This window comes from Carcharodon carcharias, chromosome 14 (assembly GCF_017639515.1).
Source record: "Carcharodon carcharias isolate sCarCar2 chromosome 14, sCarCar2.pri, whole genome shotgun sequence".
Lineage (NCBI taxonomy): Eukaryota > Metazoa > Chordata > Chondrichthyes > Lamniformes > Lamnidae > Carcharodon > Carcharodon carcharias.
The window spans coordinates 22502649-22748797 of NC_054480.1; the positions used below are offsets into that span (position 1 = coordinate 22502649).

The 246149-nt window shown below is 42.2% G+C and overlaps 4 protein-coding genes across 12 annotated transcripts; 3 read left to right on the top strand and 1 right to left on the bottom strand.

Moving 5' to 3' along the window:
- Positions 1 to 69692: 69692 nt before the first annotated feature.
- slc2a10 (solute carrier family 2 member 10) lies at positions 69693 to 105996 on the bottom strand. Of its 3 annotated transcripts, none has more exons than XM_041205230.1 (7): positions 105909 to 105996; positions 102258 to 102353; positions 101650 to 101731; positions 94880 to 96298; positions 85162 to 85284; positions 84387 to 84522; positions 69693 to 73422 (listed from the first exon to the last, which is right to left on the bottom strand). In XM_041205230.1, exons 3-7 carry the CDS (start codon positions 101675 to 101677, stop codon positions 73332 to 73334), a joined length of 1797 nt encoding a protein of 598 aa, XP_041061164.1. In that variant the 5' UTR covers positions 101678 to 101731; positions 102258 to 102353; positions 105909 to 105996; the 3' UTR covers positions 69693 to 73331. The 3 variants fall into 3 exon arrangements, with proteins under 3 accessions (XP_041061164.1, XP_041061165.1, XP_041061166.1); XM_041205231.1 differs by having other exon boundaries at positions 105915 to 105986; XM_041205232.1 differs by lacking the exon at positions 105909 to 105996 and adding an exon at positions 105796 to 105892.
- Positions 105997 to 123679: 17683 nt separating this feature from the next.
- On the top strand, positions 123680 to 147257 carry sgk2a (serum/glucocorticoid regulated kinase 2a). The gene is made up of 11 exons (XM_041205437.1): positions 123680 to 123807; positions 123886 to 123943; positions 124889 to 124972; positions 129226 to 129357; positions 134578 to 134690; positions 134788 to 134824; positions 134908 to 134994; positions 135563 to 135658; positions 140000 to 140155; positions 145792 to 145881; positions 147099 to 147257. The coding sequence occupies exons 1-11, from the start codon at positions 123761 to 123763 to the stop codon at positions 147255 to 147257; spliced, it is 1059 nt and encodes a 352-aa protein (XP_041061371.1). The 5' UTR covers positions 123680 to 123760.
- A 4936-nt stretch (positions 147258 to 152193) lies between these two features.
- ift52 (intraflagellar transport 52 homolog (Chlamydomonas)) lies at positions 152194 to 191522 on the top strand. 7 transcript variants are annotated; one of them, XM_041205337.1, is made up of 16 exons: positions 152194 to 152274; positions 161362 to 161423; positions 162106 to 162165; positions 162539 to 162663; positions 166698 to 166785; positions 169385 to 169514; positions 169610 to 169685; positions 170724 to 170795; positions 173929 to 174055; positions 177731 to 177817; positions 184075 to 184143; positions 185837 to 185991; positions 186640 to 186727; positions 187250 to 187358; positions 190703 to 190842; positions 191011 to 191522. In XM_041205337.1, the coding sequence occupies exons 4-16, from the start codon at positions 162545 to 162547 to the stop codon at positions 191062 to 191064; spliced, it is 1314 nt and encodes a 437-aa protein (XP_041061271.1). In that variant the 5' UTR covers positions 152194 to 152274; positions 161362 to 161423; positions 162106 to 162165; positions 162539 to 162544; the 3' UTR covers positions 191065 to 191522. The 7 variants fall into 7 exon arrangements, with proteins under 7 accessions (XP_041061271.1, XP_041061270.1, XP_041061275.1 ...); XM_041205336.1 differs by lacking the exon at positions 162106 to 162165; XM_041205338.1 differs by lacking the exon at positions 161362 to 161423 and having other exon boundaries at positions 152257 to 152274.
- An 11767-nt stretch (positions 191523 to 203289) lies between these two features.
- Positions 203290 to 241586, top strand: mybl2b (v-myb avian myeloblastosis viral oncogene homolog-like 2b). Its single transcript, XM_041205438.1, has 15 exons — positions 203290 to 203388; positions 210884 to 210977; positions 213423 to 213494; positions 215198 to 215290; positions 216627 to 216847; positions 219576 to 219732; positions 223222 to 223290; positions 230244 to 230486; positions 233941 to 234300; positions 235558 to 235700; positions 237440 to 237542; positions 237646 to 237741; positions 238335 to 238448; positions 240460 to 240600; positions 241373 to 241586. The coding sequence occupies exons 1-15, from the start codon at positions 203369 to 203371 to the stop codon at positions 241496 to 241498; spliced, it is 2052 nt and encodes a 683-aa protein (XP_041061372.1). The 5' UTR covers positions 203290 to 203368; the 3' UTR covers positions 241499 to 241586.
- Positions 241587 to 246149: the final 4563 nt, after the last annotated feature.

A 246149-nucleotide genomic window follows, 5' to 3' on the forward strand; every position in this document is an offset into this window, starting at 1 on the left:
ACGACATAAGGAGCATTGCTTATTCAGAGAGCCAGTGCAGAGATGACAGGCCGAATGGTCTCCTTCTGTGGCATAATAATTCTGTGATTCTGGTACTTTGACAAATCATTATACCGTAGTTACCCAGAACAAATTAGCATGGCAATCTGATACAGTATCACAAGACAGTGGGGTTTTCTCCATCAACATTAAGTAATAGGGGAGCTAAAGATAAGAGATCCAATCAGTCATGATAAAAAAAAAATCAGGGTTGCCAGCGTTAGATAAAAACAAAAAAACTGCGGATGCTGGAAATCCAAAACAAAAACAGAATTACCTGGAAAAACTCAGCAGGTCTGGCAGCATCGGCGGAGAAGAAGAAGGGTCATGAGGACTCGAAACGTCAACTCTTTTCTTCTCCGCCAATGCTGCCAGAACTGCTGAGTTTTTCCAGGTAATACTGTTTTTGTTTTGCCAGCATTAGAGTTTAACTGCTCTCATGAATATTGAATTGCTTTCTGTAGACCAAAGGTTCTCAACCTTAAAATGAGTCACAGAGAGGATGCTTTTGAATTGCATGACCACTCCTTTCTATCACCCGACATATCAGTTGTAAAATAGGTAATTGCAAAGGAATAGATCACAATGCTGATCAGTTCCTCTTGTGACTGCAATTATTATTTCCCATCTGACTTCTGCAAACATTATTCCTAATCATAGGGTGATTATTTTTGATTTGTAAATTGATTTCTATTTAAGGTCTGCTGTGCAGCTATGGCATTTAACAAGTCACATTTGCTCCTGATTCTGTTGACAAACACTATTGTAGCTAGTGTTCTATTTCTCAATCGTACGTTTTGAGAAATAATGGATTATTTGTTAAAAATGCAAAAGTCAAAAATGAGAATGATACATTGGTACAGTATATTATTATAGAATATCCCACAGAATGATGGAATGCAGGTTGTTGAAATCCTAGCTGTGGCTTCTCATCAGTGGGAAGTACCAAGCAGAGGCTCAGCACTGCCCATTGCACATGTCACAGTAATCTTCTACCAGAATAATAATATAATAACATAGCATACAATGAACCTTGCGATACATCTTTTGCAAGCTTGGGAAGCCTGATAATTTTTAGCTGGAAGAATCGCTACTCTTCACTGCAAGATGGTTATCAATGGAGAGACCAAACGCAAACTGGGCGACCGCTTTGCAGAACACCTGCGGTCTGTCCGCAAGAATGACCCAAACCTCCCTGTCGCTTGCCATTTTAACACTCCACCCTGCTCTCTTGCCCACATGTCTGTCCTTGGCTTGCTGCATTGTTCCAGTGAAGCCCAACGCAAATTGGAGGAACAACACCTCATCTTCTGACTAGGCACTTTACAGCCTTCCGGAATGAATATTGAATTCAACAACTTTAGGTCTTGAGCTCCCTCCTCCATCCCCACCCCCTTTCTGTTTCCCCCTTCCTTTTGTTTTTTTTCCAATAAGTTATATAGATTTTTCTTTTCCCACCTATTTCCATTATTTTTAAGTATTTTAAAATCTTTTATGCTCTCCCCACCCCCACTAGAGCTATACCTTGAGTGCCCTACCATCCATTCTTAATTAGCACATTCGTTTAGATAATATCACCAACTTTAACACCTATGTGTTCTTTTGTTCTATTGTTGGTGACATCTTTTGATGATCTGCTTCTATCACTGCTTGTTTGTCCCTATAACCACACCAACCCCCTCCACTTCTCTCTCTCTCTCTCTCTCTCCCCCCCCCACCACCACCCCCCACCCAACCCCACCCCCCCCCCCCCCCCGCCCCGCCCCCCAACCCCCCCACACACACACCTTAAACCAGCTTATATTTCAACTCTTTCTTGGACTCGAACTCAAGTTCTGTCGAAGGGTCATGAGGACTCGAAACGTCAACCCTTTTCTTCTCCGCCGATGCTGCCAGACCTGCTGAGTTTTTCCAGGTAATTCTGTTTTGTTTTGGAGCTTACAATGTGTTGGCAGGGTGTGGGTGGAAGCATTTTGCTGATGAGCTATTTAACATTGTTTACTTGTGTGTGATTCACCTCACATTTAGGGCACAAACAATGCAGAGCCATTTCAAATGAGTCTAGGTATCACACCCTCATTAAAATGTTATGGCGCTGTCACCAGAAACTTAGAGTTTATATTTTGGATAATTAAGCTAACTACCTCAAACCTAAAAAGGTACAAGCATTAGGAGCCCTGAGGTCAGCAACAGCCTCTTTTACAGTTTCTTCTGTAAAGGAGATTGAATTTACCTTTCATGAAATGAGCAACTTGATAATGGATGTGATAAGATCTAAGATAGAAAAGTGTTGGCAGAAATGAAATAGCGTTCCTTGGAAAAGTGTTACTTGAACTCCTCGGCACTACAACTGAAAACTGACAAGAATCATTAAATCTGACAGTCATACGTCCATCAGAATCAGCCGCAAATCGCAATTTTAAGAATGTTCTATTTCATGAACAAGATAGCCTTAAGAACTGTGCTTTCCGCTACGTTAATTTTTACAGCAAAGTGGAGGTAATTAAATGGAGGTTCTGAGCTGATTAAAAAGCGACAATGATATTTCTACCAGCAGAAGTTAGCAGAGAATAAATGCAGACTTTAGCTTATTAAGACCTTGTTAAAAGCCAATCATCAGATACTCAAATATATTCAGCAGATTAGAATAAAACTAAAATAAAAAAAGAATTTTGAGCCCTGTGTCAGATCCAACATTGGTCCATTTAACGAATTGGAATATTTGAAGTATTACTACGGCTTTCAGAGATTAAGCCTATAAAATTGAAATCAACTGGGTTGCATGTCATACCAAAATTTGCCATGGCTGGTATTTGTGAAAACAAGAATGTTTTCATTGGACTGGTGCTCTAGGATATGTAGTTTCTCTGGTAACATAGATTACAGTCCATACATAGGATATAGGCCACAGAAACAAAATGAGTATTAGCATTTCTCCTATCCTGGAGGATCACATTACTACTCCTTCACAGAACTGCATTTTGACTGTTATTGTATTACCAAAAGAATATACAGTGGTTTAGACTGTGCCCAAGATGTGGATGTTTACGTACCAAAGACATATACTGGTACTGGAGACAAGTGTTTAAAACTGTGGTTCAAATTAGAATTGCAATGTAATTTGCTTGGCTAAATTTATTATATTGTAAATGCAGTGAATTAAGAAAGAAGTTACAAAAATCCACACTTTATTCCATATAACCAATACCTTTCCCAAGTAAATTCCAAATTATTTGAACTTTACCATTAAGATAATCAGATTTTTACATTTGCAATAATCCAAAAGAATGTGTTGGTATTTGTTCATGGAATTATAGAATCACACAGCACAGGAGAAACTACTTGGCCAATCATGGGGAGTCAGGAGGTGAGTTACATGCCGCAGTATTCCTAGCCTCTGGCCTGCTCTTGTATCCACAGCATATGGCTATTGCAGTTCAGTTTCTGGTCAATGGCAGTCCTCAGGATGTTCAGCAATGGTATTGCTATTGAATGTCCCGGGGCAATGGTTAGATTCTCTCTTGTTGGAGATGGTCATTGCCTGGCCATCTTTTGTAGCGCAAATCTTACTTGCCACTTGTCAGCCCAAGCCTGGAAATTGTCATGTCTTGCTGCATTTGGACATGGACTGCTTCAGTATCTGAGGAGTCATAAATGGTGCTGAACATTGTGCAATCATCAGTGAACATTCCGATTTCTGACCTTATGATGGAAGGAAGGTCATTGATGAAGCAGCTGAAGATGGTTGGGCTGAGGACACTACCCTGAGGAACTCCTGCAATTATGTCCTGGAATTGAGATGATTGACCTCCAACAATCACAACCATCTTCCTTTGTGCTAGGTATGACTCCAACCAGTGGAGAGTTTTACCCCTGATTCCCATTGACTCCAGTTTTGCTGGGCTGCCTGATGCCACCCTCAGTCAAATGCTACTTTGATGTCAAGGGTAGTCACTCTCACCTCACCTCTGGAGTTCAGCTCTCTTGTCCACATTTGAACCAAGGCTGTAATGAAGCCAGGAGCCGGGTGGCCCTTGATGTCAAGGGCAGTCACTATCAGCTCACCTCTGAAGTTCAGCTCTTTTGTCCATGTTTGAAATAAGGCTGTAATGAGGTCAGAAGCTGAGTGACCCTGGCAGAAACCAAACTGAGCATCCGGGAGCAGGTAGACTGATGGGGTGCTATTTGGCTGAGTTGGATTTGTCCTGCTTTATGTGTACAGGACATACCTAGGCAATTTTCCACATTGCTGTGTAGGTGCCAGTGTTGTAGCTGTACTGGAACAACTAGGCTGGGGGCGTAGCAAGTTCTGGAGCATAAGTTTTCAATACTATTGCCAGATATTGTCAGGGCCCATTGCCTGTGCACTATCCAGTGCCTTCAGCTGTTTCTTGATATCACGTGGAGTAAATCAAATTGGCTGAAGACTGTCATCTGTGATGCTGGGGGCTTCCAGTGGAGGCCAAGATGGATCATCCACTCAGCATTTCTGGCTGAAGATTGTTGCAAATGCTTCAGCCTTACCTTTTGCACTGATGTGCTGGGCTCCCCCATCATCGAGGTTATGGATATCTGTGGAGCATTTTCCTCCAGTGAGTTGTTTAATCATCCACCACCATTCACAACTGGAGGTGGCAGGACTGCAGAGCTTAGATCTGATCTGTTGTGGATTCACTTAGCTCTGTTTAACACTTGTTGCTTATGCTGCTTGGCATACAAATAGTCCTCTGTTGTATCTTCACCAGGTTGATGCCTCATTTTTAGGTAGGTCTGATGCTCTCCTGGCAAGCCCTCCTGCACTGTTCATTGAACAAGTGTTGACCCCCTGGCTTAGTGGGAATTGTAGCGTCGGGGTATGCCAGGCCATGAAGTTACACGTGGTTAAGTACAATTCTGCTGCTGCTCATGGCCCACAGCTCCCCATGGTTGCCCAGTCTTGAGTTGCTAGATCTGTTTGAAATGTATCCCAATTAGCATGGTGATATGCCACACAACACAATGGAGGATATCCTTAATATGAAAACAGGACCTCATCTCCACAAGGACTGTCACCGTCATGGACAGGTAGAATAGTGAGGATGAGGTCAAGTATGTTTTTCCCTCTTGTTGGTTCCCTCACCACCTGTGGCAGACACAGTCTAGCAGCTATGTCATTTAGGACTCGGTCAGCTCAGTCCATAGTTGTAAGCTACCAAGCCACTCTTAGTGATGGACATTGAAGTCCCCCATCCAGAGTACATCTGGACCCTTGCCACCCTCAGTGCTTCCTCCAAGTGGTGTTCAATTTGGAGGAGCACTGCTTCCTCAGCTTAGGGGGGGATGGTACATAGTAATCAGCAAGGGTTTCCTTGCCCATGTTTGACCTGGTGCCATGTGATTTCATGGGGTCCGGAGTGGATGTTGAGGGCTCCAAGGGCAACTGCCTCCCAACTGTTTGCCACTCTGCTGCCATCTCTGCTGGGATGGCAATAGTGGCGTCTGGAACATTATCTGTAGAGTATGATTCCATGAATACGACTATGTCAGGCTCTCCCAATTTTGGCACAAGCCCCCCAGATGTTAGTAGGAAGGACTTTGCAGGGTTGGCAGGGCTGAGTTTGCCATTGTCGTTTTGCCGGTGTCTAGGTCAATGCCAGGTGGTCCGTCCAGTTTTATTCCTTATTGCCTTGTTTTTAGGTGTTTTGATACAACTGAATAGCTTGCTAGGCCATTTCAGAGGGCATGTAAGACTGTTGCTGAGGGTCTGGAGTCACATGTAGGTAAGGATGGCAGATTTACTTCCCTAAAGGACATTAGTGAACCAGATGGGTTTTTATGGCAATCAACATGGTTTTGTGGTCATCATTAGACTTTTAATTCCAGATATTTTATTAAATTCAAATTCCACCATCTGGTGAGATTCGAACCCAAGTCTCTGAAATACTAGTCTAGTGACAATACCACGACGCCACTGCCTCTGCGCTTAGCTGCTGATTAAATTACAATTATTAACAATCAATTTAAACATTTAAGAGCGGAATCAATCTGGGTTTGCACTAACTGTGGAAGTGGGCAAGAAAAGGGTGTTTTACCCGACAACTGCAATGGTGGCTTTTAACGCCGTGTTCTCCCATTCCTGTCGCAAACCGCCTCATTAATAATTAATTCCTGGGAAACACGCTGGGCTTCCCCCCCACTGCCCCCCCCACCACCACCCCCCCCACCCCCCCATCTCAGGCTTTCAGTAAACCGGGCGCCTTTTTTAAAGTCTGCCCCTGCACAGAACTAACACTCTTCAAGGGTTGGAAGCTGCTGGAAACTGATGGCTGCCAAAGGGAGGAAAAATGCTGCCCCCAAATTTAGCGACACCTCCCTCGAGCTCCTACTGGATACAGTGGAGGCTTGGTGCAATATCCTCAGAGGGGGCTCTGGGCGAAGACCTGCAAGCAAGGTCACCAGTCCAGCACGGGAGGCGGTGGCAGCAGTGGTTAGCACTAATGCCCAGCAAAAGAGGACAGACATCCAGTGCAGGATCCAGTGCAGGAAGAGGATGAATGCTCTAATCCATTCCACCAGGGAAAGTCACTCTTCTCATCACTCTCACTCACACACTCACAAACCCATCAGACATCCACTTGGAGGAAGCACTGAGGGTGGCAAGGGTCCAAAATGTATTCTGGATGGGGGACTTCAATGTCCATCACTAATAGTGGCTTGGTAGCTTACACCTCAAGGGACAGCACCACTAACTCTCACACACACCCTCTCATCTCCATCAGGCTCATATCCTCTGGAGCTCACATTCTCATCACGTCCATGGCTCCACTCACCACACAAACATTCCACGCAGTGCCATGTGCCCTGCTCACACTCTCTCCATCTGTTTTCATGCAGGAGAAGCTGGCTCACAGCAGAAGGGAGAGGTCCCAGACTGTGGGTGGAGTGGCCCACATTAGGCACCTCACTCACTTTCAGGAGTGGGCAATCGCGCTGACTGGGAAGGACCTGGACAAATTAAAACAGTGAGGTCGACAGCAAACACCCACATCATCCCTCTCTTAACGCAACAGTGAGTGCTCTCTCTCCTTCTATTGACTCTGCTGCCAAGCACTAATCATCTTAACTTTGGCTCACAGGGAGCTCTGCTAAGCAACAAACACCCTCAGCCAGCCAGTCCCTCAGTTCCATCCACATCCTCACCTCCAGCCAAGAGGACACCTCCTCCATTGAATAGCTGGAAATAAACAGCACCCATTATGTAAGACCATTACAGCGCTTACCCACACCCTGCGCCAGTGCAGAAACACACCCCTCAGTGGGGCCTAAATCTAGAGCAGGCTCAGGTTCACAATCTGGTAGTCACTGCACAGACAAGTGTCCACAGCAGGAGGCAGGTTCAGTGGAGCTCCTCAGCACTGGGAGGACTGCTGGGGAAGAAGCATCTGTAAGGTCCAAGCCAGATGATAAGCCTCTGGATTTGTCCTTCCAACTCATTGTGGAAAGCCAGCTTAAGGCGGGGGAAAAGTCACACACAGCTGTTGGAATCTCTCAACTGAGTGGCTTGCAAGGCAGAGGAGTGCGTCTGCCTGCTCTCTGCTGAAGTGGTGCCCATATGTGAGCATATGAAGGTCTCCATGGAAACGATGGTGGATGCCATGGAGACCTTGGTCCAGCAGATTGCAGAGATGCACGCAGACCTGCACTCCATTGCAGTAGCCATAACTGAGTTCCTGCAGTGGCAACAGGAGAGGGAACTGGGGCATCTCGATGTCCCTCCAGGTCCTCCTGCCCCTTGGAAAGTTAGGCCGGAGCCCTCAGGCACCTGAAGGGAGGAGGAGTGGCAGCTGGACACCTCTGGGTCATCCATTTAGGAATCTCAGAGGCTGTCCAGTCCCTCCGGGTCTCCTTTGCCTGTGACACCCCTCAACCTCGCCCTCTGTCACTGCAGTGGGAGTAGCTGGCCCACAAGAGGACAGCAAAAGCAACCCAGGGCCCTCAAGGCCTTGGCTCTCCAGAGGATGCACACTAAAATCATCAGAGGCAATAGGGTCAACCATTGCACAGGCTGTCTCCACCCCTCCTGCGGATGTCAGGGCAGCACCGAGAAGAAGTGGTAGGCCGAGAAAGGTTAAGAATTTCTGTTCATAGATGGTTGCACGGGTGAACACATTTTGTCACTTCATAATCGGAAAACATATTCACTTTCGCTGAGTAATGTTGTCCTTCAGCTTCATTCACAGGCTTTGCGAGTCTCCCACTGCATTACCATCCCCCTGCCGCACCCCCCCCCCCGCCCCCCACCTCCCCCCCCCAACCCCCCCACCCCCCAACCACTAGCAGTTCAGCTGCACGCGGCTAGCCCACAAGTGATTCTGAAGGGAGAAGTGTGTGTGTGTGGCAGGGCCTTTCGGAGCCTCGTGCAAACATTCTTCCACATACAAGGAGCCTTTCTCCGTCAAACTCATCTCACTGTCCCAAGCATTTTCAGTGCTGCCTGCTGGGGTTCTCCTTCAGTTGTCCATCTGAGCTGACCTGCATCTCTGCCCACACGCTGATCACACTCCCATGCAGCACCTGTGCCCGTCCAGCACGAGGCTCTGCTCACTTTCCATTTCAGAAGCGTGGTCACTGTGAGGTTTGTTTTCAGCTTCCCCATCCTTTCCCCTCCCCCCCCGCTGCCCATGCCCTTTCCCCTATCACTGCTGACACCCCCAGAATCATCTTCCACCTCCCCACCGTCACCTATCAACCAAAACCCTTTTCTTTACAGGATGTCAAGGTAAACATACGCATTCCCTATCTTCCCAAGAATCCCGCCCCCAACCAAATTGACTTTCCCGATCTCATTCCTATTCCCAGTGTTTGTGTCTGCCTCCGAGTCCCTACCAACCACCATCACCATCCCTCATAACTCTTCCATTGCACCCATACCTTCACACCATACTGGGTCACTCTGCCCTCTCTCAAACTCACCATTCCCTCCTACCACGCCCACCCTCATTTTGCCCCCAGGAGGCAGTCATTGACTCCACAGACTCCTCCCTTGCACGTTCATCTGCACATCTCCCCCTTACTCCCTCCTCCACCTTAATCAGTCCTCCCCCTCCATTTCCTTCTGCCCCCTGGACTCCTTCCCCCCTTCGGACTCCTATCTCCCTGGAATTCCTATCCCCCTCCAAACTCCTTCCCTTACACCTTCCTCCCCCTTACAACTACCTCCCCAGTTACCACACTCTTCCCCAGTTATACCCTCCTCCTCCTGTACTGCCTCCCACCCCCTACGTCACCGCCCCAATGCCATAATTCTGCCCCCCTTCCCAACCTCAACCTCATCCCCCATGACACCTTTGTTTCCCCTCTCCCAACCTCACCCCACCTGCCGGTACGCCTTCCTCTCTCTCTCCGTACCACCCCCCCCCACACTACTCCCCCACTCCCCACCCGTACACCTTCCTCTCCCACTCACAGCCAGACCTTCCTCTCCGCCCCCCCCCACCACCTCAATGATCATCTGTAGGAGCCCATGGCCAACACCCTGATGTTCCACAGCAGATCCCACGCATCAAGGAAGACATCCCACCTTCTCTGAGCGGCTTCATGGTGGAGCCATGTCCATGAAAATGCACCCATCATGCGATGCATGTGTTTTCCAGCGTCTTGTGGCTGTAGGGCTCCGGCATCTTCTGCTCCTTGGATGTCTGCGGTTTGAGCAAGGCCCTAACGGTAAGTCCCAACTTCTGTACGTCACACTTGTCCAGATGTGTTCTGGGCCGGCGTGTTTTCCTGCCAACTCGCATGGTAATTTTGATGTGAGGGGTTGATTCCAGCGAGCAGGGCTTATAATTTGATGCAGATGGATTAATATGACGTTCCCCGACATGCGGCTGTGGGCAACACGGCCTGCCATTGACGGGTGGTGCAGATGATGGCAAACTGGTATCACGACGGCGTAAAACCAATTTTTGGCCTTCCCGCCATATTGTCCGTTCGCGCCCCAACGCCAATGGGGACGGAAAATTCTGGCCTTAATTTAAATGGGCGTGGCATTATTGTTCAACATATATTCAATACTACCAATACATATTGTTTCAGAGCTTCTTACATTCTCTTTTGGGGAAAGACATTGTTTATTCAAATACTTTGTTTTCAAAGTTGTTTATTCCAGCATGGCTTTATGCCTTTGCGTTTGCTTACACACTATAATGGCCCAAACTAAAAGAAAATTAATTCACATTGCTGCAAATCAAAGTGAATTTCAGTCAGTCTCAAAATTAGTTCTGTATCTTAAAGGGATGGTGTGGATTTTGCCTGTTGATGCAACATACACTGACATTTCTGGTCAACAGCTGGTGTATAATTTCTGTTCCATATCTCCAGCTAATATTCCCGTGAGGAATTTCATTCCAATTAATGCTGCTAATTGATTTCATATTTTGTCAGACTTTGGAGCTACATCTTTTCTGGAAATTGTTGTGGGTGTGGCTGCAATTCTGCCTCGGACCATCAGTTCTACACCTAACAAATATTTAACTTCAATGTTTGGCATCTGTTTCTGTTTGCTTGTACACTTTGTTGGACTTCTGCTCAGTCTTCTGTTTTGGCTCACATATCCTTACGATTCAGGGCTGTTTTCTCAGTAGATGGTTTACAGGTGCTGATCAGTTCTTTCCTGTGAAGCCACCTTTCTAAAATTTGTGAACACATACTCTGCAGGTTTATTTCCCCTCCACATTGATGGATATCATCGAATCGAGCCAACTCTGGAGGCCTTTAAAAATGGTGGCCAGGTCCTGATTCTGAGATTCCTACAACCATTTCCATTCCCAGAGATTGCAGCTGGCGCGGGATAAGGATGTGGGTATCGAGCCCACACCATGCGCTCCCCAACCTGGTCAGCTTCACTGTGGGGGCAGGCATCACGTACACCCATCCCCAGTCATTTTCATGGAGTCCAGTCAGCTTCTCGAGAACTCATGTTCATGGTTCCTCAGGAGAGTCATGAATCAGAGGTTTTCATCTCTTAATCTCATCCAAAGAAATATACAGACATGAAAACACCACACCAAAGAAAGAATGACCTATTATAACCTTATAAAAATGCCAATCAATCAAAGCTAACACTCCCAGTCAACCTGTGTAAACAAACACCTGTTGAGCTGATACCATTGTCTTGGAGCTCAGCCAGGTCCAACACCCTGCAACATGATTTCCACCATAGGTAGGGCAAGGAGTCAGCTTCCAAATCCACCCCAGCTGGAGTGGGGGTCAAACGCCCTGCCACTGACCACACCAGTCATCCAGCCAGCTGAGCCAACTGGAGTCTGAGTTGCTGTGGTAACACACACTTCTACATGCAAGTTGCAGCCTGGGGCTACTTATACTGATGGGAGAGACTCCAATTTCTTTCTGTCACATGGCTGACCAGGACTTGCTTGTTAAACAGGGAGCTGCATAGTACTGGCAGTTAATTGTCAATCAACTGAATGCAGTTGGTACAGTTGGTGTTAATTACTGTAGCAGGAAGCTAAACTAGCTAGTGACTCCCCAGAGGGTCTATAAAAAAGGCAGGCTTTTCAAACCGCAAGATCAGTAAGGGGCACACGAGGAGACAGGTGACTACGTTTGAGTGAGATGGAGACCAAGTGAATAGCAAATTAGGTTCACATGGGAATTCAGTGCATGAGGGAAAAAGGTGTGGTAAGCATAGGAATTATTCTAAGTTAATTAATTGAGTAATTATAAACTAACCAAACAACATTTGAGTGCCCATAAAGCAGTGGAAGTTCAGAGAGAGAGAGAGCCCATAAAACAGTGGAGTGAGAGAGCTGGGAGTTTACTGATAAAATCTATAAGCGAATTCACAGGAGCCCCGTAAATTGATTGGTTGGTGAGTATAGGCCTTTCTGGACTTGGCACAGAGGAGATGATTGGTGAGTGACAGGTGAATTATTATATTGCACCACACTGTAGTAAACACCTTATATAAAGTTTAAGGTATGTCAGTGCAGCTTGGCCATGTGGAATGTGCATCCTGCGGGATGTGGGAAGTAATGCAGGCACAAAGTGCCCTTGGTGACTGCATCTGCAGGAAGTGTCACCACCTGCAGAAACTTAAGCTCCAGGTTCCAGAACTCGAGCAGTGGCTGGAGTCACTGTGGTGCATCCTCAAGGCTGAGGGTTATGTGGATAGCATGTATAGAGACGTGGTCACACCGCAGCTAAGAAGTACACAGGCAGAGAGGGAATGGGTGACTGCCGGAGTATCTAAGAGAAACAGGCAGGTAGTGTAGGAATTCCCTTAGGGTCTCTCACTCTCTAACCATTTTCCCATTTTGGATACTGGTGAGCAAGATGGTTCCTCAGAGAACTGTAGCAAAAGCCACATTCGTGGCTCCACAGGTGGCTCAGCTGCACAGGAGGGGAGGAGGAAGAGTGGAAGTGCTAGTGTGGTAGGATTCCATAGTTGGAAGCAGACAGGCATTTCTGCAGCTGTAGACATGACTTCAGAATGGTATGTTGCCTCCCTGGGCCAGCGTCAAGGATATCACACAACCGCTGCAGGACATTCTTTTGGGTGAGGGTGAACAGCCAGAGGTCGTGGTCAATATGGGGACCAATGACACAGGTAGGAAAAGGGATAAGGCCCTGAAAGTAGATTTTAGGGAGCCAGGAAGGGAATTAAAAATCAAGACCTCAAGAGCAGAAGTCTCAGGATTACTCCCAATGCCACATGCTAGTGAGCATAAGAACTGGAATATTAAGCAGTTCAACACTTGGCTGGAGAAATGGAGTAGGAGGGAGGGCTTTAGATTTTTGAGGCATGGGGACCAATCCTGGGGCAGGTGGGACTTGTACAAGAAGGGCAGGTTACATCTTAACCGGGCTGGGACTAATGTCCTCGTGGGGAAGTTTGCTAGTGCTGTCCGGGAGGGCTTAAACTAGATTGGCAGAGGGATGGTAACCTGAGGGGAAATTCAGAGTGGAGAGGAGAGGAACTGGCTGTGGGAGGTAGAGAAGTATTAACTGATAAAGAGGATATATCAGAGAGTAGTATCAAGGTAGATAGAATCAGAGCGTTTAATAGAAATAGAGTAGGCAATAGTAAGTCATTAGATGGGGTCAGAGTAAGGGGGAAAGTTTAAAAAAAAGCCTAAATCAGGGCTAAAAACAAAAAAACTGCAGATGCTGGAAATCCAAAACAAAAACAGAATTACCTGGAAAAACTCAGCAGGTCTGGCAGCATCGGCGGAGAAGAAAAGAGTTGATGTTTCGAGTCCTCATGACCCTTCGACAGAACTTGAGTTCGAGTCCAAGAAAGAGTTGAAATATAAGCTGGTTTAAGGTATGTGGCAGGGGCGGAGAGAGAGAGAGAGAGAAGTGGAGGGGGTTGGTGTGGTTGTAGGGACAAACAAGCAGTGATAGAAGCAGATCATCAAAAGATGTCAACAACAATAGAACAAAAGAACACATAGGTGTTAAAGTTGGTGATATTATATAAACGAATGTGCTAATTAAGAATGGATGGTAGGGCACTCAAGGTATAGCTCTACTGGGGGTGGGGAGAGCATAAAAGATTTTAAGATATTTAAAAATAATGGAAATAGGTGGGAAAAGAAAAATCTATATAATTTATTGGGAAAAAAAGGAAGGGGGAAACAGAAAGGGGGTGGGGATGGAGGAGGGAGCTCACGACCTAAAGTTGTTGAATACATTGGAGAGACCAAACGTAAACTGGGCGACCGCTTTGCAGAACACCTGCGGTTTGTCCGCAAGAATGACCCAAACCTCCCTGTCGCTTGCCATTTTAACACTCCACCCTGCTCTCTTGCCCACATGTCTGTCCTTGGCTTGCTGCATTGTTCCAGTGAAGCCCAACGCAAACTGGAGGAACAACACCTCATCTTCCGACTAGGCACTTTACAGCCTTCCGGAATGAATATTGAATTCAACAACTTTAGGTCTTGAGCTCCCTCCCCCATCCCCACCCCCTTTCTGTTTCCCCCTTCCTTTTTTTTCCAATAAATTATATAGATTTTTCTTTTCCCACCTATTTCCATTATTTTTAAATATCTTAAAATCTTTTATGCTCTCCCCACCCCCAGTAGAGCTATACCTTGAGTGCCCTACCATCCATTCTTAATTAGCACATTCGTTTAGATAATATCACCAACTTTAACACCTATGTGTTCTTTTGTTCTATTGTTGTTGACATCTTTTGATGATCTGCTTCTATCACTGCTTGTCTGTCCCTACAACCACACCCTCCCCTCCACTTGTCTCTCTCTCTCTCCGCCCCCCCCCAACACACCTTAAACCAGCTTATATTTCAACTCTTTCTTGGACTCGAACTCAAGTTCTGTCGAAGGGTCATGAGGACTCAAAACGTCAACTCTTTTCTTCTCCACCGATGCTGCCAGACCTGCTGAGTTTTTCCAGGTAATTCTGTTTTTGTCCTAAATCAGGGCTAATGTGCATGTATGTGAATGCATGGAGTGTGGTTAATAAGATTGATGAACTACATGCACAGGCTAACAATGAAATTAACAGAGACGTGGCTCAAAGAAGGGCAGGACTAGGCATTAAATATTCCTGGGTACAAGGCGTTTAGGAGAAACAAGAAAGTAAGAAAAGTGGGGGGAGTGGCAGTATTGATTCAAGATGGCATTACTGTACTGGAGAGAGAGGATATTCCAGAGGAGTCAAGGACGGAATCTCTCTGGCTAGAGCTAAAGAATGAAAAAGATGCAATAACATTGATCAGTGCAATTTATAAAGCACCAACTAGTGGAAGGGATGTAGAGAAACAAATCTGCAAAGAAATTACAGAGAGACACAAGAATTATAGAGTAATTATAAAGGGTGACTTCAAATATCCATATATAGACTGAGATAGGAATAGTACAAAGGGATAAGAGGGGCAAGAGTTCCTGGAATGTGTCCAAGATAATTTTCTGCAACTCTATGTTCCTGGTCCAATGAGAGGACAGGTACTGTTGGACCTGGTTCTGGGGAATGAGTTGGCCTAAGTGGATCAAATATCAGTGGGAGAGCATTTAGGGGACAGTAACCATTGTATCACAAGGTTTGGGTTGGCCACGGAAAAGTACAAAGAATAATCCAGAGCAGGGATAATTAATTGGGGCAAAGCAACTTTGATGGGATCAGGATGCATTTGAGTCGAGTGAGCTAGAATCAAATGTTAGCAGAAAAGACGGTGGCTGAACAATGGGCTTTCCTCAAAGAAACAGTATTGCAGGCAATATCAAGATATATTCCCTTGAAGAGGAAAGGTAGGACAAATAAATCCAGAGTGCCCTAGATGATGAAAGAGATACAGGTGAAGATGAAAAGGAAGAAGTACGCATACGACAGATGTCATGTTGAAAATACAATGGAGAATTAGGCTGAAAACAGAAGGACCAGAAAGGAAGTGAAAAAATTAATAAGAAAAGCAAGGAGAGAGCACGAAAAGAGACTGGCAGCTAATATCAAAGGGAATACCAAGGTCTTCTATAAGCAATAAATAATAAAAGGGTGGTATAAGAAAGAGTAAGGCTGATTAGGGATAAAAAAAAGGGGACTTGCGCATGGAGGCAGGAGCGATAGCGGAGGTATTAAACAAGTACATTGCATGTGTCTTTACAAAGGAAGAAGATGCTATCCAGGCTGAGGTGAGAGAAGAGGTAACTGGTACACTTATTTATTTACAATTGAGAAGGAGGAAGGGTTAGAAAGGCTATGGTATACGCATCCATGGAAGTGAGATTGGAAATTGCAGAGGCACTGGTGATAATATTCCAGTCTTCCTTAGACATAGGGGTGGCACCTGGAGAATTATAAATGTTACACCATTGTTCAAAAAGAGGAGCAAGGATAAAACCAGCAACTACGGACCAGTCAGTTTGACTTCAACGGTAAAGAAACTTCTCCAAAATATAGTTCGGGATAAAATCAATAGTCACATTGACAAGAACAGGATAATTAAGGAAAGCCAGCATGGATTCATTAAGGGAAAATCATGTTTAACTAACTTGCTGGAGATTTTTGAGGAGTTAACAGAGAAGGTTGATAAAGACAACACTGTTGATGTGGTGTATATAGATTTTCAAAATGCATTTGATACAGTGCCACACAACAGACTTGTGAGCAAAATTCTACCTTATGGAATAAAAGGGAGAGTAGGCACCTGGATAAGAAATTGGCTGAGCGACAGGAAATAAAGGGTAGTGATTAATGGATGGTTTTCAGATTGGAGAAATGTTTGTAGTGGAGTTCCCCAGGGGTCAGTATTGGGTCCCATGCCCTTTCTGACATATATTAATGATCTAGAATGTGGTGTTCAGGGCACAATTAAATTTGCAGATGATACGAAGATTGAAACCATTGCCAATTGTGATGAGGATAGTCTTGAACTTCAAAAGGACATGGACATGTTGGGCAGACATGTGGCAGTTCAAGTTCAATGCAGAGAAATGTGAGGTGAGACATTTTTGCAGGAAGAATATGGAGAGTCGGTATAAAATAAAGGAAGAAACTCTAAAGGAGATGCAGGGACAGAGGACCCCGGTGTATATGTACATAAGTCATTGAAAACGGCAGCACATGTTGAGGGAGCAGCTAATAAAGCATATAGTCTCTTCGGCTTTATTAATAGGGGCATTGAGTACAAGAGTAAGGAGATCACGTTGAACTTGTATAACGTGATAGTTAGGCCTCATCTGGAGTACTGCATTCAGCTCTGCGCATCATACTTGAGTAAGGGATGTGAAGGCATTGGAGACAGTACAGAGGAGATTCACAAGAATGACTCCAGGGATGAAGAACTGTAGCTATAAGGATAGATGAAGAGATTGGGATTGTTTTCCTTAGAGAAAAGGAGGCTGAGTGGAGACTTGATTGAGGTGTACAAGATCCTGGGGGGTATGGACAGGGTAAATGGTGAGAAACTGTTCCCACTCAAGGGAGCATCAAGAACTAGGGGGCACAAATTCAAAAAATTTGCAAAAGGAGTAAAAGCGATGTGAGGAAAACATTTTTCACCCAGAGGGTGGTAGGAGTCTAGAATAAACTTCCTGAGAGGTTGGTGGAGGCAGATTTGATCAAGGTATTCAAAAAGCAATTGGATAGCTATCTGATTCTGTGATTCTCTCCTGCTCTTTCTGCCTGCCATTGGCATATATTAGAAGGAATTGCAAGTTGATACGCAATCTGTTTGGCCATGTTATGAATGCACCTTCCTTAGCAATCCTCCTCTGGGACCAGAACCCAGGGCTGCTGGATCAGAGGCAGGAACATTATCAATGCGCCACAAGATCTGTATCAACAGAAACACATGGCCATACGTCTGCTTCTCCAGATGGCCTCATCATGAATGCTTGGCTGTGCTCCAACACTCATGAATGGCTTTAGCTCAGCAGGGGTACGTTTAGAAAACTTTAGGGGGCATGGGGGCTATGAGGGAACATGAAGAGGACATGGGAAATATGAGGGGATATGGAGAAGGAATGGGGGTATGAAATGGGATGGCAGGCATAGGGGATATCAGGGGGCAGGGAGGGGAAATGGGGGATATGAGGGGATATGGGGATATATGGGGATATGGAGGTTGCATGGGGGTATGAGGTGGCATGGGAGACTTGGGGGATATGAAGAGCATGGACAGGGCATGAGGGTTAAGAGAGGGAATGGAGGGGGGTCTGATAGGGTGAGGGCCATAGGGCCTAATGGCTTTTCGTACAATGGGATTGAAGTCCCAGATAGCCAAGGCAGACCTTCTAACCAGCCCACCTCGGCACTCGCCTGCCTTCATAGCCACCTCCAAGCTACCTCCAGAGGCAGTGGGCCTGACTCCCCACCACCCACCCCTGCAAAAGAAATGGCAGGCAGGAGCCCTTTTTCTTTTCATAGGATATGGACATCATTGGCAATGCCAGCATGTGTTGCCCATTCCTAATTGCCCTTCAACTGAGTGGCTTGTTAGGCCATTTCATAGAGCAATTAAAAGTAAACCACATTACTGTGGGTCTGGAGTCACATGTAGGCCAGACTGGATGGCACGTTTCCTTTCCAAAGGTACAACAATGAACCAGGTGGCATTTTACAACAATCAGTGATAGCTGTCATGGCAATTGTTACTGATGATAAGCTTTATATTCCATATTTATTAATTTAATTTAGTTAGTTGCCATGGTGCGATTTGAACCATGCCGCCAGAGCATTAACCTGGACCTCTGGATCACTAGGCTAGTGACATTATCACTATGCCACTGTCTCCCCTTTTAAAGGGGATCAATTTCCCGACTCGACTTTCCCACCCTCTCCACAAAAATCTGGTCCCAACTGATTGTTTATATGACATTGAGAATAGGATAACAAAATCTTTGCTCAGCATAACCATAGCGAGACTAAAGCTCTCCAATTCAGAATCTGCTGGAAGTTCTACAACCACATCCTCAATTCCACCTCCATCCCAACAGACTGAACCTCTTGTACCAGAATTTGCTGAAAAAATAACAGCATACGAGTGATGCAATTATTAACGTGCAAGTTGGCCAACAAAATGTAGCAAAGTAGAGATACACCGTGAATGGCGAATCACCACAAATTGCTGAACAATTTGTGTCATTCCGCCATTACCATCAACAAAACTCGCCCTTAAGCTTCCATTGAGTTTCATGAAGTTGCTGCATTTGCACGTTAATTGTCCTTTAAACTCAGCACAGCAAGTTAAGGTTAGTAATTAATAGTGTAAGTGCACTTTTAATGATGTGATAACTGTTAGAGCGTCAAGCAACAGCTTTGCATAAGCTGCAACTCGTCCAAAATATCCATACCAACTCCAGTTCTAGTGTTACTCTTGTCATCAACAATCACCAATGATTCCCTATCTCCAAGCACATCAAATCCAAACTCTTATCATCATCTACAAGCCCCTTCATGGCCTGATCCCTCCCTGCCTCTACAGCCTCCTCCAGCTCCACATGCCAGTCACAGACTGTCTTGGCCCCACACTATGAAATGTAATACCTCCCTGCCCTTCTTAAAATCTTCCTGAAAACCTATCTCTTTTGTTCCCTTGCTTGTCTCTGTCCACCCCTCAATGTCTATTTTAAGCTATATGTGATGTTTATTCAGTTAAAGGTGTTTTATGAATTACAATTATTTTTCTAATAAATAAAGAAGTCAATTACTGTTCTCTGCATTCTGCAGGTCCTGATCACCCAATTCCTCACATCAACTTTCTTTTGTGCAAATTAACGACAAAAGAAACATATGATCCTAAAAGAACTGCATTAGAGCTATTGAACAGAAGGTGCTCATTTTATATCCTCAGCGAGACTTGCCTAAACATATCCAATCATCCTTATGGGCCTTAGGCACCACAACAGGCTCAAGCTTCAGATTCCTATTTCCAGAAATCTCAATTCAATTTTTGTGCAAAGTTATAATAACACACCCAGATGTTAGAAATAATGCTGACCCTGAATGGAAGGCAAGAGTCTGCACTACACAGAATACTGACTTAAAGCCAACAGGGAGACGGTTAAAATAGCAGAAAGAGGAATTTGATATGAAAGTATAGGTTCAGGTGTGCGCATACAGGATATGACACTGGGACTAACACAAGCCATAGAATGCCAATTACCATAATGCCAGAAGTAACTGATTTGGTTCCTCTGTTGAGAATGCAACTTGTTGACTGCAAATCACACAATATCAGGTATGAATGAATGTTCCCTTATCCTAGAGTATACTTATCTATCATATATTAATGTAGCTATTCTGCAAAAGCCTGTAACCACGGGCCAGGGGTTTATGGCCCCTCCCACCCGGCGGGATATTACGGTCCTGCCGAACTGAACGGAGATTTAAATGGCTCGCCACATCCGCTGGGGAGGGGAGATACGCCGCGGTGGGGCTGTAAAGTCCTGGCCCTGAAGAAAAGTCAGAGATCGTAAGTCAGTTGTGCTTTTACACAAAATCTAAACTGGTGTCAAAAGCTACAACCACACTATGGTAATACCTTTGGTTATTTGTGTTTTACTGTTTCTTTGGCATTTCTGCTTGTGCTGTTTCGAGTTTCCTTATTGTTTTTCATGGCATTACAGTAAAGTGACATTTTAATGCAAAGTAACAGGTACTTCTCCCATATTCCCCTACTGATCGTGTTCCACAGCTTTGTGGCCCCCACTTGAAAAAAGCAATTTAAAATGTTGGGATTCATTAATGATTTATGTAACTCTTTGATATCTGATCCTAACCACATCTATTGTTTCATCAGCTGTACCACCGGCAAAGGGGAATTCAGCAATAAAAGGGCAGGGGGAGCATTCAAGGTTTTCAAACCCCAACTGTATCTGGTTGTACTTCTGTTGAGCACTCCAGAACAAACAACAAAAGAGTAATCTGCACTTCAGTTCTGCACCTCAGCATCTTTTTTTTTTCAAAGGATATAAGAAAATCTACATTTTCTTTTTTTAAACCACAGCTGAGTAAGATGTAAGAACCCTCTTGGTTAAATTTTGCTCCTCTTTTCCCCAATTTTCTCTCCTCTGCTACCAATGGCCCTCACTTGTGTGAGAAGATAACCTAATGGTAATCGGCAGCCTTCCAATACCTCAGCCCAAGTAGACATTCTTCAAGTGTGAGCTGAAACTTTAGGTACCAGAGAGCAACCTGAAGGTGGAAAGGACCATCATATGCTCATTCAGCAACAACACACAAACACTGAATAATGAACAAAAGGGGAAACTTGTCTTGCTTTCCACTATCCAAAGGTCACTGAAGCTAATCGTAACTGAGTAGGGGCCTCAAAATTATGAAAGGGTTTGATGAAGTATATGCAGAGAGAGTTCTTCCAATTTGAGAGAGTGCTCCCAATCCAGGAAGGGGCAAATGAGGGGTCATCAATATCAAATTGTCACTAAGAAATCAAATAAGGAATTCAGAAGAAACTTCTTTACTCAGAGAGTAATGACAATGTAGAACTCTCTGACACTGAGGGTAGTTGAGGCAAACAGCATAAGCATTTAAGGAGAGGCCAGATAAACATATGAAGAAGAAGGGAATAGGAGGGTATGCTGCAAGAGTAAAATAAGGCACAAGGGAAGAAGGCTTGAGTAGAACATAAATGCTGACATGGAATGGTTGGGCAGAATAGCCTATTTCCATGCTGCAACTCTCTGAGGGTGCACCTTGGTGATTTATTTGACACCAAGATGAGCTTCCTACCACACATCTTCACCATGAAGAAGATCACCTATTTCAACTTCCATAATAACACCCGAATTATCTGCCACCGAAACCCCTTAGAATTTATTTTGTCCTTGCATGGAATGTTGGCATCATTAGCAAGACCGCTATTTGTTGCCCTTCCTTAAACATCCTTGAGAAGGTGGGGGTGAGCCACTTCTTGAACTGCTACAGTCTATGTGGTGTAGGTAAACTCAGTGCAGTTAGGCAGGGAGTTTCAGGATTTTCAGCTAGCAACAGTGAAGGAATGGCAATATATTCCAAGCCAAAATAGTGTGTGGCTTGGAGGGGAACTTGCAGGTGGTGGAGTTCCCATACATCTGCTGCCCTTGTACTTCTAGGTGGTAGAGGTCAAGGATTTGGAAGTTGCTGTCGAAGGAGCCTTCATGGTGCTGCAATGCCTCTTGTATATGGTACACACTGCTGCTACTGTGTGTCAGTGGTGGAGGGAGTATACATTTAGGTTGGTGAATGGGGTACTGATCAAAGGGGCTACTTTATCCTGGGTGGTGTTGAGTTTCTTGAGTGTTCTTATAGCTGCACTCACCCAGGCAAGTGGGAGTATTCCATCACACCCCTGATTTGTGTCTTGTAGATTGTGGACAGGCTTTGGAGAGTCAGGAGGTGAGTTTCTCGCCTCAGAATTTACAGCCTCTGACCTGTTCTTGTAGCCACAATATTTATATGGCTGGTCCAGTACAGTTTCTGGTAATGGTAAACACAAGGATGTTGACAATGAAAGATTCAGCAGTGTTAACTCCATTAAATGTCAAGGGGAAACGTTTAGATTCTCTATTGGTAGAGTTGGTCATTGTTGGACACTTACTTGCCACAAATAACAGAAAGTGCTGGGAAACCTCAGTAGGTCTGACAGCATCTGTGATGTGTGAAACAGCTAATGTTTCAAGTCCGTTTGACTCTTCTCCTGCTCTGAAGAAGAGTCATAGGGACTCAAAATGTTAACTCTGTTTCTCTCTCCATAAATGCTGCCAGACCTGCTGAGATTTTCCAGCATTTTCTGTTTTTATTTCAGATTTCCAGCATCAGCAGTATTTTGCTTCTATCTTACATTCCAAAAATATTACTTGCCACTTATTAGCCCAAGCCTGAATGTTGTCCAGGTCTTGCTGCATATGGACATGGACTGCTTCAGTGTCTGAGGAGTTGCAAGTGGGACTGAACATTGAGCAAACAAAGGCAAACATCTCCACTTTTGACCTTATCATGGAGGGCAGGGCATTGATGAAGCAGCTAAACACAGTTGAGCCTAGGACACGACCCTGAGGAACTCCTGCAGTGATATCCTGGGAATGAGATGATTGAACTGCAACAATCACAACCATCTTCCTTTGTGCTAAGTATGACTCCAACCGGTGGAGAGTTTTTCCTCTGGTTCTCACTGACTCCAGTTTTGCTAGGGTTCCTTGATGCCACACTAGGTCAAATGCTGTCTTAATATCAAGGGCAGTCACTCTCACCTCCATTCTGGAGTTCAGCTCTTTTGTTCATGTTTGGACCAAGGCTGTAATGAAGTCAGGAACCGAATGGCCCTGGCAGAATCCAAACTGAACCTTAGTGAGCAGGTTATTGCCACTTTATAACATGGTTGGCGACACCTTCCATCACTTTGCTGATCTTCGAGAGTAGACTGATGGGGCAGTAATTGGTCGGGTTGGATTTGGCTTGCTTTTTTCCACATTGCAGGGTAGATTGGGAAGCCTAGCACATCAGTGCAAAAGACAAGACCGAAGCATTTGCAACCATCTTCAGCCAGAAGTGCCAAGTGGATGATCCATCTTGGCCTCCTCCTGAGGTTCCCAGCATCACAGATGCCAGTCTTCAGCCAATTCAAGTCACTCCACCTGATATCAAGAAATGGCGGAAGTTTGTAGCTGTTTGGCTAGGGTCACTGCTAGTTCTGGAGCACAAGCTTTCAATAATATTGCCAAAATGTTGTCAAGACCCATAGATTTTGCAGTACCCAATGCCTTCCACCATTTCTTGATATCACGTGGAGTGACTTGAATTGGCTGAAGACTGGCATCTGTGATGCTGGGAACCTCAGGAGGAGGCCAAGATGGATCATCCACTCGGCACTTCTGGCTGAAGTTGGTTGCAAATGCTTCGGTCTTGTCTTTTGCACTGATGTGCTAGGCTTCCCAACCATTTAGGATGGGGATATTTGTGGGGCCTCCTCCTCCTGTTCATTATTTAATAGTCCGTCACCAATCATGATTGGAAGTGGCAGGAATGCAGAACTTAGACCTGATCTGTTGGATTTGGGATCACTTAGCTCTATCTATCGCAGGCTGCGTCTGCTGTAGGTCACACAAGTAGTCCTGTGTTGTAGCTTCACAAGGTTGACACCTCATTTTTACGTTTGCCTGGTGCTACTCCTGGCATACCCTCCTGCATTCTTCATTGAACCAGTGTTGATCCCCTGGCTTGATAGTAATGGTAGAGTGGGGGATATGCTGGCCTATGAGGTTACAGATTGTGGTTGGACATAATTCTGCTGCTGCTGATGGCCCACTACGTCTCTTGGATGCCTAGTTTTGAGCTGCTGGATTTGTTCTGACTCTACCTCATTAAGCATGGTGATAATACCCCAAACACAATTGAGCATACGCTGAGCATGAAGACAGGACTTTGTCTTCACAAACACTTAATTATTCCAATTCTCTATTGGCCATGCCCCCACATTTTCATACTGGCAACATACAAAACTCTGCTGCTCTTGTCCTAACTCACACCATATCCTGCTCACCCACCTCTCCTGCACTTGCGGATCTGCATTGGTTCCCACTCAAGCGATGCCTTTATTTGAAAATTCTCATCCTTGTTTTCAAATTGCTCCATGGTCTCACCCTTCACTATATCAGCAATCTCTTTCAGCCCCACAGCACCGCTGCACCCCCCACCCCCCACCCCGGTTCTTAGAGCCCTGCCTGTTGCAAGGTCTATTAAGCAGTCCCAAGTTTAATCACTCCATCATTGACGGCCATGCATTCAACTGCCCTAAGCTCTGGAGTTCCTTCATTATATCACTCTGCCTCTCTTTCTTTCTTCCTTTAACATGCTCCTTAAAACCAACCCCCTTCACCAAGCTTTTGGACATCTGGCCTTATGCAACTTGGTGTCAAATTTTGTACCATAATGCCCCTGTAAAGCACCTTTGGGGCATTTTTTTACATTGAAGGCACTACATAATTGTAAGTTGCTGTTGTATACTCCATGTAATGTAACCTGTAACAAACCTACACTTAGTCCGGTTGAGATCAGTTAACTCAAGCCAGAGCAGGAATCAAACATGGAAATTCCTTGGTCCATATGGCAGAGCATTTTCCCACTGGAGTATAAATGGACTTCTTTTACATGGGTCTGAATTATGTGTAAAAGACCTCTTATAAAAGCAGCATTTAAGGAATCTTTCACACAAGCCTGAGTGACATATAAGGAGCCTCTTAAACCAAAATGAATAATGCATAAGGAGCCACTTATGCAAGCCTGAATGACATGTAAGAACATTCTCATCCTGCTCTGATTAAGCACTGCTTTTGCTCATTTCAGATTCCAGGAGACTGATATCTGCAAACCACCCCCTTTACCCTGGCTGCATTCTCATAAACCCATGAAAAACTGGCTTTATGAGTCTCTCTCCAGGATAAGGGAGTTGGATTTAGTGGTGCAAAACACATTCTCCCAGGAATTTGAATTTACACAAGGCCAATGCTAAACACTCAGATTGTAAAGAATGTTCAACAGCAGTCTAAGTAACCTTTGAGTAGTCTATAAATCATACTGGCAACAATGATTCTGATCGTTCAAAGACATTCACTTACATATGAAACTAGTGTTATTTATGCTAATTGGACATTCATTATCATTTATTATGATGTGATCAGAGAGGATCTTTTGACAATCTATGGTACTTCAAAATATCTATGGCTATTATGTTATATTATAGATGGTACTATAAAGACAATAACTAATGACAGTCCTAAACATCAAATTCAGTTGTACTGACCTTTTCCTGTTACATGGTTCTTGTAGAGGTCTTGTAGCTCAACCACTCACTCCAGCCTCTAAGACAGGAGGCTCTGGGTCAAAGTCCCACTGCAAGACTTGAAGATGGCCATTGAAGAAGTCATTAACAATGTGGCCTATCAGGTTGTTAATCAGCCTCTGAATCTTCCAATACTCCATGCCATTTTCCAAGGGAGAAAGAGTTTGAAAATCTGAAAACAAAGTTATTGTCATCGGTACTATCCCTTAATTTAAGGATGACATCTACTCAGGCTCGTGAGTTTCTGCCAAGGGTTGTCATATGAGTGAAAAGGTCAATTCTTGATCTGCAGATGTTTGGGCACATGGTGCAGGACATCCCACAAGGTAGTGAGATCTGGAGTGAGTCATTTGCTCAGTGGTGGATTTACAATTAGTGCGGCCCTGTGCTCAGCTTCATTTCCAGGCCGCACCCTACTCGGACTTCCCCACTCCCCTGGATCCCCCCAGTACCTCACCCCTGAACACGATCATCTCCCCCACAACACTAGGAACCCCCGGGACCTGAAAGCCGAAGCCGAGAAAATACACAAATTGATCAGTGCTTCTCACACACTTTCTCCCTCCACCACCCCCACATTCTCTCTTCCCCCACCACCACCCCCTACCACCCCCTACCACCCTCACACTCTCTCTGTCTCTCTCTCACCTCACCTGGGATCAACTGCTCCCTGCTGTCACACCTGGGGTCAGCCTGCTCACTCCCACTGCCACACCCATGCTCACTCCCACATCCACATATTCACTCACTCCCACACCCATGCTCACTCCCATACCCAGTCACTTCCACACCCACACTAACAACAACACACACACCCACACTCACTCCCACACCCACACACATTCACTCGCACTCCTGCTCCAACACCCACGTTCACTCCCAAACACACACTCACTCCCATTCCCACACCCACACTCACTCCCACTCCCACACTCACTCCCACAGTCACATACATTTACTCCCACTCCCACACCCACACTAAATCACACTTTGGATTGGGAGGCAGTGGCAACGATGGTCAGCGCCAATGCCCTTCAAAAGAGGACAGTGAGGCAGGGCCGCAAGAAGATGAATGGTTTCCTCTGTTTCGCCAGGGTAAGTCACTCTTATCATCATTCTCAACTCACACACTCACAAACCCATCACAGATCCACAGGGCCCTCACTCACTGCTGGTTCAAGGGACATAACCATTCACTCTCTGACACACACCTTCATTGTCCTCATCCTGTCCATGGGACCACTCACCACCCACACATGCTAGGCATAGTTATCATCTGGTCTGACAAGCGTCCTGCTTACATTTTCCCCATCTCTATTCATGCAGGACAAGCTGGCACACAACAAGAGGGACAGGTCACAGACCGGGGTAGGAATGCCTGAAATCAAAGTCCTCACGGACTTTGAAAACAGAGCCATCCAGCTGGCCAGGGAGGATCTGGACCATCCCTGTGCTGACGGTGAGATCGGTGGTGCTCTATGAAGTGAGGGTCCAGCAGTGCAACATCCTCAGATAGCAATGCTGTGACTGATGTATCCTCTTTCACAGGCCACTGCCATGCACAAATTATCACCCCTTGTTTCCGTCGGCACACCTGGGAAACAACCAATGGAGTCCACGGCCCAGGGTCTCCAATCAAACCCTGAAGAAATCTCCAAAGGGGAATCTGGAGGCACCCTCCCTGAAGTCCCGTCGCAGCGCTCACCCACACCCTCCACCAGCACAGAGACACACACCTCGGTGGGACCTAGCTTTACAGTAGCCTCGGGGTTACATTCTGGTGAGCACATTGCACTGTCTGATCCACTGCAGGCGACAGCAGGGACTTCCCAGGTGTCTAGCACTCGGAGAACTGCTGGAGGCCAGAAGTTTGCTGAGTCCAAGTCAGATGACGAGCCTCTGGACTCGGTGATACCTCTGTTGCTGGAGCTGCAAAGGCAAGCTCAGGGACATCAGGAAGGGATGTCCGCTGCACTCCTCAGATTGCAAGGCACGATGGAGGAGCCCGTCCAGTTGATAGTTGATAGCACTGGCATGCCAACACACCAAGGTCAACACTGGCTGGATGGCGGCTGCAATGGAGACCTTGGTCCTGGATGTCGCTCCTGCACTGCTGCATGGGGTCAACTCCTTCACTGATGCCATAGTTGGCCACCAACAGTGTCAATGCAAGAAGGGTGCAGATCAGCTCACTCTCACTCCAGCTCCCCTTTTGCCTCAATGTGTCAGCTCGGGACCCTCGGGCACCCATAGGGAAGAGAATCAGCAGGTGTACCACCCAGGGCCATCCATTCAGGTAAGTCCGGGAGTATCCAGCCCATCTGAGTCCCCTCTTTCTGTGACCTCAACAGCTCCAGCTCCACAAGCCGAGGAGGGTGCCACTGCCACATAACAGGACACCAAAAGCAGGCTGAGGCCGTCTGGGCCTTGGCCCTCCACAGGACGCCCATCAAGGTCATCATAGACAGGGCGTAGCAGTCAGCAGGCTGCCTCCACCTCTGCTGTGGATGACTGGGGAACACCAATAGATAGCGGCAGGGCTAGAGAGGTTAAGAAGATGTCGTTGCACAGCCTGGGCAGGGGTGTTAATCACTTGTGCATAATGTTCACTATTGCCAATAAACTCTTAAGAACGTCTCCCTGCCCGTGGCTCCTTGTTCTGATGAGCAACGTTCGTGTGACTCAGATGTGAAACCTTTCTGCACAAGATAAAGGCAGGTGTCTCAGTCCAGGACCTCTTCCCTGTGCATTGCGCAGCCTTCAGACCAAAGTGATGGTCCGGCCTCACAATTCCTTGGCACATTACTGATACTTGCAACTTGGCAATGCTTGTCATTGTTGCCAGAATGTCATGGGCAGGCATCACCGAGTTCTGTCATTCTCTCGATGTGCTCTCAGCACCTTTAAGGTGGAGCTGACCTCCATCTCTTCAGCATCTGTGACCAGTGACGCTGTGCACAAGCTCCTGAAGGGGTCAGGTGCTGAAAGTGGGCAAAGGATCAGATGCATTTAAAGTTTCATGGCCACTTCTCTATGATATGACCCTGATCACAAAGCACAAGCAAGCTGCCCTCAGCCAATCAGGAGTCAGACATTCTCAGAGACTATGTGAAGATCTATGGAGTCTCCTCACTGCATGTTGTCATCATCCTCCTGCAATCGAGTGACTATTATTGCCTCCACTGCATCTCCATGACAGGAGCGTTATCACAGAAGGTATGTCCATTGCCATAAGACAGACTGGAGTCAAACGTTCATAGTTTGCAATGTGAGGATCTATGGTGCCTCCTCACTGCATGTCCTCATCATCCTCCACAAATCTGGCAGCTATGAGGGCCTCCCGAGCATGCCTGCCTCATCTGAGTTGTGTGAGGGCCTCACCCCTGTCATCGTCGTCTTAGCGGATCTCCTCACTCTCATTCCCTTCAGCATCCCCCTCATCGGAAGAGACCTCCAGATCCTCCATCTCCTCTTCAGCCAGCTCCTCTCCCTGTTGCAGCGGCAGATTGTAAAGGGCACTCCCGGTGACGATGATGCATGACACCCTCTGTGGACTATATTGCAGGGCTCCACCAGACCAGTCCCAGTGCTGAAAGTGGGCAGAACCTCATTTTCAGCATCCCGATGGTTTGCTCCACCAAGATGTCAGTTGCAGCATGAGCCTTGTTATACCGTCACTCTGCAGTCTGAGGCCGCCACACAAGTATCATCAGTCACGTCCTCTGTGGGTAGCCCTTGAACCCGAGGAGCCATCCCTGCAGCTTCTGTGGACCTCAGAAGATTTCAGGGATCTGTGACCGATTGAGAATGTAGGAGTCATGCACGCTCCCTGGAAACCATGCGTAGACCTGCAGGATGCGTTTGTGGTAGTCGCACACCAGCTGCACATTCAGTGAATATAGTTGATATAGTTGACCGTGCATTGCAATGGAGGTCTGAGCACCATGTGAATGCAGTTGTTGGCACCCTGCACCTGTGGGTAACCCAAGATCTGGGCAAATTTAATTGTTTTTGCATCTTGGCTATCCTGGCCCAGGGCGAAGAGCACAAAGTTGTGTTCCCTCACAAAGATGGCATCTGTGACCTCAAGGATGCATTTGTGGATGGATGCTTGTGATATCCCACAGAGGTCCCCTATGGAGCCTTGAAAGGAGCCACTGGCATAGAAATTGAGTGCCATTGTCACTTTCATGGCTGCTGGCAGTGGGGCCCTCCATGTCTCCGTGACGCCAAATCCTGCAGTAGCTGGCAGATGTGACCAACCAGTTCCCTAGACATGTGCAGTCTTGGGCGACACTGGTTCTCAGTCATCTGCAGGAATGAAAGGCGGTGTCTATAGACCTTGGGTCTAGCTAGGCACCAACCAGCGATGGCTCACTGTGACTCTTTGGCAGCGTGTGCGGGAGCCCTAGCTGCCCCTTCTTCCAGATGGTGCCGCTCCCCCCTCTGCACAATCAGGTTCCTCAGTCACCCTCTTCTCCTTTTTCTCCGGTCTCTGTAATCCACGAGACATACAGCTAGGGCAGCAGGCTCCATGATCCTGATGTACTCCTCCTGCAGAATAAAAGAGAGAGACATGTGTGCTGGCATGGGTGTACTAAGAACCTGTCTTGGTTAAGTCTGAAGGTCCCTTAATGCATCCCAGAGAGTGCTGACCACTACTTGGATGGTCAGAGGTTAGTGCGCTGCATGACTGCCCAAAATCCCACCCAACTCCACCCCACTCCACCCGACCAATTGGCAGCAGCTTTGCCCATTGGACTGCATGTGTGCTCTCAGCTCAGGTGCAGGCATTCTCCTAACCCACACTGCAAGGCTGCACTGTTAGCTTGAACCATAGGGAGACTGGTCCAAACTGTGATGATGATGTTGTAAGGGGCTGTGAGCACCTTTACCAGTGACTGCTCCATGGCCAGCTTTAGCAAGGTGATGGTACAACGTGCCCAGTCACCCAACTGTTCTGCAGTCCACTAAAATACTCATCCAAAGTCCCAAATCTCTTGTTTTTGCATTCAATCTCACAACGTAGGCATGTGGTGGACTGCATTCACTTCTCAGCCACTTCCACGCAGGCTTTTCTGACATTTCCTCCACTGCGCCTCCACAATAGTCACCCTGAGCTGTAAATGGGGTAGTGCTCCTTTGCTGCCCCTTCTGCAGAAACACCTAAACACAGTATCCTCAAATGGGGTTTCTTTATTGTTCTTCTCCTGGCCCCCACCTTGTCTCACATCAGAGGTCTACTGCAGCACTTACTGCTTGCCGGTCCCCTTTAACATGTGAGCAGCAGCCCTTTAAGTATCGCTGCTTTTCTGCCTCACTGTCACCATTTGGTACAATGCAGGCACGAGGCAAGACGAACTTACCCAAACAAACTGGCCTTGGAATGTTTCAGTTCCTTTTTCTGACTTCTTTGTATGAACTTAAACTGACTTACAATATAATTTTGTTTGATCTTCCTTTTTAAATTTTTTTTCTCTGGGCAATAACTTCAAGGCTATTTAACTTAGATGGCAAAGTGCTTTCCTTTTGAGAGCAATTGGAAGTACAACTGAATGGTCATCCCAGGAAGTGTTAAGGGCTTAGTTTCTAACAGTCAAAAATGGATGGGTTCACATCAAGATGATGTTAAAGTTTAAAAACTCTGAACGTCTTCTAAAATTGATAGAGGCAGGACAAGGAGCAGGCAGCCAATCCAGTCCCAGGAGGTGGGTTAGTAATTTAAATATTTTAATGAGGCTGACAGTCTCTGATTTAAACTGCTTTGAAAGTTTATAGTGGGTGGCCAAGTTTTCCAGGCCTTTGGAATGCCGGCAGCTCAAGGGAGGTGATTACAGATTCCGGGAAAAGGTAAGAGCCTTTATGGCACTACTCATCGGCCAAGAGGAGCAGGAGTGCTTCTCCCTGGCGCCCCACACCCCCCTGGATGATCAAGTTCACTCCATCAGACCGCCCCCATACACAAATCTCCACAATGAGACCCCTCCCCGCTCCTTGATGTCAGGAATCAAACCCCATAGCCCCATGAATGAACCTCGGTTCGCAGATCAGACCACCCTAGAGTTGGGGTTTAGACAAAACCCCCTCCCCCAGCAATTGAAAAACCCCCGGGCTGTGGATTGGACCTGCCCCAGTCTGACCCAGAGTTCAGCCTACCTACCTGAGTGGAAGCCAAGCCAAGGACTTCTGGGCATGGAACCTGCCAATAACAGAAGTCACACACTGCGGAGTAAAAGCTCCACAGCATTAGTGGTAGTCCAGACTTCCCATCTGAAACTCGTCATCCCCGCCTATGTAACCTGTCCCTGCTAATACCCAGGCCTAAGAGGCAAACTCATACTGGACCAGAGTCTTGAATTCAGACAGGATTCTGGCACAGACACAATGGGCCAAGTGGCCTGCTTCTGTGCTGTAAACTTTCTATGATTCTATAGTTGTGAGGCCAGTTGGGGGTGGTTGGGTGATGTGGTGGGTAGCAGATTTCTAAACGTATTAGTGATCTTGGAGGATTCTTATATAATCTGGCCACTTTCATGGTCTCTTTTATTTATTTTCCTGCTGCTACTCATAGGATATCAGATTTAACAAATTCAATTTCACAATTTGCCACAGTAGGATTTGAACTCCTGATTAACTGACCATTTTAATACCATATCCTTGCTTTTCAAGAAGCAAAACCCTTGTTTGCAACACTTTTTTGCAAAAGTTCATTCATTCATTGCTGCAGTGTTAGTTATTTGTGAAATGATACCCACAGATGGATAGTTCAAGTGATTTTAGATTCCACAACTAATGTATATTTTCAGTAAATTAATTAACCAGAGAAATTTCAAAACCAAGTATTCTGTGGGTTTAGCTGCTCATAATTTCCTCCAGTAAGTGCATTTATGGGGACTTTCAAGATGGAAGACAAAGCCTTTTTGGAGAGAGATGAAAATCCCATTGCATGGAAAGTATTAAAATACCCTCTAGGTCTCTAACAGCTCAAATTAAAATGCAATTGATAAAGTCATAAAATTAATAGGTTGTATTCTGCATTTGGTATAAGCACAATACTTGAAAGAAAGTGATTCAACATGGAACTTAATGTGCTAATGAAAGTTTAACACTCTTTAAACAGAATTTTGCTTTCTTGCTTCCTTTCACATCCAGTTGATCTTGCATTCACTGCTGCTGTCCTTTGTCTTTTACAACCTGTCTTTAATCCAATGTAAGAACTGCCTTTATTTTGTGAAGTGGGCTGCTAAGCACCCCCTCATTTTATATATATATATTTTTTTTAAACCACATCCTCCTTATCATCAGCATTAGTGGATCCAGCTAGTTTACTTTGGTTGTGTGGGGGGGGGGGGGGGGGTTGTCAGTTGCACAGACCTGCACGTTAAGACTGGGGTCCAGCATCTCACTAAACGTCATGTAAAAGCAGTCAAAGCTGCTTTTCCCAGCTGTAAGGATCTAAATTAATAGCCCTTTTATATAATACACAACCTCTCCAGGAAGTAGCTGTGTTGATTCAAATTCCAACCCTGCTGCTGTTAAACCTGATCTGTTTACATTAGTTTAAACAGCAGCCAGGATAAAAAGGTGACGACCATTCACCTGACTACTGGGGCTGCTCAATGTGAAAGAAAATAGCTATTCGCAGGTTTAAAACTGCACAAATGCACCAGAGATGGTTTCCACGTAAGTAAACCCTTTGGAGAAAGTTTTTTTTTAAAGTTTTTCCTTTCACTCTAAGAAACAGCTGGAGGAACTCTATACAAGAGACTGGTGACAAAACCACCTTACTACCTGCATGAGAAAGAAAGAGCCAGTACCTTTTGTGGCCTCAGGGTGTCCCAAAGTTCTTCAACTGAAGTGCTTTTGAAGTGTGGGCACTGTTGTAATATTAGGAAAACACAGCAGCCAACTTGCACACATGATGGTTCTGCGAACAATGAAATAAATGACTAATTAAATAGTTTTAGTGGTGTTGATTGAGGTGTAAATATTGGCAAGAACATTGGGAAAACTGACCTACTGTTCTTTGAATATTTCCATGGATTCCATTACATCCACCTGAGATTGCAGCCACAAATTACTTACAGGCATATTGAACTTTTTAAGGAAGGCCTATATTTTTTCAAAGACATACAAGCAAGGACATTGAGCAAACGATGGCTGATAATATTAAGTGACCACTTTCTGGAAAATTCCTTTCTGGATTATACTGACAGACCTGTCCTGAGAGAATATGGAACATCATGCCTGAAAAGGTGTCATGGCCTTCTTCAAGCAAAGAAACTTGAAAGGGAGATAGGAACAGTGCAAAAGACTGAACTTTAATCTCCTATAGTTGTGGAGACAAAAGATTGATTTGCATGTCTCAGCAGTCACCCAAAAATCTATCTCCTGTTGATTTACATCTCAGAATTGTGTAAATAGTTCTAAGATGGACGCCAGACATGACTATTTCCTCTCCTGCAATAGAGAGGACAATTGGGTTAAAAAGCTACCTGCAGACCAGTGTGCTGGTGTGCTGTATAAATCTGTCAGCAAGAAGATAAAACAGTCACCCCTGCAGTTTAGTCTCTCTCTTTCTCTCTCTTTCTCTTTCGCTCTCTGTTGCTGGAGGCAAGGCTCAGCAGAAGCCATAATCAAAAAGGAAATAGGACAGCCTCTTCAGCTACCCTGCAGAACTAAATGTTTCCAAGTAACTGCAAATCTGCCATGGTCAGCTGTACTAGAATCACCCAACTTAACGGCATCAAAATACCACCATCTATGCCTCATGGACATGCGGAGGACTGATTCATCTTTTTTTTTAACTTTAATTTGGACACTTAACCTCTCATTTCTGACCTGTGTGAATGTGTGTTACCTTTTTTTGTTATTTTTCTCGGGTTTCTAGTAACTAATAAACTCACTTTTTCTTTGACTCATGAAAGCCTGCATAATTGGCTCCTTAATAGAAATAAATACATGTGGACTGGGAAAAGGTATCCACGGGGAATGGATTTTTAAACTAACCTTATTGCAACCAACTGAAGGGGTCAAATAAAGAAGGGGAGCTAGCTCGTTCCCCCTCACACTTGGGGTTATAACACAACTGGGGTCCTGTCCCAGTTGTAGCAAATTGAGGATCCCGTCCAGGAATTTAACAAATTGAGGACTTTGTCCGGGGACCGGTTGTAATAAATTGGTGGCTCATCTGGGATTGTTCCCACAGATGAAACAAAAGAATTAGAGTGGGGAAAGTAAATTGTTCCTACAAAACCAATTTTAAAAGCTGCAAAAAGGTTTCCTTCAGTCTGCACTACTGAAGTGTAAAAATGTCCGCATTTGATACCAGTGCTTTTCTAGCAGATGGCGAACCTACTTTTGAGGATTTAAAAGCTCTGTCCTTCAAATACTTAAAAGAGCTAGGCACTTAGGAGTAGAGGTTTCCTCAGATGAGATGAGATGTGTAATATTACAGTCCGTGGTCAGAATATTATGTCGCAAACATAAGACAAGGCTACGAAAAATAGTAGAATTGCTAAGAATGCTTGTAGGACAGGAACACAAAGAGTTAGAAAGTGAGAGAAGAAGAAGAAAAAGGGAAAGAGAGAGAAGAGAAAGGGAAGAGGAGGAATATTTCCAAAGGGAATGGAAAGAGATATAGGACAAAGAAAGGGAAAGGGAGGGAGCTTTCCAAAGAAGAATGCATGAACTGGAAATGAAGATAAAGGCAACTGAGGCAAGCAATTGGTTAACACTCCTGAAAAGTCAGGAAAAATCACTCGAATCAAAAGAAGCTGAAAGGGCTGGAGGAAAGCAGCCGGGATCCGTAGGAATACAAGGAACCCAGAATGGTTCAGAGGCCTTAAAGGGGGCAACAGAGCCTGTAAGGGTTGGAGGAGCTAGGCAAAAGCTACTTCAAACAAAGAGGCAGGGAACATGCAGCCAACATCTGCAGAGAGGCAGAGAGCTCGAAAGTGTTCACGGGCCCAAGAGGAGGTGATCGAACCAGTGAGGGTTGGAGTAGTTAAGAAACAGCTTCTTGAATTTAAAAAGGCCAAGGTTAGGTCTGTAGAGTTAACGAGGGTTCAGGAAAGACCAGTGGAATTTAAAACAGACAGAGAGGATGACCTGGAAAATTGAGTTAGTAATGGCCTACTCCTGCTGTTTGCTTGTATGCTCATTTTTTGCAGAATTATACAGGGACCAGGGAGTTCCAAGATAAGTCAGGAGGCAGTGAGAGAAGTGCCACGCCCAGCTGCAGAGCCACTGGAAGTTAAAAGGGTCAAAGTCAGGCCAGCAGAAGAACAAAGAGATAAGGCAAAAATCAAGCAAGTTAAAAGGATCAAAGCTAGACCAGCAATAATGAAAGAGGTCCATGAGGGACCTGTAATGGTTAAAGAAGGATAGGAATAAGCCAATGATCTGCTTAGCAGACAGCTTCATGGCAGAATTAAACAGAGATGAGGGGAACTCCCAAACAGAAAGGCAGATAGTGAGGTAGATATCTTGCCTAGTTGAACAGCCACAAGGAGCCAAACATCCACTTGGAGGTGGTAGTGTTCCAGGAGATATGGAACAGATTAGAGGTATGCAAATTCCCAAGACAATGGAGGGTGCTAATGAATTAATGTTCCGTTTGATCAATAGCTTCATGGCGAAATTAAATGGGGACCAGAGAAATTCCCAAACAGACCAGGGAAGAGTGAGGGTGATTCTCCACTTAGCTGAAGAGCAACAGGGGAGTATGGAAGGAGCTGAACCTCCACCTGAGGGCAGTAGTGTCCCAGAGCATGTGGAACAGGTTAGGGAAAGGCCCCCTCCTAAAGCAGAAGAAGACAGGAGAGTCTACCCTAAAGTAGGCAAAACTTGTGGAAGCCACAGGGGATATGCCAGTGAAATCAGTGTGGAGTTACCCACTTGTAACCCAAATGAGAACATTTCAATCCCAAACCCCAACAAACTCCACAGTGTCAAAGCAAAGTCCACAAAACAGGAAGAACCAGAACTGAGTTCAGACACTGCAGCAGGGCTTAAACTCAAGTTACAACCCACTTCCACCACTGGAATCAAATTTGCACTGGAGAAAGGGAAGGTAACCTAACCCAAAGCAGCTAACACTTGTGGAAATCACCAGGAGAATAGCAGGAAAATCCACGTAGGGGTAAGCCCTGATCAACCAAATGAAACCAAACAAGCTTTAGACGTCAACCAAAATGATGTTGTTGAAAAACCCACTAAAAGGGAAGTATCGGCACCAGAATCCCCACAAGAGGTGGAAGTCACAGCACTAACCTCCTAGCAATTAAATCTGTACTATTGCCTGGGTCTGAGCCAGTAAATTCATGGGTTACAAAGGTAGGCAAAGAGTTAAAGCTGACAAGAGTAGCTCAGCACAGCAGCCAAGCAAATTTGCACTGGAACAGCCTTAGACAGCATAGGGCCAGAGAAAAGCACAGTATGAACAGCTTGGCTCTTGTTAGCAATTTGGGAGCTAACAGTCAGGTAAAACAGTCAAACCCCAGTGATGATATTTAATCCAGCATTACAGCAAGGGACTGACAGGGGGCGGAATTTTCCATGAGCAGTGGCATCGGACATGTTCGGCAGCATGAGCAGGCAATATGGCAAGAAGGCCAGAAATCGGTTTCATGACATCGCGAAACCAGTTTTCGATCATCTGCTCAGCCCGTCAACGGTGGGCTGCGTTTCCCGCAATCGGACGTCATTATAGTTCCACCCCGGCAGACTCATCCCCCCCACCCCAGCTGGGTCATCCACCCACGTTGGTATGATTGCACCCCGACATGTTTCATCACAACATATATAAGGTGTGCATTTGGCGGGCTGCATTTTGAGGGGAACTCGGAGGTGAGCGCACAGTAACGTTGCGCAGCGCTCACCCAGTCACCTCTTCAACTTCAAGGTTCAGGCGGCTTAGGGGGATGGGAGAGGGGGAGGTCAAGGGCTGCCCTGTGGCTGAGGCAACATGGGAGGCTGTGGGGTGCAAGGGCTGCCCTGCAGTTGAAGGTAGTGCACAAGTACATGCAGGGTTGGGAAACCTTGTATAAAGTCACCATTCCTCTGCAGCTGAGACAGTTCAGACGCAGTCACATTGACATGCATTCAGTCGGGTCTCTAACTTATCTGCCCACTTAAGCAACACGGAGGCATGAAAGTGCCACTAAGTGCTCCAGAGCTTTTCACCCCTTGGGCACAGACTGCAAACTAATGAGCATTTTAGTGGACTGCAGAACAGCTGGACAACTGGGCACATTGTACAATCCCCTTGCTAGAGCTGGCCATGGAGCAGTCACTGGTGGAGGCGCTCACAGCCCCTTGCAATGTTATCATCCCAGTTTGGACTAGTCTCCCCCATGGTTCAAGCTAACAACGCAGCCTTGGTTTAGGAGAATGCCTGTGCCTGAGCTAAGAGCACAGCATACAGTCCAATAGGCAAAGCTGCTGCCAATCGGTCAGGTGGAGTGGGACGGAGGTGGGTAGGGTTTTGGGCAGCCATGCAGCGCACTAAACTCTGATAGCCAGCACTCTCCAGGATACATTACTGTGTCTTCAGACTTAACCAAGAGAGCTTCTTAGAACACTCAAGCTAACGCAAACATCTCCCTCTTTCATCCTGCAGGAGGAGTACATTAGGAGCATGGAGCCTGGTGAATTAGCTATATGCCTCATGGCGTACAGATAGCAAAGATCACGGTGAAGAGAGTGACTGAGGCACCTGGCTGGGCAGAGGGAGGAGCAGTACCCTCAGGAAGAAGTAGCGGCTGGGGCTCCTGCACATGCCGCCGATGAGCTGCAGCAAGCCATCCCTGGTCAGCACCTAGCTAGACCCAGGGGCTATAGACACTGCCTTTCATTCCTGCAGATGACTGAGAACCAGAGACATCGAAGACTGCACTTGTCTAGGCAACTGGTCAGTCACATCTGCCACCTGCTGCAGAGTTTGATGCCATGGGGACATGGAGGGCATCCACTGCCAGTGACCATGAAAGTGACTGTGGTGCTCAACTTTTACACCAGTGGCTCCTTTCAGGGCTCCACAGGTGGCCTCTGTGGGATATCACAAGCTTCCACCCACAAATGCATCCAAGATGTCACAGATGCCAACTTCATGAGGGCACACAACTTTGTGCATTTTGCCCGGGACCAGTATAGTCAGGATGCAAGAGCGACTGGATTTGCCCAGGTGTCTGGTTTCCCACAGATTCAGGGTGCGATCGACTACGCTCACCTGGCGCTCAGATCTCCATCACAACACACAGTCAACCGCAAGGGCTTCAATTCACTGAATGTGCAGCTGGTGTGCAACCACCACAAATGCATCCTGCAAGTCTGGGCACATTATCCAGGGAATGTCCATGACTCCGACATTCTCAGTCAATAACGGATTCCTGATATCTTCCAGGGCCAAAGAGACTGCAGGGATAACTCCTCAGGGACAAGGATGAGACTGATGACGCCCATGCAGTAGCCTCAGACTGCAGCAGAGTGAAGGTATAATGAGGTTCATGCTGCAACTCGCAAATTGGTGGAGCAAACCATTGGGATGGTGAAAATGAGGTTCCGGTAACTGGGCTGGTCTGGTGGAGCCCTGCAATACGGTCCACAGAGGATGTCATGCATCGCCATCACCTGCTGCACCCTTTACAACCTGGCGCTGCAATGGGGAGAGGAGTTGGCTGAGGAGGAGATTGAGGAGCTGGAGGTCTCTCCCAATGAGGAGCACATCAACAGGGATGAAGGTGAGGATGACCTTAAAGGCAATGATGATGGCGATGAGGTCCTCGCACTGGCCAGACGAGGTGGATGTGCTCAGTTGGCCCTCATAGCTGATAGATTTGTGGAGGATGATGATGACATGCAGTGAAGACATACCATAGATCCCCATTGCATCTATGAACGTTCAACTCCAGTCTGGCTTACGGCAGCGCACATACCCTCTGTGATAACACTCCTGTCATGAAGATGCAATGGAGGACCAATTGGTTGCTCATTGTAGCAGGATGATGGCGACATGCAGTGAGGACACTCCATAGATCTTCACATAGCCTCTGAGAATATCTGACTCCTCAATGGCTGAGGACAACTTGCTGGCGCTCTGTGATCAGGGTCGTATCATAGAGACGCAGCCATGAAACTTTAAAAGCACATCCTTTGTCCGCCTTCAGCACCTGACCCCTTCAGGAGCACAGCATCACTGGTCACAGATGCTGAAGAGATGGGGGCTAGCCCCACCTTAAAGGTGCTGAGAGCACACAAAGAAAATGAAGGAACTCTGTGACGCCTGCTCACAACATTCTGGAAGCAAAGACAAGAACCTTGATATCAAGGCTGTATTTGACTGAGTGTGGCATCAAGGAGCTCTAGCAAAACTGGAGTCAATGGGAATCAGGGGGAAAAATCTCCGCTGGTAGGAGTCATACCTAGCACAAAGAAATATGGTTATGGTTGTTGGAGGTTAGTCATCTCAGCTCCAGGACATCACTGCAGGAATTCCTCAGGATAGTGTCCTCAGCCCAACCATCTTCAGCTGCTTCATCAATGAAGTTCCTTCCATCATAAGGTCAGAAGTGGGGATGTTTGTTGATGATTGCACAATATTCAGCACCATTCAGACAGTGCGATGTGCTCCCGAGATTATGATCCTGAGGCTACTCTAAAGCTAGGTCCTACTGAGATATGTGTCTCTGCACTGTTGGAGGGCATAGGTGAGCGCTGTGGCAGGATTTCAAAGAGGGTGCCTTCAGATTCCTCTTCAGAGGTTTCTTTGGGACTTGATTGGAGGCCCTGGGTCATGGACTCCGTCGGCTTTTTCCCAAATGTGCCTGAAAAAGCAAACAAAGGTGATTAGTGCATGGCAGTGACCTGTGAAACAGGACACATCAGTCACAGCATGGTTGTCTGATGGATGTTGCACTGCTGGATCCCCACTTGGTAGAGCAACACTGACCTTACCGTTAGCACAGAAATGGTCCAGATCCTCGCCAGCCAGCTGGATAGCTCTGTTTTCAAAGTCCGTGAGGACCTTGATGTCAGGCATTCCTCCACTGGTCTGTGACCTCTCCCTCTTGTGTGCCAGCATGTCCTGCATGAATAGAGATGGAGAGAGTGTAACCAGGATGCCTGCCAGGCCAGATGATATGTATGCCTGGCCTGTGTGGGTGGTGAGTGGTCCCATGGACAGGATGAGAACAATGGTGTGTGTGAGAGAGTGAATACTGATGTCTCTTGAACTGGCAATGAGAGAGGGCCCTTTAGATGTATGGTGGGTTGAGAGTGTTGAGAAGAATGACTTACCCTGGTGGAACGAGGAGATCATTTATCCTCTTGTGGCACTGGGTAGCTGTCCTCGTTTGCAGGGCATTGGCACCGACCACCACTTCCACTCCTCCCAAGCTGGATTGGTGATGCTGCTGCTCATCCTGCGGCCAGAGTGGGGATAGAGGACAACACGTCGGGCCTCCACTGTATCCAAAAGGTACTTGAGGGATGCGTCATTGAACCTGAGGGCTGCAGTCTTTTTGCCTTTCAGGGTCATGTCTTCTGTGCAGCACTCCTGGGCTGCAAGCACTGAGAGGGGTGCACGTGCCTGCACTTTAAATATGACATCCGGCATGATAAAGCGCGAGGTGATGTTATGGCAGGCGAATGAGAGCCTGCTCGCGATCAAAACAACAGGTTTCCCAGGAATGCATAATTAATGTGGCAGGATTGGGATGATACAACGTGAGGAGCCCCCGTTGTGGTTGGCAGGTAAAACGTTGTTTTTCCCACCCACTACCGCACTTAGTGCAAATCTGGAACAATTCCACCTAGGGTAACCGACCAGGGATGACTATAAAATAAAACAACCTTGAAACCTTGAACAAAAACAGAAAAGCAAAATACTGCAGATGCTGGAAACCTAGAACAAAAACAAAAATACCTGGAAAAACTCAGCAGGTCTGACAGCATCTGCGGAGAGGAACACAGTTGACGTTTCGAGTCCATATGACCCTTCATCAGAACTAAGACATATAGAAATGAGATGAAATATAAGCTGATAGAAGGGAGTGGGGCAGGAGAGCTTGATAGAAGGCCAGTGATAGCTGGAGGCCCAGAAGAGACTGCCAAAGATGTCATAAACAAAAGGGCAAAGGGGTGTTGACGATGGTGATATTATCTAAAGGATGTGCTAATGGGGACATTAAGGGAAGCAAGCTAGTGGCAGATGGCCCTAGTGTGTGTGGGGTGGGGGGAAGGGATTGAAATGGGCTAAAAGGTGGCTATGAAGCAATAGATGGAAATAAATTTAAAAATAGGAGAGAAAATAAAAAAATATAGTTGTTTAAAAAAAAGATAAATTATTGGAAAAAGGGGGATCGGAAAGGGGATGGGATTGGAGGAGAGAGTTCATGATCTGAAATTGTTGAACTCAATATTAAGTCCGGAAGACTGTAAAATGCCTAGTCGGAAGATGAGGTGCTGTTCCTCCAGTTTGCGGTGAGCTTCACTGGAATATTGCAGCGGGCCAAGGATGGGCATGTGGGCATGAGAGCAGGGTGGTGTGTTGAAATGGCAAGCAACAGGGAGGTCTGGGTCATGATTGCAGACAGACCGATGGTGTTCCACAAAGCGGTCACCCAGTCTGTGTTTGGTCTCTCCAATGTAGAGGAGGCCACATTGTAGAGGAGCAGCGAATGCAGTAGACTAAATTGAGGGAAGTGCAAGTGAAGTGCTGCTTCACTTGAAAGGAGTGTTTGGGCCCTTGGACGGTGAGGAGAGGGTAAGTAAAGGGGCAGGTGTTGCACCTTCTGCAGTTGCATGGAAAGGTGCCATGGGAGGGGGTTGAGGTATAGTGGGTGATGGAGGAGTGGACCAGGGTGTCCTGGAGGGAACAATCCCTGCAGAATGCCGCCGGGGGGCTTGAAATCTTGATATCAAGCTAATCTATAAATATATGCAACCTTTGTGGAAAAGTTTGAAACACAGAATGAATTTGTATATTTTTTAAACTTTTATTTGGACTTCTCATTTCTGTTCTGCATGAATATGTAGGAGAGGTGATGGCATAATGGTATTGTTGCTGGACTAGTACTTAATAGATTCAGGGTAATGCTCTAGGGACCCAGGTTTGAAACTTGCCACAGCAGATGATGGAATTTGAATTCATTAAAAATCTGGAATTAAAAGTTTAATAATGACCATGAAACTATTGTTTTATGGTCATCATAAAAACCCATCTGCTTCACTAATGTCCTTTAGGGAAGGAAATCTGTCTTCCTTTCCTGGTCCGGCCTAAATGTGACTCCAGACCCACAGCAATGTGGTTGACTCTTAATGCCCTCTGGACAAAGGCAATTAGGGATGGACAATAAATGCTGGCCTAGCCTGTGACACCCACATCCAATGAATTTTTAAAAAGTGTTGCATTTTTATTATTTTTCTCAGGATTTAGTAACTAATAAACTTACTCTTTCTTTGACTCAAGAAAACCTGGTTAAATTGGCTGCTTGATAAAAGTAAATACGTGTGGACTGGGAAAAGGTATCCACATGGAAAGGATTTTTTAACTAACCTTGTTGCGACCAACCGAGAGGGTTGAATAAAGAAGGGGTGCCAATTCATTCCTCCTCACCTAAGATCATAACAAAATTGGGATCCCATCATGGTTGTAACAGATTATGGATCTTGTCTGGGAATTTAACAAATTGGGGACATCATTCGGGGACCGGTCATTATACTGTTTCCAGCAAATTGAGGACACGTTATCACAAATCCAATGTAATCTTGCCAAACTAGGTAACTAGCAGCCATCGGAAAGATCTGGTAAAAAGTGGGAACCAAAACTAATGCAAAAGTCGCTTCTGGTCATCTCAAACTGTGATCTCAACCTTGCGCATACCTCTGGTGTTGCAGACACAAATCTACCTCCAGTCAACTGCAGCTGGAAGATCATCAATTCGGTGAAAGATGCTCTTTGGTCTGCCCGAAACTTGCTGGCCTTCCAGTGCAAAGAGTTGTCCTTGACTAAGTATTGCAAACTGGCACATTCCAAGGTCCAGGACCAGCTGCTGAGGGACGCACTAAAGCTTGGGGCAGCAGCCACAGAGGTGCAATGGGGAAAGGTCGCTGTCTAAGGCCTTACAACCATAATACACTGAGGGGCTGAAACATTTGTGGAACCCCTCAGGCTGTATGGCTGACATTGAATGTACTTTGCGAATATAGAAGTATTGAAAATGTATTGAGGTGCCTCAGAGAGGAACATACTGTATGAAAGAAAGTTGAATTCTGTTGCACTTTCTGTAATTTTTGAATTTGAACTGTTTTGCCCAAGGCTGCATGCCTGACATGGAATGTATATTGAAAATATCAAGAGAAATATAATTGTATAGAGGCACCTAGGAATGGAACATACTGTATTGAGACAAGTCAAATTTTATGGTACGTTCAGTAATTTTCAAGTTGAAATATTTTATAATTTACTTTTACAAATTTTATGAATAAAGTACATTTTCCTCCAAATCCGGTGGAAAGGCGATCCAAGTCCTCTCGCAAGCCAAGTTCCCCAGTATCGAGGCACTAATCGCTCAAAACCAGCTCCGTTGACAGGCTGTCTTGCCTTCTACGTTGCTGGAATAGTCTAATCCTAGTATAACACAAACATCACGATATTACTGAGGCAGTCTGGGCTCCAGGTAACAGAATAATCACTCCTGTGTGACTAGGGTAGTCTAGTACATGTTACAGATGCCCCAGTGCTGTCTGGATAGTCTCATGTGTCTTACAGGCAAATACTGGGCAACCTTCTGCATTACTAAGCAGCCCAGATGTCTCACGGATACAATGAATATTACTTTGTAATTGTCAGCACAGTAACAGGACAGCGCATGTGTTAGGTTTTCAGTTCCACTTAGGCATGTTTGGCCTAGCCAAAAACCAGTGTACCTCATCGAAATTAAGAATGTTGAATTCAAGTGCCACATTATCCCACAACTCCAATCCACAGCGAAGTGTGCCATTACTGCAGTCTACTGAGTCACACCATTATATATTACATTTGATTCATTTTGACATAAAACCTTATTTGTTGACTTGTACTGCACAGTGAACACTATTGCAATAAGCAGATGGTTTCCTATTGAGCCAGTTGTTGCACTACGCATTCAAATCAAGAACAATCAAATGCAACCTTGTACAGCCAAGTGGCATCCAGCTCCCATTAGATCTTAAAAACCTATTAACACCAGAAGTTGTCTATCATCACGACTTGTCCTTTGGCATCAGTGAGCTGTCATTAATGCCAAGAAATCTGTTTGCCATCACAGTGTAAATAAAAATGATAACAAGTGCATGTGACAGGCTGCTCCTGACAGAGGATCCCTGGAAGGTAACCCTATATTTATGATTCTGTTTTGTTGAAACCAAAAATCCATGACACACATCCTCTATCAACCAGCCTTTTAGAATGCAAAACATTGTTCAACACAGTCTTAACTATTCCTTTCAGACTTAATAACTAAATTAAGTATGAAGACACAAGCAAACCAGTAATTCAAGCTTTGTGGATGGAAAATAATTGTGCAAATAGTCCATTAGGGTGAGCTGCAAAAGCCTCCAAGGGGCAGGTCTAGTCTCTAAATGAGCTGCTTGTAGTTTGAACTTTGGAGCATGGGGACCAATCGTCTGTGCTAACACAACAACCAGAAATGTCCAGTGTTTAGACAAGGAAAAGGTTTTTAAAGCTACAAGACACATCAGCTGTTTGTATAATGGGCATCTGTATAATGAAGGAGCGCCAAGTTCTTCCTCAGTAACCAGCAACAGCACACTTTGGAAGTATCAGAGGAGGAACATGTTGTTCCTGACAAAATGTCTGACATTCATGGGGTGATAGATATGTTGGCAAATCTCCTAACAATCAGAAGAACTGAGCAATTGAAGAATATTTTCTCTCCTTTCCTATTTTTCCACACCCTTGTAACGTCAGTACCAGTGTGGACATGCAACATTCTAGACGTCTCTCCCCGCCCCCAAACCCACATGCAGAATTATTTAACTTGATGGCGCCCTTGACCATCAGTCAGCCTTCTGCGACTTATTCACATCAAAATGTAGGCAGGAATTCTTACCAAAAAAAGGGAGCAGTCAAAGGTGCCGGGATGTGTTCAATGCAAGGTTTGATTTGCTGTCCTGACAATATCCCAAACCTGGGCTAGAAATGTTAAAGTGTGCATTAGTACTTAAAAAATTTAAAACTACTGTGAATGCACATGCTTATTTTTAAAGTGTTATCATTGTACCAATAGCAGCCACAACATAATAAAGTTTCAGTAAGGTGACAAGTTCAAATTTCTGGCATGACTGATGATATCATTGAGGCCTCCCTTGAGATGAATTTGTCACTCTTGTGCATGTCACCTTTGGGATGACCATGAAATTGGGTCATAAAATACCCAGAGTGACACTCGGACAGGCTTACATGTTGTACGGGCTCCTCCAAAGTAACTGAGCAGTTTAATACATTTGGCAGACCATTACAGTACTGTTTGGACTACATGATATGTCTCACCGATTGGACCGTCTGGTGCTTGTCACAGATATCGCCAGCATTACTGGGTTAGGTCAGTACATCACACTGAATCTCCATTGAGGTGCCATCTGATAACTCGCTCAGCTAACCCCAATGCAGCTAGCTGTGAACACAGGGTCTGTCTGCTCCAAAAGAGTGTGAAATTAACAGAGTCAGTGTTAATGTCTGTGGGAAAAATAACACTACCTGTTTCAAGGAGGATCTTGGAATTGATGAGGTGGGGAGTAGGACAGAGAAATGAACCTGGAAGGAGAAATAGTGAAAAAAGTGTAAAAATGACACATTTTATGATCTATGTGAAACCCAAATTCACCATCCAAAAACCAGATTCATATCATTAATTCGACCCTTCTTCATTGCAGCATTATTTATTGTAATGGAATCTTTCAGCAAAGAATGGACAGTTTGACATTTAAACTAATGTGTAGCAAAAGCGGACAATTTATACAATACTAAAGCTCAACAATTCATGTTACAGTTATTTTTATTTTTCTAAATCATGGTGTCAATGTCATGTATTTTAACTGAAATTTGTGAGCCACTATGAAGATTGTGGAATTTAATTTATTGTTATGATCAGCGTGCCAGCCAACCTCAAATATAAAATTAAGCCAATGTTGTGTTATTAACGTAATAAATTTTTAGACTTATGAAGTAAGTCGTGTTTCCTTTTTGCACCACAGTTTGAAGTCTTAAGATAAAGCTTTGAAAGCTGGCTATATAAAGGCAAATTAAATCCACAGAGTGAGTAACCGAATAGTGTGGGGGCTGATGATTTGAATTTCTGTATCATTAGACAACTGTCTGTCGTGTGTTTCTGCTTTAGAGAAATGTTTGTTCAGAAATATTGCGAAAATTAATTTAATTGGAAGATTATAACGACAGCCATTTCTTATTCGTCTATTCATATTAACTCGTACGTAGAATAACTGAAATTGAAAAGAAACTGAGTGGCTAGTGAAAAAATAGACTTGCCTTACCCTCCAAATATTGAAAGGTACTTCCAATAAAGTGTATTTTTTAAAAAAAAAATCTTTGATAGGCGATGTTTGCTATCCACTCAATTAAAGTTCATATTTTAGTAATACTATCCCCTCTTCACAAAGGTCTGAACTTAAGACATTTAATAGACAATAGAACAGGCAATTGATTAAGTAGCTTAATCAACCTGTTGTTTTTTTTGTCCCTTTTTGTTGGGGTTGACTTCTGTTTCCCCAAAGTGTGCGCTCTGCGCCATGTGTGGCTGCTTCATGTTCTCGTCTGCGTCCGTGGGGATAGCTCAAAATTTCCTCCTTTGTTAAACTCACACAGGCACCATGTGACATCGAGCAAAATACCGATGTTTCGATTTGACTGTGCAGCCGCGAAATCTCATCAAAATGGTCCAGCAAGCAGCAAAAAAAAAGTCTCTTTTCGCGCTTGTAGCGGATATCAATCAATTGTGCAGAGGCAGTAATGTTCAGACCAGTGAATACACTCGAGGTGGTCACTTCCTAAAACTTCACCACTTCGCGTCTACTTATTTTAGTTGAAGTTCGCAGCGGCAGGAATCGTGGCTCCTGGAAAGTTCTGGAGGGTGGCAAACATATAGGGAGCTCACATAATGTCACTTTTGGTCCTGAGCAGCGTTCGGCGATGGCAGTCGTACAATATTGATATCACACTGCCAATGTGCTATTGAATACAATCTTGAGAAAACTAGCTCAATAACCACGTAACTTGAGAAAATCTATTGAGGGCCGTCCCAGGGGGCTATCTGTGTCTGATGACTGATCAAAGGGTGATGATTGGCAAGTTTCTACACCTTTCTAATCTCCCGGGCCGTTTCTAGGATTTAACGAACAGACAGAAAAGTTATTTCTGAGTTGACATTAACCCGATAACTGAAGGCTAACTTGTAAAATCATCATACAAAAAAAATTTTAAATTACAGTGCCGCGGAGTCCAAATAAAAGTCGTTCCCTGTTTCATATTTTTAAGGTGGAAGTGTGCAGTGCTGACGTGTATCTCAGTCTGATCGGCTTTCAATGTTTACCTGGATCCCGAAGCTGTTTTGGTACCGCGGCGATTCGGGAATCGGGAGACAGCCGCTGCAGTCGAAGAAAAGGAAAATGTCCAGAATCCCAGTAAAACCAATATTTCTTTAACGTGAACTTCAAAAAAGAATCTCATTGGGAACATTCGGGATGAGAGCAATGGATGGAAATGGGCAGAATCTCATGGACAAGTTAGGCTACACAGCTCAACGTGCATATACACCTAAGTTTCTCAAATGTATAACAATATATTATAGTTTAAAATCACCAGGCGTATTTCAAATATTTTCTGCATGTTAATCGATGGTATTTTCATTAAATAGTTTCCACTTTCTCTTGGGCAAAAGTTAAATATTTGGAATATTTACATTTATTTGTAGTATAAATAGACGTCGGTAACCACAGCCCTAACGGAATAATGCTGACTCCCAATCAGACTGTCAAAGCCCAGGACCCAACAAACACAAGTAGGCGCAAAGTGTTACGATATGAGAACTTAATATTCACCTCCAGTATTATTCGCCTCCAACAGAACGATAGCCAAATGGTTTGAAAGGCGCAAACAAAAGCCGTTTACTGATGGTAAAAGGGTCTGGACAGAGTAGATAGAGACAATCTGTTCCCGCTGGTAAACGGATGGAGAACCAGAGGGAACAGTTTTAAAGTGCTTTGCAAAAGAAGCAAAAACTTTTTCACACAGAGAGTAGTTAGGGTTTGGGAATGCACTGCCTGGAAGTGTGGTGGGGGGGCAGGTTAGATTGAGGTAGTCAAGAGGGCATTGGATGAATATCTAAATAGAAACAGTGTGCAGGGTTATGGGGAGAAAGGCAGGAGAATGGCACTAAAGTTAAAATGCTCGGAATGCCGGCGCGGACACGATGGGCCGAATGGCCTCCTTCTACACCGTAACAACTCTGTGATTCTGTGCCAGCCAGTGATGGGGACAAGCTGGCCGCTCGGCCCAGTGTAGGAATTCCTCCCCGGTTGAGTTTGAAAGGAATTCGGGGAAGCTCAGCCCCTTCCTTACCTGTACAACCTTTCCCTGAGGCACGTCAGCTTTATCCCCATCCGATAAACAAGGATGAGATAACATGGACATTATTAAACCACACTGCTCCCATAGCACCTGGGGAAGTGCCCTTGGCATCAGTACCTCGACAATAAAACCACAATCATAATACTCATTCAATACAAATCCATGCAGCTCAATGAGCTGAATTGCACAAACTAAGAAACGCTGGTAGAAATACTGCTTGCTAGATTCTCAGGAAAAAAAAGTCAACAGTTTGTGTTTCTTTCACAAAATGGGAGTGTGTTTCGATTGAAAAGGAACGTTTCATTCTTATTAACTTCGACCGGTGGCACCGGAACTATATCAATTATTAAAAGAATGTCTTTTTAAAAAATTACTTCAGTTCCTAAGCATTTAACGCGTTTCACTGAAGTGTGAACACTTTCACTGTCGAATCCCCTTTACATAAAGCGGGGGCGGGTGGACAGCACATCCAAGTTACTTCTCTGCAACATGACCAGGACTAGTGCCTCTGTGCTCTCGGTAGGTCATCTACATCGCATTGGACCACACACAACAACAACTCAGACTCTTCTTAACACACCTAAATCTCATCTGGTCACTAACCCTTCAGCCGCCCGAATCAGCAGCAGCCGATTCTACACACTAACCCCAAAAGAACGGGTAACTCGCCCAATCATCAGATTGGTAATAGATCCAGCAGTCTGAGTTAACTCTTTAACTTTTTTTTTAAAAAGCTGTTCCAAATTAAATACAAACAGCAGATCTTTGATCTGAAATGTCTTGGGGTTTTCTGAGCAATCGCCCTTCAAATGTTCTCCTTGCCAAGGGTCGGGTTTGGAATTTGGAATTTCTCTCTCTCTCTCTCTCCAATTCAATCCATTATTTCCCCCTATCTGGCGCGATGTGGCTCTGTCCTGAGCTCTCTCCGGCCGTCTCTCACTGGCACCTATCAACAGGGTGCCCTGGGCTACGTGAACACAGGAGCCCAACAGCCGTGGGTGTCAGCCGAGTCTGCAGAACGAGCCATTCGGACGCAACCTGAGACCTGACTGGATTTGGAATCGGTCAGAAATAAAAATAAAAACCTCGAAAATGCTCAAACCATAAAAATTGAGGTTTGGGCAGATATCAAAATGTGTGCATTAAAATTGTACGTTCCGCACGTAAGATTTCTCGCGTATACCGTAAGCACTTTATGTCGATGTGTAATAGTTTGCTGTTAGAGCTGCATAAATCAACTGCTGAAGTTTAAAACGGGGAAATTTGCCTTGCCGTAACTTGCCAGTCAGTATTCCTAAATCTTAAAGGCAGAAGCTGAAACCGATGTGTCAACACTGGTATCTCCAGCTTAATATGGACAATTCCGAGGTTCGCAATCATAATCAAGTCTGTGGAAGATACAGAAATCATTATCCAGGCGTACGAAATGCTTTAATATTCACCGCGCGCCGTCGAGATATTTTAACCATTTTCAACAACAATTGAAAAACCATGTGTCACGAAATGTTGCAAATGCACAGTTTAATTTTCCAAAATGTGAGTGTGCGGGAAGTTTTTTTTAAATCATATTTAAACCAATGGGGGGTGGGGGGGAGGCGATTACATATCCTCAAATTCGTGGGAGTTCCTGTTTCAGCGCGTGGAGCATTTTAAATATATGAAAGTTCACTAAAATGTTTACATTTTAGCCAACTTTCCAGTGCAGTATCTTAAAGTCGCTTTCGAGAACACGGCCAGCCCGCGCCAATCTCGGTGGAGAGCAAGATTTAACCCTAGATGTACTTTCCAATATTTGGTCTCATTTTGCTCCTGGAAGTTGTCCTACAAAAGATCACAACAGATCACATTTATGTGGGAATTTCACTAAATCTGATCTATGCGTCGCGGTTGGGTGTAAATATTTTCTACACTATAATCAGCTTCCAAGTTTTACCAAAAAAAATACATACATTGCATTTCTATCTTGGTTTACTCGCTTTGGGAGAAATGGAAGTCCTTTGGATTTTCTTTCAATCAGCCTATGATTTCATTGATATTGAAATGTGACTTTTTCCGCCGGTTTGGTAGAAAGTATTCCGTCTTCAGGAATCACCGTCACATTGGAACAGACAAGCCACGGAATAACATTCAGCGAGGGAGAGGGCTTCGCTTCTTGGGCTATTCTTTCGTGCGACTTTCAAAAACACCATGAAACTGTGAAGCTTATCTCTAAAAGGAAGTGAACGCAGGGCTTCGTGTTAAATGTTTTATTTGTGTTGACAAACCCTTTGGCGTATAGACACAGAAGTCAGCGGCAGGTTGTAGCTTGGCGCTACACTCAACTGTAGCAACATCATCGGCCTCAAAAGATAAGACTTCTATTGTCTGAACTGAAAGCTTTGAGGGGTGGGGGAGGGGGTGGGGGGGGTGCAGTAAACTGATGTTCAGCCGGCTTGTGTTAAATCTACGACACCTACAGGGCAAATAATGTCGGAGCAACATCCTGGAATATATTGTTTCACGTGAGGAACACAGAGTCTGGTCAGCATACAGGCGCCCTTTTAACCCATTGGCCAAAGCGGGCTCAAATATGCTCAAAGCTTCAAATCATGGCTTTGTGTGCGATAGGGAACGGTCGTGAAATAAATCTTCGCAATGTCTTATCGATTTATTGGCTGGTTATGTTCTAATGTTAAAAAAAACAATCCGCACAGCGGTTAAAAAAAACAAAGATTCACAAGCGTTTATTTAAGTCAGAAAATGCTGCTTTTTTATTTCAGATTTCCAGCATCTGCAATATTTTTCTTTTATCTTTGTTGCTCGGATAGTTGAGGAGCCGGTGCGCTAATAAAAAATAAAGCTGGAGTGAAACACGTTGCCTGTGGATGCACATATGTGCGGGTATGAAATGTATGCGATGGGACAGGCCCGTCTTACTAACGCGCATGGAAAGGGAAAAGTGCGCATTTGTAATTCAGAAAAATATATCATTTTGAGAAATGGGAAATCCCAATACGTTATTTGGATGTGTGGGAAATTCATTAATTCACTTAAAGAGAAATCCATTAGTTCGCTTAAAGGGAAACTTGAGCAGAACTAATTGCGGATCTAATTGAGCAGATTAAAAAAAAATCAGTGTATCTAATTCAGAAAAATAGGCTCATGTACTATTACTGTAATATTGAGAATGGTTGAAAAAAAGACATACTTTGTCGAGCTATTCATCTTACACTCATCAGGGCAATTCACAAAAATACCAAATTGTATTGGTGGTTCTCTGTCAGTTATTAGTTAATTCTCCATGGCATTGCCTCTACCAGATCCCACTTGCCAATCAATCAGCACTCTCTTCTCATGCAGTATAAATTGTTGTTTCCTTTACAATTTGGTATTCTTGCAAATTGTCCTGCTTCAACAGCATGTGTCTTTTTTCAGCAATACTCCAGTTCTGTACTACCAAATAATTATTTATTATAATATTACTATTGCCTGTGTGTGGTTGAGGTGAATAGTAGAAATGCATTTAAGGGAAAGCTGGATAAACATGTGTTATGATCCAGCAGTTGGTAAAGGTGAGTTATTTAAACATCCCAGAAACTTTAGACAACTTTCATAACCTTTATTTTAAGTGGTATGTTTGAAATGCAGCTCTAAATTCAGGAATCAGACCACCAGTTCTCAAGAGGCTTTTATATCAAACTAAATGAAACATTTTATTAAGTTACAACACATTAAACACATACACGTGGCCACAAATTACGACAATAATAACTTTTAACAAATTCACAAACTAATCTCCATTAAGGCAACAGCAACCCATAGACTTTCAGCAGACACCAGGCAAAGCATTTTCACCTTACATGTTCAAAATGAGGTTCCTTTCACTTTGGTTCCTGTGGAGACAATTGTAGGCTTACAGCTGCTTTGATCTTACATTGCCTCTGCCCTGCACACACAAAACGGCTGTCTGTTATATCCAACACAGCTCATTGAATGTAAATTCTCATTGTATAACCAGCCCCTTTGAACTCCACCTCACCTAACAATAAAACCACTTTCATAGTACCAATTTTATTAGCAATATAAACATATTACTTGGTCTCTGCAAGCTAGGTGCCAGATTTCACCCAATTTCTTGAATGCTCTATTCATTGCACTCAATGCACTCTACCTCTCAAAACTAGTATACATCAAAGCATCCAGACTAGCTGACTTTAATCCAATTAAGACACACCCACAGACTAAACCTCCATTTTAAAAGAAAAATATTTTTCAGTATTATATATATTAAAAGCTTCATGACCCATGAAAGAGAAAGAAATAGAAGGATATTCTAGAAGGGTTAGATGAAGAGGGGTGGGAGGAGGCTCATGGGGGTCATAGACACCAGCATGGATTGTTGGGCTGAATGGCCTATTCCTGTGCTATAAGTACTTTTATCATGTAACTACTTGGTATATTTAGTTGAAGAAGTTGAACAAGATTTGTTACTCATTTAGGTGAATGAAATGGAGTTTGGGTTGCTTTTCATATGCACATGTGGACATGTTGATCTTAATTAAAATATATACATAATTTGAATTTGAGAAACCCATGTGAGAAATATATGGTTGCTTGGAATTTGGAGCTATTGGAAATTCATATACATGAATGTTAACTTAATATAAGAAATCTTTATGTGTAGTAGATGCATTAAAAATCAAGACAAGTTAATTAAGTGAACCCTTATATTACATATTTGCATTGATGCAGAACAGTCTCAGATACACAACAATGTGACTGAGGCTATATAACTTGGGAATACAAACAAAAATTGTTTGAAATAATCAGCAGGTCTGGCAGCATCAATGGGGAAACAAACAGAGTTAACATTTGAACTGTTCATAAGAACTGGAAAGAGTTGGACATGTAACAGTTTTTAAGCCAAGTACAGAGACACAGTAAAGGCAGAGAGAAGATTTTCTTTTTTTATTTCTGAGTTTCTGCATCTGTAGCATTTTGCTTCTATATAAGTATATTGTAACAAGAATTGTGATATCTCTAGTAGGCTGCCTCCTAGTAATTCTGAGCTTTACGTGGTCAGTTCCTCCATCAGCGCAAACTTGATGTTAGACTTGAAAGTGTGCCCAACGTCAACATCCATTTTGCCAGTATCAAGTAGCCTTCCAATTTTGTGAGAATATGCCTGACATTAAATGGGTGTAAATGAGCAGAAATCGGCACAAACAGTTGGTGCCAAAGGAATGAGCTGAACTCACACCACGTTTTTCTTCTTTAAGTAGAAAAAGTTTAAGTTTCGAATCATTTAACAATCATTTATGCACAACAGGCACAGCTTGTTCAGGAACCTGCAGTCTGGGAGGCTTCTCAATTTTTCAACATAACTTACACTTGTGCCATATAACTTAAAAGAAAAAGCAAATACAGAGCAGGTTTCAATGAGGAGCATTCCTTTATAAAAACATAAGAAATTGCAACAAAACAATTGGATCAGACCTTCAAACAACTGTAGGATGCTTGCATTTCAGACTTGAGGGCGTAGCCACTTTTGTAGTGCACAGGGCCTTGATGTGCACAGATTGGGTGCTACATTTATGAATTAATCTTCAAAAAGTCATTCATCGGCTGCGAAGAGCTTTGCAGTCTGAGCTGAGGATGTGAAAGACACCAGATAAGTGAAAGTTCTTTCTTAACTGCCTAGTTTGCCCTTCATTGTGCTTCACTCCTATCACAGAAAGCAATGAAAATCCAGTACATAACATTGCATGTGCTGCTCATGAACTGTTCTGAAGAAGTTAGAGACAATGTTACAAATGATTTGTCCAATTTCACCATCCATAGGTTTAAACATTAAGCTTATACCGCTTCATTGTCAAATTTAAAATAATACAGGAATTATTTTTATCAGAACCCCAAAAAGTTGCACATCAGAGAATTTCATTAAGGGAACATAAAAGGTTCTATAGAATCTTTCAATAGAAATATGGTGAACAAGGTCATAAACATTGACCCAAGGAATGAAAAGTTTGAGGATCAGAAGCAAAAGATTTATTTGATAGGGAATTAGTTTTGAATAACACAAAAGGCATATTCGAACTTAAAGTAAAACCAGATGGATTGGAGTAGCTGTGATATCATCCCTTTCTGTTGCTATTTTTTCGTTACTTTAAGGGTGGCATGCCTATACTTCATGTTCAGATTTATAAAATCATACTGGCACATAGCTGAGCCTATTTCCTTCACTGTGCCCATCTCAATTTCCAATTCAACTCAGTGGGCTCATGGCATTCCAGTGTGAGTAGAAACAGTCATTCATAAACGAGCCAAAAATATCTTGTACAAAAGCCATTTTAAGTATTAAATAGGGCAATCACATTCTGAAATATATCTGTAATCATAATTCTGAAATGCTTGACTAGTGATTGCAAAAAACTAACAGAAGAAGAAACCTATTCATCCTTTTAATGAGTTCCTGTCACTTTGAGGAAAAAAGCACAAGGGACAAATCAAAACAATATCAAGGCATCATGTCAAAACAATTTAGTGGAAATTTTTAATTTGACTATGTGTACAGTGAAAGTATTGGAAACTCACTGGAACAATTACTGCCATTAAAACAAATTGAATCATTTGGAGTTTTAAAATTTTTATAATTTTCCAAATTCTTTCCTGCTTATTCGGAGTTGTATACTAAGTATTTAATTTTCTGTTGATAGCTTAAAATATTAAACAGAAAAATGAAAAAAATTGGAAATTAAGAATCTTTTGTAACAAACATATAGGGAATTTGAATCTCCATGTTTAATTGTTATCAGGCTTTATACATTACTGAAACTTCTAACTTCCTGATGTAGCAAGTTCAACAGCAAGGAAAGCATATTAAGCACCACCCTACCTTAAGCAGATGGAATATAGTGGCTGGTAATCAGTAATATTCTGATTTCTTCTTGAGGAAATTTCTACATGATGCCTGACATTATGTTTATGTGCTTGCCAAGATGCAGAATCATTCCAAGTTTGGGAGAAAACCAGGGTGTCCATTGTTTGCAGCCTGCTTCATTCAGCTACACACTGTACTGGTCAAAGTTCACCAGTCCAAGGGGTGTCAGATTGACTCCAGTAAGTGAATTGGTCTGATGATCTGCAATGATTTCTGGGGCAATATGAGAGCTCCCTTTGTTAAAATACTGACAAAAGAGTCCTCCAATTCGTTTTTCTGCAGTTTAGGTTGTCGAACTGTAAAATCCATGCCCATTTACACTGTTATAACCAACTCCCTGCTCGTTTGTGAGTCTATAATTTTGGTATTAAGGTAAGAATGAAGTTTTAAAAATGTGAACATGGAGAGTCAGTACATGGACATCATGCTCCTGCCATCTCAACTACAGAAGCAATAAATGTAAAAGTATTTTTAATGGCCTTAGTAGATGTGGATTACTATATTTGTGCTGTAATAGAGGTCTTCTATAACTAGTGCTGAATTCAGTCATTATGAGCATCAATTTTAGCACAAAATCTTACCATAAAGAGGGCATTAGCAATCTGCACAGTGCATGTTTTTCCAATGAAAAATTTCAATACAGAAATGTACTTAATGCTTTTCCCTTTTACCATTCCAGTGTATCAATTTGCTTCCAAAGATAAGGTTCCCAAAATTCTAAACATTATTCCAAATGTAGCTACATGCGGTCAAATGAATCTGTTCCAATTTATAATCTGATGCCCTTGACATGTATTCAAGGACCTGATTAGCCTTTATGGTATTAGCTTCTTATTGATTAGATGTTTTCAATTAATGGTAAACAATCTCTCCAAATAGATTTCCTTTATCAGTTTGGTAAGGAATGTCCATGCATCCAACTCTGATTGTTTGCTGTTGCCTTCTCTGACCAGTGGGCATCAGGTAAAATTGTTTGTTGATTTTGCTGATTTTACTGTTCTGATTTAATCTGATATTTTAGTAAATTTTCTTTTTAAAGAAAAACAACCAGAGTTGGACATCTCAACTGGACAATATTTTAGTGTGATTGCCTCTGTAAGGAGAGACACTTGATTTTGTTCATGTGGGGCTAGGCTCAGTTGGTCCTCCACCCAAACTATCACAAAATAGAAACCACACAAACAACTGTTCACATATATCCCACTTCTGAGCAGGAGGTTTTACCATTTTCAACAAACAAGCGGCGCCAATGGAAGATCCTATGTTAAGACTTCATCAGTACAGCTGGCTAATTCGAGTGGAAAATATTATATGGACTCCTTCCCAATTTTCCCATTTATGCCAATGAGGCGTCCATGTTCAGTGGTGGAAGGGTCTGGCACATAAAGGGTTAATGTGGGACTGAGTACAGTACCACCCATACAGTGATGTAACAGAACATATCACCTGCACCTAGGACTCAGTGTAGTGTTGGACAGAGCCATGTGTGGAAGCAAGCATGGAGACAGCTCCTGGTTTGGACCTTATTGTTCCTAGATATATAGTTTCTAATAGTTAATAAATACTTATGCTTGAACTACCTAAGACTATGAATACCTCTATAAGACCTGCTGAACTATGCACAACACCTTGCAACATGGAAAGATAACTTAAAACCTCGCAGAGGCAGCAGAAGAAAATTAAAATCCTGGAAAACAGAAGGAAAAATCAAAGAAACATTCTGACCTGAAGAAAAGCTCAAGAAGCAAAGGCGCAGAAGGAAATCGCCAGAGACCAGCTCTAAAGAAAGGCTTGGAAGCTGAAGGCAGAAAATAAATTCTTCACTGCAGCAGAAGACTCCATTGTATCCTATGGCAGTCCAGCTTCAATACTGAGAGTGTATAGAGTCATCAGGCCTAGCAGGGTGAGCCAAAACATTAAAATTCCTGGGCAAGACAAGTCCTGAAAAAAGTTAAATATTGCAGCAGTCAGAAATTGCAGTCTGAGAAAACTGATTTCTGCGTCTACGCTTGAACACATGGTGACCGAGCTCGTTCCAATAAAAGAGAAAAAAATTAATTAAAAATTATTCGCAATTGAGTAGGCAGCTTTAAAAACCCAACCAAAGTCAGGATTAGAAGCTTCCAAGACCCAAGGAAATTGCACTAAACCAGGACAAAAACCAATGGTTGACATACTTTCCAGGGCTACAGTGGACCTTCCGACAAAACAGGATGTTGGTCTGATTGAGGACCTTAATTGAGAAGGAGATACCTGCCAGCGACTGCAAGTAAACTCCAACAGATTTGCCAGGAACAAATGTGAGGTGACATCTGCGTTACTGCCAACAAGGGTGGCCACAACAGAAACTAAGCAATGGTACCATGAAAGCTTGGTTCAAGCAACAAAAACACTTTACTGTCATTGGCGATCTCCTGGGTGAGTGGCTGACCATCCCAGTTTCCCTTCAGCTGGAGATCCTCCAAAAAATACACCAGGGCCACCTTGGCATCACCAAGTGCAGGGCACAGGCCCAATCTGCCATCTGGTGGCCAGGCAGTTCAAGCGCAATGAAGGACATGATAGTGAACTGTCAGGTGTGTGCGCTACACCAACAGGACCAAAGGGAACCCTTGATCCCCATACAGTTCTCTACCATTTCATGGGAGAGGCTGGGCAATGATTTATTTGTTGATTGTTGGTATTGGCGTGGATTACTTTTCCAGATGGGCTGATGTGAAGCAACTGTACATGACAACCACAGATGCAGTAGTTAAAGCACTGAAATTTTCAAAAGTGTACTTCACCCAATTTGCCATTGCATCTAGCTTCCACCACCATACCAGCTCCCTCAAGATACCCACGGTCAAATAGGGAGGCTAGTAAAGGGATCCGCACTATAAAAGCCCTCCTAAAATAGAACGAAGCCTTCCAAACAGCATTGTTAACCCAGAGGTCCACCCCGTTATAATGTGGCCTAGACCCGCCCAAACTCCCGATGGGCAAAAAACTCCTCACACCATTCCTTCCTGCCAAAGAAACTAATACCAGGGTCGATAGCCAAGGATTACAAGGACATCCAAGACAGAGAGCAGTGCTACAGGCAGAAGCAGGCTTCCGCCTACAACAAAAGATACCACACCAGGCACTCTCCAGAACTACAAAAGGACGACTTGGTCTGGATTAAAGACCTTGAGAAAAAGGGCACCAGCATCCAGGAAGATGATGACCACCCCTGGCCATACCTGGTTGGCACCCCAGAGGGTACAGTCAGGAGAAACAGGAGGAACTTCCTCCTCATTCCTCAAAAGTCCCTGCACTGTACAGTGGAGAGGCATGGAGGAAGAGACCCAGATGCCAGACAACCTCCAATTCAATTTACCTGCAGTGACTGAGCCTATCACTCCTCTGATGGTAGTGAAAACAAGATATGGAAGGGTTATAAGGCCTCCAGACCACCTGAACCTATGAACTCAGAGACTTGAGGAGTGGAGGGGCAGATGGAGTAGTAGTAATGATGTAAATACATGGGGTAAATTGGGATAACTTGTAAATACATTGGATAAAATCTTGGCGGGAAGGTGTAGTATAAGGATCTGGTACATAAAGGGTTAACATGGGACTGAGTACAATACTGCCCACACAGTCATGTAATAGAAGAAATGACCTGCACCTAAGAGTCAGTATAGTGTTGGACAGAGCTGTGTGTAGAAGCAAGCATGGAGACAGCTCCTAGCTTGCACCTTAACTGTACTTATGTATAGCTTCTAGTGGTTAATAATTACTTACTGTTGAACTATCTAAGACTATGAGTACCTGAATAAGACATGCTGAGCTATGTCCAATACCTTACAACATTGTCCATCTCTATGTTCAGTGCCAGAGTCTGCAAACTTCCATCACTGTGTGAGGGGGCTACTTTTATATCATTAGTTTAGCTTTTCCTACTTCTGTTTCTTTTCCTCATTTGGTAGCAAGGTTAAGTAGCTCAGGAAGTGTGCTCTCAGTCCTGGCCAACACTGCAATCCACAGATTCAGGAGATCGGATGGGGCTAGACCGCATTAGGATTACTAATTGGGAACTTTTTGACTCCTTCCCCATGTTTAAAGCTATAGTTTATGCCAAGCTGACCCTTAGGCACAACATTTATTATTGTCCAACAGTTTCTACATGCCTGGATTCCAGTCACTGGATGCTTTCTGTGACCAATGGGCACCCACGTGAAATTTCTGTTTAATTTTCCCCAGTTTTAATTTTTTGGTCTGATGCTGTTACTTTTGTTCAATTTTTTTCCAACTCTGTTTTTATCACTGTTGCCTTTTAAGGGGAGGCACTTGAATTATTGTGACAGAGTTGGGCTATGACTAATCACAGAGCCCAATCGTTACATGTAAAATACATGCTACTACATATATTTTGCCATCATCTTCCAATGTGACATTTCTCAGCTCAGGATGTCAGCATCCTTTGAGGGGAAGAGTTCCTCCCGACCTTTAGGTTTTCTTTCTAGAACTGCCAAAAAACTTTAGTTCATGTTCTCCTGACTGCTCATTTTGGTGCCTAGTGGAACATGTGCTTAATTCCAATGTAAATAACTGTGATGTTATTTTCATTATTTCATTGGTTTCAAACTTTTCACAAAGCTTTCCTCCTCTTCGGTGAAATAGGGGACAGGGCACGGGGTCTTTTTGATTTTGGACCTGTTAAAATCTGCTAACCGTAGGTCGAGGAGGCGTAATATCACTCTGCAACATTCTCCCAACTGCTTTGCAATGTTTACAATATTAGTTTGTGCCCAAGTAAACATTGAACACTAATACTGAACATGGGCAAGAGAACCAGAGGCAGCATGAAGATATATTATTTTATGCAGCTATCTGTGATCTTGAATGCACTGTTTGAAAGGGCAATGAAAGCAGGCACAACAATAGCTCTCAAAATGAAATTGGATAGATAATTGAAAGGAAAAGATGTGTAGGGCTATAGGGAAAGAGTAGGGGAGTGAGGCTTATTGAGTGAGAACCGATCTTTCAAAGAGCCAGCACAGGCACAATGGGCTGACTGCCTTGTGTACTGTATGACTCTGTGATGCACCCTGACTACCACGTAATATGCTCTGTATAGATTCCCCTGGTCCTACCATTTGAGTTAATTTTGGGTGCTTTGCTACTTGTAGTTATTTTGTTTAAAATATCAGTCCTTAACTTTTTAATAGCGTTTGCCTGATGATATCATGTCGGTGTCAATCCAATGGACTGCTCTCACAGTGCAAAATGCAATGCATACAACGAGTGTTAGATTAATGTCTATGTGTTTTTTACTCAATTGTGTTTTGGAGTCATGAATAAATCTTAAGGGTTTTATCTTTCTATATGATTTACCTACAGGTTTTTGTTTATTCATTCATGGGATGCGGGTGTTGCTGGCTAGGCCAGCATTTACTGCTCCTCCCTAATTGTCCTTGAGATGGTGGTGGTGAGCTGCCTTCTTGAACTGCTGCAGTACATGTGAAGCAGGAGGGAGTTCCAGGATTTTGAACTAGCGACAGTGAAGGAATGGCAATATATTTCCAAGTCAGGATGGTGAGTGGCTTGAACGGGAACTTCCAGGTGGTGGTATCCCCATGTGTCTGCTGCCCTTGTCCCTCTAGATGATAGCGGTTGTGGGTTTGGAAGATGCTGTCCAAGGAACCTTGGTGAGTTCCTGCAGTGTATCTTGTGGATGGTATATACTGCTGCCAACCGGTGTTGGTAGTGGAGAAATGGGGTGCCAATCAAGCAGGCTGCTTTGTCCTGGATGGTGTTAAGCTTCTTGAATATTGTTGGAGCTGCACTTATCCAGTCAAGTGAAGAGAATTACATCATACTCCTGACTTGTGCTTTGTAGATGGTGGACAGGCTTTGGGGAGTCAGGAAGTGAGTTATTTGCTGCAGGATTCCTAGCCTCTGACCTGCTCTTGTAGTCACAGTATTTATATGGCTAGCCCAGTTCAGTTTCTAGTCAATGGTAACCCCTAGGATGTTGATAATAGGGGATCCAGCGATGGTAATGCCATTGAATATCAAGGAGCGATGGTTAGATTCTCTCTTGTTGAAGATGGTCATTGCCTGCCACTTGTGTGGCATGAATGTTATTTGCCGCTTGTCAGCCCAAGCCTGGATATTGTCCAGTCTTGCTGCATTTGGACATTAACTGCTTCAATACCTGAGGAGTCGTGAATGGTGCTAAACATTGTGCAATCATCAGCAAACATCCCCACTTCTGACCTTATGATGGAAGGAAGTTCATTGGTGAAACAGTTGAAGATGGTTGGGCCTAGTACACTACCCTGAGGAACTCCTGCAGTGATGTTCTAGAACTGAGATGATTGACCTCCAACAACCACAACCATCTTCCTTTGTTTTAGGTATGAACCAGCGGAGAGTGTTCCCCTGATTCCCATTGACTCCAGTTTTACTAAGGCTCCCTGATGCCACAATCATTTAAATGCTGCCTTGATGTCAAGGGCAGTGGCTCTCACCCCACCTAAACTGGAGTTTAGCTCTTTTGTCGATGTTTTAACCAAGGCTGTAACAAGGTCAGGAGCTGAGTGACCCTGGCAGAATCCAAACTGAGCATCAGTGAGCAGGTTATTGCTAAACAAGTGCCACTTGATAGCACTGTTGATGACCCCTTCCATCACTTTACTGATGATCGAAAGTAGACTGATGGGGCAGTAATTGGCCAGGTTGGATTTGTCCTGCTTTTTGTGTACAGGACATACCTTGGCAATTTTCCACATAGCTGGGTGGATGCCAGTGTTGTAGCTGTACTGGAACAACTCGGCTAGGGGCGCAGCAAATTCTGGAGCACAAGTCTTCAGATACTATTGTAGGAATAGTGTCAAGGTCCATAGTCTTTGCAGTACCCAGTGCCTTCAGCTATTTCTTGATATCACTTGGAGTGAATCGAATTGGCTGAAGACTGGGATCTGTGATGCTGGAATCTCGGGAGGAGGCCAAGATGAATGATCCACTTGGAACTTCTAGCTGAAGATTGTTGCAAGTGCTTCTGTCTTATCTTTTGCACTGATGTGCTGGCCTCTCCCATCATTGACGATGGGGATATTTATGGAGCATCCTCTTCCAGTGAGTTATTTAATTGTCCACCACCATTCACGACCGGATGTGTCAGGACTGCAGAGTTTAGATCTGATCCGTTGGTTGTGGAATCACTTGGCTCTGTCTATCTACCTGCAGTATTGTATGCAGTTTTGGTTTCGTTACCTAAGCTAAGGTATACCTGCCATAGAGGGAGTGCAGTGAAGGTTCACCAGACTGATTCCTGGATGGCAGGATTGTCGTATGAAGAGAGATTTGGTCAACTAGGCCTTTATTCACTGGGGTTCAGAAGAATGAGAGGTCTCATTGAAACATATAAAATTCTGATATGGCTGGAGAGACTGGGTGCAAGGATGATGTGTCCTCTGGCTGGGGAGGTCTAGAACAAGGGGTCACAATCTCAGTGTATGGCGTAGGCCATTCAGGGCTGAGATTAGGAGAAATGTCTTCATTCAGAGTGTGGTGAACCTGTGGAATTCTCTACCACAGAAGGCTGTAGAGGCCAAGTCACTGAATATATTTAAGAAGGGAATAGATTTCTAGACTCTAAAGGTGGCACGGGGTATGGGGAGAGAGCAGGAGTATGGCATCGAGATAGAGGATCAGCCATGATCAATATTGAATGGCGGAGCAAGCTTGCAGGGCCGAATAATCTACTCCTGCTCCTATTTTCTATGTTTCTATCGCTTGCTGCTTATGATGTTTGGCACACAAATAGTCCTGTGTTGTAGCTTCACCAGGTTGAAACCTAATTTTTAGGTATGCCTGGTGCTGCTCCTGGCATTCCTTCCTGCACTCTTCATTGAACCAGGGTTGATCTTCTGGCTTGGTGGCAATAGTATAGAGGGGGATATGCCGGGCCCGGAGTTTACAGATTGTGGCTGTGATTGTGGTTCAGTACAATTCTGCAGCCAATGGCCCACAGCGCCTCATGGATGCCCAGTCTTGAGTTGCTAGATCTGTTCAAAATTTATCCCTTTTAGTTTGCTGGTAGTGCCACACAACACGATGGAGGGTATCCTCAACGTGAAGATGGGACTTCGTCTCCACAAGGACTGTGCAGTGGCCACTCCTACTGATACTGTCATGGATAAACGCATCTGCGTCAGGCAGGCTGGTGAGGATGAGGTCAGGTATGGTTTTCCCCTTTGTTGGTTCCCTCACCAGCTGCCGCAGACCCAGTCTAGCGGCTATGTCATTTAGGACTCGGCCAGCTCGGTCAGTAGTAGTGCTACCAAGCGATTCTTGGTGATGGGCATTGAAATTCCCACCCAGGGTAAATTCTGCACCCTTGCCACCCTCAGTGCTTCCTCCATGTGGTGTTCAATATGGAGGAGTACTCATTCATCAGCTGAGTGGGGAACAGTACATGGCAATCAGCAGGAGGTTTCCTTGCCCATGTTTGACCTGGTGCTATGAGACTTCATAGGGTCCAGACTTCCAGGGCAACTCCCTCCTAACTGTATACCACTGTGCCACCACCTCTGTTGGACAGGACAGGGATGATGATGTTGGCGCCTGGAACATTATCTGTAAGGTATGATTCCATGCGTATGACTATGTCAAGCTGTTGTGAGACAGCTCTCCCAATTTTGGCACAAGCCCCCAGGTGCATTTTTCAGAGGGTCACAGTTAAGAGTCAACCAAATTGCTGTGGGTCTGGAATCACATGTAGACCAGACCAGGTAAGGATGGCAGTTTCCTTCCTTAAAGGGCATTAGTGAACCAGATGGGTTTTTACGACAATCATTTCACGGTCATCATTTAGACTTTTAATTCCAGATATTTATTGAATTCAAATTCCACCATCTGCCGTGGTATTCAACTCACTCAAGAAAAGTGAAGGAAAGTTCATTCCTGTGCAAATTGTACATGGTCTATTGATAGATGCAAGTTCAATGGGCTAAATGGCCTTTCTCTGTTTCTTAAATTTTTATACAAATATCATACTGGAGATGGTGGTACTTTTGCCCTTATTATTTTGCTGTGGAATGTTCTTGTGTGACAAGGAGAGATTTAGAAAAGCCAAGAACAATTATAAAAGCAGAATGCAAGACAGAACGGAACATTTTAATTTCATTATTGAATAAAACTAAGGGGGTCTGCAGAAACCCATATTGATCTACAACACTATATTGCAAAACCCATACTGATAATAACAGGATGCACTGCAACAAACCCATAATGAACTAACCAGATCCAATGCATGGTATCCTTTGCATTTTTATTTAAGTTAGAAGACAGATTTTCTTTATGCATGATGTCAACCGCAAACATTTTGCAAACATAATTGCTTTAACACTCAGGTGCAAGTGCTGAGCTAAATTTTCACACACTTTTTCAGCTTATTCTAATGTTCAATATAAATTCATTAGGAGTTGGCAAGGCTCCCTATTTCTGAAAACCATATCAAATCCAAGATACCAGTCTTGTTTTGTAACTGTATTCCTGATGACTGGAACAGCTTGTTTTCAGCAAAATTATCCATTGAATGGCTGAAAAGAATAACGTTTTGAAAAACATGCAGTCCCTGGACTATGAGTTAATAGTCTAGTCCTTGCATCATTTATGGTTATATTGCAAACTACAGAAAATTACAACCTCCCTACCATTAATTCTTATCTGTTTTTGTTTATTGTCTCATTTGCAGGCTGCAGTTAGACTACAGATATAATGCTAGAATTGGCAATGTTAACCAACAAATATTTGGCATGTTTGCATAACACGAATTTACTATTTTAATGGGAGTTGTCAATCTGGTTGTTGTAAATGGATTAATGCTTTTGTTAAAATAAGAGGCATATTATTTGAATATTTTTAGTATTTAGCCACTTGTGCGAGCAACAATCATTCCTCACCTTATGTTGTCAGATTAACATTTGTCAAGTGCTCCCCTCAGTGAGGCGGACACAAAATATACTTCCAGGATGTATTGTTCTATGTCAGTGTACTTCATTGCAAGGCCCTCGAGCCAGTGACGGCTCCCATCAACACTAAGTGCAGCTCCCCGACTCCATCCATCCATTCTCAATAACTGCTTTATTCTCAGTGGGCCACTGCGAGCTGGAGCCCAACCCATCATTATATTCCTACTTATTCTATTTTTATCATTAAATAATGTGTACCCAGCTTATCAAAAGTCAGCCTTCTTTACATGTCACATTGACGACATGATACAATGTGCGCCAATAAGTATATCTAAATATGTGCGTTGTATAGTAACAGTTATATTACCATAGCAACCACCATAGAACTAGCAGAGTATTCAACCGTTGGTGTTGTGCATTTTTTTGGCCCAGGTGAATTACTGGAGTAGCAGGCAACGATAATTTAGTAGCCGATGTGGCTCTCACACTGCAGGTTTTTTTTGCTAAAGTGGTCCTTGCTTGAAAAATAGTGAAGACAACTGCTCTATGCCATACTGAGGAGGAATGTGCATATACATTTGGATCCATGCTCGCTTCACCCCTCTGGCAGCTGCTTATTTTAATGTTAAGAGAGCACAGGCAGAAACATCTATGTGCTCCTAACAGTAAAAGCAAGTTTGTAAAGTTTCCAAGAGGTCAAATGAACCAACTGAACATCTTTAAAATTCAATTTAGCAACAGCTTACAAATGGGAACACATACCTTCTGGAGGTAGCATCACATCTTTCACTTTGGCGTACTTGAGAGTCTGATTATCAGCCTGAGTCCCAAATCCAACGATTGCTTTCACTTTAATACATACCTTATGCCATTTTTTGTCCACTCACAAGTGAGAGTATAACTTGCGAGTTAGTTTTTTTGCTTAATTTGCTTCAAAATTATATGCAGTTACCTGCTTAAGTTAATTTGGGGTGTAAATATCTTTGTAAACATATGATGGTTTGTCCATAATGCTCGCCTGTAAATGACTGAGTTTGGCAAGTATGCTCTCTTGTGGACTAAACTAGGCCTTGCAGCCTGATCTTTAGCACATCAGTGAGTATTTTGTAAAATATTGTAGCATTTTAGTTTATATTTTTCACTAAATTATCATGCATTCTATAGCATGTTCTGTCATGGACCGGTGAGGGTATTTAGTGAACAATACTGTGGTATCTGCATTAGCTCAGTGTGGATTCATACTATGTGCTGTGTAACAGATCAGTATGTGTTTGTGCAGTTTGCTGTGTTGTAAATCAGATTGGGTTTTGCAGTGTGCTGTTTACAATAGTAGTGTGGCCTTATTTTTCTCTCAGGGCTTCATTTAACACAGATGTTCCTCAGGTTTGACCCGTTGCACCAACATTTGGAGTGAGTGTTTCTTTTTCACCACATGAGTATCTGAGTCTTTCTTCATTCATCTCTCCTTAGGGAAAGATTAGAAGAGAGAGGAAACCTCCCTTGCCAAGGGACAGCCTAAATAAACCCACAGTCCTGCGGGTCAGCATATTAGGCCTCATGAAACACATAAATCAGGCATGTACCAAACAGCCAAGCTCTCACGCAATTCTAAGAGATAGCATTTCAACTTTTATGCCAATCATAGTACTACTATCCCCGATCTGCTGAAGTTTATTGATGTAAATAACACAAAAATATTATTTCAGAATTCCAACATCGTGTCATAATATTATTTCTGAGTCCTCACTTCAAACTGGTGAGGCTGTAGATCCAAGTTAATTAGTCTGAGCGTGGAGTTGCTGGAAAAATAAACAAAATTACTTGGAAATCACAGACTACTGATTTGTAGTATCTATGCAGTTGAGGAAGTAGTGGCTTTAAATGTTTTCTGCTACTTCTAATGGTCAAAATTAGTCTGAATTGTGATTACTTAAAAAGCGAATTTAGTCAAACATAGCAGCAACCTTCATACAATGTTGAATAAACACCAGAAATAATTCATCGGTCAAAATATGTCTGCAAAATCTAGGAAAAATAAACAGAAACTGCTCAAAGTTCCAAACAATCTGAGCAATATTTGAATGATCCTCATTCATTTAATTATGAAGTCAGGTGGAGGAATTACTTTTAAGACATGCTGAGGATTGTTGCCTCAAATGACCGTAAATGTTTAACCTAGGGTTATTTTCTTGAGTTCTGATTTGAAAAGTTATATTCAACTAGTCACTGATGTTGGTTCTTGATAAAAAGATTTACTGATGACTCCAGTGTTCAGGTTTATTCACCCTGAGGGCTCAAAAGCTTCTATGAAACCCAAATCTCGATAAAGCTTTAAAGCCATTAAGAACCAATGCACATGTATACCAGCACTAAACTATCAAAGTAACAGATATACACACCAACGCATACGATCATTGCCACTGGAGTGCCAGAGAACCTAAAGCTCTTCCTCCACTGGAGATTGGATGCCATAACCACAGACTGACACGGAACCAGATACAGAGGCTCCAGGTGGCTGGACTGCCAAGGGTTATATACTGCCTCAGCATATTACTGACTGGTTTTTACTTGGGTTCTAATTCAAGTGATGGTTGGAGTTTTTTTTTTGCTTGAGCTGTGCAAAAAAAAAATGAACAGTTTATTTACCAGGGGCAAACAGCTTAGTATATATAGCTACAGCTATTATGCAGAGTTATGGTGATCTGGAATGCACTGTCTGAGAGGGTGACGGGATAGATCCAATAGTAATTTTCAAACATGGATTGGATAAATGCTCAAAAAAAGAAAAAAATTGCAGGTCTATGGTAAAAGAGTGAGACTAATTGGATAGCTTTCAAAGAGCTGGTACATGCACAATGGGTCGAATGCCCTCCTTCTGTACTCAGTGATGAGAATGATGCTGGATCCCTGGAAATGTCATGCATAGAAAGCAACTGTTCAAGGATGATTAATGTAGGATGCACGTAGATAATTATATTCTAAGGTTTCACGTGATTTGCCTTGGGGACAGGGAACCGTTGCAAAGCTATGGTGACGGGACTAAATAGGTTGGGATAAAGTATATTATGAAGGGTTTACTGGCTCTTCCTCATTCAATTTCTTATTTGACATCATGCATTTGACATGGTAAAATATCATAAGCTGCTTCACGGGACATCATCGAACAAAACTTGTCACCAAGCCACTCAAGGAGTTATTCGCACAGTGACAAAAATCTAAACAGTAGGTTATAGGGAGTGTCAAGGAGAGAGGCAGAAAGATGTAGGGAGCAAATTCCAGAGCTTAGGGTATAGGCACAGCTGCCAATGGTGGAGTCAGTAAACTAGGAGATGCTCAAGTGGCCAGAATTGGAGGAGTGCAGAGATCACATAGAATTACATATATAACACAGACAGAGGCTGTCAGTTCAAGATGGCATCAATGTTCCACTCAAGCCACCTCTCATCTTTCTCCTTTGCAGGACAAGAGGAGGTTATAGAGATAGGGAGGGGCATTGAAAAGCAAGGCAGGACTCCAACCAAAGTGGATAAATTACATCAGATGATATTCTAGAATAACGGTGGATAGGCAACACCAAAACAAAGAAAAATTAACCTTTTTGGATAACTAAATATGCCTTTAGAAAGACAACTATCATTTATCGCAATTTAATTGCAGCAAGTGGTAAATATTTTTGGAATAGATAAGAGGGGAATTGCAAAAGAAAGGCAAGCCAGCCAAAAAAAACTGAAAAAGGATCTCTAAATCAAATCAAGACACCTTCTATTCTTCACAGCTGAAGAGGTTGAAGATAAGAAACTTGAGTCGATTTTATATATCTTTTATAAAAGAACACATTAGAACTCATTTTCATTCTTTTATTACATAAAAAATACACATTTGGAAAATAAATTCATCAATCCCTTTATAATACGAAGTTGCAGTGTTGGCATAGTGGCCTTTTATGTCCCTCGCCTTCCCTTCCCTCTCCAATTCCCCTCCCCCATAAAGGGAGACCACCCATAAGAAATCATTGAAAATATGCAGCCAACTGCTTTGAACAGATGTTCCAATTAAACATAATCTGAAACTAATGGAGGTGCCATCTGTCAAGCAGGACATGATGCATTTAAAAATGTAGTGGTGGGCCATGCCTGATCCCACTCAAGCTACCCCGCTTCTTAATTTTGATAAAACTGCTCCACCACACTACACTGATGCTCAGCAGTTTGTAGGCCAAACCTACAGAACAGTAAAATTGTTCAGTTATTGCAAGCAGCATGTGTGTGCACGTGTCTGGGTCCCCTGTACTGGAATGTGGGATCCCTGGAAGCTTTCTGAAATATAAAAAGTCATCTAAATTTTAAGTCGAACCCAGACAGGACTTGAATTAATGCAGGACATCAACTTCCGGTACTTTGTAAAATGTTTATTTATAAGGTATTTTTGAACTGAAACTGCTCTTATTTCAAATTTCAATAGAAATTCAGTGAAATTATTAGGGGATTTTAAAACACTTCACATCTCTTGCTAACACACATACACAGCTAAATGGCAGGTTGGGTGAATTGCAAAGAGTAGCTGCAGATTGCTTAACCATTTACTAACTTAGACAGATTGTACATAGCATATTTGGCTAAAAGGAAAACTGAGAATAAGGAAAACCTGAGGTAAGATAAGCAATTCTGGAAATGCCCAGCTGCTTGGTCAGCATCTAAAGTGAAACAGTTAAAATTTCAGCTATAGCCCTTCATCAGAACTCTGGGTTCTGATGAAAGCTTACACCCAAAGCAATAATTGATCTTTTACTTATGCTGTTCTACCAGCTGTGCTTTCTCATCATCTTTTTATTTTTCTACTCTTGCTTGTGGACAGTATTCATAAGGCCATAATAAAAGTGTTCATTTGGACTTGTGTGCCCAAACCTGTAAAGTATCTGTAAGGTATGAATATCAGGCGAGACTAGCAGCAGACCTGGGTATGCTGCTTATCCATAAGCGACGCCCAATACCTAGGCAGCATTCGCCATTTATAGTTGCGCATGAAGAGTTAGAGTAGGTGACCAGGACCGAAGGAGCCATAACCCTGCCATAACTCAGTGCCTTCAGGAAATTTACATAAAGGCACTACTAAATGCAATGAAATCCCTGTCCATTAGCTTGAGCAATGTGGTTTTGATGAATTCCTATGGTGTAAATTAACCTTTTCCTGTCTTGGTCCTGATTATCAATTTCCCATGTGGAGCAGGGACTGCTTGGGCAACATACTTGTTCCTAAATGGACACCCTGATTATGTGAAGTGAAAAGCTAAGACATCTCAAACCCCACCATAAGAAAAGCAAGGGTTAAATTTACAGAAACACAATCTTATATAAAATTATGTCAGTTACAAATAATTGGATTTTTTTGAGCCCAACAAATGAATGCTGCCTTGAGGCAATACAACAACAACAACTTGTATTTACATAATGTTTTTAAGGTAGTAAGATGTCCTAAGACACTTCACAGGAGGTGTGTAATGCAGAATTTGATACTGAACCACTTAAGAAGATATTAGGCCAAGTGACCAACAGCTTGGTCAAAGAGGTAGATTTTAAAGGAGTGCATTACAAGAGGAAGGTGAGGTCAAGATATAGAGAGGTGGAGAAGGTTAGGGAGGAAATTCCAGAGTTTAGGAGCTTGGCTGCTGAAGGCATGGCCACCAACGGTGGAGCAATTAAAATCATAGTTGATCAAGGACCAGAATTGGAGGGGTGCAAATAACTGGGAGAGTTGTGGATGTCGGCAGTTACTGGGTTAGGGAGGGGCAAGTTCATGGAGGGATTTGAAAACAAGAATGAGAATTTATAATCAGGAGGCCATGCAGGTCAGCCAGCACAGGGTTGATGGGAGGACAGGATTTGTTGCGAGTAATAACATGGGCAGCAGAGTTTTGGATGGCCTCAAGTTTACAGAGGCTAGAATGTAGAAAGCTGTCCAAGAGTGAATTGGAATAGTCAAGTCTAGGAGGTAACAAAAGCATGGATGAGCGTTTCAGAAACAGATGAGTTGAGGCAGGGATGGAATTGGGTAATGTTATGGAGGTGGAAGTAAGCAGTTTTCATGATAGCATGGCCATGTGCTTGGAAACTCAGAGGTCAAGTATGACACCACAGTTGCAAGCAGTCTGCTTCAGCCTCAAGTTGTGAGTGAGGGGGATGGAGTTAGTGGCTGGAGTGCAAAGATTGTAGTGGGGACCAAAATATATAAACCAATAACAAGAATATATCAAAAACAAAAACGTAAAATTTACCAGAGCACACATAGGTGTAACTTGCAATCTAAAGGTCAATCTAAAACATTAAAGTATAAACCACACACTTATCCTGGTAAAAACCAAAATAAATAGCTATTATTGCACAATATTAAATTCTGTCTACCCTCTCTCATTTGAGAGTACTAGCTTAGTAGTAAAAAAAAAATGGTTGAATTATCCATGGGTCTAATGTCATACCCATTTGTTGCTCGGTGGAATGCCCAAAGTGCCAGGATTCAATATCTGCTCCTTGTTAATTTTTATATTGTTTCAAAATGTCAGAGCCATGTTTGAATGCAGCTACCTGGAGGCATAGCATATATTGATTGCAGCACCAACATATACTGTGCCATTCAGCTCCAGGGTTGCAGGCTCACAATTGCAATTCCCCTTAGGATGAGCTCCAAGTGCTGGCCTGACTTTCACATGGTAGCCGTAAATGGTAGCCATATGTTCCTAACCACAATCATTTTGAGGTTACTCCTTCACACCGCAAACACTAACTTGGGAGAGGCCCGAAAGCTGTGTGATACATGTCCTCTCAGCTTTTGAGTCATGCTGCATGAGGAAAGGGGCTTAAAGAAAATAATGCAGTAATAGATCAAAATACATCTTCCATAATTCACAGCTGTCAAACTTTAGCTGGCACTGAAAACAATAGTCTCCAGAAACCCTGAAGGAAATTAAAGGTCGTATCTCCCTAAAGATAAAAATTAATAATCTTAAAGTCACAGAAAGGTCTTGTTTAATCTCCTTTAAACATTTTGTTAGGTCTCCCTGTGACAGAATGCTGCCTTAGTCAGAGAACACATAAAACAGCAATACTAAATCACAGCCATTGCTAGCCTCTGCTAATGTTGCTCATGACTTGGCATTTAGGAAGTTCATGCACAACAGAAGTGCCTCAGAGTATTCCATCCTTCCAACATTTCTCCCTTTCTGTCAGGAAATACTTGCACTCTGCTACTTTCCAGGTGATTCAAATCAGAGTCTGTTAGTATGTCAGTGTAATGCTGTCCCTGATGGAATGTCTTGCGAACAATGAAGAATGAAGACAATTGACATAAATGATCAGGACACTCTCCTTCAAACGCTTCTGGGATATTGCTTTCAATGCATCATTAAAGTTCTGACACCAAGTCTCGATTTCAAAGAATCATTTAAATTAGCGATATCAGATTTGAATCTGTAACAAAACAATCTGTAGTCTAAAATAAGAAACTGTCAACTCGTTTGTAACGACCGACTGATGCTCCTCTTCTGCTGGTACTCAGGCAGCAGCACCTCACTTCTGACACTCTGGAAAATAAGTACAGCTAAGATGAGAAATGCAACTTTTGTGAAAGAATTCAGTGTTTATTGGAGGTTAATGTTTTAAGTTCCAACCTCTCATGTATAATTAGCAACATTACAGACCAGGAACTGAGGGTGTTAAAGTCTCTGAACATTAATAACCCTATGCATCAAACTTCAAATATACCTTGAACATTGCTGAACCAATTTTTCTCCTTTCTCTCTCAAAGAGACTAATTTGTGTTGATACAATGGGTGCCAGCTGAAGCCTGGCACTTCACCCAATGACCCAAACTTCAGGGATGAGCAGAGGCAAAGGGGTATTTTTTTCTTCATTTATGGAATGAGCTTTGCTGGCTGGGCCAGCATTTATTGCCCATCCCTAGCTGTTCTTGAGAAGGTGGTGGTGAGCTGCCTTCTTGAACCGCTGACGTCCATGTGGTGTGGGTACACCCACAGCACTGTTAGGGAGTTCCAGGATTTTGACCCAGCGACATTGAAAGAACTGCAATATATTTCCAAGTCAGGATGGTGAGTGACTTGGAGGGGAACTTCCAGGTGGTAGTGTTCCCATCTATCTGCCGCTCTTGACCTTCTAGACGGTAGTGGTCATAGGTTTGGAAGGTGCTGTCTAAGGAGCCTTGATGAATCCCTGCAGTGCATCTTGTAGATGGTACACACTGCTGCTACTGTGCTTTGGTGGTGGAGGGAGTGAATGTTTGTGGATGTGGTGCCAATCAAGCAAACTGCTTTGTCCTGGATGGGGTCAAGCTTCTCGAGTGTTTTGGGAGCTACACTCTTCCAGGCAAGAGGAGAGTATTCCATCACATTTCTAACTTGTGACTTGTAGATGGTGGACAGGTTTTGGGGAGTCAGGAGGTAAGTTACTCATCACAGGATTCCTAGCCTTTGACCTGCTCTTGTAGCCACAGTATTTATATGGCTAGTTCAGTTCAATTGCTGATCAATGGTAATGCCCAGGATGTTGATAACGGGGAAGTCAGTAATGGTAATGCTATTGAATATCAAGGACCGATGGTTAGATTCTCTCTTGTTGGAGATGGTCATTGCCTGGACACTTGTGTGGCCCGAATGTTACTTGTCATTTGTCAGCCCAAGCCTAGATATTGTCCAGGTTTTACTGCATTTGGACACAGACTGCTTCAGTATCTGAGGAGTCGTGAATGATGCTGAACATTGCGCAGTGAACATCCCCACTTCTGACCTTTTGATGGAAGGAAGGTCATTGGTGAAGCAGCTGAAGATGGTTAGGCCGAGGGCACTACCCTGAGGAACTCCTGCAGTGATTTCCTGGAGCTGAGATGACTGACCGTCAACGTCTTCCTTTGTTCTAGGCATGACTCCAACCAGTGGAGAGTTTTCTCCCCAATTCCCATTAACTCCAGTTTTGCTAGGGCTCCTTGAGGCTACAGTCAGTCAAATGCGGCCTGAATGTCAAGGGCAGTCACTCTCACCTCGGGAGTTCAGCTCTTTTGTCCATGCTTGAACTAAGGCTGTAATAAGGTCATGAGCTGAGTGGCCCTGGCGGAACATAAACTGGGCATCAGTGAGCAGGTTATTGCTAAGCAAGTGCCACTTGACAGCACTTTTCAATTTTCCACACAGCGAGGTAGATGCCAATGTTGTAGTTGTACTGGAACAGCTTGGCTAGGGGTGCAGCAATTCTGGAGCATAAGTCTTCAGTACTATTGCCGGAATATTGTCAAGGTCCATAGCCTTTGCACTATCCAGTGCCTTCAGCCATTTCTCGGTATCACGTGGAGTGAATCGAATTGGCTGAAGACTGGCAACTGATGCTGGGGACCTCTGGAGGAGGCAGAGATGGATCATCCACTCGGCACTTCTGGCTGAAGATTGTAGCAAATGCTTCAGCCTTATCTTTTACACTGATATGATGGGCACTCCCATTATTAAAGGCTGGGGATATTTGTGGAGATTCCTCCTCCAGAGTGTTGTTTAATTGTCCACCACCATTCATGACTGGATATGGCAGGACTGCAGAATTTAGATCTGATCCATTGGTTGTGGGATCGCTTAGCTCTATCACTTGCTGCTTATGATGTTTGGCTTGCAAGTAGTCGTGTGTTACAGCTTCACCAAGTTGACACCTCATCATTAGGTAAGCCTGGTGCTGCTCCTGGCATGCCCTCCTGCACTCTTAATTGAACCAGGGCTGATGGTAATGGTAGATTGGGGGATACGCTGGGCCACGAAGTTACAGATTGTGTTCGAATACAATTCTGCTGCTAATGGCCCACAGCGCCTCATGGATGCCCAGTCTTGAGTTGCTAGACCTGTTCGAAATCTATCCCATTTAGTGCCACACAACACGATGGAGGGAATCCTCAATGTGAAGGTGGGGCTTCATCTCCAAAACAACTGTGTGGTGGTCACTCCTACTGACACTGTCATGGACAGATGCATCTGCGGCAGGCAGGTCGGTGAGGATGAGGTCAAGTATGTTTTCCCTTCATTGGTTCCCTCACCACCTGCTACAGACCCAGTCTAGCAGCTATGTCATTTAGGATTCGGCCAGCTCAGTCAGTTGTGGTGCTATCGAGCCACTCTTGGTGATGGACATAGAAGTCCCCCACCCAATGTGCATTCTGTTCCCTTGCAACCCTCAGTGCTTCCTCCAACTGGTGTTCAACATGGAGGAGCACAGATTCATCAGCTGATGGAGGGCAGTATGTAGTAATCAGCAGGGAGTTTTCTTGCCCATGTTTGACCTGATGCCATGAGACTTCATGGGGCCCAGAATCGATGTTGAGGACTCCCAGGGTAACTCCCTCCAACTATATGCCACCATGCTGCCACCTCTGCTGGGTCTGTCCTGCCGATGGGACAGGACATACCCAGGGATGGTGATGGTGGTGTCTAGAACATTATTTGTAAAATATGATTCCGTTAGGATGATTATGTCAGGCCATTGCTTGACTAGTCTGTGAGACAGCTCTCTCAATTTTGGCACTAGCCCCCACATGTTAGTAAGGAGGAGTTTGCAGGGTCAATAGGGCTGAGTTTGCAGTTGTCGTTTCTGGTGCCTGGGTGGTCGGTGCCGGGTGGTCCATCTGGTTTCATTCCTTTTTTTGAGACTTTGTAACGGTTTGATACAACTGAGTGGATTGCTAGGCCATTTCAGGCGGTATTTAAGAGTCAACGACATTGTTGTGAGTCTGGAGCCACATGTAGACCAGAGCAGGTAGGGATGGCAGATTTCCTTCCCTAAAGGACATTCTCTTCCCTAAAAAAGGACATTAGTGAACTAGATGGGTTTTTACAAAAATCGACAATGATTTCATGGTCATCATCATTAGACTTTTATTTCCAGGTCTTTACTGAATTCAAATTCCACCATCTGGCATGGCGGGATACAAACCTGGATCCCCAGAGCATTACCCTGGGGATCTGGAATATTCATCCAGTAACAATACCACTATACAATTGCAGGCGTTTTTACAAAATGGCACCACAGCCAAACCTGAGCTCGCTCTCACCCAAATTCCACACATTGTACTTTCAAATCACACTCACTAGATAGTGATCTGGTGCGAGAACCCTATTTGATTCATCTTCTCTTTAACCCAGGAGCATTGGGATTAATTGCTACACCAACACTGCCATCAGCTAACTCTGCACAGTCCAAGAATTAAAAGTGGGGCCATCTGTAGTGCACAATTTAGTACAAAACTAGGTATTGCCTTTACTCCAGTGGTTCACGGAAAACCTTTAAGTTTTCATTAGTATTAAAAGATGTTATGTAATTTAAAAGCGCCCTGTAATAATTCAGTTATATGCAGAATTTTAAGTCACAGTTCACAATAATAATATTTCAAGCAAAAGTAATTTTATCAGTGGCAATATTTTGTTATCAAGCAAACAGGCACCAGATAGATAGGCCTGTTGCCTTATTTTAAACTTCCAGGTAATGCCTTTCAGAAGCAGTACTACAAAATTCTTCAGGTCTGGCAGCATCGGCGGAGAAGAAAAGAGTTGACGTTTTGAGTCCTCATGACCCTTCGACAGAACTTGAGTTCGAGTCCAAGAAAGAGTTGAAATATAAGCTGGTTTAAGGTGTGTGGGGGGGGGGCGGAGAGAGAGAGAGAGAGAGAGAGAGAGAAGTGGAGGGGGTTGGTGTGGTTATAGGGACAAACAAGCAGTGATAGAAGCAGATCATCAAAAGATGTCACCAACAATAGAACAAAAAAACACATAGGTGTTAAAGTTGGTGATATTATCTAAACGAATGTGCTAATTAAGAATGGATGGTAGGGCACTCAAGGTATAGCTCTAGTGGGGGTGGGGAGAGCATAAAAGATTTAAAAATATTAAAAAATAATGGAAATAGGTGGGAAAAGAAAAATCTATATGATTTATTGGAAAAAAACACAAGGAAGGGGGAAACAGAAAGGGGGTGGGGATGGGGGAGGGAGCTCAAGACCTAAAGTTGTTGAATTCAATATTCAGTCCGGAAGGCTGTAAAGTGCCTAGTCGGAAGATGAGGTGTTGTTCCTCCAGTTTGCGTTGGGCTTCACTGGAACAATGCAGCAAGCCAAGGACAGACATGTGGGCAAGAGAGCAGGGTGGAGTGTTAAAATGGCAAGCGACAGGGAGGTTTGGGTCATTCTTGCGGACAGACCGCAGGTGTTCTGCAAAGCGGTCGCTCAGTTTACGTTTGGTCTCTCCAATGTAGAGGAGACCACATTGGGAGCAACGAATGCAGTAGACTAAGTTGGGGGAAATGCAAGTGAAATGCTGCTTCACTTGAAAGGAGTGTTTGGGCCCTTGGACGGTGAGGAGAGAGGAAGTGAAGGGGCAGGTGTTGCATCTTTTGCGTGGGCACGGGGTGGTGCCATAGGAGGGGGTTGAGGAGTAGGGGGTGATGGAGGAGTGGACCAGGGTGTCCCGGAGGGAGCGATCCCTACGGAATGCCGATGGGGGGGAGAAGGGAAGATGTGTTTGGTGGTGGCATCATGCTGGAGTTGGCGGAAATGGCGGAGGATGATCCTTTGAATGCGGAGGCTGGTGGAGTGATAAGTGAGGACAAGGGGGACCCTATCATGTTTCTGGGAGGGAGAAGAAGGCGTGAGGGCGGATGCGCGGGAGATGGGTCGGACACGGTTGAGGGCCCTGTCAACGACCGTGGGTGGAAAACCTCGGTTAAGGAAGAAGGAGGACATGTCAGAGGAAGTGTTTTTGAAGGTAGCATCATCGGAACAGATGCGACGGAGGCGAAGGAACTGAGAGAATGGGATGGAGTCCTTACAGGAAGCGGGGTGTGAGGAGCTGTAGTCGAGATAGCTGTGGGAGTCTGTGGGTTTGTAATGGATATTGGTGGACAGTCTATCACCAGAGATTGAGACAGAGAGCTCAAGGAAGGGAAGTGTCAGAGATGGACCACGTGAAAATGATGGAGGGGTGGAGATTGGAAGCAAAATTAATAAATTTTTCCAAGTCCCGATGAGAGCATGAAGCAGCACCGAAGTAATCATCGATGTACCGGAGAAAGAGTTGTAGAAGGGGGCCGGAGTAGGACTGGAACAAGGAATGTTCCGCATACCCCATAAAGAGACAGGCATAGCTGGGGCCCATGCGGGTACCCATAGCCACACCTTTTATTTGGAGGAAGTGAGAAGAGTTGAAGGAGAAATTGTTCAGTGTGAGAACAAGTTCAGCCAAATTATTGTTGGTGACATCTTTTGATGATCTGCTTCTATCACTGCTTGTTTGTCCCTACAACCACACCAACCCCCTCCACTTCTCTCTCTCTCTCTCTCCGCCCCCTCCCCACTCCCACACCTTAAACCAGCTTATATTTCAACTCTTTCTTGGACTCGAACTCAAGTTCTGTCGAAGGGTCATGAGGACTCGAAACGTCAACTCTTTTCTCCGCCGATGCTGCCAGACCTGCTGAGTTTTTCCAGGTAATTCTGTTTTTGTTTTGGATTTCCAGCATCCGCAGTTTTTTTGTTTCTATCTCTGTGTTTAATTGACTGCCACTGCTCTTCAAGAAATGCCTACATCCTTGAAGAAGTTCTGTTCTTCTCTGCGACAAGATTTCCGTACCTCTCTTTTGCCTTGCTCACCTTCATTGCTTTCCATTTCCCTCCTGGTGTTTGACAAGGTGTTTACTAAAACCCGCTTTCACAGCCATATCTCCTTTCTCAGTGACTGTCTCCGTCTCCGACTTACCCCACGTGGATTTCAACTGAAATTCCACCCCTCATGTTTCGAACCCACCCAGGATTACAGGTATCTCCGGGACATAAAACGTTTCTCGGACTGCTGTTCCCGTCACATTCTGAAATCCACACTCAGTGCCATGCGCCGCCATATGAACACACTCGACCTCTCCCTCCAGCAGCACCGCCGTACCCTTTTTCAAAGCTGCGCGTGCCCCCAGTTTCATTTTATTCTTCGACTCATCCGAAGCCTCAACAAGAAACTTTTTCTCTTTCTCTCAAGTGCTAAGGAACGCAAGCTCCAACAACTCATCGACACCAACACCCATCTAGGACCCTCCACCCCTGCCTGTCCCTCCGTCCCCGCCCCATCTTCCAATCCCAGCCCCAGCCGTGTATTCACTATACCCCCTGACCTTCCCCTCTCCGATGCTGAACAAGTGCTCAGCAAAGGACTTAGTTTCCCATACCCTTACGCCCTCACCTCAATGAATTTCGGGCTCGGCATGATGCTGAACTCTTCTTCAGCCGTCTTCGTCTCCGGGCTCACTTCTTTGGGCAGGAGTCCTCTCCCCATTCAATGGATCCTTTCACCCACCTCCAATATTCTCCCTCCACCTGGACTCCTCCCTCTGGATTCTTACCTTCTCTTGATCTTTTCATTGAGAACTGTCGGCGCGACATTAGTCGTCTCAATTTCTCTGCTCCTCTCACCCATTCTAACCTGTCTCTCTCTGAACTTACTGCACTCCATTCTCTCAGGTCCAACCCTGACATTGTCATCAAACCCGCTGACAAGGGTGGTGCTGTTGTCTGGCGCACTGACCTCTACCTCGCGGAGGCTGAGCGTCAACTCGCAGACACTTCCTCCTACCTCTCCCTGGACCATGACCCCATCACTGAACATCAAGCCATTGTTTCCAGGACTGTCACTGACCTCATCTCCTCTGGGGATCTTCCTCCCACAGCTTCCAACCTGATAGTCGCCCAACCTCGGACGGCCCGCTTCTATATCCTACCCAAAATCCACAAACAGAACTGCCCCGTTCGACCGATTGTCTCAGCTTGCTCCTGCCCCACAGAACTCATTTCTCGTTATCTTGACTCCCTTCTCTCTCCCCTTGTCCAGTCTCTTCCCACCTACATCCGTGATTCCTCTGACACCTTACGTCACATCAACAATTTTCAGTTCCCTGGCCCAACCGCTTCCTCTTCACCATGGACGTCCAATCCCTCTACACCTCCATCCCCCACCAGGATGGTCTGAGGGCCCTTTGCTTCTTCCTCGAACAGAGGCCCGAACAATCCCCATCCACCACTACTCTCCTCCGTCTGGCTGAACTTGTTCTCACGCTGAACAATTTCTCCTTCAACTCTTCTCACTTCCTCCAAATAAAAGGTGTGGCTATGGGTACCTGCATGGGCCCCAGCTATGCCTGTCTCTTTATGGGGTATGTGGAACATTCCTTGTTCCAGTCCTACTCTGGCCCCCTTCCACAACTCTTTCACCGGTACATCAATGATTACTTCGGTGCTGCTTCATGCTCTCGTCGGGACTTGGAAAAATTTATTAATTTTGCTTCCAATCTCCACCCCTCCATCATTTTCACGTGGTCCATCTCTGACACTTCCCTTCCCTTCCTTGAGCTCTCTGTCTCAATCTCTGGTGATAGACTGTCCACCAATATCCATTACAAACCCACAGACTCCCACAGCTACCTCGACTACAGCTCCTCACACCCGCTTCCTGTAAGGACTCCATCCCATTCTCTCAGTTCCTTCGCCTCCGTCGCATCTGTTCCGATGATGCTACCTTCAAAAACACTTCCTCTGACATGTCCTCCTTCTTCCTTAACCGAGGTTTTCCACCCACGGTCGTTGACAGGGCCCTCAACCGTGTCCGACCCATCTCTCGCGCATCCGCCCTCACGCCTTCTCCTCCCTCCCAGAAACATGATAGGGTCCCCCTTGTCCTCACTTATCACCCCACCAGCCTCCGCATTCAAAGGATCATCCTCCGCCATTTCCGCCAACTCCAGCATGATGCCACCACCAAACACATCTTCCCTTCATCCCCCCTATCGGCATTCCGTAGGGATCGCTCCCTCCGGGACACCCTGGTCCACTCCTCCATCACCCCCTACTCCTCAACCCCCTCCTATGGCACCAACCCGTGTCCACGCAAAAGATGCAACACCTGCCCCTTCACTTCCTCTCTCCTCACCGTCCAAGGGCCCAAACACTCCTTTCAAGTGAAGCAGCATTTCACTTGCATTTCCCCCAACTTAGTCTACTGCATTCGTTGCTCCCAATGTGGTCTCCTCTACATTGGAGAGACCAAACGTAAACTGGGCGACCGCTTTGCAGAACACCTGCGGTCTGTCCGCAAGAATGACCCAAACCTCCCTGTCGCTTGCCATTTTAACACTCCACCCTGCTCTCTTGCCCACATGTCTGTCCTTGGCTTGCTGCATTGTTCCAGTGAAGCCCAACGCAAACTGGAGGAACAACACCTCATCTTCCGACTAGGCACTTTACAGCCTTCCGGACTGAATATTGAATTCAACAACTTTAGGTCTTGAGCTCCCTCCCCCATCCCCACCCCCTTTCTGTTTCCCCCTTCCTTGTGTTTTTTTTCCAATAAATCATATAGATTTTTCTTTTCCCACCTATTTCCATTATTTTTTAATATTTTTAAATCTTTTATGCTCTCCCCACCCCCACTAGAGCTATACCTTGAGTGCCCTACCATCCATTCTTAATTAGCACATTTGTTTAGATCATATCACCAACTTTAACACCTATGTGTTTTTTTGTTCCATTGTTGGTGACATCTTTTGATGATCTGCTTCTATCACTGCTTGTTTGTCCCTATTACCACACCAACCCCCTCCACTTCTCTCTCTCTCTCCGCCCCCCCCCCCCCCCACACACACCTTAAACCAGCTTATATTTCAACTCTATCTTGGACTCGAACTCAAGTTCTGTTGAAGGGTCATGAGGACTCGAAACGTCAACTCTTTTCTTCTCCACCGATGCTGCCAGACCTGCTGATTTTTTCCAGGTAATTCTGTTTTTGTCTTGGATTTCCAGCATCCGCAGTTTTTTTGTTTTTAACTACAAAATTCTTATCAGCTATATGATAGGCCTCTGCCTATGAAGAGCCTTCATAGGACCCTTTGCAATCTGCCAGCCATCTTGATGTTCCACATGTTGAGGTCCAGCCCTAAGCTCAGACACCACCTACCATTTCATTCAGGACCTTATGTGAGACACTGTAGCAAAGAGACAAGCTAGTCACGATGCTGACTTCCTCTTCAGGATGTTGAGCAACTGATTGGTGTAGAAAAATACCCTCACCCCTCACTCCAACTGTTCTGCCTTTGTCACACTTCACTTTTGTACCTCACATTTGGTCTGCAGGGATCCAAGGTATGAATCTTGAAGGGGAACATTTCAATCTGCCCTACCACTGGACTTCCATGTTACTTTGCAGTTTTGTCCTGAAAATCTGTATCCAAAACTAAGTTGAGACTGTCCAGATACCAATGCAAACCAATATTTTGGACATGCTATCACAGGGTCAGCATTGATCCATTTTTGGATTTCTCCATGAGACAATGTGGTAAGGTTTTAATCTATCCTGCATAGAGAATACCATGTAATAGGACTGTAATGTTCCACCCCAGCTTCGTTCCATCTGTGGGCAACCAAATGTAATAAGATTATAGAGCTTTGGATATAGTGCAATTTAAGCCAGTCTATAGTCTAGTGCATCCAGACCGAATGTCATGGAGTTATATGACATTAACTCAGACTGCTGCGTCCTATATGAGTAATACAATGTAATAGGATTATACAGAATTTCCCAGGTGCCGCCCCACTGTATAGGGACATAGTCTAAAGAGGTGATACAGCAGTAATCCAGGCAGTCTGTGGGCATATGGAATAGAATTGCAAGCCTGCCGCCCCCTTACATCCATTGCATAAATCTCATGTGGACAGCTATATCCACAAGTAAACATGCTGTGATTTGCTATGGCCAGGGCCCAGGAGAACTTGGATCTTCCCCTGCAATACTCTCAGAAAAATTTACTTTAGGCTCGCAGCCAGTTTTGTAAGACCCATGGATTGAGAGCTGTAGTGATGCTCTGAGGGATATTAGCACATTTATAAACATTGTTTAATGGGAAAGTAAAAATGTACCTCAGGTTCAGTCTCTATATAGGACACAGAGTGTAATGGGATTAAAATAGCTATAAGCCAAGTGCCTTATATGAGAACCATTGTGGAATTTAAGCCTCCAGCCTCATGACTGAATGTAATTGGATATTACAGCTTTAACCCAGACTGACGGGCCACGTGGGGCTCGGTTAGCTCAGTTGGCTAGATGCTGGGCTGTACTGCAGAATAACGTCAACAACGCGAGTTCAATCTCTGTATTGGCTGAAGTAGTTCTTGGGGCCTGCCCTGTCCCACATAGGCATGAGCCATGATTAGCAACCCTTGGACAATGAGGATGCTACATAGAGAGAGAAGGCCCTTGTAGGAGCTGGTGAGTGATTCAGGAAAGCCTGACTTCACAGTAAGCAGGTATTCTGCAGTAATGTATTATGTACCAGCAAATACACTAACAAGACATGCTTAATTCTTGTTCTTGAAACACATATCCTCTCCTAGTTGCAACCCAATTCCATTAATATAACAACTTCATGCAGCATTTTTTAAACCCTTGCCTTTTTTTTAAAAGGTGAAGAATAGATTTACCTTTTAGCAGAGAACTGTCTGTCGATCTCTTCCAATGATTGTCCCTTGGTCTCAGGCAGGTAAAGACATATAAAACCAATTGAAGAGAATCCCACCACTCCATAGAATAGGAATGTCCCAGAGAGTCCAATTGTATCTGAACAAAGAATAAGATAATGTTCATTTATCAAGTGCAGAGTCTTAGTATTTTTCAATGTTAATATTGGCCTACGTTCAGCAATAATAGCTTTCTCCACTATTATACAAAACAAACATTTGGACACTTCACCAGCTGGTAATGCTTCTTTTCTTTACACACACAAGGCAACTCTTGTCTTAAGCAGATCGGGACACCAGCCACATCAATTCTACACCTTCAGTAGACACTTATGTTTCTATCTGAAAATAAGAAACATTCGCCTATGTTTGCCTCCCATTCCCAATCGGATTTGGTTCTCTGTCTTAAAGCTATATTTGAAGAATTTAAACCTTTGAATACTAAAATATATAGAAAATATGCATATTCTCAATAGATGAAACTTCTGATCTTAGTGGGACAATACGATCATTTCATAGAATGGGACTATACCTAGGGTCCAACATTCCTCCATCAATCAAAATGACAGTCATTTGCATCTGCCATCTGTGGGAATTTGCTGCTGCAGAATGTTTCATGTATTTGCCTAGGCAGTAGCAGTCACTGCACTCCAAAAGTAGTTATTTACCCTGTGTAAAATCTTTGGAGATATTCTGACATAAAGCCAAAGGCAAACCCACGTATTCTTCTCTTACTCACCAATTACATCCAGGAATGTGACAGTGACAATTATATTCGCCGCCCAGTTGAAGCTGCTGGAGAATGCAAATGCTCGGCCTCTAATTTCAGCAGGGAAGATCTCGCTCAGAACCAGCCAAGTCACTGAAAAATTGGAGCAATTTCTGTCAAGTTTGTGGTATTGTTGCAGCTCTGGTGGCCTTTATTTATAGGTTCTATCATAATAGATCAGGCCTTCAGGAAACTCCAAAAACAAATTTAAACAAATATATCTATAGTTTGTTTGGAGTGTTACGGCACAGTTGATGGCAAATGCTGAGTTGTTCAAATTGCGAAGGGAAACTTGAAACAACTACCACAACTTGTTTTGCAATTTGTATAAATTTTGAGATGCGTGCCTTGAATTCAGTAGTAATAAGACTACCAAGGCTTATATGTTTTTACAAAACTAGATTAAACATTTATTAATAGAAGTAATTACTTTAAATACATACATAGATCTACAAATTACTACTATGATAACTTCTAAATCCCCTACTTAATCTGACTCCCAGTTACACTTTCATTAAGGCAACAGTAAGACACATTTTAAAAAGACCCAGGCAAAGAAACAGGATACCCTGAACCAGTTGAATTCAAAGTGAGTTTTTTAACTTCAGTTCTTTGAAAACTACAGCTCAAGGCATAGATGCTGAAGGCTTTTCACACTTGTTGGTTCTTAAAATGCCTACCCTTACACACAGCTTTCACTCCTTTATACATATTTTCCCCTTTGAAAGCAAATTCCCATTGTTTCATTATGTCTTTGGACTTTACTCTCTGATAATAAATACTCTCATAGTACTAAGTTTTACCAGTAACCTTTGGGAAAAATAAACACACTGTTGTCTGAACTCCACCTGACGAGGTGTAATATTTCAGTCCTTCCTTTCAAAGCAATCAAGTCTTGTTTATTTAAAATACAGATGTTCTTTTACTTTTACACCTATGTTTATCTACTTAACATTTCAAACCGAGCTCGTCTCCTAAAACAAAGCATTCAGACCAGCTGCCTTTAATCCAATTAGCATGCACATGCACACTATTTTACAATAAATTCCAATAACATTATTAGAATTATTATATCTTCCTGACAGGGGTCCCAAATGTCATTCTCCTTCCCGATTCCCTCTGCTGGTACATGGTTTTTTCTGAGAAGCTTTAAGAATTGTTGTTCAAAAGTTGTAATTTACAGATGCTAACAACCGATAGGGACCCTGCCTACCTCACCCAACATCCACCTGGCCCCACCCTTCCCCAACTCACTTCCACTCCCCGTTTCCCATCCACAAGAGCCACACCAGCCACAGGTAGCATTGCAGTAACGTTTATAAAATGGACTAGCTATCTTTTGTTTTTGTTTTGTAACACTTGCTCATACACAGTTTCCTATCTGTGAGGCACCTTAGCGTCGTAGACTTGGAGAATGACGTAAAGACAACTAAGGAGGAACAGTCTGAGGATTGCTGATCTCTGATGTTTTGCATCAAAACCTAGCCATGGCTCAGTTGGTACACTTTTCCCCAATCATTAGCAGGATTTACCAGTGCCAAAGTCAATGGACATTTGGTAGGCTTGCTGCATTTTCTGGGCCTGCAGCAGTGGGGCCAGAAAGTCCTGGTCCAAGTTTTTCAAAAAGGCTTCATTATGTAGAGAAAAAAGTTAAAACATCTGGAGCGCCTAATGCAGGTGTAACTAATGATGTAATGACGATGTAATGTCACATGACTAAGAAACAGAGATCTGGTGGGAAGTAGAAATACAACCACGTGTAGCATACTGAGATGTACATTGATCTGTTAAAAAAAAAGAATGGTTTTTACAAATAACAGCCTATGATAGCATTCTTAGGGTAACCCCATCTAGACCGTGAACTGAAAGTGAAACATGGTGGCAGCAGATAGAGTGTAAAGAACTAGAAAAACTCCAAGAAAAGATTGCAGGCATGAAAGACCTACAAATACTTGGGAAAAGGACAAGAAGAAAAAAGATCGAAGACCCACCTGAAAACAGAGCATCATGGGTGCTGCAATTGCAAACAGACACACAGACCTGGAGTCCAGACAGCAAGGAGTACAGACCACAGTTAAACAGCCTGTGAACTTTTGAAGCAACAACAGATCCAGAGCTTAGGGAAAGCATGGAGTCTACATTACCAGTCCCAGAACAATTCTGAAGCACTGAAGGCTCAACACTGGGACAATTGATGCAAAACTGCTTCAGGTTTGCATAAGAAGGACCAGAAGGATCAGGTCAGTACTTTATTCTACTCAGTAGGGGCCATAGCAGATTATTGCAAGGAGGCTTGGAGCTCAGATGAGGAAGTTCTCCAGGCATTCAATTCATACTTCGGTGTTCAAAGAAATTTGATCATTAAGTAAGCAAAATTTAATAAGAGGCAAAAACTGGATGAATTCATAGACTCATTTATCAATAACCTGTACAGACTCAGAACTGTGACTATGGGATCCTCAGGAATCAATTAATACACAATCGTATAGTGGCTGGGGTCTTAGATGAAACCCTATCGGATTTTGTGCGAGTCAGGGATGATTTAACTCTCACAAAGGCAGTACAAATAGCGTGGCAGACCAAGCTTAGGAAGCTAAACAGAATAGTTGTTTGTGGGGAAAATGATGTCCCTTAGAAAAAAGTAAGTGAAGCGATTCAATATGTTGGGCAGAAAAAAGAAAGTGCAGTGAAGTAAAAACCTGCAAAAATCGGGAAAAGTGCACCAACCGCCATCTTGAGATGCTCTTGGTGTGATGGGAAAATCCTATGCAAGCAGGAAGAATGCCCAGCAGGGGGAGCTGAGTACCACAACTGTGGGAAGTTAGGACATTTTAAAATAGTCTGCAGATCCAAAGATCCTACAGCTCATAGGGAGAAAGAGATAACAACAAAACCAAGAAAATCAAACAAGTGGAAGAACCACAGGAAAAAAAAGCAAATAACCTTCTTAGAAGTTAACAAAACAGAAAATAATAATTATTGGAGCATTGAATTAGAAGTTGATGGTCACCCCAGAATTCAAGCTAGATACTAGCGCAGGTATTTCTGTATTATCTGATGAAGTAAAATAGCTTAAAAGCCTCACATAATAGGAACCTCCATCCAGTTGCAAGTTCCAGGATGAACAACACCAGAAGTAATACGTCAACACTTGGCAAGATTATGATAAAGGATAAAAAAATTATTGAACCCCTGTATGTTATACAGGACCAGGAGTCATTATTACTGAGCAGAAAAGTATGTTTGCACCTAAGGCTAATTAACAAGGTTGATAAAATTGTTGATGAGCAGTCTAGTGAGGTATTCAGCTAGGAAATTCCATCCCTATTTTCAGGCTTGGAAAAGCTGGAAACAGATTAACATATAACCCTATAAGGGTGGATGCTAAGCCTATATGTTTCCTCACAGAAAGGAAAGTCCCTCACCTACTATCAGACAAAGTCAAGAACAAGACTGAATACATGTTACAAGAGGTCATCTCTACACTAACCATACCAACAAAGTGGTGTTCTGGAATAGTCATTAGTACCAATGTCTAATGGTTGAATTAGAATCTGTGTAGACTTGACTCAATTAAACAAGTCAGTAGAGTGTGAAATCCACCCGATGACATCAGTGGAAGGAAGTCTTACCAAATTAGCAAAAAGCACCCTCTTCAGAAAATTAGATGCTAACAGCAGCTTTTGGCAGTTGCCTCTAGGCAAAGAATCTAGATTGTTAATTACTTACCATCCCATTTGTTTTAACAGGTTACCATTTGGAATTGTTTCTGCACCTGAGATATTCCAAAGATTGATGCCTCAGACCCTGGAAGGCATGGAAAGGGTAATTTGCCATATGGATGACATTCCCGTCTTCTCACACATGATTCATTGAGGGAAGAACATGACCATTGACTGACAGCAGGTTTGGCATTAAATGACAAAAGTGAATTTTCAAAGCCGATGATAAAACTCTTAGGCCATATTGTGCAAGAAAACCCAGCTGATTAGTGAGTTCCCACTGCCTAAAAACAGCACAGAATTAAAAGATTCCTTGGGGTGATCAATCAAGTTCCTACCAAACCTGGCAGAAATCAAAAACTTCTACCACAGCCACTGAGAGAAGGCCAACAGTGGTGCTGCAACATGAACCAGCAAATGCATTTGACAAGATCAAATATCTCCTAATTTCACCAGAAATTCTAAAGCACTATGATCCAGAATTACCAGCAATTATAACAGCGGATGCATAAACTACAGGCCTTGGGCGCAATGCTGTTTCAGATCAATAGGATGGACAAAGAAGACCAGTTATTTACGCCTCAGGTTCTCTCAGGCACAGAAGAGGTATGCAACCATTGAGAAAGAAGTATTATCATCGACTCTAGACCCAATGAAGTCTCATGGCATCAGGTCAAACATGGACAAGGAAACCTCCTGCTGATTACCACGTACCGCCCTCACTCAGCTGATGATTCAGTGCTCCTCCATGTTGAGCACCATTTGGAGGAAGCAGTGAGGGTGGCAAGGGTGCAGAATGTACTTTGGGTGGGGGACTTCCATGTCCATCACCAAGAGTGGCTCGGTAGCACCACTACTGACCGAGCTCTAAAGGTCATAGCTGCTAGACTGAGTCTGCGGCAGGTGGTGAGGGAACCAACAAGAGGGATAAAAATACTTGACCTCACCCTCACCAACCTGCCTGTCGCATCTAACCATGACATTTTTGGAAGCAGTGGCCACCGCACACAGTTGTTGTGAAGACAAAGTCCTGCCTTCACATTGAGGGTACCTTCCTTTGTGTTGTGTGGCACTACAGCGTGCTAAATGGAATAGAATTCAAACAGATCTAGCAACTCAAGACTGGGCATCTATGAGGTGCTGTGGGTCATCAGCAGCAGCAGAATTGTACTCGAACACAATCTGTAACCTCACAGCCCGGCATATCTCCCATTCTACCATTGCCATCAAGTCAAGGGACCAAAGAAGAGTACAGGAGGGCATGCCAGGAGCAGCACCAGACATACCTAAAAATGAAATGTCAACCTGGTGAAGCTGTAACGCAGGACAACATGCATGCCAAACAGCATAAGTAGCGAGTGATAGACAAGGCTAAGCAATTCCACAACCAATGAATCAGACCTCAGCTCTGCAGTCCTGCACATCCAGTCGTGAATGGTGGTGGACAATTAAACAACTCACTGGAGGAGGAGGCTCCACAAATATCACCGTCCTCAATGATGGAGGAGCTCAGCACATCAGTGCAAAAGATATGGCTGAAGCAGTTGCTACAATCTTCAGCCAAAAGTGCTGATGGATGATCCATCTCGGCTTCCTCCAGAGGTCCCCAGCATCGCAGGGGCTAATCTTCAGCCAATTCAATTTACTCCACATGATGGCAAGAAATGGCTGAAAGCACTGGAAACTGCAAAGGCTATGGGCCCTGACAATATTCCAGCAATACTACTGAAGACTTGTGCTTCAGAACTTGCCACGCCCCTAGCCAAGCTGTTCCAGTACAGCTACAACATCGGCATTTCCATGGCTATGTGGAAAATTGCCCAGGTATGTCCTGTACACAAAAAGCAGGACAAATCCAACCCAGCCAATTACCGCCCCATCAGACTACTCTCAATCATTAGTAAAGTAACAAAAGAGGTCATCAACAGTGCAATCAAAAGGCACTTGCTTAGCAATAACCTGCTCACTGATGCCCAGTTTGGGTTCCACCAGGGCCACTCAGCTCCTGACTTCAATGCAGCCTTGGTTCAAACATGGACAAAAAAAGAGTATGGTGTGCAGTTTTGGTCACCACATTACAGGAAGGATGTAATAGCTCCAGAGAGAGTGCAGAGGAGGTTTACAACAATGTTGCCAGGGTTAGAAAAGTGTAGCTACGAGGAGAGATTGGATAGGTTGCAGTTATTTTCCTTGGAACAAAGAAGGCTGAGAGGTGACTTGATTGAGGTGTACAAAATTATGAGGGGAATAGATAGAGTGGACAGGATAAAATTGTTTCCCTTGGTGGAGAATTCTAGAACCAGGGGACATAGATTCAAGATAAGTGGCATAAGGTGTGAGGGGGCCATGAGGAAGAACTTTTTTACTCAGAGTAGTGGGTGTCTGGAATTCGCTGCCTAAGTTAGTGGTAGAGGCAGAAAATCTAAACTCTTTTAAAAAGTACCTGGATCTGCACCTAAAGTGCTGTAAGCTGCAGGGCTATGGGCCGGGTGCAGGAAAGTGGGATTAGAAAGGGCACCTGGGTGTTCTCGGGCTGGCATGGACAAGATGGGCCGAATGGTCTCCTTCTATGCTGTAACTTTTCTATGGTTCTATGGTTCTAAGAGCTGAACTCCCAAGGTGAGGTGAGAGTTACTGCCCTTGACATCAAGGCTTCATTTGACTGACTGTGGCATCAAGGACCCCAAGCAAAACTGCAGTCAATAGGAATCAGGGGGAAAACTCTCCGCTGGTTGGAGTTATACCTAGTACAAAGGAAGATGGTTGTGATTGTTGGAAGTCAGTCATCTCAGCTCCAGGACCTCACAGCAGGGTTTCCTCAGGGTAGTGTCCTCGGCAAAACTATCTTCAGCTGCTTCATCAATGACCTTCCTTCCATTATAATGGCAGAAATGGGGATGTTCATTGATGACTGCACAATGTTCAGACTCCTCAGACACTGAAGCAGTCCATGTCCAAATGCAGCAAGACTTGAACAATAACTGGGCTTGGGTTGACAAGTGGCAAGTAACATTCACGCCACACAAGTGTCAGGCAATGACAATCTCCAACAAGAAAGAATCCAACCTTCGCCCCTCGCAGTTCAATGGCGTTACCATCACTGAATCTCCCACTATCAACATTCCGGGAGTTACCATTGACCAGAAACTGAACTGGACTAGTCATATAAATACTGTGGCTACAATAGCAGGTCAGAGGCTAGGAATAGTGTGATGATTAATGCACTTCCTGACTCCCCTGTCCACCATCTACAAGGCACAAGTCAGGGGTATGATGGAATACTCCCCACTTGCCTGGATGAGTGCAGCTCCAACAACACTCAAGAAGCTTGACACCATCCAGGACAAAGCAGCCCACTTGATTGGCACCACATTCACAAACATTCATTCCCTCCACCAGCCATACACTGTGTACCATCTACAAGATGCACTGCAGGAATTCACCAAGGCTCCTTCAGCAGCACCTTCCAAACCCATGACCACTACCATCTAGAAGGACAAGGGCAGCAGATAGACTGGAATACCACTGCCTACAAGTTCCCCTCCATCCTGACTTGGAAGTATATCGCTGTTCCTTCACTGTCGCTGGGTCAAATCCTGGATCTCCCTTCCTAACAGCACTGTGGGTATACCTACACCACATGGACTGCAGCGGCTCAAGAAGGCAGCTCACCACCACCTTCTCAAGGGCAACCAGGTATGGGCAATAAATGCTGGCCCAGCCAGCAAAGCCCACAACCTGTGAATGAATTAAAAAACAATTAGCAACCACATGGGCCTGCGAGAAGTTCTCTGATTATGTCACGAGATTAAGATTTAAAGTTGAAACCAACCACAAATCTTTAGTTATTCCTCTGAACATAAAGGAAATTGAAAAAATGCCAATTCAACATTTTAGATTGATACTCATGAGATATGATTCAGTCACTGAGTGTGTTCAAGGGAAGTACCAGACAACAACAGATGCATTGTCAATAATACCAGTGGAAGGAGTCAAACTGGAAGATTTAAATTTTATTGGAAAGCTCATTACTAAACACTTATCAGTCATGGAAAAGAAATTATAAGAAATCAATCAAGCACAACAGCAGGATGACGAGTGCAGCAAAATAAAAGAGTATTGCTGGAATGGATGGGGCGGATTATAATACTAACAATCAGTACTTCACCAATACTTCAAACAGAAAAAAACATCTCACACTCATCGGTGATTTCTTAGTTCTTACCGACAGAATAGTCATCCCTAAAATACTTTGGCTCAACATTCTCCAGGAAGTGCACTTGGGCATAGTGAAATGCCAAGCAAGAACCCGGCAGTCAGTCTGATGGCCAGGCATCAGTCATTGAGGAGTTAACACAAATTGCCTTACATGTGCAGTGAATAGCCAACAACAGAGTGAACTACTGGCACCCTCCACCTTTCCTTCAAGGCTATGGCAGCACCTGGAAATTGATTTATTTGACTTTAAAGGCAACATTTTCATTATCAATATTAAGTATTGCTCCAAATGGTTTGAAGTGAATAGACTGCACAGCACCACAGCGGAGGCAGTCATTACATAACTTAAGAAGAATCTTCATGACACATGGCATCCTGGATGTTGTGTTGTCAGACAATGGATCTCAGTTTGTTAATGAGTTGTTCGACAACTTTGCACAGGAGTATGGTTTCATTCATGTGATTTGTTCACCTAGATATCCTCAAGCAAATGGAGAAGCAGAAAGACGAGTTCAAACAATCAAAGAACAGATGAAAAAGAACAAAGGTATTAACTTAGCCCTTCTTAACTGCAGACCCTCACCACCAATTAAACTGGTTCTCGCCATCAGAACTATTAATGGGAAGACTGCTGCAAACACAACTTCCAGCTCTACAACAAACACTACAACCCAACATTACAGCAGATGATCATGAGAGAGTTAGGAAGAGAATGAGGAACACCACAGAAAGTCAAGCTTATAATTTCAACTGTAGACACAGAGCACGAGACTTGAAAGTGCTACAGCCCGGGGAGAGGGTGTGGATACGAGATCACCACAAAGAAGGCATTGTAATGGAAACAGCTCCACAACGAGATCTTACAGAATTGAGATGGACCAGAGAAATATCAGAAGGAATTGAAGAGCCTTGACATCATTGGGAAGGAAACCAATGGAAACTTGAACATGCTATTTAGATCCAGATGGAGACAAGGAACTAGAAACAAGTAGAAACTCTACAACCGCCCAGGTGGAAGACACTCCTATCAAATGATGAGACAGCGCACTTCATCATCAACCACGAAATGAAACCCGGACCAGATCAGGGAGATTGGTCAAGGCACCTCAGAGGCCAGCCCTGTAAAAGCTGAGATTTGGGGGAAGATGCTGGAGGATGTATATAGTTGGGATAAGGACTTGGGGGGAGATGTAGAGTAAAGGGATAACATCAGGAACACCTGATGTAACTATGATGTAATGTCACACGACTAAGAGACTGAGATCTGGTGGGGAGCAAAAGTACAACCTCATGTGGAGTGCTGAGATGTACATCGATCTGTAAATAAACAAGAATGTTTTTTTATAGATAACAGTCTATGGCTTCATTATTAGGATAACAAAAAAACCTTAAAAGAAACCCCATCTAGACGGCAAACCCAAGATGAAACACATTACTGAAGGGAAAAGGAACAGGGTTAACTAATATGATGTTAAACTGTTATTTTAGTTTCAGATAATAGATATTTCAACAATGTCGTGCAGCCATGCCAGTAAAGAGTCCTTAGCCTCAACTATTCCTACATGTCAGCACTGATACTATGAGACTGCAATTTAAGTTCATCTCAGTTAAAGTCCTTTTTAAACATTTTCAATAGGACCGGAGCCAAACCCCTCTCTGCTCCATCACTTTCAACAAGTTACACATTTTTTATTCAACATCTTAGCAACACCAGCTTACCACTATAGAAACAGTAGAAATACACTTACTTGGACCAAACCCAATAGAATAAGCACTGACAAAGGCCATCATGCTAAGCAGTGTAATCCAATTTAAAGCCAAATGTTTGGAGGTTTGAGTAGAGCTTACTGAAGTTTGTATCGAGGGATTACTTGTTTTCTTTGATTGGAAACCTTCATCTGATGTGTTTACATTATTTAAAGAGTCCATAGCACTGAGGGAATGAATGTTATGCTCACTGAGCAAACTGTTGTTCACTCCCTCTTCAAAGGTTAGATAGTGTTTGTCCTGAGCAGATAAAGCCAAAGTTCGATTCACATTCAGTGAACTTTCATTCCTGAATCTTGCATTTGATTTCCAAAGAGTGGGTTTGAAGGAAGTTATACTAGAATTTAACATGTGATTTGATCCATTAACCTGGGCTCTGCAACTCGCATGGAATTCCATTGTAACACTCTGGCTTGAGAAAGCGATCACAGTGACTGACACAGACATTACAACACAGCCGCCAATTAGCAGTGTTCGCCTTCCAACTTTATCAGTACATACCATGGCTACCACAGTCGTAATGACTTTGACTATTCCCAGTCCTACTGAAGCCAACACTGCTGAGGCATTGCTTTGAAATCCTACCGACCTAAAAATGGTCGAGGCATAGTACAGCACATTGGGCTGGCCAGTGAGCTGCTGAGAGAGCACTAAACCCAGTGCCACCAGAAATCTGGCTCTCATGTTGTCTCTGGAACGAAATAAATCAAGGAAACTGTACTGTCGGTTGATTCCTTCAACTGAATTAACATCCTCCAAGTCAGGGTTGCCGTGCTCTCCATTCTGTAACTGCAACAAGACTTTCTGTGAATCATCACCTCGGCTTTGGACTCTCTGTGTTGCTGAGGGGAGGAGGAGAACGCTGATGCCCTGGAAAGCCGCTGGGCCAATGACCAAACCAAACATGTACTTCCATCCGTATCTTATATCCGACCAAGCATAATTTAGTGCATAGGCGCTCAAGATGCCAACTGTGATCCCAACTTCATAAAGGGACACCAACTTGCCTCTATGATGGGGGCTGACAGTTTCAGAAACATATATGCAACAGGCTGTGGAGGAAATAGACATGGCAAATCCAATAGTCATCCGGCCACTCACTAGCATCGTGAACGAGGAGGACAGTAAGAGAATGCTACATCCAACACAAATCAAGGCGGCACTAAAAATGATCGAGTTTCTTCGCCCATGGTAGTCGATAGCTGTTCCTCCGACCAATGAAGCAAAGAAAGCCCCGATCAGAAGGGCGCTGACCAGTATTTCCTGCTGCAAGCAGCTAAGGCTGAAGACTTCCTTGAGCTGCAGTAAAGCGCCCGAGATGATTCCCAATTCATATCCAAAAATCAGTCCTCCGAGAAGGGTCACCGTCGATGACAGCAGGAGGACATGCGAAAGCTGACCTGAAATATAATGCAAACATTTACAAAATGTCGGTTATCAGATCTCACCGAAAGCAGTATATGGACAGCCACTGAAAATCAGTGTTTAAACTTTGTGTTCGTCTCCAGGACGCCAGGTAGTGAAGGATAGAACTGAAGCCAATCTTTACACACTTTTATCAACAGAAATACACATTACAAACATAAATTTCCAAACCCAACCACCACAGTTTCAGTCTGTTCCTACTTATATTCTTTTGAGGAAAAACAAATTAACAGAAAATAAAACAAATTAGTAAGTCAGGGACAAATTAACAAATTAAAGGGAGACTGCAACAAAAACAAAGACAAAATCACAAAAGAAACCTAAAAAATTTCAAATTGAATTGTGAATTTTGGGATCAATGATGCATCCCAGCCCCTACAGTGGGCCAATGGACACCACATGCTCCCTCTCCACTGTTCCCAGTTAATGGCCACCACCTGCATATCATTAAACACCTTGAATTGGGTCACATGGTTCTGTTAGTGAGATTAAAGTACTATTGGATAACACGAACAATAATTTGTATCTACTTGCATATTTAACACAATAAAACACCCCATATAGGAGCATTATAAAACAAAATTGAACACTGAGCTGCCTAAGGTCAGATGACCAAAAGCTTAGTCAAAGAGAACTGTGCTATGGAGGAGAGAGAGGCAGCAAGGCTTAGGGAGGAAATCTCAGAGTTTGAGGCCTTGTCAGCTGAAGGCACAGCCACCAATGGTGAAGCGATTGGAAATTAGGGATGCTCAAGATATCTCAGAGAGCTGTGGAGTTGCAGGAGGGACGAGACCATGGAGGGACTTGAAAACAAGGATCAGAATTTTAAAATCAAAGAGTTGCTTACAACTGTGACCAGCATGAGGGAAGTGGCTGAGCAATGTCATTTACATTGAGAGATTTTTCATGGACTGAGCAATAAATAAATATGAGAAGGTCAAATACAAAGGGATTTGAAGGATAAGTGCTACTCAAATGCAAGAAGGTGGTTAGCCAGCAATACTGTGCACTTACATGCTACTTTCAACAAGACGGAAAAACTAACCCACAAACTGGCAGAGGTTTTTCATTGTGCTCATTAACAGTACAAGTCAAAGCTGGATGTCTGAGCACAGTTTAGTTCATGTTGTGTTTAGATGAATTCGCTATTCCCTTGTGATGCTGGACTCTTATTTCAGTCCACTGGAACTGAGAGATTCCCCCTTCCCCTGGTAAGCTACTAAAAAATCATATCTAGAGATGAATATGAATTAGAATAAATTGGAAGTCAGAAACTTGAATTGTTGGTGAACTTAAACTGCATTCAGTGCCACATAGGGAACTGGAATCTGAAATTCCAACTGGTCTAAATGTTTGTCTCTAATCATTGACACCAATGTAGCAAATTGGTGACTCCTTTGGGGTGTTTTTCTTCCATTGTTAGGGCCCACAGGGATCTGTGTTAAAGAAATGGCAAAAAGGCACCAGCAACATTCTCTGACCTGTGGAGAAATAATTTATTAGCATCAAGATTTATTTGCAAATTAACTAATAACCAATGCTTAATAAATACAGATTAAGAGCCTGCTATTGACCCTTAAAGGCAAATTGCCATAATTTTCCATTTGGTCCTGTAAGTGTTCTCTTAGCCAACTAAGGCCAACTGTATCACTGGGGCAGACAACCATGCGTGTAACCATCACAACTGCACTTGCTGCAGGAGATAGGGGAAGGAGCAAAACTGAATGAATTTATTAAAGCACTTAAAACCACAAAGGCAACTACCCCCCTGAGCAGTGTATGCAAGCCACAAAAATGAGTTACCTACCCTTTTCAGACCAAAAATTGAGGTGGACTGAAGAGGTACTTTTGCTACCTTGTGAACAATGAGTTACAGAGGCAGTCCTTAGACATGCATAGCATTCAAGATTTCTAAGCCAATTCCAGGAACATCACTGGGGAGAGCTGCAAAGCTAGATAACTAGTAACTAGAGCATTGCCTCGCCGGACCCATCAATCAATCATCTTTATCACGTCGGTGCCACAGACAACATAAATCAAAAGCACTTTCATTGCTTTAAAGTGCAGATCACATGCAACCATTGATTTAGGATTCTGCACGTTAATGCTTGTTCCCCCAAGAGCACCGTGACTCATGCATCCTAAATCAATTTACCATTACTAGGTTTTTCCAAGCCCAGGAATGATACAATAGCTGGCTGCTGGACGATTATGGACTACGCTTTGCAACCGTGACTCATCGTACTGATACACAATCCATACAGGGGGGCTAGAGTCTATGCCTAGACTAGGTCACTGATCTTGTGTCAAGGTCAAACAGGGCAGCATGTAGCTGGGCTGCTCAGCTGCTGCTTCGTGTCTACCTCAGGGGAGTTGATCAAAACAATGAGAGCATCATGCACAACACTAATGCAGAAATCAGCAAGGAGTTAGTTGCTGATAAGCAGTTAATTGTGCAACTAGAAGTCAAGGGGAAGTCAGATCGAAAACCTGGGGAAGACAGATCCTTGACAGCAATTGACTACCTTCCAAACTGGGATATGTTTCTTGTGTTGGATGCAAGATGTCTACTCAACCTGCCAGTCCACAGTTACCCTGTATTTTAACAACACAATCTGATGATATCCTATTCTACTTACAGCACAACTACAGATGGACAGTCGGGTGGATGGATGGAACTGGAATTGGCTGCCACTGATTGAATAAGGGAGATGAACTTATTATATGCATGTGAAATGTATTGTGATCTTGCGGTGCTGCTGCTGTTGTCTTTCAAACCTGCGGGCCCTAATCTAGCTCCATGTGCTGCTGTGCCTTAGTGGATCATAAGCAGGGAAATCTCCCATCTACTTCTGTAGAACCAGAGAGCCTTCATTCTCAGGACTCATGAGGCACCAGCGTCTAGGGTTCCTTGAGATGCTGTCCCCTCCGTACATCCAAAATGTTCTCAGTTATCACTTTTGGCAGGCCTTCATGCTGGCGTCAACCTGTCAGAAAAGGATGGCTGCTGTCTCAACTCACATTTCAGGAGTGCGCATACTCACAAGGTGTAGTGGCCCCACATGGGAGGGGATGACAGAACCCTAACAGCTGTTGTGATATCAGATATTTCTAGTAAAACTTTTCAAAACCAAGTATGAGCACCCATCAAGTGATGCATTCTGCATTCAAGGTGCCGTTTATTGCGGACTACCAGCCACATACACTTTTCTACTCTTTACATCTCAGACAAAAGCCGTACTCTTTGTCCGAGCCATTTGAGCTGCTGGGGCTGGTAATCGCAGGTGGTTCTGGAACATCTGAGCTTAGGCCAGAGATCCAAATAAAGCAATCGTATCACCCACCCGTGCCCTTCACCCTCAACTCACAAAGGTCCTCTGAGACATCCACTTCCTCCAGTATGTCTGGTGGATTGGCTAGACCATTGCTCAGCACATCTGCCACATTCCGATGGCTCCTCCAGGGACACTCTCTCAGCAATGGTGTTCTAACCTACCCCCGTGCATTATGTTGTAGTGAAGTGTGAAGTAAAGGACTGCTAGAGTTGCATGGAGTGCAAACACCCCACCTGCCATTGCTGGCCTTGCATCAGGGATTTCTGGAACACCCACCTGTAAAAAGAACACATGGGACACTGGAAAGCACATCCTGTTCAATCAATGCAATATCTGCAGCACAAATGTCTTTCTTTACTGCTGCCATACTTGCCAGAAAGACAACGTTATTTGGTGTACGCTAAATATAGCACACCCAGTTTTGCAGCTCCCACATTTCAGGGGTCAGAAGGGATAGACTACTCCTAGATCGACAACCTCCATTAGGCAAATCTCACAGGGCAGGTAAAATTGATGCGTTTTAACAATGTTCCAGGTGTCCTTTCCATAGGTGTGTGGCCCAATAATCACGAGCACTTCCCAGGAGCAAGAGAAAGTGGAGCAGGAGGGGCACTTCCCCTCCTCATTAAAACATTATCACAACAGAATCTTCTCCAGCGGCAGCCTCCCTCCAGTGCTACATCTGGCTCTGGCAGTGAAGGCAGAATAGGCTAGTGTTCCATTTTAACACATGGTCCAGTTGAATGTGAGTGTGCAGATGCACCTGCCTTACCGACGTGAGTTACAGGCAGCACCTTTGAACATCTGGACATTATTCAAAACTTATTATGCTAGCTCGGAAATACAAGCATCAACTCATTCACCTCTCTGCAGGTATTGCTGAAAAAAGAGAATTTTTTTTGTTGAAGCTTTTCGTCTTGCACTCATCAGGACAATTCACAAGAAAATACCAATGTCGGGGAAACAACAAATTTATACTGCTTGAGAAGAGAGTGCTGATTGGTAGAGATGCTGCCATGGAGAATGCACCAGTGATGGTGAGTGACAGTTAACTGCCAAGCATTGTTTGTAATTTAAACCAGGCAGCTTGACTCTGATTGGTCAAGACATTGCCTGGGGAATGAACCAGCAAATGGCTGTTTCTTACTTTGTTTAGCTGAAACAGGCACAGTATTTGTACATGTTCTTTCTGTCTGCAAAGAACAGGACCCTGTGTTTTAACATACGTAGCTTCCAGTACACGCAAATTCATCACAATGCAAGCCCCACTGACAATCTTAAATTTGTTGTCAACGTAATTCTTAGTATGCTGAAGATTATTTCGCAAATGTTGTCCAATCGTGGAATCACATCTAAAGTTGAACACTGTGTTTTGAGTTTGGTGAGCACAGGCTGGTTGGTACGTTCTGTACCTTGCCCGTTGCAAACAGCAAAAGGGGCATGCTGTTTGATACGATCTGCCAGCCTTTGAGATGTACAGCCTATATGCCTAACATCGCACTGGCACTGAAATTCATATACCACATTACTCAGTTGTGTAGCAGGCAGAACGTCTTTTTGGCTTGAAGGCAGCATCCTGTTAGTGGCGAATACCACTCGTGTTGAAACAGCCACTACTGATGCTAACTTTTTAATTCCTGATTTATCTTAATTAACTGAATTAAAAATTTCCCAGCTATTGCAATGGGAGTTGAGCTCACATCTCCAGATCATTAGCCCAGGCCTCTGAATTACTAGTCCCGTAATCGAACCACTATGCTACAATACCCTGCGTCAGCATTAATAAACCCCAAAAATAATTATACTGACACTCTTGAGAATCAAAAACAGAAATGTGACAGTTCACCTTCTGTGATAAAGCTCCCAATAAGGCTTGTAGGAAAATAAGAGTATAACTCTACTGTTAAATGCAGTTATAGACTACGTGGTGAAATTTAACAAAATCAAACACAATGAAAGAAGCTCAAGAGATGTTCAACTTCACAACTCACCCATCTGCCCACGACAGCAAGGCCACATTATTCTTAAAAATATATCAGCTGCCTAGTGTCCCGTACAGTGTGCGCTCTTTCTCTGGGAACAGATCAACAGTACACATCATTAATACTTAGAATCAGTGTGTAATTTCCTATTGTATATCAGCTTCACTGCCATGACTTATTGCTCTATACCTCCAGCTGCTCCATGCTGACAGCAATTGAACACAAGGGAAAGCGAAGGTTAGTAAGTGATGTATTAGGAACCGCTTGAAGCCTCTTGAGGAACATCAAAGAGATTTGTAGCCAAGGCAACTAGTGGATGCAAGAGCCAGAGTTTCATCAAAACATGCAGAGGACAAAAACAGAGAGACGGAGCGAGTTATTAAAATAGGCAAATTCATCATGATATACACTGATCACATTAGTGACAATGAGGTCGGTGTGTATTGTTATGGCCAAAAGTCCATCATCCCCTGCTATTGCTGGGTAGCAAGATTATACTTTCCGGAGAAAGCCATGCGAGCAAATAAGTTGGCATGGTAATACAAGGAACAATCGAGCATTAAGGATTGATTTATTTGGTCACATCATTTGGACGATTAATGAGCGGTAATTATTACCAAACATCATTCATGGTGAAAGGTGGAATGGTTGCAAACATCTGGCTGCCGAGGGTGCAAGTTGTCACTTTTAAAGAGTACATCCAAATGTAATTTCTTGAATAAAATGAGAACAGTAAACCAAAAATAGTGCATTACATCATAAATACACAAGCATTTCATAAATAACAAGATGGAGATCAGAAGGCTGGTGCATCTCACCCTCACACACTGGGAGGCAGAGAGGCTTGTACATCTCACCCACGCATACTGGGATGCAGAGAGACTGGTACATCTCCACCATCAGAAATCAGGTATTTGTATATCTCTAACTTATTCCCTTAATGAGTTTCTGGTTTCCACAGTAACACGGTTTACAGTAAACTGTAAAACAAGGTGGGCAAAGAAACAGCTAAAACAATTTGAATGAAAAGTGTGACTGAACTAATTGATTTGGTGGTGATGAGTTTAATATATTGTGGTGTTTAAGAACGTCGTTAAAAATAAATAATATTGCATAATGCTACAAATAAGGTAACTAATAATGGTACAAAAGAATTCCACAGATTCATTTCTTCTCTCAGAGGGTAAACAATCTGTGGAATTCTTTACGGCAGAGACTAAATCGCTAAGTATATTCAAGGTTGAGATAGATTTTTAATCAGTAAGGGAATCAAGAGTTATGAGGAAAAGGCAGGAAAGTGGAGTTCGGGATTATCAGATCAGCTATGATCTCATTGAATGGAGGAGCAGGCTCGATGGGCCGAATAGCCTACTTCTGCTCCTATGTCTTATGGTCTTAAATAATAGCAAAGGGATATTCAAACTGAACCTCTAGAAGAAAGAAACTTGTCCTGAAGGAGAAAGGTTGGGAATTAAACAATGAAATATTTACTCTGAAAAATGGCAAACTATCACAGGGAGCTGCTGCTCTGTTATAGGCAATTAAGACACAACTGGGCTCAGCAGGGATAACCCTAATTGTTTTAATCTCCCAACCATTTGTCTCACCCCCAGTCACCATGGCCGTGCTCCTGGTAAGAGGAACTATTAGAGAATTCCGAGTCGATGGATATTTCACTGACAAACAGTAGGACAGCCCATAGGTCAGCCCATCTAAAAATCTTCCACAATTTTTGATCCTAATATCATCTAGTCTTCCCTTCCTCTTTTCAAAAAAACCATTAAACCATAGGGACATGGTGGTTTATCCTACAGGAGAGGCCGTGAAGCAATCATGTAACTTTGATCTTGGAACCATTACACAATGGATGGGCCCAGGCATCAAACACCATCTTTAAATGACAATGGAGGGTGCAACCATTTGTCTCATTCTCTACACTGTGTCAGCCTTTTTTTAGTGGTAGCACCATACTGTCCAAGGGGCAGTGCCAAAGAAGCACCCCACTGAGGGAGTGCCACAATGTCTGAGGGACAGTGCCAAGAGAGTGCTGCACTGAGGGAGTGCCACACTGCCCAAGGGGCAGTGCCAACAGTGCAACATGCTGTGTGAGGGCAATGCCATGGGAGTGCTGCACTGACTGAGGAGCAGTGCCAAGAGAGTGCTGCACTGAGGAAGTGCCAAACTGCCTGGGGGGTAGTGCAAAGCGAGTACCCCAGTGTACAAGGAGCAGTGCCTAGGGAGCACTGCACTGAGGGGCTGCAACACTCTGAGGAGCAGTGCCAAGGGTGTGCCACACTGAGGGAGTGCCACACTGTCCAAGGGGCAGTGTCAAGGGAACGCCACACCAAGTGAGTGGTGCACTCCGAGGGCAATACCAGAGGAGTGCTGCACTGTCCAGGCAGCAGTTCTAAGCGAACGCTGCACTAAGGGGCAGTACTGAGGGAGCGCTGCACTGTCCAAGGGGCAGTTCTAAGCAAATGTTACACTAAGGGACAGTACTGAGGGAGCGCTGCACTGTCCAAGGAGCAGTTCTAAGCGAACGCTGCACTGAGGCACAGTACTGAGGGAGCACTGCACTGACCAAGGGGCAGTTCTAAGCGAACGTTGCACTAAGGGACAGTACTGAGGGAGCGCTACACTGTCCAAGGGGCAGTTCTAAATGAACACTGCACTATCTGAGGGACAGTACTGAGGGAGGACTGCACTGTCCAAGGGGCAGTTCTAAGCGAACTCTGCACTATCTGAGGGACGTACTGATGGAGCGCTTCACACATTCTATGGGTGAGAAACTTTGTGAAACGGAGGCCCAGGTGCCTCTAAGGTGGCTGTAAAAGATCCCAACGGCAGTATTCCGAAGAGCAGCGCAGTTATCCTCTGTGTCCTGACCAATATTTATCCCTCAACCAACATCACTAAAATGGGCCATCAGGTAGTTGTATTGTTGTTGCTGGGGGGAGGGGAGGGAACAAATAATTACAACAGTAATTATACTTCAAGGAGGGTTTAATTGGCCATTTAGAACTTTGGCAAGTTCTGAGGTTATGATGGGCGCTATATAAATGCAACCCCTTCCTTCTTACACAAAAAAGGCACAAAAGGTCTGGTTTAATTAGAATCTATTGAACACTGCACAAGGATTATTTTGATTATTATTATTTGATTATTTCTGGTTTAATTAAGATCTATTGAACAAGGATTATTCCCCCCCCCCCCCCTCATTTATATAAAGAGTCCTGTGACATTCCCGTTCTCAGACACCCACCACCATATCCAGTTCTGAAACTGGACAATGAGCCACTCAGCTGGTGTGAGAGGCAGTGATCTGACTCGACCACGGTTACCACGCATCGACATCCACCTCAATGACTGGACGCCCCTCTCTGGTGGGTGGGGGCGGTGTTGGAAACAATCTAAAAGATTTTGGCCCCGGAACAAGTAACGGACTCAGGTGTGATGCCCTCCATGATCGACTAGCCTTGCAACCGCTTGCTGCCCAGGGTCACACATGATGAAAGGCACTGAGCCAAGATACCATGTAGAGTGAGAGTGAGTTGCTGGCATATCCGTGCAATCTCGCCCTGTCAAGGACTACCATCCTCCAGCAGAGGGAGAAGTAAGAGCATCGCCGTTTTGTTTTTAAATGCTTATCAGCGCAAAACAAATTCATATTTCCAAACAGCCGCCGTTGGTGGCGAGAGTAAACACTAGATTATGTTTTCTAAAAGAGTACAGCGAGAGGAATGGGCGCAAAAAGGCACCTGAATATAAACCATTCAAAAAAAAAACCTTGATCTTTTAACACATTGTTTTAAACCGCAGGCTATTTTTATAAAGTAAATATTTATAATAAATACGTTTTATGTTTAAAAAAATTAACATTCCAGCCTTCCACGGTTTAACCCGCGTGTTTCATCAAAGTAAAAACACTCCTAGATGCGCTTGTTTGCTACAGTTAATTCGTTACACAGATTTTCAGAATCTTTGCTTCAAAATTTTTGTCGTTTTGCATCAAATTAGACAGAAATCTCACTCTGGCCGAATCTTGTAAGACACCATATATTTATAGAAGACAAAAATATCTTTGCTGGACGTATTAGGCTCTTTAAAAATCATGGCCTAATTGTATTTTCTTTAAGCATTGTTTCTTTCCGTTACATTTCGGTCACTTGCATGGACTGGCTTTCTCCCAAAGTTGTCCACTTTTGCCTGCCTTTGAAGCAAACAAAGCCGAGAGAATATTTTCGAATGAATTACAGGAAAAGCGATACCGTTACATTTTCCTGAGTTTGAGCCTCTTGGAATGTAGTTTCTGTACGCGAAGTCGACGTGGCAAAAGAATTTAAACTGGAAGGGCGAAGTTACTTTGCGAGATGTTGGTGTCACTACACCAAGTGACCACCAGAGAGCGACAGACACCACCTTTACTGCTGAGAGTCGGCTGAAATGGCCCAAAACCAGATAATGGTGCGGATGCTGGAAATCTGAAATCAAAGCAGAAAGTGCTGCAAAAACACAGCAGGTCTGGCAGCATCTGTGGAGAGAGAAGCAGAGTTAATGTTTCAAGTCCAAAATGACTGCTTCAGAACTGATTGGTTTGGACACCATGACTAAAGTGCAAAATAAGTTGCCTCACTCCCGTGGAACTGAAATGTTGTGCTGGAATTCACTAAAAAATGATGACCCATGCTCCTATTAAAGTGCAAATAAACCAGCAACTTGTGGCGAGAAAGTGTATCCATGCAATTAACGGAATTATTTGTGCCACTCCACCTTTGCGGAACCTCAATCTCATCCTTTTACCCTCCCTGCGTAGTTCATGAAATTGCTGCATTTGTGCATAAATTGCCTATTAAACTCTCCACTGAAGTTAAGTTTAACAATTAAGTCTCAGAACCTCCCAAAGCAGTTTACAGATGATTAAATACTTTCTTGAATTGTAGCCACTGTTATAACACAGAAAAACGTGGCAGCTGATTTGCACACTGCAAGCAGTCATATGCTAATCACCAAATTATCTGTTTTTGTGATATCGGCTAAGGTTACACGGTGGTGGGGTGGGGGGGGGGGTAACCCTCCTGCATTTCTTCAAATCAGTGCCACAGGATCTTTTACATCCACACGAGAGGATAGATGCGGTTTAATATCTCGTCTGAAAGACAGTGCCTCTGACAGTGCAGCATTCCCTCAGTACTAGCACTGGGAGTGGCAGTTTAGGTAATACGCTCAATTCTCTGGAATGGAGCCCACAATCTTCTGACTCAGAGAAAGAAATTGAAGAAGGTGTTTATTTTTGATCTAAACGTTAGCACCTAGGAATTATTTCATCTAAGGATGAAGCTATGTTTAAATACTTTGGTCTTCCAAGAGTAACCAGGAATTATATTTTAAGCAGCTTTGGATCTGATCTTTGCAATGTCTGGAGGTAAAAGCGTACCTCCCTTAAGTTCAATGCGATGGATTGACTCAGATCTACAATCTTATTCCCTTTCCAATTTCTTTCTTTTTACTTCACTGTCTAAAAGCCAGAGAAAATCAAAGACATTCTCTATTCAGCAACAGAGAAAAGGATTTCTAAAGTACTTTTGTAAAAGAAATAATAATACTAAGCAGGTGGTGATAAAATGAAAGCCTTACATTGATATAGCTGCAGTTGCTCTTGGAGATGTAGACTGGGTGAATGTGTAGCATCCCCTCACATCCTGACGTGTTCCCCTTATGCTGCTCCTTCACCTACAGATGCTCACTGTACATTTAGCTTTGCATTCTTGTGCACAGAAGTATGGATGGGTGTTTCCTCATCTGGCAGAGCAAAAAGGGTGGACTCTGCCACCTACAGAGTCAGAATTGTAACTGCAGCACGCTGCATTTACTGCAAGATACAAGAACAAAAATTTGCATTTATTTGGTGCCTTTAATGTCTTAAAACATCCCAAAATATAATCCTTCTTTTGTAACGAAAGCCTGTATTCTGGGTGGAACTAACCCTTAGTGTACTGCCTGTATGCAATTGCACAGAGCTACTGCTCCTTCTTCATGTTAAAGTTCATTCACTGTGTATGGCACAGATTTGTCCCTTGTCCAATGGAAAGGAATCTCAGGAAAGGTGTATCATGACCGACCTCTGCTATTGCCCACCTCCACCCTTACCTGCCCCTCAGTCCCATCCCTGTTAAAAAATATCATGGCAGACTTTCAGGTGAGCCTTTAAACTGAAGTGGTGTCTATCTATTATGTTAGTTTTGATGAATATTAAAGATTTCATGACTTTATTCAAAGAACACGGGGTTCTCCTTGGGTTCCTTGGGCAACCAATCGCACCTCAACAAAACACAGACTAACTGACCACTCCTTGCTATTTATGTGACATTACATTGCACACAATGATAGGCTGCTTGCCTACATAATAACAGTGATTGCATTTCACTGTGATTCATTTCCTGGAAAGTGCTTTGTGATTTTTCCGAGAGCAAGCTTAGTATGAAACAGATGCATATCACAGGTACATGGCAAAAGTATCAGCGTGTGCGGAGAGCAGGCTGATGATGGATCTGAGTGCAGCATTAACAGACTGCTAAAGTCAGGAGCCTGGTGCAAGTGGGATTTCTCTGGTAACTATCCCTCAAGCTGAAATTTAGTTTAACATATAAAATTTGACTTAGATCTTAAAAAACTGTAAAAGAAACTTCAAGCTAGTTAAGCTATCTGGTTATCAGAAACTGCCTGTCAGTGGCAGCTAACTGTTAATCAACTGAAAGTAATTTAGCCCCAATAGGTGTTAATTACTGTGAGCAGGAGGCTGAGTTAGTGATTGTAACTTGAGTGTCTGTCATGAGCTCTGTGTAAGTAAACAGTACTTTGCTGGAAAGAGAGACATGTTACTGTAGCTTTTCATCCTGCATTCATCAGGACAAATGCAAGAATGCCAAATTTCAAACATTCACAACAATTTATACTAAAGAAGAAAAGGGGTGCTGACTGGTTGGCAAGATGCAAAGCTTCAGCAACATATCTCTCTTTTCAGCAATATTCAACTTCTACATCACCAAGCCTGCAAACAGTATTTGCTACCACACAGAGTGAAAAAACACAAGCGTGAAAGCAGAGTTAAGAAAGTGATAAAGTCGGGAATCTGGTGCAAAGGGGAGAGGACATCCTGCCTTTTGGTCATTTTTTTATCCTCCAGTTACTTGTAGCGGAAGCTGAGGTGGTAAGTGATAGTTTAGTACAAGTCAATCTGGAGAACAAGAAAAAAATTACAACAGGCTAAAAATAGATAAAAATAATATGCATAATTAAAAATATGGCAGAACAAGTTGTATGACTGGACTCCAGTATGTGGGAGTTTGCAGAAAGCGCAACTCTCCCAAGCGAACAGATCTGCAGTAGATATCTCTGTCTCAAATCATTGCGCTGGATTGTGAGCTGCAGACACTGAGATATAAGGAAGGGGAAATATTATCTGAACAGTTTGTTTCAGACTCCGTTTGATCACACCTCTTGGAGAGGTACAGGTTCAGAATGGTGTTGGTATGATCAATAGTACACAGGGTAAGGAAAACCTGGGTTGAAGCAGGGAATGAAGAATTACAGAAATTTATCCTATCCAACAGCTGCAAAGCACTTACTACCTGTAAGAGTAAGGATAAAGAGAGTTGGAAGCACAGGTAGAATGTGGACTAGGGCACCTCGGAGCAGGACGGTGCCCAAAGGGAGGAGGAAGGGAAGCATCATGTGGTAGTTGTAGGGGATTCAATAATTTGGGGACCTGGTTTATTGCACCAGGTGCCAGGGTGAGAGACATCTTGAACAGGCTTGAGGGGATATTGGAGAGTGAGGAGAAAGATCCAGTCATTGTCATCCCTGTTGGGACCCAACAACATACAGTCGACAGGAGGCCCTGTTTGAAGAGTACCTCGGAGCTAAATTAAAGGACAAGACCTCAAGGGTTGTAACCTTTGGATTATTACCTGAGCCAAGTGCAAATTGACATAGGGATAAGAAGATTAGGGATATGGACGCATGGCTGAAGGGGTGTTGTGGGAAAGAGAGAATCCATTTCGTGGGTCACTGACATTAGCACTGGAACAGGAAGGAAATGTACCTTTTCCACCTGAACTGGGCTGGGACCAGAGTCCTAGAGGAAAGGATAAATAGAGCAATCACAAGGACTTTAAACCAGTAATGGGGGGACGGGGGGGGGGGGCAGGGGGGTGGGGGGGGAGGAAGACTAAGGTGGAAAATATAAAAGTATGCATTATGCAAATGCACAGAGTACAAAGAATAAACTGGATGGTACTTGTGTGGCACAAAAGTTACTTCCCACTTATCAGCCTTGACCTCCCTTCAATCATAAGGTCAGCAGTGGGGATGTTCACTGATGAGTGTACAATGTTCAGCACCATTTGCAACTCCTCAATTACTGAAGCAGTTCGTGTCCAGATTGGACAATATCCAGACTTGGGCTGACAAGTGACAAGTAACATTCACGCCACACAAGTGCTAGGCAATGATCTTCTCCAACAAGGGAGAATCTAACCATCGCCCCTTAACATTCAATAGCATTATCATTGCTGAATCCCCCACTGTCAACATCCTGGGGGTTACCACTGACCAGAAACTGAACTGGACTAGCTATGAGACTAGGAGACTAGGAATCCTGCGGCTAATAACTTACCTCCGGACTCCCCAAAGCCTGTCCACCATCTACAAGGCACAAGTCAGGAGCATGATGGAATATGCTCCACTTGCCTAGATGAATGCAGCACCCACAAGAATCTTGACCCTGCCCAGGACAAAGCAGCCCGCTTGATTGGCACCACATCCACAAATATTCACTCCCTCCTCCACCGATGAACAGTAGCCGTAGAGTGTACCATCTACAAGATGCACTGCAGAAACCCACCAAGGCTCCTTAGACAGCACCTTCCAAACCCACGGCCAATACCATCTAGAAGGACAAGGGCAGCAGATACATGGAAACACCACCAAGTTCGCCTCCAAGCCACTCACCATCCTGACTTGGAAATATGTCACCATTCCTTCACTGTCACTGGGTCAAAATCCTAGAACAGGTTTGAGGCCTAGAGAAGGCAGTGCATCGTGGTATTATCACTAGACTAGTATTCCAGAGACCCAGGGTAATTCTCTGGGGATCCAGGTTCGAATCCCACCACGGCAGATGGTGACATTTGAATTCATTTTAAAGTCTGGAATTAAAAGTCTGATGACAACCATGAAACTATTGTCGATTCTTTTAAAAAAACACCCATCTGGTTCGCCAATGTCCTTTAGGGAAGGAAATCTGCCACCCTTACCTGAGCTGGCCAACATGTGACTCCAGACCCTCAGCAATGTGGTTGACTCTTAAAATGCCCTCTGAACAAGGGCAATTAAGGATGGGCAATAAATCCTGGCCTAGCCAGTGACACCCACATCCCATGAACGAATAATAAAAAACAGCACTGTGGGTGTACCTACACCACATGGAATGTAGCGGTTCAAGAAGGCAGCTCGCCACCACCTTCTCAAGGGCAATTAGGGATGGTCAGTAAATGATGACCTAGCCAGGGATGCCCACATCCCATAAATGAATATAAAACAAAACCCAAGCCCAAAGGCTGCATATGGACATGGGCTTCTTCAGTATCTGAGGAGTCGTGATTCGTGCTGAACATTGTTGAATCATCAGCGAACATCCTCCACTTATGATGGAAGGAAGGTCATTGATGAAGCAGCTGAAGATGGTTGGGCCTAGGACACTACCCTGAGGAACTCCTGCAGTGATGTCCTGGAACTGAGGTGACTGACCTCCAACAACCACAACTATCTTACTTTGTGCTCAGTATGACTCCAGCCAGTGGAGAGTTTTCCCCCTGATTCCCATTGACTTCAACTTTGCTAGGACTCCTTGATGCCACACTCGGTTGAATGCTGCCTTGAAGTCATGTCAGTCACTCTCACCCCACCTATGGAATTCAGCCCTTTAGTCCGTACTGTAATGACTGGCTGGGGCCTAGTATATAGGAAAGGCTAACTTCAATGAGATGAGACAAAAACTGGGCAAATCTGTTCATGATGAAAATAACAAGTGTAGGTGTTCAAAAAAGAATTTAACATGATACAGAATCAGTTTAAACCCCGAAAGGGAAAGAGCCCTCCTTGCCAAAAAACACAACCATTTACAATGAAAGGGATAAGAGACTACATAAAACTAAAAGGAAAAGGATATAAACATACAAAAAAAATTGCACAAATCCTGGTGAATGGGAAAGATACAAAGAGCTACAAAAAGGGAGTATGAAAAGAAACATGCAAGAGTCATCATAATCAGCACAAACCAACCTTTACAATTACATTAGGAAAAAGAAGGTGGCCCATAGCTATGTGGGCCCCCGGCAAACTGACAATGACGATGTCAATGAAAATAAGGAAATGGCGGGCATGGTGATAATTGCTTTGCTGCAGTATTTACAGTAGAGGAAGTGGTGGGCGTGCCAGAATTCCCAAGAAAATTATTATTGAATCAAGGACTGAATGTAATTAACATAAGCAACATTAATAATGAAGAAAATAATGGGACGAAGGAGTCACAAATCCTTAAGACCAGGTGGTTTCCACCCCAGCGTTTTAAAGGAAGTAAGTGGGAACATTTCAGATGCCCTATTCATAACTTTCCAGAGCTCTCTCAATTCGGGAACCATTTGTTTAGAATGGAAAATTGAACATGACACTTCACTATTTAAGAGATGTGATTCTTATGGGTTACGGGGAAAAGGCAGGAGATTGGTGCTAAGTTAAATTGCTCAGAGAGCCAGTGCAGACATGATGGGCTGAATGGCCTCCTTCTGCACTGTAACAATTCTGTGATTCTGTGACAGAGGGAATTCAGGGAATCCTAGATTAGTTAACTTAACATCAGTTGTTGGGAAATTGCTAGAATCTAAAATTAAGCATAGAGTGACTAACTTGAAAATTTTCAGTTGATCTGAGAGAGAAAGCCTGGATTTGTAAAGGCTGGTGATGATCAACGACCCAGACTGAATTTTTCAATGAGCTGACTGAAGTTGCGGACAAGGGAATGTCTACGAACATTATTTACATGGGCTTCCACCGGGTATTTGATAAAGTTCCTCATAAGAGACTGTTAACTGAAGTGGTGGCTCGTGGAATTGAAAGTGAATGATCGACCAGGTTAGGAAACCAGCTGACCAGCTGAGTCAGAGTAAGGGTAACAGGCAGGTCCTCTCATTGAAAGGATGCGGCCAGTGATGTCCCACAAGTATCTGCGTCGAGGCTTAAGGCCGGGATTTTCCATTCCCACTATGGTGGGACCCACCGTGGGGGATGCGGTGGCCCAACCAAAAGTCTTTCGACAGGACCGGACAATCCCGGCGGTGGGCGGGACCAGAGAATCCTGCCCTTAAGTTTCCATGCACATATGTCATTAAAATGCTGTAAACAAGTATTAAAAAAATAATCAAAAAGGCAAATGGAATGCTGGCTTTTAAATCTAAAGAACTAAAGTACAAAGGGTTAGGAATCACATTGGAACTGGACAAATCCATCAGACCACGCCCGGAATACGGTGAGCAGTTCTGGGCACCATACCTCAGGGAGGGTTTCTTGGCCTTGAAAGAAGTACCATGTAGATTTACTAGGACAAGGCCTGAGATTCAAGGGTTAAATTACATGGAGAGATGACACAAACTAGGGTTGGACTCCCTGGAAGTTAGAAAATCAAGAGGTGAGTCGAGTAAAGATATTAGATATAAACTATTTCTGCTGGTCGGGGAATCTAGGATGAAGGCATGTCGTCTTAAAATTAGAGGCAGGTCTCGCAGGCCTGAACTTAGGAAAGGCTGCAAAGGGTGGTAAACATTGGATACTCTCTCCTCCAAATGCCAGTTAAGGCTAGATCAACGGTTAATTTTAAGTTTGAAATGGATAGATTTCTATTAACCTGAGGTATTAAAGAATATGGGACAAGGGCAGTTATATGGAGTTGAGTCATAGATCAGCCATGATCTCATTGAATGGTTGAACAGGCTCAAGGAGCTAAATGGCCTCCTCCTGTTCCTATATTCCTATTAAAACAGAGACCAGTTTGAACAATTATTACCTGGATGCAGCTGGCTGTAGCATGTGGATTACCAACATATTCTGATTATTATGTTGAAGTCAGTTATAGTAACATGCATTAATAAGACAATAATACAGATCATATGAGAATGCTTAATATCCTTAGTACAGGCAGGAACAAGCAGAAACTTGAGCTTCTAAGCATTTTGGTTCCGAAGCAGATTTGATCTTTGAAGACTTGCACAGACAACATATTGTTTTGATGCTTTGTACAAGGAGAAACTGTCTGAAAGCCTTGTCTGCTCTTTCCATGCATGTATCTTAATTGCCAATCTGGGTGGCATCTGTCACAATGTGCATAACTTGGATATTTTTATCTGGTGAGGTATTGGTTGCTTCAGCTGTTACTATTAAAAACAAACAAGATCTGAAAGTGTAACTGCAGCCAAAGTGAAGAGATCAATTTTATACTAAAATCGTAGGAACATAGGTACAGGAGTGGGCCATTCAGCACCTCAAGCCTGTCCTGTCATGCAATGAGATCTGATCCATCATCTAACTCCACATATCCACCTTTGCCCCATATTCCTTAATACCTTTGGTTAACAACAATTTATTAATCTCAGATTTAAAATTAACACATAATCCAGTGTGTTAATTGGATTCCTATTTGCAGAAGAGAGTTGCAAGCATTTACTACTGTGCATGCAGAAGTATTTTCCAGTTTCACTCGAGAAAGATTTGACTCTAGTCCAAGACTCCCAAACCAGGGGAGTTAGTTTCCTTGCATTTACCCTATCTATGCCCCTTGACATCTTGAAAGCTTAACTGAATCACCCTTTAATCTTCTAAACTCCTGGGAATACAGCCCTCATTTGTGTAATCTCTCTTTGCAATTTAGCCCTTTCAGTCCAGGCAGCATTCTAGTAAATCTATGCTGCCCTTCCTCCAGAGCTGATCTATCCCTCCTGTGTGGTGTCCAGAACTGCTCTCAGTGTGACTTAGGGCTTTGAGTAGCTGAAGTATCAATTCCACCCCCTTGTATTCTAAGTCTTGTTTATAAAGTTTCTAAGTGACCAATGCACTCCTTAACATTTTGATATTAGTAACGATCCAATGGAGCAATTATCTATTTGCCAATATTAATATTCAACAAGGTTTGCATGTCATTCAACAAAGCATTGTGCATGCACAATTTTCTACTTTTCCTCAACTTAAGAGTGGGCAGAGCCTGCAGTATAACTTGATGCTACCTATTCTTTGTATTCTCAAAGTAGAGGAGGGGCAGCATTAGATACACAAGGAAAAACTATAATTACCACAAGGAAATGATATTGTGACTCCACATGTGTCCTGTGAAAGTCTTGCTTGAATCATTTATTGGTGGGTCTGAGTGTGATTTCATCTCCGAGTGGGAACCAAGTTGGGGGCGGACGAGACAAGAGCAATGAGCTCTATAAATATCTAAATAGGAAAAGTGGGCATTCTAATCAGTACAGGGGTAATGTTTATTGTAGGGATCAGCTGAATATACCTGCTTTACTCAAAACAGCAGGAACAGTAAGAACAGCAAAGATGCGAATGAAGTTGGTCTTATCTGGACAGTACCAGTTTCAGTGTGTCCAAATGGGCTGAATGTGAAATTCACAAAAGAGGTCATTTCATCCCAGAGCTGATGAGGAATGGGCTACACTGCCTATCTCACGCTATAACTTATGACTTGAAATGCAGGATTTCTTGAATGGTCCTAAGCAAAATATAAACAGGGCTTGCATGTTTGCCACAAATGCTGTACCATGCACCATTATTCTCATTTTAATTGCTGCAGGCTTTATTTGATGTATGAAAGTGTATGGCACACACAAAATTGCCAGGCGTAACCCTGATATGGAAAATGTCTACAAACTGCTGATTTGGATTAATTGCAAGGATGAAATAGTTATTTAATATTTAAGAAAAGAGGGAGATTCAGCGTCTCATTCATTTATAAAGATTGAATTATGCCCAAAAGCTAGGTTTGATTTGATTCAGTGCTTTCCGTTTTGGTAATTTTCTTTTAGAGAATACGATGTCTTCTTTAACAATTAAATGTGGGATAACATAATTAAAGGTATTAACAAAAAAACTGCGGATGCTGGAAATCCAAAACAAAAACAGAATTACCTGGAAAAACTCAGCAGGTCTGGCAGCATCGGCGGAGAAGAAAAGAGTTGACGTTTCGAGTCCTCATGACCCTTCGACAGAACTTGAACTCAAGTTCTGTCGAAGGGTCATGAGGACTCGAAACGTCAACTCTTTTCTTCTCCGCCGATGCTGCCAGACCTGCTGAGTTTTTCCTAATTAAAGGTATTGCCTGGAAGAAATTAATTAACCACAAAGGTGTAAGGAGGCCAAGAAAATATATGAGGGTTGATTTTTCTGAAAGCACGCTCTTAGAGGAGAAGGTCATACTGGGAGAACATGGCAGGAAGTCACAGATCTGGTCCCCACGATTTCCTCTCTGGCGTCAGTAGATTCTGAAAGATTGTCTCTGTTACTGAAGCAGTCTCAGGGTGATGACTCTAGATTATTCAGCTGAGCTTCCTCACACTGCCCAGTGTAATAATTCCTCCCAGCCTCAGTGCCCGCAACCCTTAGTAAAAAAAATACTTTTTTTTAAAAAATGCAACAGAAACAGGTTAATGTTCATCATGATTCTTTCAACCAGTCCTGACAGTGAGATTCTCCTTATATGTAAAATTATTAGAATGGTTAAGTGTATATTTCTAATCTGCTGCCTTACGAGAGGTGAATATAGGACAGTTGAAGGTTACGGTGTGCCCTTTACATGACAGGTGAGCAGAAACAGTGTTTTTTCCTGTTTTTTGTTTAGTAAATAGATTCCTGTCCTTTTCAGTCTTGTTTTACATGCAGGTCACTCACATTCTTCACTAGTAGCACCTTGATTAGCAGCAGCTTTTATTGTTACCAATCAGAGACTAGAGGATTCTTGTTTTCAAGGTTTTCCCACTAAACTTATATCTTTTTAAGTCATACATTTCAAGTGCTCAATCACCTTCAATCTTAAATCTAACAAGTTGCAGACGGCTCGGTGTCAAAGCCTGATTACACTCCTGCAGAAGAACCGTGAGACATTTTACTATGCTAAAGGCACTAGATAAATGCCAGTTGTTGTCTGATGAATGAGATTTGGTGCCGACCACACTGCAGCTTTGGCAAAGCGAAAAGTCAAGTGGACGGAATCGACTGAATTTTCACTTCCTCAACGTCTTCATGTATGGCTGCTCACAAGTGCATGGAGTTGGCAAGATATAGCAGTAACTGCCCACACTGAAGTGCCTAAACTTCATATCGGGATAGAGCTGGTCTCCTGTTTTACAGCGAATATACTGTTTGAATTGTATAGGATGGAGAGAAACCACAGCAACTCAGGTTTGGCTCTGATGTTAAATTAATATTTAATTACATTACCGCCTCATCATTGTGTCTGAATGCCTCAGGCCTAATTCCAAATATTGTCAATAAATTAGCACAACATAAGTGACACATATATAGAAGAATAGTTAGAGCTAGTAGTATTTTCACAAAGTGGATCACTAACTGAAGAATCCATTGGGAAAATATATATTCATTGTTAAATAAATTGAACTTTTAGTATTTTAAAGACAAGTAGGATTGTGGTCTGAAAAATACGTATACAAGTTAATTGAAATTACAATTGTTTGATATGTGTATGTTTCTCTGTTTTAATACATGTGCTTCATTATGACACTAATACCATATTTAAGAATGAGCTTCATTCAGATTAGGGGCATGGTAATGAAAAGTTGTTCTTTTATAAATGTGGATTTACACTGCATCTTTAGTGTCAGAGCAAAGCAGTGTCTAAAGCTGTAGTATAACGCCAGGTTCAAGTTGCTACAATTCAAATAGCCAGGATGTGAAGGATATAACCGGAACCTAGTCTTCATACAGTTACATGATTTTACTGGCAGATCCACACATAACAAAAAAGTCACCTCCAATCCAACAACCACAAATTCAGTCTGCTCACACAAGCACAGGTGAATACCCAGTTAATGCCCTTCCATGTAATTTAATGTTACTTTAGAATTATTAACAGTTTAATAAGACAAAAAATAGACCATTTCCTTTGCTTATCTGATTAGACAGTGTTGTCTGCTTAATTCTGAATTTCTAATTTAGTTTTGCTATTATTGCTCACTTGTTGAAAGATGCTGATATTTTCAATGCTTTTCAACTTTGTTTTAGAAAAGAGCATGTTTGATGATGAAATCCGGTTACTAAATCATCTGACAAGACTATTTTAAAATTAACGGTTTCATTAATACAGGAACAACTCAAGTTCAAAATCAGTCAACCAGAAACTTGTGACCCAGTCGTTTATAAAGCACTATTATTGGCCTCCATTAAGCAGTCAGCAATAAAAGGAGCTAAAATGCAGATTAGTAGTTATAGCTTCATTTGAATATTTCATCTGTGAAAGAGGATTGAATTAAATTTCCACTTAAGTGTGATCCACTCCTCTAAATGACTTCCACAAAATTGATGAAAGATGTTTTAATAAAGAGATAGAATATGACAATATTTAAACGCTATGGGAAATACTTTAACACTGCCTCTTTCTAGCCATGATCTATGCATTAAAATCTGGGCTGAATAGCACTTTCTAGGGGGAAATTTGTTTCGACCAACATAGATTGAAACCAATTAGATGGAATGTCAAGCAAAGGCAAAATACTGCAGACACTGGAAATCTGAAATAAAAACAGGAAACGCTGGAACTACTCAGCAGGTCTGGCAGCGTCTGTGGAGAAAGAAACAAGGGCCAGAGTTTTCCAGCCCCGTTGTGACGGGACCCGCCGTGGGAAATTCGGCGGCCCAGCCAGAAGCCCATTGACTTGCGGCAAGACTGGAAGACCCTGGCAGCGGGCAGGGCCAGAAGATCCCACCCGGAGTTAACATTTCAGATTGTTGACCCTTCATCAGAACTGGAAACATATAGAGAGGTAACAGGTTTTAAGTAAGCACAGCAATAGGGAAAGGGGGAGGAGGAAAGAACAAAGGGAAAGATCTGTGATGGGGTGGAAGGCAGGAACGGTTAAAAAGGAAAGGAAAAAGAAAGATGGGCATTGTTGCAGTGCTTTTCATGACACCCAGATGTCCCCTCAAGGCGTTTTACAGCAAATGAAGTACTTTTGAAGTGTAGTCACTATTGTAATGTAGGAAATGCAGCAACAAATTTGTACACTGCAAACTCCCACAACAGCAATGTGATAAAGACCAGATAATCAGTTTTTGTGATGTTGATTGATGGATAAATATTGGCCAGTAGACCTGGAATAACTGCCCTGCTCTTCTTGAAAATATTGCCGAGAGATATTCTACATCCACCTGCGAGGGCAGGCAAGACCTCAGTTTAACATCGCACACAAAAGACGGCACCTCTGACAGTGCAGCACATGCCTCGGGTGGCAGCCCTGATTTTTGTGTGTTCAGGCCCTGGAGTGGGATTTGAAGCCAAAGCCTGGTGACTCAGAGTTGAAAGTGAGCCAGGGCTGACCCAAATGACAAAAGGGATGATGATGCAAGGCAAAAGGAGATGGTAATGGGACAAGTAAAGAAACAATAGATGGGCCTAGAGGAGAAGTGAATGAAAATAGCAAAATCATCACCAACAGCTGCCATGCAAAAAAAGAAACCATCATTAATTATTCCATTTAAGAACTGCAAAAGCCCTTGTGATTGAAATGCTGTTCTTGGTCAGTACATCAGTAGGGCTGGCTTTGGAACTCTGAATTATCCACACTGTTCACTTTTCAATTTTCCTCAATTTGTAATAAACCTCTTCTCAATCAGACAAGAATGATTTAAATCCCAATAAGTACACTACAGCGAGTTCTTTTCATCACTCAATGCAAAAAATTGGCAAAACTCCAACTAACCCTAACCAACCAACCCTATCAATGCTACTTTAAAATAAAAAAAATGACTCTAAAGTCATTCATTCACAGAATGTGGGCATCGCTGGCAAGGCCAGCATTTATTGCAAATCACTAATTGGCCTTCAGAAGGTGGTGATGAGCTGCCTTCTTGAACCGGTGCAGTCCCTGTTGGATAGGTACACCCACAGTGCTGTTAGGAAGGGATTTCCAGGATTTTAATCCAGCGACAGTAAAGGAACAGTGATATATTTCCAAGTCAGGATGGTGAGTGACTAGGAAGGGAATTTCCAGCTGGTGGTGTTCCCATGTGCCTGCTGCCCTTGTCCTTCTAGATGGTAGCAGTCGTGGGTTTGGAAGGTGGTGTCTAAGGAGGCTTGGTGAGTTCCTGCAGTGCATCTTGTAGATGATACACACTGCTGTTACTGTGTTGGTGGTGGAGGGAGTGAATGTTTGTGGATGTGGTGCCAATCAAGCTGGCTGCTTTGTCCTGGATGGTGTCAAGCTTCTTGAAAAGTTGGCATTCGTTAACAAATCAGTGCACTGTTATCTCTGAGACAGCATATAGTAAACGTAAATACTCGAGCAGTTTAAACTCTGCTGAGGGAGGTGATCTTGATAAATAAGATTGGATTTAATCTCATATGTTCGAGGATATGTGAAGCTATGAGAGTTCATACAGATGAGTTCTAATCAAAATATCTTCTCTTTTTGTATTTTATATTCAGCAATTACAATGTGTGGACACTATTGTTTGCATATTTTATTAACCAGCAGTGGGGCAGATTGATCAAATGCGTATACAATGCTAAATTGCTGATATGTGCACAGTGAGTAAACAAATGTCTTCAAACTGAATTACATGTCATCTTGTAGACAGTTGTATTGAAGCTGAATATTGCTATATTAGTGTTAATATAAGAATAATTCAATTCAGTTTATACTGCAACTTTGGTGTTACAATGAAGCAGTTTCAGGGACCTGACCTGACATTGGAAGGCGGTTGTGTGAGACCCAGCCCTCACTCCCACTGCCCAACCCTGTGAGGAGGCAGTGTCAACAACCCTAATTTCATACTCAAATTGAGGAGCTAACTCCATTTTTTAAAATGCTTATGACCTGCTAAACATTTTTTCAAACTTAGCCAGAGCTTATTTAAGTGCTCAGAGTGTATGGATGCTCCACCCACATACACTCAAAATATTTGGAGTTTAATAACAAGCACAGGAGCCCTGTACATATAGGCAGAGAGCTCTCTTCTGGGATTGACAATCCAAACTGGTGCCAGACAATGCTTGGCTGAAACTGTTGCTGCTCCTACCAATCTCAGACCAGCAGCTGTTGCATCAGTGCTTCCAGAGCTGTTCTTACGCCAGTGTTTGACCACCAGCTCATGCAACCCATATTTCATGTTGCTGGTTTCAACAATAATATAGTACTGCTGAATTTTTCTTGGAACTTTCGTTTTTTTTAACTAGGACCTCCAGATCTTCCTCTGCCCAGTAAACCGATGTGTGTGTTTTTGGGTGACATCATGATGCATGCTATTTTCTGCACTAACATCATTTAGAATCTTACGGCACAGATGATAGCTATTTGGCCCATGCCTATGCTGGCTCTCTTGGAAGAAATCCTGTTCCTCCATCATTTTTTTTTCAAATAGTTATCCATTTCCCTTTTAAAAACTATTATGAATTCTGCATCCACGCGAGAAAGAATATTTTCTCACAGCCGGTAATGCTGCCCATGAGCAGAGTGAAAGCACAGATGATCAATGATTTAATAAATTTGCAGGGCTACAGGGATGGAGCAGAGACATAGGACTTATACAGAGAGCTGGCATGGGCTCAATAAACCAAATGACCTCCTATTGTGCCATAATGACTCAATGACTCCAGCAATGTTTCTAGTAGAGCATTCTATATCCTAATAACCTGCTGTGTAATAAATATATAAGCAAATTAATTTTTTCCCTTCCTTTTTTTTAATGGTGATCTTAAATTTAGGCATTCTAATTACATATTCACCAACCGGTGGAAATAGTTGTTAACTGCTCCTTTAGCATGGCAAATTGTTCAGAGGCTTGAGGAAAAACTGACACTGAGCGGCAAAGAAAAGATTAGGAGAGGTTATCAGAGCTTGGTTAAGTGTCATGCCTCAGTTGCTAGCACTCTCATCACTGAGTCACAAGGTTCTGGGTTCAACTTCCACTCCAGAAATTGAGCACAGAAGTCCTTGCTGATTACAGTACAGTATTGAAGGAGTGCTGCACTGTTGCAGGTGCCATCTTGCAAATGAGATATCAAACCAAGGCTGCGTCTCCTCTTTCAGCTGGAGGTAAAAGATCCCATATCACTATTTTGATGAAGAGCTGTGGAGCTATCCCCAATGTCCTTAGACAGCACCTTCCAGACCTACGACCAGTACCATCTAGAAGGATAAGAGCAGCAGATAGATGGGAACACCACCATCTGGAAGTTCCCCTCCAAGTCACTCACCATTCTGACTTGGAAATATATCACCATTCCTTCACTGTCGCTGGGTCAAAATCCTGGAGCTCCCTTCCTAACAGCACTGTGGGTATACCTACACCACATCGATTGCAGTGGTGCAACACCTGTCCCTTTGCTTCCGCCCTCCTCACCGTCCAAGGGCCCAAACACTCTTTTCAAGTGAAGCAGCATTTCAGTTGCACTTCTCTCAATTTAGCCTCCTGCATTCATTGCTCCCAATGCGATTTCCTCTATATCGAAGAGACCAAACACAGACTGGGTGACCGCTTTGTGGAACACCTTCGGTCTGTCCGCAAGCATGACCCAGACCTCCCTGTCACTTGCCATTTCAACACTCCACCTTGCCCTCATGCCCACATGTCCGTCCTTGGCCTGCTGCAATATTCCAGTGAAGCTCAACGCAAACTGGAGGAACAGCACCTCATCTTCCGACTAGGCACTTTACAGTCTTCCGGACTGAATATTGAGTTCAACAAGTTTAGATCATGAACTCTCTCCTCCATCCCCACCCCCTTTCCAATCCCCCTTTTTTCCAATAATTTATATAGATTTTTCTTTTCCCGCCTATTTCCATTATTTTTAAATGTATTTCCATCCATTATTTTATCTCTACCTCATAGCTTATTTCGATCCCTTCTCCCCACCCCACCACCACTAGGGCTATCTGTACCTTGCTCATCTGCTTTCTACCCTTAATGTCAAGTATTAGCACATTTCTTAGCTAATATCACCACCGTCAACACCTCTTTGTCCTTTTGTCTATGACATCTTTTGGCAATCTCCACCCATCACTGGCCCTCTATCCAGCTCTACTTATCCCACCCTCCCTTAAATCAGCTTATATTTCTATCATATTTCTTTTCTATTTTTCCTTAGTTCTGTTGAAGAGTCATACGGATTTGAAACGTTAACTGTGTTCCTCTCCGCAGATGCTGTCAGACCTGCTGAGTTTTTCCAGGTATTTTTATTTTTGTTTTTGTTTTGGATTTCCAGCATCCGCAGTTTTTTGCTTTTACATCTGTTTGAAATGGCTTCTGCTTTTAAAACTATGCTTTAAAGCAGGAGGAAGTTTAAAGGCTTAAATTTCAAACAGCAAGAAGCAGCTAACTTTCTCAAAATTCATTAATGGGGATGTGGTCTTTGCTGGCAGTGCCAGCATTTATTGCCCATCCCTAACTGCCCTTGAGAAGGTGGTGGTGAGCTGCCTTCTTGAACCACTGCATTCCACGTGGTGTAGATACACCCACAGTGCTGTTAGGAAGGGAGTTCCGGTATTTTGACCCAACGACAGTGAAGGAACGGTGATATATTTCCAAGTCAGGATGGTGAGTGACTTGAAGGGGAATTTCCTAGTTTCTTTTCAGAACTAATCCTCCTGCGAAAATGAATCACTCAAAAATTCGAAAGGATCCCTTTCACAATGATGAGGGGAGTCCAGTGACTTGAAAATGCTCTTAACCCTTGATTTCCTGTTTTGATATCTAGAATTCCCAGACCCTTATTAGAACAGTTTAACAAGCGCATCCCTTCCTTTGAACGTGCTACCCGAATCTCCTCTTGCAGATCATGTCAGTGCCGAATAACATCAACCTGGGACCATCTGCCAATTCCTTGTAAGTACATTTTGCTATTGGAATAATATTCTATTGACCCAGGAGACAATTAATTTAAAAACTATTATTTGCTTGCAGAGCCAAACCAACAGACTTTGATTTTCTAAAAGTTATTGGAAAAGGGAGCTTTGGGAAAGTAAGTGAATTATTTTACCACAAAGTTGACTTCATTTCTATTTCACTCCATTTGAACTTTAATGTTTTGGATTTCTCCTGCAATGCAAATTGTGAACCTGCTTTGCCAATTGCCTATATTTTGCTTCTAATTTCCACAAAGACACTTTTAATGGGATAAGCTAAATCCAGGGACAAAATGAATAACTTACAGAAACTTGAATCTGTCTTTTAATATGCTCAAATTTGTTAGTTTAAACTTGGTCAAAATTAACTTACGCTTGGAATATAGTTAACATAGACTTGGGTGCATGTAATCGACAGGCCTGGGAGCGGCCAGAGAACAGACCTCTGACCGCGATCGGCCCCCAACCACGATTTCATGCTAGTTGGCCAATTTGTGGGCAGCCAGTGCTGCCGAGGAGGAGGGTGGCCTCAGGGAGCTGAAGAATTCAAAAGCAATGAATAAAGATTGTAAAATCCAGAAAAAAAATGCCCCGCGCGTCAGAATCAGTCACCTGAACATAACAGATGATGAAAATTCTGCCCAAACGTTTTTATTTTTTTTATTTAATAACGGAAACCCCATCCCCGCCCTTGGATGAGGTTTCGTCAAAAATGCAAAGTCCGCCTGGCAGATTTGTCCATCCGCCAACTGTAAAGTTGGATGGACCGTGAAAAGTTGGAGTCAGCTGAAACTTTAATGGGCTTAATTGCCCTCGTCATTGTCAGCGAGTGCGCCTCCGACTTTCACGCAGCCGGCCAACCAATGTAGCGGGCGAGCATGGGATCACATCAGGATGCACGCTTGACATCATCCTGCACCGTTTTACGCTCGAGCGGGTCAGGTGCGCGGCCGCATGCCGAGCTAAAAATTCTGCCCTTGGGAAACATGTAACTTTTATGTCCTATGGGTAGGGTGTGGCATACAGAGTTGGGACCTTAAAACTCTTGATTTTTATTTTAGGTCCTCCTTGCTAAACATAAATCAGATGGCAGGTTTTACGCCATCAAAGTCTTGCAGAAGAAAATGATCCTGAACAGAAAAGATGTAAGTGTCAAACTTTTCTTCAATGTTTACCTCCTTGGGTGTAACACTAGCGTTTTACACTTGGCACTTTCAACTTAATAAAATGTCCCAAGGTGCTTCACAGGAGCAATATAAAACAAAATATGACACTAGGCCACAAAAGGAGATATTGAGATGTTCTTAATGTTCTGAACACTGATCCCGGGGGTCTACAACCTGTTGGAAACCCTCTTCACTTCCGTGGGAGAGGCCCGACCGTAGTGCCTCCCCAGGCACTTGTCTGGTCAGTATTGGACCTTCCCAGGGATTTAAGACCCCAGCAGCAGAAATCCCGCCTTCCAGGGGCTGCCAGCCAATCAGAGACCACCAGCTATCCCTAGCTGGCAGCAATCTCCAGGAGTGGTGGCTGCTGCTGGTAATAGAAACATAGAAAATAGGAACAGGAGTAGGCCATTCGGCCCTTCGAGCCTGCTCCACCATTCATTATGATCATGGCTGATCATCCAGCTCAATAGCCTGCTCCCGCTTTTTCCCCATAATGCTACAGGGACTTCACCAGGGATCTGGTGAGTGAGGGCATGATGGGGGTGGTGGGGAGGGGATTGCAGGAGATGGGTGGCAAGGGGCTCAGAGGCAAGGGCAATGGAGTAGTTTTCGTCACGCCCCCCCCCACCCCATCCCCACCCCTTTCCTGATGTTGGGTACTGACAATGAGAGACCCCCTCCCCCTATCCATTAACCTGCTGGCAAACTGGACAGGTTTGTTGAACGGCCGTTGGGGGGGGCAAGGAAAGCCATTTAACCTCTGAGCTGCCACTAAATCCCGGGGGGCTCGGATAATTGGTGTCAATTGCCTCTTTGGTGAGCCAGTTTGCCGTGACTGAGCGAACTTCCCATCTGGGCCCCCTCCCGCCTTCGATTTAATCGCAGGAGGCTTTCCTGTCACCGGGGGATTGAAGGTTGGGCTTTCCCACGATTAAGTGGGCCCGGCCACCACGCTAGCTGCCAATTCGAGATGGATTACATTTCACCCATTAGGTGCGATGACCAAAAGCAGGTTAAGGAGGTAGGTTTTAAGGAGTGTCCCAGAGGCGAAAGCAAGGTAGAGGGGCAGAGGGGTGTGGGGAGGGTATTCCAGAGCTCAGGGCCCAGGCAGTTGAAGACACAACCACCAATGGTGGAGCGATTAAAATTGGGGGTGTGCTCAAGAGGTCAGAATTAGAGGAGCACAGATATCTCGGATGGGCAGGAGGAGATTACAGAGACAGGGAGATATGAGGCCATTGAGGGATTTGAAATCTTGGATGGGAATTTTAAAATGAAGACGTTGCTTGACCAGTAGCCAGTGTAGTCAGCGAGCACAGGAGTGATAGGGGAATGGGACTTGCTGCAAATTAAGACACAGGCAACAGAGTTTTTGAATGACCTCAAGTTTACAGAGGGTAGGAGACCAGCCCAGGAGTGTATTGGAATACTGAAGTCTAGAGGTAATGGAGGCATGCATGAGGGTTTCAGCAGCAGGTGAGCTGAGACAGGGTGAAGTCGAGCAATGTTATTGAAGTGGAAATAGGCAGTCTTAGTGAAGGCACAAATGTCTCGTGGTCAAATGTGACACTAAGGTTGTGGACAGGCAGCTTAATCTCAAACTTTTACCAGGGAGAGGGATAGAGTCAGCAGACAGGAAGCAGAATTTAGAGAAAGGAGTGAAAATGATGACTTCAGTTTTCCCAATGTTTAACTGGAGGAAATCTCTGCTCTGCTCATCCAGTGCTGGATTCCGAATATGTGTACATTTCACTCTGTATCTCCTAATGACTGTAACATAGGCCAGAAATTTCCCCCTCCGTCAGGGGGGTTGTGGGGGGTGGGGTGAGCGGGGGCAGGGGTGGGCGCGAACCCAATCGGTGCCCCCAATCGGGTCCGCGCCGCCATTTCACGTGGGTGGGCCAATTAAGGCCAGCCCATTGTGAAGCCCACCCGGAAGCGCTGAGTGCTCCCTGTGTGGGCGGGGGGGGGGTGGGGTGGGGGTGGTGGGGGGTGGGTGGATTCCCTGACTGTCTCCCTGTGCTCTTTCATGCATGTGCGCGAAAGAGCGCAGAGATCTGCCTGAGGCACGGAGGTACCTCAGGGAGATTTGTTTCAGTGTTAAACGTTTAAATAAAGGATTTTTAACCTTTTAAAACATGTCCCTTCATGTGACACTATCACATGAGCTGGGACATGTCAAAGAATAAATGTATAAATTCTTATTAGATTTTAAAACAGTTCATGAATCCTTATCCCGCCCGTGGATGAGGTTTCATGAAAAATGCGAAGGCCGCCTGGGCTCTTCGCCTGCCCACCTGCCAAACTTAAGTTTGGACGGGCAGCTCATTAAATTGAGTTAATTAAGTTTTTCGGCTGCGCACCCTCCGAACTGAAAATCTAAGTGACATGTGGTAACGTCGGGACACCCGCCCAATATCATCACGCGTCATTTTACACATCAACAAGCGGGCCCCACCTCCCCTGCTCACCAACGGGAAACTGCTGCCCATGGAATATCCTCAAAGCACAGGATGTGAAAATGCACTCATGCTCGGAATTTATTGCACACAATACTTAATGAACTAAAGCAGCAGTGTATCAGTTGTTTAGAACTAGAAAATAGAGCATGTTTTGATCACTTTTAAATGGAAACTCAAACAATAACATTTTGTTCACCTCCGCGATGATATTTTTTAAGCATTGGCAGAGTTGTGTTCACAGTCAAAGCTCAAAAACAAATCATGGAAGTTGGTAGCAGGAATATCAATCTCTTTGGAGAGCTGGTAAAGGGAGACCATTAATCATCCCATCCTCCTTGGCTGATTATCAATGCCATCCACTCCTCAGTAATCCTTTGTTGCTAGTCTAGATAATTAACCTTGTATAGGTTTCAAAATCTAAGTGCTGATGCTAAACTGCATGCGATTATAAAATCCTGAACTATTCAACAGAGATTTCCTCAAAGATGGATGCCAAACCATGCCAGCCAATAATGGGAGAGGAGGGGTGACCGAGTGTCTGTTCACAGAGATGGATTTTAAGGAGGACCTTAAAGGAATAGAGAGGTAAAGAGGGCCTTAACAAGAGAATTCAGAAGTGAGCGGCCTAGATAGCCGAAGGATTTCCACCAGTGGGAGAATGAAGGGAGGGAGGGATTGCCAAAGGGCCAGAGTTGAGGAGTGGAGAGTTTGGGTTGGGAGTAGATGGTGGGTACTTGTATGGCTGGATGAGGGTATGTAGATAAGGAGGTTGCAATCATAAAAGGACTCAGACACAATTTTACATTTGAGACATTCCTTGGACCAGAAATCAAATATGCCCGCAAGGGTTAGGATGACGGATGAATGGTTGCAAGCTAGGGTATGGGCTGGGGAGTTTTGGTTGAGCTGAAGTTTATGATGAATGGACAATAGGATTCCATCCAGCAGACACTGGAGCAGTCGAGGCTGAAGGTCACAAAGGCATGGGTGAAGATTTCAGCCAGAAATTGGTTGAGGTTAGGGTTGGAGACGATCATGTTAGAGATATAGAAGTAAAAAGTCTTTGTAATGGAGAAGGTTTGGAAGCACAGCTCAGGATCGTGTAGAATTTATAGCAGGGGCTAAAGGCGATGGCTTCTGTCTTCCCAATATTAGCTGGATGAAATTGTAGCTTATCAAAGACTGAATGTTGGACAAGTCATCTGGCTACACAGTGTCAAGAGAAAGCGGTGGTGAGGTAGAGTTAATTCTGCCCGCATATATCTGTTCCACATATCCTGAAGCAGTCCATGTCCAAATGCAGCAAGACCTGGACAATATTCAGGCTTGAGTTGAGAAGTGGCAATTAACATTCATGCCACACGAGTTTCATCTGAAAGCTGAAACCTAAAACAGTGCAGCACTCGCGCAGTACTGCACTGAAAGATCAGTCTGCAGCTAATGCTCAGGTCTCTAGAGTTGAACCTGCCACCTCAGAGGTGAGTGTTCTACCTGCTAAGATGCAACTGTCCTTTTACATTGAGATAAAGTTACTGTAAAAATGAAAGTATAACTGGTAATGAATACTAAAGAGATTTCTTAGGGCTAGAACTGCAAGCAGTTACGTACACTGAAGCTGGATTAAATTTGATATGAATTCTCACGCAAAATTAGAAATGTACCCAATGAACGTAAAAGCACATTATTTAAAAGTACTGACTAAAGCATGTATAAATCTTTTCTCTATGATTGCTTGTTCGATTTCTAATGGTACCTATTTTAAATTAGCAAAAGAACATTATGGCTGAACGCAATGTGCTACTGAAAAATCTCAAGCATCCCTTTCTGGTTGGGCTCCACTACTGCTTTCAGACAACAGAGAAACTCTATTTTGTCCTGGACTATGTGAACGGTGGTGAGGTGAGTGGATGACCTATCGTGGACTGTGATTCCTGAAGACGGCAGTGGCTTCATAAACTTCAGACTTTTATATCTAACTGTTGCATCTATTTCCTTGCTTTTGCCTCTCAATTTCCTTGGTTGCATATTATTTGTGCTGGTCCCCACCAGCAATGGCATTGATACTGAAGCAATACTGTGTCAGCACTGTACATTATGGGCAAAATGCTTCCAACCAAGACTTCTTGAATGTGTCAGCACAGTTCAAAGATAATACATTGGTTATTTGTTGTTGATCAGTTATTTCCCTGCATTATATTGACAAAGCAAGTGCTAAACTCCATGAAGTGGAGTTATCAGGATATCTTTGGAATGAAAATTGTAATATAGTTTCACTTAGGGTAGCAGATATAGACAGGGACACTGCTACCTTATGGAGGTAATTTTTTACAAGTACCTTAAGATGGGGCCTGACAGCATTCATTTCGAAATGTTCTTTGCCCTGATTTTGAAGAGATATAAGCAATACCATGTATCTGGTATAATGCAACAATAGGTAGTATGAAAGAGGTGTCTTCTATGTTTACATGATCCTATTGTCATTGCTGGGACTAGTTATTTTTTATTCATATGGCTGGGATGCAGTTATAGTTTGATCTCAAGGTTAACAATCTATTCAATGACGCAGTGTGAATGGTTGTGATGCTACCAGGAATGTGTCTCTCAGGGCAGAAATTCCGCAGGCGAGCACTGGCCTGACTAGCCACAGTTACAAGTAGGTAAGCTGACCATCACAAATGTCTATAAATCACCAAGTGACCTGTGGCCCAACAGCACAACCAACTGTCTACATTGGGGACTTCAACAGCCAACCATCCTGTTTTGTATGGGTTCCTCTTGTAATTTTGCTGATCGTCCCAGGTCCCATGTTGTTTCTTCCCCGGATAGCACTTGTCCCTTACTTCTAAAGTCATTTGCACAGCTGCACTCCCACCATTGGCCACAAGGTGGCACTGAGGTCCGTGAGAGGCAGCCAAACTTGGAACATTTGAGATTTGAATCAAACTTACTTTTTGAATTCTTTGGATGCTTGTTAAGGCAACCCCTTGCTGATTCCTTTGGGAGGCTCTTTAAAGCACTGTCCCGGAATTTATTTTTGCAAATCCAGTACCTTCTAGGATGTGAGTGAGGAGCATTTCTCCAAAGACTGGGAGCTGGTGGACAGCAAGTACACACTGGAGACCTGGGCAGTAGGGCTTTTGATGAGCTGAAGTTTATGGAGGGGGATGACCAGGAGATTACAGGTATTTCCGGGACGTAAAACGTTTCTCGGACTGCTGTTCCCGTCGCATCCTGAGATCCACACTCAGTGCCATGCGCCGCCATATGAACACACTCGACCTCTCCCTCCAGCAGCACCGCCATACCCTTTTTCAAAGCTGCGCGTGCCCCCAGTTTCATTTTATTCTTTGTCTCATCCGACGCCTCAACAAGAAACTTTTTGTCTTTCTCTCAAGTGCTAAGGAACGCAAGCTCCAACAACTCATCGACACCAACACCCATCTGGGACCCTCCACCCCTGCCTGTCACTCCGTCCCCACCCCATCTTCCAATCCCAGCCCCAGCCGTGTATTCACTATACCCCCTGACCTTCCCCTCTCCGATGCTGAACGTTCAGTGCTCAGCAAATGACTTAGTTTCATACCCCTATGCCCTCACCTTAATGAATTTCGGGCTCGGCATGATGCTGAACTCTTCTTCAGCCGTCTTCATCTCCGGGCTCACTTCTTTGGGCAGGAGTCCTCTCCCCGTTCAACGGATCCTTTTACCCATCTCCAATATTCTCCCTCCACCTGGACCCCTCCCTCTGAATTCTTACCTTCTCTTGAGCTTTTCATTGAGAATTGTTGGCGCGACATTAGTCATCTCAATTTCTCTGCTCCTCTCACCCATTCTAATCTCTCTCTCGCTGAACTTACTGCACTCCATTCTCTCAGGTCCAACCCTGACCTCGCCATCAAACCCGCTGACAAGGGTGGTGTTGTTGTTGTCTGGCGCACTGACCTCTACCTCGCGGAGGCTGAGCGTCAACTCACAGACGCTTCCTCCTACCTCTCCCTGGACCATGACCCCACCACTGAACATCAAGCCATTGTTTCCAGGACTGTCACTGACCTCATCTCCTCTGGGGATCTTCCTCCCACAGCTTCCAACCTGATAGTCGCCCAACCTCGGACGGCCCGCTTCTACCTCCTACCCAAAATCCACAAACAGAACTGTCCCAGTAGACCGATCGTGTCAGCTTGCTCCTGCCCCACAGAACTCATTTCTCGTTATCTTGAGTCCTTCCTCTCTCCCCTTGTCCAGTCCCTCCCCACCTACATCCGTGATTCCTCTGACACCTTACGTCACATCAACAATTTCCAGTTCCCTGGCCCCAACCGCTTCCTCTTCACCATGGACATCCAATCCTACTCCACCTCCATCCCCCACCAGGATGGTCTGAGGGCCCTTAGCTTCTTCCTCGAACAGAGGCCCGAACAATCCCCATCCACCACTACTCTCCTCCGTCTGGCTGAACTTGTTCTCACACTGAACAATTTCTCCTTCAACTCCTCTCACTTCCTCCAAATAAAAGGTGTGGCTATGGGTACCCGCATGGGCCCCAGCTATGCCTGTCTCTTTATGGGGTATGTGGAACATTCCTTGTTCCAGTCCTACTCCGGCCCCCTTCCACATCTCTTTCTCTGGTACATTGATGATTACTTCGGTGCTGCTTCGTGCTCTCGTCGGGACTTGGAAAAATTTATTAATTTTGCTTCCAATCTCCACTCCTCCATCATTTTCACGTGGTCCATCTCTGACACTTCCCTTCCCTTCCTTGACCTCGTTGTTTCAATCTCTGGTGATAGACTGTCCACCAATATTCATTACAAGCCTACCGACTCCCACAGCTACCTCGACTACAGCTCCTCACACCCCGCTTCCTGTAAGGACTCCATCCCATTCTCTCAGTTCCTTCGCCCCCGTCGCATCCGTTCTGATGATGCTACCTTCAAAAACAGTTCCTCTGACATGTCCTCCTTCTTCCTTAACTGAGGTTTTCCACCCATGGTCGTTGACAGGGCCCTCAACCGTGTCCGGCCCATCTCCCACGCATTCGCCCTCACGCCTTCTCCTCCCTCCCAGAAACATGATGGGGTCCCCCTTGTCCTCACTTATCACCCCACCAGCCTCTGCATTCAAAGGATCATCCTCCACCATTTCCGCCAACTCCAACATGATGCCACGACCAAACACATCTTCCTTTCACCCCCACTGTCGGCATTCCTTAGGGATCGTTCCCTCCGGGACACCCTGGTCCACTCCTCCATCACCCCCTACTCCTCAACCCCCACCTATGGCACCACCCCATGCCCACGCAAAAGATGTAACACCTGTCCCTTCTCTTCCTCTCTCCTCACCGTCCAAGGGCCCAAACACTCCTTTCAAGTGAAGCAACATTTCACTTGCATTTCCCCCAACTTAGTCTACTGCATTCGTTGCTCCCAGTGTGGTCTCCTCTACATTGGAGAGACCAAACGTAAACTGGGCAACTGCTTTGCAGAACACCTGCGGTCTGTCCGCAAGAATGACCCAAACCTCCCTGTCGCTTGCCATTTCAACACTCCACCCTGCTCTCTTGCCTACATGTCTGTCCTTGGCTTGCTGCATTGTTCCAGTGAAGCCCAACGCAAACTGGAGGAACAACACCTCATCTTCCAACTAGGCACTTTACAGCCTTCTGGACTGAATATTGAATTCAACAACTTTAGGTCTTGACCTCCCTCCTCCATCCCCATCCCCTTTCTGTTTCTTCCCCTTTCCTTTTGTTTTTTTTTCTAATAAATTATATAGATTTTTCTTTTTCCCACCTATTTCCATTATTTTTAAATATTTTTAAATCTTTTATGCTCCCCCCACCCCCACTAGAGCTATACCTTGAGTGCCCTACCATCCATTCTTAATTAGCACATTCATTTAGATAATATCACCAACTTCGACACCTATGTGTTCTTTTGTTCTGCTGTCTGTGACATCTTTTGATGATCTGCTTCTATCACTGCTTTTGCCTACAACCACACCCCCCCGGGCACTTGCGATGTCATGGCATACAAGGCTATGGGCCTAGTGCTGGAAAATGGAATTAGAATAGTTAGGTACTTGTCTGACCAGCACAGACTCGATGAGCCAAAGGGCCTTTTTCTGAGCTGCAGACCTCTATGACTCTAATATTCTTCCACATCATCAACATATGGGCTGAGATAGAGTCAAAGGCAAATTATGCTGCTGAGGTGGAAACCATAAAACTCAATAATTTCTCTAAATTTGTTTGGTCTAAGGGAGTTCTTACAACAATTGGATGGGCATTATTTGAGTTTTACAAAGCTTCCAACTGTCCTTCTGACTTTGTTTGTGTAACGTTGGAAATGTTTTAATTTAATCTTTGAAAAGCAGCAACCATACACTAGGTGCACTATATACTAACATATGCTAGGTAGCAAAAACAATATAATTATCAAGGAAGATAACAATCGAGCATCTCCCTCCCATGCATTGTGACCCACAGCAAATTATTGGGAAGTTGCATTAATGAAACACTTTAATACACACCATAATATTTAACTGGTCAGAGGTTAATGTTCCAGGACAGCAACTAAACAGGAAAAAGGGAAAGAAGTTTGAAATCTTCCATTCTATCCTGATGTTACGTTAAACCTGTGATTTTATCCAACCCACACCATTAGCAAAACAACTGCAATGCAGTTTTAATAATCAACTAAAATCCTAAAATTCTCTTTACAGTAGCTTTGCCAGGTAGCTGGGCCCTACTGATCAAGTCCAAGGGGACGGCAGTTGTTCCAGAATCTGGAAAAAATAAGGAAATATTGGGGGTACCTAGTTAATGAAAGTTTAAATTTTCTGTGACATGAGAATTCACTGTTTGCGAGTATTAAATGGGAGCGATAACCAATTGAAGATGCATTAATCACTGGGAATGATTATCCTGGGAAGGAGACCCAGGCCCAAAGGAAATCCTTCTGCTTGAGGTGCAGGTTATGCGCTATCAATACTGACCAGCTTTTCCACAGCATTTTGATCCAGAGGGCCGTCAGGGGAAACTTTGTGTAAAACTACGTAACTGCCAGTAAACAATTGATACATTACAGCCACTGAGAAGTGTTCATTTTAATGTTGCAGCTCTTCTTCCATTTGCAACGCGAGCACACTTTTCCAGAGCCAAGAGCTAGATTTTATGCATCGGAGGTGGCCAGTGCTATAGGATACCTGCATTCACTCAACATTGTGTATCGGTGAGTTCTGCTATAAAGGGATGTTTTCTGCAACATATTTTTCAATGAAATTCCAAAGCCTCCATGGTTGAAAGCTTGATCTCACTTTGTATTCCAGGGATTTGAAGCCTGAAAACATTCTCTTGGATTCTCAGGTATTATTAACAATCTTCCCAGCTTATTTTTGAATAAAAAAGTTACAGAACCCTGTAAATGACTGGCTTTTGCTTCATTTCAGGGTCATATTGTACTAACCGACTTTGGGCTTTGTAAAGAAGTAATAGAACCAACAGGAACAACTTCTACTTTCTGTGGGACACCTGAGGTACATGTGTGACTATTATATTTCGTTTGGCTTGTAAGGGTCAAACAGCCAAAGCAAGTCAGTGAGGAGAAAATACATAAAGCATAATTTTGACAAGTAACAAATTTGGGCATGAAACCTGCAAAGTTTATTTATTTTTCAGCAAAGTCCAAACTGAACATTTTTCATGTGTTTTATGATGTGTTTCATGTGACACCAACCCTTTCCTACACTCACTCTAAAACCATTAGCTTAGCTGAATCTTGTCTAGGGTCATACCTCCAGTATATTGCACCAGTCGGTGTATTGGCCATACTTATAACAGCAGAGAATGGGCACCTAGGATTGTATACTTAACTGTCTCACTGAGAGTGCAGGAATATTACAGTTCAATGCATGAGTGTCCAAATTTTGATTGTTGGTCATATTTCTAATTGGTGGAAGAAAATTAATGGAATTTTTTTGTTCTTGTGGTGTGATTGATGCACTTTCAATTGGTTATCAGTCCCATTTAATACTCACAAACAGTGAATTCTCATGTGACAGAAAATTTAAAAGTACCCATTCTAAATGTATTTTATTTTGTCAGTATCTTGCCCCAGAAGTGCTAAAAAAGCAGCCTTATGATCGGACTGTTGACTGGTGGTGCTTTGGGGCAGTCCTCTATGAGATGTTGTTTGGATTGGTAAGTAACAAGCCAGCAATCTGCTAAGCCAGAAATCTACACCCAAAACTCAATGTGGTATTTAGGGGGATTTTTACACAATCAATATGATATCAAACCACACATTTCTTGTAGGTTATAGATCATTTTACTGTTGTACATGATGCTGAAGTGTAAAAAGTTGCTCACATGTGACAATAGTGACTGAATTTTGAGGCTTGTAGCCCAGTATAAATAGAGCAATAGCACCCTGAAAATCGTGAATTATAATCCAGTTTCACATTCCTGGGCCCATGCGGATTTTACCCCAGACCTACCACTGGTAGGATTGCCAACTCTGAGTGGGCACATTCCTGGAAGTTTGATCTTGTGACATTCTGACCATGTGATCAGATGGCATCTGGTCACATGACATGTTATCGCACCTACCTTTATACAGGTCGGATCCCCTGTAGTTCAGTATTTTTGTTCTTAGTTTTGCACCAGCAGCAGTTGTAGGAAAAGTTCCAAGAACCAGGAGGCCACCCATGAGAAGGGAAAGAGGGGAGATTGAGTGAAGGGAAGAGGGGAACCTGGAATTGGGAAATAATTTGCAGAGGGGAAACTGGAGATAGAATGTACTTTGATTCCACCAGTAACTAATGATAACTCACTGTAATAGTGCTGGTAGCTTATAGTTAAGCCCCCATTTCTGAGCCTCCTACACCATTTTCAGAATCCTCACAAATTCAGGGATTCCCTAAATGTCTATACCCACAATTCCCAAGCTTCCCAATTCCCACCCCATGCCAGCTGCCAACCTGTAGGGTTGTGCCTTTCCGTGACTACCACGCAACCATCTAGGCACCAGAAACGACAAAGGTATTTCCCATCCAGTCGACCCTGCAAAGTCCTCCTCGCTAACATCGGGGGACTTTTGTGCCAAAATTGGGAGAGCTTTGCCACAGACTAGTCAGGCAAGTGCCTGACATAGTCATACTTACTAAGTCATACTATACCAAATCATACCTTATAGCCAAAGTCCCAGACACCTCCATCACCATCTTTGGTTATGGCCTGTCCCATTGGCAGGTCTGAGATCTACCAGAAGTGGCAGCATAGTGGTATACAGTCAGGATGGAGTGGCCCTGGAGTCTTCAACATTACTTCAGGACCCATAAAGTCTTATGGCATCAGGTCAAACTTGGGCAAGGAAACCTCCTGCTGATGAATAGTGCTCCTCCATATTGAACGCCACTTGGAAGAAGCACTGAGGGTAGCAAGGGAGCAGAATGTACTCTGAGTGGGTGACTTCAATGTCCATCACCAAGGGTAGCTCAGTAGCACCACTACTGACCAAGTTAGCTGAGTCCTGAAGGACATATCAGCTAGATAGGGCCTGCGGCAGGTGGTGGAACAATCAACATGAGGGAAAAACCTACTAGACCTTGTTCTCACCAATCTACCTGTCGAAGATGCATCTATTCATGATAATATAGGTAGCAGTAACCACAGCACAGTCTTTATGGAGACAAAGTCCCATATTCATGCTGAGGATTACCATCCATTGTGTTGGGGCAATGCCGCCATGCTAAATGGGATAGATTTCAAACAGATCTAGCAACTCAAAACTGGGCACCCACAAGGCACTGTAGGCTATCAGCAGCAGCAGAATTGTATCCAACCACAACTTTTAATCTCATGGTCCATTATATCCTTTGCTCTACCATTATCATCAAGCCAGGGGACCAAAACTGGTTTAATGAGGAGTGCAGGAAAGTATGCCAGGAGCAGCACCAAGCATACCTTAAAATGAGGTCCCAACCTAATCATGCTACAACACAGGACTACATGAATGTTAAACAAGAGAAGCAGCACACAATAGACAGAGCACAGTGATCCCACAAACCAACGGATCAGATCAAACCTCTGCAGTCCTGCCAGATCCAGTTGTGAATAGTGGTGGACAATTAAACAACTAATGGAAGAGGCAGGATCCACAAACAACTAATGGAAGAGGCAGGATCCACAAACATCTCTGTCCTCAATGATGGAGGAGCCCAGCATATCAATGCAAAAGACAAGGCTGAAGCATTTGCAACCAACTTCAGTCAGCAGTGCAGAGTGAATGATCCATCTCGGCCTCATCCTGAGGCCCCTAGCATCACAGATGCCAGTCATCAGCCAATTTGGTTCACTCCATATGATATCAGAAAACAACTGAAGGTGCCAGAGCAGCAAAGGTAATGGGCCCTGACAACATCCAGGCCGCAATACCAAAGACTTGTTTTGCAGAACTAGCATCTACCTGATAATGTGGAAAATTGCCCAGTTACGTCCTATTCAGAAGAAGCAGGACAAGTCCAATTCAACCAATTACTGCCCCATCAGACTATTCTCAGTCATCAGCAAAATGATGGAAAATGCTGTCGACAGTGTTATCAATTGGCAATAAAAACAAAAAATGCTGGAAATGCTCAGCAAGTCAGGTAGCATCTGTGGAGAGAATCAGTTAATATTTCAGGTCCTTGACCTTTCATTGGAACCTGAGCTATTCTGATGAAAGGTCATCAATCGGAAACATTAACTCTGTTTCTCTCCACAGATGCTCCCTGACTTGCTAAGTATTTCCAGCATTTTTTGTTTTTATTTCAGATTTCCAGCATGAGCAGTATTTTGCTATTTTATCAAGCAGCACCAATTCAACAACAACCTGCTCACTGATGCTCTAAGTTCCACCAGGGCCACTCTGCTCCAGACCCCATTGCAGACTTGGTTCAAACATGAAATCCAGAGGTGAGGTGAGATGAGAGTGACTCCCCTTGATATCAATGGGAATCAGAGTGAAAATTCTCCACTGGTTGGAGTCATCAAAGAAAGATGGTTCTGTTTGTTGGAGGCCAATCATCTCAGTTCCAGAACATTGCTGCAGGAGTTCCTCAGGGTAGTATCCTCAGCCCAACCATCTTCAGCTACTTCATCAATGACCTTCACTCTATCATAAGGTCATAGTAGGGATGTCCACTGATGATTGTACAATGTTCACTATGATTCACAACTTCTCAGATACTGAAGTAATTCACTGACACAAGCAGCAAGACCTGGACAAAACTCAGGCATGGGCTGATAAGTGGCATGTAACATTCATGCCACACATGTGCCAGACAGTGACCATCACCAACAAGAGAGAATATAGCCATCTCCCCTTGACATTCAATGGCATTACCAGCATTGAATCCCCCATCAGCAACATCCTGGGATTACCATTGATCAGAAACTTAAGTGGGCTAGCCAAATAAATACTGTGGCTACAAAAGCAGGTCAGAGACTGGGAATTCTGCAAGTTATTTACCTCCCAACACCCAAAGCCTGTCCACCATCTACAAGGCACAATTAAGGAATGTGATGGAATACCCTCCACTTGCCTGGATGAGTGCAGCTCCAACAACACTCAAGAAGTTCGACAACTTCTAGGACAAAGCAGCCTGCTTGATCAGCACTCCATTTACACCTTAAACATTCACTTCCTCCACCACCAACACACAGTGACAGCAGTGTGTACCATCTATAAGATACGTCACAGCAACTCACCTAGGGTCCTTCGACAGCACCTTCCAAATCCACAACCGTGACCATCTAGAAAGACAAGTGCAGCAGGCGCATGGGAAAACCACCATCTGCAAGTTCCCCTGCAAGCCACACACTATCCTGACTTGAAAACTATATCACCATTCCTTCACGATTGCTGAGTCAAAAATATAGAACTCCCTTTCTAACAGCATGTGGGTGTAACTACACCAGATGGACTGCAGCAGCTCACAGCCACCTTCTCAAGGGCAATAAGGGATACGCAACAAATGCTGGCCTTGCCAGCGACACTCACATCCCAGGAACAAATTTAAAAAAGGAACATGAGTGTTTATCTCCTCCCCTTGACCACTTAACAGCTCCATGCTCACCACACAATCTACCTGCTGCCACCTTCCCATCCAGGTTGGGGCTCTTGCTGCTGCAATTGTTGATGGCCCCAAAACTCTGAGCCAATTTACATTGTGGTACTAAATACTGTACAAGTAAACTGAACATTTCTGACTATTCTGTTACAGTTATCTCAGTACTAAACAGTGAAGGAAAATTGTTACCATACTCAAGTCATGTTCTGGTAATTTGAAATGCTATACAATATGTAGAAGATAGATACGTAAATATTAAATTTGGGTCTAAAAAGATGTTTAAAATGAGTAAAACAACTTTCTAAATTTATTTTGTCCCTTGTGCAAGGTTCTCTTGAGTCAAGTCTAAACAATAAATGTACACTGATGTGGGCTTATTTCTTTCAAGGTTTGGCCAATGAGTTAATGTTTCTTTCTCTTCTGTCATCAGCCACCTTTTTACAGTCGAGATGTAGCTGAGATGTACAATAACATTCTCCACAAGCCACTTCACTTGCCAATGGGAAAATCGAAAGCTGCTTGTGATATTCTGATGGGCCTTCTGCAAAAAGACCAAAAGAGAAGATTAGGAGCTGAAGCAGATTTTGTATGTGTGCATTTTGTATATGACTGAACTCATAATAATCCAGTGATTAGTGGATAATTTACATTGTTTAGAAAGAGAGCTAATCCAAGGCAGTCAGCATAGCACTATTCAGAGAAAAATGCAGGGCATTCTCTTAGCATCTTGGCCAATATTCATCCAACAATCAATACCACCAAAGCAAATTCACTCACTCACTTTTCCGAATGACTTTATCCAATTCAGGGTCACGGGGAGTCGGAGCCTATCCCAACAGGCAATGGGTGCTAGGCAGGGTACACCCAGGACGGGACACCAGTCCATCAGAGGACATGCACACAGACACATACACTAAGGGGCAATTTAACAATAGCCAATCCACCTAACCAGCACATCTTTGGGTGGTGGGAGGAAACTGGAGCACCCGGCGGAAACCCATGCGGACACAGGAAGAACGTGCAAATTCCACACAGACTCCCGAGATCAGAATCGAACCCAGGTCTCTGGAGCTGTGAGGCAGCAGCACTAACCACTGTGTGCCATCCAAAGTAAATTCAACGATCATTTATTTTATTTGCTATTAATGGACTGCACTTCAAAATAATTACTTTGGCTATGATGTGTATTGGGATGTTTTGGCTACTTGAGGTGCTACAACAACCCAAAATTTGTAAGGAGTAACACCACTTCATCCATTTTAGTTCATGCAGAGAGATCCTTTTGCACTTAATTTTTCAGGGTTTTCACCTCTATTCCTTTATCTGGAAACTCATTCCATTTAGTAATCATTGTGTTTGAAGAAGATCTTCTTTATTTCAGTTTGTTTTCTGTTAGTTTTGAACCTGTCAATGAATCTTTCATAAATTAGTTAGAAGTAAATTTTTCAAGTTATCCCTTCCATATTGTTGACTAAGTTAAATATCTCTAAAAGATCACCTGTCATTTCATCTTCCTCAAGGCTGAGAAAACCAAATTTCACCCATCTTTCCTAATACATCAACCCTCTCACACTGGGGATCAACCTTTTTGGCTCTGCTCTGTAATAGCTCCAGTGTTGAATGCCTCCGCCATGTCACTGACTGGGTCTGAATATTTGTCAACAGGTGCGGTCAAAACAATGTACAATTTAATTTGTGCATAATTTCATTGCTTTGTACTCCACTATATTACATAGTTCAGCTCTTAGTTATGTTGATTACTATTTTGCAGTAGTTGGATATGCTTGAATGTTAAGTCTATTAAGATTCCCGAGTATCTTTCAACCAGCTATTTCAACACAATTGATGGTCTATTTTTGAATCCATTTTTCTTTCCTATCTAGTATTTTATGTTTGTCTGCATTACATTTCATCAACCATTTTCTACTTCTTTAAAAATTTTAAGAATTCTTTCATGGTAAGTGGGCATGACCAGCAAGAAAAGCATTTGTTGTTCATCCCTAATTGCTCTTGAACTAAGTGGCTTGGGAGGCCATTTCAGGAGGCAATTAAGAGTCAACCACATTGGATATAGGACATAGAACTTAGGAGCAGGAGTAAGCCATTCAGCCCTTCAAGCCTGCTCTGCCATTCAATAAGATCATGGCTGGTCTGGTTGTGGTCTCAACTTCACTTTGTCATCTGCCCTGCATAACTCTTGATTCCCTTGTCTATCAAAAATCTGTCTAACTTTGCCTTGAATAAATTCAATGGCCTTTTTTTCATTCATTCATGGGATGTGGACATTGCTGGCTAGGCCAGCATTTATTGCCAATCCCTAATTGCCATTGAGAAGGTGGTGGTAAGCTGACTTCTTGAACCGCTGCAGTCCATTAGGTGTATGTATAGCCACAGTGCTGTTAGGGAGGGAGTTCCAAGATTTTGACCCAGTGACAGTGAAGGAACGGCGATATATTTCCAAGTCAGGATGGTGTGTGGCTTGGAGGGGAGTTTCCAGCTGGTGGTGTCCTCATGTGTCTGCTGCCCTTGTACTTCTACATGGTAGCGGTCGTGGGTTTGGAAGGTGCTGTCGAAGGAGTCTTGGTGAGTTCCTGCAGTGCATCTTGTAGATGGTGCACATTGCACCACTGTGCATCAGCGGTGGAGGAAGTGAATGTTTGTGGGTGGGGTGCCAATCAAGCAGGCTGCTTTGTCTTGGATGGTGTCGAGCTTCTTGAGTGTTGTTGGAGCTGCACAAATCCAGGCAAGTGAAGAGTATTCCATCACACTGCTGACTTGTGCCTTGTAGATAGTGAACAGGCTTTGGGGAGTCAGGAGGTGAGTTATTCGCTGCAGGATTCCTCACCTCTGACCTGCTCTTGTAGCCACAGTATTTATATGGCTAGTCCAGTTCAGTTTCTGGTCAATAGTAACCCCCAGGGTGTTGATCGTGGGTGATTCAGCGATGGTAATACCATTGAATGTCAAGGGGCAATGGTTAGTTTCTCCCTTGTTGCAGATGGTCATTGCCTGGTACTTGTGTGGTATGAATGTTACTTGCCGCTTGTCAGCCCAAGCCTGGATATTGTTCAGGTCTGGCTGCATTTGGACATGGACTGCTTCAGTATCTGAGGAGTCGTGAATAGTGCTGAACATTATGCAGTCATCAACAAATATCCCCACTTCTGACCTTATCTTGGAAGGAAGGTCATTGATGAAGTAGCTGAAGATGGTTGGGCCAAGGACACTACCCTGAGGATCTCCTGCAGTTATGACCTGGGACTGAGATGATTGACCTCCAACAACCAAAACCATCTTCCTTTGTGCTAGGTATGACTCCAACCAAACGAGAGGTTTCCCCAGGTTTCCATTGACTCCAGTTTTGCTCAGGCTCCTTGATGCTACCAATTGATGCCTCTACTGCTTTCTGGGGAACATTGCTGTTAAGATGTACAAGATGGATGGGTTACACCTTAACAGGACCGGGACTAGTATCCTTACAGGAAGATTTCTTGGTGCTGTTGGGGGAGGGTTTAAACTAACTTGTCAGGAGTTGGGATCCTGTGGGGTAGCTCAAACTGGAAGGAAGCAAAGCTGGTAACAAGAAGAAGAAATGTAGCAAAAGAAATTAGACGGCAGGTGAAATGAAGAAGAGCATCATCTAGGCGTAGAATGAGGAATAATGTTAAAAAGACGAAGTTAAGGGCACTCCAGCTGAATGCACGAAGCATTCGCAACAAGGTAGATAATTTAAAGGCACAAATAGAGGTAAATGTGTATGATCTAACTGCCATTATGGAAACATAGCTAAAGACTGGGAACTGAATATTCAAGGATGTTCAACATTTAGGAAGGACAGGTAAAAGGAAAAGGTGGTGTTGCGCTGGTTATAAGAAATGGGATCAGTATATTAGTGAGGGAGGATCTCAGATCAAAAGAACAAGATGTCTAATCTGTTTGGGTGGAGCTAAGAAACAGCAAACATTGGTAGGAGTTGTTTATAGGCCACCAAACAGCGGTGATAGTATGGGGGATGGTATTAATCAGATTAGAGAAACATGTAATGGGTAATACAGGAATCATGGGTGACTTTAATCTGTATATAGACTGGGCATATCTAATGAGCACTAATGCCATGGAGGACAAATTTCTTGATTGTGTTAGGGACGGTTTTTTGGAGCAGTATGTTGAGGAACTGACTAGAGAACAGGCTATTTTAAATATTGTATTATGTAACAAGAAAGGACGAATTAATAATCTTGTTGTAAAAGAACCTTTAGGGATGAGTGACCATAATATGACAGAATCTTACATTATGAGGTTGTTCAATCCGAAGCCAGGATGTTAAATTTGAACAAAAGAAATTATCATGATGTGAGGGGCAAATTGGCTGAGGCGGACTGGGAAAATACGCTAAAAGGTATGGCGGTACTTAGGCAATGGATAGTCTTTAAAGAATATTACATGGATTACAGCAGCTATACATTCCTTCAAGGCACAAAAACCCAAAAGAAAAGTCAGTCAACCATGGCTAACAACGGAAGTTAAGGATTGTATAAGATTAAAAGAAAAGGCCTACAAAATTGCCAGAAGTAGTAGTAAACCTGATGACTGGGAGCATTTAGAATACAGCAAAGGGCCAAGAAACTGATAAAGAAAGGGAGAATAGAATATGAATGTGAACTAGCAAAAAACATAAAAAAGGACTGTAAAAGCATCGAGAGTTTTGTAAAAATGTAACATTTGGTTAAGACAAATGTGGGTCCATTACAGGTGGAGTCAGGAGAATTTATAATGAGGAATAGAGAATGACAAAGAAGCTAAATGATAACTTTGTGTCTGTCTTCACTGATATTATTGCCATAGAAGGAGTCCAACGAAGGTTCACCAGACTTGTTCCCGGGATGGCGGGACTGTTGTAAGAAGAGAGATTGGGGAAACTGGGGTGTGTATTCTTTAGAATTTCAAAGAATGAGAGGTGATCTCATTGAAACCTTCAAAATATTTAAAGGAATAGACAGGGCAGATGCCAGTAAGATCTTTCCCCTGTTGGGGAGTCTAGAACCACGGGACACAATTTCAAAATAAGGAGAAAGCCACTTAGGACCGAGATGAGGAGAATTTTTTTTTTAACTCAGAGTGTTGTGAATCTTTGGAATTCTCTACCCCAGAGAGCTGTGGAAGCTCAGTCATTCAGTATCTTTGATAAGAAATTGACAGATTTGTAAATATCAATGACATAAAGTGATATGGGGATAGTGTGGGAAAAAGGCATTGAAGCCATGATCGTACTGAAAGGCAGAGCAGGCTCGATGGGCTGAATGGTCCGCTCCTGCTCTTACATTCCTATGGAATTAGAGTCCCACGTAAGCCAGACCAGGTAAGAGCGGGAGATTTCCTTCCCTAAAGGACATTAGTGAACCAGATGCGTCTTTATGATAAATGATAATAGTTTGATGGTCACCATTACCGAGACTAGTTTTCAACTCCAGATTTAATTATTTGAATTTAAATTCCACCAGCTGTCATGACGGGATTTGAACTCCCTAGTTCATTAACCTGGGCCTCTGGATTAGAATCCAAGTCATTGATGTAAATTGAAGACACAGCAGTTCCAATGCCAATTCTAGGAGTAACCCCCTCTGCACTATATTTATCCTAAAAATTAGTACCTGGGAAATTAGGTTTCCTTTGGCATTAAAACCTAGAGATAGCTGTTCAGATCAGTTCTATTTCCTGGTTATTGTGATGAGACAGAATGGACCCATACTAAAAGCTCAGTGTAAAATTCAGATTAAAGAACTCTGAAATAGAGATTGTACGAATCTCAGAAGAAAAGGATTAGAGTCAAGTGCTGTCCATTTAAGCTACTTTGGTGTATAATGCTTTCTCTTAATAAACAATTCTAGTCTGAAATGGATGGTCTGTCAGCATTGTATTTGCACATCTTTTGGGGGAATTAGGAATATTTTCCTGGTACTCCATAAATAGGTAGATTGTTACTCCTGTTAAGTGCTGCAGGTCATTCACTACATACGTAAGATAAAGATTTGATTTATAACAACCACAGTCATAGTTATGGATACTGTTTTTTACATTGAGCACATGCAAAGTGTTGGGTGACAGCCTTAATCATATCAAGGCCTTTAATCCAAAACACACAATTTTCATTTCAAGCTTTAGAATGAGGAATGGAAAAATGAGCTTGCTTAACTAACTTCACTGTATTTTCTCCTGTCACAGCTTGAAGTAAAAAAACACATATTCTTTTCATCCATCAACTGGGAGGATATCTACCACAAGAGAATTACCCCGCCATACAATCCCAATGTGGTACGTTTTCTGGGTTTCTTTTGATTTTTATATTTGTAGAGCTGCCCATTTTGTTGTGTGACATTTCACAAGAGGATGCAACGCTAAAATGAAATCTGCTTGAATGATGGCTCACAATTGACAACACAGGTACCTACTAACATTGGAAATAGTTGGACAGGTACATTTACATCTGACCTACAGAGCACGAGGTGAAGTTGAGTTGCCTATCTTGAGTCTGGGTATGGTTCATGTCTTCCCTCTCCAGTCAGCTCATCATATACAGGGTATCTTTTAATGTTTGTGGTGGACAAATTGTTGCATAGAACAGGTTGAAACCACTTGCTACTTTCAAACTTTAGGTGGAAGTCGAATCAAATCTATTTCAACTGGCATGACCCCAGAGGTACTTTTCTAGACCTTGTTTATGGTAACGAAGAGTTTTACAAATGCAAAGCAATGTACCTTCTCACTTCTAACAGTAGGAACTCCATAGTGAGAAGGATATTTTCCCAACAATTGGAAATCTCAGGTAAGTGGATAAGTAAATATAATGAGATTAGGAAGTCAGTCAAGGCTATTGTGACATACCAGGCTCCTATTCAGGTTCATTCGATTTGCTAGTAGGATCAGTGGGCTTGTGTGTCTGACTGGCCAAAATCTGTCCATCATTCATCTGCTAGGAAAATTGAAAATTCATGGAACTTTTTGGGGTGCAGCAATTTTGCTATTGATTGAAATGTTTTTCATTTTTCCCCACATATGGTTTTGTAAGGGCTTATCTCTAGGCTTCTTCCCATTTCTTCTGTATCCTAAGCTGACACTTACAGACTTTCTTTAAAATATATAAAGGCTTAAATTGCATTGCAAAATTCAAAATGAGGTCACGAGAGGGTAAAACTGAAACATGTAAAACTGCACCACCCGAGACTGTAGCAGGGCTTGTGTATGGAAATGGGGGGAATATGGAGGGAAAGCATCATCGTGCAAAAGCGCAGTTTTAGTTATTCTTTTAAGATCTAACAAAACAATAAAGTGAGCTTTACCACGGCTAGTCCATGCAATACCTGACAGGGCATCACATAAAGAGACCTAAAGTATTTTTACCACTGAAAAAGTTGTGCCTCACTGCATACAGGATAATAGAAATAAATTTACTGACTTTTCTTAAATTCTTACATTTGGATAACTACATTGGGCGAAAAAAAACTAGCTTCACAATGTTTTTGTTTTTTCAGGCTGGCCCTGGTGACCTGCAGCATTTTGATCCTGAATTCACACAAGAAATTGTCCCTAGTTCAGTGGGACGCATTCCTGATTCTGCAATTAACAGCCCAACTGCAACAAGTGCATTTCTGGGATTTTCCTATGCTACTACAGATGACAATTTGAGATGATAACTAAGGAACTGAGGAATTTAAATGGACATTGCTATCAGCAAGAAGATAATGTCACTGAAACTAAATGGCTTCAGCACAAAACATCTAAGGAAATCAATGTTTATTTTGAATGAAAAATGACTTGCTTGCAGTTTTCTGAGGAGTATTACACTTAAGAATTTGTGTGCATTTGGAGCATTTCTTGTAGTCAGTCTCCCATTAGTGTACAAACATGCCTTGTACATCACAATTCTAAACATGTACGCACATGGACATGCATATGAGTAAATGTCCTTAACTCTTCTGTACTTGTCCTGCTTTAATGTTGTGTAACCCTTTTGTCCTTCTATTCTTCTCTTTGTGACTTCCAGCTATGTAATATTCCTTGCTATTGACCTTGCCTGTTCCTGTCATCATAAGCATGCAGACTTAAATACGTGCTATTGATACTGTTTAAAACAAGCCTCATGTGCACAACCTCTACCACTGGTTCCTGCATCTCAGAACTCCATTTCTCAATTTAGGTAATTTTTAAAATGATAGCTCGTGAATTCCAAGCTGTTGGTTCATCTTGTGATTTGTACAAGGATTCTTCTGAATCCCAAATATTTGCTCACAACTTTAAATTCAAGTTCTTGAAATTAATATTAGATGTGTAAGTAAAATTGTACCATTCACTCCACACTCTTGAAAGTACTCCTGCTGGCAGATGTTATCAGTTAGTGGACTTGCCCAGGGATTTATTGTGCTCTGTTTTCCATCTGAATGATGGACTAACCAACTGGATATAGCAGAGGGTACTCCCAAATCCAATATAATATTTTTTTCTGACTTGAGGATTCCCATGATATTGACTGGAAGGTAAAGGGCGCCTATCCCAATTAATGATTTATTTAGTACCTAAGAATTCAGGTGGATGTCAACTCTAACATTAAAAATGTTATTTTGGGAATATGCTGTAGAGAACCATATAGTTGTTGCTGTTTTTGAAAGGGTAGGGGAGAAAATCCAGTGCAAGTTAAGCTTGTAACATATATCTATCCAATTCTTGTTCAGGGTTCTGAATCCCTAAGCATACAACTGAAGGGATTCTTTATTGGCCCATATGAGAGATTCAGGACCAAATTGTAAGGTAGATTTTTGGCAATAAGGGAAAATGGTTGCAGGGTAGGAAGCTCTTGTCCTATGCTGACTTGTCAAGGAACTCCGTGGAGGGGAAATCTACTTAGTCAGATGCAATTCTTTGCCAAAGTTTCTCACATAATAATTGGGTTCAAGGTTATGAGTGAAAATATACTTAAATTATACTCTGCTGTCTAACACATAAATCTTTTTGGCACAAGGTAAACAGTCTTGCATGGATCATTCCACCATAAAAAAACATGACGGCTATTTTATAGTTGATGCAAAAATGAAAGTTCTGACCTGAGGTTACGGGAAGTATGGAGATCATAATAAGAACATATGATCATATGACTATAGCTTTGAATTATGATTAGGCTGCAGAGTCAAGTAGCTAATGTTGAGGTTCTTGCTGCCAACGAGTGAAACAATTGCTCAGTGTGGTATAGTTTCACCATGCTGTGGATCAGGAAGATGATGGCATTGCATTTATGTTCTATAATGACTTACATTGAACAGTACATCACTTGTTAGGACTCCCTGCTACCAGTAGTCCAACTGGTTAAGTCCAACTATGTTAAGATGCAGGAGTAGGCCATATTGTCCCCTCTTGCCTGCTCCACTATGCAATAAGATCATGGCTGATTTTCTACCTCAAGAGTATTTTCACCCTATCCCCCTATCCCTTGATTAGTGTGCAAAAAACTATTGATCTCATTCTTAAATATACTAAATGACTAAGCATCCATAACTCTCTTGGTAAAGAATTACAACACTTTGTGTAAAGAAATTTGTCCCCCTTGCATCTTCCTCACAGCTTACTATCCCAACTTAGATATATTACATTCAGTCCCCTCACTTTGGTCATTGGTCCGATTGTAAAGAGCTGAGATCTAAGAACTAATCCTTGCAGAACCCCCCTAGATACAACCAGCCAGCCCTGAAATAACTTGTTTATTCTTTCTATCTGTTAGCCAATCCAAATCAATGCTAATATCCAATACTCAATCCCATGGGGTCTAATCATGTGTATCAACTTCATCGGTTGCTTGTGAGTTGTTTAATGATGAGAGGAACGTAAGTGAGTTCTCTTTAGGGTCAAGTTAGCTAAAACTTGGCACACCTGGGTCAATGGAAGGTTGGAACTCAGCTGGCAGATTCAATGTCTGATTAAAGGATAACACAGCAAGCATTAAGTTTCTCCAGTTATTGATAATTCAGTTAACCAAAGGATGTTTTATTGCTCTATTTTTGTAGGATCTCATTTTCCTGATTTTTGTAGAGTAACTGAAAATCTCTAATAAAATGAATCATTTTAGTTTATTTTATTGCAAACCTATTGATTCTAATGAGAGAAGAACTACTTTCACCAAAAATCAACAATACTTCTGTGTACTTTTTAGAATACTATGAACTTCTTACTTACAATGACACTTTGGGTCTTTAAAGTTTTACATTGTTTGCATACAACTTATACTACTGGTACCTGTTCAGCTCCACACATAATCCATACTGTTATAAGCCCAGCTGATGTTACTACTGGACAAGTCGGATTCCAGAGGGGAGCCTGTCTTGATATATCCTAATTCTTTTTTGAAAATGTGTTGGGAAGTTACTGAACACATTCACAGGCGCCTGCTGGTGAACTTTTAACACAAAGAATAAAACATTTATTAAAGAAGAAAAATGAACAATATTGCACCAGACAAAAAATACAAACCTAAGAAAATAATTCAAATATTCACTATCCCTTATATAAATGACAGACGCAACCAAAGCAGATTCCATGGATTTCTCAACAACCCAGCCAAATGCTTATCACACCATGAGCCAACTGGATTCACTGAAACTCTGTCTTTCTTACGGGGATTTTTAATCTCCACATTTGCAAAACTCACCTTTGAATTCTCTTCAAATGCCGCTCCCACTTGGATGGCTTCAACAAGGATCCACCTCCAGGGTTTCAATCTCACCTTCTGAGACTCCTTTCCTCTGGTTCTCCAAGTACACTCAAGCTTCAGCTTCCAAGTGCACTTTCAGATCTTCGGTCATGCCAAGCAAAACACCACTGCTCCAAGATGCCCATGGTAAGGAGTCATCAACCTTTGGCTGCCCCTCGGATCTTCAGGCTTCCTCGAGCCCACTTTGCTTCAAGTCTGCTCCCTGCTGCTCTCTCTCTCTTTAACTCAGAGTCTATTTCTCTGCTCCTTTCTCTCAACTTTACTTAACAGGACCTGTTTCTGATCTCTGTCCTTATCCCTTACCTGAGACTTTCTTCTAGGGCCTCTTTCTGATCCCTGTCTTTGTTCCTACCTGGGACATTCTTCTGGAACCATACCCTGGTTTGGAACCTTCTCCCTGTCTCGCTCGCCATGTTCTGCTCCCTTGGACACCTTCTCTGGAATGGCACTCCAGTTCCAATCACCTGACCTGTTTCGTGCGATTGTTCTTCTTTTTCTTCTGTGCCTATGAGCCAGGCTAGTTCCCAGTTTTAGAAAGTGAGGTGAAGAGAATTTGCATTTAGTTTGAATTTCAAAGAAATGGTAGGATGTTATACCTAGCCAGGGAAGCTAGGCTAAACAGTGTGTTTATTTTCCCCACAGGTTACTGATAATATTAGCACCATGAAAAGATTTATATTATGAGAAAGGTAAAGTCCCAAAGACATATGGGAACAATGGAATTTACATTAAAAAGGAGAAACATATATCAAGCAGAATGAGGCTATGTGTCAGTAAAGCATTGTAAGATTTACCAGAAGTGTGAAAAGCCTCAGTGTTTGTGCATGTCTACAGAAACCAAAGCTGGGAAAAGCCACTTTGAATTCTACTACTCAGGGTATTGTGGTGACTTGCCTGGATCTGTTTCAATTTTTTTTTACCGTTACCTTAATGCGGTGTAACTGGAAGCCAGATTAATTAGGGGTTTTAGCAATTATTATAGTAATAATTTGTAGACCTATGTATGTGCTTAAAATCTTTTATTAATAAGTGTTTCATTTAGTTTTCTAAAAAAAATCTGACATCTGGGTGGACTTATTACTACTGAATTCAGGGCACACATCTCGAAATAAATACAAATTGTAAAGCTATTGTGATTGCATGATCAAGTTTCCCTCGTGGATTTGATCTGCCTGGCAACCATCATCTGCCGCGCCATAACATATGTGGACATCACTGGCAATTTATTCCCCAACCTTCACTTCAATTGAGAAGGTGGTGGTGAGCCACCTTCTTGAACCACTGAAGTAGAGCTATGATGCAGGTACACCCACAGTGCTGTTCCAGCTCCAGGATATTGACCCAACGACAATGAAGGAGCAGCAGGATGGTGTGTGGCTCAGAGGGGAACTTACAGGTGGTGGTGTTCCCCTGTCACTGCTGCCACTGTGCATCGGTGGTGAATTCAGTGAATATTGATGATGGTAAGTGGGGTACTGATCAGTTAGGCTTCTTTATTCTCAATCATTTCATCCTATCATTATATCTTTCTATCCCTGTCTCATTTATGTACTCATCTAGATTCCCCTCTGAATGTTGGTTTTCCATAGAGTTGAATCTATTGCTTTAAGTTCTGTCCGAGGTCAGCCCTTATGTTTCCAATCTCATCAGTTCTGACATACATTTTCGTTACATATATATAAAAAAACTATTTCACACAATTCGTCTTTGTGCCCTTTATGATTCCCACATTTTCTCCTTGCCTTGGCGCAGCTCCGACCGATTCCAGTCCGACGATGAACGGCGCCTTCACCTTCTTAGCAACCGGAGGAGCGGCCACTAGTTACCGGCCCGGAATGCAGCGCGGCTCCTTGGTTACCGGCCCAAGATGCAGCGCGGCGCCTTGGTTACCGGTCCAGGATGCAGTGCGGCTCCCACCAATGAAGGGGAGGAAGATGGTGGCGAGTTTACAGGTAGGAAACTGCGGGTGGACTAGGGTCCAGGCTTTTTAATTGTGGTGGTGCGGGACGCCCCTTGCTATTTGGGCTGGGATTTTTATTACCTTTCCAGCTACGGAGAGAGACCATCCGCTTATGAAGCCCCTATCTACATTAAGCATCTGTTGGTGAATAGTAACCATAGAGATTATGGTGGATCCTCTGATTTGCGAGCCATTTCCAACGTTGCTTCCACCAATTCACTCACTCGCTGTTAGTTACGAGAATGAGTAACTTCACACTGAGAATCCTCCCTAAAGTTGATGATTTTGGAGGGAAAACATTTTAGTGGCACTTTGCAATGGTGTCTTGGGACGTTGACGGCGCTGCATAAATTAAAGTTATCAGTCATTTTTAAGAAGTTTCTGCCCATACAGATACAGTTGGTGATCATTGAAGGTGTGAATTGTCAAACACAATCTCACCAATTTATGGCGTAGATTGTATTGGATTATATTAGCATAAATTTATTTAATAAGTTGCCTTCCAGTTGTGCATTGTGATGTTTTGCAGATGGGAAAGGAATTCACAAACGATACTCAGTACTGATTGTTCGTGAAAGTTTAATCCTAGATGTGTTGCTCATAGCTACAATATTATGTAATTCTTTTAAAGTAGCCAGCCATTTCAAATCTATATGAAGTACCTATTAAATCAGCAGAACTCATCCTGCTGGAGTTCATAAGAATAAACCCCTTCCCTATCATCTATCTAGCTTTCTGGTCATAGTTTCTTATCTAAAATTGCCAAAATTGTCTTGCCATGTAATGTATTATGACTTCTATGAGCCACTGAATATGGGGGATATGAGATCTTTCTATGAAGCCGCAAGATCTTATTTGGATCTTCCTACCAGGTGCAGGCAGCACAAAAACCCTGCTCATAATGAAGATAGCATTTAGCACCAATGGTCAGAGCACTTCACGAGCCTGTTTGGTGATCAGTGGTTGGTGCAGAAGATGTCCATTACATAGTCTCCCAGAGGGAAGTGGTGTCTGAGCTAGCCGAACCACCAGTTCATAAAAAGATCAAGACAACTACAGCACAACTAAAATCATACACACCCCCCTGGAACAGATGGGATTCCAGCTAAGTCCATAAACAAGGTGGTGATGTGATTTTTGGTGGACTTACATACTTGTTTACAGCCTGCTGGCGGAAAGGGACAATTCCTCAGGACCTTTGAGATGTATTATCTCCCTCTACAAATACAAGGAAAAGAAATCTGACTGCATCACCTTGCTCTCCATTGCAGGCAAAAGCTTGGCCAGCGTGCTTCTAAACAGACTTGTTCCAAAAATAGCTGAAGAAAGCCACCCTAAAGTCAGTCCAGATTCAGATCCAGTAGGGGAACTGCAGGCATGATCTTTGTGCTGAAACAGAAACAGATCCAGGAGAACTATAGAGAACAAAACATATTGTAAAGGTCTACTTTTCTGGATCTCACCAAGGTATTTGATAGAGTCAGCTAGGACAGACTTTGGAAGATGCAATCTAGATTGGGCTCCTCTTAAAAGTTCCTCCCCATTCTCCATCAACTGCACGAAGACTAGGAAAGGTCAGATCGAGCAGAAAGGAGCCCTCTCCAACAGTTTCTCTATCTGCAGTGGTGTTAAGCGAGGGTGTGTCTGGCACCAACCCTTTTCTCTCTTTTCTTCAGTATGATGATTCAAGAGCCAAAGGCAGACTTGACAGAGGGCATATACATCCGCTTCCAAACAGACAGCAGTCTCTTTAACCTGCACTGACTACTGGCACATACCAAAACCACAAGAGCTTATTGTGGAGTTTCTGTTTTCTGACAATTGTGCCCTTCTGGTGAGCACACAGGCAATGCAGCTCATTGTAAACTGTTTCTCTGAGGCTGCAAATGCTTTGATCTTACTGTTAATCTAAAGAAAACAGAAGTGCTTTACCAATCACAGCCCTGAGGACATTGCAATCCACTGCAGATCAGCATTGACAACAGCAACCTCAATTCTGTCCAGATAGTTTACCTATGTAAGCAGCATTATCTCAAATGATGCCACTGTTGACAAGGACATAGACAATCGACTGTCCATGGCCAACCTTTCCCTTTGCTCACCTCTCAAAGAATGTAGGGTAAAACCATTCACTTCACATTTCTACTAAAATGGTTGTCGTCATCACCACCCTCTTGTATGAGTTGGAATCATAGGTTCTGTACAGAAACCAGTGCAATTGCTGGAGCACTTCGGTCAAAATTGTCTTCAATCCATCCTGCACTTCAGATGCCAGAGCTACATCACAAACAATGAAATCCTCAACAGAACCAATCTGCCCAGCATTGAATGAATTCTCTTACATCGTCAGTTACCCTAGGCACATGTGTCATGCATGAGGATTCTACAATGCAAAAGCAGTGCTTTTAGGGTGAATTATGCTCTGGTAAATGAAACCGATGGTGCATCTTGCAAACACTTCAAACCCAACTGAAAAGACAGCTCGCTCTGGCTAACATTGATCAACTGGTATGGGAGCAGAAGGCTGTGAACAGAGACAGCTGGCGTATAACAACCAGGAAAGCAGCCTACAAGTTTGAAATGCACAGACGTGAGGCTTCTGAAGAAAGATGCAGACAACAGAAGGAGTCTGCTTATGCCTGAGCCCTCCAAACCAAGAATTCCTGTGCCCCTATTGCTCAAGAGACTGCACATCAAAAATTGGCCTCTTCAATCACCAACAATCATGCAAACTACCACAGAGACAAAGCTTTCCCATGATCTTTGCTTGTGAAGTACCTGCCATCATTATGTTTAGGATAGCCATTCAAAGCTAATCTTTTTATTTATATCATTCACTCACCATACGTTCTCAGAATGTGAGCATAGCTGGCAAGTGTGGAAAAAGTTAACATTTGACAATTCAATATAACCTTTTTTTTTAGAAAACCTTTGGGACTTTGCATTTTTATTCTCTAGTAGCTGGAAATCTTTCTTGCATAGATAATGTCATGTCAAATGTTACCATGAGAACACACATTTTTAACAAATGCAGGACACTTAAAGAAAGGTAACAGGATGATGTAAGTACATTCATGAATGTAGGGACTGTTTGCCAATATTTCCCCCAAATTTCCATACCAATTCTTCAACCCCTTGTCCTTTGATGCAATTTTGGTTTTTGAGATGGTACAATTGTCAATTTCATGCCTTCCCAGTTGGGGTGGAAAATATCTAACTTGACCCAATAAACCTTGCTGGGGCTAAGGGAATGTGGGTCAGGTAGGCATAAAACCCTCTACATCACTGCAGTTCTGTGGATTGGGCTGGGGGAGGCATCCACCTCTCTTGTTTTGGCATCAGGAGATAAACAATATTCTTAAGTAGTTGAGAGATATCTGCACGAGCCAGCAGAGTTTGAGGTCATTTTCCAAATGTGTTGCAGCTTGTTGGATTAGGCATACATGTGGTGCATTAGAGGCAAATTCCTCCCATGCACCAGTGTCAATTTGTCCCCTTTTCAGTGAGACCTTCAGAGTGTCCTTAAAATGTTTTCTTTGTCCTCCTTGAGATCGGGTGCCATCCTTAAGTTGTGAAAAGAGGATCTGCTTCGGAAGCCGATTATTTGGCCTTTTGATGCAGTGTCTGACCAGAAGAGCTGATTTTGCATGATCGTGGTTGTGATGCTGGAGGAATTGGCTTCAGTGAAGTTGCTGGAGTTTGTTCACCTGTCTTTCCACTTGACTCTGTGCATTCTACGCAGACATTGCTGGTGAAAATTGTCCAGTGCCTGGGAGTGCCTTTAGTAGTTCTTGCATGGCCCTATACAATGTTGGAATTGGATGCTGCTAGAGTATAACATTTCAGTATAGCACCATCAACTAATGGCAATAATTCAGTACTGTGTCATTATTAAAACACCCGTTTTCATAACAAGTATATAGAAGAATTACTTTTTTTTAAAGAATCTTTTATGGAATTAGTATGTTCCAAATAAGAGCTCCTCAGTTTAAAATCTCATCTGCAAGAAGGTACATCCAACAATGCTATACTTTCTGCGCTCCATGTGGTGTTAGCCGCATTGTAAAGAGTATTTTCTCTTGACTCCAATCAAAAGCATTAGATTAGGAATCTTTAAGAAAATAATCTTTTGTCCTTTTAAGGTATTTAAATTTTAAGTGTGTTTATCAGTATCTCATCCTTATCTCTTGCTCTCAAGTTTTTTGACTTTTATTACTTTAAATTTTGTAAGTGAAGATTTTCTGTTTTATTAATATTCACATTGTGATTTCCATTTCCTGTACAATGTCAGAACTATTCTAGCTTGCAATTGCAGCCTGCAAAAGAAAGAATGAAGAAAAATTTTTTTGGTTTCACTTAATTTTCTTTCAATGATTAATTTTCTCCCCTCTTCATCCACCATAAAGGATTGATTCCTCGCTGGGGTATAGTTCCATAGGCAATGGTCACCATTGTTTATCTTCCAAACATTTGAAATAGGAGCACAAGTAGGCCATTCGGCCCTTCAAGCCTGCTGTGCCATTCAGTAAGATCATGGCTGATCTGTTTGTGTTACAAATTCCACATTCCTTAGGGAACCTTTCTACCTCCACCTTAAAAATATTCAATGAGCCGGGCTTCACTGCCTTCTGAAACAGAGAGTTCCTAAGTTGCACAACCCTCTCAGAGAATTTCTCCTCATCTCTGTCCTATAAGGGTGACCCCTAATTTTAAAACAGTGCCCCATAGTTCTGGACTCACTCACAAGGAAACACGTCCTTTCCATGTCCACCCTGTTGAGACTGTTCAAGATCCCCTCACTCTTCTAAACTGCAATAGAAACAAGCCCAGTCTGTCGAACTTTACTCCTAAGACAACCTGTTCATTCCAGATATCAATCCAGTAAACCTCCTCTGAACAGCCTCCAGTTCATTTACATCCTTCCTTAAATAAGGAGACCAAAATTGCACACAGTATTCGAGATGTGGTTTCAGCAATGTCCTGTATAACTGAAACATAACATCCTTACTTTTATGTTTAATTTCTCTCATAATAAAGGATAGTATTCTATTAGCCTTAATTACTTGCTGTACCTGTATACTAACTTTTTGTGACTCATACATTGGAACATCTAGATTCCTCTGCACCTTGGAATTCTGCAGTCATTCTCCCATTTAAGTACTACTCTTTTTTTTCTTCTTGCCAAAATGAACAACTTCACATTTTCCCACATTATACCCCATATGTCAGATTTTTGACCTCTCATGCAACCTACCTATACATTTGCAAGTTCCTTATGCCCTCTTCACAACTTACCTTCCTACCTATTTTTCTGTCATCTGCAAACTTAGCTACCATGCCTTCACACCCCCCCCCATCTAAGTAATTGATATAAATTGTAAAAGGTTGCAGCCCCAGCACAGACCCCTGTGAGACTCCACTTGTCACATTCTGCCAATCAGGAAAAGACCCATTTATGCATACTCTGTTTTCTGCCAGCCAACCGATCTTCTATTCATGCTAATATGTTACCCCCTACACAATTAACTTTTATTTTCTGCAATAGCCTTTAATGTGGCACCTTATCAAAAGCCTTCTGGAAATCCAAGTGCAGTACATTTACTGGCTCCCCTTTATCCACGGTGCATGATGCTCCTTCAAAAAACTCCAATAAGTTGGTTCAACATGATTTCCCTTCCAGATTATCTTGAGTTCTTCTAAGTGACTAGCTATAACCTCTTGACCAAGTGACCATTATTCATGTGTGCACATGTGGCTATTTGACCACATAGATTAGGCTTGTCTGTGATGCCTATTGTCTGCCAATATCTGAATAGAATCATTGATTGGTACAGCACAGTGGAAAGCCATTTAGCCTGTGTCCTTTACCCCGGCACCAGGGAAACAACAGACTCAAGTCAGCAGCTGGACTTCCAAAATGTGTTGTTGGATGTATGCACTTAGAAACATAGAAGATTTACATATGAAAGCCATTCAGTCCATTGTTTCTGTGCGTATCCAAATATTTTTTAAATGTTGTGTGGGTTCTACCTGTTTCACTCTTTCAGACAGTGAGTTCAGGACTCCTATCAACCTCAGGTGAAAGAAAATTCTGAACTCCAATCTCATGCATCTGCCAATTAATTTAAATCTATCCCCCCGATTGCTGACTTCTCTACTAAAGGAATCAGGTCCTTTCTATCCACTGCATCTCAGCCCCTCCTAATTTTGTACTCTTCAATTGAATCTTCCTTCAGTCACCTCTGTTCCAAAGAAAACCATGTTAACCCATTCAATCTTGTCTTATAGCTAAATCCTCCATTCCTAGCAACATCCTCCTACATCTCTTCTGTGTCGTCTCAAGTGTGAAGACATCCTCCTGTAATGCAGTGACCAGAGCTGTATGCAGTACTCTAACAAGTGTTCAATACTGTTCAAGCGTAACCTTCCTCCTCTTATATTCTATGCCTCAGCTAGTAAAGGAAAGTATTCCACATGCTTTCTTAACCACCTTATTTACCTTAAGTGACTGTAGACAAGCACAGCAAGGTGCCTCTATTCCTCTGCACTTCTCAGTATTTTACAATTTGCTTTGTATTCCCATGTCTTGTTTGGCCTACCTAATAACATGACCTCACACTTCTCCGGATTGAATTCCATTTGTCACTTTTCTACCCATCTGACCATTCCATTGCTATCTTTCCCCCAGTCTATTTTTGGTATCATCTGCAAACTTCTTAATCATGTCCCTGGCATTTAAGTTTAAAACATTGATATAGCATGAAAAGCAAGGGACCAAGTTTTGATACCTGGGAATCCTCACTGGAAACAACCTTCTGGTCACAAAAACACCCACCTTTTGTTTCCAGTCACTGAACCAGTTTTGGATCCCACTTGCTCTTGGATCCCACGGGCTTTTACTTTTCTGATCGGTCTATATGTGGACGTCATCAAAAGCCTTGCCTAAAATCCAGTGGACTAAATCAAATACACTACTCTAATCAACCCACTTGTTACTTCTTCAAAAAAATTCAATCAAGTTAGATGCAATCTTCCCTCATCAAACCCATGTTAACTGCCCTTGATTAATGTGTGCCTTTTTAAATGAAGATTTATACTGTCCCTCAGAATTTTTTCCAAGAATTTTCTCACCAACAAGGTTAGACTGACTGGCCCCTAGTTACTCGGCCTATACCTTCCTCTCTTTTTAAACAACGGTAACAGTCCTTCAGCACCACGTTTGTATGGAGGATTGGAAAATGATGGTCAGAGCCTCTGCTATCTTCTCTTTAGAACCTGGAATGTGTTTCATCTGAGCCTGTGATTTATCTACTTTCAAAGATGCTAAATCCTGTAATATTTCCTCTCTTGCTGTGTTTATTCCATATAATATTTCACACTCCTCCTCAACTATAACATCAGCATCTTCCCCTCTTTTGTAAAGACATGTGCAAATTATTAATTGAAAAGCATGCCCTCGTCTTCCACCTCCACACGCAAGTTGCCTTTTTGTTCTCTAATCAGTTCTACTCTTCTTAGCTATTACCTTGTTCTTTAAATATATATAAAACAACTTTAGTTTTTTCTTGATTTTACTTTCCAATATTTTTTCCTGCGCTCTCTTTTCTTTCCTAATTTCCTTCTTATTTCACCCCTGCATTTTCAATACTCTAAGCTTCCTGCAGCATTGAACTCTCAGTATCTGACCTCATTTATCTCATATCCTACCCTGTATGGTCTTTGATGTCTGGGTAGGAGAGGAGTCTAGATTTGGGAGTCCTCCTTTTCCTTTCTGGAAACTTATTTGCTCTGAACCCTCTATTTTCTCCTGAATGCCTCCCACTGCTCTATACTTTTTAAAAGGGCATTTAATGAATTTAAACTCAATTTAATTTAGTTGCATGCAGCCTACTTACTGGAACCTGAATTACTCCTTTAAACTTATTCTCTCCTACAGAGATATAACCATCAGGCAAAGACTCAGACACTGAATTAGCAAATAAGTATTTTTATATTCTTTCACAGAATGTGGGTGTCACTGGCTAGGCTAGCATTTATTGCCCATCCATACTTTCCCTTAAGAAAATAGTTGTGAGCTGCCTTCTTGAGCCACTGCAATCCATGTGGTGTGGGTACACCTGCAGTGCTGTCAGGAAGGAGTTCCAGGCTTTTGACCCAGTGACTGTGAAGGAACGGCAATATGGTTCCAAGTTGGGATGGTGTGCAGCTTCAATGGGAACTTGCAGGTCGTGGTGTTCCGATTCATCTGCTGCCCTTGTCCATCTCGGTGGTAGAGGTTGCAGGTTTGGGGGTTATTCAAAGCTTATTGATTATAAGCAAAATAAAACAACAATACAATCAATCATCACTCAAACTTATCAATCATCTGCAAACTAATTAATCAACTTATTCAATGAACTAAAACTTATCAACTAACTAATAAGAGAAAATGAAGGCAAAGTATACTTATCAACAAAATTCTACAGACTTTACGCTTTCAAATGGGTGATAAATCCAAAAGAAGTGGACAACAACCTCTACTCTTTATGTCATAACTCTCAACTGCCTCTGAAAAGCACTACTCCTTCCTTGGGATCCACGCTGACAGGATAACTCTCAATTGCCCAGGCCCAGTACTACAAACACAAATCCTCAAAGACAGGGAAAGTCTCCACTATCCTCAAAGTTCTACAAACACGATGTCCATGTTGTCAGGGATTCTCACTTCTGTCCCCAAAGATCAAACTGGTTTCCCTTACACACAAAATGGTAGCTGCACTCTTTTTATATATACCTTGAAAGTGTTGTAACCCACCTTAACCAATGTTGTTGAAGGTTGTTAATTGGTCAATAATGTTGTAAAGGTTAATTTTCATTGGTTCTAGCCAAAAAAACTTAAGACAGTGCCTTTAGGCTATGTTTCTTATCTTGGTGCCTTTGCAAGCATCCAATTCATTCACATCAGAACCTCAGCAGTCAGGGTCAGTGTGTTCCCAATGGAGAAGATTTCTCTTTCTCTCTAATTCTTTCATACTGATGTTAGTGGAAAATACAGAAATCCGACTTATTTGATTATTAACTACTTATCCTTCAATTACAGGGTAATTGAGGTATTTCCTTCTCATACAATCATCTGTTGTTTGTCGGTGAATACGACATCAGGTTAGTTTCTGAGGTATAATTGTTAGCAGTATTAACTTGGCACCTTTTCTGCCCACGTTAATATAAAATGACAACTTGATCAAGTTGGTTCTTTGCAGGCTACGTGATTATATAATAAGCCCATACTTATAATAATATGTTCAAGTTTAAGCAAGCACACTAAATTCTATTAAAATAAAATCCAAAATCTAGGTCAATTTGCAGCTCTGACACTAATTTACCTTCAAGTGGCTACTTCCACACCACTTTTGCCAAATCACATCTCAGCTTGATAAAAATTGGCCTTTTCCCAATGTAAACCTTCTACTCTTGGTCTATCTTTGATCTTTTTTATAAATACAGTAAATCTAACTGAATTATAATCACTCCCACCAAAATGTTCTCCCACTGATTCCCTTCTTTCTGCTCAGCTTCATTTCCTAAAAACTAAGCCCAGAATTGCCTCTCCTCTTATTGGACTTGTTACATGCTGGCTAAAACAAAAGTTCTACTGAATGCATTTCAAGAAGTCTGTGCGCCCCTATACCTTTTACACTGATTTTATCACAGTTAATATTAGGATAGTTGATATCCTCTACTACAACTGCCTTATTGTTTCTGCATCTCAGCAATTATCCTACATATTTGTTGTTCCAAAAAGTTGGTATTGTAACAGGATGTCAACCATGGTTTATTTTACCAGATCCCTAACTCGGGAATACTGTGGCCAATGTGACTCTCAGATGAGTGCTACAATTGCAAGGTACCTCAGGATAGACATGGGATCTTCCTAATCTGTACTGTGCAGCTATTCACTGGTTAAATTCATTGAAACCTGAGAGATAGAGAGACAACACTTTAATACAGAACATGTAATTCAGTAGGCTGTGATTAACTATACAGTAGTTAATTTGATTGTCAGATATGTATCTTAAATAGAATTAATTTTGTACAAACTGAACCATGGCCAAATTCACAGATGTAATGTAGCTTATATCTGAAAATACAGGTGTTCATTAGCTTTACCTTACTTTTGGGAGGGTGGCAGGTATGTGGTTATGTTTGAATTCAAATTCTTGCTTACATTTTTAGCATTGTGGAAAAATGTGATCTACAGATAGGTTGTCTTTTTTTAGGAAACCATGGAGAAGGATCAGCGAAATACTATAGTTTTTAATGCATCAAAGAAAGAACTCTTTACTGCCACTAGTGGGTACAAGTCATTGCAGAAGAAACTACGGGCCAACTGGAAGATACAAAGGCAGGTGTTTGTTTGCATTTTTAACTTGTAATTACTTTATTTGAGACCCGCCTTAAATATTCATGTTTTTAAGTCAAAGCACTTTTCCTATGCTTTAAGTACTTTCCCAAGCTGTAGACAAAACTCCGAAGATCATACTATTTGTACACTTGAAATACACCAGGCTCTAGATTACACTAACTGATGACAGATACCACACTGACAAACCATGTGACTGTAACTGAAATAGAAGTTTACTAAACAGAAAGAAAATCAGTAATAGATTTAGTTAGTTTGCAGTAGTTAGTTTTGCTTCAAAACATTTAATGCTATTAATATAACTACTTGCTTCAGTAACTTAAGCATGGCGCCATGATAAAAATATTTAAACCAACGTTGTCCATAGGAATTGCTGATTAGCCATGGGTATGCCTCCAGTGACATTGTTTTCATCACATGCATCATTTTAGTAGGAAATATCTTGCATAAATTCACATAAGAGGTAAATATGCTTCACATGTTCATATACCTAATATTTACTGCTATTCAGTAACCAAGGAAGTAAAGCACTCAACAATTAAAAAATACTTGCACATTCGGTTTCTGGCTATCATTATCATTTTACCAACAAGCTCAAAAAGTTTAAACCACACACACAAGTATGCGAAGAACATTGAGATCATGTGCCTAATAACAGTGTCTATTATTAAGCTTTATTTGCTAATCGGAAATGCAATTTGCTACATCTGTATTCCAAATTCATCACACGTAGCTAATAGCTAATTTATTTGATTACAATTGCTTTACCTGTTACTGATATCTAATGGAGAATTCTATTAGCTCCATGTACATAATAGCAGGTAGGGACATACGGAGCACTGCCAGTATTGAAGATTCAGAAGAGACTGAAGGTTCTTTTTGAAGTCTGGCTAATACAAAAGGATAGGCAAAAAAATACTGACATTATTAGTCAAAAATAGATTTCAAAGACATCTATGATGTAGAACAGGTTGACTTGATCCACACACCTCATATCCAATTAATGATGTTACAGAGACGCAGATAAGCCCAGAAGATAGCTGGCTGGCTTGCCACTTGATGCAGTTGTCCAGCGTCTTACAGATAGCATGACTCCAGCATTGTGAATAGTCGGAAAACAAAACTTCATTTCGCATAGTTAGTTCAAAGACATGCAATTTCTCATATAATTATAGGTGCCAGAGAACCATTGTCATTTTAGGTTATTTGAGTTAGGGAAGCTAAACAACTAGTTTTAAATATTTAATCACTCCATCTTTTAACCTCGTAATACTAGAAAACTATAAACTTCTAAAAAAAAATATACATACAAAGAATTTTTTTCAGATCTGAAACAAGATTGGTATGTCCATCACTGATGTTTCAGAGACATTGGATCATGACATTGAAAATAGTTCAACCTGTGACTATTCTCTGGTTTGGAATTCGTATATATTGTGATGGCCCATGTATTTTTGGGGAAAAAAACTATGTTTAATGCTGGGATGATTGTCCCTTTAGGAACTAGGTTTATCTGAAAGATTTCTTGTAAAAAGTAGCTGGCTGCCAGTAATTGATCATGTGATCAGTCTGCCTAAGAGATAAACAATAGGGCAAAATGGGTCAACCAGAAGTTAATTATAGGGGTGAATAGGTCCCTGGATATGGTTCTGTGCTCAAACAGTTTGGGTTTAGTTTAATGCAAGTTGGCCAGTGAGGACATTTCTTTCAAGCAGAATTCAGTTGAAATTTTGGGCATTAGCTAAAAGGGTTTTTGAAAAATCCTTGATAATGGAAGGACTTTACTAACAATGAGTTGGATTTCTGGGATAGCCAAGCTGAGCAGAGAGTTAGTTAGTTGAAGAACTTTGGAACAGGGGAGTTTTGACCTAAAATAAAAACAGAAAATGCTGGAAAAACTCAGCAGGTCTGAGCATCTATGGAGAGAGAAACAGAGTTGTCAGAGCTGCTGAGTTTTTCCAGCATTCTCTGTTTTTATTTCAGATGTTCAGCATCCACAGTACTTTGCATTTATCTTAGTGTTCTGACCCAAGATGGCTACGCTTAAGAGGTAAGCAAAGCCTCTGTTGAATGGGGAGTCTACATTCGTGGAACAGTTGGGGGAGATTTGAAAGGACAACCTTGGCAGAAGTAAGTGGAAGTCCCAAGAAATCTTAGTCCTTATATGAATCTTTGGAACAGTACTCAGACCAAGAGGTTAATCTTTCAATTTTGGATGAGTATCCGACTTGAGTCATAGGGGTGTAAGTCAAAAGGGTGTAAAAGGAAAGTTGAGTTAAGTAGTTCGGTTTAAAGTATAAGCATCTGTGTTCATTGTACTTTGAATATCTTTAATGTAACTATTTAAGATAGAATGTAGCCACTGACACTCATGCGCTTTGATTTTTGTGTGTAGCAAAATTCTTTGATTTAAATCATGAACCTTGTGGCTTCATTCTTTTAGCAAATAATTGGGTTTTCGGATTCTAAAAAGAATTAAATAAACACACTATTGGTCTCTCCTGGTATCATAACAATATATATATTGTTATGATCCAGTTAGGAACTGTTTACATTTAAAGAGAAATCTGAATATGTGTTTAACCAATAGAACTGGCCACAAGGTTTCACTTATTTTTAACAAAACGCAAACTTTATTGTATATATATATATATATATATATATATATATATAAGGCTTGCACAAAACAAGCATTGTTAACTTGACAATATGGTTTATAATTACATATGTTTTGCACTCGGGTTTAATTCTTACTTTTCCCCAAGAATTCTCTTATACTTTATGGTATATTTGAGTTATTTACTTCTGTCGGGACTACCCATAAGTATGCCACAATCCTCTGGAGAATTCTCCTTGGCTCTAGCTATTTCTGGAGGTAAAACTTTCTTTTACCATCTCTTGACTGTGGATGCCTCAGTCCCTTGTTCTGATTACCTTTTCAATACTTCCAAACTAATCTGCTTGTTGCTTTCTTTTCCAGAAGACTATGTGAGACCCACTGTAGATTCTTTTGCTAGTTTCAAACTAGCCAATCTTCCAGTTTCTGTTCCCTCACTTCCTTTAAACTGAGATTAAGTCTCACTCGCATTCCACAAGGCTAATGATGAAGTTAGTATTTTTACTCTGTTTACAGGGCTGGTCTATCTATCATGTACTTTAGCTATCTTCTCTCAGTGAGCTGCAAATCATACAAGGTTGTTCCTTCACTGTCGCAGGGTCAAAATCCTGGAACTCCCTCCCTAACAACACTGTGGTTGTACCTAAGCCACCTGGACAGCAGCAGTTCAAGAAGGCAGCTCACCACCACCTTTTCAAGGGCAATTAGGGGATGGGCAATAAATGCTAGCCTAGTCACTGCCGTCCACATCCCATGAACAAATGAAAAAAAACTGCAACTAACTCTCAGCAAAAAAATCGAGGTAAATTAAAAGCAGAAAACTTTCCTAAGCTGCGCTTATCTCCATGATGATGTAGCAAGCTCTGGGCTGTCTTGAAACCAATCTTTAGATTAATTATCCATCATTTACAACTTCTTCTTCGATCTGATGAAATAAATTGTACTTACAACCTTTCAGGTGTTTATTGAATTTAAACTAATCTAGCTCTAACTCCCAAAACAAAAACATCTCCCTGGACTGCCATTCCTACAAAGATTGCAGACATCACATCTCCAGTTCTTTAGCTAAGTAAGCCCACCTGCTGTTTTGTGATCTTACCTTTCTAGCTGTTAAGCTCTTAAGGTAACTTAGCCATCAAACTTTTGAGTGCAATAGACTCCAAGCTTGACATAATTTCATTTATCCTACATTCTACAGTTAAACTTTAATTCTTAAAGCTAAAAATTATATACTAAACACTTGAACCATGAACTTAATGTTCGCAACAATGTCTAGGGTTAAGATTAGTGTCACTGCTAAAGACCACCAAGTAAATAAGTGCATAAGCTTTAACGAGGTTGCATTGGACATGTTTTTGAGAAAATAATTTCAGACTTAATGCATTCTTGTGTTTGACAGTTTTAAAGATGAAATTACAGAAGAGAAACTGATAGGTGTGAAACTGTGGATCACAGCAGGACCCAGAGAAAAATTCACTGCTGCTGAAGTAAGAAAGAGCATTAATTCTGTAAATTAAGTTTACTGTATTCAAATTGATTTTGCGAGTATTTGACAGTTTATGATCAGTGTTTTAATCGCTATGGTGGAATTGTAAGCCAACCAAGTTTACTGTATGACCCCCAAATGATGAAATCACCAACAAGATTCCAATTTTTGCAACTTTTACTTTAACGCAACTTGGAACCAAAGCAAATTACACATGAATGAACAGGCAAATGATACCTCAAAAAAAAGGTAAATTTCACTTTTAATAGTCAATACAACAAAGATGCGTCTTACACATCCATAAACATTTGCATCACTCCCCACACGGATGTGACACTACGTAGCTACACAGTTTCACAATATGCTGTTCTTTATTCATGCAGGATAGGTCAGGAGTCCTATCCAACAACAGCTTTCATCTCCGAGTTTCATGGGTATAATTATTCGCAACAAGGCACACTTCTATGAATTCTCTCCATCAGGTCACGACAGTCCTGATGATGTAGCTTTTCAGAGTTCCTTTTCAATTGACCAAACAATAACACCCCAGTTCACCGTTTGGCCACTTTTATGGATAAGTATCCAACTCTTTAGTATCTGTGAGCTATTTACACAGTTTTTTAAATTTTAGACCTTTTCTTTAGCCAGCTTGCATATTGCCTCCTAGAGCTGTCTCCTTTCCCGCCAAATGGAAAAACTGACCTCTTCTTGAGAGTGAATTCCTTCTCCCCACAAGAATTAAGTGTGTTCCTCTTTCTGTCTCTGTCTGCTTTCTCTTTATGTCTGCATCTGGGCTTCACCCTCCAACTCTTCTGCTTGTAGCTTTCCTTTGTGTTTGACCACACACCATCTCTATCTTAACTTCCTTCCTGTTGGTACTGCTTCCAGGTCAAGGGTCGCCAGAACACATGGGCCAATATTTCTTATTACCCAAGAAAGATATAATTGATTCCTTTAAATTGATACAAACTCTGAAAAGTCCTTTTCAAATATCCTTAAAAACAATTACAGGTTCCACCAACATTTTAAAGAAATTACAAATGTTCCTTACTGTACTACTTCCAGCTCAAAGGTTGTCACAATAGTCACAAAAATAAATGACAAGTTTATTTAAGCTCCAGAATTCTATATCTTATTTTAGATTTTAAAATGTTCCTTTTTTTAATTTATAGGAAACCAGCTATTTCTGATAAAACTCCTGATAGATATAGCTTGCATAATAAACTTCTCTTTAAGTCAAACGAGTAAACCACCTGGGAACAGGAGTAGGCCATTCAGTCCCTCAAGCTTATTCTGACATTCAGTTAGATCATGGATGATCTGTACCTCAACTCCACTTACCCACCTTTGCTCCATATTCCTTGAAAGCCTTACCTAACAAAATCTTTTATTTTCAGTCTTTCAATTGACCAATATCCACAGAAGTTTTGGGAAGAAAATTCCAAATTTCCACTATCCTTTGTGTGAAAAAGCCTCCTTGATTTCACTCCTAAAGGGCCCAGCTCTAATTTTACGATTGTGCCACCATATTCTACAATCTATTTATGTTTATATATTTTTTAATATATTTGGAGATGCATCTAGCAAAATTGAATTTCTTGATCATTGAGAAACACATCAGAAGACTTTTATCCAAATGTCCTTGTAACCGCCCCCCTTAGATTTGAAAATTCCACCATTCAACAATTTTTATGACCATATTTTATTTCCTTTTCTGTTTGCAATGGTTTTTTTTTTAGTTTTTTAAAAATATAATTAACACTTGCATGAACCAATGGTTAATAAAATATGTGTCCAGCTGCATATATAATAGTAGCTTGGAAACTATGATGAACTTTAATGATATATGTATGCCCATGTGTATTTCATTGTCTTAGTACATTTCTTACAAATCATTTCCTGGTAATTTCTGTTAAGGTGGTGCTATGGAAAGGTACATATTTGCATAAATTATAATGACTGAATTTATGCTTTGCAGATAGTAATAAACAAGTGTTTGATAATGTACAAGAAAACCTGTGCATTATTGTAGTTAATTTTGGTGTCTAAGTGCTTCAGCACTCCACCATAAAGTTAAAATAAAGAAATGCAGGCTAATTTTATGGACCCTTTCAAACAAATTCAAAGAACATATTCCTCAGTTGAGCTTTCACTGCTACACTATTTATTTAAAACGTTACTGGACCAGTAAACCAGGACCGTAAGATTGATACTGATGCAGTGCATTAAGTAACGGGTATGTGACTGAGAGTATGAAATGATGTGATAGGCTAATGAAAACTTTCTAGCACAAACACATCAAACATTTGCAGGCTTCTTACAAATTGCCTCCTAATAAACACTGAAGTGAAATCCTTCCTTCGATGAAAAGCTGGTGAATGATCTGTTTCTCTATATCTAACGTCCCACTTACAATACATTCTAGTCAAAAATATGTTTCAAGTTTTTAAACTGTAAACTAATCATTTGTGTGCTACTGTACTTACTATATAATCAATGCGAATCTTTTCAGGCAATGATTGGGACCAAAGTTTTATTTTGAAGAATTATCTGCATTTACTGAATTCAGATTTGATGATTGTATTTTTTCTTTTTTCCAGCTTGAAATATTGAAAAAGTACCTAGAAAGTGGAGGGCGTATTCTTGTGATGCTGGGGGAAGGTGGAGAATCTAAATATGACACCAATATAAACTTTTTGTTAGAGGAGTACGGAATTATGGTAAATAATGGTGAGCACCATAACTTTACTTTAAGTTCTATTTTTCCATTTGTATTTTTCTGTATAAGGGTTTAAATCATAATTTTAAATATCTTTGTCCTCAAGATGCAGTTGTGAGAAATATGTACTACAAATATTTCCACCCTAAAGAAGCATTAATATCAAATGGAATTTTGAACAGGTAACCTTACGTTTCACCTACAGCTTAATCTAATCATTTTTATTCTACCTGTGTGATGCTACTTGTGAAGTACTTAGAGATACTTTACATTTTTAGTTGATAAATTATTTTCAGGAGGAGAACAAAATGATATTCCAGTGATTCAGTTGATGATTTCAGAAAATACATTCTGATTTTATCCCGTTAATCATCAGTTTTTGAGAACAGAGAATGTCTTTTGCCCATTTTTTTTTCCATTCAAGTTTTTGATATTTATGTACCTAAATTTTAAGAGAGAAAGGAAATCCTTTCAGTTGTACTAATTTTCCTCATCTCGGTTGCTACTGAGCTTGTGTTGAGATCGCGCTTTATTGGCCAACCCATGTTTTCTGCCATGGCAAGTGCTCTCAAATCATGATTGGACTTCCTTGCTAACTTACTTTCAGACAGAAAAGTGGTAACACAAAGAAAAATGTGGAGGCAATAAAATTAGGCTTTGCTGAAGAGTAAAAATTCAGTAGTTAATAATTAAAACTAGGGTGCCACTTCTCCAATGGCTTTTGTGTTTTGAAAAATTGCTTGCTTCATCATTGACAAGGCACACATCTTGCCTGTTCACTAGATAAAACAGAATTCCCAATATTAAAATTAAAATTACTGCAGCCTATAAAATGGACCACAGATTGACAAATGACCCTACTCCCAAATGAAAAAGCTTGTTAAACTAATTTTTTTTAAATTGAAAGAGTTTCATTTTGATTAGCCTTTTCAGTAACTTGCCCTTGCAAACATTGCTTGGCGATTTTATAACCATTTACTGCCATAAATTTATAACACTTAATGCAGAACTTTATATAATCCTGCAATCAGAATCCCAAAAGTTATAACTGTGTGGGATGGCAATGAGGAAAGAGTGATTTGGTTATGGATCCTAAGTTTTGTTTTCTAAAATGTATACGTGGAATTTGATCTTGTGTATGTTAATTATATCTTGAGTTTGCTTTGGTAAAGGTGCTACCCCTCCAAATGAGATTATGGAAAATTAATTGTTGTTTACAGAGAAATTAGTCGAGCTGCTGGGAAGTCTGTGCCAGGCGTGATGGATGAAGACAACAATGGCAACAACTTGCAGTAGGTTTTGCAAAAGTCAGCAAATAGAAGCCTGGTTTCTGTCCCACAGAATTGTAATCTACTACTTACTCTGTTTATGTGGTAGTCTTGCTTAATAATCGCTTATGATTTGAATACAGGAATTGACCACTTAAAAAAAAAGCATTGCAGAGAGGCATTTTAGTTTTAATGGAGTTCATTGAGGATGTCACTAGCAGAGTAGATAAGGGAGATCCAGTGGATGTGTTGTATTTGGATTTTCAGAAAGCTTTTAATTAAGTCCCACATAAGAGGTTAGTGTGCAAAATTAAAGCACATGGGATTGGGTGTAATATATTGGCATGGATTGAAAATTGGTTAGGAGACAGGAATCAGAGAGTAGGAATAAATGGGTCTTTTTCAGAGTGGCAGATGATGACTAGTGGGGTATCACAGAGATCAGTGCTTGTGCCCCAGCTATTCACAATATATATCAATATTTCCAAGTTTGCTGATGACTTGGAACTTGGTCGGAATGTGAGCAATGAGGAGGGTGTTGAGAGGCTTCAAGATGATTTAGACAGGTTGAGCAAGTGGGCAAATACATGACAGATGCAGTATAATGTGGATAAGTGAAGTTATCCACTTTGGTAGGAAAAACAGAATGACACAGTAGTATTTAAATGGTGATATATTGGGAAGTGTTGATGTACAAAGGGACAAAGGTGTCCTTATACAACAATCACTGAAAGCAAGCATGCAGGTGCAGCAAGCAGTTAAGAAGGCAAATGGTATGTTGGCCTTCATTACGAAAGGACTTGAGTACAGGAACAAGGATGTCTTACTGCAGCTGTACTTGGCCTTTGAGACCACACCTGGAGTATTGTGTGTAGTTTTGGTGTCCTTACCTGAGAAAGGATATACTTGCCATAGAAGGAGTGCAGTGAAGGTTCACCAGACTGATTCCTGGGATAGCAGGATTGTCTTATGAGGAAAGATTGGGCCGACTAGGCCTGTATTCATTGGAGTTTAGAAGAATGAGAGGAGATCTCATTGAAACGTGTAAAATTCTGACAGGGATGGACAAACTGGATGCAGGGATGATATTTCCGCTGGCTCTGGGGTCTAGAACAAGGGTCACAATCTTAGGATACAGGATAGACCATTTAGGACTGAAGTGCAGAGAAACTTCTTCACTCAGAGGGTGATGAACATATGGAATTCTCTACCACAGAAGACTGTGGAGGCCAAGTCACTGAATATATTTAAGAAGGAAATAGTTGGATTTCTAGACTCTTAAATGTACCAAGGGGAGAGTGCAGGAATACGGCATTGAGATAGAGGATCAGCCATGATCATATTGAATGGCGGAGCAGGCTCAAAGGGCCGAATGACCTACTCCTCCTATTTTCTATGTTTCTAATAAGCAAAACTACAGTGTAACAGAATGCACATGTGGTGGCTACATTGAAAATAAAGACAAAAGAATTTGCTTTAAGATCTTTGATGTCCCAAGTGCATCCTAAAGCACGTAGCAACCAATGAATTACTACCAAGATGCAGTAACTGTACTACATAAGCAAAATAATGCATTTAATAACAAAGAATTTGACAGACCAATTTAACGAAATTTGAAAGATAACTTTCCCTGATTAATGCTGTTTATTAATGGAACAATAATAAAAATCAAAACACGTAATTAAGGAGTGTTAATCACATGATAAGCTGTCAGTGCAATAATTTAGCTGTCTCCCAAACTGAACTTTTATCCGTTCTGCCACGTGCATGTACAGCTACTCTCTGTACTATTACAATTACTTTTTTTTTGTGACAAAGTAGATTAGTGCTGTATTGTATTGTGCCGTAATGTAGTAAGTTATAAGTTGGTGATTGCCAATTCCATATTAGTCCCAGTGCAAAGAAAGAAAATGTGAAATGGAATAGAAGTTTTTTAAAGATATATTTTGACAATTGAAATGTGTAATTATGTATCATAATCACACTTGTTCTAATTGAAAACAAAATTGTGGCATATGCTACTCATCAATAACAAATGGGTAGCCATTGTTTGAAGATGTAGTATTTAATAGATTTCTGGAAAACATCTTCATTACCATAAGTCACGGCGTGTAAGTCGCCCTGGCATCTAGGACAACCCATTATTTTTGGCCCAAAAATCATGTTTTAGCATATACCCAACATAAAATTTGACACCCTCCCCCTTTTCAGCCACAACATGCTATATACTCACATTAGTAGTCAGTCTCAACTTTTCACCTCACAGGTGGGTGTTTTTACTTGCTGATACCTTATAACTGGGTGCAAGGCATCAAGCAGGCATTACGGGTGAAGATACACAGGAGTTTAAGACATGCCCACACAAAGCAAACTTTGAATGGCAAACAGCATAGATAGCGACTACCCACACCCTCTCCAGCAGTTCACTTTTATACTCAGCATATAAGTCTAATATGACTTCAGAATGAATCCTAGTCAAGTTGTTCCCCCCCCACCAACTCCACTTCACTTCAATACTGTGCTTTGTCTTGACTCCTCATGCACAACACCATGGGAGATGAAGTAGTATATCGAAAGATTTTGCACTTCTAACTACTCTGCCCATTTCTAGAAAAGCAGCGCTTAAAGGCATTATGAAGGAGTGATGTAATTGGCACTACTCAATGAACTTGCAATATTGCAGTATCTATTGAACACTTGCAACCAATCAATTACTTACTTTTTCTTCTTTGAAGATACTAAGAAAGTTATTTTTGTTAATGTTTTTATCATTGTTTACAATAAATCTGAGAAAAAAGCCTTTCCATCAAAGATCTGATTATGTTTTTTTGGGTGCCTTCATTTTCATTCTAAATAGTTTCAAATTGTCGATATAAGGTTTTCAAGTTACACATTAACTGAAGGTGTCTTTCCACCCAATTGTTACATATTGAAAAAATTTGGCAATTTGTGAAACTGAGCAAAATCAAATGCTTTCAGTATTTTATTTCTGTTGGACTATCTGCTCTTTTGTAACTTGTATTGTTTTTGGTGGAATTTTTTGAGGCAGCACTTACTTATATGCCAACATCTACAGTATTTGGTTATGAAAAATACTATTGACAAGTTGACTATCTTCTTGAACTTTTAGTAACGTCATTGTTGTTATGTGCCACAGAGCCCTAACGTTTGTTTATCCATTTGGCGCAACACTGAGTGTAATGAAACCAGCCGTTGCAGTGCTGTCGTCAGGTTCTGTGTGTTTTCCCCTCAACAGGCCAATTCTGGCATTCTACTATTCCAAGGTACTTTTTCAAATCATATATCCATTATATATTTAAAACTCTTGTATCAGTAATATTTCATTCTCCAAACCTACTATCGTATCAACTCTTTTTTTTCACTAGAAATTCCTATGTCTCATTTATAATGGAAACTGCCGTTGAAACTTGTCATTCACTAATGAAACTCTTCTGCGAGTAGTAGCACCTCAATTATCCAACTCCCTATTCCTTAAGCTTCTCCTGAGAAACATCTATGCTCCAACTGACTTTACAGGGGAGGCAATGGCATAGTGGGATTGTCACTGGACTAGTAATCTAGTGACCCAGAGTAATGCTGTGGGGACCTGGGTTCGAATCCCGTCACGGCAAATGATGGAATTTGAATTCAATAAATATCTGGAATTAAAAGTCTGATGATGACCATGAAACCATTGTCAATTGTCGTAAAAACCCATCTGGTTCGTGAATGTCCTTTAGGGAAGGAAATCTGGCGTCCTCACTTGGTCAGGCCTACGTGTGACTCCAGACCCACAGCAATGTGGTTGACTCTTAAAAATGCCCTCTGAACAAGGGCAATTAGTGATGGGCAATAAATGATGGCCTAGCCAGCAACGCCCACATCCCATGAACGCATTAAAAAAACTTCTCTGCTTTCCAACATGTGATAGTTTTGATACTTAACGATTAATATAAAATTAATATATTGTACAAAAATAAGAACCAAAAATATGACTTCAGAATGAATCCTGGTCCAGTTGCCCCCCTTCCTCCAATTCCACTCCACTTCAACACTGTACTTTGTCTTGACTCCTCATGTACAACACCATGGGAGATGTAGTAGGATGTTAAAACTTTTAACTACTCTGCTCATTTCTAGGAAAACAGTAATTAAAGGCACTATATTGGAGTGGCATAATTGATGCTAATTAGCGAACTAGCAATATTGGAATATCTATCGAACCACTTTTCAGCCTGGCGATTGCTTACTTTTTCCTCTTTGAAAATACTGGGAAAATTATTTTTGTAATGTTTTTCTCATTGTTTACAATACATCTGAGAAAAAAGCCTTTCCATCAAAGGTCTAGTTTCAAATTGTCAATATAGATTTCATGTTAGGTGTCTTTCCATTCAATTGTAATGTATTTAAAAAATTGTGGCAATTTGTGAAACTGAGCAACTCCGGTATTTTAAGTATTTTATTTCTATTGTACTATCTGCCTTTGTGTGACTTGTACTGTTTTGCTTGGGGAACACCGCAGTGACTAATGAGAGTGCTCCTTTTATCAACTATCTTAGAGGTCTTTACAAGACAGAGATAGAAGAGATTTGAGCAAGGGGAGATTAAAGGCCTGGTGGAAGAGATGTGTTTTAAGAGACTTTGCCTTGTGACCTTGTCCCTTGCCTTTCAAAGTGGTTCTGCAACGCGTTCCAGAAAACTGGGCGAGAGTGACTGGAAAAAAGCTGTAGATGACTAAGTGCAGGGAGCAGGGAATAAACTCATTCAAAATCCAAATATCAGATGGAAAAAGTTGGAGACAATTCCTCAAATGGGGTAGAAGCAGAAATCCAAGAACACTGCTTAAATCAAACTTACTCAATAATGTTATTTTTTTTTTCTTTCCAAATTACTAACTTACACTTCTGCTTCTTGCATGTAAATTTCATAATCTTTCAAAGACTTGGAGTGATCACCATCCTGCACCCAGAATAATTGACCATTCTTTTGGTCTTTAATTATCATAATCATAAGGGTCACCACAGAATAGCTCCTGTAGAGGGTCCTAACATGTGAAGCTGGAATTGTCCCAATGTTTTAACATTTAAAGCACTAGTGGTGAATTAAAAATTTACTGCTTATTTTCAAAGTAGTTTGCAAGAATACAATGTAAGACATGACTAATTATTGATGATTAAAGTGTCCAGAACATAGAAGCACCCTAATTACTTTAAAATTTCTTTTAAAGAGATGCAAAACAATTTAACAATATCCATACATTATTAAAGTTCTACACACGGCTTGCTTTTCCTGACTGTAAAACTTACTGTTGTCATAAATTTTGGTACAGCCTCTGCACCAATATATACCTTTCACTTTTGTTATGTCAGCTGTCTGGATTTTGCTAACAACGCTCACCTTTATTAACAACTAAATCGATAGCAACTTCTGGCATCTGTACATGCACGATTAGACGTGGCAACCAGGAAGTCGCTGTCTGACTTGTCCTCCTCCAGGAACGGCACTATCCCAATACCTTGCTGAGAAACTTGGCGCGTTACAAAGTTGTGGTATTTTGTGGTAGACACCCACTAAACACTTCAGAAAAAGCTAGGGCTTCTCCATACAAGTGTAAGTGAATTTTTAACAATGTTCTACATCTTGATTATTGCCAAACAACCTCTCTGATACTAAAAATTAACCTTTCCAAGTGAAGCATTTTCTTTCAGTCTCTTCTTATCTCTCTCATTACCATTTTCTTTCCATCTGTTTTATTTTGCTTTCTGTATGTAATTTGGCATTGCATTAAATATTCTAACTGGCACTTTCTGGGTTATACTCTGAGCATCTCGATAAGAATTTTTCAATCTCACTGGTTAAGGGGATACACAGTTGCTTGCCCAGTTCACACATGTCCCAGGTTCCCTGTTAAAGGTACCGAGATATTCTTGATTTCTAATAACCTCTAGTTCTAGTGCAGAAATGCACCAAGTCTGTGGTTAAGTGTAATGAACAGCTAGCTCTGACCATTTGCCACTAAATGCTAAATCTGGATCATTAAGTACAAGTGCTGGCAACCAGTTTGCTCTGCGGAGCGAGTTTCTTAAGTCTCTCCTGACTCTGCCATCATCTTGTATATTTTAAAACAAAAGCTTTTATTTGTTGCATACTGTGGATAGACAATTTGAAATAAAACAGAAAATGCTGGAAAAACTCAGCAGGTTTGGCAGCATCTGTAGAGAGAGAAACAGAGTTAACATTTTGAGTCCATATGACTCTTCTTCAGAGCAGAGCCATGGACAATTTGCTAGTTTTTGAATAAAAAATTTGAAATAAAACAGAGGACAGCATTTCCTGGAAACAAAACCTTGCTGCCTCTGAGTTTTTACCTATTCTTTAAATATTTTTTTGTGTACAGGTAGTTCATCACCAAAGTACCTTAATAACAATACCATAATAACAATAACAGATATGCACAACCTTCAGTTCAGGAAAGTTGAGAACTCTTAGGCTTCAAATAAGTTGGTAGCAGCTTACTGTTGTTTTCTGTAAGAACTTATGTTTCAAAAAATCTCGGCATTCCTTTGCAAATAGCCTGATTATAGGGACAGTGATAATATATTAGATAAATCTATTTTTTTAATGCTTTAATTTTTAGATGAGCCCAATTATTTGGTAATAGAAAGTAGGAAAGTGTCATGTTTGCTATAAATATCATCTTGCATTTAACCTTTCTTGCAGCTTATAGAGGAAGCTTAGGCTCTGCTGACACATACTGTGTGATATTTTCTCATGGTCCTTTCTGCCAGGGGAAAAACACCAACAATTTAGGGAAAATTCTTGAAACATATTCATACTTATTAATGCAATTTAGAAGAGAGATGTAAAGAATTGAACTTTAAAAGCTCATCATATATCAGAATAATAAATTGGGGCTACAGATTGTCCTAATAATTGAAAAATGTGAAATTTGTCAACAGCTCCAGGGTGGAAAATTGGCTGTGCTGGGATCTTGTCACATGGTCAGTGACCAGTACTTTGACAAAGAAGAAAATGGGAAAATCATGGTAAGCTGTTTTGGATAATTTTATTAATTATTTAATTGATAAAGGTTATCTTTATTGTGCAAATCATTTTTCTTTTTCTCTGATTTAAAATGTTCAGTTTTACTCCAGGAGTGAAAGAGTGATGTAGCAAAAAGATAAAAATTGAAACCAATTGACTCAGTAATCAGAATTGTCTAGTGAATGAAGAATGGGTGGATTTTATACCTGTTTGGATTTACTTTCAACAAAAGCTGTCTGCAGGATGGTTAGCACTGGTTACTTGCGTGCTTCTGTTTGAGAAATATTTAATAGCTTTGTAATTTCTATTATTTGTTACATCACTACTCAGTTTTAGTGAGATTTAGTTTCCTAGACATCGAGAGCTTTGTTACTCAGCTGATGAAGATAGCAATTTAACAAGAATCCAACAGAGTGTAATAGCTGCAATTCAGTAACTCTCACTTTCTTTACAAAGATAATTTAGGAATGCAAAGTTCACCTAAGTCCCATTTCAAGACCTAAACTGACACCATAGTGCTGATTTTCTGAACACACACAGCTGGCAGTGTCGTGCTGGCCTTCCTTCCACCCCCCTCACCCATATTGAGAAATTGCCGGTGGGCTGTCTGTAATGATCCGTCTGTTAATTGCAATGGATTGAAAGTTGTGGGCTCATGATATTTTGATAACCCAGGTAGCTGACAAGGCTACCTAATTGCATGTAAATATTGCTATTTCTTTCTAAATGAGGAATCAAATGAGCTCTTTTTCACAGTTTCATCTGAATTAATCTGTTTCATAAGTCATTAGATGTAAGCATAAAACATTAGAATCATAGAATGGTTACAACATAGAAGGGAACCCTTTCAGCCTGTGCTCACACTGAGAGCAATTCAGCTAATCCCACTGCCCCACCTTTTCCTTGTAGCCTTGTAAATCTTTTCACTTCACATAATTATCTAATTCCCTTTTTGAAGCCACATTTGAATCTGTCTCCACCACACGCTTGTTAGTGCATTCCAGCTCCTAACCACTCGCTGCGTACAAGATTTTCTTCATGTAGCCAATTACTTCAAATCGGTGTCCTTTGGTTCTTGACCCTTCTACCAGACCTCTCCTGATTTTGAACACTTCTATCAAATCTCCTGCCAGCCTTCTCTGCTAAAAGGAGTACAACCCCAGCTTCTCCAATCTATCCTCTTGACTGAAGTTCTTCATCACTGGATCCATTCTCACAATTCTTTTCTACAGCCTCTCTAAAGCCTTCACCTAGTTCCTAAAGAATGGTGTCCAGAATTGTACACAATACTCCAGTTGAAACTGAAGCAATGTTTAATAAATGTTCATCATAATGTCCTTGCTTTTGTACTCCGTGCCTCTGTTTATGAAGCTCAGGATCCTGTCTGCCTTATTAGTTGCTTTCTCAACCTGCCCTGCCACTTTCAACAGTTTGGGCATATGTACCTGCTCTGATCATGCTCCTCCATTCCACCAGCCTAAGACCTCTTGAAGTCTATCACTATCCTCCTCCTCAGTACACAATACTTCCAAGTTTCTTGTGATTTGCATATTTTGAAATTGTGTCCTGCACCCGCTAGTCCAGGTCATTTATATAGATCAAGAAAAGCAGTGGTTCTAATACTAACCCTTGGGGAACCCCACTATATAACTTCCTCCAGTTTGAAAAAAAAACTGTTCACTCCTTTTCTCTGTTTCCTGTTATTCAGCCAACTTCATTATCCCATCTATTCCATGGGCATCAACTTTGCTGACAAGCCTGTTATGTAATCCTTTCTCAAACACCTTTTGGAAGTCCATGTATTCCACATCAACTGCATTAATTTCATCAACTCCCCCCCGCCCCCAACTCTGTTACTCCATCAAAAACTCAATCAAATTAGTGGAACATGATTTGCCCTTAACAAATCCATGCTGGCTTTCCTTAATTAATCCACATTTATTCAGGTGACTGTTAATTTTGTCCTGGGTTATCATTTCTGAAAGTTTCCCTCCACTGATGTTTTTTTTTTTAGCTGACCTGTACTTGCGCTAATCTTTACACCCTACACCACATTATTTTTAGACTAAGTTTAGTATATGCTACTTCAGTTAACGGTTGTACTGTATCTCCCTCCACCTGGTATTGCACAAGATACCATCCTGTATTTGCATCATTGATTCACTACTTGTTTTAACAATTTGAGATTATTGGGTTCCCCAGAGAGTTTGTAGCTCCCTGAAAATGCAATTTTCAGCTCATGTAATGCTATAATAAGCAACATTACCAAAAAAACTACTTCGATGTCAGAAATAGCTTTATGTATTATAATATTAACCTTATACTAATAGAATAATAAAAAAATAAATATTTTTATAGTTTTAAATAAAATTTCATTTTTTTAAATCGGTGTTCCAGCAGTTGAGGTATCTTACCTGGACACAGGTTGTTGATGCAGTCTATCTGGCCAGCCCAATGATCTAAAGGATATTATGTCCCTCAATATCTGTCATACCTCCCCTATCAGATTTTTCACCTGTATCTTGTTCAGCTTTCTTGTATCTGTTGATACAGTCAGCCACACTGTTTCCCTTGGTAATTCATTCCATATTTCCAAGAAACTGATAAAAGGAAAAGAGAAAATGAATACAAGCTGGCGAGAAACATAAAGGTGGACTATCAAACTCAATGGACTAGCTTCTTTAGGTATCTGAAAAGGAAAGGACAAATTTGGGCCCAATACAGGTGGAGACGGGAGAATTTATAGTGGAGAACAGGGAAATGGAAAAGGAACTAAACAATTACTTTGTCTTCATGAAAGAAGGTACAGAAAATCTCCCAGAAATACTAGGCAACTAACTGACTTGTGAAGCTGAGGCACTGAAAGAAATTAATATTAGTGAAGAAGTAGTACTTTAAAAGATAACTGGATTGAAGGCTGATAAATCCCCTGGACTAGATGAGCTACATTCTAGAGTGCTGAAGGAAGTGGCAGTGTGATAGTGGATACATTGGTGGTTAGCTTTCAAAATTCTATAGATTCTGGAAAGGTTCCTGCAGACTGGAAAGTAGCAAATGTAACCCCACTATTTAAGAATGGAGGGAGAGGGAGAATGGGGAACTACAGACCTGTTAGTTTGACATCGGTAGTAGGGAAAATGTTAAAATCTATTATGAAGGATGTGATAACTGGACACTTAGAAAGCAATGGTAAAATTGAGCAGAACTGACATGGATTTATGAAAGGGAAATCATGTTTGACAAACTGTTGGAGTTTTTTGAGGATGTTACTTGTAGCATAGATAAAGTGGCTGTGGTGTATTTGGATTTTCAGAAGCCTTTTGATAAGGTCCCACACAGGAGGTTAGTAAACAAAATTAGAGCACATAGGATTGGAGGTAATAAACTAATATAGATTGAGAATTGGTTAACAGACAGAAAGCAGAGTAGCAATAAATAGGTCATTCTCAGGATGACAGTCTTTTACTAGTGGGGTACTGCAAGGATCAGTGCTATGGCCACAGTTGTTCACAATCTATATAAATTATTTAGATGTGGAGACTAATTGTAATATTTCCAAATTTGCTGATGACGCAAAACTAGGTGCAAATATAAATTGAGGAGGATGCAAGGAGGCTTCAAGTGGTCTTGGACAGGCTAAGTGAATAGGCAAGAACATGGCAGATGGAAAATAATATGAATAAATGTGAAGTTATCCACTTTGGTAGGAGAAACAAAGGTGCAAAGTATTTCTTAAATAGTGAGAGGTTGGAAAGTGTTGGTGTCCAAAAGGAACCTGGGTGTCCTTGTTCATGAGTCACCAAAAGCTAGCATGCAGGTGCAGCAATAAGGAAGAATGGTTGGCCTTCATTGCAAGGGGATTTGAGTACAGAAGTAAAAATGTCTTGCTGTAATTGTATGCGAGACTGGAGTATTGTGTACAGTTTTGGTCTCTTTACTTAAGGAAGAATGTACTTGCCATAGAGGGAGTGTAACAGATGTTCACCAGACTAATCCCTGGGATGGTAGGATTGTCTTAAGAGGAGAGATTGAGGAAACTGGGCCTGTACTCTCTAGAGTTTTAAAGAATGAGGGGTGATCTCTTTGAAACTTACAAAATTCTTCAGGGCATGACGGGGTGGTTGCAGATAGAGTCTGGCTGATGAGTCTGGAACCAGGGGACATAATCTCAGAATAAGGGATATGTCATTTAAGACTGAGATGAGGAGGAATTTCTTCACTCAGAGGGTGGTGAATCTTTGGAATTCTCTACCCAAGAGGGCTGTGGTAGCTCAATCATTGAAAATGTTCAAGACAGAAATCAATACATTTCTAGAGACTAATGTCATCAAGGGATATGGAGATAGAGTGGGAAAGTGGTGTTGAGGGAGATGATCAGCCATGATCTAATTGATTGGCGGAGCAGGCTCGACAACTTGAATGTCCTACTCCTGTTCTTATGTTCCTATTATTCATCTCAATGCATAAAGCAGTAAAGTCTGAACTGCCTTTTTACTCTCTAAGTTTAAGGCTGTGTCCCCTCATAGAATCTGTTCATGTTAAATATGTTTGTGTTTATCTTGTTTATACCTTTATGATCCTGAGGGAGACCATTAACTTTTTAAAAAATTCTAACTCCCAGTTATTACCTGAAAGAAGTATGCCACAAGGTTTCATGTTTTAAACAAAAACTTTACTGTACAAGAATTAAACAAAGCAATAGCTAATTTAATACTATGTTTTGTAAGTCCTTATTCTTTAAACCCAAAAATGTTAGACCACTTCCTGTTCTGTTTTTAATTCCACCCAAGAGTTCCTCTCTGCTTTCCAGGATCTTGAGAGTTACTTCACTTCTGGGACCAAACCAAGGTGTGCCCTAGCTCTCAATAATTCACTTTGACTCTCCTCAGTTTCCCAGTCTGGCAGTTAAATTCCCAGAGTGCTCGTGCTCTCTCTCTCTCTCTCTCTCTCTCTTTCTCTCTCTCTTTCTCTCTCTTTGCAAGGATTCCACTGCCAATCTTTTCCACTAGCTTTACCAGGCAGACCTGACAATTTTAATTCCCCTCAATTTCTGCTTAATGATTCCAATTCAGGAACACCTCTGGTTCCTAATGGCTTCTGTGCTCCTTGTTCTGGCTGCTGGCAGACACACAATTGCCTTCTTGCAGTCTTCCAAGCTGACTAACTGCTTCTGTGGGAAAATACAGGAGATAAACCCAAAACGAATACCGCCTCCTTGCAATCTATCCCCATAGCAACGTGGCATGCCAAGATATCCCATATAGAGTTTAAGTTATCCACAATTCTCAAATCTGTCTTTTGATCTGAAAAGTATATGGATCCTTTAAGACCTTTCTTTGAGTTGGGACCCACATGAAAGTTTAAACCTTTTATGAAGTCAACTGTATACATCTTTTCTCCACCAGACTCAGAAAGGGGTCATCCATTGTTCATTGTTCTCACACTTCTAAATCTGACCTTGCAAGTATACTTGCAAGGACCTTTGATGTGTTAAATACCTTACGTATTTGGAAATATATCACCGTTCCTTCACTGTCGCTGGGTCAAAATCCTGGAACTCCCTTCCTAACAACACTGTGGGTGAACCTACACCACATGGACTGCAGCAGTTCAAGAAGGCAACTTACCACCACCTACTCAAGGGCAACTAGGGATAGGTAATAAATGCTGGCCCAGCCAGTGAAGCCCACATCCCATGAATGAAAAATTTTTTAAAAGTGACCGGGAAACTTCTGAATTCTAGGGTTTCAATTACCTTACATTCACAAATTTGATTTACCCAAAACTAAAAATTACGTTCCCATAACATATGAATCATGAAATTATTTTCACAACGCCTTTTAGAATCTTGAAAACCTGAGACATGCTAATGTTCCCAGCTTCTGCAGTCTCTCTTAATAACTCAGCTACCAAATTCTAAATATTAAATCACTGCACCCTCATCAGTGCCTGGATGTCTTTTATTATAGTAGGAAGACCAGCAACTTAAAATAATTCAAGTGTGGCTCTACAGCATCTTGTACAAACTCAATCACTTTTTAAGATGCTTTCTATATTCCTGTGGCTATCGTATTTTCTTTCTTTATTGCTGCATAACACGCTGATAGCTTAACTAATTTGTCCACCTGTGCCTGCACATCTTTGAAAGTTCCTGACTAGATTTAATCAGAAGCCAATGACCAAGCTTGGACTCCAGAGATAATCTCAAAGTTTATGTTGTGCTTGACTGATCCTCCATCTCTTGTTCCTTTTGTCTCAGGATGTTGTTTTTCAATGGTTGACTACAAATGAAATCCAGTTGAACCAAATTGATGCAGAAGATCCAGAGGTAAATAGCTATTTGGAGTCAATAATGGGAAATGCTGCGTTCCCTTTTTAAAACTAGATAATTATGCACTTGATACAGCACTAAAAAAAAGTTGTCCTGAAAATTCATAAGCATTATTCCTATAGAAAAATTAAGAAAAACTTGCATTTATGAAGCACTTTTCACATCCTTAATGAACAAACTTGTTGAGCCACTGGGACAACAACGTAGCGCAGCATCAATTCTACTTTAACTGTATTATGCACAGGCAGAACTCAGTCAACATCATTGTGCACTGACACCCAGGTCACAAAACAAAAATGGAAATGGAAAAAAACAATTTTGTGGAGTAGGGTGGGGTAAGAAGGATAAAAACAAAAAACTGCGGATGCTGGAAATCCAAAACACAAACAGAATAACCTGGAAAAACTCAGCAGGTCTGGCGGCATCGGCAGAGAAGAAAAGAGTTGACGCTTCGAGTCCTCGTGACCCTTCGACAGAACTGATTGAATATTAGGAAAGGGGTGAAATATAAGCTGGTTTGAGGTGGGATGGCGCGGTGGGGGGAGAGAAGTGGGGGTCGGGGGTGTGGTTGTAGGAACAAGCAAGCAGTGATAGGAGCAGATAATCAAAAGATGTCACAGACAAAGGAACAAAGAAGTGTTGAAGGTGGTGATATTATCTAAACGAATGTGCTAATTAAGAATGGATGGCAGGGCACTCAAGGTACAGCTCTAGTGGGGGTGGGGTGGAAAGAGTAGCAGGGCATACAAGATTTAAAGATAATGGAAATAGGTGGGAAAAGAAAAATCTATATAAATTATTGGAAAAAACAAAAGGAAGGGGGAAGAAGGAGGGAGTTCAAGATCTAAAGTTGTTGAATTCAATATTCAGTCCGGAAGGCTGTAAAGTGCCTAGTCGGAAGATGAGGTGCTGTTCCTCCAGTTTGCGTTGGGCTTAACTGGAGGAACAGCACCTCATCTTCTGACTAGGCACTTTACAGCCTTCCGGACTGAATATTGAATTCAACAACTTTAGATCTTGAACTCCCTCCTCCATCCCCACCCTCTTTCCGTTTCTTCCCCCTTCCTTTTGTTTTTTCCAATAATTTATATAGATTTTTCTTTTCCCACCTATTTCCATTATTTTTAAATCTTGTACGCCCTGCTACTCTTTCCACCCCACCCCCACTAGAGCTGTACCTTGAGTGCCCTGCCATCCATTCTTATTAGCACATTCGTTTAGATAATATCACCACCTTCAACACTTCTTTGTTCCTTTGTCTGTGACATCTTTTGATTATCTGCTCCTATCACTGCTTGCTTGTCCCTACAACCGCACCCCCTCCCCCCCACTTTTCTCCCCCCACCGCCCCCCGCCCGCCTGAAACCAGCTTATATTTCACCCCTTTCCTAATATTCAATCAGTTCCATTGAAGGGTCATGAGGACTTGAAAGGTCAACTCTTTTCTTCTTCATCGATGCTGCCAGACCTGCTGAATTTTTCCAGGTAATTCTGTTTTTGGTTTGGGGTAAGAAGGATCTGCTCATCTCACTTCTAAATGTATCTCCTGCTGAAACAGAATGTATACCTGTCAGGAACCACTTGTTATTAAAGCATAAAGATTGGTGTTGTTTAATTGAATGAAAAACATAAAATTATTTTTTGTGTTGCTGCTCTTCCTGTATTATTGAAGAAAAATCTTTATTATAAGATTTCAGATTACACCATGCTTCCAGATACAGCTAAACTGTCTGACCGACTGAGGGTATGTCTGCAGGAAGGGGATGAAAATCCAAGAGATTTTACCACTCTATTTGACATGTCGGTCTTTAAACTGGACACAATGGCTCTTCCAAAAGTTATCACGTTAGTATCAGATAAAAACTCATTGAATACGAAATATATTATACGTTTGAGATACAATTTTTTATTTTGGAGAAATGAGAGAGTAGAATTTAAAATAACAAATTAATTATAAAATGTTATTGCTGAAAGAAGAGACATGCTATCGGAGCTTTTTGTCTTGCACTCATCAGAACAGGAATTTATACTGCATGAGAAAAGGGGTGCTGTTTTGTTGGCAAGTTTGCTCTAATTGGTTGAGACGTTACCATGGCAAGTGCACCTGGGAGCTATTGTCCCCTATCCTTTTGTTTATTCAAAAAACGTGCAATATCTGAACATGTTTCTTTTGTCTACAGAGGCATATGAATATATGTAGCTTTTAGCAAGCATAAGTGAGCTACATTGCGAGCTCGATTGATGATCTTAAATTGGTTGTTCGTGTAATTCTTAGCATACTTGGGATTGTTCAGCAATCATGACCAAGAAAAAATTATTTTGCAAACCAGAAGAAAATGGGAAATAAACTGATGAAATGTAATTCCTAATGAATGTAGCTAATTAAACAATTTGTGATAGGTGAATCGCTGTATTTAATAAAATCTGCCATGTTTGTACTGTTATAACCTCTATTTCAATCTTACCAGATCTTCATTGTTTTTGTATTTCCAGGGCTTATGAACAATTGAATGTAAAACATGAGTCACTCCAACTAATACAACCTCAGTTTGAAACACCGCTGCCTACATTGCAGCCAGCTGTAAGTACAAATTCTCAGGCCATGTTACAGAATATTTGAAGCAGCCATGATGGCATCATCAAATGTAATGATCTAATCTTTAATATTATGTGTTCTTTATATGGTCATTCACTTATTTCCTTCAGTGAGGTTTTTTTTTAAATATGCAATGTTAGAAAAACTGTACCTGGTTATCTGATCATCATCACAGAAGCAATGGCGAAAGTGTTGGGATGGTAAGAAAGTGAATATTATTTGCTCTGAAGATGGCAGTGTTGTATCACATGCCCTGGTGACAAAGTTGTCACTTTGATAGTAATCCAACACTCTCGTGGTAATAAGGCTCTAATGGTGACAATGTGGCAACTCTTGTTAAGTCCATTATATTGAGACTGCAAGACCTACTTTGTACATCAAAAACAAAGTATTGCCAGTTACAAAATAAAAACAAAATTGCATAGTTCTAATTTTCAGTGTGGGTAATGCCTATTGTAATGCAGTACTTGCATATAAATGTGTATGTTAATTGCTATTATCCAACAGGTCTTTCCTCCCTCTTTTCGAGAGTTGCCAGCACCAACTTTGGACCTCTTTGATCTTGATGAAACATTTTCATCTGAGAAAGTCAGACTTGCTCAGCTGACTAACAAATGTGAGCAAATAATTTATTTTACTTGTCTAATTCTTTGTTATTTCTAAGCCAGTGTTCTCAGGTTTTACTTTTTGAACATCGGCCATTTGTAAAAGTTTTTGAGGTTTGCACTGATCATTTTGCTTATGTTTAATGCCTATAATGTGTCGTACAAATGGGCTTCAGGCAAACGTGGGTTTAAAAAAATATGAATTTAACATATTATTCTGTTTGAGTTTCATGATTTGCTCAAGTTCAGCCTCAATTGTGATATTTTATGTGGTCACATAGCCTCCTGCCAGTGCACGCTGTTTAGGTTCATGCTGTTTGGACAAGGGATCAAATTAATTTTCCTTCTGTTAGTGCCTTCAGGAGGGAAGACGTTGTCTACTATTGTGGGGTTAATTTAGAAAATTGCTAATTCTGGACAAAAGGAAGTGTAAACTCTTGGCATACAAAGTCCTATCAATTTTAAATGAGAATGATATGTGACCATAATAAACTATCCCTCTCGAACTTTCTGTAGCCTTCAACACAGTTGACTACCTCATCCTTCCTCCATTGTCTGAGTGGAACTGCCCTAGCTTAGTTCCGTTCTTTTTTACCTGATCATAATCAAAAAAAATCAGCTGCAATAGCTTTTCTTCCCATTCCCACTCTGTTTCCTCTGGAGTCCTTGAAGAGCTGTCCTTGGTCCCTTTCTGCTTCTCATCTATTTGCTGCTGCTTGGAAATATCTGAAAGTAGAGAACAGGTTTGCCATGTATGTCAACAGCTCAGCTCAACATCAGACCCCTTTGCTGTCTGATTTGTCACAAAGCTCATTCAATGTCCAATATTGCAAAAGCAGAAATTTCTGGCAACTAAATACTGGGACTGTAGCCTTTCTCTTTGATTCCTTCCACAAACTCTGTTCTCTGACCACCATTTCTATGTCCGGCAAATATCTTTAGCCAAAGAAGACCATTTGCAACATTAGTGTTGTGTTTGACCCCGCGATGTGTTTTTGACCAACCGTCTGCACCATCACCAAGACTGTTTACTTCCTCCTTGGCAACATTGCTGGACTCTGACCCTACTTCAGCTCATTTGCTACTGAAATCCTTATCTTTATTACCTCTGGGTTGTCTCTTCTAACAATCCTGATCTGTTCACCTTCCATCCTACATAAACTTGTGCTCATCCATAATTCAGCTGCCTTTATTCTTAATTCACTCCCAGTCACAGTTGCCTATTACTACGGTGCACAGGCTCCCAGGCAGACAATTCTTCAATTTTAAAATCCTCGTGCTTGTTTTCCAATCCCTCTGTGGCCTTGCTCATCCATATCTCTACAGCCTCCTCCTCCTACAATTCTTCAAGATCTCTGTACTGACTGTTCCACTTCCTGCCTTTTGTGTATCCCTAATTTTAGTCATCCTGCTGTTGCCAGCTGTGCTATCAGCTGCCTTGGCACAAGTTCTGGAATTCTCTCCCTAAATCTCTCCACCTTTCTATTTCATTTAAGATGCTCCTGAAAAACTACCTCTGATCAAACTTTTTGTTCTGCCCTGAAGTATACTTTTGTGATTCTGTGCCAAACTAAATGCAGGTTCTTGTATGATTTATGAAATATCTAGACTGTTTTTTGATCTTATTTCACAGTTCTGTCAACAGACTTCATAAGAACTAGAAGGAGATGGGTTACATCCCATGAGCCATTCGTGTTATTTTAAGCTGTAGCCAATGTTGAAATAATTTATGGGTGAAATCATTTTTCCAATCTAACTGAATCCCTCTGAATTATGATGTCTGGATGTAACCTTTCTTTCAGTCAGATATTTTTGGAAAGTCATCGCTAGTTTTCAAACCCAGTTACTAAGAAAGCTACAAGGGGCAGAGTTTGTGTTTCTCCAAAATAGAGTGTATATCCGAGTTCAGATGGTAGATTGATAACAGCATTTGATGTTATCCCCACACGTGTTTACAGAGTGGCTGAAGTTAAATCAGCTTTATGAAATTTGAGCAGAAAATCAAAGGTTATGAATGAAAACCCAACATGGCAAGTTGCAAAATAAATCTACGGTCTTTGTGCTGGCAGCAGAAAAAATGGCTACGCAAGCTACTGGATTGCCATAAAAACCCAACTAGCTTACTAATATAAAATAAAAACAGAAAATGCTGGAAAAACTCAGCAGGTCTGAGGGCATCTGTGGAGAGAGAAAAACAGAGCTAACGCTTCGAGTCTGTATGACTCCAGAGGGCGGGACTTCACTCGACCCTTGTTAATGTGAACCCCATAGCACTTCATTGCTGCGGAGCTACTCAGCTTGGAGACGGTCAGCTTGACGCCAACATGGTTTCACCTCCCCCAGCACCCACCACCCCCGTATTATTCAGCCCATAGGACTCGGGAGTAAGAGTAGGCCATTAGGCCCTTCGAACCTGCTCCACCATTGAATGAGATCATGGCTGATCTGGTTGTGGTCTCAACTCCACCTTCCTGTCTTCCCCTTCTTTACCCTTGACTCCTTTGTCTATCAAAAATCTATCTAAGTCAACCTTGAATAAATTCAATGACCCAGTCTCCACTCCTTTGTGGGGAAGAGAATTCCACAGTCTAACAACCCTCAGAGAAAAAATTTCTCCTTACCTCCATCTTAAAAGGGAGACCTCTTATTCTTAAATTGTGTACCCTAGTTCTTTTGATATCCATCCTATCAAGTACCCTGTGGATTTTATATGTTTCAATAAGATTACCTCGCATTCCTCTAACCTTCAATGGGTATAGGCCCAACCTGTTCGACCTTCCTTCATCAGATAAGCCCTCATCCTTGGAACAAGACAAGTGAACCTTCTCTGAACTGCTTCTAAAACAATTATATACTTTTTCAAATAAGGAGACCAAAACTCTACATAGTGAGACCAAATCTGGAAAACTAAGGCCCTGTACAGCTGCGGTAAAACTTCCTGTTATCTATATCCAGAAAGAAAACCTAACATGGTCAGGATCACTCAACTTATTGGGGCTTTAGATTACAGATCAACTGAAATCACGTGAAGAATATCAGCAATAGTTCCCCCTTAAAGCTTCCATAATGAGCTAGTTTAACTAGTTAATAAAAAAAATGCTTTTACATACATACAGTGGACCTACCCACTCAGGCATTAGATTAACATAGCTGTCTGAGGGTTCTTATTTTCCATTGCCAGACTTGATTATTTGGAGTAAACTTGATCTGCTTACCTTCACCTAGAAAATTATCCACTTCTATAGATACTAATCATTCCTGCTGCTGTAATAGTGAGATATTGCTACATTAAAAGGACACAGGAATGGCATAAGTTTGTTTTGATTAAATACAGTCTGTATTAATTTGTTTCTAGGTACTGACGATGATCTTGAATTTTACGTTCGCAAGTGTGGTGACATTCTTGGTGTATCAAGTAGACAAGACAATCGCAGTGCAAAAGAAATTTTAGAGCATATCTTTTTCCAGGTGGTGGAGTTTAAAAAGCTGAATCAGGTATTTTTTTCTTAGTATTTTGAAAACTTGCAGTGAAGATGTAAAAAGAAATCTTGCCATTAATGCCCTTTTAAAATAGTGATCCATTAGACGAAAAAAGCAGAGTGCCCAATTGAAACCCTGTCAGATGCATTGCAGTGTTCTAGTGATCACTGTTTCTCTCCACAGGAGCATTACCTAGATACAGATGAGGCTGGCATAATTACATTGCCGAATAACTGAAATCGAACAGCTGCATTATCACTGATATTCATCACATCATCTCCTCGTGATTGAGATATCAGCAGGACTTGGTTCTTCTACAACTTTTAACTTACAAAACGTTAGATTCCTTATTCAAAAATGTATATTTTTTTATTGAAAGGATTAATCATTATTTGTCTGCATACAACTTCAAGGCATTTTGTACACTACTGTTACATTTAAGATGATGGTGAACTTATCCTATTATAAAACATATGCTTGTAAATACCTCCAGTTACGAATTAGCGTTTAACTTTAATCTCAAATGTCCATCTTTCCATAGAAATTGATTTAAAATAAATGACTAGTACCTAGGTGAGAATTTTTATTTTCAAATTATACATACTTTCTCTTGTACTTAAGCATTACTGTTTATCTATTTGTTGATTTTTCCTGTTTATATTTTAATTTGTAAATAAAAGTTTTTTTTAATATTACGCATTCGAGTTTGATATTTAAATACTGATATTTGAGAGATTATTGGCCTACTAGCAATGGCGAAAGGTTTGCCTAACTTCTGCAGTTACAATGAAAAGAGATACTACAGCAGTTCAGTAATCTATTCTGGGACATTGATTCATAAAGTTTGGGTAGAGTTCAATGGCTGCATTTTTTTCACCAACCAAATTTCCCATCCTGATCTTAAATCCAGTGTCCAACTACAGTTTGTCTATTTTCCTTTCTGCTGGGTGTTAGAAGTAACTTATGTGCTTTCACCGGGAGCTTCTTGGGCATATGGATCAACTACTTGATCTGAGAAAACCAGGACTAGACGTCTAGGTACAGAAATTTAATTAGCTAGTGCACTATTCCACTAGTTCCCCTGAACTAGTGCAATTTAAAAACCAAAGTTTGCAACAAAAAAAATGCCCCAGCGGATATTATACCCTAAGATTTATTACTCCAAGAACCAGAATGCAGTGCTTAATGGTGGTGGAAGCAAGTTGAATAGTAACTTCGTGAATTGGGTACGTACACTTAAAAATGCAGAGCTGTTGGAGAAAGGAGTGGTGGTACTGACTGTAGATCTGGCATAATCCAAATGGTCTCTTCCTGAAGTGGCTAATAATTGTATAATAGACTTCCATTCTCATTGGTAGATATGTTCTATATTTGGAGCATTTCACTTGTGCCAAAAAGGATCTTGAGGTTGATAGCTTTTAAATTGAACAAGCCAATTGAATAGCGATTGAATTCTGTGTTAATAGGGGTAACTAAGCAGCCAGTCAAAACTAAGCAAGTGCTGGTCAGGTGGAGCATGGGAAGTTGTTATCTCCAAAAACACATTTTAACCACTGGATATTTAATCCCATTGACTATTTAAGCCTCCAAACATTAACTAAATAGTTAATGAGAATTTTTATTTTCAAATTATACATACTTTCTCTTGTACTTAAACATTACTGTTTATTTGTTGATTGTTCCTGTTTATATTTTAATTTGTAAATAAAAGTTTTTTAATATTACACATTCAAGTTTGATATTTAAATACTGATATTTGAGAGATTATTGGCCTACTAGCAATGGCGAAAGGTTTGCCTAACTTCTGCAATTACAATGAAAAGAGATGCTACAGCAGTTCAGTAATCTATTCTGAGAGAAGCAGAGGCGAGAGTTCTCAGATCCATTTGAAGGCACAGAATATATAGGGAAATAAACATGCATTTGACTGGTCACTATTTATATAAAGCAGCAAAGGTAGGATGCACATCACTGAAAATTTACCAAAGCCTAGTTTATGTACGTAGAAACAAAGTTTGAACTTACAAATTATACTAGTCAAGAAAGTGAGTCAGGGCGAGATACAGGAATATCAATGGACGTTTAAGAGGAACATTTTTTAAAAGTTGAAACAAAAACTTGAGAAGATGGGAAACAGGAAGAGTAGATTGGCCGCTGCGTTCTATTGGAGGTTAATCCTAAGTATAGGGACACCAAACCCAGAGGAAATTACTGGGATGAGATGGGAAAACAAACTGGTGAACCCCCGATATGAAGATAAATCGATTGCCACAATTTTTGAAGAATACTCAACTTTTATTTATCCACGTAAAAAAAAGTTTCGTCTACACCACAAAAAAAAACTGGTTACAAAAGGTACATTCGACATAAAAAAAGTACGATTATTCCTTATGCCTGACATTTATTTGCAACATCGGCGTTTTCGGCGGGGGTGAGGGTCCTGTTTGTAGGTGACTTTGTTCGAGAGGTGGGACGGACAAAAGGAGAAGATACTGAGAGAAGCAGAGGCTAGAGTTCTCAGATCCACAGAAGGTTCAATGTTGCCCCGCAGGCTCAGATACATCCTCTAAAGTGAAGGCGACCTCTATACTGGAGAGGTCACTTAGGATTTCTGCAGCCTGTTGGAAGTCCGCAAACCCCTTACTGTCTTCATCCCAGAGTGGTGTGGAAGATGCAGTACCCAACACATCCAAAGAGAAACTCTTTGATTCCGAAGGAGAAGGACAAGGACGATGCTCTCGGGTGAGGATGCTGGTATCGGTGTTCGGCGGAGGTGATTGACTGAGTAAGGTCGAGTCTGCCAGTGGTTCAGAAGGACCCTCGGGCCAGTTGGCCATTTCTGGATTGGGCGCAGAGACCTCTTTTCTGAACAGCGTAGTAGAGGCCTTGGGTTTACAAAATAAGTCGTCAACTTTCTGGCAACCACCATCGTTACCCGTCACGCCGCACTCCCACTTCGAGGAGTTTAGTCTTTGCTCTACATTTAGGAGTTGGTTTCCATCAGTTATAGCCGAGATACTGGCTAACTGGTCAGAGCTAGACAAAGATATCGTTCCAAAGCCATCAGCCATAAAACCTCTGTCTAGTGTCGAACTCATACTTGTCTCAATCAAATATAAATCACCCACTTTCATTTGAAAGTGTTTTATACTGACGCTGTTTAGCCCAGGCCCATGCATATCACGTGCAATTATTAGAAACCCGCGGGTTTACTTGATTTGTTTACGTTCTGGGGTCAGTCATTTGTGCAAATTATTAATATCAATTATCACCCAATTAGCTCAGGTTTGGTCGGTAGCTGTTGTGTGATTGCTTTTGAAGTAGGACACCACTGTAGGGAAGACGAGCATTTTGATTCCTCCCGGCTGGTAAATTTGTGCCTACCTGTCTGCCAGAGTGTGGGTGATTTTCATTCATGAGTCAGTCAGCCTAATTGGCTCTGTACTAGGATATAGTGTCGTTATGGCTCAGCCAGATCATCTTGAAAGATCATCTAAACACCTAATTAAAGGTGCACATACCCTTGCTGTGCTATTCAAATGCCTCAGAGACTCATTAAAGTTGGGCCAATGGCTTTAGAATTCCTTCTCACCAAACCCCCCCCAATTCTACTGCATCTTGCTTTGCCTGTGTCCATTGATTGATGAGTCCCAATGATGTTGCAGAAAGTAGAGTCCCAATGATGTTGCAGAAAGTAAGAAATAGAAAGAAAAAATGTAAACAAATGGGAAGCAAGAAATGAAGAAGGGAAATTAAAATTGAGAAAAAATAAGTCCAACGGGGAGGGAGAGAGAGAAAGGAAAGAAGATCCAAGTGGATGGGGAAAATTGTACTCACAATGGCAGTCTGATGAAGACCTAGAGAGAGAATTAAGTTTAAAAAAAAGATGGAAATAGCATAGTCTGACCAATCGAAAAAGCAACAAAACAACTTGCATTTATTATAGCATCTTTAACATAGTAAAATAATCCAACAGATTTCACCAAGGTAAACCAAAAAATGATACTGACCCAAAGTTTTGGGGGATGACCAAAAAATAGATTGAAAAGGTGAGTCTTAAGAAAAGCCTTTAAGAAGGGAACTCCAGGGAGTGGACATAAGTGGCTGAAGCTATTACCATCAATGTTGTATAAGATGATTGTACAAAATGTACAAGAGTAGAAGGAATAAAAAGTTTGGGGGAATGACTGATGGAAGTTACAGAGACTGACAGTCAAGCCAATTTGAGGCAGTGGGAAATCAGGGCTGGTGAGGATTGGGATTGCTGGGTAAACTAGATTTTTAGCAGGATTGGATTTTTATTGAATTCAATTTCCACCATTTGAACTCAGATCCCCAGAACATTACCCTGGATCTCTAGTTCAGCAACAATACCACTACACCATTGGCTCAGCTATGCTGAATTCTATTTGTTAAGAAGTCTTAACAATGCACTTAGAAAATCATATGATCAGACAAAGCCCATATGGTTTTATGAAAGGGAAATTTTGTTTGACAAATTTATTAGAGTTTTTGAGGATGTAAATTTATTAGAGTTTTTGAGAGGTAATATATAAGCATAGATAGAGGATTGGTTAATGGACATAGAGCAAAGATTAAGGATAAACAGGGCATTTTCAAGTTGACAGGCTCTAATTAGTGGAATGCCACAAGGATCAGTGCTGGGGCCTCAGCTATTTACAATCTATATTAAAGACTTAGATGAAGAGACAGAGAGTAATGTATCTAAGTTTGCTGGTGATACAAAGCTAGGTAGGAATGCAAGCTGTGAGGAGGAAACAAGGGAAACAACAGGCTGCAAGGATACAGACGTATGTGAATGGGCAGCAAGGTGCAAGATGAAATATAATGTGGGAAAGTTTGATTTGGTAGTAAGAATTGAAATGGCATGAAACTTGTAAATGTTGATGTTCAGAGGAGCTTGGGGTGTACTCGTACAAGGAACACAAAGTTTGCATGCAGGTACAGCAAGCAATTAGGAAGGCAAATGGCATTTGTCAGTTTTGGTCAAATGTTCTTGGATGGGACGCTTTCAAGAAAAGCAATGGGGTAAGGCAGGGCTGCATCCTGGCGCCAACTCTCTTTGGCATATGTTTCTCCATGCTGTTATTGTACACTTTCAGCAAATCAAATGAGACTGCCTACCTGCCTGCCAGAGCTGACAGCAAGCTGTTCAACCTGGCAAGACTGTGTGCCAAGACCAAAATGTGTAATGTCCTAGCCCATGAGTTGCAGTTTGTTAATGATGTTGCACTGGCATCCCATACTGAAGGTCACTTACAACTAGATCGGTTCTCCTGGGCCTACAAAGAGTTTGGACTGACAATCAGCATCAGGAAGACCAAAGTTATGTGCTAGGATGCGGAGACTCCACCTTCCATCAATATCTACAACCTCACTCGAGAGGTCATTGACAACTTTACATACCTTGGATCAACGAGCAAGCTGTCCTTTGATACTGAAATCAGCACCAGTGTTACTAAGGTTGTAGCTGTTGTGTCAGAGTTGAGAAGTTGAGTATGGACCAACAGGAAACTAACCTAAAATATATAGCTCTATGTGAACCAGGCTTGTATTCTCAGCACCATCTACAACAGTGAATCGTGGACAATTTCTGCAAGCTAAGAAAAGCAGCTGAACAGCTTCCACTGCCTCAGATGAATATTGAACATCTGGCAGGACAGAGTACTAAACATGGAAGTACATCAGCATGCAGGGATCCCCAGAATGTTTGCTCTCTTGAGTAAACGGCAATGCCGTTGGCTGGGTTTGTGAGCACAGAGGGCTTTTTTTTATTGATAATGTTTATTGACTTTGTTCAGTCTCATAGCTCTCCTCACATACATCCAGTGTCCCAGCTATCCCTATTTATATTTGTTTTTAATAAATCAAATAATCAAAAAAAATCAAAGGGAATGATCCTCTATTTATATTCTCTTTTGAATAAAACAAATGATCAATCAATCAAACTCGCAAAGAGTATGGGTAAACAGCCCCTAATGGGGCACTGTAACTAAAACAAAATGACAAAGGGAACTTAACTAACTGGAACAGAATATTATTCCTGGGATTATCCCCTATTTATATACCCTTTGAGAAAAACAATAATCCATCAAATAAATTAACAGTTAAGAGTGTGACAGCCCCATCCCCTATTTATATGTGCTCCAAGTACTTAATTAAACAATGCCCTTCATCTGTGTATCCAAACAATATAATTAACATACTATTAATAGATTCCCCTTTCTTTAAGCAATAACTAGGTGCTAAGAACACAGGCCTTGTAAACCATCAGCCTGGTCCTAAGGGTCAGCTTGATTTTATTCTATGCTCGTTTTGTATCAGCCAAAGGTGACAGCTGCTTTCCCTATGCATGAATCAAGTTTGGCACCAAGTGACAAACTGTCTGACAGCATGGACCCAAGGTAGCAGAATTTGCTAGCCACTTCCAATGGGGTGCAATATAATGTGATCAGGGGTGAAGATGCAACACCTAGTGCTAGGACCACAGTTTTCCTGATGGAGAAAAAGTCACAGGATGGGAGGACGGTCCATGTGTCTTTGAAGCTGAGTTTCCGTATGGTGGACTAGCACAGCATCATCAGCGTAGAGGAGTCCATTGATCAGGACATGATGTGTTTGTGTCTTTGCTTTCAGTCGTGATAGATTGTGGAGCTTGCTGTCTTGCTTAGGAGGAAGTGACCATAATATGATATAATTTACCCTGCAATTTGAGAGGAAAAAGCTGGAATCAGATGTAATGGTAATACAGTTGAATAAAGACAATTACAGAGGCATGAGGGAGGAGCTGGCCAGAATTGACTGGGAGATGAGCCTAGCAAGAAAGACAGTGGAACAGCAATGGCAGGAGTTTCTGGGAGTAATTTGGGAGACACAGCAAAAATTCATCCCTAGGATGAAGAAGCATACTAAAGGGAGGCCGAGGCAACCATGGCTGACAAGGGAAGTCAGGGACAGCATAAAAACTAAAGAGAAAGCATACAATGCAGCGAAGAGCAGTGGGAAACCAGGGATTGGGAAGCCTACAAAGACCGACAGAGGACAACTAAAAAAGAAATAAGGAGGGAGAAGATTAAATATGAGGGTAAACTAGCCAGTAATATAAAAGAAGATTGCAAGAGTTTTTTTAGATATATAAAGGGTAAGAGAGAGGCAAAAGTGGACATTGGGCCGCTGGAAAATGACGCTGGAGAAGTAGTAGTGGGAACAAAGAAATGGCGGAGGAACTGAATAGGTACTTTGCGTCAGTCTTCACGGTGGAAGACACGAGTAACATCCCCAAAGTTCAAGAGAGTCGGGGGGCAGAGGTAAGTATGGTGGCCATTACACAGGAGAAGGTGCTAGGAAAACTGAAAGGTCTGAAGGTGGATAAATCACCTGGGCCAGATAGATTACACCGCAGAGTTCTGAAGGAGATAGCTGAAGAGATAGTGGAGGCGTTAGTGGTGATCTTTCAGGAATCACTCAAGTCAGGGAGGGTCCCAGAGGACTGGAAAATCGCTAATGTAACCCCCCTGTTTAAGAAGGGAGTGAGGCAAAAGACGGGAAATTACCGGCCGATTAGCCTGACCTCGGTTGTTGGTAAGATTTTAGAGTCCATTATTAAGGATGAGATTTCAGAATACTTGGAAGCGCATGATAAAATAGGGCAAAGTCAGTATGGTTTCATCAAGGGGAGGTCATGCATGACAAATCTGTTAGAATTCTTTGAGGAGGTAACGAGTAGGTTAGACAAAGGAGAGCCAATGGATGTTATCTACTTGGACTTCCAGAAGGCCTTTGATAAGGTGCCGCACAGGAGACTGCTCAGTAAGATAAGAGCCAATGGTGTTAGAGGCAAGGTACTAGCATGGATAGAAGATTGTCTGTCTGGCAGGAGGCAGAGAGTGGGGATAAGGGGGTCCTTCTTAGGATGGCGGCTGGTGACTAGTTCCGCAGAGGTCAGTGTTGGGACCACAACTTGTCACTTTATACATTGATGATCTAGATGAAGGAATTGAGGGCATCCTGGCTAAGTTTGCAGATGATACAAAGATAGGTGGAGGGACAGGTAGTATTGAGGAGGCGGGGAGGCTGCAGAAGGATCTGGACAGGTTAGGAGAATGGGCAAAGAAGTGGCAGATGGAATACAACGTGGGGAAGTGTGAGGTCATGCACTTTAGTAGGAAGAATAGAGGCATAAACTATTTTCTAATTGGGGAGAGAATTCAGAAATCTGGAGTGCAAAGGGACTTGGGAGTCCTAGTCCAGGTTAACTTGCAGCTCTTAAGGTTAACTTGCATGTTGAGTCGGTAGTTAGGAAGGCAAATGTAATGTTGGCACTTATTTCGAGAGGACTAGAATATAAAAGCAGGGATGTGCTGCTGAGGCTTTATAAGGCTCTGGTCAGACCACATTTAGAATATTGTGAGCAATTTTGGGCCCCGTATCTCAGGAAGGATGTGCTGGCCCTGGAGAGGGTCCAGAGGAGGTCCACGAGAATGAAAGGCTTAACATATGAGGAACGTTTGAGGACTCTGGGTCTATACTCGATGGAGTTTAGAAGGATGAGGGGGGATCTGATTGGAACATACAGAATACTGAAAGGCCTGGATAGAGTCAACATGGGGAAGATGTTTCCATTATTAGGAGAGACTAGGACCCAAGGACACAGCCTCAGAATACCTTTTAGAACAGAGATGAGGAGAAACTTCTTTAGCCAGAGAGTGGTGAATCTATGGAAGTCATTGCCACAAAGGCCAGGTCATTGAGTATATTTAAGACCGAGATAGATAGGTTCTTGATTGTTAAGGGGATCAAAGATTAAGGGGAGAAGGCAGGAGAATGGGGTTGAGAAACCTATCAGCCATGATTGAATGGCGGAGCAGACTCGATGGGCCGAATGGCCTAATTTCTGCTCCTATGTTTTATGGTCTGACCTAATATGCAAGTAGACTCCTTCCATATCAGTAGGGAAGGCGAATGTCAGGAGCATGGAGAAGAAGATGCCAAACATCTCCATTCTTCATTCTGAATCTGTTGGAAGTGAAGCCATCCAATTGTACAGGACAGTGCATGTTGTCACCGAAGGAATGGCTGAGACAAAGGAGCTTTGGAGGACAACCAATTTTGCCTAAAATCTTGTAGAGCCTTGCTCTGCTGATGGCGTTGAATGCCTGAGTGAGAGCAACAGCATTAAGGTAAAGAGCTATATCCTGTTTCCTACACTTCTCCTGTAGCTGGCATATGGAGAAGATCATGTCCACAGTAGATCTGTCAGCTCAGAAACTGCATTGTGCTTCCTGGTACACCCGGTGTACAAGTAGATGGACTCTTTTGCGTATGACCCTAGCAAAGGCCTACCTTGTGACGCTAAAGCATGAGGTACCCCTGTAGTTGTTGCTCTCTCCTCTGTTGCCTTCGTTGTTGTATAGTGTGATGATATTTGCATCATGCATCGTCTGTGGAATGGAGCCTACCTTCCAGCAGAGAAGGAGAATGTCATAATTGTGTGGCAATAGATGGGACTTTCCGTGCTTGAGCAACATCAACATCACAGATTATTTGATCATTACCACATTGCTGTTTGTGGGAGCTTGCTGTGTGAAAATTGGCTACATTTTCCTACATTTCAACAGTCACTACATTTCAGAAAGGCTTCGAGATTACCGGCAGTAGTGAAAAGATGCTATATAAATGCAAGTCTATCTTTTCTTTTTGCATAAGCAGGTTGTTGCAATGCACCCACTGGTTTGAATGGTGAAACAAGTTGATGCATTATCAGGAGCAGTGCAGAAATATATTGGTTTGGGGCAATCCGCCAGATGGAATGTTAACCTGGGAATGGAACCAATGACCATGTGTAATGATGTGAAGCCCCAGCTGGCACTCTGCCAAAGAATCTCCAACCCCCCCAAAACTCATTAAATTTATGCATTAAGATCTGGAGAGGGAGCAGGGTGGTCAGGAGTAGCAACGTGCTGGATTTGCAAAAGGAAGGGCAACAGCTTTTTGTTTGCAATCACTACATCTTGAATATTAATGAAACGCTGACTTTGTTAATGGAACATGAACACGAGGGAGGGGGGATGAGAGGGGAGGGAGGAGGGATGAGAGGGGAGGGAGGAGGGATGAGAGGGGAGGGAGGAGGGATGAGAGGGGAGGGAGGAGGGATGAGAGGGGAGGGAGGGGGATGAGAGGGAGAGGGGAGGTGGGAGAGGGGAGGAGAGAGGGAGGGAGGGAAGGAAGGAGGCAGGGAGGGAAGGAAAGAGGGGGATGAGGAGAGGGGATGAGGGGGGATGGGGATGAGGGGAGGGATATGAAGACAGAGTGGGATGAGGGAATGGGGATGAGGGGGGAGGGGGATTTGAAGGGAGGGGGAGGTGGATGTGAGGGGATGGGGAGGCGGGGGGGGATGAGGGTTAATGCATTGGTTACCGCGGTTCCTACATTTTAACAGTTACTACATTTCAGAAGTGCTTCGAGATGACTGGCGGTAGTGAAAGATGCTATATAAATGCAAGTCTATCTTTTCTTTTTGCATAAGCAGGTTGTTGCATTGCATCCACTGGTTTGAATGGTGAAACAAGTTGACACATTATCAGGAGCAGTGCAGAAATATATTGGTCTGGGGCAAGCTGCCAGATGGAATATTGACCTGGGAATGGAACCAATGACCATGTGTAACGATGTGAAGCCCCAGCTGCCACTCTGCCAAAGAATCTCCACCCCCCAAAACAGTTCAAAACAACAACAAAAAAAGCATCAACACTATGAGGGATGAGGGATGAGGGAGGGGGGAGATGAGGGGGGGGGAGATGAGGGGGGGGGGAGATGAGGTGGGGGGAGAGATGATGGGAGAGGGAGAGGGAGAGGGGAGATGAGGGGGGTGGGAGAGGGGAGATGAGGGGGGTGGGAGAGGGGAGATGAGGGGGGTGGGAGAGGGGAGATGAGGGGGGTGGGAGAGGGGAGATGAGGGGGGTGGGAGAGGGGAGATGAGGGGGGTGGGAGAGGGGAGATGAGGGGGGAGGGAGAGGGGAGATGAGGGGGGAGGGAGAGGGGAGATGAGGGGGGAGGGAGAGGGGAGATGAGGGGGGAGGGAGAGGGGAGATGAGGGGGGAGGGAGAGGGGAGATGAGGGGGGAGGGAGAGGGGAGATGAGGGGGGAGGGAGAGGGGAGATGAGGGGGGAGGGAGAGGGGAGATGAGGGGGGAGGGAGAGGGGAGATGAGGGGGGAGGGAGAGGGGAGATGAGGGGGGAGGGAGAGGGGAGATGAGGGGGGAGGGAGAGGGGAGATGAGGGGGGAGGGAGAGGGGAGATGAGGGGGAGGGAGAGGGGAGATGAGGGGGAGGGAGAGGGGAGATGGGGGGGAGGGAGAGGGGAGATGGGGGGGAGGGAGAGGGGAGATGGGGGGGAGGGAGAGGGGAGATGGGGGGAGGGAGAGGGGAGATGGGGGGAGGGAGATGGAGAGGGGGGGAGGGAGATGGAGAGGGGGAGGGGAGATGAGGGAGAGGGGGATGAGGAGGGAGGGAGAGGGGGATGAGGAGGGAGGGAGAGGGGGATGAGGAGGGAGGGAGAGGGGGATGAGGAGGGAGGGAGAGGGGGATGAGGAGGGAGGGAGAGGGGGATGAGGAGGGAGGGAGAGGGGGGATGAGGAGGGAGGGAGAGGGGGGATGAGGAGGGAGGGAGAGGGGGGATGAGGAGGGAGGGAGAGGGGGGATGTAGGGGAGGGGGAGAGGGGGATGTAGGGGAGGGGGAGAGGGGGATGTAGGGGAGGGGGATGAGGGGGCAGGGAGAGGGGGATGAGGGGGCAGGGAGAGGGGGATGAGGGGGCAGGGAGAGGGGGATGAGGGGGCAGGGAGAGGGGGATGAGGGGGCAGGGAGAGGGGGATGAGGGGGCAGGAAGAGGGGGATGAGGGGGCAGGAAGAGGGGGATGAGGGGGCAGGAAGAGGGGGATGAGGGGGGAGGGAGAGGGGGATGAGGGGGGAGGGAGAGGGGGATGAGGGGGGAGGGAGAGGGGGATGAGGGGGGAGGGAGAGGGGGATGAGGGGGGAGGGAGAGGGGGATGAGGGGGGAGGGAGAGGGGGATGAGGGGGCAGGGAGAGGGGGATGAGGGGGGAGGGAGAGGGGGATGTAGGGGAGGCAGGGGGAGAGAGGAGGTGTTGGGGGGAGAGGGGAGCGGAGGAGGTGGGGAGGGAGGGGGACGTGGAGAGCAGGGGAAGGTGGAGGGAGGTGAAAGGTGGGGGAGGCGGTGGAGTGAGGAGAGAGAGTGGTGGTGCGCATGCGCGGTAGCGGCCAGCCAGGAGCGGCGCATTTGGCGGGTTTTTGGAAACTGTGCTCCGGAGCCCGAGCGGGAGGGAGTCGCAGAAACAGGGTCGGCCGCCTCCACGACACAACAGGGCAGCGGATCTCCATCAGGCAGAGGAGTGGGCCAGGCTGCTTCATTTATTTCAACTTCCACCCCGGTTCATGGTGGTGACTGATTCCCAGGCCGCAGTCACCCTGGGAGAGCTCAGCTTTCCTGGGCCTCTCTCCCCTCCCCATGGCTCAGCGAACCCTCTGGTAAGTGACTGACTGGACTAAAGGAGAATAAAAAAACAGAAAAGCTGGTTTTAATCCCCCCATCTCTCTCGCCTTCAGTAATCCTGATAATTGGGGGCGGTGGAAGGTGAGCTCTTTCCCCGCTCGAGCAATGAAGGTTTAAATTGTAGGTTCTCAACATGGGTAATAAAAAAAGGTTCTGAGAGGAAGAACAGGGGAACAGTTTGTTCCTGTCCTTTTGTGATCAATAACTGTGGTGCGATAGAATCTGAATCATTACTAGGAGGAGAAACAAGTGGATTCCTTTTATTCCGAGGGTTATCAGAACATGGAATGCTTTAAAACTGGAACATTGTTTAAAGGGGAGCTGCAAATTTTCTAAAATTTGGTACAAATGGTTTTTTGGCATGCCATGAATATCTGTTCATTGTTATATTGCTGTTTGTGGAACCTAGCTGTGCATAACTTGGCTGCCTTATTCCCTATACAACAGCAGTGAGCACACTTCAAGTGTTGGCTGTGAAGTGCTTTGGGACGTCCTGAAGCTGTGAGAGGCACCCAGAAAATCTGCACCACCCTATCTCCAGTTTAAAAAGTTAGCACAAGCACAGGTGTGCCATGGGCTGAAAGTTTGAAAGATGATCTTTAGTGTGATTTTTGTTTTTGTTTTAAAACAATGGAAATGGTGGAAATATATAGAGAATTTCAAAGTACCATTTTGGCTGTGAGCCTTCATCGGCAAGGTTTCTAATTATCCCTTCCGTCTTCAAATAGTTTAATATTTCAGAGTTTTAGACAGCTTTAGTAGATTCAATGTTTTGTGTGTGTTTGGTTGAATTGCCTACAGAAATTATAATTGTGAAGAAATGTTTAACAAATAACTTGTTTGGAGGGACAAGATAATTATGAATTGATTTGCTTGCAAATGCTGTCATGAGGAAAATATTGAACGATACTGTAGTTTTTCTTCCCCAAACATTCTCAAAAATAAATTTTGCCTTAAGCAAGTGCTGACTACAACAGGAGCAAGGTTTTCATGCTGTCAACTCCTAAGTATTTAAAAGTTGACCTACAGAGCTCAGATAGTATCACAGATATTTTTAAAAACAAAAAAACTGCGGATGCTGGAAATCCAAAACAAAAACAGAATTACCTGGAAAAACTCAGCAGGTCTGGCAGCATCGGCGGAGAAGAAAAGAGTTGACGTTTCGAGTCCTCATGACCCTTCGACAGAACTTGAGTTCGAGTCCAAGAAAGAGTTGAAATATAAGCTGGTTTAAGGTGGTGTGTGTGGGGGGTGGAGAGATAGAGAGAGAGAGGGGTGGGGGGGGTGTGGTTGTAGGGACAAACAAGCAGTGATAGAAGCAGATCAAAAGATGTCAACGATACTAGTACAATAGAACACAGGTGTTAAAGTTGGTGCTATTATCTAAACGAATGTGCTAATTAAGAATGGATGGTAGGGCACTCAAGGTATAGCTCTAGTGGGGGGTTTTTTATATAATGGAAATAGGTGGGAAAATATAATTTATTGGAAAAAAAAGGAAGGGGGAAACAGAAAGCGGGTGGGGATGGGGGAGGGAGCCCATCCCCACCCCCTTTCTGTTTCCCCCTTCCTTTTTTCCCAATAAATTATAAAGATTTTCCTTTTCCCACCTATTTCCATTATATAAAAAAAACCCCACTAGAGCTATACCTTGAGTGCCCTACCATCCATTCTTAATTAGCACATTCGTTTAGATAATATCACCAACTTTAACACCTATGTGTTCTATTGTACTAGTATCGTTGACATCTTTTGATCTGCTTCTATCAATGCTTGTTTGTCCCTCCAACCACACTCCCCCCCCCCCCCCCACCTCTCTCTCTCTCTATCTCTCCGCCCCCCCACACACACACCTTAAACCAGCTTATATTTCAACTCTTTCTTGGACTCAAACTCAAGTTCTGTCGAAGGGTCATGAGGACTCGAAACGTCAACTCTTTTCTTCTCCGCCGATGCTGCCAGACCTGCTGAGTTTTTCCAGGTAATTCTGTTTTTGTCACAAATATTTTTGTTGGGCTTACAGTCTGTTGCCAGATTAGACACCACCTGCTTCTGTCCGAGTGTCTGTGCTTGCTTCCGGGGAGCTATTTCTGCATCAGTTCCTCGGCCTGAATGTGCTAGCCTCTTCACTCCCCTTTCTAAACTTTTTATCTATGATTTTAGAGCTTGCTCTCTTGCTGGTAAGGAATTTTGTTTTATTTTTAAATTATTTCTTTTTTCTCTGTTATAAGGGAACATGACTTGTTGATGCAAGTTCAAAAACAATTTAGTTTAATTTAATTAACAGCTTAATTTAATTGCAAATTAAGCCAAGAGATAGAGCAGTACTAGAATTGAGCAGATTGTAATATAAATCAGGAACACAGGTGCACAGATGTTGGTTGAATGTGGCTGTCCACGATCCAATCAACTATGTAAAATCGGAAAATACTGTGGTAGTTTAATCCTGAATTAAGATGTTTGTTATACAACAGCTATTGACTAAGGCAATTGATTGTGAAACTCATTGCTGGCAGTATTTGGATGTAGGTTCTGATCCAACTCTTTCAGATAAGCTTTCTCTGCAGTGCAGTGTCTTCCTTGTGCTGCTCTTCCAGTTTGTGTGCAAAATACAGATACATTAAATAAATGGCTGTCTGCATTGGAAAGCAGAAGCAAAATAGCTTCAACGTGTTCTACACCTGACCTTTACCATCTGTTGTGTATTGACCTCTGTCTAGTTTCAACCAATGTAATGGCATCGGGCTTCCCCAATTACACTTACCAATTCCCGACGAGTGCTCCTTCCGCAGATTAATCCACAGTTGGCTCATGCAAACTAAAAACGTATGCATGAGTTAGAATATAGTTCTTTCCTGACTCTCAAAATCCTATGTGTCCTATGGTGCCCATGGAAAGTTTGAAGTAAGCTGGGGGATACTGATTCCTCTTTGAGGTCACCCGGGTGCAGACAAAATATTTGCCTCTCCTCAAATTTATCTCTGCTGTTCTGAATGTGCCTATGGTTGCCCTTGTCAATATTTCCTGATCCTGAGACTGCAATTCCCTGTTTTCTCCCAGATTTGCATTAATCCCATGAATTAATTTTTTTACAATTATTGTTGATCTGTCTGTTTACATGAAAGATTGTATTCTATCTATATAAATAAAAACTTTATTCACTATTGACCATCTTTTCCCACGGATCTGATTCATCTTGTGAAAGTTGATGCATTGTTGCTTATGAGCAGACCTCAATGCTTGCATTTCTGGCTTAACTGCCTTGGAGGAGCTAAACCCTACCTTCCAGCTCTCTTTAAACCCAAGCCCAAGTCCCAGCCCCTGCCCTCTTACTACTTTCTGTAGGATAAGGGTCTGGTATATATAGGGTTAACTGGGACTGAGTACAGTGCCACCTACACAGCGATGTAAGAAGACACATAACCCTAGACCTAGGGTTAGTGTGGTGTTAGCCAGAGAAGTGCTGAGACCTAGAGGTGGAGGTAGCTCCATGTCTGTACCCTTTACTGTATATGTGTATATAGTTAGTTACAAGTAGTTAATAAAGACTTGCTGTTAACATATAGAAGGCTATGAACACCATTTTAACACAGACATTCAGTAACCAACGCCATTGCTGTTAACATATAGAAGACTACGAAGAATTCTTTAACAGACGCATTCTGTAACCATCACCATCCCAACACGTGGTAACTTGGTATCAAAAACCCTCAACCTCGAGAATGCTGAAAAACTAAGAACAAGGAAATCTTCAACAGATTCTGAACTGAAAGAAGCTCCCAACTGAAGATACAGACACTGAGAAAATTTGTCAGAAAAAGCTCCAGACAGAAAAGCTTAGAAGCTAAAGGCAGAGATTTTATTGCAGTAGAAGATTTTGTAGAATCCCCCTTGGAAGCTCAGCTTCAGCATGCAGAGTCCAGAGCCTGCAAGGGTGAGCTAAATCTTTTTAACTCCCAGGTTGCAGCCAGCCCTGCAAAGACCCTTTTACTAATTCAGTCGGAAGCGCCATTTGAACAAAATCCATTGCTAATCCCGATCCCCAACTCTGAGCCTCAACAAGTGACCTCCCGAGTTGAAAATAAAAATTAACTTGATCAACTCGTGGGAACCTCACGCTGGATAAATCAAATCAGCAGACAGCCAACCCATGCAGCCATTGTTCAAAATTCCTCTTCCAGAAGTGTGCCGATGCCATTTTGCCAAGTGTAAGAAATCCATTATTCTGCAGTGAATGGTGATGTCATTTTGGAATCCTGTAAGCTCTTAAAGCTCTCCCCACACTTTCAAAATCTTCTACATGGATCACAATTTCACATCTCTAACTCCACTGGTACTTGCCCTGGCATTTGCCCAAGGCCCAGACCTGTCACAAAATTGGGGTCTTTGGAGGAAAGGGTTTTTAAGATACAGCATCACTTCTGGTTTAAATAAAAAATTGGAAGAAGAACAAGTAAACACATGTCTGCACTCAATAGGACCAATTGCAGATGACATAATTGCACAATAGGATATTAATGAATCATCCACCAAATTTGGCGAGGTTCTAAAATCATTGGACATTTATTTCAACCTGCAATCCAACAAAATATTGGAGAGAACTAAATTCAATGAGAAAACCTGGGAAATCTGTTGATTCCTTCATAAATGATTTCTACAGGATGGCAAAGGGGTGTGAATATGGAGATTTAAAGTCTGAACTCTTCAGACAGAATAGTGGTGAGTGTTGCAGACGATTCACTCTCTGACCTCCCACAAGCAAAAGATGATCTAACCCTAGATAAGGCAATCCAGATAGTTTAAGCAAAATACTGTGGATGCTGGAAATCCGAAACAAGAACAAAAATAGCTGGAAAAACTCAGCAGGTCTGACAGCATCTGTGGAGAGGAAGACAGAGTTAATGTTTCGAGTCCGTATGTCCGAAAGTGAGAGATATACAGAAATGAGGTGGCAGGGACAAGGAGCGACTTGCACAAAGAGTAATGTAGAGTCAGGAAGAGAAATTACAACAAAAGGCAGTGTGTAAAAAGAACGGGAGGATGGGGTGGTGGTCTGGGGAGGTGGTGGATGGGTGGAGAAGGAGCCAGAAACAGAACAGTACTAATGGAAAGACAGATTGAGGCAGAAGGATTTGAGAGTGGGGAAAAAGATGAGATACTAATGGAAGATGCCAATCATTTATTATACAATAAAACCTTGTAATCAATACCACAAATCATTTATAATTTGAGGATTATTGATAACTACTTTGTAAAATTACAGTTATATAACTTAATATCTTGTCATTTGTGCAGTCAATACGGTGGGGACTTTGTTGCAAAAAAATTTTGTTTTTGAGAATTACAATTGGTGCTTTACAGACATCTGCTAGAATTATTTTCTGAGATTTCTACATATGTTCCCGTCCCCCATGTTAACTGAAAAATTCAGTTTGCTACCTCTCTCGGGCTTATTTAATTCCTAGTCTCATTTGTTAAATGTTTGGATTACTTAGGGTTATATAGAATATGCAGCACAGGGACAGGCCATTTGGCCCAACTATGCCAGCATTTAAGGAAACCAGTCTTTCCTCTTTACATACTATTGTTTCATCTCATAGTAAACACATTGACTTCCCAATAATGATGCACTTCAATTTGTTAGTGATAGGGGGAAAGTGATGTGAGGAGGCTGCTTCAATTAACCACATTTATTCACCCACTGATCTTCCCGCCCGCCACCCCCAATTCAATTGTAACAAAAGGTATTAACCTAAAATGTCAGCCCTATGTTTCTCTCTCTGTTTCCAGCATTTTCTGTTTTTATTCAAAATTATTTATTTTTAACCAGCCTTCCAGACTTGGTCTGAATGCACCATTCAAGAATTGGAAATAGACAATGTATGCATTGCAAAACTGTTGCTTGTTTGGATACTGGGTAAGGGAATTTTTTTTTCAATGGCTGTGCAGGAAAATTCCTGAGTACAGTCAGGAACAGATATGGTTGAAATTGAAAAATTTGAATTAGTCCCATAAACTATTTTGACCCAGATTCTGCTGGTACTTTGACATGTTAGCTGAAAACCTGGCTATTAAACTAAATTTGATACACATGACCCATTGCCATGACAGTATGTGGACCATTAAATCTTTTCATCAGCTGGTCAGATAATACAATTATTAAATTCTTTTAAATTAACTTTTACCAAAACAAAGACACTGACTTTAAAATGGCTGCAGAAGGCACCTTACCTACAAATTGGCAAAGCCTGGGGATCTCTGAACATGGATTCGCCTGGAGACATAGCTACAGACAGTTCCCCTGATGGACTTTGCACCTACTGTTGTCTAAACTCTTTATAAAGGACAAAGGTCCACTAGACTTTCTGATCCCAGAAACTACCAGGAACAATGAAGGACTAACAAAACTCATTATACAAGGAGGGTACTAAGGACCCTGTCTGTTTCAATGGCATCTTGATAACTTTGGCAGTGGGAGATCAGAGCTTTCTTGGTAACATGGGTAACTCTCATTGTGCGCTAATAATAGCTGTCACTTGACTGAAACCTCTTATGAAAAGCTATGAGCTTGTCTTCAGTATGGAACAGGAACATTTGAAAGTAGCATAGGCTGTCTCTCTCTCTCTCTCTCTCTTTCTCTCAACTAAAGTAAACTTCAAAATTCCAAAGCAGTATACCCAGGGGAAAAACAAGGGCCACCATTTAAAGAACTGCCTCAACCATGAACAACAACGAAGAACTCAATTTATTTGCCTTTTATCGTTGAATCTTAATTTTGCCAAAAGTTAACCTCCTCTACTGTATAAATTATAACTTTGCATATATGTGTGTGGCAGTGCGCCTGTTTTATGATGGTCAGGCTGTGTGTTTACCTTTTTAAAAATATTTTTATATCTTTACCTGGATGGTTTTTTAAATTCAATTAAAAGCCAGCCCAATTTCAACTCGTGAAAGTCTGTTGGACTGAATTATTTGCAATCAGCATGTAAATGGTTAAGTACGTACACTGAATCAGCACATTTATCCATCTATGCTTTTTTAAAAAAAAACCCTGTTACAACCAATCGGAGTGGGAAAATGGGCAGATCCTGGCGCCTGTCCTCACCTGGTTGTAGCAAGTACCTTCAACAAACTTGCGGGATAACCTAGGAATTCATTTTTTTTAAAAACTCATCACATGAGCTGGGTGCAGGTGTGGTTCAAGCAATCCGTGATAGCTAGTCAGAGAAGGGAGTTAACTACTTGCAACCATGTTAGTTTTTTTTTTTGATGATTGCGCACTGATGGTAGCAAATTGATCATGGAGTACCCAAGTGCCCATAAGAGACTCGAGCTTGCCTGATCCTAGTCACACTAATTATGTTGACCCTACTTGTTTCAGCTCCAAGTCAAATGATTTGTATGCTTATATGACTTATCTACTCTATCATGGAATATGCTTTCTTTTCATATGTGTGTTTCTGTAAATAGTGAAGAATGGGATGAACCCCCACAGGATTTGGATTGCGATGTCCCGGACCACAAAGACGCAAAGTTCTTCAAAATCAAATGGTCTTCGGAAGAGGTATCTGCTCTGAAAACAAATTGCTTATTTTTAGTGTTACTTTTTAAAAACAAAATACACTTAGAATTGTGTAATGGTTAAGATTTGAATGTCTGGTATCACACAGAATGGCAATGGCACGATCATTATCAACTGAAGCATGATGTGCCACCTTGGGAGTTAACGTTTAAATGTGAAATACAGAATCCCGGAGCATCTTTCGTTAGTATTCTGTCTGTTATGGAAAGAAGTTCAACTCTTAGGTAGTATTAAATCAATATTATTAAAAGTATTCAAAAAAAATTATCTCATAGGAACATAGAAAATAGTAGGAGTAGACCATTTGGCCCCTCCAGCCTGCTCCGCCATTCAACAAAATCATGGTTGATCCTGTACCTTAAAGCCATTTTCCCGCACTGTTCCCATGTCCCTTGATATCTTTAATATCTACCTCAACACCCTTCAGTGTTTCTCATTGGAAGGATCAATTTTAGTTTTAACTTCTGGAATTCCCTCCCTAAACCTTTTTGCTGTGTTACTTTCTTTTTGATCATTATTTAGTCAATTCTAATTCTTATAATACTGAACATTACATGCTCCTAATCTGCTAGTTAGAAATTTTTCATAACCACTCTAGTTAGGAACAGGTATTGTTCTTTTTTTTTAGGATGTTAAACTTTTTATGCTTTCAGGACTTGCTGATTTATTTATGTTAGTGCAGGATTATTTCACAAAGATATCAGAATGAAACACTAGAAATTAATGAGAAAGTAGAAATCTGTTCCTGAAAGAACAATGTGCAGGGTGCTCCTTAGTGGGTGAAGCAGTAGCAACAATTCTTATGGTGGATTTGCACGGGCTCTACAAAAGAAAATCGACAGTCTTTAAGGAACTGCTATTTCAAAGTTTGAGTGTCAATCTGTAAGCGCACAGATGTGTGGTAGAAGTTGTGTAACATATCACTAAAAATGGCTGTGGTGACTTGGGTGTATGCTGAAATTGAGCTATTTTTCACATGAGGGTATTGCATTTATTTAGACACTGGTATTTACAACCAATCATGCATGTTGTTGTGGCCTTTCGTAACCTCAAGAAACTGTTCAAGTTTTTAGGTTTACCTAAATAGGTTAGTCAAATTCACTCAATTTAAATGACTACTGCAGCTGCTTGTGTGATGATTCTCAGTTGCATTGAAGCATGTGCCAGAGCATCAACAGGCTGAAAGCACAGCAATTTGTTGTTTAAATTTCAGGTAGTTTGAGACGCCATCTACTGCTCTGCTTTATTTGCTGCAGAACACCAGACCAGTTGTTCAAATTCAAGTTGTTTCTCTGTTTCTAGTAGACTGGTGATGGATACGCATTCGTATGCATTACTGGCAGTCAGATACAGCCAGGCTATTGACAACATTTTAAAGCAGGCTTGTCCTACTGGTGGCCCGCAGGCTGCATTGTGGCCTGCGAAGCCCCTGGAGCCACTGTTCAAAAGCCGGTAAGACAGGCTGGTAAATTCAAAAGGCAGGTAAGTGAAATTCAAGATTTTGCAAAGGGCTGCTCCTCCAATCACAGGCCATTCCTTTCCTGCGTTTGCTGCTGATAGGCTCACTGCCTATCAGCAACAAATGAGGGAGAGAAACAGTCTGATTGGAGGAACAGCGAACACTGGCGGTGTGTGCCCTGAGGGCTGCTGGGCCCAAGGGAAGTGAAGGTGCGGCTGGGGTCTGGGGAGCTGGAAGGTGGGTGGTTGGGAGTGAGGGAGTGTGTCTGCCTTACTTCCAGTCTCAGGTTTCTCACTTTCTCTTGTCACTACACACCATCACGCTGCCTCACACACAATGGATGAAGGTGAGTGAGTGAGCACCCTGATCCTGGGAGCGAGCCGGGGACACACATGCGTGCACTTTTTTTTTCGCAAACTCAGTTTATTGTTGTGCTAAAACGTAGCTTTCCGAAATTTGCTCATTGGCTCCTTAAGTGAGGAAAAAAAAATTTCAGATGTAGCCCTCAAAAATAAAAGGTTGGACAAGCCTGTTTTAAAAGGCCTTTACCCTTTCTGATGTTTAGGGAAACTTTGTTCATGACATCAATGGCCTGAATCATAAAATATATTAACAAAAGCATGTAATATAGTTGTGTTTTTAAATTTACACAACTGTACTAGCTGTCTTTGATTCGCGTTGGTAAATGGGTTTATCATACATTCTTTAGTGAGGAAATTGCTATTTTTAAAGTCACTTATCAGACACAGTACAAACAAAGTACTGTATGATGTTATTTTTTTCCCCTTGTACAAGTGAATCTAAGTTAGTGCAGAAAACATGGTCTCGCAGTTTCTTTGGTTTGAACCTCTTACTGTGCTTTGCTGCAGAGTTCTTTAATTTTGGGTCTATATAATCTTTATTGAGGTTGCAAGAGGAACCACTTACCATGTTAAAGGGGTTTAAGTTAACTTTTTACCTTTGTATAGGATGAAAAGTTGAAGAAGCTGATAAACCAATATGGCAAAAATGACTGGAGATTTATAGCAAGTAATTTCTCTGTAAGTATCTTTGTAGTTGTGACTTTTGAAGGTAGTCATTCTTGTCCTGGTTCTTCATAAGTAAAGCTGATCTTACAAACTACCTTCCCATTATTGGGAAAGTCAAAAAATCTCCTGATCTACCTATTAATCACATAAACACGTGCATCCACACACACTTGTGTGCACCCATACTGGACCAATATTTGAGTGCTATGAACAAGCAGAGGTAAGCATGGAAAACCATTAGAGGATCAAAATGGAAAAAACAATACTCCTGCCATGTAAACATGTTATTTCTCTGAGAAAAATAAGATAATTGAGTCTACACTGAACATGAATTATTTATTTTTTACTTTTCACTTAAATCTTGTTTATCTTATTTCAAAGTTAAGTGAAAAAGTGATTTTGAATTGGTGGATTGTACTTGATTTTTTTTGCTTTGGTTTTAATATAATTTTAAGTGTATCTTATTTTCAGGAATAGTTGTTTGGTAGTACAGAGCTTGAGCATTGCTGAAAAAGAGGCATGTCTAAGCTTATCGTCTTACATTCATCAGGGCACTCGCAAGAATGCCAATATAAAGGGGAAAACAACAATTTATACTGTATGTGGAGTTGGTTGGTTGGCAACTCTTTTTTTCTGGCAATTTTTTCAGGAAGAAGATTGTTAAAAAACTGAAAACAATTTATTTTGAGCATCTCAAAATGGTTCACGAAGCTGAAGCTGATGCTCACTAATAAGAATGGAGGCAGCTGAAGGTTTAGTAGGAGTGGTTTTGAGCAAGCATTTGTAGGTAAGGAGAAGAGTTGTGTGTTGGATGGCTTTAGATGGAGAATTTCAGAATAGGACTGAGTTGCTGTATTGTAGAAGAGAGGTGAGGCACAGGTGATCGAAGGAAATTTGCAAAGCTATAGGACTATAAAAGAGCAGCTTTATGATGCAGTGGAGGTTATATAATCCAGGGTGAAGATGTGAATTTAATGCATTGGTAGATTAGAAGCTAGTATACTCCATAAAGATGGGCTGATGTCTGAATTGCAACATAATGCAAAATGAGATAATAGCTTCAGAGTTTTGGACAAGTTGGAATTTATGTAAAGTGGAACTTGGAGGCCAGTGATGAAAGCATTGCAAAAGTAAAGCTTGGAAGTAACAAAAGAATGGCTAAGGGTTTCAGCATCGGTATGGAGAGAGAATGGCAGAGCTGAGTTTACAATGGTAAACAGTTTTGGCAAGAGCAGCATATAAAGTTTGAAGTTCAGCTCAATGTTGAACAGGCTGCTATTATGTGCATAGTAAAAGTTCAACTTGAGCAAGTAAGTAGGCAGAATGAAGGAGTCAGCAGAGAGGTCAAGAGTATGGAGTTTCTGGTAAAAGCTGAAGAGAATGGATTTGGTCTTTGTTTTAAGTTGTAGAAAGTGATGGCTTATCTGTAACTTGATATGAGAGAAGTAATTTAACCACATAGTAATGGTCGTGGAGTCATGGAGAGACACTGAGCTGGGTGTTGTCAGTGTATATGTAAAAACTGGTCCTGTGCTCATCAATAATGTCACTGAAAGAAGCCAATGACGGAACCTTGGAAGAGGCCTAGGATGGAATTTTGGGGAGTGAAAAGAGATTACAAAATGAAAATAAACAAAGCTGAACTTCCTGCCTCTTGTGTAATTTCTGCATTTTTGTGTTGATTTTACTTTGATTTGAATTTTTAATTGTTACAGAACCGAACTGATCTTCAGTGCCAGCATCGGTGGCTGAAGGTTCTGAACCCAGAGCTTGTGAAGGGGCCATGGACGAAGGAAGAAGATCAGAAGGTAATATTGTACAAATGGATGAAATTATAAAGCTTATAATATGGTGATAATGAATTTTTGTAAGCACTATGAATATAAAGTTTATTTTTATTTCTGTAGCTAATATGAAGCAGTCCATGCCCAAATGCAGCAAGACCTGGACAATATCCAGGCTTGGGCTGACAAGTGGCAAGTAACATTCGCGCCACACAAGTATCAGGCAATGACCATCTCCAACAAGAGAGAATCCAACCATTGCCCCTTGATGTTCAATGGCATTACCATCACTAAATCTCCCACTATCAACATCCTGGGGGTTACCAAAACTGAACTGGACTAGCCATATAAATACTGTGGCTACAAGAGCAGATCAGAGGCTAGGAATAGTGCGATGAGTAACTCACCTCCTGACTCCCTAAAGCCTGTCCCCCATCTACAGGCACAAGTCAGGTGTGTGATGGAATACTCCCCTTGCCTGGTTGAGTGCAGCTCCTACAACACCCAAGAAGCTTGACACTGTCCAGGACAAAGCAGCCTGCTTGATTGGCACTACATCCACAAACATTCACTCCCTCCACCACCGTCGCACAATAGTAGCAGTGTGTACCATCTACAAGATGCACTGCAGGGATTCACCAAGGCTCTTTCAACAGCACCTTCAAAACCCACTATCATCTAGAAGGATAAGGGCAGCAGATAGATGGGAACACCACATGGAAGTTACCCTCCAAGTCACTCACCATCCTGAGTTAGAAATATATCGCCGTTCCTTCACTGTTGCTGGGTGAAAATCCTGGAACTCCCTTCCTAACAGCATTGTGGATGTGCCTACACCACATGGACTGCAGCAGTTCAAGAAGGCAACTCAGCAGCACCACCTCAAGGGAAATTAGGGATGGGCAATAAATGCTGGCCCAGCCAGCGAATCCCACATCCAGTGAATGAATAAAAAATGTTTAAAATGTCATTGTAATCTGTTTATAGTGGTTCTATATAAAGCAGCACATATAAAGTATCACTGAAGACTTGGATTTATAACTGATTCCTTATATGGTGCTAGTCTCCCATCTTTCCTTTCAGTAAATGATATAAGGTGCTGAGTATAGGTTATGTCCTTATCCAGTGGGATGAGGAGTGGAAGTTGGAGAAAGAAATCACCTGGCTTTCCTTCCTTATTGCTGTGCCTAACTGCAGCAATATTGGCAGAGGGCTGGGATCAGGTTGCTAACCTCATAATTGTAATTTTTGGTGTGTTGTATAGGAAAATTTGGAAAATATGCACATGCTTATTGAGGTACATAATGTATTAAACAGCGAGCAGGGTGAATTAACTGATCTTTGACTCTCTTTCATTTAGGTAATTGAATTAGTTCAGAAGCATGGGCCAAAACGTTGGTCGTTGATTGCTCGGCACCTAAAAGGTAGACTTGGCAAACAGTGTCGTGAACGTTGGCACAATCACCTCAATCCTGAGGTTAAGAAGTCATCTTGGACTGAAGAGGAGGACAAGATTATTTACGAAGCCCACAAGGTCCTTGGCAACCGCTGGGCAGAGATAGCAAAACTACTACCAGGAAGGCAAGTGTTCCATTTGATCTTGTCAACAGTGTGCTAGGGATGAGCATTTCCTTTTAGTTTGTTTTCTGTTGGATTTGAAATTAGCAGTAGCTGAAATATCCAGACAATACCCAGATTGCTGCAAAGTTGTTCGTCCACACTTTCACTTGCCTGATGTTTGTATGTATAATAGCTCTGTTCCTACATGCTGTAACAGTTGCGCAGAAGAGCACATTTAAAGAATACTGTAGAAATTTTGGCCACTAGCTTCCCATAGGCTTTGACAATATCGTTCCAGTGGATGAAAGGAGACCAGGGGCAGGTGACATATTGGGAGGAAGTGAGCAAAAGAAAGAGAACATAAATGCAACAGAGGGAAAAGAATGTCCAAAAGCATGGATTGGGGGGAAAAAAAGGAGAAAATAGCAATACATCAATATTTTATACTAAATTTATAGTATATTATCAGTGCAAAAGACAAGGCTGAAACATTCTCAGCCATCTTTAGCCAGAAGTGCTGAGTGGATGATTCATTTCGGCCTCCTAAAGTTCCCAGCATCGCAGAGACCAATCTTCAGCCAACTCGATTCACTCCACATGATATCAAGAAATGGCTGAAGGCACTGAATACTGCAAAGACTGTGGGCTTGAAGACTTGTGCTCCAGAATTAGCAGTGCCCTAGCCAAACTGTTCTAGTACAGCTACAACATTGTCTATTCAAGACAATGTGGAAAATTGCCCAGGTATGTTCTGCCCACAAAAGCAGGACAAATCCAATCTAGTCAATTGCTGCACCAATGCCCCCTCAATCAGCAAAGTGATGGAAGGTGTTGTTAACAGTGCTATCAAATGGACTTATCAGCAATAAACTGCTCACTGATGCTTATAGCTTCAGCCAGGGTCACTAGGTTCCTGACCTCATTACAGCCTTGGTCCAAATACGGACCAAAGAGCTGAACTTGAGGTGAGGTGAGAGTGACTGCCTTTGACATCAAGGCAGCATTTGACTGAGTGTGGAATCAAGGAGTGCTGGCAAAATTGCAGTCAATAGAAATTGAGAGGAAAAAATTCTCCACTGATTGGAGTCATATTTAGCAAAGAGGAAGATGTTTGGTGGAGCCAATCATCTAAGTTCCAGGGCATCACTACAAAAGTGAGGATGTCCGCTGATTGCTGCTGAACATTGTGCATTCACGACTCCTCAGATACTGAAGCAGTCTGTGTCCATATGCAGCAAGACCTGTTCAACATTCAGGCTTGGGCTAATAAGTAGCAAGTAACATTCGCGTCTCACAAGCACCAGGCAAACCTCCAATGAGAGAGAATTTAACCATCTCTCCTTGACATTCAATGACTATCATTGAAAGCCCCACTATCAACATCCAGGGAGTTACCATTGACCAGAAACTGGACTGGAGTAGACATATAAGCACTGTGGCAACAAAAGCAGATCAGAGCGTGGGAATTCTGAGGTGAGTAACTCATCTCCTGAATCCCCAAAGCCTGCCTACCATCTACTAGGCACAAGTCAGGAGCTTGATGGAATACTCTCCACTTGCCTGGATGAGTGCACCTCCAACAAAACTTGAGAAGCTTGACATAACCCAGGACACAGCAGCCTGCTTGATTAGCACCCCATCCACCACTTGAAATATTCATTCCCTCCACCACTGACTCTCAGTGGCAGCAGTGTGTACTATGTTGCACTGGAGCAATTCATCAAGGTTCCTTCCAAACCTGCAACATCTACCACTGAGAAGGATAAAGGCAGCAGATGCATGGGAACACCACCATCTGAACATTCCCCTCTAAGCCACACACCATCTTGATTTGGAATTATATTGCTGTTCCTTTGCTGTTGTTGGACCAAAATCCTGGAACTCCCTTCCTAATCGCACTGTGGGTGTATCTGCACCAGATGGACTGCAGTGATTCAAGAAGGCAGCTCACCACCACCACCTTAAGGGCAATTAGAGATTGACCACAAAAGTTGGCCTTGCCAGCATTTCCAAATCTCACAAAAGAATTTTTAAAAAATCAGAGTTCAAGTATTGCAGTCTATAGCTGGTGCTGTGAGAGGCAAGGTTTGAATTTTACAGATCAATTTTTTTAAAAGGCAGTAATATTCAGTTTTGAGGTACAAATATGTATTTCAGCTTGCAAAACTGTAATGTATATTCTCCTGAAAGGTCTGTGCTCCAAAAAGTTAACATTGAGATACTGAGGTTTGTTTATAAATATATATATTTTAAGAACTTGTACCTCGGTTTTATTTGGAGACATTAGAACTGAAATTCCTTAATTTCTGCCACTGCAAATATGGTAAGACATACACTACCGGTCTGGCAGTGTTAACCCATCCCAGCATATGAGGATGGATCATTGGCGTAGAAGGGTAGGTGTGGACAGCATTTACTGAATTTTGAGTATACAACCTGTGGGAACCCAGGAAAATTAAAGCATTCCTGTACCACTTTATTTACAGGGGGTGGGGCAGGGAGGGTGCCTGTCGTGACAAGAATGAGCCCATAAGTTGCTCTGTTACCACTTTCTTAATGGCAATTTCTCACTTTGTGATTGACACACACAACGATGCTAAGCTTCAATTTCCATATTCGTGCATTAAGTACACTTCTCAAGTTTGACATCATTTAAAAGTTTTGATCAGATTTTAAGCACTCCAAGCTAACTGTTCCTTTTCTATTTAATATAACCCAATCATTGAGTAATGACATTTTTTAATGATAGAACGGACAATGCTGTAAAGAACCACTGGAACTCAACTCTGAAAAGGAAGGTGGAAATGGAAGGCTACTTGCAAGATGGTAACCAGAATATGCCTATGTTTTTATTCACTCATTCAGAGGATGGTGAAATCCAATGTTTCAGGACCAAAATAACTCAGGTTTGTTTTCTTTAAATCTTTCAGTGAGGGATTCTTTCTGGATTCAAGTTTTATTGATTTTTGCTAGTACAAAATTTTAGTCAGTGCTAGGAAACTAAGTTGAATCATTCATTTGGAAAGAAAACTGAATATTATTTTTGATATTAGGATTAATTGGAAATCAGAATTGATTGTAAAATGTCCAAATTGCTGTTTTTTCCCCTTAATTTATTTGCTCATTTTTGCTGCCCTCTAGTAGGTACTCTTTAGTTGCTCATTCAGAAGGTACTGAAATCCAGCGTCTCGAGAACATTTGTCATAGCACCTATCATGACCCCGGGACGGGCCAAAGTGCTTTACATATGTACTATTTTCATGATATTGGTTGAAGAATAAATATTGGCCAGGTCATGTGGAGAACTCCCCTACTTTTCTTCAGCTGGTGTGGTAGTACCTTTTACTTTCACCTTGGTATGGGCCCCAGCAACATCCCAGATGCAGACTTGTGCTTCAAAACCAGCCGCATCTCTAGCTAAGCTGTTCCACTACAGCTACAACACTGGTGTCTACCTGATAATGTGGAAGAATGCTCAGGTTTTGTCCTGAATATAAAAAAGCAGGATAATCCAATCCAGCCAATTATAGCCCCAGCGCTCTACACTCATTCATCATCAAAATGATCCAGAAATGAAGTCTGAGTGATTGCCCTTGACATCAATGCAGCTTTTGACCAAGTGTGGCAGCAAGGAACCCTAGATAAATTGAAGTCAAGGTGAGTCGGGGGAGGTGGGTTGGGGTGGATTTCTCCCCTCGTTGGAGTCCGTACTAACACTAAGGATGATGGTTGTTGAAGACCGATCATCTAAGCCCCAGGCTACTGCTGCAAGAGTTTTTCAAGGCAGTGCCCTAGGCCAGTTATATTCAGCTGCTATATCAGTGACCTTCCCTCCAAAGTAACATCAAAAGTAGGAGTTTCACTGATGGTTGCAGTGTTCCATCCCATTCCTAACAATCCAGGTAATGAAGCATGCAGCAAGATCTGGACAACATTCAGGCTTAGGCTGATAAGTGCCAAGTAACATTTACATCACACAAGTGCCAGTCAATGATATCTCTAACAGGACAGATTCTAACTATCTCCTCATGACCTTTAGTGGCATTACCATAGCTGAATCCCCCACCATGAGCATCCTGGTGTTTACAGTTGACTGGAAACTTAACTTGGACCAGCCATATAAATACCAATAGTTATGAGATTTTTGTCAAAACTTTTTGTGTTGCACTCATCAGGACATTTTGCAAGAATATAAATCCAAATACAACACACACCTTTTTTCAGCAATACTCATAAATACTGTGGCTGCAAGAGCAGGTCAGATGCTGGGAATTTTTTCCTTTTCACTCTTCCATGGGATGTGAACATCACTGACAAGGCCAGCATTTTTTGCCAATCCCTGGTTGCCCTTGAACTGAGTGGCTTGCTAGGCTATTTCAGAAGGCAGTTAAAAGTCGACCACATTGGTGCAGGTCTGGAGTCACATGTAGGCCAGACTCGATAAGGACAGCAGATTTCCTTCCCTAAAGGACATTAGTGAACCAGATGGATTTTTACAACAATCAATGGTAGTTTTATGGTTATGATTATACTGAGACTAGCTTTATGTTCCAGATTTATTAATGGAATTTAAATTCCACCAGCTGCCGTGGTGGGATTTGAACCCCAGTCCCTGGAGGCTTTGGCCTCTGGATTACTAGTCCAGTGAAATTACCGCTACACCACCTGACTCTCCGAAGCCTGTCCACCATCCACCAGGCACAAATCAGGAGTGTGATGGAATACTCTCTGCTTGCCTGAATGAGTGTAACAACAAAAACTCAAGAAGCTCGACACCATCCAAGACACAGCAATTCGTTTGAGTGGGACCATATCCACCACCTTAAACGTTCACTTCAGCACCACCACCACACAGAGGCTGTAGTGTGTGCCATCGACAAGATAAACTGCAGCATCTCAGAGAGGCTCCTTTGACAGCACCTTCTAAACCTGTGACCTCTACCACCTAGAAGGGCAAGGGGAGTAGGCGTGTGGGAATGCCCCCACCTGCAAGTTCCCCTTCAAATTACACACCATATTGACTTGGACATATATCATCGTTCCTTCATTGTTGCTGAGTCAAAATCCTGGATCACCCTCCCAGGCAGCACTGTGAATATATCTACACCGCTCGAACTGCGGCAGTTCAAGAAGGTAACTCATCACCACCACCACCTTCTCAAGGGCAACTGGGGTTGGACAATGAATGCTGGCCTAGCCAGGGATGCCCATTACCCTGCTGAATAAATTTAAAAAAAACCTAAGGGGATAGTTAGATTTGATTTAACCATTAAACTCAAAGATGACATCTCGGAGTAGGCACTCCCTCAGTACTGCACTGAAGTGTCAGTGTGCTTTGTGTTTAAAGTCTCTAGAATGGGAATTGAACCCATAAACTTCTGACTGGGGCAAGTGTGCTGTCACTGAGATGAGGCTTGCATCTAAAAAAGAAAATAATTTTAGATTAATATCCCAGGTTTTTTGCGTTTGAACAACCTCTGAATAAGTCTTTGGTTGTTGGGGGGTGGTGGAAGGGAGAGGTATTACATCACTGCCTATGTGCATGTCCTGTTGCAAGCAATAAGTTTGATGTGTTGAATTGGCTTTTCCTGTTCTGTAGTTTAATAAATTATCATCCCGTCCTCATTACTTTTCTCATGCACAAACCGGTTTCCTTCACGGCATGGAGTAAATAAATGTGAGTAATAGTCACTTGATAGTACAGAACTTGAGTATTGCTGAGAAAAGTGACATGTTGTTGAAGCTTTATGTCTTGCATTTATTAGGACAGAAGCAAGAATATCAAATTTCAAAGAGAACAACAATTTATACTGCATGAGAATAGGATGCTGATTGGCTGCCAAGTGGACTTTGGCTGAGGCATTACCATGGAGAATACAATATTTAAACTTGAATTTAAACAAAAGCTGGGGAATAACTGTTCCTGGTGCGTTCTCTGTGATAACGTCTTGACCAATCAGAGTCCACATGCCAACCAAGGAGCACCCTTTTCTCACATAGTATAAATTGTTGTTCCTTTTGAAATTTGGTATTCTTTCCTCTGTCCTGATAAAAGCAAGACAAAAAGTTTCAACAGTATGTTGTCTTTTCCAGCAAAAGTAGGTAAATCTTTCTTCCTTACCTTCGTCCTGTCAAATTTCTTTTTCCAGTAAGAATGGATTTAATTTCCTTAGTCGGTCTTTGTAGCTGATTGGTACCGTGGCTGTTCAGTCATGCTAACCTTCTCTGAGCCGTTTTCGGTTAGAGTAGTAACTATACTCAATGCAAACTTTCAGCTTGAGAGCTTTGTTCCCATAGGATAGGAAATTGATTCTTTTTTTAATGTGTTTAGATAATTTGAATGTATACAAAACAAAATTGTAATATGATCTTGCTTTTTTTAAAATCCTTTTCAGCCTTCTTCAAAACATGAACCTGTTACGGTAGAAGCAGTTCCACAGCCGCCATCTGTTACTATAAAGCAGGTTAGAAAATATTATTCACGTTTTTAAAAAAAAATACACCAATATTCCAACTTATTGCAAGATTTAACATCTACAATCCTTAGAAATATAATAGATTTTGTGGGTTTTATTTGCATATTTGAGCATTTTGGCTACAATTTTATTTGCTAAATAATGCATGCATCTATGTTCATGTGTTTAATTCTAGTTTGTAATAGCGTTGAGAGTTCATTGAAAACTGCAGTTATGCTGCAAGTACCTGAAACCAAGCCATGATCCATAGGCAATCAATCCCTAACATAATGTGCAGTGATTGAATTTCACAGGCATCCAGCTGCAGCAACAGTAGTTCTGAATATGGTTTTTGAATCATGCTAGGGCCACTGTTCTCTGGCAGCTAGGTTTTAATGCTAGAGGAACAGAGCAGGAGGGTGTGCTCATAACTTTGAATGGAATTCTTTCAATTTTAATAGGCCACCTGGGGTCCTTTCGAATGTCAGCTTCATTCTAGCCTGCAGTTATACTGCAACCATTGGTGACTTTAGGAAAAGGTGTCTCTTACTACATGTGTTTTAGAACATTTAGATGTGAGATGGCATTCTTGAGTTCCACTGCTAGATTTCATGTCACGGTATGGCCCAAAATAACTTTGCATCAATGCAAAAAATGGCACTGTAATAGCATTCTCAGTTTTTGTTGTAAGTGATCAAGGAAGCCCAGTACACTAAAATCTGTAAAAGAAGAAAAATAATAAACCTGGTGCACATGGGTGTCTTTGAGTTTTCTGAGCTAGTAGTGCTGAATTATGGATTGAATTGGCTTTGATGGAACTTTGTTGCATATTGTTGTCATCTGATCTATCACTTTTTATACAGAGCTTTTATACAATTGATGAACAATTGCTGACTTTGGGTTGTTAGAGCACACTTTATCAGGAATATATTATATGCCTGAGGGAACCATGCATAATTTTGTGAAATCATTCTGTAATCCCAATAACTACCAGTGTTAGATCTGTAACACCTGTCCACATTACCCGCGTTTAGTTTCGCACTTTCTGCAGTACCTAATACACAATAAAATTTCAAGTAGGTGTTCTGGTCTATGGTCTGCATTTTACAGTGTCAATCCTAACTCCTGTTACTATATTGTATATAACTAATACAGATTGTTACACTGTTACACATGTAAACACATTTTATATACTGACTGTTTAAAACAATTGTAATACATGATAGGCCTCCCCCTCATCTTGTTAGGTTTTCCAGAAACTGCACAAATGTTTATTTTAAAAAGTACTTCAAAATCGCATTTAAAACTCCCATACCATCTTGTTTAAGAAATCTAATATTTTTTTGCCAAAAAGCACTGAACAACTTCTTTAATAAGCAGCTAGAACTTTAGTTTTTTTTTTGTCAGTTTAAATACTCAATTACAAGATAATTTCAGATAAGGAAGGCCATTCAATTCAGCTTATTAATAGATTCATTCAGAGAAATCCTACAAGAACACCACCCCCCCAAACCCCCCACTGTATCTAGTTGTTTCTTAAAACATTCCAATGTTATGACCTCCAGTTCTATAACTGGACATTCATTCCATGTGTTGACCACTTTCTGTGTGACGATCTTCCTGATATTCCTCCTAAATTTGCCGTTTAATAGTTTGAAACCCTTGTCTCACTCTCACAATTTAAATTAAACTAACGCTCTGGATTAAAAATAGAAAGTGCTGAAAAAAACTCAGCAGACCTGGCAGCATCTATGGAGAGAGAAACATTTAATGTTTTGAGTACACTATGACTTTTCTTTGGAACTGAGGAGGGGTAGAAATGTGATGGGTTTTATGCTGTTGCAAAAGGGGGAGGGTCTGGTGAAACAAAAGGGATGGTCAGGGATGGGTTAGAGGGTGAGGCAGATTAAATACTAAAGATGTCATGGAACAAAAGGCAAAGGGAGTGGTAATGGTTTTAGTAAAGAAACAAAACAAAGGTCCAGAGTAGGCAATAAGAGCAGAATAAAGGTCCACTCAGTCTGAAAGAAAAAACAAGATGTAGTGTGGTACTTGACAAGAAAAAAATTCAACATGAAGGACAGAGTTTATAGTCTAAAATTGTTGAACTCAATGTTGAATGCAGAAAGCTGTAAAGTACCTAATCAGAAGATGAGATGCTGTTCCAACAGTTTGCATTGGGCTTCACCGAAACATTGTGGCAGGCTGGGGACAGAAATGTGAGAATGAAAGCAAACTGGTGAATTGAAATGGCAGGTAACTGGAAGGTTGGGATCATGCTTGCGGACTGAGCGGAGGTCTTTCGCAAAGCGGTCACCCAGTCTGCGTTTGCTCTCCCCACTATAGAGGAGACTGTATTGTGAGTAGCGAATACAGTAAACTAAATTTGAAAGAAGTACAAGTAAATTGCTGCTTCACCTGGAAGGACTGTTTGGAACCTTGGACAGTGAGGAGAGAGCAGGTAAAGGATCAAGTATTACACCTCCTGAAGTTGCATGGGAAGGTGCCTTGGGAAAGAAATGGGGAGTTGGGGGTGATAGAGGAGTGTAGGAAAAGGAATGATTTCTTTGTAGTACTGACCAGGGAGGGTGTTTGGTGTTGGCATCATGCTGGAGTTGGCAGAAATAGCGGAGGATGATCTTTTGAATACGGAGGCTGGTGGGGTAGAAAGTGAAGACAGGGGAACCGTACCATGGTTCTGGAGGGGGTGGGTGGAGGGAAAGCAGTGAAAGCAGAAGTGCAGGAAATGGACCAGACACGGTTGAGGGTCCTGTCAACCTCTGTAAGGGGGGGGGGGAGGAAGACATGTTGGAAGTGCCATTGTGCAATGTAGCATCATCAGAACAGATGTGCCACAGACTGAGAAACAGTGGAGAATGGAATGGAGTCCTTACAGGAAGCAGCTGTGAGGAGGTGTAGTCGAGGTAGCTGTGGGAGTTGGTGGGCTTGTAATTAATATTGGAAGACAGTCCATCCCCAGAAATGGAGACGGAGAAGTGTCGGAGGTGGACCATGTGAAGGTGAGAGAAGGGTGGAAATTGGAAGCAAAATTGATTAGCTTTTCCAGTTCTGGATGAGGGCAGGGAGTGGCACCGATACCGTTGTCGACATACCAGGAAAGAGTTGTGGGAAGGGTCCCTGAGTAAGGCTCTTATGATCCCAGCTGATATTAATATTGGAAAAGTCAGATCCCAGAGTGAAACCTGGCTTGGTAGATCCTAACTTTGTTTTTTTTTTTAGAAACCGTGGAGGTCAGTCACTGAACACATTCACAACGGTCTGCCAGTGTACTGTTAACACACAGAATAAAACGTTTATTAAACAAGAACAAAAAAGAATGAACTATAGTACACTAGACAAAAAGGTTGGAAGGATTTCAATACAGATACCAGGGCCTGAATTTTCACCTCGGTGGGCAGCTGTGATCAGCGGGCCTGGGATCGGTCGGGAAACGGACCCCGACCACAATTTCACACTGGCTGGCCAATTAATGGCCGGCTAGCGTGAAACGCGCGCTAAAAAGTTCAGCGCTGCCAGGATGGGGGCGGGAGGATGGCGGGTGATGACGTTTCCATGGGCAAGCAGTGAGAGAAAGCTCTCTGAAGGCAGGGAGCTGCAGACTCAAAAACCATGAAATAAAGTTGTGAAAAGCTGGAAAAAAGAATGTACAAGCATCACCAATCAGGCACTTGAACATATAGATGATAAAAATGCTCGCCATAGATTTTTATTTTTATAGCGGAAACCTCATCCCGCCCTTGGATGAAGATTCAAAAAAAATACAAATTCAGTCTGGCCGATTTGTCTATCTACCAAATGTAAGGTTGGACATACCACGAAAAATCAGAGACAATTGCGCTGTTAATGGGCTTAACCCTCTTAATTGTTGCCTGGGGCGCTTCTGACTTTTGAGCATGCCAGCCGAGCGAAATGTCGCGCAAGTGTGGGATGATGTCTGGACGTTTGCCTGATGTCTTCTCACATGATTTTACGCTCGATCAGATTGGGCGTGCACCTGCCCCCTGGACATAAAATTCTGCCCCAGAAAATGATCCAAACTCTCACTATTCCTTTTGTCCCAGCAACCCTTACAGACACACAACCCCAGTGAAGATTCACCACTGTCTGAACACCAAGGTTCCTTGCTTGGATTAGCTCAGTTTCAAATTGTTTTCTTCCAGTGGACTTCTGATCATTCAGTAGGTGCTTTTCTTTAGCTGATATCTCTCCCTGAGACACCCAAAAACTGCAATCTAAATTCACTATTACTTCAACTTCAGAGCAAACACACGAATTCCTAAACTCAGTTGCCCAGCAGGCTTGCAGGATTTCTTATTAGAGAGACTAGACCTTCTGCCTGCACACTCCGGTATACTCAAACTGATCACTCTTCTGTGTTTCCCCATCTGTGTGTGTCTCTAGACCCCTGTCGCTAGGCAACAGGACAGTTTTTTCTACTTTTTAAAAAAACTTCACTAAACTACTAACCCCTTAGTAAGCCATCTCTTCACTTAGAGTTGTAAAGCCTAATTAAAAATACATGTATACAAACAGGGTCCCAGACTTCCTGGCACCCGGCTTTCAAAAGCCTCTAAATAAGACTGATGCCAGGTTTCACCTTTTAACACCCAAATACAAATTATAAATTAAACCTAAGCTATACATTGTTCCTAACAACTGAAACAAGGAACGTTCCACATATTCCACAAAAAGAAAGGCATAACAAAAGCTCATGCAAGTACCCATGGTTGCACCTTTCATTTGAAGGAGAAATTTTTCAGCCAGGTGGAGAAAGGTGGTGTTGGATGGGGACTGTTTGGGTTTCTGTTCAAGGAAGAAGCAGAGAGCCCGCAAACCATCTTGGTGGGGGTTGGAGATGAAGAGGAGGCGGTTAGGGCCAGGAAACTGGAAATTGTTGAAATGATGTAAGCTTTCAGAAGAATCATGAATTGGATGGGAAGAGACTGGACAAGGAGAGAAAAAAAAGAGTCAAGATAGGAAGAAATAATTTCAGCAGGGCAGGAACAGGCTGAAACAATAGGTCTAACAGGGCAGCCTTGTTTGTGGATTTTGGGAAGGAGGTAAAAATAGGCTGTGTGGGGTTGGGGGACTGTAAGGTGGGAAGTTGTAGAGGGGCAATCTCCAGAGGTGATGAGGTCAGTGACAGTCCTGGAGGCAATGGCTTGATGTTTGGTTGTGGGGTCATAGTCCAGGGGAGGTACGAAGAAGTGTCTGAGAGTTGGAGCTCAGTCTCTGCAAGGTAGTGGTCGGTACTTTGTGCAACAACTTCACCACCCTTGTCAGCAGGTTTGATAACCAATCCAGGGTTAGACCTAAGAGAACGGAGTTCAGAGGGAGACAGGTTAGAGTGGGTGAGGGGAGCAGAGAAATTATGATGATTCTCAATGGAAAGATAAAGAGAATGAGTAAGAGGCTAGAGAGAGGGATCCTGGTGAAGGGAGAGTATTGTAGACAGGTGAAAGGGTCCATGGACCAGGGGGAGGATCCCTGCCCAAAGAAGTGAGCATGAAGTCAAAGACAATGGAAGATAAGTTCATCATCATGCCGAGCCCAGAATTCTTTGAGGTGGGGACGTAATGGGATAAAACTGAGGCCTTTGCTGAGCACAGATTGTTCACCATCAGAGAGGGGAAGGTCAGAGGGTATAGTGAAAACATGGTGAGAGGTGGGATTAGAAGAAAGGATGGGGTCAGAGGGAAGAGAAGAGGAGGAAGGATTCGAAAGGGCATCAGTGCCCCTAAGTTGTTGGAGTTTGCGTTCCTTAACACCTGAAAGGAAGGGAAAAAGTTTCTTGTTAAGACTTCGGATGAGACAAAGCATGAAATGAAACTGGGGACCAGGACAACTTTGAGATCGGGTGAGTCAGTGCTGCTGGAAAGAGGTTGAGTGTGTACATGTGGTGGTACATGGCACTGATTGTGGATCTCAGGATGCGGCGAAAACAGCAGTCTGAGGAACGTTGTATGTTTCGGAGATACCTGTAATCCTGGATGGATTCGAAATATAAAGGATGGAACTTCAGCTGGGATCACTTTGGGGTAAGTCAGAGTCAGAGACAGCACTGAAGGAGGAAATGTGGCTGTGAAAGTGAGTTTTGGTAAACATCTTATCAAATACCAGGAGGCAAATTGAAAGCAATGTAGGCAAGCAGGGTGAAAGACTCAAACGGAAATTCTGTTGGAGAGGAGAGCAGGACTTCTTCAAGGTAGGCATTCCTGGAAGAGAAGTGACAGTGAATTAGACAGTAAAACAAAAGCGAAATACTGTGGATGCTCGAGGTCTGAAATAAAAACAAACTAGTGGAAAACCTCAGCTAATCTGGCTGCATCTGTGGAGATGGAACCAGAGTTGATGTTTTGAGTCCAATATGACACTTCTTCGGATGGCAGCATCTGTGGAGGGAGGAACTCTGGACTCAAACTTAGCACTCTGGATTACCTTTTCCATTTCCTTAACTATCTGATATAAGATGATGCTGCAGAAGATTCTCCTGCAGATTAACAAGTCCAAGTTTTTCTACCTTTCCTCATAACTGACACTTGGATCAGCCTCATGGCACTTCTCTGCACTGGCCCAGTATATTGCAGGCATTCAAGCACAAATTGAACAGAGAAGAGCGATGAGGGTCATCCAGAGTTTCAAAGGATTGAGTTATAAGGAAGTACTAGAAAAACCTGGGCTTTTAAGCTTGGAAGGGAAGCATCTGAGAGGTGATCTTCTGGAAGTATATATGAAAGTAGCAGAAAATTTTTATGGAAAAATAAATATTGCCATACAATATGCTTTGACAATTTTTCAGTGATTCTTTGTGTTTAAATGGCCTATGTACATTTTTACATTTGGAGCTCATGGTGCACTTCACCCAAAATCCTTCTTTGACTTCAAATCTTTGGTAATTCCTGTGGCGTTGAAAATTATTAAGATTTTTTTCCTATTAACAGCAGGAGGACAGTATAGCCAGTTGGTTAGGCAATCTCCTCACGGATAACAGTGTGCCTGGTGATCATGGACTATCGGGCACTTATGAAACTCAGCAAGAACAATATATTTCTGATCAATCCCAGGAACCTAACCAGTCTACAGAAGAGGCTTCTGGCAGCATGTTCCTGATTGTAGATTCTGGGACAAGATTTTCTCCACAGTCGGCCCCTGAATTTTCCGAGCCCCTGGAGCTAATCAAATGTGTAAGTTCTGCAACATGCTGTGAAAGCAGCCACTCTCAAATTGTGTGTTGGAAAATAGGAAAACATAATATGTGCCCTTTTACACTTTTCAGCACAGTGATGTTTCCTCTCAATCAGTGCCAGGCTCTGTTAATGTTCATTGCAATTGCCTAAAGGACAAGTGCCCTTCTCTGAACATATGAATTTGGAGCCATTAGTAAGCCATTTGGCCATATGAGCCTCCTCCGCCATTTGATAAGATCATTGCAGATCTGATTGTGGCCTCAACTCCCTGTCTACCCTATAATCACTTAGATTCTTGAATAACAAGGGAATAAAATTCGAGCCTTAAAAATATTCCATGACCCAGCCTCTACTACTCTCTGGGGCAGAGTATTCCACAGACTCATGACCCTCAGAAAAAATTCCTCCTCATCGCCATGTTAAATGGGAGACCCCTTATTTTGAAACTGTCCCCTAATTCTCAAGGGGAAACATCCTTTCGGCATCCACCGTGTCAAGGCCCCTCAGGATCTTGTGTTTCAATAAGATCACCTCTCATTCTTCTAAGCTCCATTGGATACAAACCCAGCCTTTTCAACCTTCTGGATATTAAAGTGGATTTCGATAGATGCTGTGAACTGCTTAATGTTGTGTAGTGATCTCTTTGAATTCTGAACAGTTAACTTCATATTTAATCTTTTTTTTGCCACATCTACCTCAGCCAAAACATCCACAAATGCTGGCCTTTACGGGAACTCTGTGTATTCAAAGGCTCATTTGTAATGGTCCCTGTGGTTGAATACCAAGGTGAAGCTCTGATTTGAGGCACAAAGAATAATGGCTTATCTGAGGTATTGGGGTGGTCTGCCACCCTTGCATGTGTCATCTTGAGATTTGATATTTCCATTTGAGTTGAAGGAGGACTCAGAAAATCTTTTATTTCAGCAGGGGAAGGTGGGAAAACTTCAAATCTTCCCTCTAGAAGACCCTTAAAATTATTTTAGCAAGAGAGATGGGGGAGATATTGCGCTTATCCACAGCCTGACATGTGCAAATTTTTGCCTGTACATTAGAGGGTTTTGAGTGCATCACACTGCAGCTTGTGAGCTCAGTTGACGATTGAGGAATAGGATGGTCCTGTCAGACTTTGCCTTAATTCCAGAAGGAGCCAGAAATCTTCTGGGCGGAAGTAGTGTTTACTTTACCTTTACTCTATTGTGTCCCCAAAACATGTTTTGGGGGAGGGTGGAATGGTTCAATGTCAACCTTCAGCCCTTCCTTCTCTCCCTCAGGCTCCAAAAATCATTTTGGTTTTTAAGTGGCAGGGATGGGTTGTGGAGAGGGGGTGGAGAACACTTTGGCATACATAGAGGAAGAAGAAATTCAGTATTCTAGGGACTGCAAAGGTTTTTCAACAGAGGTTGGTTTCAGCCAACACTTAAAGCTCTGTCAACTATTGCATCATGTGCAATGACAGGCATTCTCTCTCACTGACGTTTAAATTAGTGTGGTGGGTTGACATCTGAGACCCTGGGGCCATCTAGGTCTGACAGTTGCCTGAGCAACTGGTGAGGATATGCAATCTAGATCATGGCGTGCTCTGCAGGAATTACATTTTAAATGTTTTTTTTTTAAATTCTTTCATGGGATGTGGGTGTCACTGGCTGGGCCAGCATTTATTGCCCATCCCTAGTTGCCCTTGAGAAGGTGGTGGTGAGCTACCTTCTTGAACTGCTGCAGTCCATGTGGTGTAGGTACACCCACAGTGCTGTTTGAGAGGGAGTTCCAGGATTTTGATCCAGTAACAGTGAAGGAATGGTGATATAGTTCCAAGTCAGGATGGTGAGTGGCTTGGAGGGAAACTTCCAGGTGGTGGTGTTTGAATGTGCCTGCTGCCCTTGCCTTCTAGATGATAGTGGTTGTGGGTTTGGAAGATGCTGTCGAAGGAGGCTTGATGAGTTTCTGCAGTGCATCTTGTAGGTGGTACACACTGCTGCCACTGTGTCAGCAGTGGACGGAGTGAATGTTTATGGATGGGTGCCAATCAGGTGGGCTGCTTTGTCCTGAATGGTGTCAAGTTTCTTGAGTGTTGTTGGAGCTGCCCTCATCCAGGCAAGTGGAGAGTATTCCATCACACTCCTGACTTGTACCCTGTAAATGGTGGACAGGCTTTGGGGAGCAGGTAGGTGAGTTACTCGCCATATTTTATTATTCCTAGTGGTATTAAATTAGTCCTGTTTTTGAGTTCCATATATTTATACCAGTTTGTTGTGTGTTTCATTAACATTTTTTTCCTGTTTTTGAAATATAGTAATCACTTGTATTTCACAATATATTCTTTGTCTGAAATAAGAAGGTTATATCTCTCATTTTTTAAAAAAAGGTTAAAAAGGATTGCAGTCCTGTCCAAATCTATTGATACCTTCTAGTTTGAAAAGTTATCCAAAAATGCTACAATTGTTTTACCTTGGAGAAATAATTTAAAAATAGCTCAGTTCTAGTAGTAGTTTACATAACAACGTCTGGTGATCAAGATGAGTAAAGAAAATAGTCGAGAAGAAATTACATCAACTGATCACAGAAAAATATACAAAAGTTTTTTAATTGGAATTATTTCTATGTGTTATCAGTGGTGAACAGAGGGAAGTTGAAATACTTTGGGCAATGGTGTGAAAAAAGATGATGCTGGAAGCACTGATAGAGGAAAAACATAGAGTAGGTAGACAGAAGACCAGATGGAGTGATAACATCATGGGACTAACAGGCTTGAGTTTCATGAAGACACTGGGAGCAATGAGAGATCGATGCAGCTGGAGGAGAAGGGTGCATGTTGCCACTGCAACTCTGCCTCCCTTAGGTTTCTGCATCACCACACAATAGTGCAAGCATGCTCTGTTGACTGAGCATTTCCCCAATATATTCCATGTTCATTTTGTCCAAAGCTTCCATAATGACTCTCAGTTTTGAATTTGAAGCATATAAGCTGCAAGCTACCAAATGTTAGATACTGCATTAACTCTTATAAATGCTTAAACTGCAGTGACATCTGCATTATTAAAGGAACAGGCTCATGTGGAAGAATAAGTATTAACATGAATTAACATAACATAATAATATGAAATATCTTATCTTCTATCTGATATTGGGCAAAATCCTACCTTATTGAAGGTAGTGTTACTGATTTGTCTTTCTTACACTCTTGAGACACCACTGAGTCTAGTGGTCACTTGCTCATCTGGTTGGGTTTTGATGTATAGTACTGGCTTTTCCCTTCAGAGTTATGTACATGATGGCCTGACACTTCTGCTGTAAATCTTTCTACATTTCTATGTTAATTAAAGTCACAGTTCTAATAACGGAATGGTGAAGGAGTGATTCTAGTAGCAGGGTGATAATCGAAGCATACTGGAGACAATCTCTGTAAATTTTACTGAATTGGTCTTATTAATTGTGCCTGTTCTCCATATTTAAGGATCCCGATGCATGGTCTGATCTGTCATGCTTTGATTTGCCGGAAGATCTCATCAAACAGACTCCTGATAAGACCACACAGCCAACTTTGACAGAATACCGCATTGATGCAAATACCATCTCTGACCTGAGCAAAAGTGCAAAGAAGGGTGAACTCATCCCCATGATCACCTCCCCAGTTGCAGGAAGCTTCAGTACACCACCAACAATCCTGAGGCGCAAGAAGAAAATAAAAACTACACTTTCACCGGTTAATGATAGCAGCTATGCTAATAGTTTTGCAGCCTTTGAAAGCAGTACCAGCAGCAGCATGACTCCAAAGAGTACTCCAGTAAAAGCCTTGCCTTTCTCACCATCACAGGTAATATTGCACTACGGAGTACTTTCTGCCCTCCAGACTGACTAATAGCAAAATGGAATGTTTTCTCGACCAGAGAAGACCAGAATGGTTCATCTGGCCCGTTTAGCTATAAACCACAGCTAAATAATAATGGAATGTTGATGAAAGACTGTACTGATTTAAATGATATTTTATTTGCTAAACACATGATGCTTGTCCCTCCTCCTTTGTCTAATATCTTTTGCCCTTTTTTTTAACTTCTGTATCACAGTTTCTCAGTAGCTGAGAAAAGTATCTGCTGCTGGACATCTGACAATACACCCCTTTGAAAGCAGTTGCCTCCCAAAAGCCCAGAGCTCTAATTTAACCCCTTCTGCAGCAAAGCACTTATCCTCCACTCTGCTCCCTCTTGACGCCAAACTTGAGATCAAAAACTTGGTATTTGAGATAACAGATGACTTTTGCTGAGGCAGGAATTCTCAACGAGAAGATTGAGCGAAGGCAAGATTCCCAAGGGAGAAACAATCCATTTCTAGCACTGTTCTTGGTCATTTTTCTGCATCATTTGCTTTCCACAAACAACTAACTCAAATCCGCAGACTGTCAGCCCACTTTCCTTAAGCTCTACAGCATTTATGCTGATACTGTCTGCGTAGCATCTGCTTCTTTTCCTCTGGAATTTAGTTTAAATCCAAGAGAAGAGAGCAGTCACAGTTTGTATCAAGAATGTATTTCAACTGGGGTAGGGGACAGGTTTACATTAGGTTGCTGCCTGTCCATATCCTCTCCGTAATTTTTATAAGAGCTTCATCAGATTTTGTCCAAATTTCTAGTCAACAATCATTACTTTTCTTTCAATAATGCAATAAGTCGAAACCATGTCACTTTCCAGAGCTTTCTGTAAGAAGTATTGAATTAGCTAAAGTTTAAAACACGTTATGATGTGTTTAACTACATTTACCTATCCTAGCCCCTGCCTGATACTCCACTTGAGGTTCATTTCTTTCTAATTTTGTTTTTCTGTGGGACTGTATTTCAATGGAAGTGTCTAGTTGCTGAGTAGTCAGGATTGCTGATCAGCTCTGTCCATGATACTGACAAGTACGGTTGGGCGAAGAGGAAATTTCACAGCTGTTTTTTAATCTTGAATAGGTGATTCTAGTTTAATTAAATGTGACCTTATCATTTAATACATGTCTTATGTTCATGTGTCAAGTTAGGGTTGAAACTGTTAAAAAATACAAAGTTGTCATGTTTTTCTCTGTTCTCTCCTTACAGTTTTTGAACTTCTGGACTAAACAAGATAACCTCGACCTAGAGAATCCATCTCTTACCTCGACCCCAGTTTGCAGCCAGAAAATCATAGTTACAGCACCACTCCAACGAGACTATACGCCCAAAGTTCAAAAGGAGAATTCTGTGTAAGTAGCTAAGCTAGCCGGCCTTCCTGTACAAAAACAAGATACTGTGGATGCTGGAAATCTGAAATAAAAGCAGAAAAGTCTTGGAACTCAGTGGGTCAGGCAGCATCTGTGGGGAGGGAAGCAAGAGTTAATGTTTTGGGTCAGTGATCTTTCATCAGAACTGGGACGAAGTTAGAGGTTTAATAGGTTTTAAGCAAGTGCAGAGCAAGGAGGGGTGGGGATCAAACAAAAAAGGAAGGTCTGTGATTGGAAGGAAGGCAGGAGAGATTAAATGACAACAGAGGTGATGGTGCAAAGAAAAAGGAATGGGAATAGGCAAGTAAAGAAACAAAAAGTGGTTCTTAAAGGCATGTAAATGGGAAAGCAGAATCATCACTAACAGCTGCCATACAAAAGTGAAAAAAGAAAAGGGGCAGAAGAAATTTCAGTTTTCCTTTTTTCCATGAATAAAAGGATGGAATAGACGGACCTATTCATCTTCCTTATTGTAAAGAATTGAGCATATGTTAATTTAAAACCCTTATTTCATTTCTGTAACAAAGCAACAGTTGTAAAATGGATTTACTAATTCAATTCTTCAATTCAGTTTTGATTGATGAAGAGACTCCTGGAAATGCTAACAGTTCCCAATATATGGAGTAGTGCTTCTAATTTGCATTCTATTATAGGACTGGCACTCTTCAGCCTTCTGGACTCAAAAATTAGTTTCACAATTTTAGATCATAAACTCTGCCTCCATTTTGTTTTGATTGTTTTTTCTTTCGCAGGTTCAATTTTTCTTTTCTCCTCTGGTTTCTTTTTTAATTCCTCTTATACTGCATTCAGACAGCTGCTATCCAGCCATTCACCCCTCATCTAGACAAACCTTTTTGTTTACTTTACCCAATGCCACTCCCTTTGTACCATGAAACCTTTTGTCGTTTAATCTCCCCTGCTTTCCCACCTAACTTTCTGTTGCTCTTCTCCCCTTTCCATTTGCTCAAGATTTTTTTACCGTAGATAGGCATATAAGTTGACACGGCGTGTTAGACAACACCATTCTTTTCACTTAAAAATAATGTTTTTGTATATACTCAGCATATAATTGCACGTCCCCGTCCCCCCCCTCCCCATACCAACCATTCAGCACAACAGGCTATACAGGCATTAGTAGTCGGCCTCAATTTTTTCACCCTACAAATGAATGTTTTACTTACCTTAAAACTGGGTGCAAGGGATCAAGCAGGCAATACAGATTGTTGTGAAGCTGTGTGGGAGTTTAAGACATGCCCACACAGACCCTGCACGGCAAACAACAAAGATGGTGGCAACCACCACACCAGCCTTTCACTTTGATACCCTGCTTATAAGTCGAATCTTGTTTTTGGAGGGATTCTTCAGGGCTTCAAAGGCCGACTTATATACCACGGTATATTTTTATCCTTCTTCAGTGTGCAGTGGACTGGGAAGGGATGTGGCTTGTTTAAATCAATTTAAAGTAGTTCCTTTAAAATTTCATTACAGGAGATAACAAGAAGGCATGGTAATGACAGACATTAGTCTTTCTTAAAGGTTTGTATTCTGTTCTTGAAATTGACCTAATGTAGTTACACTTTTTAAATAACTCTAGAAGGAAAGAGTACCTTTTTATCAAATGTTTCTGTACTGCTTCAGTCATGTATTAGATTGTGATGCTTGCAATTGAAAATACGAAATTTGATGTGAAATGTTTCTTCTATGTATCTTTATCTTTGCAGGTTTCGAACACCAAGAAGTCGCAGATCTCTTTTGGACAGCACACCAAGAACACCTACTCCTTTCAAAAATGGGCTGGAAAAATATGGAGCAGTGAAACCTCGGGTACATATTGACTAGTTTGTGAAAATGATTAATTTCCAATTGCACACATTTCTGAAAATATTTTAATTCCATATTTATTTCCCTTCCTCTTGCTTAAATCCAGTATCCAATGTCTCATTTTGAGGAGGATCTAAAAGATGGTTTGAGGAGCATTTTGCAGGAAGAAGAAGCCCAGTTAGTAAAAAGAAAGCAGCACGGGGTTAGTGTGTGCAAGTGTTCAATCAATAATCTTTACCTTTTTTCTCTGTCATTTTTAAATTCATATTTTTGATTGGGTTCTCTAATATAGCTTCACACTTTATAAAGCTTTTTTACATGTAGATGTTTATTTATTATCAGTAATTTTATGACACTATTAAACAGATTTTCATTTTTTATTGTCTATAGAAGGGCATGTTTTAGGAGCCTAATTTATCAATGCAATGATATTTGTCATAAATTTTACTTAAGTCTTATGAAAATCATTTTGAAACCTGTTTTTAACAGTTTATCTTGTGTTAAGATGATTGTAGGACAAAGCTGAAGCTAATGTATGTGTCCCAGAGGATGCATGAGGCATCTTTGGGGTTTCCTCTACAAAATCTCAACGGGCAAGGCTCAGTGGTTCCATTTCTTGACCTTTTCACAAAATGCATAAAATGCAACTTTTATTTAGTTAAAAATTATTATTTATGGAAGGCATTTTAAAATTTTGCCCTGCACCATGTTAAAAAAATTTGTAATGTATGGAACATTTTGTAATCTGTTTAAAATTCTACAATTAGTAAGACCTCACTGTTCTTGTTTGTATAGCTACATAGACCTCTTATGAAGAAAGTGCGAAAGTCTCTTGCCTTGGACATTGTGGAGAAGGATGGGGGTAATACAAATCGAGCTGTTTTCAGCACCATCGGCGCACACAAACAGGTAACTCACCCACAAGTATAGGCGTACATGATGTTGACCTGCAGTAAGAATCCTGTAAACTGTAATATATAACTTTATTGAGTTTGAAGACATTTGAAACATTTATTTGCTTTTACTGCTTGACTTGTTATCTATATGAAATAATAATTCAGAGGCAAAGGGTTGTTCTTCAATAAGTGGTTATTTGTGTCAACCATACTGTTTTCGGACATCTTAGCAAATACAAGATTTCAGAAAGAAGAGTTTGGCTCTCCCAGAGATGATGTTTGACTAGTTGGCTTTCAGTAGAGATGGAATCATCAGACCACTTAGCCATGGCTTTCACTTACTGTTATATCCAGATGGAAATGGACCAGTGATTTTTGTTTGAGGGATAAAGGAAAAGGAAGGTCTTCAACTCTCTTCTGAACTCCATCACATCTCCTGGCTTAGTTTTCCCTAAGTATCAATCTTTTTGGCCATGTCAAAATTTTTGAGCAAACCCTGATTTTCGATCATGTTAGGCAATCGTAAAAGGTGCTTAACTTTGAGGTAGAATGGTTTCTAAGGGTCAGTTGAACCTTTGTGTACAAATAAAAGAAGTTGTTTTAAAAGGGACTGTGTCGGGTAACAAATACATATTCTAACATCAGAAGGCTCCATAACATAAAAATGGGCATGGGAGTAGGCCATTTTGCCCCTTGAGTCTGGTCAGCCATTCCATATGATCATGGCTGATCTTCCACCTCCACTCCAACATCCCCTCTATCCCCTAGTCCACTAGTATCCAAAAATCTATTGATCTCTGACTTGGATATACCTAGCACCCACAGCTCTGTACGGTAGAGAATTCCAAAGATCCACAACCCTTTGAGAGAAGAAATTTTTTTCTCACCTCAGTCTTAAATGGTTAACTCTTACTCTGAGACATCATTCCCCGCCCTCCTTAGTTCTAGACTCCCCAGCCAGGGGAAACATCCACCTAGCATCCCCATCAAGTCTCTTTAAGAATTTTGTATATTTCAATGAGATCGCTGTTCATGCGTCAAATTCCGGGAAATACAGGCCTAATCTACTTCATGGCCTCTCAAAGGGAAATCCCTTCGTCCCAGGAACCAATCTAGTGAATCTTTGCATTCTCTCTAAAGCAAGTATATCCTTCCTTAGACAAGGAGACCTGAATTGCACTCAGTACTCCAGGTGTGGTCTCATCAAGACCCTATATGAACATATGAAATGGGAGCATAAGTAGGCTCTGCCATTCAATAAGATCGTGGCTGATCTGTTTGTGTTTCGAGTTCTACATTCCCATCTAGACCCTGATAACCTTAGATTCTTGTTAGGCAAGGGAATCAATCTACCTCTGCCTTAAAAATATTCACCCCACTTCCACTGCCTTCTGAGGCAGAGTGTTCCAAAGTCGCACAACCCTCTGAGAGAAAAAATATATCCTCATCTTTCCTGTAAGGGTGACCCCTAATTTTAAAACAGTGTGTACTAGTTCTGGACTCTCCCACGAGAGGAAGCATCCTTCCTGTGTCCACTTTTTCAAGACCATTCAGGATCTTATATACTTCAATCAAGTCACCCCTCACTCTTCTAAACTCCAGTGGAAACAAGCCCAGCCTGTCCAACCTAATCTCATACGACAAACCCGCTCATTTTCGATACCAATCTAATAAAGTCCTCTGAACTGCCTCCAATGCATTTATATTCTTACTTAAATAAAAAGACCAAAACTGCACACAGTATTTGAGATGCAGTCTTACCAATGCCCTTTATAACTGAAGCATATCATCTGTAATTTTATGTTCAATTCCCCTCGTAATAAAGGATAGCACTTCATTAGCCGCCTTGATTACATGCTGTACCTGCTTACCAACTCTGTGACTCATGCCCAAGAACACCTAGATCCCTCTGCACCTGAATTCTGCAGTCATTCTCCATTTAAGTAATACTCTGCTTTTTTATTCTTCCTGCCAAAGTGAACAACTTCACATTTTCCCACTATGTTGTTTTTATTTTCTCATAGAAGCAGACAGAAGACTTTTTATCAAGATCTTTGAACAGCTCTTCATCAAGTAAAAATGATACTCTGAACAGAGGTTTTATTATACCTAACAAAGAGACTAGTTTTTCCTCCAAGCACTCTAAACCAGAAGCTCCAATATGGGTATGTAGCATTATTGATTGTAAATAGATTTGTTTAGGTATTATTTATAGAAATGGCAGACCTGGGCCACTAAATTTCTATCTTACTGCAACGTGTAGAGTTCACAATTTAACATAGCCCTTTTGTCTTGCAATTGTTTCCACCCTGATTCTTCATTCCACATATGATTTTAGCTCCATGGATGTCTTTGTTATCCCTCTCTATAAAACACCTTTGCTTTGCAGTACAATTTGGCGGCTCAGTCAAATGACTCAGGCATTCTGCGTCTAATGTCCTCATGATGAGATAAACAACATTCAAAAATGGCAAGATAACAGAAAATAATGTGAACTGCTGGTGTTGGTGTAGGTGGTTGCCATTTTGAAATGTGTGGGTGCCTTAAACTTCCATGCATCTTTTTTGTACTGCGGCCCGTATTGCCTGCTTGATCCCTACTGCCAACTTTTAAGGTGACTATAATCCTAACCATATATTTCTGAGCTGAAAAATTGAGGCCAACTTCTAATGTGATCATAGTCCTAATTATGTATTTATCAGCTCACAAATGGTGGGGGGGGGGCGTTGACTTGTACGCTGATTATAGGCCTAAACGTGCATTTTGGTGCTGATAAAATGGGGTTGTCTTATATGCTGTGATTTACGGTTTACTTGACCCTCAACATTTCGAAGTTGTTTGATGAGAGTATTTGAAAACTTACTTGCTTACTTGGAACTGAAATATGTTGCATAATTGGCATTCAAAAATATTTTTTCCTCTGATTTCTGTTTGCAGATGAGCAGTGCTTGGGAAGCAGTAGCCTGTGGAAGAACAAAGGATCAACTTATAATGACTGAGAAAGCCAGGAAGTACTTAAATGCATTCAAAACAACTCACACCTCCAGGACTTTGATTTTATAACATAGTGCCGAACAGATTAAAACATTCTATCTAGATGATTCTTCCAATGGAAAGAATTACCTTGAATTACCTTCAGGATCTTTAAAAAAAAAACGGTGGATCTGTAAAACCCTGGTGTTCCAGTCATAACTTATATCAGGATAGTATCTCCTCATTGTGGGCGGAAGATCATTCCAGCGACAGACAATATCATAAATCCTGTTTGCACGTTAAATCATTGGTTGGGAAGCTTCAAATCTTAAGAATGTGACTGGTTGTTGCAGCCTTTTTCTAAAAAAAAATCTTGTATCATTGACTTAATGTTAACCCTTTAACTCTCTTTCACGGGAAAGCTTCATCGTTGAACAATCACTGCATAGGCAAAATTGTGCTTGATGTTGTAATGTCATTGAGAAGGATTCTCTTAACAATGCTTTATCAAGTTTTTCATTGTAACCTTGTTTCTAAGACCTCTTCAGATTGAAGATGCACTGTCTTTACTGCTTCTAGAAGTAAGTTTTCAGCACAAATCAGGAGTGTAAAGCTCTTAAATAAAAGCAAAAAAGTGCGGATGCTGGAAATCTGAAACAAAAACAAAAATACCTGGAAAAACTCAGCAGGCTGTCAGACCTGCTGAGATTTTTCCAGGTATTTTTGTTTGTGTAAAGCTCTTAATTCACGTTACTTTGGAACAAATATTAAGTTCTCTTAAGAGTTCGCAAAAAGTTCTCATTTTATAACTTGTGTGGCAAAAGATGTGCGTTGTTAAAAGCTGAAGAATGTTCTCACTGGGATCAAGCAGATAAATACCATAGTACTTGCTCTTATTAAAAGGCATTTGAGTTATACAAGATAGCCTGCTTCCAAAATAACTTAAGTGACCTTCTGCAAAGTATTGATTTTGGCATCACTGATTAATCCTCCCAAGTTTGTGAAAGATAATTATGATTTTTCAAATAACAGAAGTGTATAAACAAGTGTGCATTTTTAAAATTACCACCATTCCAGCATTAAGATTGAAAATACCAACAGTGAGAGACCATGTTGCTTGGGGATCTTGCTGTCCTATATCATTGCCATCTGTTACCATCAAAGAATTGATATCTGATCATTTTGAATCCTAAAAGCAGTAACTCCAATAACAAAACATGCACAACTGAAAATATAAGGCTTTGTGATGTAAAGTGAATATGGAGAAATTTGAAATGGTCACCATGGAAAAACTTTTTTCTCCAATTTTAGCTAGGTATGAAGTAAGATAATGTTGGTCAGTCAGAATGGCCCATCTATTATATATTCATAGTTTTCTTTCAGCTGTTTCCATCCAAGAATTTTGCATAAACTGCTTTGTTGAACAATGTATGAAGTTCTGAAATGTACTACTATGGCCTTCCAGGTCTTACAAATGTAAATTCAGTACTTAAATATGTATAGACAGAGAATGCTTAATAACTTGATGAAGTTAATTTTTTTAAATAAGTGATGATGAGCATTAAATGTTTTAGGTTCTGACTAGAAGCCTTTCTGCCCCCACATCTCCTGCAAACTGCTAATATGGAGATAGTGTTTGAAGAAAAAAATCTTTTGAGTCGAAGACTTGATATGTTTCACATAATTTGGAACCCTATATGTGACCTGCATGATTTTTATCCCAATGGTGCTCCCTCTCTCTTGCCTCATCAACCTTTTCCCAACATACAAATGCGCTCTTATTCATTTATTCTTTTATGTTTCTTCAGTCTTTTTTTATCATTCTGCATCGGCTCAGTACCAGTTTTCTCTGATAAGCTGCCTGTATTGTCTGGTGACATGATGCTATTTAATGGAGACAAAGGGCAGGATTTTCAGAGTTGGGAAGCTCAACAGACCTTTAAAAATGGCACGCAGGACATGGATGGAAGTTCTGCCCCCCATTTCCATTTTTGCCGATTGGGGAAAGAGGTGGGACATGATTCAACAAGGGGGGAGAACGAACTCAACAAGGTCATTTAAGCTTGATGCTGAGTTCAAACAGATCCTATTTTGGCTGTTGCAAGGGTCTTAGCCTGCAGTGTGGGACTCTCAAATTTATGGAGTAGACATAAATACCCTGAAAGATTGGATAAGGTCTGTTTAACTGTCATGACTTGAAGTTTTTTTAAAATCCCCCATTCTTTAAACTTTAAAAAAAAAACTGTCTGAAACTGTTAGTGATGGTTTTAAAAAAAAAACCTTGCTGGACTGTGTTGTTTGACAGGACAACTGGTTTATCAACTGTTTGAGCAGTTTTAGTAGAGTCCTTTGACAATTCCCTAAGGGCTATTCATTATGAATGCTTGGCTGAGTTCCAAATGCTACAATTATCTCGGGGGTGGGGTCTGAATTCATTGCCTATTAAAGGATGAACAGAAATTCGTTTCATAAGAAACTTGATTTAAAAGCTTTGTTGCTTTCATGACTCGTAGTTTTTTTCCCCCAGTTAAGTCTGTATAGTAAGCGTTGTATTGGAGTTTTAGAAGTTTTCTTTTCACTTCCACATGGCCCCTGAGGTCTGCTCATGGTGGATACCGGGTGAGTTGGCATGGGCAGCATGATGGGGGGTGGGTGGGAGACATGAGTTGGCATGGAGACCACAAGAGCCATGGGGCTGAGGAGGGATGGAGGCTAAAAAACTAGGACCAAGTCCCAGAAAACAAAGGCGGGCCTTTAACTAGTCCGCCTCTGTACTCGTCCACCTTGTCCTTCTAGCATCTGCTTCTGGGGTCAGCATGCCTGATTTCATCCTGCATCTGCACACCCCCTCTCCTCTGGAAAGAAAATCTCTCAATTCTGAGCTCTTTTTGCTGAGGCAGTTCCAGCAAGTCGGGAAATTTCCCCACTCACGCTACCTGCCTTGATAGCCAAAAGTCCAGCCTGAAATGTTGATTCACTAGCCCCTCAGTTTTTTTTTTAGTAAGCTCTATCAGTTCTGCAAGAAAGAGTAGTTTTCTCAATAATCTATTTCACTTCTCTTTACTATAATGCCTGCTTTGAAGCCCTCCTGGCCCATTTAATTAATTGAAGATATTCCTTTTTACAAGCTATTCACTCTGCAATTCTGTGATCATCTCCGTCCCTCCTCCAAGAAATAAACAGTGTATCTTTCTCACTTTTTTTTGGCTGCTCTGTTGAGTGTAGATTTCCTGAGGGCAATCAGCAAATCATCCAGACAGCCTGTTGCAAAGTTTACACTTTCATGCTAACCTATGCCACAATAGTGATATTTATTATACTATTGGTACCTAATTTAAGTCTGAACTTTGGAGATCAAAAAGGAAAGTAATTGGGTGAATTTTTAAATCTGTTGTAAACAATATCTGAATCATTGTTTGTTAGTACAGAACTTGAGTATTGCTGAAAAAAAGATGTCTAAGCTTTTCATCTTGCTCTCATCCAGACACTTCACGAGAACACCAATATGAGGGGAAAACAATGATTTTTACTGAATGTGAAGAGCGCTGATTCGTTGGCAAGTTGAACACTTTTGAGTTTTAGATGTGATTTGGCAATTGGACAACATGTGCTTAATGATCCTCAGTGTGCTAAGAATTACGCTGACAACCAATTTAAGATTGTCAGTTCAGCTTGCAGTGTGGCATATTTGTGTGTATGGGGAACTACATGTATTCATCCACAGGGCCCTGTTCTCTGCAGATGGAAAGAACCTGTACACACATTGTGCTTGTTTCAGCTAAACAAAGTAAGTGACAGCCATTTGCTGACTCATTCCTCAGGGCACTGCCTTGACCAATCAGGGTCAGGATGCCTGGTTTAAATTTCATACAATGCTTGGCAGTTAACTGTCAGTTATCATCACTGGTGCATTCTCCATGGCAATGCCTCTATCAGTCAGAGTCCACTTGCCAACCAATCAGTAGTTTTATCACATACCGTATAAATTGTTGTTTTTCCCCTTATGTTGGTATTCTTGCAAAGTGTCCTGAAGAGTGCAAGACTAAAGTCTTCAACATGTCTCTTTTTTTCAGCAATACTCTATCTGAATTACATTTTAGACCTCATTATTCTTTAGATCGAAAAAATATTGAAATAATACTAGATTTGAGTTTTACAGATTGTTAAAATTGTTTTAAATTATGTTTCTCACTATCCTACCCATTGTAATTCCAATAAATAGTTAATATCTATTCAGTAGGTAGAGTGCAAATAGCCCATTGCTCCCCTATCTCCTGGACAACTATTCATGAGCTACTTGAATTCTGGGAGTTTGCTTTTTGGGGTGAATTTGTGTTGTATGATACTAATATGAGTGAGCATATATGCTCATATAAACTGCTTCAGTGCTTCTTTAGAACTATGGTGGGGACTTCTGTGGAATATAATAATGGAATATGAATTAGGAGAAGGAGTAGGCCATTTGACCCCTCAAGCCTGCTCTGCCATTCAGTAAGATCATGGCTGACCTGATTGTGGCCTCAACTCCAGTTTCCTTCCTACCCCCCCTAACCTTTGACTCCCTTGTCAATCAAGAATCTATCTAAAACAAAAATAAAAATGCCTGGAAAAACTCAGGTCTGACAGCATCTGTGGAGAGGAACACAGTTAACATTTCGAGTCTGTATGACTCTTCAACAAGAATCTATCTAACTTGGCCTTAAAAATATTTATTGACCCTGCCTCCGCTTGGGGGAAGAGT

What these genes read in the sequence shown, in the direction of transcription:
- ift52 (XM_041205335.1), top strand. Translation starts at nt 152,242, where the DNA reads ATGAAGGGGAGGAAGATGGTGGCGAGTTTACAG. An exon ending in GCCAACTGGAAGATACAAAG is followed by an intron (nt 162,664 to 166,697) that starts GCAGGTGTTTGT and finishes TGTGTTTGACAG; the next exon opens with TTTTAAAGATGAAATTACAG. An exon ending in GCTCTTCCAAAAGTTATCAC is followed by an intron (nt 185,992 to 186,639) that starts GTTAGTATCAGA and finishes TTGTATTTCCAG; the next exon opens with GGCTTATGAACAATTGAATG.
- mybl2b (XM_041205438.1), top strand. Translation starts at nt 203,369, where the DNA reads ATGGCTCAGCGAACCCTCTG. An exon ending in TCAAATGGTCTTCGGAAGAG is followed by an intron (nt 210,978 to 213,422) that starts GTATCTGCTCTG and finishes ACCTTTGTATAG; the next exon opens with GATGAAAAGTTGAAGAAGCT. An exon ending in CCCTGGAGCTAATCAAATGT is followed by an intron (nt 230,487 to 233,940) that starts GTAAGTTCTGCA and finishes TCCATATTTAAG; the next exon opens with GATCCCGATGCATGGTCTGA.
- sgk2a (XM_041205437.1), top strand. Translation starts at nt 123,761, where the DNA reads ATGTCAGTGCCGAATAACATCAACCTGGGACCATCTGCCAATTCCTT. An exon ending in TGATCCTGAACAGAAAAGAT is followed by an intron (nt 124,973 to 129,225) that starts GTAAGTGTCAAA and finishes ATTTTAAATTAG; the next exon opens with CAAAAGAACATTATGGCTGA. An exon ending in CGCCATACAATCCCAATGTG is followed by an intron (nt 145,882 to 147,098) that starts GTACGTTTTCTG and finishes TTGTTTTTTCAG; the next exon opens with GCTGGCCCTGGTGACCTGCA.
- slc2a10 (XM_041205230.1), bottom strand. Translation starts at nt 101,677, where the DNA reads ATGTGGCCTTGCTGTCGTGGGCAGATGG. An exon ending in TTCTATTGGGTTTGGTCCAA is followed by an intron (nt 85,285 to 94,879) that starts GTAAGTGTATTT and finishes CCAATTTTTCAG; the next exon opens with TGACTTGGCTGGTTCTGAGC. An exon ending in AGACAGTTCTCTGCTAAAAG is followed by an intron (nt 73,423 to 84,386) that starts GTAAATCTATTC and finishes CTTATTTTCCAG; the next exon opens with AGTGTCAGAAGTGAGGTGCT.